This window comes from Triturus cristatus, chromosome 4_1 (assembly GCF_964204655.1).
Source record: "Triturus cristatus chromosome 4_1, aTriCri1.1, whole genome shotgun sequence".
Taxonomy (NCBI): Eukaryota; Metazoa; Chordata; class Amphibia; order Caudata; family Salamandridae; genus Triturus; species Triturus cristatus.
In genome coordinates this window covers 882,381,718-882,670,075 of record NC_140585.1, presented here as the reverse complement: position 1 = coordinate 882,670,075, position 288,358 = coordinate 882,381,718, and the positions used below count along the sequence as shown (strand labels likewise).

Here is a 288,358-nt window from a genome sequence, read left to right as displayed (position 1 = left end):
CGTTATTTGCAAACAGAGAATATCTCAAAAGCATTATTCTTCAAAACAATCAATGTTCGGACAATCAATCAATGGGGAGATAAAGATAGGCACGACGGGTTTCAACGGGGACAAAAGTCTGCGTTACCTACCCTTCACCATCTGCAAAGGGAGAGAGAGAGAGTATTTCTACTCCTCCCCGTTTGTAGACAGCGAATATCTCAAAGAGAACAATCAATGAGCACAATCAATGAGCAATACTAGTATTCAAACAATCAATCAATTATTTCGCACTTTTGTCGTATTTCACGACCTTACCCGGACCGCGTGGACAGTTTCTCGTCTTCCGCCTCCAGCGCCCGATCGTCCTCTATTCTCCGTATTTGCCGCGGCACTCCTGATGGTTCCCAGTCAGGACCGTAGATCACTCGAGAGAGGTCTGCTCGGAACCAGTGAAGTTCGGATGATCGGCTGCCAGACGAGGGTCTATTGGGCAGGAGCTCTCCCGATCGTTGCAGTCGTTCACTCTGTCGTCGGGACCTCTCCCACTGGATCCACGTGTCGCTGAAGGGCCCCACGTTGGGCGCCAATTGTTAAATGGTAGCGGCAGTTTCAGTCGATAATCTTTCAAGTATTTGCCCGGCGGTAATCGCCTCTCATACCACTCGATGATTTACCAATAAAAGAGGCAGGCGCCGGAGACTGGAAGGCAGGAAACAAAGTTTTATTCCGTCGGAGCAGAACACATCAGATCAGACAGCAAGGTATCGTCACGAGGTGCTCTAACTGCATCTCTGATACCTGGTCTCTTATACACTGGTTTATTGCTTTATTACACATAGTACATTCTTGAGATTCCCTTGATGCCTGAAAGAACATCCCCTGAAGCCCCGGCTCAGATCCGATCCCACACATAGATACAGTAGAAGTTCCCACCCTACCCGCAGTGGGAGATGGCTATCGCGCAGCAGGGAATTCCGCTAATTCCCGGGGGTGTGTGCAACTGTCCGGGTCTCAGGGGGTAGGGGCTTTGATCTACTGTAATCCCTTTGATGTGGGGTGTTTCCCTTACAGTAGGGGCAGTAAACTGCATCCGCAGGGCTAGGTGATGGCCTGGGACCAGTTCAGACAATGGGGCGCAGAGGAAGGGGGTTATCAAAGGAGAGGCATGACCATGTATGGGTTGTCGGTTGGAAGTGGTTCCGTAGCAGGGTCGCGCAGAAGGAGAGGGTTTATGGCCTGTATGAGAGAGCGGGGGTGGCCGGCGCGCGGGGGATGCTTGCAGCGCCAGGGGAAAGCGCTGGCGGTCGAGAGTGAGCGGGGAGAGAGTGGGGTGCCTAAAATGGCGGCTGTGCATTCGCTGCGCGTGGTGCTGGGGGGGGGGGCAAGATGGCGCAGATAATGTTCAGTTTGCGAGCTAAATTTCCACATCCTCATCCCCCAGATTGTAACCCGACCCCCTCCGCACCCCCCCACTAGCCACCATCGCCGAAACTCCCCCACCCCCCACCCCTAAAACCTCAGGCCCCACACCCACCATGACCCCATTCGGCCCCACATCCCCCTGTGCCCCTGACACCCCCTCAGCCCAAGACGAAAAAATGTCCAGCCCAGCTCAATCATGCTCGCTTCCCTCCGAGTCTATCAAAAGTGGAGAAACCCCCCTGTCTGCCCCACCCCCCTCTTGCCCTACCCCACCAGTGACTTCCAGGCCCTCTTCATCACCTACCTGCCCCCCTGACCCCACCCCTTTGCCGAAATGGGCCTGCGCCCCAGGCTTTACCTCATACCCCCTCTCCCCTCATTGAAAGAGGCATGACTGCCCACAACCCCTGAGGAGATCTGGCTCTTCTCAACCACGTGGATTACAGCCCCCCCACTGCCTCCGCCCTAGTAGCCGTCCTACCGTCTTCTAGGCACAAAACAACCAATACCAAAACCTAACAACACTAGGCCTGACAAAAAATCCTCACAAGACAGTGCTCCCAGCCACCAGGTCACCAAACCTAAAATGGTGGCTGAGATAGCACGAAAACCCAATATATAGCCATTGGGCTAAACTGTCAAAATTGGGCTACAATTGGGCTAGTCCCAATGTAGCCCAAAACCTCAAAGTGGCCACTCGCCGACCAGCCCCTCCCCATCCCAAACTGCCCGGGGGGCAGACCTCGCCGTGCTCGGCTGCCCCCCCAAACACCCCTTATCCAGATATGCGCTGAACTCTATCTACCCTTTGAAATGTTGGTCCATTGTCAGTTCTGATTTTCATGAGTAGTCCAAAAATGGAAAATGTTTAATTACTGGTAATTTCATTACTCCGGATGCTGCTTTTACCCAGACTAATTACTGACAGAAAATATACTGTCAGGAGCGCTTCTTCCCCGTACCTGACTGGCTATACTCCTCCTGTCCTTTATGAGATTTCTTGGCTAGGAATCGCCTACTTCCATGCTGGTAGGATTTATAACCCTTCTCAAACTCTCTTTAGGGTCCCTTTTCCAAGATCTGGAGGTTCTGGAAGATGAACCCTTAAAAGGGAGGACATGCTTCTAATCCTTATGAAATTTTAGCATAATTTCATCTAACTGATTTCCAAAGAGTTTCTTACCCTCAAATGGAATTTTGAAAAATGAAAAGTTTTCAGAAAAATCTGTTTTTCATTTCTTCATCCACAAATTGAGATGAGCCAACACTAAAGCCCCAAAGCCAGAGAAGTTGCTCTGATAATATCTGAAGAAACATCCCCTAAATACTTAGCTTGTTGTACCATCTGAACCGAAATATCTGAGCAATCTACTTTATCCTGGACTGCTTCTGACAGTATCTCAGAATCCCATACAAGGGATCGAGATGCATAAGTAGACGCTTTCAACACCAAGTTATTCACTGCAAAGGAATGCTGGAGCGCACTGTCCACCTTTCTGCCCACTGTTTCTGATGGAGTACAGTCATCTGGGTTAACGGCGGAGCTACCGATCAGCAGTGCCAATCCTTTATGGAATGAAGAATAACATTACCACCATCTGATAAGAAATAGGGCCTTTGCAAAAATCTAGGCACCGACAACTGGTGCATGTCCTTCCACTGACAAAAAATTAAATCCTTTATTTGTTTTATGCAGCAGCATGGCTAAACTAGTAGGCTTTGTATACAGAGGGAAAAATGCCCCCTTTTCCTCCAAATGAGGCAGGGCTTCAAATTCCACATTTTCACGAATATGATCAAATATTTGCGCTAACATTTCTTTGATAATGTATTTGCCATCAGCAGTAGTACTGAATCAGGTGGTGCCTCAGGAGGTTTCGCTTCTTGACTCTTTGATTTACATATAGACTTTGAGACCAAATCTTCAATCATTGCTTTGCGTCCGCCTGGGTAATCCATTTCCACCCAGCGTTTGCTTTTGTTAGGGCTCGCAACAATTCGGAAATGGTGACCAAATTGGGAAAGAACTAACCAAAATAAGGGGCCATACCAAGAAAGCTTCTCACTTTTGTAGCTCTTCAGGGAGCAGTGGCATTTTGAATTGTCTGCTATTCATGTTAGACCGTCATCAGGCCATCTTTGAAGAAGATATATCAGAAAATTCAATCAGATTCTCAAAGAATGTTTACTTCACTCTATGTTGGGTCAGGCCATGTTCGTGTGAGTGTCGCCCTCAGACAGCAGTGGTGTTCAACTAGTGTGGTGGAGTATATTAGTATCCAACAACAGAACATTAAGGAATTTGCAGGCACATGCATCAAGCACAAAACCGGTCGCAAACGGGCAGATTCTCAGAATCTGCCCCTTTGCGACCGGTATTTTTGCATTTGGGATGCATCATCCCAAATGCAAAAATCGCTATTTAAGGAATCTTTAAATTGCGATTCCTTAAATAGCGATAGCATTTAAGGAATCCCTAATTGAGATTCCTTAAATGCAATGCATTACAGTTTAAAAAATAGCGATTTCGCTATTAGCGTGAGCAAATTACCATGAGGCTGGACCTCATGGTAATTTGCGAAAACTTAGAAAAATGCACTTATTTGCATTTTTCTAAGTTTCATGTTGCCCACACACATGCCCTTAGAGCATGTGTGTATGCAACATTTGTGCAGAGTGAACATACATGGGTGCAATAGGGTGTCATTTTGACACCCTTGCACCATCGAAATTGCGGGAGCAATTTGCGAGTGCCTACCGGTACTCGCAAATTGCTCCCGCAATCTCTAATTCATTCCTATGGGCCTGGAGGCCCATAGGAATGAATGGGAAGACATTCCTTAATTGCGACTCGCAATTTGCTAGTCGCAATTAAGGAATTTGTGGGAATCGCTATTTCTTTAGTGATTCCTACATGCATAGGGTTTTGCTATTCCTTAATTGCGATTCCTTAATAATCGCTATTAAGGAATCGCAAAACCCTATGATGATGCATGTGCCTGTTAGCATTTTTAAAAAAAAGCTTTTATATAAAGAATTTTTTTTTCATTATGCAGAAATGTGGTTGATTATTTAATTTTTGTTATTCTCGCCACAAAACAATGTTATCACTAGACTTCAAATATAGTCATATTCTAACATTCATAAATCAACAGTTATCAAGAGGTTGCAAGTGTTATACCAAAGCCAGCTATCGTTGTCTCACAGCCAACTTGTATTTCACGAATATTCACTTCTTCAGGGCTCAAGTAGTATGATAGATGTCAGAATAAATATTTTTAGCACACCAAAAAATGTGTCCTTTATAGAAAAAATTGTTTTGAAAATCTCTTTGAAAAGGTTACACTTATTAATGCTCTATTTTTTGATGTGTAATGTATAGACCAGCTAGATTTCCGGTCTCTTATATATATAATATATATATAAATAATTTGATCAGAGTTTTCAGTATATTAATTTGTCGTTGTTGGGCCTGATACTAGTCAGGTAGTGGTTGCTGGAACTTGTTTTCTTTTTCCACCTGGATTTTGCTGACTCTTTTATATAGCCTCCAAGCCCGGGGCCCTTTCCCAACACAACTACAGTGTGAAAGTGCATATGCCCTTCCTATCCATGTTGAGGAATGGCGCTAATTTCATGTCCTGAAACATGGGCCGATCTGTCATTGCTGACCGGTGTTGTGTTTTTTTGTTCCGTAGTGGGTTGTGGGTTTATAGGGGAGTAGGGTGGGAAGTAATTTAATTTTACAAGATTAATTGATTATTTTTAGTAGTTATTAATATTTCTTATTAGAATTTTGCATTTTTAGTTCCGTAGAGGGTTGTATGTTTATAGGGGAATAGGGTGGGAAGTAATTTAATTACAAATCTTTTTTATTTATTATTATTTGTTTAATTGAGATGTTATAGTGTTAAATGGGTAAAGTAATTTATTATTAATTAATTAATAATTGGTTGTTAATTCATTTTAATTAGTAAACTAGTAATTCATTTTGGTAATTGTGTAATTCATTTTAGGTGTGTGTTGTGGTGTTTATCGATGTAAAGGATGGGATGTATTTTATTTTTACTTGATTGGGGGCTTACAGGGGCAGGTAATTCCCTCGTAATCTGGCAGCCCGCAGGGTGCTCTGCAAATTTGCAGCCAGAGCGGACACGCATAGTGAGGGTGGTAAACAGTGTAATAAAATGGGCTCCCTTATAGAAATTACCTGCTGGGCCTTGGAGCACTTGTGGTCGTCGTCTCGTCATCTGAAGTGTGGTTAGGTGTGTGGGGCCAGACAAAGTCCAGACTGCAATTTCAGTAGGACGTGGCCCCACCCCCCAACCTTGCCAACCAATTTGTCTCCCCTAATTTAATGGGGGGTGACTCACGTTTCGAGCGGTTTCCTTCTAGGGCCTAAATTGCAGTTTGTTTTGTACTGCTTTGGCTCCATCAAGTGGCTAAGAGGTGCAAAAATATGAAAATCAGTGACACTCGGTTTAAACCGGGTCAGCTGATTTTCATCCGAAAGGGTACTGTCGGGCACAATCGGGTTTAACCGATTTCTGGACAGCCTATTTATGCCCACAAGTATATGATGGTTGTGTAGTAATGATTGAATAGGTGTGTTAAATATAAAAGTTTTTACATACATCCTGTGTGACGTCTCTTTTGTGATGCTCAGTGCATTTATCGCGAGTGGTTGCTATGCCTTTACTTTACACATTGCCTCCGTAGTGAGCCTGACTGCTCAGTGCCATGCTACCCAAAGGTGAGCACGGGTTATACAGTGAGTGTAATCACCTCCCCTTGACTGGCTCTGGGCATCCCTTCAGCCAACCAGACACTGCCAGTTCCAACAGTCATCACTGATGTTTAGGATGCTATCTTGTCATAACAGAAATTCCCTAATGGCATTGTGGAACACCTCAGCTGCAAAGGAAATTCTAAAAATGTGGCTCTTGTACCTTTGTAGCTCTAGGTGAATTCAGAAGGTTGTGACATATCTGCAGGCTGGGTCAAGCATGAGCTGGTGATAACCAGCATTTAGGTCTAATTTCTAGGACCACTGTACCCTTTTAAGGTCTGCGATAATGTCTTCCATGCAGGGAGTTATGGGCCTTTTCCTTCGTATGGCCTAGTTATGGAGATGCATCTCAATACACAGTTTACTGCCCCTGGCTTCTTTGTGATGATGACCATGGGAGACATGGGAGAAGAGGTGTGGCGCCACGGCCAGGGCGACTGTCGTCTGGAATCTGGGGCTCACGGTTCGATCCCTGGCACCGGCGGCAGGTCAGCCCAGCACCATGTGACTCTGGGCAATAGCTTGCTTAATCTTCCCGACGGCCCCCAGCGCCGGGATGCCTTTGGGTAGCTGTTCACGCTTTACAAATAATGGATTTACATTTACACCCAGGAGTGTAGCCGAATACCTTTTCAATGATGTCCATTAATTGCCGACTCCAGTTCCTTCTCCACTAGTGGCAGTATGTAGATTGGTACATGACGGTTTACGAGGACTGTTGGTTTTAAAGTTTTGTTGATTTGTAGATTGACCATGGTGCCTTTAAGACATCTTTAAGAATGTCTTCGGCTTGGCATCCATGCTGTTTGTGGGCATAAAATACCAAGCCCAAGTCTTCTGTAGTTTGGTGGCCCAGAAGCGTTCCTTCTCCTTCCTTGGTCAAGTGGAATCAAGCTTGGTTTTCTGTGTCCCCATTAGGAATGATTACTTTGATGACACCTACCAGCCGCAGTGGTCACTGCCCTACGTATGAGTATATCTTTGTTCTTGTGGGTGTTAATGGGGGTGGCGGCTTCAAAGATGGGTATGGCTTTAGATCCACGAGGTTGACTGATGCACCTGTGTCAATGAGCACTTTTACTGATGTACCCATGATGTTTATTACACAGGTGAGTTAAAGTTATCTCCTATGCTGGCCCTTTCTGGTGTATGATGCCAGCAATACATCTTCGTCTTCACCCTCAAAGTCACTCTGTTTGTCTGGTGTTGTGGCCCTGGCGATGGAGGGTTGGTAGTTGCCTTCCACTGCCGGCTGTTGCAGGGCTGAAGTGGTGCACTGCCCCCCAGCACTTTTCACCCTCGTTCTCCTTCTCTGCACAATGGGCAAATTGATTTGCCTTCCTCCTTTTAGAGCAATTGTTTCCCTGGGAGGGACATCTGTCTGGGGTTAGAAAATACCCCTTTTTGACATGGTCACCCCCACTTTTTGCCTGGCATTTGATGTAATTTTGACTAGAAGTGGACTGGGTCCCTGCTACCAGGTCCCCAGTTCCATATCTCTTTCCCAAAAACTCTACTATTATACCCCAATTGGCAAAACATTTGGCACTACCTGTAAGTCCCTAGTTAGTGATACCCCTGGTACCTAGGGCTAGGAGGCCAAAGAGGGTCCTTAAGGGCTGCGGCACGAATTGTGCCAACCTAAAGAACCTCTCACCAAACACCTACAGACTGCCACTGCAGGCTGCATGTCTTGGTGCAGACAAAGGTGAAAATATGACATTGCACACAGCCCTGTGTCTCACAATGCAGCCAAAGTAAAAGATTATTTGGACCTCCACGAGCACTGCTGAATGACTTTATCACTAATATGAAACACCCTCAAAAATAGCTTGCAGAAATACTGCTTTTAATTACAGTTATACATGTTTCGATCAATACATGAAAAAACAAATATCTTCAATGAACTAATACACAGACAACACCTGAAATTGACATATTCTATTCATATCAAATCCTAAATAGCAACATGCTATCATATATCTTCATATAACAATACCTAGCTATAATCACTGATATTTCAATGACAATGATTACAGGATCCAATAGCCCAATGTATTTCGGGATGCACTCCCTTCTTCAGGGGATGAATTTTGTGACTCAAAAAATAAATGAACACAAACATAAACAATCTCATGACTGCAAATGGTTCTTTGAGCACGCAACTCACAACTTTTCAGTGAAAAGGAGTTCATGTTACCATGTTGTGTAAAGAAGAAGAAAAGGCCAAAGGGAACATCAAAGACTGATGGAAAGCGCAGTTAAGCATGTTACAAGAAAAATACGAGATTCATTTGCAGATTACGTATTATATATATAGAAAAGTCCGGATGTGTAGATATTATCAAAGATAAGTGTCCCGAAATGATAGATCCTGAAGTGTACCAGAGTTACCCTTTAGAAAAAGACAGTGCAACGTGCAAACAATTCAAGCCAAAACTAACGTTCTTGGTTATCCCCAAGTCACACCTCCACACCGCCATGCCCACAGACACTGCACACAGTATAGGTAAGACATCCCTACTGCAGGCCTTACAGCCCTACGGCAGGGTGCACTTTATTACATATGAGGGCATAACTGCGTGAGCAGATATGCCCCAGTGCTGGTCAGCCCCATTGCTGCCAATACAAGTGAACTGAGAAGCCATTTCGAGTACATGTGCTGGACACTGGTGAAAACGAGTTCCCCAGCTACATGATGGCTTCACTGAAAATAGGAATGTTTGATATCAAACATCTCGTATTAATGAACCCATACTGATGCCTGTGTTGGATTAATTAACACATGAACACAGTGGGCCCCTGCGAGGTGCCCCCTGAAAACCTACCAGCCTCTGTTGTGTTGACTGACTGGTTCTTGCCAGTCTGCTGCCAGAGATACGTTTCTGACCCCTAGGGTGAAGGTCTTTGCTCTCAGGAGGTCAGAAACAAAGCCTGCTTGAGAAGAGGGTGCTCACACCCCCTCCCACAGGATTAACCGTTGATTAACATTCCAAGGCAGGGGAGCTTCAAAGGAGTCACCCCCTTTGAAATGCGGATATGGCTCCCCTCACAGGAGAGGAAGCCGATCCCTTTTGTCCAGAGTCCCTTGGCACCACGACAGGCGGGAAAATGAGCTAGTCAGGGAGGATTTCAGTAGCGCAACAAAGGAACACCAGACACCTCAAGTCATAGCTGAGAGTGAGCCCAAAGTGGCCACATTCACTTTTATGTCCTCTGCCAGCTGTGTGTGTGCAACCTGCAGATCCGCATGTAGGGGCATTTTGGTTCCATAAAGGGAGGTGCAGATCTCTGGCCAGGAAGACTCAGAACAAGGTACATCAAACTGAGGCCCGTGTGAAAGCTGTCTCCAGGAAGTGAGATGGTTGAAAACCTGCAGAGAATATTACTGGACGCAAGTGTGGTGAGCTTGCATCACATGACACCAGCCCAAACTTTGTGGAAGCCTGTATGACCCACTTTCCCACACCATAAAGGCAGAGTCTGTTTACATTAGGTCTTAGGATGGTGTCTGGCTGGTTATCCTGAATGTGTAAAACATTTATCCAGCCCTTCGGTCTCTAGAGTGATCGTAGTTTTAATGTCATGGTTAGGACCTGACTGTTGACTTTTGGGAACCAGCTCTTGCTACCCTGAAAAAATAACTAGGGTGTTGGGTGGGAAACGTGTTCGGTGAGGGTGTTTGGGTTTGGGACTATTCTGCAAATTCTAAGCCACCATGGCTGAAATCTACTGAGTTGTCTAGTTTTGCACCCAGGGCCTCTGAGAAACTAGGCAAATGTCAGATGTAGCATACCCAACTTGATACCTTTTGGTATTCTGTTATGCGCCCTCACCACATTAACTGGATATATTTTGGGTCAATATGCTTGGAAAGTTAAACGTACGAAGGGAGTGACTTGTTTATCAAGTGCTGTGCAGTAGTGCTTCAAGCAGTGGGAAATAACAGCCCCCAACAGATACAATCAAGTAACCACTGACTAACTGAGACCCACTGTAACATTATTCACTATAGGCCGTTCAAAAAAATTTAGCTGAGAATGTAATCATATTGGTTTGTTCGTAATAAATCATTTCTATCAACAAGGTGTGGCAGGCCCATGGAACCATCTGGTCACCTAACCCAGATGAACAAGCCTGTGCAAAGGAAGAGAATAAAAAACCCACGCTAACATTAATGTGACAATTTTTCACAATTAATGTTATTGTTGACAGGCAATATGAGCCCAGGAGAGGCCAGGGCAATACATCATATACATGAGATGGCATTGATAAAGATGTCAACATTTTACAATAAGTTTGGTAAAGAATGAAAGATACATATGACTGAGTCAAACAAAAAAAATCATAAACCAAGAACAACAGTGTCACAGTGTACATACATGCAATATGTAATGATGAGTCCAATCTCGACATATCAGTATATGAGCAATGAATCAGGGTGTGCGTACCCAGCTATTGATTGTCAGGGCAGATCATCGGCATAGGAAGGGGTGGGGGGAGAGGTTCAAGGTATATACCCGATAATCAGCCAATCGCTTCCATATTTTGGGATGTTTCTGGGGGCATCCCTGCGCATTAAATTTCGAAAGTTCCAGGCCCATGGATAAATCAAGGCCTATTCTATGCCCCAAAGAGGGCGGGGAGGTCGCCTTCCAAGCCATAGCAATATCGCGCATTAATGTGACAATTTACAAACTTTACAGTAGTCCCCTTGAGGGCACCTGCGTCTTTATTGGCTGCCAAATCAATTCCGCAAACAATGCAGTTTCCTGTCGCTGCACGTGGGGTGGCATTTTAATTATCGGAAGCACCTGGGCGCCACAGATGAACCCCGCGTGCCCCGCCACCGGCGCTCGGCGAGACGCTGTCAAGGGGTGAAGTATTTTTGAATTAAACTTTAACGCAAGCTATGAACGACGACATGAATTTTATTCACGGTGACAGGCTGAAACGGAAGCAACGCCGTCTGATCGTGCCCTACACCTGTTGACAGTTTTTACTCGGTCCCATTAGCGGAGCACAGACGTCTCCGGCGTAGATTTGACAGCCCCAGCGCTATAAGTCACCTTGGCTTTTTTAATTGCGTCTTAATGTGTTTGCAGGCAGAAAGGCCACGGCGCCTCTAAATGTTATCAGACTCTCTTGTGACCCTCGCTTAAGTCACAATAGTTTATAAAGCGATAATTTGCTCACCCTTTCCCCATCTCTGTCCCTTCTGTTTGTTTCCGGCAACCTCGATTTGATGGCGTGCCTTTTAGCTTCCTTTGCGTGCTTCGGTTTTAAGTTAAATGGCGCGCGAAGGCTCACTGACAGAAGTGCCATTTCTATGAAAATAATATCACACTTCCGTTAGGCTATTGTGATGTTACGGGAGGTGTCGCTAAACGAGTTCTGGCCCTATGGACGTATTACACTGTTTTAAATCATCCTTATTTCAAATTTCAGGCTGGTCTGGCGCAGTGTGTTACTTAATGTTAATGTGTCGAATCCTTTTGCAGCTAGGGTTGCCACCAGGCCGGTTTTCCTGCGGCACCGCCTGTGTTTTAATGTCTCTGCCGGCACAAAATAAGAAAAATCACCTAAAGCCGGTGTTTTTACCTTTTATCTGTACATACTTAAAGCAGCATTATAAATAGAAAACGCTTTTAAATGTGTTCTAGAGCTGCGTTAACAATCCCTGATTAGCAGTTGAAGTAAACAAAGGCAGAAAAGTCATGTTAAAAGACTGCCATAACTGATGCAGTGGGTCCCTGTCACCCCTGGACCGGTCCCTGTCACCCATGGACCCCGGTGCAACTGCTAGGGGTGCCACGTTCCTTAGAAAAAGATGACTGGCAGACAATTTGTTTTTGTTTTGCTCTTGTGGAGCAGCCAAGAGGTGGTGGATGAAAAATAATTTGTGTCAAAAAGTGAGGATTCCTTTGTTACATGACAGTTATCCCTCTGTTTGCTGTAATAATCAATCCAAAACGATTTACATAGCTCTGCATTATTTTTTTTTTAAACAACAAATTTTATTTTATTTTCATGGCACACAAGGAGCCGAAGCCCACTGCATATATTATAGAAACATTTCTGATCACAAATGCCAATAATTACATACAAACATATTCTGAAATACTTTTCAACAGTTTTTTTTCAAGTTTTCCTGTTTTAGGATTATGCGCCTGATTTAGAGTTCGGCAGATGGGTTAATCCGTCACAAATGTGACTGACATACAGTCCGCAGTACTACAAGTGCCTTATTTGCAATTGTATTTGTAATACAGCAGATAGCAGGGCTGGACTGGGAACCAAAACCGGCCCTGGCAAAGTGCTCGGCCGGCCCACCAAGGAGTAGGAGGTGCAGCCGAGCTGCTTGCCAGATCCGGTTTTGGCCGATTTTGTTACAGGGGCCGATTTTGCAGCTATGCTGCAAAAACGTCCCTGTAACAAAAACCGCCCCCTAGGGACCCAAAACCACCCCCCACCCTTGCGGCCCACCGGGGAAATGCCCGGTGCCCGCTACGGCCAGTCCAGTCCAGGTGGATAGGATAGCTGTCACGTTAGTGACGGAGTAAACAGCAGCGGCCCTTGAAGGTAAGAGCGGTGGGGCTGGGTTGGGGAGGGGATTCGAAGGACGACCACGAAGGAAAATAGAAATAAATAATTAGTTTTCCCTCGTCGTCGTCTGGCGAAATACCCCCCAACCTGCCTCACTGCTCTTACCTGCACGGGCCGCTGCTGGGAGTAAACTGCCCACTGAGCTCTAAACCGGGCCCCTAATATTAACAAGCATTGGCATAGCCAATAGGTCTCGCCTTTGGGACCTTATAAGTGTTTAGCCATGCAACAGTTGTTGTTGCACCAAGTATATTGTGCTGCATAACTAAATACTTATAAGGTCCCAAAAGCGAGATCTATTGGCTATGCCAATGCTTGTTTTTAATGTGAGCGACCTACTTAGGACACCAAGCAAGACATACCGAGGGGAGTGAGAGGCCTTCTTAGTATGGGAGCAATTTTGTGGGTGGATGCACCTTTAAATGTAAAACCTTTCTCGATGGAAACCTCCCATCGCCTTCTCCATACTGTCAGCAACGGTTTATCAAAAAAGTTTAGACAGGTTATTAAAAGATAGTACATTTGTATTCGAATAGGCTAACGATCCATTTAGCAACCTTGAGGAGGGGACTAGGCATTGAGCAACTAGGGATTTGCCCTTCTGACAAAGGAGAGGGAACTGCAAGGGGCCAGGTGGCAAGACAAACAGTGGCACCCGTGCTTTCGCTTAAACATCTTAAGCTAAAGTCGGGTGCCGAGATTGCTTCAAAAGTAAAGAATTGTCTATTTCTTTACTTTTGAAACAATCTCAGCACCCGACTTTAGCCTAAGATGTTTAAGCTAAAGCACGGGTGCCACCATTAACAGAATGGCTCACGGAGAACATCAAAGCGAAAGCAATTGCGATCAAACATCAAAGCGGCTGTGCTGCTGCAAAAGTGAAAGTAATAGCGATCAAGCGCGGCGCGCGTGCCCGCGCACATGCACTGTAGGTCTAGGCTGGCCATGGTAGCACTTTTTGGAGCCCTCACAAAATGTCTCGCCAGACCAGCGCATGCGCTGGGCCAGGCGAGACCTAAAAAGGAAACAAAATACCTGATTTCATTGCTTTTTGCAATATGTTTACCAGCCTGGAATTAAAAATACAGGCCAGGACAGTAAAAAAAAAAAGAAAGGCAGGGGGCAGCCGTAGCCACTGCACCTACTTTACTGGTGTCATCTACTCGCCCTGCAACTTTGACCAGCTCACTCGGACTTCTCTAGACTCGCACATGTAGAGCCGTCCCTACGGATGGATGTGTGCTTGTTGGTCTATCTGAGGCTCCTCTAGACATGAACTAACCTACAGGAATCAGTTGTCCCATTCCCTTCACCTACAGCTGCCTGACTTAGGGTTTGGTGGTTGTGGATAATCCTACAACTTGGGGAGGGAAATGTTAAATCTGAAGAAGAATCCACTAGCTCAGTTTTTTCAACCATGGTAAAGGACGCTCAGCCTGGGAATTACTTAGGGGAATACTTTGCTCCTTGTGAAATGACAAAAAGGCAGATTGCTGTCAATCACAGAGAAGGTAGTCCTTAACTGAAGCGGACTGACCCACTGCCCCATGCTGCATGGTGTAGTGGGCAACAGAACAATATAAGTGAGACAATAGCAGGGCAGTGGATAAAGTGAGTCAATGGATTAGTATGTATTTAATGCACATAACTTTAATAAAATGAAAAGTTTTTGGCTAACGCTTGACTTGAACAAATTATCAGTTGCTGAAATGTAGTGCATGTTTTAAATATCTGTGAAGAAGTAAGCTGTGAATGACTTCATTACACTGGAGAGCAGGGCAAAGTAAACCAACCGTGTTGTTCCGGGGGTGCTGGTGGATGTTCAATGCCATCTCATGTGCACAGGCCCAGTTTCACGTCCATACTCAGAACTTGCTTACTCCAGTACATATGTGTAACAACTAATGTGCAACAAATATCACTCACTTAAAGGAGGCACAAACACCCTATTGCAGTTATTGGTACCCCTAATGTCTATTTAATATCAGAGTTCACCTTTGTGACCTTTGCACCAATCAAATTAAAACGAAATTGTTAAATTAGTGAAGCAGGAATAGCAGCTTTTCTCAGTGAGCTATAATGCATGCTACTGATTTCAAATGGCAAATGAATGTGAGGGTAAACAGATGTAAAAAGCAAAAACTATGCTTGTGATGGGAGAAGCAGGGCTCCTGACATTAAACAGCCATTTGTGGGAGCAGGGTTTCAGGTGGGCAGCCTGTGAAATCATATAGGACTGCCCTTCTTTCATTTCACATTTCTGTGATGGGCTACAGCAACCAACCTGGGTCTTGGACAACAGGACTGATGGAGCAAGGTTTCGTATAAAAGAACGTGCTTGTATGCAATCCTCTCAAATAACCTATAACATTGTAACCAACTTGTTCGTGAATACTAATTTTGCACCAACATTCTACATATTGTATCCAGGGGACACTTTCCTATGTGCCGTACTAATGAATAACCCGAGTGTCCTAAAATGGCCGCCAAAAACGCGGGAACTTTTCCGCGCATGCGTCTACTACATCTACGTAGTATGCCGTCTTCTGTCGCTTGGGGGGAAATCTTTGCAGCTGCGCAATAGCTTTTAATATAACTGCTTTAGAGTAACTCACTAACGCACATGCTGTGCTGAAACTAACCTATGCAAGTTTTACTAAACTATTAATGCAAAAGATGTATTAAGTAAATGGGGTTAGAGTAGAAATAAGTGGTATACAGTGAATTCATTTTAGTTTTTATTCTAACGTGTTCTTCTTTGACTTTATTAATAGTTCATATTTGGGCCTTGGAGGGTGACAGCGCCTTTGTTTCCTTGTGGCTTCTACGCATGCGCAACGTTTGCTTGTCCTAAAACAACTGAAGTTATTGACTGACTGCCAAACCCTAAGCCCAGCAAGGACATGGGAAGAACAACTCTTGACCCTACGAGAGGAAGAAGACGCAACATTGTATTCCAGACTTATCGAACCACATATGAATTGCTTGTGGGAATAAAGCTTGTGGGTATTAAAATTAAGGGGCGGGGAGCTAGACAATAGAGTAAAGAAAAATATTACACTTAGTATGTTGTGATGTCCTCACTCCACTGTTTGGCCCAATCAAATTGCGGGTGAACATGGAATTGAAACATTTGGGGGTGGATCATACATTTCAATTGGTATAACAAAGGTAAGTTCTAGATAGTTAGACACACTTGATGCTGAGATGCTGATGCTATGCTGCGATGCTGCCTGATTTTGCTGCAATCTGACTGAAGAATCCAACATTAGGGAAATTCGCGGAACCGAGGAGGCACATCTAGGAAGGGGTCCGGACGAGCCCGAGGCAGAGAGAGTAGCACCAGAGAGGGCTGTAACGCTAGCGTTACACTAGAGGAGGTCACCTTCCCTGTCCTGTACCTGTCTTGAATCCATGACACTCTGATGTCGGGGTCCTCACACCATTCAAGGCAAATATAATTGTGGGGTAAATGCTCCGTAATTGCTCTCTATTCTTTCTCTCCTCATGTACTGTCATTACAAGAATTTAATTGATGCAACTGATTATAAGCTTACTGTACTATTTTTTCCTGATGGAGAATTTTGGCACTTCCATGTGTGTTCTGATTTGACTCACAAAATTATTAATTCAGATAAACTTTTAAAACTTTAAAACTCCTTTTGAGTCTGTGGTTCTTTGAATAAAAGATAAATGTATTATATTATTTCCTCCCTATTCTAATCTACTACTAGATCTTTTGAATGTGCATGAAGACATGAATGGTAAGAATACTGGTGTAAAGGTTTACTAGGGTAAAATAAAATTGATGACCAGCGGATATTTGCTAGCTCATTGAGTGTATGAATGTATATGGGCCCAAATGAGTGTTGTGTGTATGAATGTATAGAGCTGGTAAGCTCCGCTGCATCAGTTTTTCTTGGTAGTAGATGCATGGTTAGTATAATTAGTTAGGTGAAGATTGTATTTGAAATTTTTAATTATTGATTTATGTTTTAACCAAAACCCATTATGTATTGTTTTATGTTGTCTGGAAATTCCCGGGAATATTGAATAGCGGGTGGTGAATGGAAGCCACACTGCAGTGAGGTTATTGGTCTGGATTGAGAAAGTGCTGAAAGTTATGCAGGACTGGAAGCACTAAGTTAGGGAATAATTTCTTGTATGCTAGTGAGAATAGTTGATAGGAATTCGCTGGTGAAAGTTTGGTATTATATCACCTAGAAGGGGTAATACTGAAGGAGTAGCAGGTTCTCTGAGGCTTGTGTGAAGAGTGAAGCGGAAAGGTTTTTACTCGTAGTGTGTGAAGAGTAAGCGGAAGGGTTTTACTCGCAGTGAAAAAATCTTACTATTCTATGAATTAGTGGGTCAGACACAATAGCGAATGTTTATACGTTGTTAATTAATTAAATTGTGTGAACATTTTGTGAGAAAATAAGTTTTTGCATTACCTTGTAAAGGAGGGGTCAGTTGTGGGTGCTGCACTGACGTCACTGAGAGCCGCGCTGTGATTGGTTGAAACAGCGGGCGTATTGTTGATGCGAAAATTGTAAAGGAGGGGTCAGTAGTAAGGAGTAATACTGACGTCACAGAAAAGCTGCGCAAGCATTGGCTGAGCAAGCGAGCAGAGTAAAAGTTGATTGGTCCTCAGACTAGAAAACACGCTGGTATTGGAAATTTTTTAGAGTTAAAACAAGCGTCTGATTGGTTGACAAAATAGAAATCTCAAGAATAATAATAGATAGTGGAGTTTGTATGTACGATCCAACTTTAACGGGGACGCAACCTGATAGAAGATTTATAGAGTTTGCTTACGAGCAGTACCTTAACAACCACAAGCACGCAATGTACGGAGAAAAGAGAAAAATGACATTTATGCAAAAGGTTAAAAATTATTTCAAAAAGGACACACCCAAAGAGTAGAGAGGGGATTCTCATTCCTCCTCCAAATACGCCTGCATCATACATGATGGTGGAGAGAGGCTAGCATACTTGTGTATGGTTAGAAAATTGAGTAGAATACACCAAAGAATGTGGAATATTAGCATTTCCTGAGTACGTAAGTGTTAATGGAAGAATACTGTACAATTTAAGAACACGGATGAATGAGTTAGAACCCAGACCTAGATTGACTCAATATGAGGCTGTAGAAGAATGGGAAATGGAAGCCTTTGATCGTGATAGACCCCGAAGTAACAGGACCATAAGCAAATATTACCCGAAATTTCCCCGAGAGACTAGAGATAGTCAAATGAAACAATGGAGACAGGCCATGGTGGCAGAAGGTTTATATCCTGTGTTAACATCAGAAGAACAGACAGGAGGTAAATGTACAGAGAAAACCAAACACTTAACCATGTTAGGTAGTGGAGAAACAGAAGAGGGATACCTAGAAGACATATTGATGAAAAGTCCTCCACATTATAATGATGGATTCAATAGAAAGACCCCTAGTGCCCCGATGATAAGAACACCTTTGGTTCCCCAGATAGTACCTGACACCACAGATAGGGTACTTCAAGAAAAGGAAAGGGAAGCAATAAATAAAATTAGAGATGAATTGATTCAAAGAATAGTTCAGATAAACGCACATCCTGAAGCATTGACCATACCAGTGACAATAGGTCCGGTAGTCCCATTGTATGGTGAAAAATCAAACTGTCCTAAAGGTCCTGTAATGCCTACCCCAAGCATAGAACCTAGAAAAGAAAAGATCAAGCAAGTGAAGGTGAATCAGTAATATCATTGATGGATTTGCCCATAAGAGAACCGATGATGTAAACTCCAAAAATAAATTTGCCCAGTTGTTCAAAGGAAGTTAGATTAGAAACATCATCAGGAACTAGAAGTGCCACCATAGTAACCCCAGAAGATATAGAGAGATGGTCTCAAGAAATAGAGAAGCCAAAGTCTCAGCCAAAAATACTAGACATTTTGAAATTGAGAGTAGAATTGGAAGAAATGGTTGCTGGTAATGTGGGTCTCGACAGATTAAACACATACAGTGAGGAAGAATTACTGTTTATTTGTAGAAGCATTACATGAAACACAAAGGATTCCATGAAAAATTGGCGAATGTGGCATCGGAAATGGGTATTGACAGAGGGAAATCAAAGGTGTTACAGAAACCATATAGAGCAGAATTTTCTGATAAAGATTTGGAAAACATGAATGTGTCTGGAATAAAATTGCAGATCTGAGAATTGTTATTTCTGTTGCAAAAGTAGGGAGATCTTGAAAGATGGAAAGTTAGATGGGCAAAGAAAAAGGAAGAAGCACAGGTAAATCGAACAACATCTGAATATGCCATGAGAGAAACAGAAGAGGTTGTATCCCATGAGAAAAGTACCCGGAGGGGGGTACGTACATGTGCCATGGAATAGACAGGATATTTTGTCATTTACAAATGATTTCCCAAAATTGAGAGAAAAACCAGTGGAGTGGTACAGACAAGTTGAGAGGTTTGTGAAAGTTTCAAAGGTTTTATTAAAGGATTTGAATGGTCTGTTTGACATAGTGGTACCTGCAGATTTGTGGACAGAGTGTAAAATTACTGTAGATGGCCTAGTGAGGAGTATTCAAGAGATTCAAAGACAGGAGCTCCGTCAGAAGATGTAATAAAAAAATATCATCAAGTAATAACTTTCCTAAAAAGTAAAATTCCCCCGAAGGAAACTGATTGGGTAAAAATAGACAGAACAACCCAAGAAAAGAATGAGTCTGTACATGCCTACTACGAACGTCTTTTACAGGTGTTCAAACAGTATAGTGGGTTTCAAAGCTTAGAGAACAAAGACATGACTCATTTTGTCTACCGATTTGTGTCTGGGCTGAGATTGGATATATCTCAAATGATTAAGCAGCATGTGCTGTGTTGGCAATCGAAGCCCATCGATGAGATTTTAAAAGATGCTAAATATTGTGGGGACGAAATTGATAACAAGCAAAAAGCCCTAGAAGAAAAAGTAATGTGGCTCAAGTAAAATTAGCTGAACAACAAGAGCTCCAATTAAATAAACAGTCAGAAAATCAAAGAAGAGCACAAGGTCAAGGTGACAATAATGGGGGAAAACCTCGGGGAAGGTTGAATCAGGAAGAGGCAAAGAAAAAGTTTCCCTGTCACGGGTGCGGGAAGCTGGGGCATTGGAAGAACGAGTGTAAAGCTATACAAGATAATAATACCCCAAATCAAAATTTTAATCCACAGACGCAGAATGAGGTGTTAATGAGTCATCAGCAACAGGGTATAGATCTTCAGAGTCAATTGCCACCTGCCCCTAAATCAAATTTTGTGAGTCAAGCCAAGTACAGTGTGGATGCCGGATTTCCAGAAGGAAGTGGTAAGAACATTTTTGTAACATCACCGTTTCTTTTGCAGGACCCATTAATTGATTATGATCAGGAATTATGGTGCCTGAGGGGGGAGGAAGGGGAGTGCGTACTTGGCGCATCCCTACCGGTAGATCAGTCAGGTCCATACGTAGGAGGCAAAGTGGAAGGAAATGATATCACTTTTCTGTTGCACACTGGTGCTACCAGATCTACTGTGAGAACAGCAGACATTCCTAACCTGCCCCTCTTGGGAGAAGACCTCCAAGTTGTAGGTGTTTTAAACAAACGGATTAGAACCCCAATCACAGAACCAATGAAGGTGCAAATTGGAAATTTTAAAGAAAGGCATACATTTGTGGTCTGTGACTCAAGCCCTGTAAATCTGCTTGGAAGGGACTTACTGTGCAAAATGAATTGCACCATATTTTGCACACCGGATGGTGTTGCAATACAAACCCCAGATGAGGATGGAGTTTACAAGTTCATGTTAGCTAAACAGGGAACAGAAGTGAATGAATTATTTTCGATGATGACACAAAATGAATTACCTGCAGAAGTCGAACTGACTGTAAATGCAGAAATATGGGATTTTACTGGAAAAGAAATAGGATTAATGGCAAATGTAGATCCCATAAAAGTGACAGTGAAAGAAGGTGCTGTTTATCCAAATACCAGACAATACAAAATGAGTCCAGAAGTAAAAGCAGGTGTTGCAGCAGAGATAGAGCGATTGGTCGAACAAGGTATATACGGAAAATATAGGGTGGTTCAAGATCTTAGGAAAATCAATAAGATTGTTGTACCATGCGTTCTTTTCTATTCCATTGCATCCAGATAGCAAGCTTTTATTGTCGATCAAATTTGAAGAGCATGTTTACGTCTGGAATCGTGTGCCTCAAGGGTACACTGAAAGTCCTTCAATCTTTAATCAGATTCTTAAAAGAAGCCTTGAATCTCTTGTATTGCCCAGAGAGTCAGTCCTGGTGCAGTATATTGACGACCTATTGGTGGCGTCAAATACACGGGAAGACTGTCTTGCTGTTTCAATTGCACTGCTAAATCATTTGGCAAAGGGTGGACATAAAGTGTCCCCTGAAAAACTTCAGTTTTGTAAAAATTCAGTCAAATACTTAGGACATCAAATAGAAAGAGGAATTAGAAGAGTGACCTCTGAAAGAATCAGAATAATAAGACAAATGCAGTTACCACGAACCCAAAAAGAAATAAGAATGTTCCTTGGAGTTGCAGGGTATTGTAGGCAGTGGATTGTAGGGTTTGCTTTACTAGCCAAACCCCTGATACAAATGACCAGAAAGAGAGCGAAAGATCCTATAGAATGGGATGAGGAAAGTATAGGATCTTTTAGAATGTTGCGGGAGTGTTTGCGTGAAGCGCCTGCTTTAGGCATGCCAGACTATTTAAAAGAATTTACATTATTCTGCTATGAGAGGGGTAATTGTGCACTTTCAGTTCTGACACAGAGACATGGATTGATGAGAAGGCCAGTGGCATATTTTTCTGCTACCTTGGATCCTGTGGCCTGTGCGTCACCAGGTTGCCTGAAAGCTGTTGCTGCAACTTGTGTAAGCATAGAACAGAGTGAGTCAATTGTGATGGGACACCCTGTCAAGGTGTATCTTCCTCATGTAGTGGTGATTTTACTAACCAGAACCCGAACACAGTATCTTACTCCCAGTAGGCTGACAAAATATGAAAGAATAATACTGGGAGCTGAAAACGTGACTATAGTGAGATGTACTGTTCTCAACCCAGCCACTTTACTACCTGATCCTTACGAAGAAGAAGTAAAAGATGAGGTTGAGCATGAATGTCTGGATGTGACTGAACTTAGCACCAAACCACGTCCTGACATACAAGAGGAACCCTTGAAAAACGCTGAGCATGAGCTGTTTGTAGAAGGCTCATACATGCGACATGAGGAGGGAGGATTGAGTGCTGCTTACACTGTATGTACATTAACTGGAATAGTCGAAGCATCCTTTTTACCAGAAGTCAGATCTGCACAAGTAGCTGAATTGATCGCTTTAATTAAAGCATGCAAAATTGGGAAAAATTGGGGAGTAACCATATTCATTGACAGTCAATATGGTTATGGGGTTGTGCATGATTTTGGCCAACTGTGGATGCAGAGGGATTTCCTGACTTCCTCAGGGACCCCCATTAAAAATTGAATTTTTGTGAAAGAATTACTGGAGGCAATTCAATTACCAAAAGAGGTGGCCGTGGTTAAGTGTGCTGCTCACCAATCAGGAGATGACTATGTGATAGCTGATAACCGATATGCTGACCAAGTGGCCCAACACTGCGCAAGGCATAAAATTGCCTTAAACAAGCAAATCGAAACTTGTGGAATCAGCTGCCAACTTATGCTACTTGCATGAGTGGGAACCTGGGAGGAGATAAAGGATTTGCAGGATGCAGTAGACATAAGAGAGAAGGAAGAGTGGGTGAAAATAGGATGTCAAAGAAGGGCAGAAGATGGTGTATGGGTTGTTATGATGGCAGACCAGTCATGCCAGACAGTATGCTTGCACCAATGGCTAGAATGTATCATGGAGACACACATGTGGGCAGAGATGCAATGATTCGACTTTTCAGACAAGATTGGTTTAACGCGAAGTTCAGGAATGTAGCAGAGAGCCTTTGCCAAAGATGTTTAATATGCCAACAAATTAAACCTGGTAGGAAAACAGTTGTCTATTTGGGAAAGATTGGAAAGGCAGAGGGTCCTTTTGTGAGACTTCAATTAGATTTCATTCAACTGCCTGCTTGTCGAGGGCTGAAATATGTACTTGTCATATTTTGTTTATTTTCAAAGTGGGTGGAAGCATACCCGATCCGAAGAAATGACAGCTTGACAGTGGTCAAACTTTTATTAAGAGAACTCATTCCTAGATTTGGTTTCCAGTAACGATTGATTCAGATAGAGGGTCTCATTTTAATAATGAAGTAATTCGACTAATTTGTGAAGCGTTCAAAGTTGAACAAAAATTGCACTGCGCTTACCGTCCAGAGGCCTCTGGGGTCGTAAAACAATTGAATGGCACAATCGAGTCAAGACTCGGAAAGGTGTGTGCATCCACCCCACTGGAATGGCCTGATGCTTTACCTCTTGTTCTAATGGGACTCAGAAGTATTCCAGACAAAAATACTGGATTGAGTCCACATGAAATACTCATGGGAAGAGCAATGAGACAAGCATGTGTACCAGGACACAAGCTGTTGAATATAACTGATGACTTGGTTTTGGAGTATTACAAAGAGTTGGCTGACAGAGTGTGTTCTATCTCTCATCAGGTCGGGGAAGACGCTTTCAACAGACAGTTGAGCCAATCGCATGATCTGAATCCCGGTGACTGGGTAGTTGTGAAGAATCACACTCGAGAATCGTGCCTAGCACCAAGGTGGGACAAACCGCAACAAGTTATATTGACTACTTCAACAGCTGTAAAGTGTGCAGGAAGTCATAACAAAAGGGTACCAGCTCCTGTAGAAGAAGAGTTTCAGTTGAAACGAGAAATTGAGGGTGCTGAAGGTTGTGCCGCTGTACAACTTCCTATAGAAGATCCTGAGGTACCTGCCTAAGAACAACCAAGCACTTACCAGGACAACTGAATCCCAGTGGTGGACATACCTGAAGTACTTATAAGAACTAGGAGTCAAACACAGTTAGACAGACAGGAAGAGAATGAGGACCAGACAGGAATAGAAGAACTCGCTCAGGAAAGTAGGGAAACAATTGATAGGGAGCCTGAGCAGGAACAGATAAGGAGAGAACAATATACTCAGACAGAAGAAACCCAAAGCCCTATTCCTGAGTCTGAGGAGAGACAGCTAAGATTTAGAGAAAACGTTCAGCCAGAAGAAGGCAAAGAGGTAAAAAGACCTGAACAGGACCAGATAGGCATAGAAACGCAAGTTCAGGACACAGAAGAAAAAACAGACATCACTAATCCTGAACAGGGTCAGATTGAGGTAGAAGAACCCATCCAGGCAGAACAGGCCAAAATAATAAGCCCTGGACAAGGTCAAATAGAGAGGAAATCTGAAGATGAAGCTGATCAAGTTGTGCCAAAATCTAAATAAAATAAAAGGAGTCTTGAAGAACCAGGCAGTGTAGTGAAAAGTCGAAAAGGTGAAAATTGGCTGAGAATTATCAAGAGACTGAGATATCGTCTTAAGACAATCAGTGAAGAACCTGATCAAGTAAATAAAGTAACTAGTCAATCTGGACCTTCCAAAGTAACACCAAAGCGAAGGAGTCAAAGGTTGAAGACATCGAATAACAAGTTCAAGGGTCCGGAGTTGACATATGTTATTCTTGAAGACTTTGAAAATCTTGACTTAAATGAAGAAAGTGATGAAGAGCTGAATGTTGGACAAATTGAGGAGGAAGTGAGACCGACTTGAAAGAGAAAAGACGCTTAAGGTGTTATCTCATACCAGGTTCTGAAGTTAAGAAGATATAATCTTCTTGTCCAAAAATGTCTGATAATGATGTTGCTGGAAAACCAAAACGAAGCTGGATAAAGAAGTGTTGTAGGATCTGTATATGTAGTTTAATATTAGTCCTCATAATATGGGTGGTATTAGCAATAGCTATTCCCTATCTAATGGTTACTGACAAACAAACTAGTACTAACACACATACAGAAGTTGCAAATATTAAAGTAGATAGGTTAGACGTAGAAACACCAGATGAGCTAGATTTACACCACACTGTAGATAAGAATGAAACTGATTTAAATGTATTTGCAAATCGTTTAGTACATTATGTAGAAACTATGGAAGTTAGTGATTGTTATGTTTGCATGAAATTGCCAAGCTCAGTAACTGAAGGGGTAAATTATCATCATTTACCCTTGACATATGGTATTTCATGTAGTGTACTAGCTAGTTTATTCTATAGAACTGGAAAACTGCAGTATTATTATTCAAATGTAAATGTAATATTTTCAGAAGTCCCCATGCAAAAGAGCATGAACCCTGTCCTTAGTACCAGAGACTCACAATTCATGGGTGAATATTTCCTAACAATGAAGACAATAGATATAACTGATGCACATAAACGCAACCTATCATGTAAATTACATGAAGAAGAAAATATATTTTTGAATTTAGTAGAAAACAGGAGACAGGATTTCCAAAGAAGGGCCTCTGAACCGAAACCTCAGATACCTAAATGGGCTGAAAGGGAAGACCTTTTAGTAATTGGCAAGACTCATGCTGCTATGTCTCTGGACTTTGAAAAGAAAGGGAAAATCAGTTTCCATAGACTTAAAACACAATATAACAACGTATTTATTGTTTCCAGTGAATGTGAACATAATTTCTTAGTAATTGGGGGTTGGGGACTAAAAGGAGGAACTGGTCCAGCATTTCCTGGAATTTATTATATATGTGGAAACAAAGCTTATTTTAGGTTAACTGATCACTAGTATGGGAGTTGCTATTTCGGAATAGTATTCCCTAAAGTCTATCATGTTAAAAGAATCACCGGAAGCAATAATGACAGTAGTGGACTAACCAGATATAAAAGAGCGAGCTTTTCTGAAATAGTAGGTGATATATTTGGTGCATCGATACCTTCAGTGGGGGTTCTGCTGAATTCTTGAAAAATCTGTCAATTGTCAACAGTAGTTGATCGGTTATTTACTGACACTGCTGGAGGATTTTTACTGATCGAAACAGAATTAGTTGCTGTTAGATCTATGGTTTTGCAAAATCGACTTGCCCTTGATATCTTTTTGGCAAAAGAGGGTGGAGCCTGTAAAATGTTGAAAGCGCAACATTGTTGCACGTATATACCTGACAAAAGTATAGAGATTGGGAGATATATTAAAAATATTACACATTTGGAAGAGGAACTGAAACCATTGGAGGTTGACAGTGTATGGAAGAAAATAACAAATAGTTTCTCCTCTATCACTTCTTGGTTTTCAAGCATAGGTAAGAGTATCTTAGGTCAAATATTATTGCCAATCATGGGCATAACTTTAATAGTCTTGATGATAATGTGTTGCCGCAAATGCTGTGGGAAAAGAAAGAGGTACGAAGTGAGTGAGAAGGGTAGGAAAAGAAAATTAGAAGAAATACGACTTGAAGAATTGAAAGGGAATATATACAAAAGAATGGAAGGATCACAATTTAAGAAAGATAAAGGAAAGAATAAAAGATTTGAAGACATCAAAATGGTAGAATGCTAAAGTTGGCATCTGATTTAAAAGAATTAAGTGATAGCATAAAATGCCATCAGAGAGGGGATTGATGGAGCAAGGTTTCGTATAAAAGAAACTTGCTCGTGTGCAATCCTCTCAAATAACCTATAAGATTGTAACCAACTTGTTCGTGAATACTAATTTTGCACCAACATTCTACATATTGTATCCAGGGGATGCTTTCCTCTGTGCCTCACTAATGAATAACCCGAGTGTCCTAAAATGGCCGCCAAAAACACGAGAACTTTTCTGTGCATGCGTCTACTACATCTACGTAGTATGATGTCTTCTGTCGCTTGGGGGAAATCTTTGCAGCTGCGCAATAGCTTTTAATATGGCTGCTTTAAAGTAACGCACTAACGCACATGCTGTGCTGAAACTAACCTATGCAAGTTTTACTAAACTATTAATGCAAAAGATGTATTAAGTAAATGGGGTTAGAGTAGAAATAAGTGGTATACAGTGAATTCATTTTAGTTTGTATTCTAACATGTTCTTCTTTGACTTTATTAATAGTTCATATTTGGGCCTTGGAGGGTGACCATGTCTTTGTTTCCTTGTGGCTTCTACGCATGCACAACGTCTGCTTGTCCTAAAACAACTGACGTTATTGACTGACTGCCAAACCCTAAGCCCAGCAAGGACATGGGAAGAACAACTCTTGACCCTACGAGAGGAAGAAGACGCAACATTGTATTACAGACTTATGGATCCACATATGAATTGCTTGTGGGAATAAAGCTTGTGGGTATTAAAATTAAGGGGCAGGGAGCTAGACAATAGACTAAAGAAAAATATTACACTTAGTATGGTGTGATGTCCTCACCCCACTGTTTGGCCCAATCAAATTGCGGGTGAACATGGAATTGAAACATTTGGGGGTAGATCATACATTTGAATTGGTATAACAAAGGTAAGTTCTAGATAGTTAGATACACTTGATGCTGAGATGCTGATGCTATGCTGAGATGCTGCCCGATTTTGCTGCAATCTGACTGCAGAATCCAACACTAGGGAAATTCGCGGAACAACCGAGGAGGCACATCTAGGAAGGGGTCCGGACGAGCCCGATCCGGAGAGAGTAGCACCAGAGAGGGGTGTAACGCTGGCGTTACACTAGAGGAGGTCACCTTCCCTGTCCTGTACCTGTCTTGAATCCATGACACTCTGATGTCGGGGTCCTCACACCATTCTAGGTGAATATAATTGTGGGGTAAATGCTCCGTACTTGCTCTCTATTCTTTCTCTTCTCAGGTACTGTCATTGCAAGAATTTAATTGATGCAACTGATTATAAGCTAACTGTACTATTTTTCCTGATGGAGAATTTTGGCATTTCCATGTGTGTTCTGATTTGATTTACAAAATTATTAATTCAGATAAACTTTTAAATCTCCTTCTGAGTCTGTGGTTCTTTGAATAAAAGATAAATGTATCATATTATTTCCTCCCTTTTCTAATCTACTACTAGATCTTTCGAATGTGCATTTACTCAGGAGACAGGAATGGTAAGAATACTGGTGTAAAGGTTTCCTAGTGTAAAATAAAATTGATGACCAGCGGATATTTGCTAGCTCATTGAGTGTATGAATGTATATGGGCCCAAATGAGTGTTGTGTGTATGAATGTATAGAGCTGGTAAACTCTGCTGCATCAGGACCCAACTTGAAGTGAAAGAAGCGTCTAACAGGCATTGGCAAAGCCAATAGGACTCGGCAACGCGAGAGCTATTGGCTTTCTCAATGAGAATGTTCTTCTGCCATGTTGTATAGCAGCGTCTTAGGGTGTCTTTGCTTGACTTTCGGCCATGCTGAACAACAGTCAGCTACTATACAACATGACTAAAATCCATTGACAGAACAAACTGCCATCGCATCACACTTTTTAAAATCAGTTTTAGCTATACTGCAAAGCATCTGCACTGCTGGACAGCATGGCTACAAAACATTGCCAAAGCCAATAGCTCTCTTCAGCCAGACCTATTTGCTTTGCCAATGTTCGGGCTTGTTTTTCAGCATCAGACATTGACCTGTAGCAGGAGCAAGAATGACGGAAAAGGAAAAAAGAAGAAAGAGAAAGATAGAAAAACAGTGAGAAAGCAGAGATGAAATAGAGCCTGGAGATTAGGATAAAGAAGCAGAAAAAGTGCAGGTGAAAGAAAGAGGCGTAAAATGAGAATAAAAGTAGGTTGTCTTGGTATCTGGTATCGCAGAATTCTGCAGTGGAAGCAATGGCCTTTTGAAAAAAAAATGTGGTCCCTCAAATTATTATTGTATTTATTTATGTATGTATTGTATTTACACGTTGAGCATTATATTTAGCACTGTACTCAGACACATTTTTGGTTTATGTTTATCGTCCTTCTTGCCCTTTCCTTTCCATAGTAAAGCAGCATTGCTTGCATGTGGTTTGAAAAGCAAGTTGCCAATTACACACATTTGCTCAGGGATTTAGCAGTACAGACTGTTTGCCCTATTAACTGGACCCATTGAAATGATCGCCGACTTTTGTTTACTTTTCTGCAGCATTACGATCTGTGTGACCATAGTAGTTTAAAGCAACTTTACTGTGCTGTTCTTTTTATGCATACAAAAAATGCAGTTAAAGAACCGAGATGAGGGTGAGAGATTAAAAACAGACATGTGGGGAAGATTAACATTCAGGTGAAAATGGACATTTAATTTCCCAGCTACGTATATAGGGTTTTTCAGAATCTGAAGTAATCATTATTCAATACTTAAGCTATGTGATGTAATTCTACACAGTACATACCTTTTAGATTTTAGTTTTACCATAGGCAATGTGCCTTTTTGTAATATCTACAGTGGTGATGTCATTGCACCCTGAATGTTCTGTCAGCTCCTGGGTGATAGAATGTCCATGCTTGAAGCATGCCATCCTTCCCTGGAAGCAGTTGTTGATGAGCAGTATTAAATACGTCTTCTCCTCATACCGGGTGTGATTGTGGTCACCTCAATTGAAAGGAAATAATCGAATCAAGCTTTAATATTCAAAAGAACTTGTCTGAATTGCCATGATCTTCATACTGCCATGGGACACTCGGTCTCGGCTAACAGATACATCATCTGAAGTCAGCTTCATCTGTTCATTTCTCCACGGAACGTCACGGCCATTGCTATTAACGTGTAGTCGAGAAGTGAGGTATTTGCTGACTGAATATATTTGTGAACAAGTGCGAGGGTATTTGTCCCTGCGTGCATTGGAGGTTGTTTTTGTTTGCTTGTGGTGCGCTCAATCGTACGAGCGCTTCATTGGTGTGATGTTTACTTGTGCCATTAGAAAGTATTTGGCTACTGGGCACTGACAAGCACGTACGAATTTAGACCTCTGAAGCCACATTTAGAGGAGACCGACATCGTTAACAAGCTCCAATTTTAAATAGTTGGTTGGATGGTTACTATGACAGTTGCGCTTCATATTTAAAATTGAAATTGGCTCGCGTACTCACCTTGTTCATTGAGTCGCGCGGAGCCTGTCGACAACCTTCCATGGGCTTCTCTGTCTTTGTTGCTGTTTTTTGACGTTGTGTACCAGGAGCGCGCCGTGAGCCACACGGCATGCGTCTTCTGTGCGTCTCGCCATCTTCTTGCAAGCAGATCCAAGTTATCGCTTTCATGAGTCATTGAAGGATTACAGCGCCCATCATTCAACTCCAAGAAAGTACTTTCAATAAAGTTATGTCTCCATTGCTGCAATTTTGATGTATTCCGCTGGTGAATATCAGGAATATTGTTGGTCCTTTAATCTTAAAATTTGGCAAGACATCAGCGCATGAATAGTTATTAGTTGACATTTCGTCGAGGTCAAGGTACTGTTTCTACAGTCCTCACGTCATATGTTTTTTTTTAATTCAACCATTGGATCTATCATTCTCTTTTTACTGACTTTACTTTAACTGTACTTTAGCGCCATCTTGTGGATGTTTATTTAAGCTGAAGAACTCGCTTAACTTTATGTTAAATCGTAATTTTAAAATATCATCTCACGTTTATTACATGTGCAAATTCATACATTATTTCTTTTAACAATAAACCTGACAATGGTTAAGTCTTTTATTTAATGGAAAATACAATATAACAATATTAGTTTTTTGTGTTTTGGTGAAGGAAAAGGAGAAGATTTATAGTGCTAGTGAGATTTTTGTGGCATTTCTAAGTTGTCGTGTAGCTTGTTTCTTGCAGCATACTTATCATGCAGAATGTACAAGCACCTTCTTCTTTCCTACAGCTTCCAGGAGACCCACCAGTAGAGTGGAAAGTATGGTACAGGGCATTTACGAAATATTTAGGAGCCATTGGCGGTCTTAGATTTAGTGCTGAACGTAAAAGATTCATTCTTGAACACAATTTGGGTTTTGAGGGTCAAGCTGTACTTGAACATTTACCCTTACCAGAACCAGCAGAGGGTGTCGAACCGCTTAACAATTTTGACCAAGCTATACAGATGTTAGAAAAACAATTTGATGTTGAAAAGAGTTTGGTAGTAGCCAGGCATAAGTTTTTCACGAGGGAACAACAAGCCTCTGAAAGTATTGTGTCATATGTTGCTTCTCTACGTATATTGGCTTCTGAATGTGAGTTAGAGAAATTTACATCTCAACTCATCAGAGATCAAATCGTAGTACGATGTAGAGATAAAAAAGTTCAACAGAAGTTATTAACTTTAAAAAATCCATCACTTGAAGAAACGGTCTCTATCGTTAAGAGCATTGAGTTATCACAATTGTCTTCCAATGAGCTCAGATCAGACAAATCCACCGTTGGTGTTGTAAATGAAGGGAAAAATGGGGCAGATAAGAATAGTGTCTCTGAGAAAAATAGTAGTGAGAAAAACAGTAATGAGGTTAAAGGGAAATTGCCTGTGGTAAGACAGGATAAGAAACAATTCTATTTCCAAAAGAAAAATGTGTGTTCAAAGTGTGGTTATCCTTCACATTTTCCTAATTCACGAGTTTGCTCTACTCGTAACGCTTTGTGTAGAAATTGTGGTAAACAAGGTCATTTTGCAAAGGTGTGTACTTCCAGGAGGAATATCAACGTTGTGTGGGAAGAGAGTGACAAATTGGGGAGTAATACAGAAGTTGTAAGTTCCATGAGTGACTTAATGTTAGTAGTTAAGGATGATTGTGAGGAGTGTGCAGACCCAATTGTTGACATAATAGTGGATGGAAAGATTTTGAAACTACTCGCTGATTCAGGAGCACGCATGACAATGATCACCGAAGAGTTCTTCGAATCTGTATGGGGTGATAGGCATCTTGAACCTCCTGACAGAAGCCCTGTGTCTTATGAAGGAAGGAAGATTCAACTAAAAGGTTTTTTTGAAAGCACATTAGTGTTCAAAGAAAAATCTATTACTGGAAAGATATATGTTGCTATCAAAGGACTAAATATCCTGGGGTGGTACCACCAAGGCTTATTCGGAATGACTCTTAGGCCAGGCACTAAGGAACCAGTATCCATTGTTAATGAATCAACATGCTATGACGAACCTTCCAACTGGGGAAGCAAATTCCCAAAAGTTTTTTCTGACTCACTAGGTTTAATCAAGGGTTTTAAACATCTTATCAAGGTAAAAGATGGAGCTATTCCTTGCAAACACAAACTGCGTAATGTACCCTTGAGTGTTAGGGATGATTTAACGAAAGAGTTGGAGAAGATGTGTGAGTCAGGTGTGATTGAGCCAATTGAATCATCTCTTTGGTTAAGTCCCTTGGTCGTCGCACGGAAAAAAAATGGGAATCTCAGAGTCTGTATTGACTTACGCAGTCTCAATAAGAATATTTGGGTGGATTCACACCCACTACCCCGCATTGACGACATAGTTTCAAAGTTTCAAGGCTTCAAATGGTTTTCGAAGATAGATTTATCTTCGGCATACCATCAAGTTGAATTGGATGCGTCATCTAAACATTTGACTGCTTTTGTTTCTCCATCTGGAATTTTCCAATTTAAACGGATGCCTTTTGGGCTAGCTTCCGCAGCTTCCGTATTCCAACGTGTGATGGAAAAAGTTCTGATGGGGGTGCAGAATACAGTTGTTTTTCAAGATGACATCCTTGTAGCAGGAGTTTGCAGGTCATCACATGATAGAAGCTTGACTGAAGTGTTAAACAGACTACAAGAGAAGGGTATTGTGGGTAATTTGAGCAAATGTGTTTTTGGGGTACAGTCCATTGATTATCTAGGGCACTGCATTTCAGGCGAGGGCATTCTTCCCAGAGTTGGTTTGATTGAAGCAATTGTTAAAGTTCCTTCTCCCAGGTCCAAAGAACAAGTTTCATCCTTTCTTGGTATGTGTGAATTTTATTCTAATTTCATTTCAAATTTTTCAGCAAAGACTGCTCATTTACGTGAACTTCTGAAGAGAGGAACTGTCTTTCTTTGGGATCATAAGTGTCAAACAGATTTTGACAAAATTAAGAATGAACTGAGTCGCTGTAACATATTGACTCCATATGATCCTGCTCTAGAATCCATTGTGTCAGTGGACGCTAGTCTGGATGGTCTTGGTGGCATGTTGACTCAAATGAAAGTTGGGATGGAACACACTTTTGGATTTATCTCTAGATCATTACGTCTCAGCGAGAAAAACTATTCTGTAATCGAAAGAGAACTTCTTGCTTGTTGTTGGGCTGTTGAGAGGTTTAAAAGTTTTCTTTGGGGTAGATCTTTTAAGCTGCTGACTGATCACAAACCTCTTATTCCCATTCTTAATGGTGTTCTCATGAAAGATCACGCGCCCAGGATCGCGAGATTGAGCTCGAAACTTCCTCAATACAATTTTGCAGTTGAACATATTCCTGGAGGAAAAAACATTAGACCTGATTTTCTCTCCAGATTGCCGTTGCCTGTGGTGCGGGATGAATGTGTTGCAGAAGAAGATGAGGAATGATTAATTGCAAGTATCGATGTTTGTAAAGAGGGGTGTTTCAAGGAGGATGAATGGTTTGATGCGTTACATTCAGATTCTGTTCTCAAGGAGGTAAAAAGGTGTATCATCCAAGGTTGGCCAAAGGAAAAACATCTGGATAGTGAACTACAACCTTTCGCTAAAGTGGCTGATGAACTCTCTCTAGAAGAAGGTGAGATGATTTTACTTGGCGATAAATTTGTACCCCCAGTTAGTTTGAGAGATCGCATAATTATGGCTGGACATGAAGGCCATTTGGGGCAAACATGTACCAAGCGCAGAATTCGTTCTATTTATTGTAGGCCTTCAATGGATCGTCATATAGAGAGTATGGTTGAAAATTGTTTTACCTGTTGTTCCAGTGACAAAGTGATCAAGACTGTCATTCCTCCCAAGGTAAAAGTTGACCTACCCTCAGGGCCTTGGATGAAACTAGCTTTGGATTTTATCGGCCCGTTCAATGCTTTACCTAATAAGTATAAATTTGCATTGGTTATTGCTGTCTATTACAGCAAGTGGTGGGAAGTGTGTTTTATGACTGAACCTAATACAAGTGAAGTTATTAAGTTCCTAGAAAGTCGTTTTGCAAGGGAAGGTTTTCCTAAGGAATTAGTGTCGGACAATGGAGTACAATTTGTCTCCAAAGAAATGTCTGGTTTCTTAAATCAATCTGGCATTTTCCATAGGCGTGTAGCTCTGTATCACCCCCAAGGAAATGGTTTTATTGAGCGCATGAATCGTATTTTGGTTGATTGTGTGCAATGGGCTGTTTCTGGCAATATTGATATTGGGGGAGCTGTTCAGAGTATGCTGTGGGCTCATCGGACTACATCGGGTACTGAATTTGGGAAAAGTCCTTTTGAGTTACTGAGGGAGAGTTGCAACGTGTAGCATGTGCCCAGCTTGGATGAGGCAGTGGGGACTATTGTCAAGGTCAGTTTTGTCATCCTCTGTTGAGAGAGTTGAGGGGAATATGCATTCACAGGTACACAATAAAAGCTATGCTGAGGAAAACACTTCTCATCTTTCTGGAGAAAGTTCTCATAAAGATGAGTGGTCTCACAATATCAAAGTGGGGGATTGGGTTAAGATAAAGATCCCACATAATGTACCCAAGGGTCTATCTAAATTCAGTCAACCCATGTGCGTAGATTTGGTTTCGCGTTATGCTGTGAGAGTCAATGGTAAGAATCGGTAACCGAGTCACAAGAAAACAGTGTAAAAAACATTAAAAAACAAGAAAAGGGGGCAGAATAGAAACACCCTGACACCCTAGGCCTGCTTAGGGGGTCCCACAGAGACCCCCAGGGTCCACAAAAGCATGAAAAAACAATGGGCAGAATTCTTGCTCGGTGCGCGAATCCTGCAGTGTAATTTAAAAAAATTCCTATAAGCCTCCGGGTGGGCTTATTTAATTGTATGCGGGGGGCCCGCGGCCCCGGGGACCGCCACCTCCCCGGGGCTTTAAAAAGAAATGCGTGGGGGGCTTGCGACCACCCATGCTGTCCCGGGGACCGCCACCTCCCCAGGGCTCTGTTTTACAAAAAAAAAGAAAATGTGTGGGGCGAGAGCCCCCCCACATGCCCCAGGGACCACCACCTCCCCGGGACACATACTCATTTGCATTCGGGGGTCCGTAGCGGACCCCCGGGAACCACCACCTCCCCGGGGCTTTGAAAATGTTGGGAGGGGGGCAGCGTGGCCCCCCCTCCAGGAGCCCTTGATGGCCCTGGGGACCGCCACCCCCCAGGGCCGGGTCCCGCAATGTCCCAGGGTGCCCACCCCCGGGACATTGCCGTTTGCTATAGCAAACTCTGCTTTGCTTCATTGAAGCGAGAGCAGGTTTTCCTGCTCTCGCTTCAATGAAGCAGAGCAGATTACTTTTGAGCAAGGTGAGCTACCTGTCAGCAGCTCCCCATGCTCAAAAGCAATGCTGGCTCCTGTAGGATGCGGGGAGCCAGCGGGAGCATGGGGGCATTGGGGCTCCCCCACGGTCCCCAACGCAAAGGGACGGCCTCGGGGGATGGGGTCCCTGGGGCCAAGAGTTGCCCGGGAGGGGGGCCACGAGGCCCCCCTCCTCTTTGATTTAAAAAAAAGAATGGACGGCCCCGGGGTATGGGGTCCGTCATCAGCAGTGCATTGCGGGGTCGCGAGTTATAGTTAGCTCTACTAACTAAAACGGCAGAATTTCTCTGGTTTTGTACGAGTGAAATGTCCAACTAACTATAACGTCCCTGAAACCTGTGGTTTTTACAATTAATTTTATATATATATATATATATATATATATATATATATACACACACACACACAGATTTATATACGTACATATACCCTTTAACATATATATGTATATATATATACATATAAATATCCAAGACAAATTCTCAAGCAGAGGGCCCCCAACCCTGACAGGGTGGCCTCAGCTACACAGGTACGGAACAGTCTGCAGCGACACTGTCAAAAGGAGAAAACAGCCAAGGCCTGACTTCAGATCGAAATGATGTTTTATTAGTGAAAGAGGCGGCAGTTTTTAATCAATCCCAGACGCGTTTCGACATGTTAATTAGCCTTAATCATTTGTGAGCAATAGAAAATGGACTGCTCCGAACTTTTGTAGTTGCTCTTTCCTTCAATTCCCAATATGCACCATAATTGGTAAGTTTGAATATACAGAAAATTATAATGAAGTATTTCTTCAGTGTTGCAGTCCCAATTAAATTCATTATTCCACAGTGGTTTTGCTCAATGGGCTGCCTAAAAAAAATGCATTCTTAAAAACACAGACCTTCGTAGCCCGCCAGAGGAGAAAAATTCTCCTTAGGCATCCCTTGCTCGCCTCCAGGGGATCACTATGTTAGGCTGAATACTGTATCTTCACCATCGAGGGCGGGCTTGTCATGACCCCACATCAAGTCTAAGACACATTCTCTGAGCAGAGGGCCCCCAACTCTGACAGGGCGGCCTCAGCTACACAGGTACGGAGCAGCCTGCATATCTATATTCACTAAAAAAACAAAGGTTAAAGTGATGGTATAGTTAGGAATTGGAAAGATATCTTACTTTACATTAAAAAAACCTTAGAAATTCACTTAGAAGAACAAAAGTTAAAGTAGCATTATAGTTATTTGAAAATTTCAGTGACAACATAAAGTTTTAAACTAAACAAAAACAAATGAAATTCACCAGTTATTGTTATCTCTAGTAACTATAACTTGTGTCCTAAAGTACCTATTACTCTTGCTCTCACCATGCACAGTCTTGTCATCATTTATGTAATTTAAGATGTAGCAGTGATGTTATCAGTGATGCCATAGAAAATGCCATGAGTGATGTAATATTTGGTGTATTTAGCAGTGCCATGACACTAAAAATAAATCTTGACACAAATGCAGCTGTACTAATCATCCACGTTTGAGCATTACTGCAGTGCAAAGGTCACGTTCCTTGATATTCCCACAATTCACAACTACTGACACAAGAAAAATATTGTTCACAACTTCAAAGTTTGCATGTTACATAGACTTTACATAATGAACATCTCTCTCCGAATAGTCAGACGGCCTCTTCTATGTGACTATACCTTATTGCACTACACCTTATTGCCCCCTGTATCATGGTTTTTGTTACATACCTTTTTGTAAACAAATACACATAGAAAATGTCATAGCATAAACCATATACGCAGATGTGCAGAAATTAATGTTCTATTTACTGCCATTATTGATGGAGGCAGGGTCATCATGACCAACTCTTGTCTTTGCCTGTTGTGAGGAATGGCTCCTCCCCTAACTGAGCAATGGTGATAAATAGCATATTATGCTTTGTGCTTCTGTAATAGATTGTTTGTTCATTTTTTATTTAGATATTATGGAATGATTTTATGCTTTTACCAAAATAAACCATGGTGATTATAGTATGCCAAAACCAAAGTAAATGATGGACGGAGTGTTGAACATTGCAAGCACTCACCCCCAGTCAACTGATCTGGGTTTAATCCATCACCGTTCTTTAGCCCACTCTGCCACCCCAGTTCAGACATGGCCATATGCAAATCAGTCTGACCCTGTGCCTCATGGGAACAGTCCAGCCCGAACTGCCAAGCCATGTCTTCTCTGGACCGGAAACAAGCTTCCTAGGACCGGTTTCTGGCATTTCAGCCGTCTTCAGCCAGGCTTGCTTGAATCCAGTGGCAAAGTGAGCAAGGGACTCACGTCTGAGCATACCCTGCCAACTTATGGCGAACAAAGCAAAACCAAAGTAAATGATGGACGGAGTGTTGAACATTGCAAGCACTCACCCCCAGTCAACTGATCTGGGTTTAATCCATCACCGTTCTTTAGCCCACTCTGCCTCCCCAGTTCAGACATGGCCATATGCAAATCAGTCTGACCCTGTGCCTCATGGGAACAGTCCAGCCCGAACTGCCAAGCCATGTCTTCTCTGGACCGGAAACAAGCTTCCTAGGACCGGTTTCTGGCATTTCAGCCGTCTTCAGCCAGGCTTGCTTGAATCCAGTGGCAAAGTGAGCAAGGGACTCACGTCTGAGCATACCCTGCCAACTTATGGCGAACAAAGCAAAACCAAAGTAAATGATGGACGGAGTGTTGAACATTGCAAGCACTCACCCCCAGTCAACTGATCTGGGTTTAATCCATCACCGTTCTTTAGCCCACTCTGCCACCCCAGTTCAGACATGGCCATATGCAAATCAGTCTGACCCTGTGCCTCATGGGAACAGTCCAGCCCGAACTGCCAAGCCATGTCTTCTCTGGACCGGAAACAAGCTTCCTAGGACCGGTTTCTGGCATTTCAGCCGTCTTCAGCCAGGCTTGCTTGAATCCAGTGACAAAGTGAGCAAGGGACTCACGTCTGAGCATACCCTGCCAACTTATAGCGAACAAAGCGAAACCAAAGTAAATGATGGACGGAGTGTTGAACATTGCAAGCACTCACCCCCAGTCAACTGATCTGGGTTTAATCCATCACCGTTCTTTAGCCCACTCTGCCACCCCAGTTCAGACATGGCCATATGCAAATCAGTCTGACCCTGTGCCTCATGGGAACAGTCCAGCCCGAACTGCCAAGCCATGTCTTCTCTGGACCGGAAACAAGCTTCCTAGGACCGGTTTCTGGCATTTCAGCCGTCTTCAGCCAGGCTTGCTTGAATCCAGTGGCAAAGTGAGCAAGGGACTCACGTCTGAGCATACCCTGCCAACTTATGGCAAACAAAGCAAAACCAAAGTAAATGATGGACGGAGTGTTGAACATTGCAAGCACTCACCCCCAGTCAATTGATCTGGGTTTAATCCATCACCGTTCTTTAGCCCACTCTGCCACCCCAGTTCAGACATGGCCATATGCAAATCAGTCTGACCCTGTGCATCATGGGAACAGTCCAGCCCGAACTGCCAAGCCATGTCTTCCCTGGACCGGAAACAAGCTTCCTAGGACCGGTTTCTGGCATTTCAGCCATCTTCAGCCAGGCTTGCTTGAATCCAGTGGCAAAGTGAGCAAGGGACTCACGTCTGAGCATACCCTGCCAACTTATGGCGAACAAAGCAAAACCAAAGGAAATGATGGACGGAGTGTTGAACATTGCAAGCACTCACCCCCAGTCAACTGATCTGGGTTTAATCCATCACCGTTCTTTAGCCCACTCTGCCACCCCAGTTCAGACATGGCCATATGCAAATCAGTCTGACCCTGTGCCTCATGGGAACAGTCCAGCCCGAACTGCCAAGCCATGTCTTCTCTGGACCGGAAACAAGCTTCCTAGGACCGGTTTCTGGCATTTCAGCCGTCTTCAGCCAGGCTTGCTTGAATCCAGTGGCAAAGTGAGCAAGGGACTCACGTCTGAGCATACCCTGCCAACTTATGGCGAACAAAGCAAAACCAAAGTAAATGATGGACGGAGTGTTGAACATTGCAAGCACTCACCCCCAGTCAACTGATCTGGGTTTAATCCATCACCGTTCTTTAGCCCACTCTGCCACCCCAGTTCAGACATGGCCATATGCAGATCAGTCTGACCCTGTGCCTCATGGGAACAGTCCAGCCCGAACTGCCAAGCCATGTCTTCTCTGGACCGGAAACAAGCTTCCTAGGACCGGTTTCTGGCATTTCAGCCGTCTTCAGCCAGGCTTGCTTGAATCCAGTGGCAAAGTGAGCAAGGGACTCACGTCTGAGCATACCCTGCCAACTTATGGCGAACAAAGCAAAACCAAAGTAAATGATGGACGGAGTGTTGAACATTGCAAGCACTCACCCCCAGTCAACTGATCTGGGTTTAATCCATCACCGTTCTTTAGCCCACTCTGCCACCCCAGTTCAGACATGGCCATATGCAAATCCCTCTGACCCTGTGCCTCATGGGAACAGTCCAGCCCGAACTGCCAAGCCATGTCTTCTCTGGACCGGAAACAAGCTTCCTAGGACCGGTTTCTGGCATTTCAGCCGTCTTCAGCCAGGCTTGCTTGAATCCAGTGGCAAAGTGAGCAAGGGACTCACATCTGAGCATACCCTGCCAATTTATGGCGAACAAAGCAAAACCAAAGTAAATGATGGACAGAGTGTTGAACATTGCAAGCACTCACCCCCAGTCAACTGATCTGGGTTTAATCCATCACCGTTCTTTAGCCCACTCTGCCACCCCAGTTCAGACATGGCCATATGCAAATCAGTCTGACCCTGTGCCTCATGGGAACAGTCCAGCCCGAACTGCCAAGCCATGTCTTCTCTGGACCGGAAACAAGCTTCCTAGGACCGGTTTCCGGAATTTCAGCCGTCTTCAGCCAGGCTTGCTTGAATCCAGTGGCAAAGTGAGCAAGGGACTCACGTCTGACCATACCCTGCCAACTTATGGCGAACAAAGCAAAACCAAAGTAAATGATGGACGGAGTGTTGAACATTGCAAGCACTCACCCCCAGTCAACTGATCTGGGTTTAATCCATCACCGTTCTTTAGCCCACTCTGCCACCCCAGTTCAGACATGGCCATATGCAAATCAGTCTGACCCTGTGCCTCATGGGAACAGTCCAGCCCGAACTGCCAAGCCATGTCTTCTCTGGACCGGAAACAAGCTTCCTAGGACCGGTTTCTGGCATTTCAGCCGTCTTCAGCCAGGCTTTCTTGAATCCAGTGGCAAAGTGAGCAAGGGACTCACGTCTGAGCATACCCTGCCAACTTATGGCGAACAAAGCAAAACCAAAGTAAATGATGGACGGAGTGTTGAACATTGCAAGCCGGTCCTAGGAAGCTTGTTTCCGGTCCAGGGAAGACATGGTTTGGCAGTTCGGGCTGGACTGTTCCCATGAGGCACAGGGTCAGACTGATTTGCATATGGCCATGTCTGAACTGGGGTGGCAGAGTGGGCTAAAGAACGGTGATGGATTAAACCCAGATCAGTTGACTGGGGGTGAGTGCTTGCAATGTTCAACACTCCGTCCATCATTTCCTTTGGTTTTGCTTTGTTCGCCATAAGTTGGCAGGGTATGCTCAGACGTGAGTCCCTTGCTCACTTTGCCACTGGATTCAAGCAAGCCTGGCTGAAGATGGCTGAAATGCCAGAAACCGGTCCTAGGAAGCTTGTTTCCGGTCCAGGGAAGACATGGTTTGGCAGTTCGGGCTGGACTGTTCCCATGAGGCACAGGGTCAGACTGATTTGCATATGGTCATGTCTGAACTGGGGTGGCAGAGTGGGCTAAAGAACGGTGATGGATTAAACCCAGATCAGTTGACTGGGGGTGAGTGCTTGCAATGTTCAACACTCCGTCCATCATTTCCTTTGGTTTTGCTTTGTTCGCCATAAGTTGGCAGGGTATGCTCAGACGTGAGTCCCTTGCTCACTTTGCCACTGGATTCAAGCAAGCCTGGCTGAAGATGGCTGAAATGCCAGAAACCGGTCCTAGGAAGCTTGTTTCCGGTCCAGGGAAGACATGGTTTGGCAGTTCGGGCTGGACTGTTCCCATGAGGCACAGGGTCAGACTGATTTGCATATGGCCATGTCTGAACTGGGGTGGCAGATTGGGCTAAAGAACGGTGATGGATTAAACCCAGATCAGTTGACTGGGGGTGAGTGCTTGCAATGTTCAATACTCCGTCCATCATTTCCTTTGGTTTTGCTTTGTTCGCCATAAGTTGGCAGGGTATGCTCAGACGTGAGTCCCTTGCTCACTTTGCCACTGGATTCAAGCAAGCCTGGCTGAAGATGGCTGAAATGCCAGAAACCGGTCCTAGGAAGCTTGTTTCCGGTCCAGGGAAGACATGGTTTGGCAGTTCGGGCTGGACTGTTCCCATGAGGCACAGGGTCAGACTGATTTGCATATGGCCATGTCTGAACTGGGGTGGCAGAGTGGGCTAAAGAACGGTGATGGATTAAACCCAGATCAGTTGACTGGGGGTGAGTGCTTGCAATGTTCAACACTCCGTCCATCATTTCCTTTGGTTTTGCTTTGTTCGCCATAAGTTGGCAGGGTATGCTCAGACGTGAGTCCCTTGCTCACTTTGCCACTGGATTCAAGCAAGCCTGGCTGAAGATGGCTGAAATGCCAGAAACCGGTCCTAGGAAGCTTGTTTCCGGTCCAGGGAAGACATGGTTTGGCAGTTCGGGCTGGACTGTTCCCATGAGGCACAGGGTCAGACTGATTTTCATATGGCCATGTCTGAACTGGGGTGGCAGAGTGGGCTAAAGAACGGTGATGGATTAAACCCAGATCAGTTGACTGGGGGTGAGTGCTTGCAATGTTCAACACTCCGTCCATCATTTCCTTTGGTTTTGATTATAGTATGCCACAAATGCATGCCAAGAAAATGCTATGCTTATGAGAACTCTGAGGCACAAGACACAACTGATATCTTGACAGACCGGGGGAAGATGTGATGTTAAGCCTCCAGAAGAGGTAAATTAGTAGTGCCCCAGCTGCATGGATTTGGCTTTTTATATTTGTCTTCTCATTATGTTGTCTTCCTGTTGGCCTTTGTACATATGTTTAATGCAATTTTACAGCCCTCTGTGCCTTGGAGATTTGAATAATGCATAAACCTTTCATTAAAGTCCACCAACAGAAGCAGCCTCAAAGAAAAAATAGAACTAAATCTGCCATGAATGCTGCACCATATGACTTCTCAAAACCTACATCAATCCATCATTTTAGACTTTATTCTCATTTTTGCTGCTCACCGACAGCCAGGTAAGATCTACTTCACAGCTTGCAGGAAAGTATGTAGGAGAAAAAAAGGGAACTTTCTTTTCCCTTTAAGGCCAGTTAAAACTCCCTTTCAGAGATTAATGGGGCAAGCAGGAGCTACTGGGCTCCAACATGGATGCAGAGTCATTTTACTCTTAATGTCCAAAGGCCCAGCCTACTATGGATCCTGAGCAGTTGGGCCCAATACTACCCTGTCAGCACTTGACTCTCAGTGGTTGTGACAGCCGAGCACTCCAAGGCTTCTTGAGGGGGAGGGGAAAAGTTTACATGGGCACAATACTCAAAAAACATCCAGCAACCCCAATAAATAAGCGTTCAGCCAAATAGTTGCTTTTATTATAAAAGTATTTATATACAATCACAAAGTGAAATTTAGCATACTCAGACAAAATATAGTCTTCGCAAGGCTGGCACTCCAGCTTGGTCTGGATAAGATCCTTAGTCCCACTTTCCAGTTTAATGGGAGTAGTTATTCCCTATTTATGTGAGGCAGCATTTAGGTTAGGCCCCGCTAGTGAATAAAAGTCTTAGAAGTTCCACAATGCCTTTTTAGAAGTCAAAGTGTCCCAGTGTGATAGTGTTATTAGTCAAAGCAAGTTCCCCCAGGGTTCTGTGGCCCAGCGATCAGTCTTACCAGATGGTGTCACGATGCAGAAGCATTCATCAGTCTGGAGTTGTGATAGACTGGAGTGGATGCCGCTAATGCATCTCATTGCTGCACGCAAGGTGGCTGAGTGACCATGGCGCCCCCCTGGTGGTGCTGTGAGTTCCACTCATAATGACGGCAAGCCTAGGGCTTCAGGGTTGAATGCTGTACCTGGGTGACTACCCTACTTCTCTTCTGTGGTCCCCACCTGACATACGGGGGTCACAAGCAGCGGCACACAGAGCAGCGGCCCTGTTCAAGTCACCACACTGCACTAGGGCAACAGTCCTCACTCTTTGCTGTGGTGCACTAGGGTGACAGCCCTAACACTTCATAGTAGCCCCATGGCATACCGCATCACCGACATTGGCGGCACATGGGCAAACAGCCCGATACTTGCCACAGTGCTGATCTTCACGGTAAGCTTATCTGGCATATAGAGTTGCCAACTCTTGGCAGTACTCCGACAAGCGGCTTGATTGATGCAGTAGTAGTTATCTTCACAGCAGCCCCCTCAGACATATGGGGGGTCACAGACTCTGGGCAGCACATGGGCAAACAGCCCTTCGGTACAGCAGTACTTATCTTCACGTAGCCCCCTGTAGCATACGGGCCACTGACTTGGGCGTCACACAGGCAAGTGACCCAATTGGTGAAGCAGTCCTACCTGGATCATAAATCTCAAACTTTGCTTCAGGAATCCACTTGACAGTTTCCCCACTGCACCTCGCTCCCTCCATCATTCTTATAGGGTCTTCTGGTTCCAGCAGGGAGGCAGGCAGATGCTGGAGATCTAGGCTCCAAGGCAAGTCTTCTTGATTCTCCCGGGTGATGTCCCCTCACCAAGCCGGGAGACTAGCTGCCCTTGGTCCCCAGTCCTGGTTACAACAGTCCGAAGTCTTTCTAAGCTTCTCCACATTGCTATGCAGCCATGGTTTAACTGCTTAATGGATGACCTTTTGTGAGATTCAAGTTTCTCTTTTTATAATCCAGTTCCAAACACAGATGTGATTTAGTGTCACTGTCTTTTGAAGTTTATGTTGGGGGTGTTGACTCCTTTAAAGTTAAATGTTTTTTTCTTTATTTGCATTTCAAATATTATTGCAGCATACATCGCAGTCTAAAATGTAAAACATCCCTTGACATCAGGCTAGGGCACCCACCCGTACAACAGGTTGGTGAAGTAGCAGACCAGGTTGGTATTTAATGTAAAATCTATCACCATCAATATAAGAAAGTCATCAACATCTGTCTAAACATCAGCGATGACTCACTGCGCCTTGCTCCAACAAAGAAACATAAAAGTATTATGATGAACAACCAAGACAAGCACAGCTTGCATTAACACTGCATTTAACACTTATACCCCCCTCCCAGTCCCTCCCTCTTAGCTTCCAATCGGTTATCAGGTCATACATTGAGGGTTGTCCTCAATACTGTCTACAGTACTTCTGCTTCAATTTTTCGATGTGGGTGGTCAGCTCTACAATCCTGTCTTATTTGGGCAACCATTTTCAGGTTGATCAACCTCAGGATGCTACAGCAATGCTTGCACCATTGTGCCCCAGGAGAGAAGGTTATCCTATGCCTTCTTGTTCCAGTGGGTTCTCATCATATGTGCCTCTTCCACCCCTAGTCCATTCGAGTAGGTCTTCTCGCAGGCCTCCTGTGCCGGGGGACGAGCACTCAGCCAGATAATTGCTATCCTTATTTTTGCCACTGTGATCCCCAGTATTGGGAATCTCCTGTTTAATTTTTTTTCGTATTATCCGGGGCTGTCTCAGTATACATTGGTTAATCTTGCGTGGCACATCCCACCCAGTTGCGCGCTTAAGTTGGGACAATATCTCGATCCAGTAGGATACAATAATTGGACAGTGCCATACCACATGTAGGAAATCCACCACCTCAGCAGCACAACGAGCACAGCTTTGATCCCTGGTGGCTTATATGAAGTTCAGCCACTTGGGGGGCAGATAGGCCATATGGGCCATAATGTACTGTATCTGTTTAAACCTAGCGCAGATCGACACACTGCAAACCCATGTGTGTATTTTCAGCTAGTCTTTGGCGGTAATAGGTTTATCACCCACGCGCTGCCAGGTCACTTCTTTTCGCAGCAGCGCCAGTTGTTTGTCCTTGCGAAACACACTGTATAAGTGTGTTATGAGCCTACATCCTCCTCCGATAGATAACATAGTCATCAGTGTTTGTGTAGGTTTGGCCGCCCTGGGAAACGTCGGCCATAGCTGGCGATCGATGGCTGCAATTTTGGCATATTGGAGGAACTTTGGCGAATTTTGAATACTGGCCAAGTCAAACTGGCTTTCCCTCTGTTTTCGTACAAAAGGGGCAACAATCTTCGTGACGCCATGGTCCACACTAGACCTCGGAGTACACCACGAGCCGTTGCTAATCCTCTATGGAATCTTCCACCTGTCCAGGGACACTATCCCTGTGGTGGATGCGTGGTCTGTGCACAGACAAGACATACTACCGAGGTAAACATTGGTTTATCTAAACCGTGGAAACAACTGCGCCACACTAATTGCAATAGTGAGAAGGTCATATACTTAATCACTTGCCCTTGCCAGAAACAATATGTGGGCATGCCCATAAGAAAAGTGAAACAAGTTATCATGGAACATAAGAGTACTTTTCGATGCAGAAAGGCATCAACGAGATTGACCAACCATTTTCTGGAGTGCAATCATAGTCCTGATCAGATGTCCTGGACTATACTTGAACAACCCTTTATTCCTACGCACGTTGCTGATGTGTCTAAATTTCTTTTCAACAAAGAGCAACGTTGGGTGTTTAAGTTACAAAGTGACCGCGGCGGTCTGAATGACTCCATACCATGGTCCTATCTGTAGTTATTAACCTTTATTGAGATTTGGCTTGGGTCATTTTTGCGCGATGTACTACGGTTCATCTGAACATTGTGCTGTTCCATTAGCCCTTGATTAGCGCGTAACCTAATGGTAGTGACTTCGCTAGGCAGTCCAGGGTATGGCGTGCACGGTCTTCTACAAACTGTCGTCCATGTCAACACCGTGACTAACACTACCTTTTGCTTTCCAACACATTTTTGCTCTATTTGGGAGGTTAGCTTTATTCAGTTCTCTATGCTTACATTGTGACCAATACTAATTGATTAACTTTTTTGCACAGTATCGGCTTTTCTGGGAGGGATCGTTGCCCGCGATCATGAAGTTTCGTGGGTCGGTGTATCTCCTAGTTTTCTTTGAGCCGTCCTGATGCTCCATGGTTGTTTCACGACATTTCCCAGACTCCCCGGGCTTGTTGCCATGTCATCTAGTGCGACCTCTAGTCCTGTCCTAACGCGTCACGTCATGACGCTCTGTTGCGTGACTAGGCGCGCTTTGTGCTATTTCACCCCGGTGTTTGCCGTTCTCTGGTTGCCGTCGTCAGCATCCAGGAAGGAGGCTCGGGGCAGCGACGGAGAGGTAAGACACTCTGTGTTTAGGCAATCTGACCTATTTACTTTCGCTGGCTTTTTAATCACTGCTTCTGTTTCCGAATTGCTGGTTTTGGGTGTTAGCTAGTCCCTCACCATGATTTTGGGAGAGAAGATCCTACGATCATCGCTTGATGCTACTGGTACACCACTGGCAGTGTTTATGTTTAAGTCAACTTTGGTGATTTCTTGGAGTTTACGGGCGGGTGGCTCCAGTTTTACATCGAGGTGGTTTTCTTTCTAACTACCGCCCGAGTCGGCATTAGTGCTGACAGTTTATGAGGCTGGCCATACACGGTAGTTACGAACCTCTGAACACCAGAGGAATACGTTTTACTCTGGGTGTATCCATGAATGGGACCCTTTTTTTGTCATTTAAAAAAATCATACGCTGACACCATTGGCCTTGGGGTTCTCTTCTATAACTATTGCCCCGGCTTGTTTGTGTGCTGAGAGCCCAAGAGGCTCTATGTGAACGAGAACCACACACTGTCATGTACCAGTTGAATACGATTTACCCTAGTTCCATTCATGAAGGGTATCCGTTCCTGACAAAGAGCAAGAGTTTATGCTGTCACTATTGTTGAGCTATTTAAGAAGTATTCTTTAATACCATTTTTCCCTTCTTGTTGAGAGGTTGTCACTTGAATTAGTTGAGAGGGCGACAAGTTTTGTTGCCTGTTACATCTTTGTTGCATACATTCTTCACTAGACTAGATCATGGTTTTAATCTCTTCTTTCACAGAGCGGTGCCTCACGCCCTGAGTTGCTACCAAGAGTGGCAGGCTTAGTCCCGATTTCATTACGGGTAAGATTCTCATCTAGCTGTTTGCTTGTTCTGATATGTATTGGCTACAGACTTGTTTGGAGTACATCTCCTAGTTATTAATTTCCTTTTCATGTTTTGTGTTTTGTCAAACTGATACAGGCACTTACCTTCTTGACCGGTTGGATTTAAAATTTCTGTAATTGATCCTGTGGTACAAGGTTAGTTGTATCGTTCTACTTGCCAAGTTTTTTAGACACAAGTTCACGCCAGTGCTCACTTATGCACTAGCTTGCAGTTGCAGTAGTTTTGTAATTTGGTCCTGAAGAGAACCCTGATCATAATTTACTGATCTTGTTGGGCTGAAACATGTAGACCTTTTCTTGGTTTTTGTTAGCGCGCTCGTCAATTTGATCAGATCGCGCCACTACTCTGTTTTTAACATTGGCACAGGGATATTTTCAATTAAAGATTTTTTTGTTCCTGTAGTCAATTTTATATCACTAAGTTTTACACTGCACTATAGGGCCTCACCTAACTTAGGCTAGCCTCATCGATCTTTAGGAGATCTCGTTTCATCAGCGTAGTTTAAAACATCCGCAAGCTACTCCCATAGATTCACCCTGGGAGTAGTAGCTCCTTAGCCAAACCAGGTTTGGTTAAGAGGAGATCCCACATGATGAAGCATGCCACCACGGTGGGTGATGGGATTTCATCCTCTTTATGAGGACATTATAACTAGGTTGTAGTTTTATCTCCATACAGGTTCTGTAAGGTCCTCTGCTTATCTGTTGGTTGTTGTCTTTGTAGTTTTTTGCTTCTCTTAACCCCTGGACTTCTGTGTATATATATTGGAGGAACTGCCCGCCACCCAGGTCAAATGTCTCTATCGCTTCTTGCATGGTATTGAACAATCCAGAGCACTACAGAAGTAAAGTATTTGTGATCTGACAATGTTGCGGGTCCAATTTTAATTGGTTTAAGCACTTCAAAGCACAAAAATACTTTACTACTGTAGTGCTCTGGATTGTTCAATATATGTATATATGTGAAAATTATTTATCCACATATGAACTTACACTACTATGATGGCATAGTGTTTATTCATTAACAACTGAACCCTTGCCCTGGAAGCATGAATGTCAGCATGCTTTTGAACAATTAAAAGTTGTGCTTTGCTCTGCACCTGTGCTTGGTACGCCTGATTATAAGAAGCCTTTCGTGATGTATGTACACGAAGCGGCTTGATGTGCACTTTCTGTGTTAACACAAGCCTTTGGAGGTAAACAGAGGATGTGTGCTTATTCTTCTGCTACGCTTGACCCTGTCCCCAGAGCCCTCCCGAGTTGTTTAAGAGCCGCCCCGGCTGCGGTGGTCTCCATTCGACAATCATCAGGATTCGTCCTTAACCATGATCTCACAGTAATGGTACCTCATGCTGTGGATGTACTTTTAAACAAGACAAAGACGCAGCACCTCACCAGTGGATGATACCAGCATGAAGGGAAGGAACACTAGATATGCTCTGGTAGATTATCAAGGTCCGCTTTATGCACATTCAGGTTTTTATTTTCTATAGAATGGTACATACTCCAATACATATAATGGCACAGAAGTTGTGGCTTTGGGAATGTTGTTATCTCTTGGGGTACCTTGCAAGTATAGTAAACCAAGTGCGCGATGGGTAAAAAGAACACTGACCGAGGAGTTTTGTGAGGGCGTTACCGATTTAGAAGTCAATTACAGTAACGGTATCACTTTTGGATATATACTTTCCTCTATTATCACATTTGGTGGTACCGCCATGGCCCGGGGTGAACGGGCTAGAAAATATTTTGGGTGTAAACTGCAAATTCTGTCTAACTCTACAGTGGCAGCTTTACGTGACATCACCACCCAGTTGGAAAGTATGCTCATTTACTCTGAGCAAACAAGATATGCGGTTGATTTTATTTTAGCTAAAGTGGTGATGCATGTGCAATATTAGGAGAGCAGTGTGTGTTCGATATCACAAATATAGAAAGGAATATCACTCAGCATATTTTAGACATCCTGGAAAATGTCAGAGGAATGGAGAGCGGTAACCTGAGCTGGTCTTTGTTTGGTGGATGGAGTTGGATTTTCGAAAAAGTTATATATTTTATTGTACTCCTAATTTGTTGCTGTATTCTGATTCAGTGCCTTTCTTTATGCTGCTAGTACTGTGTTACTTGCCTCTCTTCCAAGAAGATTTCAGTTCATGATACTAATGCGACCATAATGCTTCAAAAGGAACTTGATACTATTATGCAAATAGATGAAGGTGTGTTTGGTTTAACTACTTCTCTTGCAGGTTCTGTTCCTGATGTGATTTGTGCAACTAATGTCCAGTATTATTTTTTCATATGTTTGCTATGTATATATGTATATATCACAAAAACAATCCAACTTCCACAAAGAAGAGGCACGCACTCCGGTCTGTACGTATGGGGTTGATTTAATGTTGTTTCAGGTCACCCACAACCCCGCAGTAAAGCGAGAGATGCATTTTGCGTGCACAGCAGGCTTTATCACTCTGGATATATATATATATATCTGTACTTGACATGTTATTGTCTGTATTTCTATATTGTCTCCACCTGTAGAATTGTAAAGACCCTTACCTGTTAGCAAGAATAAAGGCATTTGCGTTAGCTAAATAATGCTAAAAGGAGGGTCTGTTGGAATTGAAACGTATTACTGTCATATTACCCATATTTTACATGATTGTGTTAGCATTTATTTAGCTAACATATAATATATTCTTGCTGGATGCATACGCAATTAACAAGGGCAGATGTCATGTAAGTTAAGTTGGCATCTGTGCCACCATTTTTGCTCTTGTAGACGCCATCTTGTATTATAATCGAAACTGTTACTGTATCATTTACGAGAAATGGTCCTTGGTGAGTTTCGTTTCCCAGATGTTGAATCTTGCTCGTTAATGCATGCCTTTCTCTCTGCGTAGAGGCCCTCTCCCACCTGTCTAGTAGGGAGGAGAGGCCAGACGACCTTGGGCAGTAGATAGCTTGTGCCAGGCTGCAGAATCAAAGCTTATGCCCATTGTATTACGACATCTACCAGTGTTTTTCCTTGATGGGCGGGTCTTTGTGGGCTTCGCAACATACATAATTAAGGCTCCCTGTTTTCCGTTTTTATGGATTTTTACAGATAAATACAGACAGAAAACAATGTGTTTTCTTTCTGCATTTATTTTTAAAAGTGGATAAATACAGAAAATGGTGCTCCTTTTAAGTGACTGTCTCTGATGAATTATAGGCCAGCAGCTGAGCATATGGACAGCATGGGAAATTAAAAAACAGGATGAAATGTATTTAAATAACTGCATATGTCAACATACATTTATGGTATAATGCTAGTATTTACCAGTGGATGTATTGTTATGTAATATTTGACAGCTTAAATAGCTAAAACACGACAGACATTAAAGTATGAGTATGCATCTATCAGTTAAATAAATATGGACATGTACAGTTTTTTTAACAACATTTATACGCAAAACACAAAATAAATATGGATAAATACAGATAAAATGGCACAATAATAAATATGGATAAATACAGACGGAAATGTAAAAAAAAAAAATACCATAAAACCAGGAGCCCTATACATAATGTAACTGTATGCTTGTTATAATCAGTCCCTCGTCAGCCATCCTAGGAGTCACGTCCGACTGGACTCCACTGCAGTGTACTTAGTGAATAAACCAGTTAGATTCTCTACTGCATTATCGACTCTTCATTTTCTTGGAAGGCTAGAGGAGGTCGAGAGTGACCCGGCTGACCCTAGTTGGGTCATTTCCTTCAGCTGTGCAGGGATCTGCTTGGAACAGGAGCTTTTTACTATAGTGTGTGTCTTCAGAAGGATCTCTTGTGCCAAATAGCTATGGGTTTGGCAGTCATATTCACCTGAGGGGACTTTTGTCACTTCTTCTTGTAGCACCCTGTTTAATTCCTCCAGGTCACTAAGGACAATGTGTAAAAAAGTGCCATTATTCACTAAAGCGCATAAACTCCAGCTTTTGCCACCATCTTTTGTTTGCTGCTGGTGTTAGTAGACCTCAGATGCTACATACCTGCATAGGATCTACCTCACCAGTAACTGTGATCCCAGTTGTTCTTTTGCACCTGTATTTATGTTCCCATTCACCCTAAAAATATAGAGATGCATAACACACTGATCTAATCAAAGACACCAATTCAATTGTCTTCCTCATATGACTTGACAATGCAGTATGTTTGGATTATGGGCCCACCATCCCTCCCTTGTAGGAACAGTCCACCTTACTGAGGGCTGCATTCAATGTAGCTTCATTACCTCAGATTCCTCTCAGTTATGGGTTCCCCTTGTGCACATGTTCATTGTCCCAGTCTGACTGCACCTCTCTTTGTACCTCCTGGCCTATTCGCCAAAGCCACGTTCACCAACTTAGGCTTGGTGTTTTCAGTTACTATATTGTTCTAGGTCTGGTTTTAGAACTATATATCAATATTAGTTATCAGCTGAAGAAACTATCATCATATAACCGGAAATCTAATATTTTAAAATTTAAAATTTCGACCCTGTACCTTGACTCTGACCAAACATTATACCAGTAAATAGTAATGTTTTGGTGAAATAGAACCAGCTTTTATTGTGTGATGTAAGGTCGATATGGAAAGAAGGGAATACTCCATTATGAAGTTGTGTTAAAAAACGAGGAGGCAGGATTTTGGCGACCTGGCCTTACATTGTACCACGTAGATAAAACAAAGGGCTTCTGACGATGGGCTATTCTGTGCTAATTATGAAGAGTACAGATGTTAGGAAGAAGTAAAGAATGAGCCAAGGGTTCCAGAGTGTACATATTTAATTGTCGTTTTTACAAATATAGGGACATGCATATTCATAAAGAACGTAATCCCTGGTGCAGATTAATCCTAATTATGAATAAAGCACAAAAATAACAAATGATTTTTAATAGAGATAGTATTAGGATTTCCTTGCCTAGCATGTGAGAGTTGGTGAACTAAAACCAAAAATAAATGCTCAATGGTTTATTTCCCAACCCTAGAAACATTATTGACATTTTAAGTCTTCGTCCTTTCTCAACACATACGATCTGCTCAAATATTATTTTCAAGGGGTATACTCATCACACACACCGCCGTAAAGCGTCAATGATATGTATCGCCGCGCAACTCAATGAGTGACCTGCGTGTTATGAGACTCAGTCCCCTCCCCAATCCCATTTGTTTATGTACATAGATACATGAATTTATTTGTGCATTCTTTCTCTTATCATTAGGGCTATTCACACTCTATTTGTAAATCTTTTATGTCTTCAATTAATCAATTATAAATGGAAGCCTTCTGAGAGAAACTGGTGCCCATTGGTCCATTCATTTCTCTCTTATTAGAAATGTAATTGAACCAGGCACTGTGGCCTAGCCTCGCTTTCAAAGGCCATGTGAGATGCCGACAGGGCGTGAGGAATGCTATACACTGGGCATAGCCCGGCCATGTTGAAAATATGTGTTGGATTTATTAAATAATTGATATGTGATTGCCTTTGATCTTAAGGGACAAGAGCGTACTCACTAGCGAGAAAATCAACCATTTTCATGCCTCACAAATCTGGACCCTTGCAGATGACGTTGTAGCACATTTCTTTTCATACTTTTCTGAGACTCTTTTTGAGATGGAGCAAAGTGAAGCACAGGAGCCCCGAATAACAACCGGGTTCACAGCTATCTAAGGAGACAATTTAAAGCTACTACTTGAGTCATGCAGGATAGAGTAACATCAAATAGTGTTGATGTCAGCATCGTGTGTGTCAGAATCTTATACCATGATCTACTTTCCAATGCAGCTTTTTTCCTCATCTTTTCTTTGGAATCAGTCAAAGTAAACAGGGTACCTCTATCGGTGAACAGGTGTATAGGCATGTCATGTACCTCCTTGGGTGGTGGGGCTGTGCTGAAATTGGGCAGGGAGGCCACAGGAGTTTATGACTGATGATTGGTGGAAACCTTTTTTTGTAAGACGGGGAAGCTGTCTCCTGTATTCAATATAAGGTTGCTTTAAACTCTTTTATATGAAATCTCAATAATGAACAAAACTCCTACTGGTGAGTGGATTCGGGAGCTTGGAAGTCCAGGTTACAAGGCGGTTTTTGATTGCTGCTAGCCGTATTAAGTCCATTAGGGATGGGTTTGAGTGAGAAGTGATTATGAGCACGACTGACTCGTTTCAGGTTGTTTCAGATGAGCACAGGGCGATTGAAAACGGAACTATTTTGTGAAAGAACAGTTGTACTTCAATGATTATCTCAGGTTTGCAAATTTCACATTCTATGGCTGATGTATGGAAGTGCTGTCTTACTTCTGAAAGTTATGATTATAGCAGCCAGTCAAAAAGTTTTTTAAAAGTCAGAAATTTGTTCCAAGAGGGTTACTGCTCTGTGTGAAATCTAATCAAATTCATGACTTTTTGTAATCCTGGGGAAACCACGTCAGTCCCCTTTAATTTTGGGGATGTTTCCTCTTCATTTCTACTCTGGACAGCACAATTATTTGATGATAACGGGGAAAAAATAGAAAGATTCAGAGGTCACCAATTGCACCAGCAGATTGGGAACTGGTCAATGAAGGGGGTTGAGGAGAAAGCAGACTTTGCTGAACATTAGCCCTTTGTGGGCTCCACAGGTAAGAGGGTTTCGCAGAGGAGCATCAGCTGAGCGGGTGACTGTGGTTAGCTAGTTGCAGGTGAGCCAGGTCAGCGCATTGTTAGGAGGATGTTGCGCGACCTCATTGCAGGAGGCGGAGGTGTCCAGAAGGATAAGGATGGAAGGAGATACGGTAGATGGGTAGACACTGGTATATGGAAGAGGTTCTTAGATAGATTTTGATTACTGGATGCTGAAGGCAATTTCGAATGGGAGTGGATGGTGGCTGGTTGAAAAGCTAGGATAGGGGGAGGTTCTGTTGTATGTGATTTCTGCTTTTCTGCCATTTTGAAGTGTAGCTTGGGGAAATTTAGAGTTCAGGAGGGCAGGATGGAGAACAGGACAGGTATAGAAAATGCAGTACGCATGTCACTGATTTGCCATCATTGTGATTACAGCTGTGCTGACTGCATTACTAAATGAGCCGAACAAATCTGGTATGTCAGAAAAAGATTGATGGGTCGGATTCAAGCACTAAGGGACAAATCTGGGTTGAAATGTGTGCTCGTATACGGGGTGGAGAAACGGCAGTGCCAAGGAGAGGACGTTGAAGGTCATGCGCATGAAAGAGCGGTCAGATAAAGACAGATTGATGATAAGCGGAGAATACTGTATGATGCTAGTGCGCGAGACGGGGTCTGGGGACTTATCACACGAGTTTGGGCAGTTAGGGGGTGTTAGTGGTATGATTAGAGTTGAAATCAGTGTCTTAACTTGAAGTTCCTATGCAGGATTTATGGTGATGAGGTTAACGACACCAACAAATAGGAGATCATGGAAGTGTGAGGGGTCAGGGGTGTCCGGAAGCTGCTTCATTGTTTATTCATACTTTGGCTGAGATTGGGAGAGGAGTGGAGTGGTTGGATGCAATAGGAGTCAGTAATAAAATGTGTTTGGTAATAGCTGAACCTGACACTTCCAGCAGGCCCAGATGATCTGATTGTGAGATCTGTACTTTGTTAAGGCACGTTTGTGAAACATAATGTGGAGACGAGTTGCCAGGACTTTGGAAAGGGCGCTGAGAAATCAACTGAATGTGGGTGTAAGATGCTATGCTATTGGTGGGTGAGTGGCGAGGAAGAGACATTGATAACGTTTGGTAACTGTGAGGATGGAGATGCAGAAGAGGAGGATGGTGATAGGTGGGATCACGTGGGGAGGATGGAATGGCTGAGTGAGGAAGGACGAGGAAGTGGGAGCTGCTGCATGTTATGGGTTTCCAGAGAAGTTGAGGGAGTCCAAGGTTGCTGGCTTGACGCACTGGGTTTCGATGGTGGGCTGTTGGAGAGCTTCTATAAAGTGCCAGGGATGAGAGTGGGAGCAGTGGTTAGGGAAACAGAGTTAGAGATGCCAGAGGCTCAGTTGTTTTGGAAGCCACGAGATTCCATGTTTCTGGAAATGGCTCATGGTGGCATGCAGCTCGAGACTGCTCTCGACGGGATGGTCACATTGCACTGGGTCGAAGGGTATGCGACAGAACACAATGCTCCACAGCTGATCAGCACTGCACACAGTGTGAACCCCTTAGAAGGTTCAAAGGTGCTTTCTGGCTTGTTTTGTGGCTTTGCAGCTGGTTGGATGCTTGGGGAGGTGTTAAGGCATCCAACTGCATAATGTCTTGTCTAAAGGTTATAATTAGCAGTAGGGGCTTCTGGAAGGCAGCTTCCTTCCCTACCTGCCCGCGGTTGTCAAAATGTGTGTTGATCTGGGAAGAGTCTGTGAGCCTGTCAAATGTGGCTACTTTTTTTTTATCTCTGGGTTTCTCTGCAAACCAATGGAATCGATTATCTCATTGTTGTGGTTGTTTTAGACTGCTAATTGATTACTTTCTTGAAAATGATCTTTTGATAGTTGTGGTGTGATGTAAGAGGTTTTTACTTAACTGAAAGGCAAATCACAATTACCGGAGCAGTAATTCCAATTAAAACTACCACATCAAATGATGCAAACTTTTTTTAATAATCCTTTTTCTTTTTTTTTTAATTTTCTAAATCCCAATCTGCATACAAAAAAAATCAAACTTAATAATATTAATAATAATTAATTAGATACATCTACATCCTAGAATGGGACTTTAAAAACATCAGTGCATGGAAGAAAATGCAGACATGACAACATCCCTGACCTGGTCGCAAAAGGAGCGGAGCCAGGTAGCTAGGAGATGGTGTATGACACAATGCAGCTTTTTAGGACCGAAAACACAGCAACGAGTGAACCATTTGCACAACGGAAAGTTCTTCCCCCTCCACAGAAGGGGATGTGGAAAACAGACTCTATCGAGAAAGGGTTCCTCAAGGTGTGTCCCTACAACTGTACAATTAGTCTTGTCTCATCTTACGCCCATCATGGCCGGCTTGCTTATTCTAAGACTGGCTTTCACTTCCTTCGACCAATCTGGGCCATCAACTGGGCATTGGCTGCGGCCTTCGCCCGCATGTTTTTTGCCTTGGCGATATTAAAGAGGATGTTCATGAGGTGGGTGGGAACGTCCAGGGAGAGCGTAACTTTGGTTCGGCGGTCGCTCTTTGCCTTGTTCTGGTACACTTTCCCCTTCAGCTGGGCTTGCGAGATGTACTTGTAGCGGGCCCCTGGGAACGTCCTTTTCTCCTTGTCCTTCTCATCTTCTTCCTCCTCTTCAGAGAGAAGGTCCTCACCAGGGAAGTAGTCTAAGCCTCTCTTGCTGAGCAATGAATCCTCCTCCAAGTGTCGCCTTTTGGCCTCGGAGAGGACTTCGTTGAGACAGCTGAAGAGGGGCTCGGCTTTGTAGACCTTGTAGGAGATATTGGTTCGGGCAGCACACAGCATTATCAAAACAAGAAAGAGCCCGGGTCGAGGCATCGTTGCAGCCTGGACCTTTGGAGAAAACAAGAGGAGAGACGACAATGTCAATGGTAGTAGAAGAATGGGAAATGGAAGCCTTTGATCGTGATAGACCCCGAAGTAACAGGACCATAAGCAAATATTACCCGAAATTTCCCCGAGAGACTAGAGATAGTCAAATGAAACAATGGAGACAGGCCATGGTGGCAGAAGGTTTATATCCTGTGTTAACATCAGAAGAACAGACAGGAGGTAAATGTACAGAGAAAACCAAACACTTAACCATGTTAGGTAGTGGAGAAACAGAAGAGGGATACCTAGAAGACATATTGATGAAAAGTCCTCCACATTATAATGATGGATTCAATAGAAAGACCCCTAGTGCCCCGATGATAAGAACACCTTTGGTTCCCCAGATAGTACCTGACACCACAGATAGGGTACTTCAAGAAAAGGAAAGGGAAGCAATAAATAAAATTAGAGATGAATTGATTCAAAGAATAGTTCAGATAAACGCACATCCTGAAGCATTGACCATACCAGTGACAATAGGTCCGGTAGTCCCATTGTATGGTGAAAAATCAAACTGTCCTAAAGGTCCTGTAATGCCTACCCCAAGCATAGAACCTAGAAAAGAAAAGATCAAGCAAGTGAAGGTGAATCAGTAATATCATTGATGGATTTGCCCATAAGAGAACCGATGATGTAAACTCCAAAAATAAATTTGCCCAGTTGTTCAAAGGAAGTTAGATTAGAAACATCATCAGGAACTAGAAGTGCCACCATAGTAACCCCAGAAGATATAGAGAGATGGTCTCAAGAAATAGAGAAGCCAAAGTCTCAGCCAAAAATACTAGACATTTTGAAATTGAGAGTAGAATTGGAAGAAATGGTTGCTGGTAATGTGGGTCTCGACAGATTAAACACATACAGTGAGGAAGAATTACTGTTTATTTGTAGAAGCATTACATGAAACACAAAGGATTCCATGAAAAATTGGCGAATGTGGCATCGGAAATGGGTATTGACAGAGGGAAATCAAAGGTGTTACAGAAACCATATAGAGCAGAATTTTCTGATAAAGATTTGGAAAACATGAATGTGTCTGGAATAAAATTGCAGATCTGAGAATTGTTATTTCTGTTGCAAAAGTAGGGAGATCTTGAAAGATGGAAAGTTAGATGGGCAAAGAAAAAGGAAGAAGCACAGGTAAATCGAACAACATCTGAATATGCCATGAGAGAAACAGAAGAGGTTGTATCCCATGAGAAAAGTACCCGGAGGGGGGTACGTACATGTGCCATGGAATAGACAGGATATTTTGTCATTTACAAATGATTTCCCAAAATTGAGAGAAAAACCAGTGGAGTGGTACAGACAAGTTGAGAGGTTTGTGAAAGTTTCAAAGGTTTTATTAAAGGATTTGAATGGTCTGTTTGACATAGTGGTACCTGCAGATTTGTGGACAGAGTGTAAAATTACTGTAGATGGCCTAGTGAGGAGTATTCAAGAGATTCAAAGACAGGAGCTCCGTCAGAAGATGTAATAAAAAAATATCATCAAGTAATAACTTTCCTAAAAAGTAAAATTCCCCCGAAGGAAACTGATTGGGTAAAAATAGACAGAACAACCCAAGAAAAGAATGAGTCTGTACATGCCTACTACGAACGTCTTTTACAGGTGTTCAAACAGTATAGTGGGTTTCAAAGCTTAGAGAACAAAGACATGACTCATTTTGTCTACCGATTTGTGTCTGGGCTGAGATTGGATATATCTCAAATGATTAAGCAGCATGTGCTGTGTTGGCAATCGAAGCCCATCGATGAGATTTTAAAAGATGCTAAATATTGTGGGGACGAAATTGATAACAAGCAAAAAGCCCTAGAAGAAAAAGTAATGTGGCTCAAGTAAAATTAGCTGAACAACAAGAGCTCCAATTAAATAAACAGTCAGAAAATCAAAGAAGAGCACAAGGTCAAGGTGACAATAATGGGGGAAAACCTCGGGGAAGGTTGAATCAGGAAGAGGCAAAGAAAAAGTTTCCCTGTCACGGGTGCGGGAAGCTGGGGCATTGGAAGAACGAGTGTAAAGCTATACAAGATAATAATACCCCAAATCAAAATTTTAATCCACAGACGCAGAATGAGGTGTTAATGAGTCATCAGCAACAGGGTATAGATCTTCAGAGTCAATTGCCACCTGCCCCTAAATCAAATTTTGTGAGTCAAGCCAAGTACAGTGTGGATGCCGGATTTCCAGAAGGAAGTGGTAAGAACATTTTTGTAACATCACCGTTTCTTTTGCAGGACCCATTAATTGATTATGATCAGGAATTATGGTGCCTGAGGGGGGAGGAAGGGGAGTGCGTACTTGGCGCATCCCTACCGGTAGATCAGTCAGGTCCATACGTAGGAGGCAAAGTGGAAGGAAATGATATCACTTTTCTGTTGCACACTGGTGCTACCAGATCTACTGTGAGAACAGCAGACATTCCTAACCTGCCCCTCTTGGGAGAAGACCTCCAAGTTGTAGGTGTTTTAAACAAACGGATTAGAACCCCAATCACAGAACCAATGAAGGTGCAAATTGGAAATTTTAAAGAAAGGCATACATTTGTGGTCTGTGACTCAAGCCCTGTAAATCTGCTTGGAAGGGACTTACTGTGCAAAATGAATTGCACCATATTTTGCACACCGGATGGTGTTGCAATACAAACCCCAGATGAGGATGGAGTTTACAAGTTCATGTTAGCTAAACAGGGAACAGAAGTGAATGAATTATTTTCGATGATGACACAAAATGAATTACCTGCAGAAGTCGAACTGACTGTAAATGCAGAAATATGGGATTTTACTGGAAAAGAAATAGGATTAATGGCAAATGTAGATCCCATAAAAGTGACAGTGAAAGAAGGTGCTGTTTATCCAAATACCAGACAATACAAAATGAGTCCAGAAGTAAAAGCAGGTGTTGCAGCAGAGATAGAGCGATTGGTCGAACAAGGTATATACGGAAAATATAGGGTGGTTCAAGATCTTAGGAAAATCAATAAGATTGTTGTACCATGCGTTCTTTTCTATTCCATTGCATCCAGATAGCAAGCTTTTATTGTCGATCAAATTTGAAGAGCATGTTTACGTCTGGAATCGTGTGCCTCAAGGGTACACTGAAAGTCCTTCAATCTTTAATCAGATTCTTAAAAGAAGCCTTGAATCTCTTGTATTGCCCAGAGAGTCAGTCCTGGTGCAGTATATTGACGACCTATTGGTGGCGTCAAATACACGGGAAGACTGTCTTGCTGTTTCAATTGCACTGCTAAATCATTTGGCAAAGGGTGGACATAAAGTGTCCCCTGAAAAACTTCAGTTTTGTAAAAATTCAGTCAAATACTTAGGACATCAAATAGAAAGAGGAATTAGAAGAGTGACCTCTGAAAGAATCAGAATAATAAGACAAATGCAGTTACCACGAACCCAAAAAGAAATAAGAATGTTCCTTGGAGTTGCAGGGTATTGTAGGCAGTGGATTGTAGGGTTTGCTTTACTAGCCAAACCCCTGATACAAATGACCAGAAAGAGAGCGAAAGATCCTATAGAATGGGATGAGGAAAGTATAGGATCTTTTAGAATGTTGCGGGAGTGTTTGCGTGAAGCGCCTGCTTTAGGCATGCCAGACTATTTAAAAGAATTTACATTATTCTGCTATGAGAGGGGTAATTGTGCACTTTCAGTTCTGACACAGAGACATGGATTGATGAGAAGGCCAGTGGCATATTTTTCTGCTACCTTGGATCCTGTGGCCTGTGCGTCACCAGGTTGCCTGAAAGCTGTTGCTGCAACTTGTGTAAGCATAGAACAGAGTGAGTCAATTGTGATGGGACACCCTGTCAAGGTGTATCTTCCTCATGTAGTGGTGATTTTACTAACCAGAACCCGAACACAGTATCTTACTCCCAGTAGGCTGACAAAATATGAAAGAATAATACTGGGAGCTGAAAACGTGACTATAGTGAGATGTACTGTTCTCAACCCAGCCACTTTACTACCTGATCCTTACGAAGAAGAAGTAAAAGATGAGGTTGAGCATGAATGTCTGGATGTGACTGAACTTAGCACCAAACCACGTCCTGACATACAAGAGGAACCCTTGAAAAACGCTGAGCATGAGCTGTTTGTAGAAGGCTCATACATGCGACATGAGGAGGGAGGATTGAGTGCTGCTTACACTGTATGTACATTAACTGGAATAGTCGAAGCATCCTTTTTACCAGAAGTCAGATCTGCACAAGTAGCTGAATTGATCGCTTTAATTAAAGCATGCAAAATTGGGAAAAATTGGGGAGTAACCATATTCATTGACAGTCAATATGGTTATGGGGTTGTGCATGATTTTGGCCAACTGTGGATGCAGAGGGATTTCCTGACTTCCTCAGGGACCCCCATTAAAAATTGAATTTTTGTGAAAGAATTACTGGAGGCAATTCAATTACCAAAAGAGGTGGCCGTGGTTAAGTGTGCTGCTCACCAATCAGGAGATGACTATGTGATAGCTGATAACCGATATGCTGACCAAGTGGCCCAACACTGCGCAAGGCATAAAATTGCCTTAAACAAGCAAATCGAAACTTGTGGAATCAGCTGCCAACTTATGCTACTTGCATGAGTGGGAACCTGGGAGGAGATAAAGGATTTGCAGGATGCAGTAGACATAAGAGAGAAGGAAGAGTGGGTGAAAATAGGATGTCAAAGAAGGGCAGAAGATGGTGTATGGGTTGTTATGATGGCAGACCAGTCATGCCAGACAGTATGCTTGCACCAATGGCTAGAATGTATCATGGAGACACACATGTGGGCAGAGATGCAATGATTCGACTTTTCAGACAAGATTGGTTTAACGCGAAGTTCAGGAATGTAGCAGAGAGCCTTTGCCAAAGATGTTTAATATGCCAACAAATTAAACCTGGTAGGAAAACAGTTGTCTATTTGGGAAAGATTGGAAAGGCAGAGGGTCCTTTTGTGAGACTTCAATTAGATTTCATTCAACTGCCTGCTTGTCGAGGGCTGAAATATGTACTTGTCATATTTTGTTTATTTTCAAAGTGGGTGGAAGCATACCCGATCCGAAGAAATGACAGCTTGACAGTGGTCAAACTTTTATTAAGAGAACTCATTCCTAGATTTGGTTTCCAGTAACGATTGATTCAGATAGAGGGTCTCATTTTAATAATGAAGTAATTCGACTAATTTGTGAAGCGTTCAAAGTTGAACAAAAATTGCACTGCGCTTACCGTCCAGAGGCCTCTGGGGTCGTAAAACAATTGAATGGCACAATCGAGTCAAGACTCGGAAAGGTGTGTGCATCCACCCCACTGGAATGGCCTGATGCTTTACCTCTTGTTCTAATGGGACTCAGAAGTATTCCAGACAAAAATACTGGATTGAGTCCACATGAAATACTCATGGGAAGAGCAATGAGACAAGCATGTGTACCAGGACACAAGCTGTTGAATATAACTGATGACTTGGTTTTGGAGTATTACAAAGAGTTGGCTGACAGAGTGTGTTCTATCTCTCATCAGGTCGGGGAAGACGCTTTCAACAGACAGTTGAGCCAATCGCATGATCTGAATCCCGGTGACTGGGTAGTTGTGAAGAATCACACTCGAGAATCGTGCCTAGCACCAAGGTGGGACAAACCGCAACAAGTTATATTGACTACTTCAACAGCTGTAAAGTGTGCAGGAAGTCATAACAAAAGGGTACCAGCTCCTGTAGAAGAAGAGTTTCAGTTGAAACGAGAAATTGAGGGTGCTGAAGGTTGTGCCGCTGTACAACTTCCTATAGAAGATCCTGAGGTACCTGCCTAAGAACAACCAAGCACTTACCAGGACAACTGAATCCCAGTGGTGGACATACCTGAAGTACTTATAAGAACTAGGAGTCAAACACAGTTAGACAGACAGGAAGAGAATGAGGACCAGACAGGAATAGAAGAACTCGCTCAGGAAAGTAGGGAAACAATTGATAGGGAGCCTGAGCAGGAACAGATAAGGAGAGAACAATATACTCAGACAGAAGAAACCCAAAGCCCTATTCCTGAGTCTGAGGAGAGACAGCTAAGATTTAGAGAAAACGTTCAGCCAGAAGAAGGCAAAGAGGTAAAAAGACCTGAACAGGACCAGATAGGCATAGAAACGCAAGTTCAGGACACAGAAGAAAAAACAGACATCACTAATCCTGAACAGGGTCAGATTGAGGTAGAAGAACCCATCCAGGCAGAACAGGCCAAAATAATAAGCCCTGGACAAGGTCAAATAGAGAGGAAATCTGAAGATGAAGCTGATCAAGTTGTGCCAAAATCTAAATAAAATAAAAGGAGTCTTGAAGAACCAGGCAGTGTAGTGAAAAGTCGAAAAGGTGAAAATTGGCTGAGAATTATCAAGAGACTGAGATATCGTCTTAAGACAATCAGTGAAGAACCTGATCAAGTAAATAAAGTAACTAGTCAATCTGGACCTTCCAAAGTAACACCAAAGCGAAGGAGTCAAAGGTTGAAGACATCGAATAACAAGTTCAAGGGTCCGGAGTTGACATATGTTATTCTTGAAGACTTTGAAAATCTTGACTTAAATGAAGAAAGTGATGAAGAGCTGAATGTTGGACAAATTGAGGAGGAAGTGAGACCGACTTGAAAGAGAAAAGACGCTTAAGGTGTTATCTCATACCAGGTTCTGAAGTTAAGAAGATATAATCTTCTTGTCCAAAAATGTCTGATAATGATGTTGCTGGAAAACCAAAACGAAGCTGGATAAAGAAGTGTTGTAGGATCTGTATATGTAGTTTAATATTAGTCCTCATAATATGGGTGGTATTAGCAATAGCTATTCCCTATCTAATGGTTACTGACAAACAAACTAGTACTAACACACATACAGAAGTTGCAAATATTAAAGTAGATAGGTTAGACGTAGAAACACCAGATGAGCTAGATTTACACCACACTGTAGATAAGAATGAAACTGATTTAAATGTATTTGCAAATCGTTTAGTACATTATGTAGAAACTATGGAAGTTAGTGATTGTTATGTTTGCATGAAATTGCCAAGCTCAGTAACTGAAGGGGTAAATTATCATCATTTACCCTTGACATATGGTATTTCATGTAGTGTACTAGCTAGTTTATTCTATAGAACTGGAAAACTGCAGTATTATTATTCAAATGTAAATGTAATATTTTCAGAAGTCCCCATGCAAAAGAGCATGAACCCTGTCCTTAGTACCAGAGACTCACAATTCATGGGTGAATATTTCCTAACAATGAAGACAATAGATATAACTGATGCACATAAACGCAACCTATCATGTAAATTACATGAAGAAGAAAATATATTTTTGAATTTAGTAGAAAACAGGAGACAGGATTTCCAAAGAAGGGCCTCTGAACCGAAACCTCAGATACCTAAATGGGCTGAAAGGGAAGACCTTTTAGTAATTGGCAAGACTCATGCTGCTATGTCTCTGGACTTTGAAAAGAAAGGGAAAATCAGTTTCCATAGACTTAAAACACAATATAACAACGTATTTATTGTTTCCAGTGAATGTGAACATAATTTCTTAGTAATTGGGGGTTGGGGACTAAAAGGAGGAACTGGTCCAGCATTTCCTGGAATTTATTATATATGTGGAAACAAAGCTTATTTTAGGTTAACTGATCACTAGTATGGGAGTTGCTATTTCGGAATAGTATTCCCTAAAGTCTATCATGTTAAAAGAATCACCGGAAGCAATAATGACAGTAGTGGACTAACCAGATATAAAAGAGCGAGCTTTTCTGAAATAGTAGGTGATATATTTGGTGCATCGATACCTTCAGTGGGGGTTCTGCTGAATTCTTGAAAAATCTGTCAATTGTCAACAGTAGTTGATCGGTTATTTACTGACACTGCTGGAGGATTTTTACTGATCGAAACAGAATTAGTTGCTGTTAGATCTATGGTTTTGCAAAATCGACTTGCCCTTGATATCTTTTTGGCAAAAGAGGGTGGAGCCTGTAAAATGTTGAAAGCGCAACATTGTTGCACGTATATACCTGACAAAAGTATAGAGATTGGGAGATATATTAAAAATATTACACATTTGGAAGAGGAACTGAAACCATTGGAGGTTGACAGTGTATGGAAGAAAATAACAAATAGTTTCTCCTCTATCACTTCTTGGTTTTCAAGCATAGGTAAGAGTATCTTAGGTCAAATATTATTGCCAATCATGGGCATAACTTTAATAGTCTTGATGATAATGTGTTGCCGCAAATGCTGTGGGAAAAGAAAGAGGTACGAAGTGAGTGAGAAGGGTAGGAAAAGAAAATTAGAAGAAATACGACTTGAAGAATTGAAAGGGAATATATACAAAAGAATGGAAGGATCACAATTTAAGAAAGATAAAGGAAAGAATAAAAGATTTGAAGACATCAAAATGGTAGAATGCTAAAGTTGGCATCTGATTTAAAAGAATTAAGTGATAGCATAAAATGCCATCAGAGAGGGGATTGATGGAGCAAGGTTTCGTATAAAAGAAACTTGCTCGTGTGCAATCCTCTCAAATAACCTATAAGATTGTAACCAACTTGTTCGTGAATACTAATTTTGCACCAACATTCTACATATTGTATCCAGGGGATGCTTTCCTCTGTGCCTCACTAATGAATAACCCGAGTGTCCTAAAATGGCCGCCAAAAACACGAGAACTTTTCTGTGCATGCGTCTACTACATCTACGTAGTATGATGTCTTCTGTCGCTTGGGGGAAATCTTTGCAGCTGCGCAATAGCTTTTAATATGGCTGCTTTAAAGTAACGCACTAACGCACATGCTGTGCTGAAACTAACCTATGCAAGTTTTACTAAACTATTAATGCAAAAGATGTATTAAGTAAATGGGGTTAGAGTAGAAATAAGTGGTATACAGTGAATTCATTTTAGTTTGTATTCTAACATGTTCTTCTTTGACTTTATTAATAGTTCATATTTGGGCCTTGGAGGGTGACCATGTCTTTGTTTCCTTGTGGCTTCTACGCATGCACAACGTCTGCTTGTCCTAAAACAACTGACGTTATTGACTGACTGCCAAACCCTAAGCCCAGCAAGGACATGGGAAGAACAACTCTTGACCCTACGAGAGGAAGAAGACGCAACATTGTATTACAGACTTATGGATCCACATATGAATTGCTTGTGGGAATAAAGCTTGTGGGTATTAAAATTAAGGGGCAGGGAGCTAGACAATAGACTAAAGAAAAATATTACACTTAGTATGGTGTGATGTCCTCACCCCACTGTTTGGCCCAATCAAATTGCGGGTGAACATGGAATTGAAACATTTGGGGGTAGATCATACATTTGAATTGGTATAACAAAGGTAAGTTCTAGATAGTTAGATACACTTGATGCTGAGATGCTGATGCTATGCTGAGATGCTGCCCGATTTTGCTGCAATCTGACTGCAGAATCCAACACTAGGGAAATTCGCGGAACAACCGAGGAGGCACATCTAGGAAGGGGTCCGGACGAGCCCGATCCGGAGAGAGTAGCACCAGAGAGGGGTGTAACGCTGGCGTTACACTAGAGGAGGTCACCTTCCCTGTCCTGTACCTGTCTTGAATCCATGACACTCTGATGTCGGGGTCCTCACACCATTCTAGGTGAATATAATTGTGGGGTAAATGCTCCGTACTTGCTCTCTATTCTTTCTCTTCTCAGGTACTGTCATTGCAAGAATTTAATTGATGCAACTGATTATAAGCTAACTGTACTATTTTTCCTGATGGAGAATTTTGGCATTTCCATGTGTGTTCTGATTTGATTTACAAAATTATTAATTCAGATAAACTTTTAAATCTCCTTCTGAGTCTGTGGTTCTTTGAATAAAAGATAAATGTATCATATTATTTCCTCCCTTTTCTAATCTACTACTAGATCTTTCGAATGTGCATTTACTCAGGAGACAGGAATGGTAAGAATACTGGTGTAAAGGTTTCCTAGTGTAAAATAAAATTGATGACCAGCGGATATTTGCTAGCTCATTGAGTGTATGAATGTATATGGGCCCAAATGAGTGTTGTGTGTATGAATGTATAGAGCTGGTAAACTCTGCTGCATCAGGACCCAACTTGAAGTGAAAGAAGCGTCTAACAGGCATTGGCAAAGCCAATAGGACTCGGCAACGCGAGAGCTATTGGCTTTCTCAATGAGAATGTTCTTCTGCCATGTTGTATAGCAGCGTCTTAGGGTGTCTTTGCTTGACTTTCGGCCATGCTGAACAACAGTCAGCTACTATACAACATGACTAAAATCCATTGACAGAACAAACTGCCATCGCATCACACTTTTTAAAATCAGTTTTAGCTATACTGCAAAGCATCTGCACTGCTGGACAGCATGGCTACAAAACATTGCCAAAGCCAATAGCTCTCTTCAGCCAGACCTATTTGCTTTGCCAATGTTCGGGCTTGTTTTTCAGCATCAGACATTGACCTGTAGCAGGAGCAAGAATGACGGAAAAGGAAAAAAGAAGAAAGAGAAAGATAGAAAAACAGTGAGAAAGCAGAGATGAAATAGAGCCTGGAGATTAGGATAAAGAAGCAGAAAAAGTGCAGGTGAAAGAAAGAGGCGTAAAATGAGAATAAAAGTAGGTTGTCTTGGTATCTGGTATCGCAGAATTCTGCAGTGGAAGCAATGGCCTTTTGAGAAAAAAATGTGGTCCCTCAAATTATTATTGTATTTATTTATGTATGTATTGTATTTACACGTTGAGCATTATATTTAGCACTGTACTCAGACACATTTTTGGTTTATGTTTATCGTCCTTCTTGCCCTTTCCTTTCCATAGTAAAGCAGCATTGCTTGCATGTGGTTTGAAAAGCAAGTTGCCAATTACACACATTTGCTCAGGGATTTAGCAGTACAGACTGTTTGCCCTATTAACTGGACCCATTGAAATGATCGCCGACTTTTGTTTACTTTTCTGCAGCATTACGATCTGTGTGACCATAGTAGTTTAAAGCAACTTTACTGTGCTGTTCTTTTTATGCATACAAAAAATGCAGTTAAAGAACCGAGATGAGGGTGAGAGATTAAAAACAGACATGTGGGGAAGATTAACATTCAGGTGAAAATGGACATTTAATTTCCCAGCTACGTATATAGGGTTTTTCAGAATCTGAAGTAATCATTATTCAATACTTAAGCTATGTGATGTAATTCTACACAGTACATACCTTTTAGATTTTAGTTTTACCATAGGCAATGTGCCTTTTTGTAATATCTACAGTGGTGATGTCATTGCACCCTGAATGTTCTGTCAGCTCCTGGGTGATAGAATGTCCATGCTTGAAGCATGCCATCCTTCCCTGGAAGCAGTTGTTGATGAGCAGTATTAAATACGTCTTCTCCTCATACCGGGTGTGATTGTGGTCACCTCAATTGAAAGGAAATAATCGAATCAAGCTTTAATATTCAAAAGAACTTGTCTGAATTGCCATGATCTTCATACTGCCATGGGACACTCGGTCTCGGCTAACAGATACATCATCTGAAGTCAGCTTCATCTGTTCATTTCTCCACGGAACGTCACGGCCATTGCTATTAACGTGTAGTCGAGAAGTGAGGTATTTGCTGACTGAATATATTTGTGAACAAGTGCGAGGGTATTTGTCCCTGCGTGCATTGGAGGTTGTTTTTGTTTGCTTGTGGTGCGCTCAATCGTACGAGCGCTTCATTGGTGTGATGTTTACTTGTGCCATTAGAAAGTATTTGGCTACTGGGCACTGACAAGCACGTACGAATTTAGACCTCTGAAGCCACATTTAGAGGAGACCGACATCGTTAACAAGCTCCAATTTTAAATAGTTGGTTGGATGGTTACTATGACAGTTGCGCTTCATATTTAAAATTGAAATTGGCTCGCGTACTCACCTTGTTCATTGAGTCGCGCGGAGCCTGTCGACAACCTTCCATGGGCTTCTCTGTCTTTGTTGCTGTTTTTTGACGTTGTGTACCAGGAGCGCGCCGTGAGCCACACGGCATGCGTCTTCTGTGCGTCTCGCCATCTTCTTGCAAGCAGATCCAAGTTATCGCTTTCATGAGTCATTGAAGGATTACAGCGCCCATCATTCAACTCCAAGAAAGTACTTTCAATAAAGTTATGTCTCCATTGCTGCAATTTTGATGTATTCCGCTGGTGAATATCAGGAATATTGTTGGTCCTTTAATCTTAAAATTTGGCAAGACATCAGCGCATGAATAGTTATTAGTTGACATTTCGTCGAGGTCAAGGTACTGTTTCTACAGTCCTCACGTCATATGTTTTTTTTTAATTCAACCATTGGATCTATCATTCTCTTTTTACTGACTTTACTTTAACTGTACTTTAGCGCCATCTTGTGGATGTTTATTTAAGCTGAAGAACTCGCTTAACTTTATGTTAAATCGTAATTTTAAAATATCATCTCACGTTTATTACATGTGCAAATTCATACATTATTTCTTTTAACAATAAACCTGACAATGGTTAAGTCTTTTATTTAATGGAAAATACAATATAACAATATTAGTTTTTTGTGTTTTGGTGAAGGAAAAGGAGAAGATTTATAGTGCTAGTGAGATTTTTGTGGCATTTCTAAGTTGTCGTGTAGCTTGTTTCTTGCAGCATACTTATCATGCAGAATGTACAAGCACCTTCTTCTTTCCTACAGCTTCCAGGAGACCCACCAGTAGAGTGGAAAGTATGGTACAGGGCATTTACGAAATATTTAGGAGCCATTGGCGGTCTTAGATTTAGTGCTGAACGTAAAAGATTCATTCTTGAACACAATTTGGGTTTTGAGGGTCAAGCTGTACTTGAACATTTACCCTTACCAGAACCAGCAGAGGGTGTCGAACCGCTTAACAATTTTGACCAAGCTATACAGATGTTAGAAAAACAATTTGATGTTGAAAAGAGTTTGGTAGTAGCCAGGCATAAGTTTTTCACGAGGGAACAACAAGCCTCTGAAAGTATTGTGTCATATGTTGCTTCTCTACGTATATTGGCTTCTGAATGTGAGTTAGAGAAATTTACATCTCAACTCATCAGAGATCAAATCGTAGTACGATGTAGAGATAAAAAAGTTCAACAGAAGTTATTAACTTTAAAAAATCCATCACTTGAAGAAACGGTCTCTATCGTTAAGAGCATTGAGTTATCACAATTGTCTTCCAATGAGCTCAGATCAGACAAATCCACCGTTGGTGTTGTAAATGAAGGGAAAAATGGGGCAGATAAGAATAGTGTCTCTGAGAAAAATAGTAGTGAGAAAAACAGTAATGAGGTTAAAGGGAAATTGCCTGTGGTAAGACAGGATAAGAAACAATTCTATTTCCAAAAGAAAAATGTGTGTTCAAAGTGTGGTTATCCTTCACATTTTCCTAATTCACGAGTTTGCTCTACTCGTAACGCTTTGTGTAGAAATTGTGGTAAACAAGGTCATTTTGCAAAGGTGTGTACTTCCAGGAGGAATATCAACGTTGTGTGGGAAGAGAGTGACAAATTGGGGAGTAATACAGAAGTTGTAAGTTCCATGAGTGACTTAATGTTAGTAGTTAAGGATGATTGTGAGGAGTGTGCAGACCCAATTGTTGACATAATAGTGGATGGAAAGATTTTGAAACTACTCGCTGATTCAGGAGCACGCATGACAATGATCACCGAAGAGTTCTTCGAATCTGTATGGGGTGATAGGCATCTTGAACCTCCTGACAGAAGCCCTGTGTCTTATGAAGGAAGGAAGATTCAACTAAAAGGTTTTTTTGAAAGCACATTAGTGTTCAAAGAAAAATCTATTACTGGAAAGATATATGTTGCTATCAAAGGACTAAATATCCTGGGGTGGTACCACCAAGGCTTATTCGGAATGACTCTTAGGCCAGGCACTAAGGAACCAGTATCCATTGTTAATGAATCAACATGCTATGACGAACCTTCCAACTGGGGAAGCAAATTCCCAAAAGTTTTTTCTGACTCACTAGGTTTAATCAAGGGTTTTAAACATCTTATCAAGGTAAAAGATGGAGCTATTCCTTGCAAACACAAACTGCGTAATGTACCCTTGAGTGTTAGGGATGATTTAACGAAAGAGTTGGAGAAGATGTGTGAGTCAGGTGTGATTGAGCCAATTGAATCATCTCTTTGGTTAAGTCCCTTGGTCGTCGCACGGAAAAAAAATGGGAATCTCAGAGTCTGTATTGACTTACGCAGTCTCAATAAGAATATTTGGGTGGATTCACACCCACTACCCCGCATTGACGACATAGTTTCAAAGTTTCAAGGCTTCAAATGGTTTTCGAAGATAGATTTATCTTCGGCATACCATCAAGTTGAATTGGATGCGTCATCTAAACATTTGACTGCTTTTGTTTCTCCATCTGGAATTTTCCAATTTAAACGGATGCCTTTTGGGCTAGCTTCCGCAGCTTCCGTATTCCAACGTGTGATGGAAAAAGTTCTGATGGGGGTGCAGAATACAGTTGTTTTTCAAGATGACATCCTTGTAGCAGGAGTTTGCAGGTCATCACATGATAGAAGCTTGACTGAAGTGTTAAACAGACTACAAGAGAAGGGTATTGTGGGTAATTTGAGCAAATGTGTTTTTGGGGTACAGTCCATTGATTATCTAGGGCACTGCATTTCAGGCGAGGGCATTCTTCCCAGAGTTGGTTTGATTGAAGCAATTGTTAAAGTTCCTTCTCCCAGGTCCAAAGAACAAGTTTCATCCTTTCTTGGTATGTGTGAATTTTATTCTAATTTCATTTCAAATTTTTCAGCAAAGACTGCTCATTTACGTGAACTTCTGAAGAGAGGAACTGTCTTTCTTTGGGATCATAAGTGTCAAACAGATTTTGACAAAATTAAGAATGAACTGAGTCGCTGTAACATATTGACTCCATATGATCCTGCTCTAGAATCCATTGTGTCAGTGGACGCTAGTCTGGATGGTCTTGGTGGCATGTTGACTCAAATGAAAGTTGGGATGGAACACACTTTTGGATTTATCTCTAGATCATTACGTCTCAGCGAGAAAAACTATTCTGTAATCGAAAGAGAACTTCTTGCTTGTTGTTGGGCTGTTGAGAGGTTTAAAAGTTTTCTTTGGGGTAGATCTTTTAAGCTGCTGACTGATCACAAACCTCTTATTCCCATTCTTAATGGTGTTCTCATGAAAGATCACGCGCCCAGGATCGCGAGATTGAGCTCGAAACTTCCTCAATACAATTTTGCAGTTGAACATATTCCTGGAGGAAAAAACATTAGACCTGATTTTCTCTCCAGATTGCCGTTGCCTGTGGTGCGGGATGAATGTGTTGCAGAAGAAGATGAGGAATGATTAATTGCAAGTATCGATGTTTGTAAAGAGGGGTGTTTCAAGGAGGATGAATGGTTTGATGCGTTACATTCAGATTCTGTTCTCAAGGAGGTAAAAAGGTGTATCATCCAAGGTTGGCCAAAGGAAAAACATCTGGATAGTGAACTACAACCTTTCGCTAAAGTGGCTGATGAACTCTCTCTAGAAGAAGGTGAGATGATTTTACTTGGCGATAAATTTGTACCCCCAGTTAGTTTGAGAGATCGCATAATTATGGCTGGACATGAAGGCCATTTGGGGCAAACATGTACCAAGCGCAGAATTCGTTCTATTTATTGTAGGCCTTCAATGGATCGTCATATAGAGAGTATGGTTGAAAATTGTTTTACCTGTTGTTCCAGTGACAAAGTGATCAAGACTGTCATTCCTCCCAAGGTAAAAGTTGACCTACCCTCAGGGCCTTGGATGAAACTAGCTTTGGATTTTATCGGCCCGTTCAATGCTTTACCTAATAAGTATAAATTTGCATTGGTTATTGCTGTCTATTACAGCAAGTGGTGGGAAGTGTGTTTTATGACTGAACCTAATACAAGTGAAGTTATTAAGTTCCTAGAAAGTCGTTTTGCAAGGGAAGGTTTTCCTAAGGAATTAGTGTCGGACAATGGAGTACAATTTGTCTCCAAAGAAATGTCTGGTTTCTTAAATCAATCTGGCATTTTCCATAGGCGTGTAGCTCTGTATCACCCCCAAGGAAATGGTTTTATTGAGCGCATGAATCGTATTTTGGTTGATTGTGTGCAATGGGCTGTTTCTGGCAATATTGATATTGGGGGAGCTGTTCAGAGTATGCTGTGGGCTCATCGGACTACATCGGGTACTGAATTTGGGAAAAGTCCTTTTGAGTTACTGAGGGAGAGTTGCAACGTGTAGCATGTGCCCAGCTTGGATGAGGCAGTGGGGACTATTGTCAAGGTCAGTTTTGTCATCCTCTGTTGAGAGAGTTGAGGGGAATATGCATTCACAGGTACACAATAAAAGCTATGCTGAGGAAAACACTTCTCATCTTTCTGGAGAAAGTTCTCATAAAGATGAGTGGTCTCACAATATCAAAGTGGGGGATTGGGTTAAGATAAAGATCCCACATAATGTACCCAAGGGTCTATCTAAATTCAGTCAACCCATGTGCGTAGATTTGGTTTCGCGTTATGCTGTGAGAGTCAATGGTAAGAATCGGTAACCGAGTCACAAGAAAACAGTGTAAAAAACATTAAAAAACAAGAAAAGGGGGCAGAATAGAAACACCCTGACACCCTAGGCCTGCTTAGGGGGTCCCACAGAGACCCCCAGGGTCCACAAAAGCATGAAAAAACAATGGGCAGAATTCTTGCTCGGTGCGCGAATCCTGCAGTGTAATTTAAAAAAATTCCTATAAGCCTCCGGGTGGGCTTATTTAATTGTATGCGGGGGGCCCGCGGCCCCGGGGACCGCCACCTCCCCGGGGCTTTAAAAAGAAATGCGTGGGGGGCTTGCGACCACCCATGCTGTCCCGGGGACCGCCACCTCCCCAGGGCTCTGTTTTACAAAAAAAAAGAAAATGTGTGGGGCGAGAGCCCCCCCACATGCCCCAGGGACCACCACCTCCCCGGGACACATACTCATTTGCATTCGGGGGTCCGTAGCGGACCCCCGGGAACCACCACCTCCCCGGGGCTTTGAAAATGTTGGGAGGGGGGCAGCGTGGCCCCCCCTCCAGGAGCCCTTGATGGCCCTGGGGACCGCCACCCCCCAGGGCCGGGTCCCGCAATGTCCCAGGGTGCCCACCCCCGGGACATTGCCGTTTGCTATAGCAAACTCTGCTTTGCTTCATTGAAGCGAGAGCAGGTTTTCCTGCTCTCGCTTCAATGAAGCAGAGCAGATTACTTTTGAGCAAGGTGAGCTACCTGTCAGCAGCTCCCCATGCTCAAAAGCAATGCTGGCTCCTGTAGGATGCGGGGAGCCAGCGGGAGCATGGGGGCATTGGGGCTCCCCCACGGTCCCCAACGCAAAGGGACGGCCTCGGGGGATGGGGTCCCTGGGGCCAAGAGTTGCCCGGGAGGGGGGCCACGAGGCCCCCCTCCTCTTTGATTTAAAAAAAAGAATGGACGGCCCCGGGGTATGGGGTCCGTCATCAGCAGTGCATTGCGGGGTCGCGAGTTATAGTTAGCTCTACTAACTAAAACGGCAGAATTTCTCTGGTTTTGTACGAGTGAAATGTCCAACTAACTATAACGTCCCTGAAACCTGTGGTTTTTACAATTAATTTTATATATATATATATATATATATATATATATATATACACACACACACACAGATTTATATACGTACATATACCCTTTAACATATATATGTATATATATATACATATAAATATCCAAGACAAATTCTCAAGCAGAGGGCCCCCAACCCTGACAGGGTGGCCTCAGCTACACAGGTACGGAACAGTCTGCAGCGACACTGTCAAAAGGAGAAAACAGCCAAGGCCTGACTTCAGATCGAAATGATGTTTTATTAGTGAAAGAGGCGGCAGTTTTTAATCAATCCCAGACGCGTTTCGACATGTTAATTAGCCTTAATCATTTGTGAGCAATAGAAAATGGACTGCTCCGAACTTTTGTAGTTGCTCTTTCCTTCAATTCCCAATATGCACCATAATTGGTAAGTTTGAATATACAGAAAATTATAATGAAGTATTTCTTCAGTGTTGCAGTCCCAATTAAATTCATTATTCCACAGTGGTTTTGCTCAATGGGCTGCCTAAAAAAAATGCATTCTTAAAAACACAGACCTTCGTAGCCCGCCAGAGGAGAAAAATTCTCCTTAGGCATCCCTTGCTCGCCTCCAGGGGATCACTATGTTAGGCTGAATACTGTATCTTCACCATCGAGGGCGGGCTTGTCATGACCCCACATCAAGTCTAAGACACATTCTCTGAGCAGAGGGCCCCCAACTCTGACAGGGCGGCCTCAGCTACACAGGTACGGAGCAGCCTGCATATCTATATTCACTAAAAAAACAAAGGTTAAAGTGATGGTATAGTTAGGAATTGGAAAGATATCTTACTTTACATTAAAAAAACCTTAGAAATTCACTTAGAAGAACAAAAGTTAAAGTAGCATTATAGTTATTTGAAAATTTCAGTGACAACATAAAGTTTTAAACTAAACAAAAACAAATGAAATTCACCAGTTATTGTTATCTCTAGTAACTATAACTTGTGTCCTAAAGTACCTATTACTCTTGCTCTCACCATGCACAGTCTTGTCATCATTTATGTAATTTAAGATGTAGCAGTGATGTTATCAGTGATGCCATAGAAAATGCCATGAGTGATGTAATATTTGGTGTATTTAGCAGTGCCATGACACTAAAAATAAATCTTGACACAAATGCAGCTGTACTAATCATCCACGTTTGAGCATTACTGCAGTGCAAAGGTCACGTTCCTTGATATTCCCACAATTCACAACTACTGACACAAGAAAAATATTGTTCACAACTTCAAAGTTTGCATGTTACATAGACTTTACATAATGAACATCTCTCTCCGAATAGTCAGACGGCCTCTTCTATGTGACTATACCTTATTGCACTACACCTTATTGCCCCCTGTATCATGGTTTTTGTTACATACCTTTTTGTAAACAAATACACATAGAAAATGTCATAGCATAAACCATATACGCAGATGTGCAGAAATTAATGTTCTATTTACTGCCATTATTGATGGAGGCAGGGTCATCATGACCAACTCTTGTCTTTGCCTGTTGTGAGGAATGGCTCCTCCCCTAACTGAGCAATGGTGATAAATAGCATATTATGCTTTGTGCTTCTGTAATAGATTGTTTGTTCATTTTTTATTTAGATATTATGGAATGATTTTATGCTTTTACCAAAATAAACCATGGTGATTATAGTATGCCAAAACCAAAGTAAATGATGGACGGAGTGTTGAACATTGCAAGCACTCACCCCCAGTCAACTGATCTGGGTTTAATCCATCACCGTTCTTTAGCCCACTCTGCCACCCCAGTTCAGACATGGCCATATGCAAATCAGTCTGACCCTGTGCCTCATGGGAACAGTCCAGCCCGAACTGCCAAGCCATGTCTTCTCTGGACCGGAAACAAGCTTCCTAGGACCGGTTTCTGGCATTTCAGCCGTCTTCAGCCAGGCTTGCTTGAATCCAGTGGCAAAGTGAGCAAGGGACTCACGTCTGAGCATACCCTGCCAACTTATGGCGAACAAAGCAAAACCAAAGTAAATGATGGACGGAGTGTTGAACATTGCAAGCACTCACCCCCAGTCAACTGATCTGGGTTTAATCCATCACCGTTCTTTAGCCCACTCTGCCTCCCCAGTTCAGACATGGCCATATGCAAATCAGTCTGACCCTGTGCCTCATGGGAACAGTCCAGCCCGAACTGCCAAGCCATGTCTTCTCTGGACCGGAAACAAGCTTCCTAGGACCGGTTTCTGGCATTTCAGCCGTCTTCAGCCAGGCTTGCTTGAATCCAGTGGCAAAGTGAGCAAGGGACTCACGTCTGAGCATACCCTGCCAACTTATGGCGAACAAAGCAAAACCAAAGTAAATGATGGACGGAGTGTTGAACATTGCAAGCACTCACCCCCAGTCAACTGATCTGGGTTTAATCCATCACCGTTCTTTAGCCCACTCTGCCACCCCAGTTCAGACATGGCCATATGCAAATCAGTCTGACCCTGTGCCTCATGGGAACAGTCCAGCCCGAACTGCCAAGCCATGTCTTCTCTGGACCGGAAACAAGCTTCCTAGGACCGGTTTCTGGCATTTCAGCCGTCTTCAGCCAGGCTTGCTTGAATCCAGTGACAAAGTGAGCAAGGGACTCACGTCTGAGCATACCCTGCCAACTTATAGCGAACAAAGCGAAACCAAAGTAAATGATGGACGGAGTGTTGAACATTGCAAGCACTCACCCCCAGTCAACTGATCTGGGTTTAATCCATCACCGTTCTTTAGCCCACTCTGCCACCCCAGTTCAGACATGGCCATATGCAAATCAGTCTGACCCTGTGCCTCATGGGAACAGTCCAGCCCGAACTGCCAAGCCATGTCTTCTCTGGACCGGAAACAAGCTTCCTAGGACCGGTTTCTGGCATTTCAGCCGTCTTCAGCCAGGCTTGCTTGAATCCAGTGGCAAAGTGAGCAAGGGACTCACGTCTGAGCATACCCTGCCAACTTATGGCAAACAAAGCAAAACCAAAGTAAATGATGGACGGAGTGTTGAACATTGCAAGCACTCACCCCCAGTCAATTGATCTGGGTTTAATCCATCACCGTTCTTTAGCCCACTCTGCCACCCCAGTTCAGACATGGCCATATGCAAATCAGTCTGACCCTGTGCATCATGGGAACAGTCCAGCCCGAACTGCCAAGCCATGTCTTCCCTGGACCGGAAACAAGCTTCCTAGGACCGGTTTCTGGCATTTCAGCCATCTTCAGCCAGGCTTGCTTGAATCCAGTGGCAAAGTGAGCAAGGGACTCACGTCTGAGCATACCCTGCCAACTTATGGCGAACAAAGCAAAACCAAAGGAAATGATGGACGGAGTGTTGAACATTGCAAGCACTCACCCCCAGTCAACTGATCTGGGTTTAATCCATCACCGTTCTTTAGCCCACTCTGCCACCCCAGTTCAGACATGGCCATATGCAAATCAGTCTGACCCTGTGCCTCATGGGAACAGTCCAGCCCGAACTGCCAAGCCATGTCTTCTCTGGACCGGAAACAAGCTTCCTAGGACCGGTTTCTGGCATTTCAGCCGTCTTCAGCCAGGCTTGCTTGAATCCAGTGGCAAAGTGAGCAAGGGACTCACGTCTGAGCATACCCTGCCAACTTATGGCGAACAAAGCAAAACCAAAGTAAATGATGGACGGAGTGTTGAACATTGCAAGCACTCACCCCCAGTCAACTGATCTGGGTTTAATCCATCACCGTTCTTTAGCCCACTCTGCCACCCCAGTTCAGACATGGCCATATGCAGATCAGTCTGACCCTGTGCCTCATGGGAACAGTCCAGCCCGAACTGCCAAGCCATGTCTTCTCTGGACCGGAAACAAGCTTCCTAGGACCGGTTTCTGGCATTTCAGCCGTCTTCAGCCAGGCTTGCTTGAATCCAGTGGCAAAGTGAGCAAGGGACTCACGTCTGAGCATACCCTGCCAACTTATGGCGAACAAAGCAAAACCAAAGTAAATGATGGACGGAGTGTTGAACATTGCAAGCACTCACCCCCAGTCAACTGATCTGGGTTTAATCCATCACCGTTCTTTAGCCCACTCTGCCACCCCAGTTCAGACATGGCCATATGCAAATCCCTCTGACCCTGTGCCTCATGGGAACAGTCCAGCCCGAACTGCCAAGCCATGTCTTCTCTGGACCGGAAACAAGCTTCCTAGGACCGGTTTCTGGCATTTCAGCCGTCTTCAGCCAGGCTTGCTTGAATCCAGTGGCAAAGTGAGCAAGGGACTCACATCTGAGCATACCCTGCCAATTTATGGCGAACAAAGCAAAACCAAAGTAAATGATGGACAGAGTGTTGAACATTGCAAGCACTCACCCCCAGTCAACTGATCTGGGTTTAATCCATCACCGTTCTTTAGCCCACTCTGCCACCCCAGTTCAGACATGGCCATATGCAAATCAGTCTGACCCTGTGCCTCATGGGAACAGTCCAGCCCGAACTGCCAAGCCATGTCTTCTCTGGACCGGAAACAAGCTTCCTAGGACCGGTTTCCGGAATTTCAGCCGTCTTCAGCCAGGCTTGCTTGAATCCAGTGGCAAAGTGAGCAAGGGACTCACGTCTGACCATACCCTGCCAACTTATGGCGAACAAAGCAAAACCAAAGTAAATGATGGACGGAGTGTTGAACATTGCAAGCACTCACCCCCAGTCAACTGATCTGGGTTTAATCCATCACCGTTCTTTAGCCCACTCTGCCACCCCAGTTCAGACATGGCCATATGCAAATCAGTCTGACCCTGTGCCTCATGGGAACAGTCCAGCCCGAACTGCCAAGCCATGTCTTCTCTGGACCGGAAACAAGCTTCCTAGGACCGGTTTCTGGCATTTCAGCCGTCTTCAGCCAGGCTTTCTTGAATCCAGTGGCAAAGTGAGCAAGGGACTCACGTCTGAGCATACCCTGCCAACTTATGGCGAACAAAGCAAAACCAAAGTAAATGATGGACGGAGTGTTGAACATTGCAAGCCGGTCCTAGGAAGCTTGTTTCCGGTCCAGGGAAGACATGGTTTGGCAGTTCGGGCTGGACTGTTCCCATGAGGCACAGGGTCAGACTGATTTGCATATGGCCATGTCTGAACTGGGGTGGCAGAGTGGGCTAAAGAACGGTGATGGATTAAACCCAGATCAGTTGACTGGGGGTGAGTGCTTGCAATGTTCAACACTCCGTCCATCATTTCCTTTGGTTTTGCTTTGTTCGCCATAAGTTGGCAGGGTATGCTCAGACGTGAGTCCCTTGCTCACTTTGCCACTGGATTCAAGCAAGCCTGGCTGAAGATGGCTGAAATGCCAGAAACCGGTCCTAGGAAGCTTGTTTCCGGTCCAGGGAAGACATGGTTTGGCAGTTCGGGCTGGACTGTTCCCATGAGGCACAGGGTCAGACTGATTTGCATATGGTCATGTCTGAACTGGGGTGGCAGAGTGGGCTAAAGAACGGTGATGGATTAAACCCAGATCAGTTGACTGGGGGTGAGTGCTTGCAATGTTCAACACTCCGTCCATCATTTCCTTTGGTTTTGCTTTGTTCGCCATAAGTTGGCAGGGTATGCTCAGACGTGAGTCCCTTGCTCACTTTGCCACTGGATTCAAGCAAGCCTGGCTGAAGATGGCTGAAATGCCAGAAACCGGTCCTAGGAAGCTTGTTTCCGGTCCAGGGAAGACATGGTTTGGCAGTTCGGGCTGGACTGTTCCCATGAGGCACAGGGTCAGACTGATTTGCATATGGCCATGTCTGAACTGGGGTGGCAGATTGGGCTAAAGAACGGTGATGGATTAAACCCAGATCAGTTGACTGGGGGTGAGTGCTTGCAATGTTCAATACTCCGTCCATCATTTCCTTTGGTTTTGCTTTGTTCGCCATAAGTTGGCAGGGTATGCTCAGACGTGAGTCCCTTGCTCACTTTGCCACTGGATTCAAGCAAGCCTGGCTGAAGATGGCTGAAATGCCAGAAACCGGTCCTAGGAAGCTTGTTTCCGGTCCAGGGAAGACATGGTTTGGCAGTTCGGGCTGGACTGTTCCCATGAGGCACAGGGTCAGACTGATTTGCATATGGCCATGTCTGAACTGGGGTGGCAGAGTGGGCTAAAGAACGGTGATGGATTAAACCCAGATCAGTTGACTGGGGGTGAGTGCTTGCAATGTTCAACACTCCGTCCATCATTTCCTTTGGTTTTGCTTTGTTCGCCATAAGTTGGCAGGGTATGCTCAGACGTGAGTCCCTTGCTCACTTTGCCACTGGATTCAAGCAAGCCTGGCTGAAGATGGCTGAAATGCCAGAAACCGGTCCTAGGAAGCTTGTTTCCGGTCCAGGGAAGACATGGTTTGGCAGTTCGGGCTGGACTGTTCCCATGAGGCACAGGGTCAGACTGATTTTCATATGGCCATGTCTGAACTGGGGTGGCAGAGTGGGCTAAAGAACGGTGATGGATTAAACCCAGATCAGTTGACTGGGGGTGAGTGCTTGCAATGTTCAACACTCCGTCCATCATTTCCTTTGGTTTTGATTATAGTATGCCACAAATGCATGCCAAGAAAATGCTATGCTTATGAGAACTCTGAGGCACAAGACACAACTGATATCTTGACAGACCGGGGGAAGATGTGATGTTAAGCCTCCAGAAGAGGTAAATTAGTAGTGCCCCAGCTGCATGGATTTGGCTTTTTATATTTGTCTTCTCATTATGTTGTCTTCCTGTTGGCCTTTGTACATATGTTTAATGCAATTTTACAGCCCTCTGTGCCTTGGAGATTTGAATAATGCATAAACCTTTCATTAAAGTCCACCAACAGAAGCAGCCTCAAAGAAAAAATAGAACTAAATCTGCCATGAATGCTGCACCATATGACTTCTCAAAACCTACATCAATCCATCATTTTAGACTTTATTCTCATTTTTGCTGCTCACCGACAGCCAGGTAAGATCTACTTCACAGCTTGCAGGAAAGTATGTAGGAGAAAAAAAGGGAACTTTCTTTTCCCTTTAAGGCCAGTTAAAACTCCCTTTCAGAGATTAATGGGGCAAGCAGGAGCTACTGGGCTCCAACATGGATGCAGAGTCATTTTACTCTTAATGTCCAAAGGCCCAGCCTACTATGGATCCTGAGCAGTTGGGCCCAATACTACCCTGTCAGCACTTGACTCTCAGTGGTTGTGACAGCCGAGCACTCCAAGGCTTCTTGAGGGGGAGGGGAAAAGTTTACATGGGCACAATACTCAAAAAACATCCAGCAACCCCAATAAATAAGCGTTCAGCCAAATAGTTGCTTTTATTATAAAAGTATTTATATACAATCACAAAGTGAAATTTAGCATACTCAGACAAAATATAGTCTTCGCAAGGCTGGCACTCCAGCTTGGTCTGGATAAGATCCTTAGTCCCACTTTCCAGTTTAATGGGAGTAGTTATTCCCTATTTATGTGAGGCAGCATTTAGGTTAGGCCCCGCTAGTGAATAAAAGTCTTAGAAGTTCCACAATGCCTTTTTAGAAGTCAAAGTGTCCCAGTGTGATAGTGTTATTAGTCAAAGCAAGTTCCCCCAGGGTTCTGTGGCCCAGCGATCAGTCTTACCAGATGGTGTCACGATGCAGAAGCATTCATCAGTCTGGAGTTGTGATAGACTGGAGTGGATGCCGCTAATGCATCTCATTGCTGCACGCAAGGTGGCTGAGTGACCATGGCGCCCCCCTGGTGGTGCTGTGAGTTCCACTCATAATGACGGCAAGCCTAGGGCTTCAGGGTTGAATGCTGTACCTGGGTGACTACCCTACTTCTCTTCTGTGGTCCCCACCTGACATACGGGGGTCACAAGCAGCGGCACACAGAGCAGCGGCCCTGTTCAAGTCACCACACTGCACTAGGGCAACAGTCCTCACTCTTTGCTGTGGTGCACTAGGGTGACAGCCCTAACACTTCATAGTAGCCCCATGGCATACCGCATCACCGACATTGGCGGCACATGGGCAAACAGCCCGATACTTGCCACAGTGCTGATCTTCACGGTAAGCTTATCTGGCATATAGAGTTGCCAACTCTTGGCAGTACTCCGACAAGCGGCTTGATTGATGCAGTAGTAGTTATCTTCACAGCAGCCCCCTCAGACATATGGGGGGTCACAGACTCTGGGCAGCACATGGGCAAACAGCCCTTCGGTACAGCAGTACTTATCTTCACGTAGCCCCCTGTAGCATACGGGCCACTGACTTGGGCGTCACACAGGCAAGTGACCCAATTGGTGAAGCAGTCCTACCTGGATCATAAATCTCAAACTTTGCTTCAGGAATCCACTTGACAGTTTCCCCACTGCACCTCGCTCCCTCCATCATTCTTATAGGGTCTTCTGGTTCCAGCAGGGAGGCAGGCAGATGCTGGAGATCTAGGCTCCAAGGCAAGTCTTCTTGATTCTCCCGGGTGATGTCCCCTCACCAAGCCGGGAGACTAGCTGCCCTTGGTCCCCAGTCCTGGTTACAACAGTCCGAAGTCTTTCTAAGCTTCTCCACATTGCTATGCAGCCATGGTTTAACTGCTTAATGGATGACCTTTTGTGAGATTCAAGTTTCTCTTTTTATAATCCAGTTCCAAACACAGATGTGATTTAGTGTCACTGTCTTTTGAAGTTTATGTTGGGGGTGTTGACTCCTTTAAAGTTAAATGTTTTTTTCTTTATTTGCATTTCAAATATTATTGCAGCATACATCGCAGTCTAAAATGTAAAACATCCCTTGACATCAGGCTAGGGCACCCACCCGTACAACAGGTTGGTGAAGTAGCAGACCAGGTTGGTATTTAATGTAAAATCTATCACCATCAATATAAGAAAGTCATCAACATCTGTCTAAACATCAGCGATGACTCACTGCGCCTTGCTCCAACAAAGAAACATAAAAGTATTATGATGAACAACCAAGACAAGCACAGCTTGCATTAACACTGCATTTAACACTTATACCCCCCTCCCAGTCCCTCCCTCTTAGCTTCCAATCGGTTATCAGGTCATACATTGAGGGTTGTCCTCAATACTGTCTACAGTACTTCTGCTTCAATTTTTCGATGTGGGTGGTCAGCTCTACAATCCTGTCTTATTTGGGCAACCATTTTCAGGTTGATCAACCTCAGGATGCTACAGCAATGCTTGCACCATTGTGCCCCAGGAGAGAAGGTTATCCTATGCCTTCTTGTTCCAGTGGGTTCTCATCATATGTGCCTCTTCCACCCCTAGTCCATTCGAGTAGGTCTTCTCGCAGGCCTCCTGTGCCGGGGGACGAGCACTCAGCCAGATAATTGCTATCCTTATTTTTGCCACTGTGATCCCCAGTATTGGGAATCTCCTGTTTAATTTTTTTTCGTATTATCCGGGGCTGTCTCAGTATACATTGGTTAATCTTGCGTGGCACATCCCACCCAGTTGCGCGCTTAAGTTGGGACAATATCTCGATCCAGTAGGATACAATAATTGGACAGTGCCATACCACATGTAGGAAATCCACCACCTCAGCAGCACAACGAGCACAGCTTTGATCCCTGGTGGCTTATATGAAGTTCAGCCACTTGGGGGGCAGATAGGCCATATGGGCCATAATGTACTGTATCTGTTTAAACCTAGCGCAGATCGACACACTGCAAACCCATGTGTGTATTTTCAGCTAGTCTTTGGCGGTAATAGGTTTATCACCCACGCGCTGCCAGGTCACTTCTTTTCGCAGCAGCGCCAGTTGTTTGTCCTTGCGAAACACACTGTATAAGTGTGTTATGAGCCTACATCCTCCTCCGATAGATAACATAGTCATCAGTGTTTGTGTAGGTTTGGCCGCCCTGGGAAACGTCGGCCATAGCTGGCGATCGATGGCTGCAATTTTGGCATATTGGAGGAACTTTGGCGAATTTTGAATACTGGCCAAGTCAAACTGGCTTTCCCTCTGTTTTCGTACAAAAGGGGCAACAATCTTCGTGACGCCATGGTCCACACTAGACCTCGGAGTACACCACGAGCCGTTGCTAATCCTCTATGGAATCTTCCACCTGTCCAGGGACACTATCCCTGTGGTGGATGCGTGGTCTGTGCACAGACAAGACATACTACCGAGGTAAACATTGGTTTATCTAAACCGTGGAAACAACTGCGCCACACTAATTGCAATAGTGAGAAGGTCATATACTTAATCACTTGCCCTTGCCAGAAACAATATGTGGGCATGCCCATAAGAAAAGTGAAACAAGTTATCATGGAACATAAGAGTACTTTTCGATGCAGAAAGGCATCAACGAGATTGACCAACCATTTTCTGGAGTGCAATCATAGTCCTGATCAGATGTCCTGGACTATACTTGAACAACCCTTTATTCCTACGCACGTTGCTGATGTGTCTAAATTTCTTTTCAACAAAGAGCAACGTTGGGTGTTTAAGTTACAAAGTGACCGCGGCGGTCTGAATGACTCCATACCATGGTCCTATCTGTAGTTATTAACCTTTATTGAGATTTGGCTTGGGTCATTTTTGCGCGATGTACTACGGTTCATCTGAACATTGTGCTGTTCCATTAGCCCTTGATTAGCGCGTAACCTAATGGTAGTGACTTCGCTAGGCAGTCCAGGGTATGGCGTGCACGGTCTTCTACAAACTGTCGTCCATGTCAACACCGTGACTAACACTACCTTTTGCTTTCCAACACATTTTTGCTCTATTTGGGAGGTTAGCTTTATTCAGTTCTCTATGCTTACATTGTGACCAATACTAATTGATTAACTTTTTTGCACAGTATCGGCTTTTCTGGGAGGGATCGTTGCCCGCGATCATGAAGTTTCGTGGGTCGGTGTATCTCCTAGTTTTCTTTGAGCCGTCCTGATGCTCCATGGTTGTTTCACGACATTTCCCAGACTCCCCGGGCTTGTTGCCATGTCATCTAGTGCGACCTCTAGTCCTGTCCTAACGCGTCACGTCATGACGCTCTGTTGCGTGACTAGGCGCGCTTTGTGCTATTTCACCCCGGTGTTTGCCGTTCTCTGGTTGCCGTCGTCAGCATCCAGGAAGGAGGCTCGGGGCAGCGACGGAGAGGTAAGACACTCTGTGTTTAGGCAATCTGACCTATTTACTTTCGCTGGCTTTTTAATCACTGCTTCTGTTTCCGAATTGCTGGTTTTGGGTGTTAGCTAGTCCCTCACCATGATTTTGGGAGAGAAGATCCTACGATCATCGCTTGATGCTACTGGTACACCACTGGCAGTGTTTATGTTTAAGTCAACTTTGGTGATTTCTTGGAGTTTACGGGCGGGTGGCTCCAGTTTTACATCGAGGTGGTTTTCTTTCTAACTACCGCCCGAGTCGGCATTAGTGCTGACAGTTTATGAGGCTGGCCATACACGGTAGTTACGAACCTCTGAACACCAGAGGAATACGTTTTACTCTGGGTGTATCCATGAATGGGACCCTTTTTTTGTCATTTAAAAAAATCATACGCTGACACCATTGGCCTTGGGGTTCTCTTCTATAACTATTGCCCCGGCTTGTTTGTGTGCTGAGAGCCCAAGAGGCTCTATGTGAACGAGAACCACACACTGTCATGTACCAGTTGAATACGATTTACCCTAGTTCCATTCATGAAGGGTATCCGTTCCTGACAAAGAGCAAGAGTTTATGCTGTCACTATTGTTGAGCTATTTAAGAAGTATTCTTTAATACCATTTTTCCCTTCTTGTTGAGAGGTTGTCACTTGAATTAGTTGAGAGGGCGACAAGTTTTGTTGCCTGTTACATCTTTGTTGCATACATTCTTCACTAGACTAGATCATGGTTTTAATCTCTTCTTTCACAGAGCGGTGCCTCACGCCCTGAGTTGCTACCAAGAGTGGCAGGCTTAGTCCCGATTTCATTACGGGTAAGATTCTCATCTAGCTGTTTGCTTGTTCTGATATGTATTGGCTACAGACTTGTTTGGAGTACATCTCCTAGTTATTAATTTCCTTTTCATGTTTTGTGTTTTGTCAAACTGATACAGGCACTTACCTTCTTGACCGGTTGGATTTAAAATTTCTGTAATTGATCCTGTGGTACAAGGTTAGTTGTATCGTTCTACTTGCCAAGTTTTTTAGACACAAGTTCACGCCAGTGCTCACTTATGCACTAGCTTGCAGTTGCAGTAGTTTTGTAATTTGGTCCTGAAGAGAACCCTGATCATAATTTACTGATCTTGTTGGGCTGAAACATGTAGACCTTTTCTTGGTTTTTGTTAGCGCGCTCGTCAATTTGATCAGATCGCGCCACTACTCTGTTTTTAACATTGGCACAGGGATATTTTCAATTAAAGATTTTTTTGTTCCTGTAGTCAATTTTATATCACTAAGTTTTACACTGCACTATAGGGCCTCACCTAACTTAGGCTAGCCTCATCGATCTTTAGGAGATCTCGTTTCATCAGCGTAGTTTAAAACATCCGCAAGCTACTCCCATAGATTCACCCTGGGAGTAGTAGCTCCTTAGCCAAACCAGGTTTGGTTAAGAGGAGATCCCACATGATGAAGCATGCCACCACGGTGGGTGATGGGATTTCATCCTCTTTATGAGGACATTATAACTAGGTTGTAGTTTTATCTCCATACAGGTTCTGTAAGGTCCTCTGCTTATCTGTTGGTTGTTGTCTTTGTAGTTTTTTGCTTCTCTTAACCCCTGGACTTCTGTGTATATATATTGGAGGAACTGCCCGCCACCCAGGTCAAATGTCTCTATCGCTTCTTGCATGGTATTGAACAATCCAGAGCACTACAGAAGTAAAGTATTTGTGATCTGACAATGTTGCGGGTCCAATTTTAATTGGTTTAAGCACTTCAAAGCACAAAAATACTTTACTACTGTAGTGCTCTGGATTGTTCAATATATGTATATATGTGAAAATTATTTATCCACATATGAACTTACACTACTATGATGGCATAGTGTTTATTCATTAACAACTGAACCCTTGCCCTGGAAGCATGAATGTCAGCATGCTTTTGAACAATTAAAAGTTGTGCTTTGCTCTGCACCTGTGCTTGGTACGCCTGATTATAAGAAGCCTTTCGTGATGTATGTACACGAAGCGGCTTGATGTGCACTTTCTGTGTTAACACAAGCCTTTGGAGGTAAACAGAGGATGTGTGCTTATTCTTCTGCTACGCTTGACCCTGTCCCCAGAGCCCTCCCGAGTTGTTTAAGAGCCGCCCCGGCTGCGGTGGTCTCCATTCGACAATCATCAGGATTCGTCCTTAACCATGATCTCACAGTAATGGTACCTCATGCTGTGGATGTACTTTTAAACAAGACAAAGACGCAGCACCTCACCAGTGGATGATACCAGCATGAAGGGAAGGAACACTAGATATGCTCTGGTAGATTATCAAGGTCCGCTTTATGCACATTCAGGTTTTTATTTTCTATAGAATGGTACATACTCCAATACATATAATGGCACAGAAGTTGTGGCTTTGGGAATGTTGTTATCTCTTGGGGTACCTTGCAAGTATAGTAAACCAAGTGCGCGATGGGTAAAAAGAACACTGACCGAGGAGTTTTGTGAGGGCGTTACCGATTTAGAAGTCAATTACAGTAACGGTATCACTTTTGGATATATACTTTCCTCTATTATCACATTTGGTGGTACCGCCATGGCCCGGGGTGAACGGGCTAGAAAATATTTTGGGTGTAAACTGCAAATTCTGTCTAACTCTACAGTGGCAGCTTTACGTGACATCACCACCCAGTTGGAAAGTATGCTCATTTACTCTGAGCAAACAAGATATGCGGTTGATTTTATTTTAGCTAAAGTGGTGATGCATGTGCAATATTAGGAGAGCAGTGTGTGTTCGATATCACAAATATAGAAAGGAATATCACTCAGCATATTTTAGACATCCTGGAAAATGTCAGAGGAATGGAGAGCGGTAACCTGAGCTGGTCTTTGTTTGGTGGATGGAGTTGGATTTTCGAAAAAGTTATATATTTTATTGTACTCCTAATTTGTTGCTGTATTCTGATTCAGTGCCTTTCTTTATGCTGCTAGTACTGTGTTACTTGCCTCTCTTCCAAGAAGATTTCAGTTCATGATACTAATGCGACCATAATGCTTCAAAAGGAACTTGATACTATTATGCAAATAGATGAAGGTGTGTTTGGTTTAACTACTTCTCTTGCAGGTTCTGTTCCTGATGTGATTTGTGCAACTAATGTCCAGTATTATTTTTTCATATGTTTGCTATGTATATATGTATATATCACAAAAACAATCCAACTTCCACAAAGAAGAGGCACGCACTCCGGTCTGTACGTATGGGGTTGATTTAATGTTGTTTCAGGTCACCCACAACCCCGCAGTAAAGCGAGAGATGCATTTTGCGTGCACAGCAGGCTTTATCACTCTGGATATATATATATATATCTGTACTTGACATGTTATTGTCTGTATTTCTATATTGTCTCCACCTGTAGAATTGTAAAGACCCTTACCTGTTAGCAAGAATAAAGGCATTTGCGTTAGCTAAATAATGCTAAAAGGAGGGTCTGTTGGAATTGAAACGTATTACTGTCATATTACCCATATTTTACATGATTGTGTTAGCATTTATTTAGCTAACATATAATATATTCTTGCTGGATGCATACGCAATTAACAAGGGCAGATGTCATGTAAGTTAAGTTGGCATCTGTGCCACCATTTTTGCTCTTGTAGACGCCATCTTGTATTATAATCGAAACTGTTACTGTATCATTTACGAGAAATGGTCCTTGGTGAGTTTCGTTTCCCAGATGTTGAATCTTGCTCGTTAATGCATGCCTTTCTCTCTGCGTAGAGGCCCTCTCCCACCTGTCTAGTAGGGAGGAGAGGCCAGACGACCTTGGGCAGTAGATAGCTTGTGCCAGGCTGCAGAATCAAAGCTTATGCCCATTGTATTACGACATCTACCAGTGTTTTTCCTTGATGGGCGGGTCTTTGTGGGCTTCGCAACATACATAATTAAGGCTCCCTGTTTTCCGTTTTTATGGATTTTTACAGATAAATACAGACAGAAAACAATGTGTTTTCTTTCTGCATTTATTTTTAAAAGTGGATAAATACAGAAAATGGTGCTCCTTTTAAGTGACTGTCTCTGATGAATTATAGGCCAGCAGCTGAGCATATGGACAGCATGGGAAATTAAAAAACAGGATGAAATGTATTTAAATAACTGCATATGTCAACATACATTTATGGTATAATGCTAGTATTTACCAGTGGATGTATTGTTATGTAATATTTGACAGCTTAAATAGCTAAAACACGACAGACATTAAAGTATGAGTATGCATCTATCAGTTAAATAAATATGGACATGTACAGTTTTTTTAACAACATTTATACGCAAAACACAAAATAAATATGGATAAATACAGATAAAATGGCACAATAATAAATATGGATAAATACAGACGGAAATGTAAAAAAAAAAAATACCATAAAACCAGGAGCCCTATACATAATGTAACTGTATGCTTGTTATAATCAGTCCCTCGTCAGCCATCCTAGGAGTCACGTCCGACTGGACTCCACTGCAGTGTACTTAGTGAATAAACCAGTTAGATTCTCTACTGCATTATCGACTCTTCATTTTCTTGGAAGGCTAGAGGAGGTCGAGAGTGACCCGGCTGACCCTAGTTGGGTCATTTCCTTCAGCTGTGCAGGGATCTGCTTGGAACAGGAGCTTTTTACTATAGTGTGTGTCTTCAGAAGGATCTCTTGTGCCAAATAGCTATGGGTTTGGCAGTCATATTCACCTGAGGGGACTTTTGTCACTTCTTCTTGTAGCACCCTGTTTAATTCCTCCAGGTCACTAAGGACAATGTGTAAAAAAGTGCCATTATTCACTAAAGCGCATAAACTCCAGCTTTTGCCACCATCTTTTGTTTGCTGCTGGTGTTAGTAGACCTCAGATGCTACATACCTGCATAGGATCTACCTCACCAGTAACTGTGATCCCAGTTGTTCTTTTGCACCTGTATTTATGTTCCCATTCACCCTAAAAATATAGAGATGCATAACACACTGATCTAATCAAAGACACCAATTCAATTGTCTTCCTCATATGACTTGACAATGCAGTATGTTTGGATTATGGGCCCACCATCCCTCCCTTGTAGGAACAGTCCACCTTACTGAGGGCTGCATTCAATGTAGCTTCATTACCTCAGATTCCTCTCAGTTATGGGTTCCCCTTGTGCACATGTTCATTGTCCCAGTCTGACTGCACCTCTCTTTGTACCTCCTGGCCTATTCGCCAAAGCCACGTTCACCAACTTAGGCTTGGTGTTTTCAGTTACTATATTGTTCTAGGTCTGGTTTTAGAACTATATATCAATATTAGTTATCAGCTGAAGAAACTATCATCATATAACCGGAAATCTAATATTTTAAAATTTAAAATTTCGACCCTGTACCTTGACTCTGACCAAACATTATACCAGTAAATAGTAATGTTTTGGTGAAATAGAACCAGCTTTTATTGTGTGATGTAAGGTCGATATGGAAAGAAGGGAATACTCCATTATGAAGTTGTGTTAAAAAACGAGGAGGCAGGATTTTGGCGACCTGGCCTTACATTGTACCACGTAGATAAAACAAAGGGCTTCTGACGATGGGCTATTCTGTGCTAATTATGAAGAGTACAGATGTTAGGAAGAAGTAAAGAATGAGCCAAGGGTTCCAGAGTGTACATATTTAATTGTCGTTTTTACAAATATAGGGACATGCATATTCATAAAGAACGTAATCCCTGGTGCAGATTAATCCTAATTATGAATAAAGCACAAAAATAACAAATGATTTTTAATAGAGATAGTATTAGGATTTCCTTGCCTAGCATGTGAGAGTTGGTGAACTAAAACCAAAAATAAATGCTCAATGGTTTATTTCCCAACCCTAGAAACATTATTGACATTTTAAGTCTTCGTCCTTTCTCAACACATACGATCTGCTCAAATATTATTTTCAAGGGGTATACTCATCACACACACCGCCGTAAAGCGTCAATGATATGTATCGCCGCGCAACTCAATGAGTGACCTGCGTGTTATGAGACTCAGTCCCCTCCCCAATCCCATTTGTTTATGTACATAGATACATGAATTTATTTGTGCATTCTTTCTCTTATCATTAGGGCTATTCACACTCTATTTGTAAATCTTTTATGTCTTCAATTAATCAATTATAAATGGAAGCCTTCTGAGAGAAACTGGTGCCCATTGGTCCATTCATTTCTCTCTTATTAGAAATGTAATTGAACCAGGCACTGTGGCCTAGCCTCGCTTTCAAAGGCCATGTGAGATGCCGACAGGGCGTGAGGAATGCTATACACTGGGCATAGCCCGGCCATGTTGAAAATATGTGTTGGATTTATTAAATAATTGATATGTGATTGCCTTTGATCTTAAGGGACAAGAGCGTACTCACTAGCGAGAAAATCAACCATTTTCATGCCTCACAAATCTGGACCCTTGCAGATGACGTTGTAGCACATTTCTTTTCATACTTTTCTGAGACTCTTTTTGAGATGGAGCAAAGTGAAGCACAGGAGCCCCGAATAACAACCGGGTTCACAGCTATCTAAGGAGACAATTTAAAGCTACTACTTGAGTCATGCAGGATAGAGTAACATCAAATAGTGTTGATGTCAGCATCGTGTGTGTCAGAATCTTATACCATGATCTACTTTCCAATGCAGCTTTTTTCCTCATCTTTTCTTTGGAATCAGTCAAAGTAAACAGGGTACCTCTATCGGTGAACAGGTGTATAGGCATGTCATGTACCTCCTTGGGTGGTGGGGCTGTGCTGAAATTGGGCAGGGAGGCCACAGGAGTTTATGACTGATGATTGGTGGAAACCTTTTTTTGTAAGACGGGGAAGCTGTCTCCTGTATTCAATATAAGGTTGCTTTAAACTCTTTTATATGAAATCTCAATAATGAACAAAACTCCTACTGGTGAGTGGATTCGGGAGCTTGGAAGTCCAGGTTACAAGGCGGTTTTTGATTGCTGCTAGCCGTATTAAGTCCATTAGGGATGGGTTTGAGTGAGAAGTGATTATGAGCACGACTGACTCGTTTCAGGTTGTTTCAGATGAGCACAGGGCGATTGAAAACGGAACTATTTTGTGAAAGAACAGTTGTACTTCAATGATTATCTCAGGTTTGCAAATTTCACATTCTATGGCTGATGTATGGAAGTGCTGTCTTACTTCTGAAAGTTATGATTATAGCAGCCAGTCAAAAAGTTTTTTAAAAGTCAGAAATTTGTTCCAAGAGGGTTACTGCTCTGTGTGAAATCTAATCAAATTCATGACTTTTTGTAATCCTGGGGAAACCACGTCAGTCCCCTTTAATTTTGGGGATGTTTCCTCTTCATTTCTACTCTGGACAGCACAATTATTTGATGATAACGGGGAAAAAATAGAAAGATTCAGAGGTCACCAATTGCACCAGCAGATTGGGAACTGGTCAATGAAGGGGGTTGAGGAGAAAGCAGACTTTGCTGAACATTAGCCCTTTGTGGGCTCCACAGGTAAGAGGGTTTCGCAGAGGAGCATCAGCTGAGCGGGTGACTGTGGTTAGCTAGTTGCAGGTGAGCCAGGTCAGCGCATTGTTAGGAGGATGTTGCGCGACCTCATTGCAGGAGGCGGAGGTGTCCAGAAGGATAAGGATGGAAGGAGATACGGTAGATGGGTAGACACTGGTATATGGAAGAGGTTCTTAGATAGATTTTGATTACTGGATGCTGAAGGCAATTTCGAATGGGAGTGGATGGTGGCTGGTTGAAAAGCTAGGATAGGGGGAGGTTCTGTTGTATGTGATTTCTGCTTTTCTGCCATTTTGAAGTGTAGCTTGGGGAAATTTAGAGTTCAGGAGGGCAGGATGGAGAACAGGACAGGTATAGAAAATGCAGTACGCATGTCACTGATTTGCCATCATTGTGATTACAGCTGTGCTGACTGCATTACTAAATGAGCCGAACAAATCTGGTATGTCAGAAAAAGATTGATGGGTCGGATTCAAGCACTAAGGGACAAATCTGGGTTGAAATGTGTGCTCGTATACGGGGTGGAGAAACGGCAGTGCCAAGGAGAGGACGTTGAAGGTCATGCGCATGAAAGAGCGGTCAGATAAAGACAGATTGATGATAAGCGGAGAATACTGTATGATGCTAGTGCGCGAGACGGGGTCTGGGGACTTATCACACGAGTTTGGGCAGTTAGGGGGTGTTAGTGGTATGATTAGAGTTGAAATCAGTGTCTTAACTTGAAGTTCCTATGCAGGATTTATGGTGATGAGGTTAACGACACCAACAAATAGGAGATCATGGAAGTGTGAGGGGTCAGGGGTGTCCGGAAGCTGCTTCATTGTTTATTCATACTTTGGCTGAGATTGGGAGAGGAGTGGAGTGGTTGGATGCAATAGGAGTCAGTAATAAAATGTGTTTGGTAATAGCTGAACCTGACACTTCCAGCAGGCCCAGATGATCTGATTGTGAGATCTGTACTTTGTTAAGGCACGTTTGTGAAACATAATGTGGAGACGAGTTGCCAGGACTTTGGAAAGGGCGCTGAGAAATCAACTGAATGTGGGTGTAAGATGCTATGCTATTGGTGGGTGAGTGGCGAGGAAGAGACATTGATAACGTTTGGTAACTGTGAGGATGGAGATGCAGAAGAGGAGGATGGTGATAGGTGGGATCACGTGGGGAGGATGGAATGGCTGAGTGAGGAAGGACGAGGAAGTGGGAGCTGCTGCATGTTATGGGTTTCCAGAGAAGTTGAGGGAGTCCAAGGTTGCTGGCTTGACGCACTGGGTTTCGATGGTGGGCTGTTGGAGAGCTTCTATAAAGTGCCAGGGATGAGAGTGGGAGCAGTGGTTAGGGAAACAGAGTTAGAGATGCCAGAGGCTCAGTTGTTTTGGAAGCCACGAGATTCCATGTTTCTGGAAATGGCTCATGGTGGCATGCAGCTCGAGACTGCTCTCGACGGGATGGTCACATTGCACTGGGTCGAAGGGTATGCGACAGAACACAATGCTCCACAGCTGATCAGCACTGCACACAGTGTGAACCCCTTAGAAGGTTCAAAGGTGCTTTCTGGCTTGTTTTGTGGCTTTGCAGCTGGTTGGATGCTTGGGGAGGTGTTAAGGCATCCAACTGCATAATGTCTTGTCTAAAGGTTATAATTAGCAGTAGGGGCTTCTGGAAGGCAGCTTCCTTCCCTACCTGCCCGCGGTTGTCAAAATGTGTGTTGATCTGGGAAGAGTCTGTGAGCCTGTCAAATGTGGCTACTTTTTTTTTATCTCTGGGTTTCTCTGCAAACCAATGGAATCGATTATCTCATTGTTGTGGTTGTTTTAGACTGCTAATTGATTACTTTCTTGAAAATGATCTTTTGATAGTTGTGGTGTGATGTAAGAGGTTTTTACTTAACTGAAAGGCAAATCACAATTACCGGAGCAGTAATTCCAATTAAAACTACCACATCAAATGATGCAAACTTTTTTTAATAATCCTTTTTCTTTTTTTTTTAATTTTCTAAATCCCAATCTGCATACAAAAAAAATCAAACTTAATAATATTAATAATAATTAATTAGATACATCTACATCCTAGAATGGGACTTTAAAAACATCAGTGCATGGAAGAAAATGCAGACATGACAACATCCCTGACCTGGTCGCAAAAGGAGCGGAGCCAGGTAGCTAGGAGATGGTGTATGACACAATGCAGCTTTTTAGGACCGAAAACACAGCAACGAGTGAACCATTTGCACAACGGAAAGTTCTTCCCCCTCCACAGAAGGGGATGTGGAAAACAGACTCTATCGAGAAAGGGTTCCTCAAGGTGTGTCCCTACAACTGTACAATTAGTCTTGTCTCATCTTACGCCCATCATGGCCGGCTTGCTTATTCTAAGACTGGCTTTCACTTCCTTCGACCAATCTGGGCCATCAACTGGGCATTGGCTGCGGCCTTCGCCCGCATGTTTTTTGCCTTGGCGATATTAAAGAGGATGTTCATGAGGTGGGTGGGAACGTCCAGGGAGAGCGTAACTTTGGTTCGGCGGTCGCTCTTTGCCTTGTTCTGGTACACTTTCCCCTTCAGCTGGGCTTGCGAGATGTACTTGTAGCGGGCCCCTGGGAACGTCCTTTTCTCCTTGTCCTTCTCATCTTCTTCCTCCTCTTCAGAGAGAAGGTCCTCACCAGGGAAGTAGTCTAAGCCTCTCTTGCTGAGCAATGAATCCTCCTCCAAGTGTCGCCTTTTGGCCTCGGAGAGGACTTCGTTGAGACAGCTGAAGAGGGGCTCGGCTTTGTAGACCTTGTAGGAGATATTGGTTCGGGCAGCACACAGCATTATCAAAACAAGAAAGAGCCCGGGTCGAGGCATCGTTGCAGCCTGGACCTTTGGAGAAAACAAGAGGAGAGACGACAATGTCAATGGTAGTAGAAGAATGGGAAATGGAAGCCTTTGATCGTGATAGACCCCGAAGTAACAGGACCATAAGCAAATATTACCCGAAATTTCCCCGAGAGACTAGAGATAGTCAAATGAAACAATGGAGACAGGCCATGGTGGCAGAAGGTTTATATCCTGTGTTAACATCAGAAGAACAGACAGGAGGTAAATGTACAGAGAAAACCAAACACTTAACCATGTTAGGTAGTGGAGAAACAGAAGAGGGATACCTAGAAGACATATTGATGAAAAGTCCTCCACATTATAATGATGGATTCAATAGAAAGACCCCTAGTGCCCCGATGATAAGAACACCTTTGGTTCCCCAGATAGTACCTGACACCACAGATAGGGTACTTCAAGAAAAGGAAAGGGAAGCAATAAATAAAATTAGAGATGAATTGATTCAAAGAATAGTTCAGATAAACGCACATCCTGAAGCATTGACCATACCAGTGACAATAGGTCCGGTAGTCCCATTGTATGGTGAAAAATCAAACTGTCCTAAAGGTCCTGTAATGCCTACCCCAAGCATAGAACCTAGAAAAGAAAAGATCAAGCAAGTGAAGGTGAATCAGTAATATCATTGATGGATTTGCCCATAAGAGAACCGATGATGTAAACTCCAAAAATAAATTTGCCCAGTTGTTCAAAGGAAGTTAGATTAGAAACATCATCAGGAACTAGAAGTGCCACCATAGTAACCCCAGAAGATATAGAGAGATGGTCTCAAGAAATAGAGAAGCCAAAGTCTCAGCCAAAAATACTAGACATTTTGAAATTGAGAGTAGAATTGGAAGAAATGGTTGCTGGTAATGTGGGTCTCGACAGATTAAACACATACAGTGAGGAAGAATTACTGTTTATTTGTAGAAGCATTACATGAAACACAAAGGATTCCATGAAAAATTGGCGAATGTGGCATCGGAAATGGGTATTGACAGAGGGAAATCAAAGGTGTTACAGAAACCATATAGAGCAGAATTTTCTGATAAAGATTTGGAAAACATGAATGTGTCTGGAATAAAATTGCAGATCTGAGAATTGTTATTTCTGTTGCAAAAGTAGGGAGATCTTGAAAGATGGAAAGTTAGATGGGCAAAGAAAAAGGAAGAAGCACAGGTAAATCGAACAACATCTGAATATGCCATGAGAGAAACAGAAGAGGTTGTATCCCATGAGAAAAGTACCCGGAGGGGGGTACGTACATGTGCCATGGAATAGACAGGATATTTTGTCATTTACAAATGATTTCCCAAAATTGAGAGAAAAACCAGTGGAGTGGTACAGACAAGTTGAGAGGTTTGTGAAAGTTTCAAAGGTTTTATTAAAGGATTTGAATGGTCTGTTTGACATAGTGGTACCTGCAGATTTGTGGACAGAGTGTAAAATTACTGTAGATGGCCTAGTGAGGAGTATTCAAGAGATTCAAAGACAGGAGCTCCGTCAGAAGATGTAATAAAAAAATATCATCAAGTAATAACTTTCCTAAAAAGTAAAATTCCCCCGAAGGAAACTGATTGGGTAAAAATAGACAGAACAACCCAAGAAAAGAATGAGTCTGTACATGCCTACTACGAACGTCTTTTACAGGTGTTCAAACAGTATAGTGGGTTTCAAAGCTTAGAGAACAAAGACATGACTCATTTTGTCTACCGATTTGTGTCTGGGCTGAGATTGGATATATCTCAAATGATTAAGCAGCATGTGCTGTGTTGGCAATCGAAGCCCATCGATGAGATTTTAAAAGATGCTAAATATTGTGGGGACGAAATTGATAACAAGCAAAAAGCCCTAGAAGAAAAAGTAATGTGGCTCAAGTAAAATTAGCTGAACAACAAGAGCTCCAATTAAATAAACAGTCAGAAAATCAAAGAAGAGCACAAGGTCAAGGTGACAATAATGGGGGAAAACCTCGGGGAAGGTTGAATCAGGAAGAGGCAAAGAAAAAGTTTCCCTGTCACGGGTGCGGGAAGCTGGGGCATTGGAAGAACGAGTGTAAAGCTATACAAGATAATAATACCCCAAATCAAAATTTTAATCCACAGACGCAGAATGAGGTGTTAATGAGTCATCAGCAACAGGGTATAGATCTTCAGAGTCAATTGCCACCTGCCCCTAAATCAAATTTTGTGAGTCAAGCCAAGTACAGTGTGGATGCCGGATTTCCAGAAGGAAGTGGTAAGAACATTTTTGTAACATCACCGTTTCTTTTGCAGGACCCATTAATTGATTATGATCAGGAATTATGGTGCCTGAGGGGGGAGGAAGGGGAGTGCGTACTTGGCGCATCCCTACCGGTAGATCAGTCAGGTCCATACGTAGGAGGCAAAGTGGAAGGAAATGATATCACTTTTCTGTTGCACACTGGTGCTACCAGATCTACTGTGAGAACAGCAGACATTCCTAACCTGCCCCTCTTGGGAGAAGACCTCCAAGTTGTAGGTGTTTTAAACAAACGGATTAGAACCCCAATCACAGAACCAATGAAGGTGCAAATTGGAAATTTTAAAGAAAGGCATACATTTGTGGTCTGTGACTCAAGCCCTGTAAATCTGCTTGGAAGGGACTTACTGTGCAAAATGAATTGCACCATATTTTGCACACCGGATGGTGTTGCAATACAAACCCCAGATGAGGATGGAGTTTACAAGTTCATGTTAGCTAAACAGGGAACAGAAGTGAATGAATTATTTTCGATGATGACACAAAATGAATTACCTGCAGAAGTCGAACTGACTGTAAATGCAGAAATATGGGATTTTACTGGAAAAGAAATAGGATTAATGGCAAATGTAGATCCCATAAAAGTGACAGTGAAAGAAGGTGCTGTTTATCCAAATACCAGACAATACAAAATGAGTCCAGAAGTAAAAGCAGGTGTTGCAGCAGAGATAGAGCGATTGGTCGAACAAGGTATATACGGAAAATATAGGGTGGTTCAAGATCTTAGGAAAATCAATAAGATTGTTGTACCATGCGTTCTTTTCTATTCCATTGCATCCAGATAGCAAGCTTTTATTGTCGATCAAATTTGAAGAGCATGTTTACGTCTGGAATCGTGTGCCTCAAGGGTACACTGAAAGTCCTTCAATCTTTAATCAGATTCTTAAAAGAAGCCTTGAATCTCTTGTATTGCCCAGAGAGTCAGTCCTGGTGCAGTATATTGACGACCTATTGGTGGCGTCAAATACACGGGAAGACTGTCTTGCTGTTTCAATTGCACTGCTAAATCATTTGGCAAAGGGTGGACATAAAGTGTCCCCTGAAAAACTTCAGTTTTGTAAAAATTCAGTCAAATACTTAGGACATCAAATAGAAAGAGGAATTAGAAGAGTGACCTCTGAAAGAATCAGAATAATAAGACAAATGCAGTTACCACGAACCCAAAAAGAAATAAGAATGTTCCTTGGAGTTGCAGGGTATTGTAGGCAGTGGATTGTAGGGTTTGCTTTACTAGCCAAACCCCTGATACAAATGACCAGAAAGAGAGCGAAAGATCCTATAGAATGGGATGAGGAAAGTATAGGATCTTTTAGAATGTTGCGGGAGTGTTTGCGTGAAGCGCCTGCTTTAGGCATGCCAGACTATTTAAAAGAATTTACATTATTCTGCTATGAGAGGGGTAATTGTGCACTTTCAGTTCTGACACAGAGACATGGATTGATGAGAAGGCCAGTGGCATATTTTTCTGCTACCTTGGATCCTGTGGCCTGTGCGTCACCAGGTTGCCTGAAAGCTGTTGCTGCAACTTGTGTAAGCATAGAACAGAGTGAGTCAATTGTGATGGGACACCCTGTCAAGGTGTATCTTCCTCATGTAGTGGTGATTTTACTAACCAGAACCCGAACACAGTATCTTACTCCCAGTAGGCTGACAAAATATGAAAGAATAATACTGGGAGCTGAAAACGTGACTATAGTGAGATGTACTGTTCTCAACCCAGCCACTTTACTACCTGATCCTTACGAAGAAGAAGTAAAAGATGAGGTTGAGCATGAATGTCTGGATGTGACTGAACTTAGCACCAAACCACGTCCTGACATACAAGAGGAACCCTTGAAAAACGCTGAGCATGAGCTGTTTGTAGAAGGCTCATACATGCGACATGAGGAGGGAGGATTGAGTGCTGCTTACACTGTATGTACATTAACTGGAATAGTCGAAGCATCCTTTTTACCAGAAGTCAGATCTGCACAAGTAGCTGAATTGATCGCTTTAATTAAAGCATGCAAAATTGGGAAAAATTGGGGAGTAACCATATTCATTGACAGTCAATATGGTTATGGGGTTGTGCATGATTTTGGCCAACTGTGGATGCAGAGGGATTTCCTGACTTCCTCAGGGACCCCCATTAAAAATTGAATTTTTGTGAAAGAATTACTGGAGGCAATTCAATTACCAAAAGAGGTGGCCGTGGTTAAGTGTGCTGCTCACCAATCAGGAGATGACTATGTGATAGCTGATAACCGATATGCTGACCAAGTGGCCCAACACTGCGCAAGGCATAAAATTGCCTTAAACAAGCAAATCGAAACTTGTGGAATCAGCTGCCAACTTATGCTACTTGCATGAGTGGGAACCTGGGAGGAGATAAAGGATTTGCAGGATGCAGTAGACATAAGAGAGAAGGAAGAGTGGGTGAAAATAGGATGTCAAAGAAGGGCAGAAGATGGTGTATGGGTTGTTATGATGGCAGACCAGTCATGCCAGACAGTATGCTTGCACCAATGGCTAGAATGTATCATGGAGACACACATGTGGGCAGAGATGCAATGATTCGACTTTTCAGACAAGATTGGTTTAACGCGAAGTTCAGGAATGTAGCAGAGAGCCTTTGCCAAAGATGTTTAATATGCCAACAAATTAAACCTGGTAGGAAAACAGTTGTCTATTTGGGAAAGATTGGAAAGGCAGAGGGTCCTTTTGTGAGACTTCAATTAGATTTCATTCAACTGCCTGCTTGTCGAGGGCTGAAATATGTACTTGTCATATTTTGTTTATTTTCAAAGTGGGTGGAAGCATACCCGATCCGAAGAAATGACAGCTTGACAGTGGTCAAACTTTTATTAAGAGAACTCATTCCTAGATTTGGTTTCCAGTAACGATTGATTCAGATAGAGGGTCTCATTTTAATAATGAAGTAATTCGACTAATTTGTGAAGCGTTCAAAGTTGAACAAAAATTGCACTGCGCTTACCGTCCAGAGGCCTCTGGGGTCGTAAAACAATTGAATGGCACAATCGAGTCAAGACTCGGAAAGGTGTGTGCATCCACCCCACTGGAATGGCCTGATGCTTTACCTCTTGTTCTAATGGGACTCAGAAGTATTCCAGACAAAAATACTGGATTGAGTCCACATGAAATACTCATGGGAAGAGCAATGAGACAAGCATGTGTACCAGGACACAAGCTGTTGAATATAACTGATGACTTGGTTTTGGAGTATTACAAAGAGTTGGCTGACAGAGTGTGTTCTATCTCTCATCAGGTCGGGGAAGACGCTTTCAACAGACAGTTGAGCCAATCGCATGATCTGAATCCCGGTGACTGGGTAGTTGTGAAGAATCACACTCGAGAATCGTGCCTAGCACCAAGGTGGGACAAACCGCAACAAGTTATATTGACTACTTCAACAGCTGTAAAGTGTGCAGGAAGTCATAACAAAAGGGTACCAGCTCCTGTAGAAGAAGAGTTTCAGTTGAAACGAGAAATTGAGGGTGCTGAAGGTTGTGCCGCTGTACAACTTCCTATAGAAGATCCTGAGGTACCTGCCTAAGAACAACCAAGCACTTACCAGGACAACTGAATCCCAGTGGTGGACATACCTGAAGTACTTATAAGAACTAGGAGTCAAACACAGTTAGACAGACAGGAAGAGAATGAGGACCAGACAGGAATAGAAGAACTCGCTCAGGAAAGTAGGGAAACAATTGATAGGGAGCCTGAGCAGGAACAGATAAGGAGAGAACAATATACTCAGACAGAAGAAACCCAAAGCCCTATTCCTGAGTCTGAGGAGAGACAGCTAAGATTTAGAGAAAACGTTCAGCCAGAAGAAGGCAAAGAGGTAAAAAGACCTGAACAGGACCAGATAGGCATAGAAACGCAAGTTCAGGACACAGAAGAAAAAACAGACATCACTAATCCTGAACAGGGTCAGATTGAGGTAGAAGAACCCATCCAGGCAGAACAGGCCAAAATAATAAGCCCTGGACAAGGTCAAATAGAGAGGAAATCTGAAGATGAAGCTGATCAAGTTGTGCCAAAATCTAAATAAAATAAAAGGAGTCTTGAAGAACCAGGCAGTGTAGTGAAAAGTCGAAAAGGTGAAAATTGGCTGAGAATTATCAAGAGACTGAGATATCGTCTTAAGACAATCAGTGAAGAACCTGATCAAGTAAATAAAGTAACTAGTCAATCTGGACCTTCCAAAGTAACACCAAAGCGAAGGAGTCAAAGGTTGAAGACATCGAATAACAAGTTCAAGGGTCCGGAGTTGACATATGTTATTCTTGAAGACTTTGAAAATCTTGACTTAAATGAAGAAAGTGATGAAGAGCTGAATGTTGGACAAATTGAGGAGGAAGTGAGACCGACTTGAAAGAGAAAAGACGCTTAAGGTGTTATCTCATACCAGGTTCTGAAGTTAAGAAGATATAATCTTCTTGTCCAAAAATGTCTGATAATGATGTTGCTGGAAAACCAAAACGAAGCTGGATAAAGAAGTGTTGTAGGATCTGTATATGTAGTTTAATATTAGTCCTCATAATATGGGTGGTATTAGCAATAGCTATTCCCTATCTAATGGTTACTGACAAACAAACTAGTACTAACACACATACAGAAGTTGCAAATATTAAAGTAGATAGGTTAGACGTAGAAACACCAGATGAGCTAGATTTACACCACACTGTAGATAAGAATGAAACTGATTTAAATGTATTTGCAAATCGTTTAGTACATTATGTAGAAACTATGGAAGTTAGTGATTGTTATGTTTGCATGAAATTGCCAAGCTCAGTAACTGAAGGGGTAAATTATCATCATTTACCCTTGACATATGGTATTTCATGTAGTGTACTAGCTAGTTTATTCTATAGAACTGGAAAACTGCAGTATTATTATTCAAATGTAAATGTAATATTTTCAGAAGTCCCCATGCAAAAGAGCATGAACCCTGTCCTTAGTACCAGAGACTCACAATTCATGGGTGAATATTTCCTAACAATGAAGACAATAGATATAACTGATGCACATAAACGCAACCTATCATGTAAATTACATGAAGAAGAAAATATATTTTTGAATTTAGTAGAAAACAGGAGACAGGATTTCCAAAGAAGGGCCTCTGAACCGAAACCTCAGATACCTAAATGGGCTGAAAGGGAAGACCTTTTAGTAATTGGCAAGACTCATGCTGCTATGTCTCTGGACTTTGAAAAGAAAGGGAAAATCAGTTTCCATAGACTTAAAACACAATATAACAACGTATTTATTGTTTCCAGTGAATGTGAACATAATTTCTTAGTAATTGGGGGTTGGGGACTAAAAGGAGGAACTGGTCCAGCATTTCCTGGAATTTATTATATATGTGGAAACAAAGCTTATTTTAGGTTAACTGATCACTAGTATGGGAGTTGCTATTTCGGAATAGTATTCCCTAAAGTCTATCATGTTAAAAGAATCACCGGAAGCAATAATGACAGTAGTGGACTAACCAGATATAAAAGAGCGAGCTTTTCTGAAATAGTAGGTGATATATTTGGTGCATCGATACCTTCAGTGGGGGTTCTGCTGAATTCTTGAAAAATCTGTCAATTGTCAACAGTAGTTGATCGGTTATTTACTGACACTGCTGGAGGATTTTTACTGATCGAAACAGAATTAGTTGCTGTTAGATCTATGGTTTTGCAAAATCGACTTGCCCTTGATATCTTTTTGGCAAAAGAGGGTGGAGCCTGTAAAATGTTGAAAGCGCAACATTGTTGCACGTATATACCTGACAAAAGTATAGAGATTGGGAGATATATTAAAAATATTACACATTTGGAAGAGGAACTGAAACCATTGGAGGTTGACAGTGTATGGAAGAAAATAACAAATAGTTTCTCCTCTATCACTTCTTGGTTTTCAAGCATAGGTAAGAGTATCTTAGGTCAAATATTATTGCCAATCATGGGCATAACTTTAATAGTCTTGATGATAATGTGTTGCCGCAAATGCTGTGGGAAAAGAAAGAGGTACGAAGTGAGTGAGAAGGGTAGGAAAAGAAAATTAGAAGAAATACGACTTGAAGAATTGAAAGGGAATATATACAAAAGAATGGAAGGATCACAATTTAAGAAAGATAAAGGAAAGAATAAAAGATTTGAAGACATCAAAATGGTAGAATGCTAAAGTTGGCATCTGATTTAAAAGAATTAAGTGATAGCATAAAATGCCATCAGAGAGGGGATTGATGGAGCAAGGTTTCGTATAAAAGAAACTTGCTCGTGTGCAATCCTCTCAAATAACCTATAAGATTGTAACCAACTTGTTCGTGAATACTAATTTTGCACCAACATTCTACATATTGTATCCAGGGGATGCTTTCCTCTGTGCCTCACTAATGAATAACCCGAGTGTCCTAAAATGGCCGCCAAAAACACGAGAACTTTTCTGTGCATGCGTCTACTACATCTACGTAGTATGATGTCTTCTGTCGCTTGGGGGAAATCTTTGCAGCTGCGCAATAGCTTTTAATATGGCTGCTTTAAAGTAACGCACTAACGCACATGCTGTGCTGAAACTAACCTATGCAAGTTTTACTAAACTATTAATGCAAAAGATGTATTAAGTAAATGGGGTTAGAGTAGAAATAAGTGGTATACAGTGAATTCATTTTAGTTTGTATTCTAACATGTTCTTCTTTGACTTTATTAATAGTTCATATTTGGGCCTTGGAGGGTGACCATGTCTTTGTTTCCTTGTGGCTTCTACGCATGCACAACGTCTGCTTGTCCTAAAACAACTGACGTTATTGACTGACTGCCAAACCCTAAGCCCAGCAAGGACATGGGAAGAACAACTCTTGACCCTACGAGAGGAAGAAGACGCAACATTGTATTACAGACTTATGGATCCACATATGAATTGCTTGTGGGAATAAAGCTTGTGGGTATTAAAATTAAGGGGCAGGGAGCTAGACAATAGACTAAAGAAAAATATTACACTTAGTATGGTGTGATGTCCTCACCCCACTGTTTGGCCCAATCAAATTGCGGGTGAACATGGAATTGAAACATTTGGGGGTAGATCATACATTTGAATTGGTATAACAAAGGTAAGTTCTAGATAGTTAGATACACTTGATGCTGAGATGCTGATGCTATGCTGAGATGCTGCCCGATTTTGCTGCAATCTGACTGCAGAATCCAACACTAGGGAAATTCGCGGAACAACCGAGGAGGCACATCTAGGAAGGGGTCCGGACGAGCCCGATCCGGAGAGAGTAGCACCAGAGAGGGGTGTAACGCTGGCGTTACACTAGAGGAGGTCACCTTCCCTGTCCTGTACCTGTCTTGAATCCATGACACTCTGATGTCGGGGTCCTCACACCATTCTAGGTGAATATAATTGTGGGGTAAATGCTCCGTACTTGCTCTCTATTCTTTCTCTTCTCAGGTACTGTCATTGCAAGAATTTAATTGATGCAACTGATTATAAGCTAACTGTACTATTTTTCCTGATGGAGAATTTTGGCATTTCCATGTGTGTTCTGATTTGATTTACAAAATTATTAATTCAGATAAACTTTTAAATCTCCTTCTGAGTCTGTGGTTCTTTGAATAAAAGATAAATGTATCATATTATTTCCTCCCTTTTCTAATCTACTACTAGATCTTTCGAATGTGCATTTACTCAGGAGACAGGAATGGTAAGAATACTGGTGTAAAGGTTTCCTAGTGTAAAATAAAATTGATGACCAGCGGATATTTGCTAGCTCATTGAGTGTATGAATGTATATGGGCCCAAATGAGTGTTGTGTGTATGAATGTATAGAGCTGGTAAACTCTGCTGCATCAGGACCCAACTTGAAGTGAAAGAAGCGTCTAACAGGCATTGGCAAAGCCAATAGGACTCGGCAACGCGAGAGCTATTGGCTTTCTCAATGAGAATGTTCTTCTGCCATGTTGTATAGCAGCGTCTTAGGGTGTCTTTGCTTGACTTTCGGCCATGCTGAACAACAGTCAGCTACTATACAACATGACTAAAATCCATTGACAGAACAAACTGCCATCGCATCACACTTTTTAAAATCAGTTTTAGCTATACTGCAAAGCATCTGCACTGCTGGACAGCATGGCTACAAAACATTGCCAAAGCCAATAGCTCTCTTCAGCCAGACCTATTTGCTTTGCCAATGTTCGGGCTTGTTTTTCAGCATCAGACATTGACCTGTAGCAGGAGCAAGAATGACGGAAAAGGAAAAAAGAAGAAAGAGAAAGATAGAAAAACAGTGAGAAAGCAGAGATGAAATAGAGCCTGGAGATTAGGATAAAGAAGCAGAAAAAGTGCAGGTGAAAGAAAGAGGCGTAAAATGAGAATAAAAGTAGGTTGTCTTGGTATCTGGTATCGCAGAATTCTGCAGTGGAAGCAATGGCCTTTTGAGAAAAAAATGTGGTCCCTCAAATTATTATTGTATTTATTTATGTATGTATTGTATTTACACGTTGAGCATTATATTTAGCACTGTACTCAGACACATTTTTGGTTTATGTTTATCGTCCTTCTTGCCCTTTCCTTTCCATAGTAAAGCAGCATTGCTTGCATGTGGTTTGAAAAGCAAGTTGCCAATTACACACATTTGCTCAGGGATTTAGCAGTACAGACTGTTTGCCCTATTAACTGGACCCATTGAAATGATCGCCGACTTTTGTTTACTTTTCTGCAGCATTACGATCTGTGTGACCATAGTAGTTTAAAGCAACTTTACTGTGCTGTTCTTTTTATGCATACAAAAAATGCAGTTAAAGAACCGAGATGAGGGTGAGAGATTAAAAACAGACATGTGGGGAAGATTAACATTCAGGTGAAAATGGACATTTAATTTCCCAGCTACGTATATAGGGTTTTTCAGAATCTGAAGTAATCATTATTCAATACTTAAGCTATGTGATGTAATTCTACACAGTACATACCTTTTAGATTTTAGTTTTACCATAGGCAATGTGCCTTTTTGTAATATCTACAGTGGTGATGTCATTGCACCCTGAATGTTCTGTCAGCTCCTGGGTGATAGAATGTCCATGCTTGAAGCATGCCATCCTTCCCTGGAAGCAGTTGTTGATGAGCAGTATTAAATACGTCTTCTCCTCATACCGGGTGTGATTGTGGTCACCTCAATTGAAAGGAAATAATCGAATCAAGCTTTAATATTCAAAAGAACTTGTCTGAATTGCCATGATCTTCATACTGCCATGGGACACTCGGTCTCGGCTAACAGATACATCATCTGAAGTCAGCTTCATCTGTTCATTTCTCCACGGAACGTCACGGCCATTGCTATTAACGTGTAGTCGAGAAGTGAGGTATTTGCTGACTGAATATATTTGTGAACAAGTGCGAGGGTATTTGTCCCTGCGTGCATTGGAGGTTGTTTTTGTTTGCTTGTGGTGCGCTCAATCGTACGAGCGCTTCATTGGTGTGATGTTTACTTGTGCCATTAGAAAGTATTTGGCTACTGGGCACTGACAAGCACGTACGAATTTAGACCTCTGAAGCCACATTTAGAGGAGACCGACATCGTTAACAAGCTCCAATTTTAAATAGTTGGTTGGATGGTTACTATGACAGTTGCGCTTCATATTTAAAATTGAAATTGGCTCGCGTACTCACCTTGTTCATTGAGTCGCGCGGAGCCTGTCGACAACCTTCCATGGGCTTCTCTGTCTTTGTTGCTGTTTTTTGACGTTGTGTACCAGGAGCGCGCCGTGAGCCACACGGCATGCGTCTTCTGTGCGTCTCGCCATCTTCTTGCAAGCAGATCCAAGTTATCGCTTTCATGAGTCATTGAAGGATTACAGCGCCCATCATTCAACTCCAAGAAAGTACTTTCAATAAAGTTATGTCTCCATTGCTGCAATTTTGATGTATTCCGCTGGTGAATATCAGGAATATTGTTGGTCCTTTAATCTTAAAATTTGGCAAGACATCAGCGCATGAATAGTTATTAGTTGACATTTCGTCGAGGTCAAGGTACTGTTTCTACAGTCCTCACGTCATATGTTTTTTTTTAATTCAACCATTGGATCTATCATTCTCTTTTTACTGACTTTACTTTAACTGTACTTTAGCGCCATCTTGTGGATGTTTATTTAAGCTGAAGAACTCGCTTAACTTTATGTTAAATCGTAATTTTAAAATATCATCTCACGTTTATTACATGTGCAAATTCATACATTATTTCTTTTAACAATAAACCTGACAATGGTTAAGTCTTTTATTTAATGGAAAATACAATATAACAATATTAGTTTTTTGTGTTTTGGTGAAGGAAAAGGAGAAGATTTATAGTGCTAGTGAGATTTTTGTGGCATTTCTAAGTTGTCGTGTAGCTTGTTTCTTGCAGCATACTTATCATGCAGAATGTACAAGCACCTTCTTCTTTCCTACAGCTTCCAGGAGACCCACCAGTAGAGTGGAAAGTATGGTACAGGGCATTTACGAAATATTTAGGAGCCATTGGCGGTCTTAGATTTAGTGCTGAACGTAAAAGATTCATTCTTGAACACAATTTGGGTTTTGAGGGTCAAGCTGTACTTGAACATTTACCCTTACCAGAACCAGCAGAGGGTGTCGAACCGCTTAACAATTTTGACCAAGCTATACAGATGTTAGAAAAACAATTTGATGTTGAAAAGAGTTTGGTAGTAGCCAGGCATAAGTTTTTCACGAGGGAACAACAAGCCTCTGAAAGTATTGTGTCATATGTTGCTTCTCTACGTATATTGGCTTCTGAATGTGAGTTAGAGAAATTTACATCTCAACTCATCAGAGATCAAATCGTAGTACGATGTAGAGATAAAAAAGTTCAACAGAAGTTATTAACTTTAAAAAATCCATCACTTGAAGAAACGGTCTCTATCGTTAAGAGCATTGAGTTATCACAATTGTCTTCCAATGAGCTCAGATCAGACAAATCCACCGTTGGTGTTGTAAATGAAGGGAAAAATGGGGCAGATAAGAATAGTGTCTCTGAGAAAAATAGTAGTGAGAAAAACAGTAATGAGGTTAAAGGGAAATTGCCTGTGGTAAGACAGGATAAGAAACAATTCTATTTCCAAAAGAAAAATGTGTGTTCAAAGTGTGGTTATCCTTCACATTTTCCTAATTCACGAGTTTGCTCTACTCGTAACGCTTTGTGTAGAAATTGTGGTAAACAAGGTCATTTTGCAAAGGTGTGTACTTCCAGGAGGAATATCAACGTTGTGTGGGAAGAGAGTGACAAATTGGGGAGTAATACAGAAGTTGTAAGTTCCATGAGTGACTTAATGTTAGTAGTTAAGGATGATTGTGAGGAGTGTGCAGACCCAATTGTTGACATAATAGTGGATGGAAAGATTTTGAAACTACTCGCTGATTCAGGAGCACGCATGACAATGATCACCGAAGAGTTCTTCGAATCTGTATGGGGTGATAGGCATCTTGAACCTCCTGACAGAAGCCCTGTGTCTTATGAAGGAAGGAAGATTCAACTAAAAGGTTTTTTTGAAAGCACATTAGTGTTCAAAGAAAAATCTATTACTGGAAAGATATATGTTGCTATCAAAGGACTAAATATCCTGGGGTGGTACCACCAAGGCTTATTCGGAATGACTCTTAGGCCAGGCACTAAGGAACCAGTATCCATTGTTAATGAATCAACATGCTATGACGAACCTTCCAACTGGGGAAGCAAATTCCCAAAAGTTTTTTCTGACTCACTAGGTTTAATCAAGGGTTTTAAACATCTTATCAAGGTAAAAGATGGAGCTATTCCTTGCAAACACAAACTGCGTAATGTACCCTTGAGTGTTAGGGATGATTTAACGAAAGAGTTGGAGAAGATGTGTGAGTCAGGTGTGATTGAGCCAATTGAATCATCTCTTTGGTTAAGTCCCTTGGTCGTCGCACGGAAAAAAAATGGGAATCTCAGAGTCTGTATTGACTTACGCAGTCTCAATAAGAATATTTGGGTGGATTCACACCCACTACCCCGCATTGACGACATAGTTTCAAAGTTTCAAGGCTTCAAATGGTTTTCGAAGATAGATTTATCTTCGGCATACCATCAAGTTGAATTGGATGCGTCATCTAAACATTTGACTGCTTTTGTTTCTCCATCTGGAATTTTCCAATTTAAACGGATGCCTTTTGGGCTAGCTTCCGCAGCTTCCGTATTCCAACGTGTGATGGAAAAAGTTCTGATGGGGGTGCAGAATACAGTTGTTTTTCAAGATGACATCCTTGTAGCAGGAGTTTGCAGGTCATCACATGATAGAAGCTTGACTGAAGTGTTAAACAGACTACAAGAGAAGGGTATTGTGGGTAATTTGAGCAAATGTGTTTTTGGGGTACAGTCCATTGATTATCTAGGGCACTGCATTTCAGGCGAGGGCATTCTTCCCAGAGTTGGTTTGATTGAAGCAATTGTTAAAGTTCCTTCTCCCAGGTCCAAAGAACAAGTTTCATCCTTTCTTGGTATGTGTGAATTTTATTCTAATTTCATTTCAAATTTTTCAGCAAAGACTGCTCATTTACGTGAACTTCTGAAGAGAGGAACTGTCTTTCTTTGGGATCATAAGTGTCAAACAGATTTTGACAAAATTAAGAATGAACTGAGTCGCTGTAACATATTGACTCCATATGATCCTGCTCTAGAATCCATTGTGTCAGTGGACGCTAGTCTGGATGGTCTTGGTGGCATGTTGACTCAAATGAAAGTTGGGATGGAACACACTTTTGGATTTATCTCTAGATCATTACGTCTCAGCGAGAAAAACTATTCTGTAATCGAAAGAGAACTTCTTGCTTGTTGTTGGGCTGTTGAGAGGTTTAAAAGTTTTCTTTGGGGTAGATCTTTTAAGCTGCTGACTGATCACAAACCTCTTATTCCCATTCTTAATGGTGTTCTCATGAAAGATCACGCGCCCAGGATCGCGAGATTGAGCTCGAAACTTCCTCAATACAATTTTGCAGTTGAACATATTCCTGGAGGAAAAAACATTAGACCTGATTTTCTCTCCAGATTGCCGTTGCCTGTGGTGCGGGATGAATGTGTTGCAGAAGAAGATGAGGAATGATTAATTGCAAGTATCGATGTTTGTAAAGAGGGGTGTTTCAAGGAGGATGAATGGTTTGATGCGTTACATTCAGATTCTGTTCTCAAGGAGGTAAAAAGGTGTATCATCCAAGGTTGGCCAAAGGAAAAACATCTGGATAGTGAACTACAACCTTTCGCTAAAGTGGCTGATGAACTCTCTCTAGAAGAAGGTGAGATGATTTTACTTGGCGATAAATTTGTACCCCCAGTTAGTTTGAGAGATCGCATAATTATGGCTGGACATGAAGGCCATTTGGGGCAAACATGTACCAAGCGCAGAATTCGTTCTATTTATTGTAGGCCTTCAATGGATCGTCATATAGAGAGTATGGTTGAAAATTGTTTTACCTGTTGTTCCAGTGACAAAGTGATCAAGACTGTCATTCCTCCCAAGGTAAAAGTTGACCTACCCTCAGGGCCTTGGATGAAACTAGCTTTGGATTTTATCGGCCCGTTCAATGCTTTACCTAATAAGTATAAATTTGCATTGGTTATTGCTGTCTATTACAGCAAGTGGTGGGAAGTGTGTTTTATGACTGAACCTAATACAAGTGAAGTTATTAAGTTCCTAGAAAGTCGTTTTGCAAGGGAAGGTTTTCCTAAGGAATTAGTGTCGGACAATGGAGTACAATTTGTCTCCAAAGAAATGTCTGGTTTCTTAAATCAATCTGGCATTTTCCATAGGCGTGTAGCTCTGTATCACCCCCAAGGAAATGGTTTTATTGAGCGCATGAATCGTATTTTGGTTGATTGTGTGCAATGGGCTGTTTCTGGCAATATTGATATTGGGGGAGCTGTTCAGAGTATGCTGTGGGCTCATCGGACTACATCGGGTACTGAATTTGGGAAAAGTCCTTTTGAGTTACTGAGGGAGAGTTGCAACGTGTAGCATGTGCCCAGCTTGGATGAGGCAGTGGGGACTATTGTCAAGGTCAGTTTTGTCATCCTCTGTTGAGAGAGTTGAGGGGAATATGCATTCACAGGTACACAATAAAAGCTATGCTGAGGAAAACACTTCTCATCTTTCTGGAGAAAGTTCTCATAAAGATGAGTGGTCTCACAATATCAAAGTGGGGGATTGGGTTAAGATAAAGATCCCACATAATGTACCCAAGGGTCTATCTAAATTCAGTCAACCCATGTGCGTAGATTTGGTTTCGCGTTATGCTGTGAGAGTCAATGGTAAGAATCGGTAACCGAGTCACAAGAAAACAGTGTAAAAAACATTAAAAAACAAGAAAAGGGGGCAGAATAGAAACACCCTGACACCCTAGGCCTGCTTAGGGGGTCCCACAGAGACCCCCAGGGTCCACAAAAGCATGAAAAAACAATGGGCAGAATTCTTGCTCGGTGCGCGAATCCTGCAGTGTAATTTAAAAAAATTCCTATAAGCCTCCGGGTGGGCTTATTTAATTGTATGCGGGGGGCCCGCGGCCCCGGGGACCGCCACCTCCCCGGGGCTTTAAAAAGAAATGCGTGGGGGGCTTGCGACCACCCATGCTGTCCCGGGGACCGCCACCTCCCCAGGGCTCTGTTTTACAAAAAAAAAGAAAATGTGTGGGGCGAGAGCCCCCCCACATGCCCCAGGGACCACCACCTCCCCGGGACACATACTCATTTGCATTCGGGGGTCCGTAGCGGACCCCCGGGAACCACCACCTCCCCGGGGCTTTGAAAATGTTGGGAGGGGGGCAGCGTGGCCCCCCCTCCAGGAGCCCTTGATGGCCCTGGGGACCGCCACCCCCCAGGGCCGGGTCCCGCAATGTCCCAGGGTGCCCACCCCCGGGACATTGCCGTTTGCTATAGCAAACTCTGCTTTGCTTCATTGAAGCGAGAGCAGGTTTTCCTGCTCTCGCTTCAATGAAGCAGAGCAGATTACTTTTGAGCAAGGTGAGCTACCTGTCAGCAGCTCCCCATGCTCAAAAGCAATGCTGGCTCCTGTAGGATGCGGGGAGCCAGCGGGAGCATGGGGGCATTGGGGCTCCCCCACGGTCCCCAACGCAAAGGGACGGCCTCGGGGGATGGGGTCCCTGGGGCCAAGAGTTGCCCGGGAGGGGGGCCACGAGGCCCCCCTCCTCTTTGATTTAAAAAAAAGAATGGACGGCCCCGGGGTATGGGGTCCGTCATCAGCAGTGCATTGCGGGGTCGCGAGTTATAGTTAGCTCTACTAACTAAAACGGCAGAATTTCTCTGGTTTTGTACGAGTGAAATGTCCAACTAACTATAACGTCCCTGAAACCTGTGGTTTTTACAATTAATTTTATATATATATATATATATATATATATATATATATACACACACACACACAGATTTATATACGTACATATACCCTTTAACATATATATGTATATATATATACATATAAATATCCAAGACAAATTCTCAAGCAGAGGGCCCCCAACCCTGACAGGGTGGCCTCAGCTACACAGGTACGGAACAGTCTGCAGCGACACTGTCAAAAGGAGAAAACAGCCAAGGCCTGACTTCAGATCGAAATGATGTTTTATTAGTGAAAGAGGCGGCAGTTTTTAATCAATCCCAGACGCGTTTCGACATGTTAATTAGCCTTAATCATTTGTGAGCAATAGAAAATGGACTGCTCCGAACTTTTGTAGTTGCTCTTTCCTTCAATTCCCAATATGCACCATAATTGGTAAGTTTGAATATACAGAAAATTATAATGAAGTATTTCTTCAGTGTTGCAGTCCCAATTAAATTCATTATTCCACAGTGGTTTTGCTCAATGGGCTGCCTAAAAAAAATGCATTCTTAAAAACACAGACCTTCGTAGCCCGCCAGAGGAGAAAAATTCTCCTTAGGCATCCCTTGCTCGCCTCCAGGGGATCACTATGTTAGGCTGAATACTGTATCTTCACCATCGAGGGCGGGCTTGTCATGACCCCACATCAAGTCTAAGACACATTCTCTGAGCAGAGGGCCCCCAACTCTGACAGGGCGGCCTCAGCTACACAGGTACGGAGCAGCCTGCATATCTATATTCACTAAAAAAACAAAGGTTAAAGTGATGGTATAGTTAGGAATTGGAAAGATATCTTACTTTACATTAAAAAAACCTTAGAAATTCACTTAGAAGAACAAAAGTTAAAGTAGCATTATAGTTATTTGAAAATTTCAGTGACAACATAAAGTTTTAAACTAAACAAAAACAAATGAAATTCACCAGTTATTGTTATCTCTAGTAACTATAACTTGTGTCCTAAAGTACCTATTACTCTTGCTCTCACCATGCACAGTCTTGTCATCATTTATGTAATTTAAGATGTAGCAGTGATGTTATCAGTGATGCCATAGAAAATGCCATGAGTGATGTAATATTTGGTGTATTTAGCAGTGCCATGACACTAAAAATAAATCTTGACACAAATGCAGCTGTACTAATCATCCACGTTTGAGCATTACTGCAGTGCAAAGGTCACGTTCCTTGATATTCCCACAATTCACAACTACTGACACAAGAAAAATATTGTTCACAACTTCAAAGTTTGCATGTTACATAGACTTTACATAATGAACATCTCTCTCCGAATAGTCAGACGGCCTCTTCTATGTGACTATACCTTATTGCACTACACCTTATTGCCCCCTGTATCATGGTTTTTGTTACATACCTTTTTGTAAACAAATACACATAGAAAATGTCATAGCATAAACCATATACGCAGATGTGCAGAAATTAATGTTCTATTTACTGCCATTATTGATGGAGGCAGGGTCATCATGACCAACTCTTGTCTTTGCCTGTTGTGAGGAATGGCTCCTCCCCTAACTGAGCAATGGTGATAAATAGCATATTATGCTTTGTGCTTCTGTAATAGATTGTTTGTTCATTTTTTATTTAGATATTATGGAATGATTTTATGCTTTTACCAAAATAAACCATGGTGATTATAGTATGCCAAAACCAAAGTAAATGATGGACGGAGTGTTGAACATTGCAAGCACTCACCCCCAGTCAACTGATCTGGGTTTAATCCATCACCGTTCTTTAGCCCACTCTGCCACCCCAGTTCAGACATGGCCATATGCAAATCAGTCTGACCCTGTGCCTCATGGGAACAGTCCAGCCCGAACTGCCAAGCCATGTCTTCTCTGGACCGGAAACAAGCTTCCTAGGACCGGTTTCTGGCATTTCAGCCGTCTTCAGCCAGGCTTGCTTGAATCCAGTGGCAAAGTGAGCAAGGGACTCACGTCTGAGCATACCCTGCCAACTTATGGCGAACAAAGCAAAACCAAAGTAAATGATGGACGGAGTGTTGAACATTGCAAGCACTCACCCCCAGTCAACTGATCTGGGTTTAATCCATCACCGTTCTTTAGCCCACTCTGCCTCCCCAGTTCAGACATGGCCATATGCAAATCAGTCTGACCCTGTGCCTCATGGGAACAGTCCAGCCCGAACTGCCAAGCCATGTCTTCTCTGGACCGGAAACAAGCTTCCTAGGACCGGTTTCTGGCATTTCAGCCGTCTTCAGCCAGGCTTGCTTGAATCCAGTGGCAAAGTGAGCAAGGGACTCACGTCTGAGCATACCCTGCCAACTTATGGCGAACAAAGCAAAACCAAAGTAAATGATGGACGGAGTGTTGAACATTGCAAGCACTCACCCCCAGTCAACTGATCTGGGTTTAATCCATCACCGTTCTTTAGCCCACTCTGCCACCCCAGTTCAGACATGGCCATATGCAAATCAGTCTGACCCTGTGCCTCATGGGAACAGTCCAGCCCGAACTGCCAAGCCATGTCTTCTCTGGACCGGAAACAAGCTTCCTAGGACCGGTTTCTGGCATTTCAGCCGTCTTCAGCCAGGCTTGCTTGAATCCAGTGACAAAGTGAGCAAGGGACTCACGTCTGAGCATACCCTGCCAACTTATAGCGAACAAAGCGAAACCAAAGTAAATGATGGACGGAGTGTTGAACATTGCAAGCACTCACCCCCAGTCAACTGATCTGGGTTTAATCCATCACCGTTCTTTAGCCCACTCTGCCACCCCAGTTCAGACATGGCCATATGCAAATCAGTCTGACCCTGTGCCTCATGGGAACAGTCCAGCCCGAACTGCCAAGCCATGTCTTCTCTGGACCGGAAACAAGCTTCCTAGGACCGGTTTCTGGCATTTCAGCCGTCTTCAGCCAGGCTTGCTTGAATCCAGTGGCAAAGTGAGCAAGGGACTCACGTCTGAGCATACCCTGCCAACTTATGGCAAACAAAGCAAAACCAAAGTAAATGATGGACGGAGTGTTGAACATTGCAAGCACTCACCCCCAGTCAATTGATCTGGGTTTAATCCATCACCGTTCTTTAGCCCACTCTGCCACCCCAGTTCAGACATGGCCATATGCAAATCAGTCTGACCCTGTGCATCATGGGAACAGTCCAGCCCGAACTGCCAAGCCATGTCTTCCCTGGACCGGAAACAAGCTTCCTAGGACCGGTTTCTGGCATTTCAGCCATCTTCAGCCAGGCTTGCTTGAATCCAGTGGCAAAGTGAGCAAGGGACTCACGTCTGAGCATACCCTGCCAACTTATGGCGAACAAAGCAAAACCAAAGGAAATGATGGACGGAGTGTTGAACATTGCAAGCACTCACCCCCAGTCAACTGATCTGGGTTTAATCCATCACCGTTCTTTAGCCCACTCTGCCACCCCAGTTCAGACATGGCCATATGCAAATCAGTCTGACCCTGTGCCTCATGGGAACAGTCCAGCCCGAACTGCCAAGCCATGTCTTCTCTGGACCGGAAACAAGCTTCCTAGGACCGGTTTCTGGCATTTCAGCCGTCTTCAGCCAGGCTTGCTTGAATCCAGTGGCAAAGTGAGCAAGGGACTCACGTCTGAGCATACCCTGCCAACTTATGGCGAACAAAGCAAAACCAAAGTAAATGATGGACGGAGTGTTGAACATTGCAAGCACTCACCCCCAGTCAACTGATCTGGGTTTAATCCATCACCGTTCTTTAGCCCACTCTGCCACCCCAGTTCAGACATGGCCATATGCAGATCAGTCTGACCCTGTGCCTCATGGGAACAGTCCAGCCCGAACTGCCAAGCCATGTCTTCTCTGGACCGGAAACAAGCTTCCTAGGACCGGTTTCTGGCATTTCAGCCGTCTTCAGCCAGGCTTGCTTGAATCCAGTGGCAAAGTGAGCAAGGGACTCACGTCTGAGCATACCCTGCCAACTTATGGCGAACAAAGCAAAACCAAAGTAAATGATGGACGGAGTGTTGAACATTGCAAGCACTCACCCCCAGTCAACTGATCTGGGTTTAATCCATCACCGTTCTTTAGCCCACTCTGCCACCCCAGTTCAGACATGGCCATATGCAAATCCCTCTGACCCTGTGCCTCATGGGAACAGTCCAGCCCGAACTGCCAAGCCATGTCTTCTCTGGACCGGAAACAAGCTTCCTAGGACCGGTTTCTGGCATTTCAGCCGTCTTCAGCCAGGCTTGCTTGAATCCAGTGGCAAAGTGAGCAAGGGACTCACATCTGAGCATACCCTGCCAATTTATGGCGAACAAAGCAAAACCAAAGTAAATGATGGACAGAGTGTTGAACATTGCAAGCACTCACCCCCAGTCAACTGATCTGGGTTTAATCCATCACCGTTCTTTAGCCCACTCTGCCACCCCAGTTCAGACATGGCCATATGCAAATCAGTCTGACCCTGTGCCTCATGGGAACAGTCCAGCCCGAACTGCCAAGCCATGTCTTCTCTGGACCGGAAACAAGCTTCCTAGGACCGGTTTCCGGAATTTCAGCCGTCTTCAGCCAGGCTTGCTTGAATCCAGTGGCAAAGTGAGCAAGGGACTCACGTCTGACCATACCCTGCCAACTTATGGCGAACAAAGCAAAACCAAAGTAAATGATGGACGGAGTGTTGAACATTGCAAGCACTCACCCCCAGTCAACTGATCTGGGTTTAATCCATCACCGTTCTTTAGCCCACTCTGCCACCCCAGTTCAGACATGGCCATATGCAAATCAGTCTGACCCTGTGCCTCATGGGAACAGTCCAGCCCGAACTGCCAAGCCATGTCTTCTCTGGACCGGAAACAAGCTTCCTAGGACCGGTTTCTGGCATTTCAGCCGTCTTCAGCCAGGCTTTCTTGAATCCAGTGGCAAAGTGAGCAAGGGACTCACGTCTGAGCATACCCTGCCAACTTATGGCGAACAAAGCAAAACCAAAGTAAATGATGGACGGAGTGTTGAACATTGCAAGCCGGTCCTAGGAAGCTTGTTTCCGGTCCAGGGAAGACATGGTTTGGCAGTTCGGGCTGGACTGTTCCCATGAGGCACAGGGTCAGACTGATTTGCATATGGCCATGTCTGAACTGGGGTGGCAGAGTGGGCTAAAGAACGGTGATGGATTAAACCCAGATCAGTTGACTGGGGGTGAGTGCTTGCAATGTTCAACACTCCGTCCATCATTTCCTTTGGTTTTGCTTTGTTCGCCATAAGTTGGCAGGGTATGCTCAGACGTGAGTCCCTTGCTCACTTTGCCACTGGATTCAAGCAAGCCTGGCTGAAGATGGCTGAAATGCCAGAAACCGGTCCTAGGAAGCTTGTTTCCGGTCCAGGGAAGACATGGTTTGGCAGTTCGGGCTGGACTGTTCCCATGAGGCACAGGGTCAGACTGATTTGCATATGGTCATGTCTGAACTGGGGTGGCAGAGTGGGCTAAAGAACGGTGATGGATTAAACCCAGATCAGTTGACTGGGGGTGAGTGCTTGCAATGTTCAACACTCCGTCCATCATTTCCTTTGGTTTTGCTTTGTTCGCCATAAGTTGGCAGGGTATGCTCAGACGTGAGTCCCTTGCTCACTTTGCCACTGGATTCAAGCAAGCCTGGCTGAAGATGGCTGAAATGCCAGAAACCGGTCCTAGGAAGCTTGTTTCCGGTCCAGGGAAGACATGGTTTGGCAGTTCGGGCTGGACTGTTCCCATGAGGCACAGGGTCAGACTGATTTGCATATGGCCATGTCTGAACTGGGGTGGCAGATTGGGCTAAAGAACGGTGATGGATTAAACCCAGATCAGTTGACTGGGGGTGAGTGCTTGCAATGTTCAATACTCCGTCCATCATTTCCTTTGGTTTTGCTTTGTTCGCCATAAGTTGGCAGGGTATGCTCAGACGTGAGTCCCTTGCTCACTTTGCCACTGGATTCAAGCAAGCCTGGCTGAAGATGGCTGAAATGCCAGAAACCGGTCCTAGGAAGCTTGTTTCCGGTCCAGGGAAGACATGGTTTGGCAGTTCGGGCTGGACTGTTCCCATGAGGCACAGGGTCAGACTGATTTGCATATGGCCATGTCTGAACTGGGGTGGCAGAGTGGGCTAAAGAACGGTGATGGATTAAACCCAGATCAGTTGACTGGGGGTGAGTGCTTGCAATGTTCAACACTCCGTCCATCATTTCCTTTGGTTTTGCTTTGTTCGCCATAAGTTGGCAGGGTATGCTCAGACGTGAGTCCCTTGCTCACTTTGCCACTGGATTCAAGCAAGCCTGGCTGAAGATGGCTGAAATGCCAGAAACCGGTCCTAGGAAGCTTGTTTCGGGTCCAGGGAAGACATGGTTTGGCAGTTCGGGCTGGACTGTTCCCATGAGGCACAGGGTCAGACTGATTTGCATATGGCCATGTCTGAACTGGGGTGGCAGAGTGGGCTAAAGAACGGTGATGGATTAAACCCAGATCAGTTGACTGGGGGTGAGTGCTTGCAATGTTCAACACTCCGTCCATCATTTCCTTTGGTTTTGCTTTGTTCGCCATAAGTTGGCAGGGTATGCTCAGACGTGAGTCCCTTGCTCACTTTGCCACTGGATTCAAGCAAGCCTGGCTGAAGATGGCTGAAATGCCAGAAACCGGTCCTAGGAAGCTTGTTTCCGGTCCAGGGAAGACATGGTTTGGCAGTTCGGGCTGGACTGTTCCCATGAGGCACAGGGTCAGACTGATTTTCATATGGCCATGTCTGAACTGGGGTGGCAGAGTGGGCTAAAGAACGGTGATGGATTAAACCCAGATCAGTTGACTGGGGGTGAGTGCTTGCAATGTTCAACACTCCGTCCATCATTTCCTTTGGTTTTGATTATAGTATGCCACAAATGCATGCCAAGAAAATGCTATGCTTATGAGAACTCTGAGGCACAAGACACAACTGATATCTTGACAGACCGGGGGAAGATGTGATGTTAAGCCTCCAGAAGAGGTAAATTAGTAGTGCCCCAGCTGCATGGATTTGGCTTTTTATATTTGTCTTCTCATTATGTTGTCTTCCTGTTGGCCTTTGTACATATGTTTAATGCAATTTTACAGCCCTCTGTGCCTTGGAGATTTGAATAATGCATAAACCTTTCATTAAAGTCCACCAACAGAAGCAGCCTCAAAGAAAAAATAGAACTAAATCTGCCATGAATGCTGCACCATATGACTTCTCAAAACCTACATCAATCCATCATTTTAGACTTTATTCTCATTTTTGCTGCTCACCGACAGCCAGGTAAGATCTACTTCACAGCTTGCAGGAAAGTATGTAGGAGAAAAAAAGGGAACTTTCTTTTCCCTTTAAGGCCAGTTAAAACTCCCTTTCAGAGATTAATGGGGCAAGCAGGAGCTACTGGGCTCCAACATGGATGCAGAGTCATTTTACTCTTAATGTCCAAAGGCCCAGCCTACTATGGATCCTGAGCAGTTGGGCCCAATACTACCCTGTCAGCACTTGACTCTCAGTGGTTGTGACAGCCGAGCACTCCAAGGCTTCTTGAGGGGGAGGGGAAAAGTTTACATGGGCACAATACTCAAAAAACATCCAGCAACCCCAATAAATAAGCGTTCAGCCAAATAGTTGCTTTTATTATAAAAGTATTTATATACAATCACAAAGTGAAATTTAGCATACTCAGACAAAATATAGTCTTCGCAAGGCTGGCACTCCAGCTTGGTCTGGATAAGATCCTTAGTCCCACTTTCCAGTTTAATGGGAGTAGTTATTCCCTATTTATGTGAGGCAGCATTTAGGTTAGGCCCCGCTAGTGAATAAAAGTCTTAGAAGTTCCACAATGCCTTTTTAGAAGTCAAAGTGTCCCAGTGTGATAGTGTTATTAGTCAAAGCAAGTTCCCCCAGGGTTCTGTGGCCCAGCGATCAGTCTTACCAGATGGTGTCACGATGCAGAAGCATTCATCAGTCTGGAGTTGTGATAGACTGGAGTGGATGCCGCTAATGCATCTCATTGCTGCACGCAAGGTGGCTGAGTGACCATGGCGCCCCCCTGGTGGTGCTGTGAGTTCCACTCATAATGACGGCAAGCCTAGGGCTTCAGGGTTGAATGCTGTACCTGGGTGACTACCCTACTTCTCTTCTGTGGTCCCCACCTGACATACGGGGGTCACAAGCAGCGGCACACAGAGCAGCGGCCCTGTTCAAGTCACCACACTGCACTAGGGCAACAGTCCTCACTCTTTGCTGTGGTGCACTAGGGTGACAGCCCTAACACTTCATAGTAGCCCCATGGCATACCGCATCACCGACATTGGCGGCACATGGGCAAACAGCCCGATACTTGCCACAGTGCTGATCTTCACGGTAAGCTTATCTGGCATATAGAGTTGCCAACTCTTGGCAGTACTCCGACAAGCGGCTTGATTGATGCAGTAGTAGTTATCTTCACAGCAGCCCCCTCAGACATATGGGGGGTCACAGACTCTGGGCAGCACATGGGCAAACAGCCCTTCGGTACAGCAGTACTTATCTTCACGTAGCCCCCTGTAGCATACGGGCCACTGACTTGGGCGTCACACAGGCAAGTGACCCAATTGGTGAAGCAGTCCTACCTGGATCATAAATCTCAAACTTTGCTTCAGGAATCCACTTGACAGTTTCCCCACTGCACCTCGCTCCCTCCATCATTCTTATAGGGTCTTCTGGTTCCAGCAGGGAGGCAGGCAGATGCTGGAGATCTAGGCTCCAAGGCAAGTCTTCTTGATTCTCCCGGGTGATGTCCCCTCACCAAGCCGGGAGACTAGCTGCCCTTGGTCCCCAGTCCTGGTTACAACAGTCCGAAGTCTTTCTAAGCTTCTCCACATTGCTATGCAGCCATGGTTTAACTGCTTAATGGATGACCTTTTGTGAGATTCAAGTTTCTCTTTTTATAATCCAGTTCCAAACACAGATGTGATTTAGTGTCACTGTCTTTTGAAGTTTATGTTGGGGGTGTTGACTCCTTTAAAGTTAAATGTTTTTTTCTTTATTTGCATTTCAAATATTATTGCAGCATACATCGCAGTCTAAAATGTAAAACATCCCTTGACATCAGGCTAGGGCACCCACCCGTACAACAGGTTGGTGAAGTAGCAGACCAGGTTGGTATTTAATGTAAAATCTATCACCATCAATATAAGAAAGTCATCAACATCTGTCTAAACATCAGCGATGACTCACTGCGCCTTGCTCCAACAAAGAAACATAAAAGTATTATGATGAACAACCAAGACAAGCACAGCTTGCATTAACACTGCATTTAACACTTATACCCCCCTCCCAGTCCCTCCCTCTTAGCTTCCAATCGGTTATCAGGTCATACATTGAGGGTTGTCCTCAATACTGTCTACAGTACTTCTGCTTCAATTTTTCGATGTGGGTGGTCAGCTCTACAATCCTGTCTTATTTGGGCAACCATTTTCAGGTTGATCAACCTCAGGATGCTACAGCAATGCTTGCACCATTGTGCCCCAGGAGAGAAGGTTATCCTATGCCTTCTTGTTCCAGTGGGTTCTCATCATATGTGCCTCTTCCACCCCTAGTCCATTCGAGTAGGTCTTCTCGCAGGCCTCCTGTGCCGGGGGACGAGCACTCAGCCAGATAATTGCTATCCTTATTTTTGCCACTGTGATCCCCAGTATTGGGAATCTCCTGTTTAATTTTTTTTCGTATTATCCGGGGCTGTCTCAGTATACATTGGTTAATCTTGCGTGGCACATCCCACCCAGTTGCGCGCTTAAGTTGGGACAATATCTCGATCCAGTAGGATACAATAATTGGACAGTGCCATACCACATGTAGGAAATCCACCACCTCAGCAGCACAACGAGCACAGCTTTGATCCCTGGTGGCTTATATGAAGTTCAGCCACTTGGGGGGCAGATAGGCCATATGGGCCATAATGTACTGTATCTGTTTAAACCTAGCGCAGATCGACACACTGCAAACCCATGTGTGTATTTTCAGCTAGTCTTTGGCGGTAATAGGTTTATCACCCACGCGCTGCCAGGTCACTTCTTTTCGCAGCAGCGCCAGTTGTTTGTCCTTGCGAAACACACTGTATAAGTGTGTTATGAGCCTACATCCTCCTCCGATAGATAACATAGTCATCAGTGTTTGTGTAGGTTTGGCCGCCCTGGGAAACGTCGGCCATAGCTGGCGATCGATGGCTGCAATTTTGGCATATTGGAGGAACTTTGGCGAATTTTGAATACTGGCCAAGTCAAACTGGCTTTCCCTCTGTTTTCGTACAAAAGGGGCAACAATCTTCGTGACGCCATGGTCCACACTAGACCTCGGAGTACACCACGAGCCGTTGCTAATCCTCTATGGAATCTTCCACCTGTCCAGGGACACTATCCCTGTGGTGGATGCGTGGTCTGTGCACAGACAAGACATACTACCGAGGTAAACATTGGTTTATCTAAACCGTGGAAACAACTGCGCCACACTAATTGCAATAGTGAGAAGGTCATATACTTAATCACTTGCCCTTGCCAGAAACAATATGTGGGCATGCCCATAAGAAAAGTGAAACAAGTTATCATGGAACATAAGAGTACTTTTCGATGCAGAAAGGCATCAACGAGATTGACCAACCATTTTCTGGAGTGCAATCATAGTCCTGATCAGATGTCCTGGACTATACTTGAACAACCCTTTATTCCTACGCACGTTGCTGATGTGTCTAAATTTCTTTTCAACAAAGAGCAACGTTGGGTGTTTAAGTTACAAAGTGACCGCGGCGGTCTGAATGACTCCATACCATGGTCCTATCTGTAGTTATTAACCTTTATTGAGATTTGGCTTGGGTCATTTTTGCGCGATGTACTACGGTTCATCTGAACATTGTGCTGTTCCATTAGCCCTTGATTAGCGCGTAACCTAATGGTAGTGACTTCGCTAGGCAGTCCAGGGTATGGCGTGCACGGTCTTCTACAAACTGTCGTCCATGTCAACACCGTGACTAACACTACCTTTTGCTTTCCAACACATTTTTGCTCTATTTGGGAGGTTAGCTTTATTCAGTTCTCTATGCTTACATTGTGACCAATACTAATTGATTAACTTTTTTGCACAGTATCGGCTTTTCTGGGAGGGATCGTTGCCCGCGATCATGAAGTTTCGTGGGTCGGTGTATCTCCTAGTTTTCTTTGAGCCGTCCTGATGCTCCATGGTTGTTTCACGACATTTCCCAGACTCCCCGGGCTTGTTGCCATGTCATCTAGTGCGACCTCTAGTCCTGTCCTAACGCGTCACGTCATGACGCTCTGTTGCGTGACTAGGCGCGCTTTGTGCTATTTCACCCCGGTGTTTGCCGTTCTCTGGTTGCCGTCGTCAGCATCCAGGAAGGAGGCTCGGGGCAGCGACGGAGAGGTAAGACACTCTGTGTTTAGGCAATCTGACCTATTTACTTTCGCTGGCTTTTTAATCACTGCTTCTGTTTCCGAATTGCTGGTTTTGGGTGTTAGCTAGTCCCTCACCATGATTTTGGGAGAGAAGATCCTACGATCATCGCTTGATGCTACTGGTACACCACTGGCAGTGTTTATGTTTAAGTCAACTTTGGTGATTTCTTGGAGTTTACGGGCGGGTGGCTCCAGTTTTACATCGAGGTGGTTTTCTTTCTAACTACCGCCCGAGTCGGCATTAGTGCTGACAGTTTATGAGGCTGGCCATACACGGTAGTTACGAACCTCTGAACACCAGAGGAATACGTTTTACTCTGGGTGTATCCATGAATGGGACCCTTTTTTTGTCATTTAAAAAAATCATACGCTGACACCATTGGCCTTGGGGTTCTCTTCTATAACTATTGCCCCGGCTTGTTTGTGTGCTGAGAGCCCAAGAGGCTCTATGTGAACGAGAACCACACACTGTCATGTACCAGTTGAATACGATTTACCCTAGTTCCATTCATGAAGGGTATCCGTTCCTGACAAAGAGCAAGAGTTTATGCTGTCACTATTGTTGAGCTATCTAAGAAGTATTCTTTAATACCATTTTTCCCTTCTTGTTGAGAGGTTGTCACTTGAATTAGTTGAGAGGGCGACAAGTTTTGTTGCCTGTTACATCTTTGTTGCATACATTCTTCACTAGACTAGATCATGGTTTTAATCTCTTCTTTCACAGAGCGGTGCCTCACGCCCTGAGTTGCTACCAAGAGTGGCAGGCTTAGTCCCGATTTCATTACGGGTAAGATTCTCATCTAGCTGTTTGCTTGTTCTGATATGTATTGGCTACAGACTTGTTTGGAGTACATCTCCTAGTTATTAATTTCCTTTTCATGTTTTGTGTTTTGTCAAACTGATACAGGCACTTACCTTCTTGACCGGTTGGATTTAAAATTTCTGTAATTGATCCTGTGGTACAAGGTTAGTTGTATCGTTCTACTTGCCAAGTTTTTTAGACACAAGTTCACGCCAGTGCTCACTTATGCACTAGCTTGCAGTTGCAGTAGTTTTGTAATTTGGTCCTGAAGAGAACCCTGATCATAATTTACTGATCTTGTTGGGCTGAAACATGTAGACCTTTTCTTGGTTTTTGTTAGCGCGCTCGTCAATTTGATCAGATCGCGCCACTACTCTGTTTTTAACATTGGCACAGGGATATTTTCAATTAAAGATTTTTTTGTTCCTGTAGTCAATTTTATATCACTAAGTTTTACACTGCACTATAGGGCCTCACCTAACTTAGGCTAGCCTCATCGATCTTTAGGAGATCTCGTTTCATCAGCGTAGTTTAAAACATCCGCAAGCTACTCCCATAGATTCACCCTGGGAGTAGTAGCTCCTTAGCCAAACCAGGTTTGGTTAAGAGGAGATCCCACATGATGAAGCATGCCACCACGGTGGGTGATGGGATTTCATCCTCTTTATGAGGACATTATAACTAGGTTGTAGTTTTATCTCCATACAGGTTCTGTAAGGTCCTCTGCTTATCTGTTGGTTGTTGTCTTTGTAGTTTTTTGCTTCTCTTAACCCCTGGACTTCTGTGTATATATATTGGAGGAACTGCCCGCCACCCAGGTCAAATGTCTCTATCGCTTCTTGCATGGTATTGAACAATCCAGAGCACTACAGAAGTAAAGTATTTGTGATCTGACAATGTTGCGGGTCCAATTTTAATTGGTTTAAGCACTTCAAAGCACAAAAATACTTTACTACTGTAGTGCTCTGGATTGTTCAATATATGTATATATGTGAAAATTATTTATCCACATATGAACTTACACTACTATGATGGCATAGTGTTTATTCATTAACAACTGAACCCTTGCCCTGGAAGCATGAATGTCAGCATGCTTTTGAACAATTAAAAGTTGTGCTTTGCTCTGCACCTGTGCTTGGTACGCCTGATTATAAGAAGCCTTTCGTGATGTATGTACACGAAGCGGCTTGATGTGCACTTTCTGTGTTAACACAAGCCTTTGGAGGTAAACAGAGGATGTGTGCTTATTCTTCTGCTACGCTTGACCCTGTCCCCAGAGCCCTCCCGAGTTGTTTAAGAGCCGCCCCGGCTGCGGTGGTCTCCATTCGACAATCATCAGGATTCGTCCTTAACCATGATCTCACAGTAATGGTACCTCATGCTGTGGATGTACTTTTAAACAAGACAAAGACGCAGCACCTCACCAGTGGATGATACCAGCATGAAGGGAAGGAACACTAGATATGCTCTGGTAGATTATCAAGGTCCGCTTTATGCACATTCAGGTTTTTATTTTCTATAGAATGGTACATACTCCAATACATATAATGGCACAGAAGTTGTGGCTTTGGGAATGTTGTTATCTCTTGGGGTACCTTGCAAGTATAGTAAACCAAGTGCGCGATGGGTAAAAAGAACACTGACCGAGGAGTTTTGTGAGGGCGTTACCGATTTAGAAGTCAATTACAGTAACGGTATCACTTTTGGATATATACTTTCCTCTATTATCACATTTGGTGGTACCGCCATGGCCCGGGGTGAACGGGCTAGAAAATATTTTGGGTGTAAACTGCAAATTCTGTCTAACTCTACAGTGGCAGCTTTACGTGACATCACCACCCAGTTGGAAAGTATGCTCATTTACTCTGAGCAAACAAGATATGCGGTTGATTTTATTTTAGCTAAAGTGGTGATGCATGTGCAATATTAGGAGAGCAGTGTGTGGTCGATATCACAAATATAGAAAGGAATATCACTCAGCATATTTTAGACATCCTGGAAAATGTCAGAGGAATGGAGAGCGGTAACCTGAGCTGGTCTTTGTTTGGTGGATGGAGTTGGATTTTCGAAAAAGTTATATATTTTATTGTACTCCTAATTTGTTGCTGTATTCTGATTCAGTGCCTTTCTTTATGCTGCTAGTACTGTGTTACTTGCCTCTCTTCCAAGAAGATTTCAGTTCATGATACTAATGCGACCATAATGCTTCAAAAGGAACTTGATACTATTATGCAAATAGATGAAGGTGTGTTTGGTTTAACTACTTCTCTTGCAGGTTCTGTTCCTGATGTGATTTGTGCAACTAATGTCCAGTATTATTTTTTCATATGTTTGCTATGTATATATGTATATATCACAAAAACAATCCAACTTCCACAAAGAAGAGGCACGCACTCCGGTCTGTACGTATGGGGTTGATTTAATGTTGTTTCAGGTCACCCACAACCCCGCAGTAAAGCGAGAGATGCATTTTGCGTGCACAGCAGGCTTTATCACTCTGGATATATATATATATATCTGTACTTGACATGTTATTGTCTGTATTTCTATATTGTCTCCACCTGTAGAATTGTAAAGACCCTTACCTGTTAGCAAGAATAAAGGCATTTGCGTTAGCTAAATAATGCTAAAAGGAGGGTCTGTTGGAATTGAAACGTATTACTGTCATATTACCCATATTTTACATGATTGTGTTAGCATTTATTTAGCTAACATATAATATATTCTTGCTGGATGCATACGCAATTAACAAGGGCAGATGTCATGTAAGTTAAGTTGGCATCTGTGCCACCATTTTTGCTCTTGTAGACGCCATCTTGTATTATAATCGAAACTGTTACTGTATCATTTACGAGAAATGGTCCTTGGTGAGTTTCGTTTCCCAGATGTTGAATCTTGCTCGTTAATGCATGCCTTTCTCTCTGCGTAGAGGCCCTCTCCCACCTGTCTAGTAGGGAGGAGAGGCCAGACGACCTTGGGCAGTAGATAGCTTGTGCCAGGCTGCAGAATCAAAGCTTATGCCCATTGTATTACGACATCTACCAGTGTTTTTCCTTGATGGGCGGGTCTTTGTGGGCTTCGCAACATACATAATTAAGGCTCCCTGTTTTCCGTTTTTATGGATTTTTACAGATAAATACAGACAGAAAACAATGTGTTTTCTTTCTGCATTTATTTTTAAAAGTGGATAAATACAGAAAATGGTGCTCCTTTTAAGTGACTGTCTCTGATGAATTATAGGCCAGCAGCTGAGCATATGGACAGCATGGGAAATTAAAAAACAGGATGAAATGTATTTAAATAACTGCATATGTCAACATACATTTATGGTATAATGCTAGTATTTACCAGTGGATGTATTGTTATGTAATATTTGACAGCTTAAATAGCTAAAACACGACAGACATTAAAGTATGAGTATGCATCTATCAGTTAAATAAATATGGACATGTACAGTTTTTTTAACAACATTTATACGCAAAACACAAAATAAATATGGATAAATACAGATAAAATGGCACAATAATAAATATGGATAAATACAGACGGAAATGTAAAAAAAAAAAATACCATAAAACCAGGAGCCCTATACATAATGTAACTGTATGCTTGTTATAATCAGTCCCTCGTCAGCCATCCTAGGAGTCACGTCCGACTGGACTCCACTGCAGTGTACTTAGTGAATAAACCAGTTAGATTCTCTACTGCATTATCGACTCTTCATTTTCTTGGAAGGCTAGAGGAGGTCGAGAGTGACCCGGCTGACCCTAGTTGGGTCATTTCCTTCAGCTGTGCAGGGATCTGCTTGGAACAGGAGCTTTTTACTATAGTGTGTGTCTTCAGAAGGATCTCTTGTGCCAAATAGCTATGGGTTTGGCAGTCATATTCACCTGAGGGGACTTTTGTCACTTCTTCTTGTAGCACCCTGTTTAATTCCTCCAGGTCACTAAGGACAATGTGTAAAAAAGTGCCATTATTCACTAAAGCGCATAAACTCCAGCTTTTGCCACCATCTTTTGTTTGCTGCTGGTGTTAGTAGACCTCAGATGCTACATACCTGCATAGGATCTACCTCACCAGTAACTGTGATCCCAGTTGTTCTTTTGCACCTGTATTTATGTTCCCATTCACCCTAAAAATATAGAGATGCATAACACACTGATCTAATCAAAGACACCAATTCAATTGTCTTCCTCATATGACTTGACAATGCAGTATGTTTGGATTATGGGCCCACCATCCCTCCCTTGTAGGAACAGTCCACCTTACTGAGGGCTGCATTCAATGTAGCTTCATTACCTCAGATTCCTCTCAGTTATGGGTTCCCCTTGTGCACATGTTCATTGTCCCAGTCTGACTGCACCTCTCTTTGTACCTCCTGGCCTATTCGCCAAAGCCACGTTCACCAACTTAGGCTTGGTGTTTTCAGTTACTATATTGTTCTAGGTCTGGTTTTAGAACTATATATCAATATTAGTTATCAGCTGAAGAAACTATCATCATATAACCGGAAATCTAATATTTTAAAATTTAAAATTTCGACCCTGTACCTTGACTCTGACCAAACATTATACCAGTAAATAGTAATGTTTTGGTGAAATAGAACCAGCTTTTATTGTGTGATGTAAGGTCGATATGGAAAGAAGGGAATACTCCATTATGAAGTTGTGTTAAAAAACGAGGAGGCAGGATTTTGGCGACCTGGCCTTACATTGTACCACGTAGATAAAACAAAGGGCTTCTGACGATGGGCTATTCTGTGCTAATTATGAAGAGTACAGATGTTAGGAAGAAGTAAAGAATGAGCCAAGGGTTCCAGAGTGTACATATTTAATTGTCGTTTTTACAAATATAGGGACATGCATATTCATAAAGAACGTAATCCCTGGTGCAGATTAATCCTAATTATGAATAAAGCACAAAAATAACAAATGATTTTTAATAGAGATAGTATTAGGATTTCCTTGCCTAGCATGTGAGAGTTGGTGAACTAAAACCAAAAATAAATGCTCAATGGTTTATTTCCCAACCCTAGAAACATTATTGACATTTTAAGTCTTCGTCCTTTCTCAACACATACGATCTGCTCAAATATTATTTTCAAGGGGTATACTCATCACACACACCGCCGTAAAGCGTCAATGATATGTATCGCCGCGCAACTCAATGAGTGACCTGCGTGTTATGAGACTCAGTCCCCTCCCCAATCCCATTTGTTTATGTACATAGATACATGAATTTATTTGTGCATTCTTTCTCTTATCATTAGGGCTATTCACACTCTATTTGTAAATCTTTTATGTCTTCAATTAATCAATTATAAATGGAAGCCTTCTGAGAGAAACTGGTGCCCATTGGTCCATTCATTTCTCTCTTATTAGAAATGTAATTGAACCAGGCACTGTGGCCTAGCCTCGCTTTCAAAGGCCATGTGAGATGCCGACAGGGCGTGAGGAATGCTATACACTGGGCATAGCCCGGCCATGTTGAAAATATGTGTTGGATTTATTAAATAATTGATATGTGATTGCCTTTGATCTTAAGGGACAAGAGCGTACTCACTAGCGAGAAAATCAACCATTTTCATGCCTCACAAATCTGGACCCTTGCAGATGACGTTGTAGCACATTTCTTTTCATACTTTTCTGAGACTCTTTTTGAGATGGAGCAAAGTGAAGCACAGGAGCCCCGAATAACAACCGGGTTCACAGCTATCTAAGGAGACAATTTAAAGCTACTACTTGAGTCATGCAGGATAGAGTAACATCAAATAGTGTTGATGTCAGCATCGTGTGTGTCAGAATCTTATACCATGATCTACTTTCCAATGCAGCTTTTTTCCTCATCTTTTCTTTGGAATCAGTCAAAGTAAACAGGGTACCTCTATCGGTGAACAGGTGTATAGGCATGTCATGTACCTCCTTGGGTGGTGGGGCTGTGCTGAAATTGGGCAGGGAGGCCACAGGAGTTTATGACTGATGATTGGTGGAAACCTTTTTTTGTAAGACGGGGAAGCTGTCTCCTGTATTCAATATAAGGTTGCTTTAAACTCTTTTATATGAAATCTCAATAATGAACAAAACTCCTACTGGTGAGTGGATTCGGGAGCTTGGAAGTCCAGGTTACAAGGCGGTTTTTGATTGCTGCTAGCCGTATTAAGTCCATTAGGGATGGGTTTGAGTGAGAAGTGATTATGAGCACGACTGACTCGTTTCAGGTTGTTTCAGATGAGCACAGGGCGATTGAAAACGGAACTATTTTGTGAAAGAACAGTTGTACTTCAATGATTATCTCAGGTTTGCAAATTTCACATTCTATGGCTGATGTATGGAAGTGCTGTCTTACTTCTGAAAGTTATGATTATAGCAGCCAGTCAAAAAGTTTTTTAAAAGTCAGAAATTTGTTCCAAGAGGGTTACTGCTCTGTGTGAAATCTAATCAAATTCATGACTTTTTGTAATCCTGGGGAAACCACGTCAGTCCCCTTTAATTTTGGGGATGTTTCCTCTTCATTTCTACTCTGGACAGCACAATTATTTGATGATAACGGGGAAAAAATAGAAAGATTCAGAGGTCACCAATTGCACCAGCAGATTGGGAACTGGTCAATGAAGGGGGTTGAGGAGAAAGCAGACTTTGCTGAACATTAGCCCTTTGTGGGCTCCACAGGTAAGAGGGTTTCGCAGAGGAGCATCAGCTGAGCGGGTGACTGTGGTTAGCTAGTTGCAGGTGAGCCAGGTCAGCGCATTGTTAGGAGGATGTTGCGCGACCTCATTGCAGGAGGCGGAGGTGTCCAGAAGGATAAGGATGGAAGGAGATACGGTAGATGGGTAGACACTGGTATATGGAAGAGGTTCTTAGATAGATTTTGATTACTGGATGCTGAAGGCAATTTCGAATGGGAGTGGATGGTGGCTGGTTGAAAAGCTAGGATAGGGGGAGGTTCTGTTGTATGTGATTTCTGCTTTTCTGCCATTTTGAAGTGTAGCTTGGGGAAATTTAGAGTTCAGGAGGGCAGGATGGAGAACAGGACAGGTATAGAAAATGCAGTACGCATGTCACTGATTTGCCATCATTGTGATTACAGCTGTGCTGACTGCATTACTAAATGAGCCGAACAAATCTGGTATGTCAGAAAAAGATTGATGGGTCGGATTCAAGCACTAAGGGACAAATCTGGGTTGAAATGTGTGCTCGTATACGGGGTGGAGAAACGGCAGTGCCAAGGAGAGGACGTTGAAGGTCATGCGCATGAAAGAGCGGTCAGATAAAGACAGATTGATGATAAGCGGAGAATACTGTATGATGCTAGTGCGCGAGACGGGGTCTGGGGACTTATCACACGAGTTTGGGCAGTTAGGGGGTGTTAGTGGTATGATTAGAGTTGAAATCAGTGTCTTAACTTGAAGTTCCTATGCAGGATTTATGGTGATGAGGTTAACGACACCAACAAATAGGAGATCATGGAAGTGTGAGGGGTCAGGGGTGTCCGGAAGCTGCTTCATTGTTTATTCATACTTTGGCTGAGATTGGGAGAGGAGTGGAGTGGTTGGATGCAATAGGAGTCAGTAATAAAATGTGTTTGGTAATAGCTGAACCTGACACTTCCAGCAGGCCCAGATGATCTGATTGTGAGATCTGTACTTTGTTAAGGCACGTTTGTGAAACATAATGTGGAGACGAGTTGCCAGGACTTTGGAAAGGGCGCTGAGAAATCAACTGAATGTGGGTGTAAGATGCTATGCTATTGGTGGGTGAGTGGCGAGGAAGAGACATTGATAACGTTTGGTAACTGTGAGGATGGAGATGCAGAAGAGGAGGATGGTGATAGGTGGGATCACGTGGGGAGGATGGAATGGCTGAGTGAGGAAGGACGAGGAAGTGGGAGCTGCTGCATGTTATGGGTTTCCAGAGAAGTTGAGGGAGTCCAAGGTTGCTGGCTTGACGCACTGGGTTTCGATGGTGGGCTGTTGGAGAGCTTCTATAAAGTGCCAGGGATGAGAGTGGGAGCAGTGGTTAGGGAAACAGAGTTAGAGATGCCAGAGGCTCAGTTGTTTTGGAAGCCACGAGATTCCATGTTTCTGGAAATGGCTCATGGTGGCATGCAGCTCGAGACTGCTCTCGACGGGATGGTCACATTGCACTGGGTCGAAGGGTATGCGACAGAACACAATGCTCCACAGCTGATCAGCACTGCACACAGTGTGAACCCCTTAGAAGGTTCAAAGGTGCTTTCTGGCTTGTTTTGTGGCTTTGCAGCTGGTTGGATGCTTGGGGAGGTGTTAAGGCATCCAACTGCATAATGTCTTGTCTAAAGGTTATAATTAGCAGTAGGGGCTTCTGGAAGGCAGCTTCCTTCCCTACCTGCCCGCGGTTGTCAAAATGTGTGTTGATCTGGGAAGAGTCTGTGAGCCTGTCAAATGTGGCTACTTTTTTTTTATCTCTGGGTTTCTCTGCAAACCAATGGAATCGATTATCTCATTGTTGTGGTTGTTTTAGACTGCTAATTGATTACTTTCTTGAAAATGATCTTTTGATAGTTGTGGTGTGATGTAAGAGGTTTTTACTTAACTGAAAGGCAAATCACAATTACCGGAGCAGTAATTCCAATTAAAACTACCACATCAAATGATGCAAACTTTTTTTAATAATCCTTTTTCTTTTTTTTTTAATTTTCTAAATCCCAATCTGCATACAAAAAAAATCAAACTTAATAATATTAATAATAATTAATTAGATACATCTACATCCTAGAATGGGACTTTAAAAACATCAGTGCATGGAAGAAAATGCAGACATGACAACATCCCTGACCTGGTCGCAAAAGGAGCGGAGCCAGGTAGCTAGGAGATGGTGTATGACACAATGCAGCTTTTTAGGACCGAAAACACAGCAACGAGTGAACCATTTGCACAACGGAAAGTTCTTCCCCCTCCACAGAAGGGGATGTGGAAAACAGACTCTATCGAGAAAGGGTTCCTCAAGGTGTGTCCCTACAACTGTACAATTAGTCTTGTCTCATCTTACGCCCATCATGGCCGGCTTGCTTATTCTAAGACTGGCTTTCACTTCCTTCGACCAATCTGGGCCATCAACTGGGCATTGGCTGCGGCCTTCGCCCGCATGTTTTTTGCCTTGGCGATATTAAAGAGGATGTTCATGAGGTGGGTGGGAACGTCCAGGGAGAGCGTAACTTTGGTTCGGCGGTCGCTCTTTGCCTTGTTCTGGTACACTTTCCCCTTCAGCTGGGCTTGCGAGATGTACTTGTAGCGGGCCCCTGGGAACGTCCTTTTCTCCTTGTCCTTCTCATCTTCTTCCTCCTCTTCAGAGAGAAGGTCCTCACCAGGGAAGTAGTCTAAGCCTCTCTTGCTGAGCAATGAATCCTCCTCCAAGTGTCGCCTTTTGGCCTCGGAGAGGACTTCGTTGAGACAGCTGAAGAGGGGCTCGGCTTTGTAGACCTTGTAGGAGATATTGGTTCGGGCAGCACACAGCATTATCAAAACAAGAAAGAGCCCGGGTCGAGGCATCGTTGCAGCCTGGACCTTTGGAGAAAACAAGAGGAGAGACGACAATGTCAATGGTGACCAGGAAAAAAGGGAACACATTTGTAGAATATAACAAAAGGCCTTAGTTAATCGGACACACATTGTTGAAGGGAACACACTGTTCCAACAGCTTTACTGTCAACCGGAATGGGGAGTTAGAAACCAATATATTCCTTGGAAAATGCATTTGTCAATAGAAAACTGGTAGATATCCCCACTGCTACCACCCTGAACATATAAATAGTAGAAAGTCAGAATCTGCTTTCAAATGTTAGTGATAGAAAGAGTGTAGATAACAGCTGTGAGAAGAATAGTGCTAAACATTTCCAGTCACTAGCTGTCTTCTTGAAAGTGAATACCATGGTTAACAGTGCAGAACGAATCTGTGACGTTACAGCGCGGTCGTTACACCACTGTACGTTACATCGCAGTTATTACAAAGCAAGTCGTTACAACGACTTGCGCTGGACTTAGGAATAGTATGATTTACTATTCCAACTCCAGCCTACGTAACAGTAGGGAAGGTGTTGGAATAGTAAATCATGCTATTCATTAGTGTATAGCTCCATGCAGCGCAATCCGTTGTAACAACTTGCGTTGTAATGACCGCTATGTAAACATACCGCGGTGTAACGACCGCGTTGGAGAGGTCGTTCGCTGTGCAGAACAGAAGCAGACCAACAACTGCAAACAGACGGTTTGTGCCAGTGATGCTGACACAGGGAAAATACAACAGTTCTCACGTCTCAGACGAGGCAAGTAAAGGATACCTTTATTAAAACAAAGGAGTAGAAACAACACTGTTGAACTCAAGGGCAAAGTGTACCAGCAAACAGTGATACTGTGACTGGCAAATTCTGAGCGGGGGAGAGGGAAAAGGTAGAGATGGAGTGCTGGGAAAATAAATGACTCTTCGCACAAACACAAGTGAAACAGTAACCTTCAAACAGTACCAATTAAAGTCGTAAAATAAAAAGAGGCGTGGTTTAACAGTAAAAACAATAGTATCAGAACTGGAAATAGCTCTGAGATGCAGGGGAAATATACATCAGCAACAATAGAAGTTATGGAACTCTGTTCTCATTAGTAGAACCTTTTTCCTTCAATCACTGGAGGAATGCATTCTAAAGCTTCTGGATGACGTGTAGAGTATATTCATTCACAAGTGGGACATCGGTACTGATGCATCTTAGAATTCAAGAAACATTGTAGAGGAAAACTGATGCAAGGGAGGTTTTCTGGAAGGATCTCACTCCGAGCTCTGGTACTTAAAAACAGAATCAGACTTTTCCTGAGAAGCGACGCGGTGTACTCTTTCCACGAATTATGCCCTGCACTCAATAGACATTTGCCAGCATATTCTTTTTTGTGCTTTGCAGGATTTTTTTTTCCAGGACAGTGACAAATACAATGATCATCGAGCCTTTTTTGTAGCAATCGTTTTTGTTGGAGTGTTTTTCGTCAGAACCCTGTTGTAATAAATACAGAAGTATAAAGGAAGCAGGTGTGGCTGGACTTCCGTGTTTATAAGGGTATGGACAGCAGAGTCTCTGATAAAAGACTAGTAGTGGGAAGTGGTGTACCTGCCATTCCTTACAGAGAATGGCTTAGAGGGAGGAATGGTCAGATATACAATTATTTAGGGATGTGGTGTGAGAATATTCGCTGGTATGAAAATTCTTGATTCTTATAATCTTCTTAAAACCGATGGTGCCCAATTCTACAATCCAAGAACCCAAGAAAAACCTCTCCGTGAATTCTCATACTACCAGTCTCCACCAGGGCCCCTCATCTCTCCATAGCCCCTCTCTCACATGCATTTCATATGTTTTATAGCGGTACTCATACCTATGTAGGGTGTCAGAGCACTTTACTTCACACACATTATATGGAGACAGTGATTCATACGTGTGTAAATCGGTCTGTAGGAAATGTTACATGAGATAATGAGGAGTGCAAGGTGTAGGAGTCACATGTCGCCGGTACTGGTAGCCAGTATATTTTAAGAGGGTTTGGTCTATAATTTCAACACAGAGGAGTGTTTGGAGAAGCACAAACTCAGAATTTAAAACTGACCGCAGTGGTTAGCTTTACTAATATGAATATATTTCTACCCAAATGGACCCCTTTTAAAAAAAATTGGATAATGTAAGAATTATACAAAACGTTTCATTGTGACCTATACCATGCAGTTTGCATGAAACTCTGTTGCTGTATTAAGGTTCTAATTTGTGAACTTCAAGTAACAAAAGGATATGTGACAAAACCAGTAACCTACTGAGCGACGGTGATTTGAGTGGAATATGTTGTTTGCCGCAGTCATCTTGATCTTCTCTGCTACTGTAGCATGGGGTGGAAACCAAGAGCAATCCGTGCGAATACAAGGTAAGCCGTTTTCTTTCTTTTTAAATTTTATTTTCCGTTGTCGTCATCTGTCTACTCGCCCCCCCCCCGCCCTGCCCCAATGCTCTTACCTACACGGGCAGCTCCTGATGCCACTTGATCTCTCTCTGGCAGGAACATTAATCACCAGAGTTAGCTTGACATTTTTATTGTTGCCTGAAAACTTCTGAATTGGGAAAAAGGGGGTGGTGATGGACAGAGTTTCTGAATGATGCAGAATACTCTTACCAAGTCAAGAGATCATGGTTTTAATCCATCACCGTTTTTTAGCTCACTGCACCATCCCAGCTCAGAACCTGGCTACATGCAAATTAGTCTGTACCTGTCCCAGTGCATGATGGGAGCAGGGCAAACCAAACTACCAAGCCAACTTCTGAACACACAAGGAACTCTGCAGCGGGTGCTTTTTAAATCCCTATTATTTCTCAACACGGCAACCCCGAGGTCAGCGACAGGTGCGGCTGCACCTGTGGCACCGCCCTGCGTATAATAGAGTTCTATAAGGTGGGCATGGTCAATTGTTCTTAGCTTGAACGAGATCAGATCCGGTTTCTTCTGTCACCATTAGCAGTAAGTTCATATGGCAGGTGAAACAGCAGGCCACCAATTATACATTGCAACATTTTAGCGCTACAAAGAGGGAGAGTCTAAAAACACACATATCCAGGGAATTTATTTTACCCAATGGCTTGCATGGAAGCCGAGGAAATTTTAGGCGCCCTGTTGGGCTTAAAAATCGTGAGTCTTCTGCCTGAATGGGGTCTGTTGGCATGTATGTATCATGGACTTGTTGGTCCGCCTGCATGGAATTTTATGAAGGCCCAAGAAAACAATAAAACATACGGTTGACATGTGAGGGATTCGGAGCCTTCGATGTTGTGCTATCAGACAGTACCCTCTGGTGGGGATAAGAGTGTACTACACGGTCTGGCTAGGCACCTTTGTAGTTGTTTCCCTGTAAGGAAACAGCAAGCGAAGTTACCGTAAGAATGCACACTGTACTGGTTCTATTTGCTGTTCAGTGTGCGCGCCAAGGTTAGTCTCTTCTATTTGGAAAATGTTTTATTAGAAACACAGAGGGTTACATTTCACAACCAAAGGCCAGGATCTGTAGCATTTAGCGCAGAGGGTACGAGAAAAGAGAGAATCAGGAATCAATCGGAAAGGAGTTGTTGTCTATAAGAGGAAAAAGAAGGGGGTGAGTGAGAGAAAAAGACTGCAGGAAGAGGGAGACAGAGAAGAGACAGACAGAGACGGAGAGGCAGTAGTGAGAGTGGGGTTGCTGTGTTGTGAAAGAAAAAAATCACAAGCCATGACACATTGAAAAGGCGTGAAATTAACCACAAAATAGCCGTATTTCTGATCGAAGGGTGATAGCCTTCAGGGGCAATTTAATTAATACACCATTCATACTCCCTCCCAATCCTCTGGCCTAGAGGTAACTTTATTTATAGCGTGCACTTATAAAGTAATATCCAAGGAGGAGGGCATTCACAGGTAGTTATTGACTCTGGTGAAGTCTTTGCCTTGGGCCCCGGCTCTACCTCGCTCAATAACCACACACACAGAATCATAATATCATATAAATTGCTGTTATAATTCAAACCCTTAAAATTTGATGTGAAATTTAAGGTTGTATTTTTTGGGGGTACTATTTAGGTGGAAGGTTATAAGACACATACCTATTTTTGTCAGAAAAACTAGCATACAGAAAGGATGATAATAGATTTTAGTTACAATATATTATTTATTAGTGGGGCCATAATAACATTAGTAATTGTGGGTGAGCTGTATGGGATTTCAACTTTTTAAAAATGCTGATGCTCTACTGTAATTGCAATCATTGATAGGAAACTCTTTTATCTCAAGATTTTATTCCGAGTGGTTAAGAAGCTAAAATGAGGATTCATTTTCTATAGGTTCACAAATATCCTTCACATCCATATGAGAAAAAGTCTGATATGCTGAGTAAAACATATACTTCCAACAGAAGCAACATCCTTTCAGCGGATTCCCCTGTGTTGTATGGCAGCATCCCCACAGAGGTCTAAAGAGCACCTAGAATGCAAACATTCTATTTTCATGGAAAAGTCAAGGAATTCCTGGATGCCATTTTGCTGTAATAGGAGGTACAGAAATGAAAGCATATCCTGCGAAGGAGGCTGCATTAAATGAACAATAAATAAGGGATTTCATTTTTGCCATGGGAATTATAGTTAGTGTTCCAGAAAGCTAAAATGAAGACATGTTTTCTGTAAAATTCTCAAATATCCTCATCATACATGTTAGAAACAAACCTGGCATTATTAGTGAAACATGTATTCTAAAAGCAGCCTGCCTTTTGACTCTCCTCTCCTCTGTTCTACTCTACTCTCACCACAGAGTTGGAACTGAACATCTACAACCCTAGCATCCGTATTCAGTGAGGCACGCCATGATGCCCTGCTGATGCAGTGCGAGAGGTTGAATTTAAAGCACACTGATGTAAATATGCATTTAAGGGTATGTGGTTAGAAAGCTGTTTTCTCCAGCGTCAGGTCTTCCTTTGAGGGGATCTTCGGTGATATAGGTGAACACTCTGTTTCTTTCTTAGAACTCTATGATCATCACAGGCAAGTGTTAGGTGAAGAAGTCATGGTGACAAATGTGTTGATTCTGTAAAAAAGCTGTCTAAGGTACTAGCCATGAATGTCATAAGTAGATAATGATCGACTAAAAGACAATCAAAATGCACCATATTGGTGGTGCACAGCTGTCTGATTATAATTAAGGCTCCCAGTTTTCTGTTTTGACTGTTTTTACAGATAAATACAGACAGAAAGCAACTTGTTTCTTGTCTGTATTCATTTATTAAGGTGAAAAATAGGCGAAATTGGGCTTTCTCACAAATGATTTTCCATGCTTTCATTCATGAATTCCAGGCCAACAGCTGAACTAACTGGCAGCCTGGAGAGCTAAAAAACTAAGATGAGAAGTCCTTAATATTTCTATATTTTTACATATATTTGTAGTGTAACACACTCTAAAAAATAATGGGATAAAAGGGAACTGCCCTGAAACGGTTTGCCTGATGCCTTGAAACCTGTTCCCAACCATTACAAATAATCATTCATTTCCAAGACTCAGCAGTTAGAGGCTAGGCTGGACCTCAAAGTTCAATTCGTTCTCTAACTCTGTATGTTGAATGTTCACAATTCAGCTGAATCATTTCTCAATGTATTACAGTAGCAGCCGGTATTTGCTACAAGTGGCGGGGCGGGCGGGTGAGGGGGTGGCATGGGGGTTACGAAGAGAGGGGGGAAATACCAAATAATAATAATAATAAATAAATAAAAACGTATCTTCAGCAAGCCGCTTCGCGCTCCTCTGCTCCTTCCTCTTCCTCAGGCACAGGCTCCCAGCCTGCCCGGCAGCCAATCCTGAAGCTGCTCTCTCATGAGAGCAGCTTCAGGATTGGCCTGAGCACTCTCGATTAGCGTGAGAGGACAGACTGTGAGTCCGTGCCTGCTCTCTCCTGCCCCAGCAGTGCAGCAGGGGCTGGAGAGAGCTTCACTGCCGGCGAGGGTTTGGCCGGTCTGAGGCGGCAGTCCAAACTGTCACGCACAGTGAAGGCAGTGCACACACCACTCCCCTCACTGTTGTCACCACCCATGCACCGCTCCCAAGACGACAGGAAAGGAGAAATAAAACAAGCGTTTAATTTTTTCTTACCTGCTGTTTTTCGAGGGGGGGGTGGGAGGAGGCGGTGACGCTACTCCACCTTAGCGGAGGAGCCGCTGCTGATGTATTAACAATCAAGAACATATCCTGGGTGAAACCCAAACCCTTTTACTTTCAATTGGCCATACTCAGAAGCCTCCCAAAAAGAAGATGCAACAGCTTTCAGTCTTAGGGTGTCCACATTTAAACAGAGAATGGCGTTTACCCTCAAGACAGTGGGAGTGCCTGGTCCTTCTGACTCCTACATCTGAGGAATAAAAGCACCCTGGGGCATATTTTCAGGGAGCTAGCGGTGCCAGGGCGTATTTATTTTTGGAAGAGTGAAGGCAGAAGTCTCTTTATTTATCCCAATACATTTCTGACATGGAATAATTCATACGTTGTCTGGGACTGGGAGAGGAGGGGAGTGGTTGGATGCAATAGGAGTCAGTAATAAAATGTGTTTGGTAATAGCTGAACCTGACACTTCCAGCAGGCCCAGATGATCTGATTGTGAGATCTGTTCTTTGTTAAGGCACGTTTGTGAAACATAATGTGGAGACGAGTTGCCAGGACTTTAGAAAGGGCGCTGAGAAATCAACTGAATGTGGGTGTAAGATGCTATACGATTGGTGGGTGAGTGGCGAGGAAGTGACATTGATAAACTTTGGTAACTGTGAGGATGGAGATGCAGAAGAGGAGGATGGTGATAGGTGGGTTCATGTGGGGAGGATGGAATGGCTGAGTGAGGCAGGACGAGGAAGTGGGAGCTGCTGCATGTTTAGGGTCTCCGGAGAAGTTGTGGGAATCCAAGGTTGCTGGCTTGAAACACTGGCTTTCGATGGTGGGCTGTTGGAGAGCTTCTAGAAGCGCCAGGGATGAGAGTGGGAGCAGTGGTTAGGGAAACAGAGTTAGAGATACCAGAGGCTCAGTTGTTTTGGAAGCCACGAGATTCCATGTTTCTGGAAATGGCTCATGGTGGCATGCAGCTCGAGACTGCTCTCGACGGGATGGTCACATTGCACTGGGTCGTAGGGTATGCGACAGAACACAATGCTCCACAGCTGATCAGCACTGCACACAGTGTGAACCCCTTAGAAGGTTCAAAGGTGCTTTCTGGCTTGTTTTGTGGCTTTGCAGCCGGTTGGATGCTTGGGGAGGTGTTAATTAGGTTCTAATTAGGTGTAAGAGCTTCTGGGAAGCGGCCTCTTTCCCTACCTACCCGCGGTTGTGGGTTATTGCTGCACTGCACAATCTTCAGTTAAAATTTGTGTTGAGCTGAGGAGAGGCTACGAGCCTGTCAAATGTGGCTACTTTTTTGTTTTTATCTTGGTGTTACTCTGCAAACCAATGGAATCGAATATCTCGTAGACTGTGAATTGATTACTTTTTTGAAAATTATCTTTTGATAGTTGCGGTGTGATGCAAGAGGTATGCACTTAACTGTAAGGCAAATCACAATTACCTGAGCAGTAATTCCAATTAAAACTACCACATCAAATGATGCAAACTTTTTTTAATAATCCTTTTCGTTTTTGTTTTTTTACATTTTTGAAATCCCAATCTGCATACAAAAAAAATAAAACTTAATATTATTAATAATAATTAATTAAATACATCTGCATCCTAGAATGGGACTTTAAAAACATCGGCGCATGGAAGAAAATGCAGACATGACAACATCCCTGACCTGGTCGCAAAAGGAGCGGAGCCAGGTAGCTAGGAGATGGTGTATGACACAATGCAGCTTTTTAGGACCGAAAACACGGCAAAGAGTGAACCATTTGCACAACAGAAAGTTCTTCCCCCTCCACAGAAGGGGATGTGGAAAACGGACTCTATCGAGAAAGGGTTCCTCAAGGTGTGTCCCTACAACTGTACAATTAGTCTTGTCTCATCTTACGCCCATCATGGTCTGCTTATTTATTCTAAGACTGGCTTTCATTTCCTTCGACCAATCTCGGCCATCAACCGGGCATTGGCTTCGGCCTGCTCCTGCATGCTTTTTTCCCTGGGGATACTAAAGAGGATGTTCATGAGGTTGGTGGGAACGTCCAGCGAGAGCTTTACTCTGGTTCGGCGGGCGCTCTTTGCCTTGTTCAGGTACACTTTCCCCTTCAGCTCGGCTTCCGAGAGGTACGCGTAGCGGGACCTTGGGAACATCCTTTTCTCCTTGTCCTTGTCATGTGCTTCCTCCTCCTCTTCAGAGAGAAGGTCCTCACCAGGGAGATAGTCTAAGCCTGTCTTGCTCAACAATGAATCCTCATCCAAGTGTCGCCTTTTGGCCTCGGAGAGGACTTCGTTGAGAAAGCTGAAGAGGGGCTCGGCTTTGTAGACCTTGTAGGAGATATTGGTTCGGGCAGCACACAGCATTACCAAAACAAGAAGGAGCCCGGGGCGAGGCATCGTTGCAGCCTGGACCTTTGGAGAAGGACTAGAGGAGAGACAACAATGTCAATGGTGACCAGAAAAAAAAGGGACACATTTGTAGAATATATCAAAAGGCCTTAGTTAATCGGACACACATTGTTGAAGGGCACACACTGTTCCAGCAGCTTTACTGACAACCGGAATGGAGAGTTAGAAACCTATATTTTTCTTGGAAATTGGATTTGCCAATAGAACACTGGTAGATACCCCCACTGCTACCACCCTGAACATATAAATAGTAGAAAGCCAGAATCTGCTTTCAATTGTTAGTGATAGAAAGAGTGTAGATAACAGCTGTGAGAAGAATAGTGCTAAACATTTCCAGTCACTAGCTGTCTTCTTGAAAGTGAATACCATGGTTAGCAGTGCAGAACACCAACTGCAAACAGACGGTTTGTGCCAGTGATGCTGACACAGGGAACATACAAGAGTTCTCAGGTCTCAGACGAGGCAAGTAAAGGATACCTTTATTAAAACAAAGGAGTAGAAACAACACTGTTGAACTCAAGGGCAAAGTGTACCAGCAAACAGTGATACTGTGACTGGCAGATTCTGAGCAGGCTAGAGGGAAAAGGTAGAGAGGGGGGCTGGGAAAATACAAACACAAGTGAAACAGTAACCTTCAAACAGTACCAATTAAAGTCGTAAAATAAAAAGAGGCGTGGTTTAACAGTAAAAACAATAGTATCAGAACTGGAAATAGCTCTGAGATGCAGGGGAAATATACACCAGCAACAATAGAAGTTATGGAACTCTGTTCTCATTAGTAGAACCTTGTTCCTTCAATCACTGGAGGAATGCCTTCTAAAGCTTCTGGATGACGTGTAGAGTATATTCATTCACAAGTGGGACATCGGTACTGATGCATCTTAGAATTCAAGAAACATTGTAGAGGAAAACTGATGCAAGGGAGGTTTTCTGGAAGGATCTCACTCCGAGCTCTGGTACTTAAAAACAGAATCAGACTTTTCCTGAGAAGCGACGCGGTGTACTCTTTCCACGAATTATGCCCTGCACTCAATAGACATTTGCCAGCATATTCTTTTTTGTGCTCTGCAGGATTTTTTTTAGCCAGGACAGTGACAAATTCAATGATCATAGAGCCTTTTTTGTAGCAATCGTTTTTGTGGGAGTGTTTTTGGTCAGAATCCTGTTGTTATAAATACAGAAGTATAAAGGAAGCAGGTGTGGCTGGACTTCCGTGTTTATAAGGGTATGGGCAGCAGAGTCTCTGAGAAAAGATTTGTAGTGGGAAGTGGTGTACCTGCCATTCCTTACAGAGAATGGCTTAGAGGGAGGAATGGTCAGATATACAATTATTTAGGGATGTGGTGTGAGAATATTCGCTGGTATGAAAATTCTTGATTCTTATAATCTTCTTAAAACCGATGGTGCCCAATTCTACAATCCAAGAACCCAAGAAAAACCTCTCCGTGAATTCTCATACTACCAGTCTCCACCATGGCCCCTCATCTCTCCATAGCCCCTCTCTCACATGCATTTCATATGTTTTATAGCGGTACTCATACCTATGTAGGGTGTCAGAGCACTTTACTTCACACACATTATATGGAGACAGTGATTCATACGTGTGTAAATCGGTCTGTAGGAAATGTTACATGAGATAATGAGGAGTGCAAGGTGTAGGAGTCACATGTCGCCGGTACTGGTAGCCAGTATATTTTAAGAGGGTTTGGTCTATAATTTCAACACAGAGGAGTGTTTGGAGAAGCACAAACTCAGAATTTAAAACTGACCGCAGTGGTTAGCTTTACTAATATGAATATATTTCTACCCAAATGGACCCCTTTTAAAAAAAATTGGATAATGTAAGAATTATACAAAACGTTTCATTGTGACCCATACCATGCAGTTTGCATGAAACTCTGATGCTGTATTAAGGTTCTAATTTGTGAACTTCAAGTAACAAAAGGATATGTGACAAAACCAGTAATCTACTGAGCGACGGTGATTTGAGTGGAATATGTTGTTTGCCGCAGTCATCTTGATCTTCTCTGCTACTGTAGCATGGGGTGGAAACCAAGAGCAATCCGTGCGAATACAAGGTAAGCCGTTTTCTTTCTTTTTAAATTTTATTTTTCCTTGTCGTCATCTGTCGACTCCCCCCCCCCCCCCCCCACCTTGCCCCACCGCTCTTACCTACACGGGCAGCTCCTGATGCCACTTGATCTCTCTCTGGCAGGAACATTAATCACCAGAGTTAGGAACTCTGCAACGGGTGCTTTTTAAATCCCTATTATTTCTCAACACGGCAACCCCGAGGTCAGCGACAGGTGCGGCTGCACCAGTGGCACCGCCCTGCGTATAATAGAGTTCTATAAGGTGGGCATGGTCAATTGTTCTTAGCTTGAACGAGATCAGATCCGGTTTCTTCTGTCACCATTAGCAGTAAGTTCATATTGTTTCTCATTTCTACTAAAGGCAGGTGAAACAGCAGGCCACCAATTATACATTCCAACATTTTAGCGCTACAAAGAGGGAGAGTCTAAAAAACACACATATCCAGGGAATTTATTTTACCCAATGACTTGCATGGAAGCCGAGGCAATTTTAGGTGCCCTGTTGGGCTTAAAAATCGTGAGTCTTCTGCCTGAATGGGGTCTGTTGGCATGTATGTATCATGGACTTGTTGGTCCGCTTGCATGGAATTTTATGAAGGCCCAAGAAAACAATAAAACATACGGTTGACATGTGAGGGATTCGGAGCCTTCGATGTTGTGCTATCAGACAGTACCCTCTGTTATGTTATGGGGTATTTATTAAGCGCGCAGCTACTCCTAGGAGTGTCCCGGCGCTGATTTGACCCCAACACAGAAAGCAGGATTAGCATATTGTTACCACTCTAATATTGAAAAAGCCAAGTTTTCACCCTTACGGAAAGTTAAGAGGTCGCATTCTTGTCGCAGCTTGAGAGGGAGGCTATTCCATAGTTTAGCTGCGCCCACCTGAAAGGAGCGACCACCTTTATGAGAAAGGAGAAATTTGGGCACATTTACTAGTTGTTGTGAAGACGAGCGTAATGTTCTGAGGGGTTTATAGAGCTGAACCTTATTTCTAAGATAAGGTGCTCCAATTCTATTGATGGCTTTAAACGTTAAAACCAGGGATTTAAAACATATCCTTTGTCTTACTGCCAGCCAATGTAGGGTGCTCAAATGAGAAGACATATGGTCTCTAGGCCCCACTGTCAAAACTGCCCTGGCCACGGCATTTTGAACTATCTGCAAACGATTCAATAAGTAGTTAGGAAGACCCAGATACAATACGTTTACATAGTCCAGTCTGGACATAATCAAAGCCTGGACCACAGTTTTCTTGTGTGCAGTTGGGAGAAGAGGGAGGAAATTTCTCATAGTTTTTAGCAGTCCAAAGCATGTACCGGCCATAGATTGGACCAGAGTTTTCATAGTCAAATCGGAATCTATTTTTATTCCTAAATTCTTCACTGTGTATGCCGGCATCGCAGGGGGGGCACAATTTATTGGCCACCACTGGCGCCATTCATTATCTGGGGTGTGTCCAAAAAAGATAATTTCAGATTTTTCTGAATTACAGAGTAACTGGTTTTGGCTAAACCAGTTAAACACCTCAGTCATGCAGATGTTAATTTTATTTCCATCAAACATCTCCTTCTTTCCACAAGTGAAAAGCAATTGTGTGTCGTCAGCATACGATATAATTTTAGCCCCATATTTTTCAGCCAATAGGCCTAAGGGGGCCATATAAATATTAAAGAGGGTAGGGCTCAACACCAAGCCCTGAGGAACCCCTACATTTAGGGCTTGAATAGGACTAGAGAAAGGCGGGGCCCAAATTGTCTGCTGACGATCACTTAAGAAGGGAGTGAACCATCTAAGAACCGTGCCACCGATATTACTCTCCCTCAACCTAAGAAGGAGCCTATCATGGGGCACGGTATCGAAGGCTGCTGATAAATCTAGTAGTATCAGTACTGCTTTGCCTCCGATATCAAGTGTATTTTTGATGGTTTCAGCAACTTCTAACAGGGCGGTTTCAGTACTGAAATTCGCCCTGAAACCTGATTGACTCGGGTGAAGCATCTGGTTTTCTTCAATAAAATCAGTCAAGGTTGCGTTTACATACTTCTCCACCACTTTAGAAAAAAACGGAAGTAGAGATATCGGCCTGTAGTTGCTGACTACTAGCGGATCTGCAGTAGGCTTTTTTAAAAGAGGGAGAATTTTTCCATGTTTCCAAATTTCAGGCAGCCTTCCCTCGGACAGTGACAAATTTAATATTTTATTCACCGCAGGATTTATGACTTCGGCAATTGTTGCCAGTATTTTTGCTGGAATAGGGTCAGTGGGGGATCCCGACTTTGAAGCTGACATGATCTTTAGGGAGGTTTTCTTAGTCATAGGAACAAACTCCAGCAGAGTATTCCCATTAAGAGCATTTATATGGGAAAAATTAGGCGAGCCATTAATCACATTCTGGACAGAACTCCCAAACGAATCTTGGATTTGTTTATTTTTATTATAAAAGAATTGGGCCATTTCCTTCGCCCACATGGCCGTGGGAGAGAAAGGGCTTTTTGAGGCAAGGGGCACCGTGAAATCTTTAACAATCTTAAACAATTCCTTCGCACAGTTCTCTGCTTGTTCGATTTTCCTGGCCAGGTATTGTTTTTTGCCATCACGGACCTTAGCATAATAGACCTTCAACGCACCTTTATATATTATTTTTTCTTCTGGATCAAAGTTCCTTCTCCATCGCCGTTCTAGGATCTTACATGCACTTTTACTCTTTCTCAGAGACTCAGTAAACCATGGCGCCGAATTACGACCTTGCTTGGCTACTTGTAGTTTGATAGGGGCCAGTTGCGTGCTGTACTCCCAGAGCCAATTTTCCAACGCATAAGCATCATGCTCCAGATTGTTTTTGACCATCAAGGGAAATTTATTAAGCATATAAGCAGTTGATTCTGGGGTTACTTGATTAAAAGACCTAAAAGTCTCTAAACGAGAATTGCAATATCTCAATGGTTTGATTAAAATCTTATCTATTGTAAACTTGACCAAAAAATGGTCAGTCCACATAATATGCTCGGGTACCTCTACTTCCAACTTCGTAGTAGAAAAAACCTGATCTAAGGTATGGCCCTTTTCATGCGTAGGGTGTATTACATAAGGGGCCAACATAAAAATATTAAATAACTCCTGAAGTTTTACTGAATCGGCATCCAGGACTTGGTCAAAATGAATGTTAAAATCTCCTAATATCAGACATTGTCCAAATTTGGCCATAATTGGTGTAATAGCAAGGCCAATTGATTCTAAAAAACTACCGGTCTGCCCAGGTGGGCGATAAATCAAGACCCCAGCGATCGTTTGATGGGGGGACACTGTTACGCTGAAGCCAAGACACTCGGCTCCTATAGGATCCGTTAATAATATCTGTTAACAAACTAGAGGCTGTTTATAAATAATCGCAACCCCACCACCTCTGCCTACTTCTCTGTCCTTCCTCAGTATCCTGTAGTCCGGAGGGAGAGCACCGGCGACAGTAGGGTTCGACCCTTCATTTAACCATGTTTCAGTGAGAAACATTATCTCCGGCTGATGGGGGGATAGGAGTGAACTACACGGTCTGGATAGGCACCTTTGTAGTTGTTTCCCTGTAAGGAAACAGCAAGCGAAGTTACTGTAAGAATGCACACTGTACTGGTTCTACTTGCTGTTCAGTGTGCGCGCCAAGGTTAGTCTCTTCTATTTGGAAAAATGTTATTAGAAACACAGAGGGTTACATTTCACAACCAAAGGCCAGGATCTGTAGCATTTAGCGTAGAGGGTACGAGAAAAGAGAGAATCAGGAATCAATCGGAAAGGAGTTGTTGTCTATAAGAGGAAAAAGAAGGGGGTGAGTGAGAGAAAAAGACTGCAGGAAGAGGGAGACAGAGAAGAGACAGACAGAGACCGAGAGGCAGTAGTGAGAGTGGGGTTGCCGTGTTGTGAAAGAAAAAAATCACAAGCCATGACACATTGAAAAGGCGTGAAATTAACCACAAAATAGCCGTATTTCTGATCGAACGGTGATAGCCTTCAGAGGCAATTTAATTAATACACCATTCATACTCCCTCCCAATCCTCTGGCCGAGAGGTAACTTTATTTATAGCGTGCACTTATAAAGTAATATCCAAGGAGGAGGGCATTCACAGGTAGTTATTGACTCTGGTGAAGTCTTTGCCTTGGGCCCCGGCTCTACCTCGCTCAATAACCACACACACAGAATCATAATATCATATAAATTGCTGTTATAATTCAAACCCTTAAAATTTGATGTGAAATTTAAGGTTGTATTTTTTGGGGGTACTATTTAGGTGGAAGGTTATAAGACGCATACCTATTTTTGTCAGAAAAACTAGCATACAGAAAGGATGATAATAGATTTTAGTTACAATATATTATTTATTAGTGGGGCCATAATAACATTAGTAATTGTGGGTGAGCTGTATGGGATTTCAACTTTTTAAAAATGCTGATGCTCTACTGTAATTGCAATCATTGATAGGAAACTCTTTTATCTCAAGATTTTATTCCGAGTGGTTAAGAAGCTAAAATGAGGATTCATTTTCTATAGGTTCACAAATATCCTTCACATCCATATGAGAAAAAGTCTGATATGCTGAGTAAAACATATACTTCCAACAGAAGCAACATCCTTTCAGCGGATTCCCCTGTGTTGTATGGCAGCATCCCCACAGAGGTCTAAAGAGCACCTAGAATGCAAACATTCTATTTTCATAGAAAAGTCAAGGAATTCCTGGATGCCATTTTGCTGTAATAGGAGCTACAGAAATGAAAGCATATCCTGCGAAGGAGGCTGCATTAAATGAACAATAAATAAGGGATTTCATTTTTGCCATGGGAATTATAGTTAGTGTTCCAGAAAGCTAAAATGAGGACATGTTTTCTGTAAAATTCTCAAATATGCTCATCATACATGTTAGAAACAAACCTGGCATTATTAGTGAAACATGTATTCTAAAAGCAGCCTGCCTTTTGACTCTCCTCTCCTCTGTTCTACTCTACTCTCACCACAGAGTTGGAACTGAACATCTACAACCCTAGCATCCGTATTCAGCGAGGCACGCCATGATGCCCTGCTGATGCAGTGCGAGAGGTTGAATTTAAAGCACACTGATGTAAATATGCATTTAAGGGTATGTGGTTAGAAAGCTGTTTTCTCCAGCGTCAGGTCTTCCTTTGAGGGGATCTTCGGTGATATAGGTGAACACTCTGTTTCTTTCTTAGAACTCTATGATCATCACAGGCAAGTGTTAGGTGAAGAAGTCATGGTGACAAATGTGTTGATTCTGTAAAAAAGCTGTCTAAGGTACTAGCCATGAATGTCATAAGTAGATAATGATCGACTAAAAGACAATCAAAATGCACCATATTGGTGGTGCACAGCTGTCTGATTATAATTAAGGCTCCCAGTTTTCTGTTTTGACTGTTTTTACAGATAAATACAGACAGAAAGCAACTTGTTTCTTGTCTGTATTCATTTATTAAGGTGAAAAATAGGCGAAATTGGGCTTTCTCACAAATGATTTTCCATGCTTTCATTCATGAATTCCAGGCCAACAGCTGAACTAACTGGCAGCCTGGAGAGCTAAAAAACTAAGATGAGAAGTCCTTAATATTTCTATATTTTTACATATATTTGTAGTGTAACACACTCTAAAAAATAATGGGATAAAAGGGAACTGCCCTGAAACGGTTTACCTGATGCCTTGAAACCTGTTCCCAACCATTACAAATAATCATTCATTTCCAAGACTCAGCAGTTAGAGGCTAGGCTGGACCTCAAAGTTCAATTCGTTCTCTAACTCTGTATGTTGAATGTTCACAATTCAGCTGAATCATTTCTCAATGTATTACAGTAGCAGCCGGTATTTGCTACAAGTGGCGGGGCGGGCGGGTGAGGGGGTGGCATGGGGGTTACGAAGAGAGGGGGGAAATACCAAATAATAATAATAATAAATAAATAAAAACGTATCTTCAGCAAGCCGCTTCGCGCTCCTCTGCTCCTTCCTCTTCCTCAGGCACAGGCTCCCAGCCTGCCCGGCAGCCAATCCTGAAGCTGCTCTCTCATGAGAGCAGCTTCAGGATTGGCCTGAGCACTCTCGATTAGCGTGAGAGGACAGACTGTGAGTCCGTGCCTGCTCTCTCCTGCCCCAGCAGTGCAGCAGGGGCTGGAGAGAGCTTCACTGCTGGCGAGGGTTTGGCCGGTCTGAGGCGGCAGTCCAAACTGTCACGCACAGTGAAGGCAGTGCACACACCACTCCCCTCACTGTTGTCACCACCCATGCACCGCTCCCAAGACGACAGGAAAGGAGAAATAAAACAAGCGTTTAATTTTTTCTTACCTGCTGTTTTTCGAGGGGGGGGGTGGGAGGAGGCGGTGACGCTACTCCACCTTAGCGGAGGAGCCGCTGCTGATGTATTAACAATCAAGAACATATCCTGGGTGAAACCCAAACCCTTTTACTTTCAATTGGCCATACTCAGAAGCCTCCCAAAAAGAAGATGCAACAGCTTTCAGTCTTAGGGTGTCCACATTTAAACAGAGAATGGCGTTTACCCTCAAGACAGTGGGAGTGCCTGGTCCTTCTGACTCCTACATCTGAGGAATAAAAGCACCCTGGGGCATATTTTCAGGGAGCTAGCGGTGCCAGGGCGTATTTATTTTTGGAAGAGTGAAGGCAGAAGTCTCTTTATTTATCCCAATACATTTCTGACATGGAATAATTCATACGTTGTCTGGGACTGGGAGAGGAGGGGAGTGGTTGGATGCAATAGGAGTCAGTAATAAAATGTGTTTGGTAATAGCTGAACCTGACACTTCCAGCAGGCCCAGATGATCTGATTGTGAGATCTGTTCTTTGTTAAGGCACGTTTGTGAAACATAATGTGGAGACGAGTTGCCAGGACTTTAGAAAGGGCGCTGAGAAATCAACTGAATGTGGGTGTAAGATGCTATACGATTGGTGGGTGAGTGGCGAGGAAGTGACATTGATAAACTTTGGTAACTGTGAGGATGGAGATGCAGAAGAGGAGGATGGTGATAGGTGGGTTCATGTGGGGAGGATGGAATGGCTGAGTGAGGCAGGACGAGGAAGTGGGAGCTGCTGCATGTTTAGGGTCTCCGGAGAAGTTGTGGGAATCCAAGGTTGCTGGCTTGAAACACTGGCTTTCGATGGTGGGCTGTTGGAGAGCTTCTAGAAAGCGCCAGGGATGAGAGTGGGAGCAGTGGTTAGGGAAACAGAGTTAGAGATACCAGAGGCTCAGTTGTTTTGGAAGCCACGAGATTCCATGTTTCTGGAAATGGCTCATGGTGGCATGCAGCTCGAGACTGCTCTCGACGGGATGGTCACATTGCACTGGGTCGTAGGGTATGCGACAGAACACAATGCTCCACAGCTGATCAGCACTGCACACAGTGTGAACCCCTTAGAAGGTTCAAAGGTGCTTTCTGGCTTGTTTTGTGGCTTTGCAGCCGGTTGGATGCTTGGGGAGGTGTTAATTAGGTTCTAATTAGGTGTAAGAGCTTCTGGGAAGCGGCCTCTTTCCCTACCTACCCGCGGTTGTGGGTTATTGCTGCACTGCACAATCTTCAGTTAAAATTTGTGTTGAGCTGAGGAGAGGCTACGAGCCTGTCAAATGTGGCTACTTTTTTGTTTTTATCTTGGTGTTACTCTGCAAACCAATGGAATCAAATATCTCGTAGACTGTGAATTGATTACTTTTTTGAAAATTATCTTTTGATAGTTGCGGTGTGATGCAAGAGGTATGCACTTAACTGTAAGGCAAATCACAATTACCTGAGCAGTAATTCCAATTAAAACTACCACATCAAATGATGCAAACTTTTTTTAATAATCCTTTTCGTTTTTGTTTTTTTACATTTTTGAAATCCCAATCTGCATACAAAAAAAATAAAACTTAATATTATTAATAATAATTAATTAAATACATCTGCATCCTAGAATGGGACTTTAAAAACATCGGCGCATGGAAGAAAATGCAGACATGACAACATCCCTGACCTGGTCGCAAAAGGAGCGGAGCCAGGTAGCTAGGAGATGGTGTATGACACAATGCAGCTTTTTAGGACCGAAAACACGGCAAAGAGTGAACCATTTGCACAACAGAAAGTTCTTCCCCCTCCACAGAAGGGGATGTGGAAAACGGACTCTATCGAGAAAGGGTTCCTCAAGGTGTGTCCCTACAACTGTACAATTAGTCTTGTCTCATCTTACGCCCATCATGGTCGGCTTACTTATTCTAAGACTGGCTTTCATTTCCTTCGACCAATCTCGGCCATCAACTGGGCATTGGCTTCGGCCTGCTCCTGCATGCTTTTTTCCCTGGGGATACTAAAGAGGATGTTCATGAGGTTGGTGGGAACGTCCAGCGAGAGCTTTACTCTGGTTCGGCGGGCGCTCTTTGCCTTGTTCAGGTACACTTTCCCCTTCAGCTCGGCTTCCGAGAGGTACGCGTAGCGGGACCTTGGGAACATCCTTTTCTCCTTGTCCTTGTCATGTGCTTCCTCCTCCTCTTCAGAGAGAAGGTCCTCACCAGGGAGATAGTCTAAGCCTGTCTTGCTCAACAATGAATCCTCATCCAAGTGTCGCCTTTTGGCCTCGGAGAGGACTTCGTTGAGAAAGCTGAAGAGGGGCTCGGCTTTGTAGACCTTGTAGGAGATATTGGTTCGGGCAGCACACAGCATTATCAAAACAAGAAAGAGCCCGGGTCGAGGCATCGTTGCAGCCTGGACCTTTGGAGAAGGACTAGAGGAGAGACAACAATGTCAATGGTGACCAGGAAAAAAAGGGACACATTTGTAGAATATATCAAAAGGCCTTAGTTAATCGGACACACATTGTTGAAGGGCACACACTGTTCCAGCAGCTTTACTGACAACCGGAATGGAGAGTTAGAAACCTATATTTTTCTTGGAAATTGGATTTGCCAATAGAACACTGGTAGATACCCCCACTGCTACCACCCTGAACATATAAATAGTAGAAAGCCAGAATCTGCTTTCAATTGTTAGTGATAGAAAGAGTGTAGATAACAGCTGTGAGAAGAATAGTGCTAAACATTTCCAGTCACTAGCTGTCTTCTTGAAAGTGAATACCATGGTTAGCAGTGCAGAACACCAACTGCAAACAGACGGTTTGTGCCAGTGATGCTGACACAGGGAACATACAAGAGTTCTCAGGTCTCAGACGAGGCAAGTAAAGGATACCTTTATTAAAACAAAGGAGTAGAAACAACACTGTTGAACTCAAGGGCAAAGTGTACTAGCAAACATAGTGATACTGTGACTGGCAGATTCTGAGCAGGCTAGAGGGAAAAGGTAGAGAGGGGGGCTGGGAAAATACAAACACAAGTGAAACAGTAACCTTCAAACAGTACCAATTAAAGTCGTAAAATAAAAAGAGGCGTGGTTTAACAGTAAAAACAATAGTATCAGAACTGGAAATAGCTCTGAGATGCAGGGGAAATATACACCAGCAACAATAGAAGTTATGGAACTCTGTTCTCATTAGTAGAACCTTGTTCCTTCAATCACTGGAGGAATGCCTTCTAAAGCTTCTGGATGACGTGTAGAGTATATTCATTCACAAGTGGGACATCGGTACTGATGCATCTTAGAATTCAAGAAACATTGTAGAGGAAAACTGATGCAAGGGAGGTTTTCTGGAAGGATCTCACTCCGAGCTCTGGTACTTAAAAACAGAATCAGACTTTTCCTGAGAAGCGACGCGGTGTACTCTTTCCACGAATTATGCCCTGCACTCAATAGACATTTGCCAGCATATTCTTTTTTGTGCTCTGCAGGATTTTTTTTAGCCAGGACAGTGACAAATTCAATGATCATAGAGCCTTTTTTGTAGCAATCGTTTTTGTGGGAGTGTTTTTGGTCAGAATCCTGTTGTTATAAATACAGAAGTATAAAGGAAGCAGGTGTGGCTGGACTTCCGTGTTTATAAGGGTATGGGCAGCAGAGTCTCTGAGAAAAGATTTGTAGTGGGAAGTGGTGTACCTGCCATTCCTTACAGAGAATGGCTTAGAGGGAGGAATGGTCAGATATACAATTATTTAGGGATGTGGTGTGAGAATATTCGCTGGTATGAAAATTCTTGATTCTTATAATCTTCTTAAAACCGATGGTGCCCAATTCTACAATCCAAGAACCCAAGAAAAACCTCTCCGTGAATTCTCATACTACCAGTCTCCACCATGGCCCCTCATCTCTCCATAGCCCCTCTCTCACATGCATTTCATATGTTTTATAGCGGTACTCATACCTATGTAGGGTGTCAGAGCACTTTACTTCACACACATTATATGGAGACAGTGATTCATACGTGTGTAAATCGGTCTGTAGGAAATGTTACATGAGATAATGAGGAGTGCAAGGTGTAGGAGTCACATGTCGCCGGTACTGGTAGCCAGTATATTTTAAGAGGGTTTGGTCTATAATTTCAACACAGAGGAGTGTTTGGAGAAGCACAAACTCAGAATTTAAAACTGACCGCAGTGGTTAGCTTTACTAATATGAATATATTTCTACCCAAATGGACCCCTTTTAAAAAAAATTGGATAATGTAAGAATTATACAAAACGTTTCATTGTGACCCATACCATGCAGTTTGCATGAAACTCTGATGCTGTATTAAGGTTCTAATTTGTGAACTTCAAGTAACAAAAGGATATGTGACAAAACCAGTAATCTACTGAGCGACGGTGATTTGAGTGGAATATGTTGTTTGCCGCAGTCATCTTGATCTTCTCTGCTACTGTAGCATGGGGTGGAAACCAAGAGCAATCCGTGCGAATACAAGGTAAGCCGTTTTCTTTCTTTTTAAATTTTATTTTTCCTTGTCGTCATCTGTCGACTCCCCCCCCCCCCCCCCACCTTGCCCCACCGCTCTTACCTACACGGGCAGCTCCTGATGCCACTTGATCTCTCTCTGGCAGGAACATTAATCACCAGAGTTAGGAACTCTGCAACGGGTGCTTTTTAAATCCCTATTATTTCTCAACACGGCAACCCCGAGGTCAGCGACAGGTGCGGCTGCACCAGTGGCACCGCCCTGCGTATAATAGAGTTCTATAAGGTGGGCATGGTCAATTGTTCTTAGCTTGAACGAGATCAGATCCGGTTTCTTCTGTCACCATTAGCAGTAAGTTCATATTGTTTCTCATTTCTACTAAAGGCAGGTGAAACAGCAGGCCACCAATTATACATTCCAACATTTTAGCGCTACAAAGAGGGAGAGTCTAAAAAACACACATATCCAGGGAATTTATTTTACCCAATGACTTGCATGGAAGCCGAGGCAATTTTAGGCGCCCTGTTGGGCTTAAAAATCGTGAGTCTTCTGCCTGAATGGGGTCTGTTGGCATGTATGTATCATGGACTTGTTGGTCCGCTTGCATGGAATTTTATGAAGGCCCAAGAAAACAATAAAACATACGGTTGACATGTGAGGGATTCGGAGCCTTCGATGTTGTGCTATCAGACAGTACCCTCTGTTATGTTATGGGGTATTTATTAAGCGCGCAGCTACTCCTAGGAGTGTCCCGGCGCTGATTTGACCCCAACACAGAAAGCAGGATTAGCATATTGTTACCACTCTAATATTGAAAAAGCCAAGATTTCACCCTTACGGAAAGTTAAGAGGTCGCATTCTTGTCGCAGCTTGAGAGGGAGGCTATTCCATAGTTTAGCTGCGCCCACCTGAAAGGAGCGACCACCTTTATGAGAAAGGAGAAATTTGGGCACATTTACTAGTTGTTGTGAAGACGAGCGTAATGTTCTGAGGGGTTTATAGAGCTGAACCTTATTTCTAAGATAAGGTGCTCCAATTCTATTGATGGCTTTAAACGTTAAAACCAGGGATTTAAAACATATCCTTTGTCTTACTGCCAGCCAATGTAGGGTGCTCAAATGAGAAGACATATGGTCTCTAGGCCCCACTGTCAAAACTGCCCTGGCCACGGCATTTTGAACTATCTGCAAACGATTCAATAAGTAGTTAGGAAGACCCAGATACAATACGTTTACATAGTCCAGTCTGGACATAATCAAAGCCTGGACCACAGTTTTCTTGTGTGCAGTTGGGAGAAGAGGGAGGAAATTTCTCATAGTTTTTAGCAGTCCAAAGCATGTACCGGCCATAGATTGGACCAGAGTTTTCATAGTCAAATCGGAATCTATTTTTATTCCTAAATTCTTCACTGTGTATGCCGGCATCGCAGGGGGGGCACAATTTATTGGCCACCACTGGCGCCATTCATTATCTGGGGTGTGTCCAAAAAAGATAATTTCAGATTTTTCTGAATTACAGAGTAACTGGTTTTGGCTAAACCAGTTAAACACCTCAGTCATGCAGATGTTAATTTTATTTCCATCAAACATCTCCTTCTTTCCACAAGTGAAAAGCAATTGTGTGTCGTCAGCATACGATATAATTTTAGCCCCATATTTTTCAGCCAATAGGCCTAAGGGGGCCATATAAATATTAAAGAGGGTAGGGCTCAACACCAAGCCCTGAGGAACCCCTACATTTAGGGCTTGAATAGGACTAGAGAAAGGCGGGGCCCAAATTGTCTGCTGACGATCACTTAAGAAGGGAGTGAACCATCTAAGAACCGTGCCACCGATATTACTCTCCCTCAACCTAAGAAGGAGCCTATCATGGGGCACGGTATCGAAGGCTGCTGATAAATCTAGTAGTATCAGTACTGCTTTGCCTCCGATATCAAGTGTATTTTTGATGGTTTCAGCAACTTCTAACAGGGCGGTTTCAGTACTGAAATTCGCCCTGAAACCTGATTGACTCGGGTGAAGCATCTGGTTTTCTTCAATAAAATCAGTCAAGGTTGCGTTTACATACTTCTCCACCACTTTAGAAAAAAACGGAAGTAGAGATATCGGCCTGTAGTTGCTGACTACTAGCGGATCTGCAGTAGGCTTTTTTAAAAGAGGGAGAATTTTTCCATGTTTCCAAATTTCAGGCAGCCTTCCCTCGGACAGTGACAAATTTAATATTTTATTCACCGCAGGATTTATGACTTCGGCAATTGTTGCCAGTATTTTTGCTGGAATAGGGTCAGTGGGGGATCCCGACTTTGAAGCTGACATGATCTTTAGGGAGGTTTTCTTAGTCATAGGAACAAACTCCAGCAGAGTATTCCCATTAAGAGCATTTATATGGGAAAAATTAGGCGAGCCATTAATCACATTCTGGACAGAACTCCCAAACGAATCTTGGATTTGTTTATTTTTATTATAAAAGAATTGGGCCATTTCCTTCGCCCACATGGCCGTGGGAGAGAAAGGGCTTTTTGAGGCAAGGGGCACCGTGAAATCTTTAACAATCTTAAACAATTCCTTCGCACAGTTCTCTGCTTGTTCGATTTTCCTGGCCAGGTATTGTTTTTTGCCATCACGGACCTTAGCATAATAGACCTTCAACGCACCTTTATATATTATTTTTTCTTCTGGATCAAAGTTCCTTCTCCATCGCCGTTCTAGGATCTTACATGCACTTTTACTCTTTCTCAGAGACTCAGTAAACCATGGCGCCGAATTACGACCTTGCTTGGCTACTTGTAGTTTGATAGGGGCCAGTTGCGTGCTGTACTCCCAGAGCCAATTTTCCAACGCATAAGCATCATGCTCCAGATTGTTTTTGACCATCAAGGGAAATGTATTAAGCATATAAGCAGTTGATTCTGGGGTTACTTGATTAAAAGACCTAAAAGTCTCTAAACGAGAATTGCAATATCTCAATGGTTTGATTAAAATCTTATCTATTGTAAACTTGACCAAAAAATGGTCAGTCCACATAATATGCTCGGGTACCTCTACTTCCAACTTCGTAGTAGAAAAAACCTGATCTAAGGTATGGCCCTTTTCATGCGTAGGGTGTATTACATAAGGGGCCAACATAAAAATATTAAATAACTCCTGAAGTTTTACTGAATCGGCATCCAGGACTTGGTCAAAATGAATGTTAAAATCTCCTAATATCAGACATTGTCCAAATTTGGCCATAATTGGTGTAATAGCAAGGCCAATTGATTCTAAAAAACTACCGGTCTGCCCAGGTGGGCGATAAATCAAGACCCCAGCGATCGTTTGATGGGGGGACACTGTTACGCTGAAGCCAAGACACTCGGCTCCTATAGGATCCGTTAATAATATCTGTTAACAAACTAGAGGCTGTTTATAAATAATCGCAACCCCACCACCTCTGCCTCCTTCTCTGTCCTTCCTCAGTATCCTGTAGTCCGGAGGGAGAGCACCGGCGACAGTAGGGTTCGACCCTTCATTTAACCATGTTTCAGTGAGAAACATTATCTCCGGCTGATGGGGGGATAGGAGTGAACTACACGGTCTGGATAGGCACCTTTGTAGTTGTTTCCCTGTAAGGAAACAGCAAGAGAAGTTACAGTAAGAATGCACACTGTACTGGTTCTACTTGCTGTTCAGTGTGCGCGCCAAGGTTAGTCTCTTCTATTTGGAAAAATGTTATTAGAAACACAGAGGGTTACATTTCACAACCAAAGGCCAGGATCTGTAGCATTTAGCGTAGAGGGTACGAGAAAAGAGAGAATCAGGAATCAATCGGAAAGGAGTTGTTGTCTATAAGAGAAAAAAGAAGGGGGTGAGTGAGAGAAAAAGACTGCAGGAAGAGGGAGACAGAGAAGAGACAGACAGAGACCGAGAGGCAGTAGTGAGAGTGGGGTTGCCGTGTTGTGAAAGAAAAAAATCACAAGCCATGACACATTGAAAAGGCGTGAAATTAACCACAAAATAGCCGTATTTCTGATCGAACGGTGATAGCCTTCAGAGGCAATTTAATTAATACACCATTCATACTCCCTCCCAATCCTCTGGCCGAGAGGTAACTTTATTTATAGCGTGCACTTATAAAGTAATATCCAAGGAGGAGGGCATTCACAGGTAGTTATTGACTCTGGTGAAGTCTTTGCCTTGGGCCCCGGCTCTACCTCGCTCAATAACCACACACACAGAATCATAATATCATATAAATTGCTGTTATAATTCAAACCCTTAAAATTTGATGTGAAATTTAAGGTTGTATTTTTTGGGGGTACTATTTAGGTGGAAGGTTATAAGACGCATACCTATTTTTGTCAGAAAAACTAGCATACAGAAAGGATGATAATAGATTTTAGTTACAATATATTATTTATTAGTGGGGCCATAATAACATTAGTAATTGTGGGTGAGCTGTATGGGATTTCAACTTTTTAAAAATGCTGATGCTCTACTGTAATTGCAATCATTGATAGGAAACTCTTTTATCTCAAGATTTTATTCCGAGTGGTTAAGAAGCTAAAATGAGGATTCATTTTCTATAGGTTCACAAATATCCTTCACATCCATATGAGAAAAAGTCTGATATGCTGAGTAAAACATATACTTCCAACAGAAGCAACATCCTTTCAGCGGATTCCCCTGTGTTGTATGGCAGCATCCCCACATAGGTCTAAAGAGCACCTAGAATGCAAACATTCTATTTTCATAGAAAAGTCAAGGAATTCCTGGATGCCATTTTGCTGTAATAGGAGCTACAGAAATGAAAGCATATCCTGCGAAGGAGACTGCATTAAATGAACAATAAATAAGGGATTTCATTTTTGCCATGGGAATTATAGTTAGTGTTCCAGAAAGCTAAAATGAGGACATGTTTTCTGTAAAATTCTCAAATATGCTCATCATACATGTTAGAAACAAACCTGGCATTATTAGTGAAACATGTATTCTAAAAGCAGCCTGCCTTTTGACTCTCCTCTCCTCTGTTCTACTCTACTCTCACCACAGAGTTGGAACTGAACATCTACAACCCTAGCATCCGTATTCAGCGAGGCACGCCATGATGCCCTGCTGATGCAGTGCGAGAGGTTGAATTTAAAGCACACTGATGTAAATATGCATTTAAGGGTATGTGGTTAGAAAGCTGTTTTCTCCAGCGTCAGGTCTTCCTTTGAGGGGACCTTCGGTGATATAGGTGAACACTCTGTTTCTTTCTTAGAACTCTATGATCATCCCAGGCAAGTGTAAGGTGAAGAAGTCATGGTGACAAATGTGTGGATTCTGTAAAAGGCTGTCTAAGGTACTAGCCATGAATGTCATAAGTAGATAATGATCGACTAAAAGACAATCAAAATGCACCATATTGGTGGTGCACAGCTGTCTGATTATAATTAAGGCTCCCAGTTTTCTGTTTTGACTGTTTTTACAGATAAATACAGACAGAAAGCAACTTGTTTCTTGTCTGTGTTCATTTATTAAGGTGAAAAACAGGCGAAATTGGGCTTTCTCACAAATGATTTTCCATGCTTTCATTCATGAATTCCAGGCCAACAGCTGAACTAACTGGCAGCCTGGAGAGCTAAAAAACTAAGATGGGAAGTCCTTAATATTTGTATATTTTTACATATAGTTGTAGTGTAACACACTCTAAAAAATAATGGGATGAAAGGGAACTGCCCTGAAACGGTTTACCTGATGCCTTGAAACCGTTCCCAACCATTACAAATAATCATTAATTTCCAAGACTCAGCAGTTAGAGGATAGGTTGTACCTCAAAGTTCAATTCGTTCTCTAACTCTGTATGTTGAATGTTCACAATTCAGCTGAAACATTTCTCAATGTATTACAGTAGCAGCCGGTATTTGCTACAAGTGGCGGGGCGGGCGGGTGAGGGGGTGCATAGGGGTTACGAAGAGAAGGGGGAAATACCAAATAATAATAATAATAAATAAATAAAAACGTATCTTCAGCAAGCCGCTTCGCGCTCCTCTGCTCCTTCCTCTTCCTCAGGCACAGGCTCCCAGCCTGCCCGGCAGCCAATCCTGAAGCTGCTCTCTCATGAGAGCAGCTTCAGGATTGGCCTGAGCACTCTCGATTAGCGTGAGAGGACAGACTGTGAGTCCGTGCCTGCTCTCTCCTGCCCCAGCAGTGCAGCAGGGGCTGGAGAGAGCTTCACTGCCGGCGAGGGTTTGGCCGGTCTGAGGCGGCAGTCCAAACTGTCACGCACAGTGAAGGCAGTGCACACACCACTGCCCTCACTGTTGTCACCACCCATGCACCGCTCCCAAGACGACAGGAAAGGAGAAATAAAACAAGCGTTTAATTTTTTCTTACCTGCTGTTTTTCGGGGGGGGGGGGGGGGGCGGCGGCGACGCTACTCCACCTTAGCGGAGGAGCCGCTGCTGATGTATTAATGATCAAGAACATATCCTGGGTGAACCCCAAACCCTTTTACTTTCAATTGGCCATACTCAGAAGCCTCCCAAAAAGAAGATGCAACAGCTTTCAGTGTTAGGGTGTCCACATTTAAACAGAGAATGGCGTTTACCCTCAAGGCAGTGGGAGTGCCTGGTCCTTCTGACTCCTACATCTGAGGAATAAAAGCACCCTGGGGCATATTTTCAGGGAGCTAGCGGTGCCAGGGCGTATTTATTTTTGGAAGAGTGAAGGCAGAAGTCTCTTTATTTATCACAATAAATTTTTGACATGGAATAATTCATACGTTGTCTGGGACTGGGAGAGGAGGGGAGTGGTTGGAAGCAATAGGAGTCAGTAATAAAATGTATTTGATAATAGCTGAACCTGACACTTCCAGCAGGCCCAGATGATCTGATTGTGAGATCTGTATTTTGTTAAGGCACGTTTGTGAAACATAATGTGGAGACGAGTTGCCAGGACTTTAGAAAGGGCGCTGAGAAATCAACTGAATGTGGGTGTAAGATGCTATGCGATTGGTGGGTGAGTGGCGAGGAAGAGACATTGATAACGTTTGGTAACTGTGAGGCTGGAGATGCAGAAGAGGAGGATGGTGATAGGTGGGATCATGTGGGGAGGATGGAATGGCTGAGTGAGGCAGGACGAGGAAGTGGGAGCTGCTGCATGTTTAGGGTCTCCGGAGAAGTTGAGGGAGTCCAAGGTTGCTGGCTTGAAACACTGGCTTTCGATGGTGGGCTGTTGGAGAGCTTCTATAAAGTGCCAGGGATGAGAGTGGGAGCAGTGGTTAGGGAAACAGAGTTAGAGATACCAGAGGCTCAGTTGTTTTGGAAGCCACGAGATTCCATGTTTCTGGAAATGGCTCATGGTGGCATGCAGCTCGAGACTGCTCTTGACGGGATGGTCACATTGCACTGGGTCGTAGGGTATGCGACAGAACACAATGCTCCACAGCTGATCAGCACTGCACACAGTGTGAACCCCTTAGAAGGTTCAAAGGTGCTTCCTGGCTTGTTTTGTGGCTTTGCAGCCGGTTGGATGCTTGGGGAGGTGTTAATTAGGTTCTAATTAGGTGTAAGAGCTTCTGGGAAGCGGCCTCTTTCCCTACCTACCCGCGGTTGTGGGTTATTGCTGCACTGCACAATCTTCAGTTAAAATTTGTGTTGAGCTGAGGAGAGGCTACGAGCCTGTCAAATGTGGCTACTTTTTTGTTTTTATCTTGGTGTTACTCTGCAAACCAATGGAATCGATTATCTCGTTGTTGTGGTTGTTTTAGACTGCTAATTGATTACTTTTTTGAAAATTATCTTTTGATAGTTGTGGTGTGATGTAAGAGGTTTTTACTTAATTGAAAGGCAAATCACAATTACCAGAGCAGTAATTCCAATTAAAACTACCACATCAAATGATGCAAACTTTTTTTAATAATCCTTTTCGTTTTTTATTTTTACATTTTTGAAATCCCAATCTGCATACAAAAAAATCAAATTTAAGATTATTAATAATAATTAAATACATCTGCATCCTAGAATGAGACTTTAAAAACATCGGTGCATGGAAGAAAATGGAGACATGACAATATCCCTGACCTGGTCGCGAAAGGAGAGATGATGTATGACACAATGCAGCTTTTTAGGACCGAAAACACAGCAACGAGTGAACCATTTGCACAACAGAAAGTTCTTCCCCCTCCACAGAAGGGGATCTGGAAAACAGACTCTATCGAGAAAGGGTTCCTCAAGGTGTGGCCCTACAACTGTTCAATCAGTCTTGTCTCATCTTACGCCCATCATGGTCTGCTTATTTATTCTAAGACTGGCTTTCATTTCCTTCGACCAATCTCGGCCATCAACCGGGCATTGGCTTCGGCCTGCTCCTGCATGCTTTTTTCCCTGGCGATAGCAAAGAGGATGTTCATGAGGTTGGTGGGAACGTCCAGCGAGAGTGCAACTCTGGTTCGGCGGGCGCTATTTGCCTTGTTCTGATACACTTGCCCCTTCAGCTGGGCTTGCGAGAGGTACGCGTAGCGGGACCGTGGAAACATCCTTTTCTCCTTGTCCTTCTCATCTTCTTCCTCCTCTTCAGAGAGAAGGTCCTCATAAGGGAGATAGTCTAAGCCTGTCTTGCTCAACAATGAATCCTCATCCAAGTGTCGCCTTTTGGCCTCGGAGAGGACTTCGTTGAGAAAGCTGAAGAGGGGCTCGGCTTTGTAGACCTTGTAGGAGATATTGGTTCGGGCAGCACACAGCATTACCAAAACAAGAAAGAGCCCGGGGCGAGGCATCGTTGCAGCCTGGACCTTTGGAGAAGGACTAGAGGAGAGACAACAATGTCAATGGTGACCAGAAAAAAAAGGGACACATTTGTAGAATATATCAAAAGGCCTTAGTTAATCGGACACACATTGTTGAAGGGCACACACTGTTCCAGCAGCTTTACTGAGAACCGGAATGGAGAGTTAAAAACCTATATTTTTCTTGGAAATTGCATTTGTCTATAGAAAACTGGTAGATACCCCCACTGCTACCACCCTGAACATATAAATAGTAGAAAGCCAGAATCTGCTTTCAAATGTTAGTGATAGAAAGAGTGTAGATAACAGCTGTGAGAAGAATAGTGCTAAACATTTCCAGTCACTAGCTGTCTTCTTGAAAGTGAATACCATGGTTAGCAGTGCAGAACACCAACTGCAAACAGACGGTTTGTGCCAGTGATGCTGACACAGGGAACATACAAGAGTTCTCAGACGAGTCAAGTAAAGGATACCTTTATTAAAACAAAGGAGTAGAAACAACACTGTTGAACTCAAGGGCAAAGTGTACCAGCAAACAGTGATACTGTGACTGGCAGATTCTGAGCAGGCTAGAGGGAAAAGGTAGAGATGGAGTGCTGGGAAAATAAATGACTAATCGCACAAACACAAGTGAAACAGTAACTTTCAAACGGTACCAATTACAGTCGTAAAATAAAAAGAGGCGTGGTTTAACAGTAAAAACAATAGTATCAGAACTGGAAATAGTTCTGAGATGCAGGGGAAATATACACCAGCAACAATAGAAGTTATGGAACTCTGGGGCATCTCAGCAACAACCGGCGATAATTATCGCTAAGCGCACTTAGCACTAGGATAATTATCGCTGTCTATCGCCAAATTTTTCTCGTCAGTTAGTTGGTCCAGATTACTCGTTGTGGCTATTTCTGTGGTTTCCCATGGTGGGGAGAGGCATGCGAGGAATCTGGAGGGTTAGTTAGGTCCACCCAAGCCTTAAAGTAGGGAAGCAGACAGTCCAAGGAGGCAAACAGATCACCCACTATGGTCTGGCCAGCCTGTGAGGGTTTTGGGGATCACACCTTCACATTGAGCAAGACCTCCCTCGCCACCATGCATAGACTGGGAGGAAGAACAAGAATAATCCTCATTACTGGTCCTCGTGAGGTCAAAGACATTTTAGGGCAAGAGCACACTGAAAATAAAAATCTCTAGATCCGCTATAAAAGGATGAAGTGAGAACACAGAGACAGAGGACACCCCAGAAAGGAGGAGGCAGCGCTATCTAGTACATACTGTCGAAGAGTACCACAGTAGCATCGTCAGGATTCTTTGGGCCCTTGGTAAGACACATTTTGGGGCCCCTTGTTCTGAACAACTTTTAATTTACTACCCATTTTACACTAATTCAACTCCTTCAATTGAAGTGTTAACATTTCAAAAATAGAGGGAAGTCAAAAAAACGTAGGGGCGTTGACCCACTGACTGCAGCCATTCCTTATATGCAGCGATGCATCACAACATACATACATTATGTATGTATGCCATTCCCACGCCTAAAGTTCAGCAGACAGTAGGAGTGGTTCTATTCCTGACATCAGCTAGAGCTGTTTGACTGAACTGGACATGTCATGTTGGCCGGTATTTCGCTTATGGCCAACCTGACATGCACAATTTATGTTTACCCAGACATAGCTGTCAGTGAGCTGAGGAAGCAATGATACAGCCCCATTGGTCTCAGATGGAGCACTGTGGTCACCTCTCCCAGGCCATCCTCACACTGCTCCTATGCTGTGAACTCTTATAAACAGCATGAGAGCAGTGCTTTCATTGGCTGAGATGCATTATGTTTTTGTTTCACTTTCCCGGCATGCATTGCTCAGCTCTTTGACTCAGCGTGAGGTGTGGGTTTCAAAGAATAGAGCAGCAGGTGTAAAGAAGATCCATTGCTGAGGGAAGTTCATTTTTCTCTGCTATGTTTATTTTTTGTATTGTGTCTTTATGTTATGTCTTGTGTCTTAGACATACTTTGTCTTGTATCTTGCAATGGCAAAGCACTCCAATACTGTTAATCATGCTGGCGCTTAGAAACAGCAAAAACAAAGTTAGGGAAGCAGCAGCAAGTACCCTACGCCTCACCATTTTCGAGAGTTACTAGCTGCCACAGAAAGACATGACAAGAGAGGGTTTCGGGGTTGTTTAGTGGACTAGTGTATACTAATAAAATAAAACATATGCACAAAGTGCTCGACATTGTGGCTTTGCCAGATATTCATTTTCATCAATAAATCCGGATTCACAGCAGACATTCTCTGCAACAGTGAGAATCAAAGCATTGCTTTAAGAGTTGTCACGATTCCACTGTGTGAATTATGATCATGTTCTCATTAATACTCTCTTCTGCTTCTGTCCAGTCTTTCATCTTTTCTGGCCAGATAGTGACCTAGAATTCTGATGAATTAGAGATATGGGAAGGGGAGAGAGTCAGGAGAAGGACAGAGAGGTAAAGAGAACAGCATGGCAGGAGAGGTGAAGTAGTGGGAGAAAGTATTTAGTGACAGTTATGAGGTAGAAAAATAGGCGAGGAAAGGTAATGTGAGGTAACCAAAAAGAGTGCTTGAGATTGTGGTGGTGGTGGTACTGGCGGTATTGGTGGTGGGATTGGTGGTGGTGGTATTGGTGGTGGGGTACTGGCAGTGGTGGTAGTATTGGTGGTATTGGTGGTGGTGGTGGTATTGGATGTATTGGTGGTGGTATTGGTGGTGGTGGTATTGGTGGTGGGGTATTGGTGGTGGTATTAGTGGTGGTGGTATTGGTGGTGGTATTGGTATTGGTGGTGGTATTGTTGGTGTTGGTATTGGTATTGGTGGTGGTTGTATTGGTGGTGGTATTGGTGGTGGTATTGGTGGTGGAATTGGTGGTGGTGGAATTGTTGGTGGTTGTATTGGTGGTGGTGGTGGTGATGTTGGTATTGGTGGTGGTTGTATTGTTGGTATTGGTGGTGGTGGTATTGGTGGTGCTGGTATTGGTGGTTGTGGTGGTAATGGTGGTGGTATTGGTGGTGGTGGTATTGGTGGTGGTGGTGGTATTGGTGATGGTGGTATTGATGGTGGTATTAGTGGTGGTATTGGGGGTGGTATTGGTGGTGATGGTGGTATTGGTGGTGGTATTGGTATTGGTGGTGGTATTGGATTGGTGGTTATTGAATTGGTGGTGGTGGTATTTGTGGTGGTATTGATGGTGGATATATTAGTGGTATTGTGGTGGTATTGGTGGTGATATTGGTGGTGGTAGTATTGGTGGTGGTTTTGGTGGTGGCGGTATTGGCGGTGGTGGTATTGGTGGTGGTGATGGTATTGGTGGTGGTGGCATTGGTGGTGGTATTGGAGGCGGTATTTTTGGTATTTGTGGTGGTAGTGGTGGTGGTATTGGTGGTGGTGGTATTGGTGGTGGTGATATTGGTAGTGGTGGTGGTATTAGTGGTGGTAATGGTGGTGGTGGTATTGGTGGTGGTATTAGTGGTGGTGGTATTTATGGTGATGGTGGTGGTATTAATGGAGGTTGTGGTATTAGTGTTGGTGGTATTGTTGGTGGTGGTATTGGTTTTGGCGGTGGTGTTGATATTGGTGGTGGTATTGGTGGTCTTGATGGTGGTGTTAATGGTGGTGGTATTGGTGGTCTTGGTACTGGTGGTGGTCGTGGTATTGGTGGTGGTATTGGCGGTCGTGGTATTAGTGGAGGTGATGGTATTGATGGTGGTGGTATTGGTGGTGGTGGTATTGGTGTTGTTGTTAATAAAAAAGGCTTTTGAAAACAACCCATCAGGTGGCTTTAGTACAGATGACATGTAACACAGATGTGCTGTTGTCAGCTTCAGCCCATTAACACAAGATAATGTGCTACCTGGAATTCACATGACTTAATTCGCTAATCATTTCTAAATTCATTTTACTTGGGGGGTTGAAACAGACACGTGATAATGCCGGGTAAAAGTGATTAAAAGCAGGCACCCGTGTAACGGGGGCGGCCGTTCTGCTTAAAAAACACAAGTGGTTTTGGCTGAAGCAGCACATGTCGGGCCTGCAGTAAAAGAAACTCAATAAAGTAAATAGTGTTGAAGCGCATTTTTGGCAAGTAGCACGCTACTCTGGAAACCCATAAAGATTTACTGGTGAATTGGTATAGTGAAATATGAAAGTAAATTGAGTGGTGGATTTGAGAATCACTTATTTGGATTGAGAAGGATAGTGAAGGGATAGAAGAGGGAAGAAGACAGAGAGACGGGCTAGTGATGTAGAGATAGGCTGAGAGAGTGGTAGAGAGAAAGTTGAGGCCATGAGAGATGAAGAGCGAGGTGAGGTGAACATGAAAAAGAGAGGAGGGCAGGGCACAAGTCGGGGTTATACGTGGGTGGACGGCGTCCACCCACTTATTTCACAGGGTGGATGCCCTCCACCCTGCCAAGAAGATGGCCCCGGTGAAAAAGATGCTGAATTTCCAAACACCGGGACCCTTTCAGCAGCGCCTGCACGTTGTTATCTGCTTTCGATCGCAACAAGCAACAACATGCAGGCGCAGACAAGGCTTTCTTATTTCTGACTCCTGCTGGGCCAATAACAATGGCCTATTCTGAGGAGTCATCAGGCCTCCTTCTGTTCGAGTCTCCTGGCTGGCATCAGTCAGGAGCCTCACACTTAGCAGCAAAAGCCGCAGATGGGAAACAAAGGCTCACACCTGTTAGCACTTCACACATACTTTAGAGAGGCATCTTTTCACTTTGTTCAGGCTCAGTTTAGGAGATATGCATGCACTGTAAGAACGTCAGATGTGTCCATCTTTCCCAGTATTTGCACAAAATAAATAGCATTTATATAGCGCATACTGCCCCTGTGGAGGTGTTGTAATAATTTAAATACCACTATTTTTTCTTTTAAAGCACTATGGGTAGAGAAAGCTTTACGCTGACAAAAGGCAACATTGGTTTATGTAAAGCTTACAAAAGTGTGAACCTTCTGCCTAAATCATGAGGGTTTGCAAGTATATTCAAATTGTGCTAAAATGTACTCATGATAGACCTGCTAAACATATATGTGAGGGCTTAAGATCTGATGCCACTTCTTGTGATGCCCCTTCCTATGATGTCACGCCTGTGATGTCACGCGCCTCACGAGCCGTGATGTCACTTGCATACTGATTAATTAGGTTAGTCCCCCCACTTCTTTTTTAGGTCTCGCCTGACCCAGCGCATGCGCTGGTCTGGCGAGACTTATTGAGAGGGCTCCAAAAAGTGCTACCAGGCCAGCCTAGAGCTACAGTGCATGTGCGCGGGCGCGCGCGTTGCGCTTTACCGCGATTACTTTCACTTTCGCGGCCGCTTTGCATAGCCAATAGGTCTCGCTTTTGGGACCTTATAAGTATTTAGTTATGCAACTGTTGCATGGCTAAACACTTATAAGGTCCCAAAGGCGAGACCTATTGGCTATGCCAATGCTTGTTTAGGACTTGTGCCCTGGAGGAGGGTATTTGTACCTGGCATGTAGACATAGGAAAAGAGAGGGGCACGAGACAGAAAGATTATTTCTAATGTACTTGGCACTAGGTGCCTGGGAGATCAGGTTGGGCTGGCCATGCACGTCCACCTAGCTTCTGTGAAGCTTTAAGAAGTAGTATGCTTTTCATGCACTTCATTCTTGTGGCGGGACTTCAGACTGTCCCGATCCGGGGTGCCACCCTCTCCTGTTCCTGGGAGTGGCTGGGAGAGGGACCACGTGGCCTCTGGTGAGCTGACCCTCGCCTCTGGAGGCCCACCCATGGGCTGTCTGGCCAGCCCGGGGTCCAGGTGGGTATGAAAATCTAAAGGCCGAGACTTCAGGCTGTGAAGCCTTTTCTTAGAGAAAAGCCATCTTTTTAGAGAGATGAACGAGGTGTCCCCATATTACCATTTTCACCATTTTCTTATACTGTTCAAGCTTTCTAAATATAAGATTCCAATTTAATAAAACAATAGCGTTTGTCCAATTTTTGATACACTTTTAACTTTACCCTCAACCCTTCTCACAGCCAAGCAAATACTTGCTGATAATTATAGCTGTGGATGAGTGGGACCATGCTGGGAAGGAGTGCTCCTGTGATGACGCTTACCACCTACTCTGGGTGAGGGGCTTGCGCCATCTTTAAACAAGCATTGGCATAGCCAATAGGTCTTGCCTTTGGGACCTTATAAGTGTTTAGCCATGCAACAGTTGCATAACTAAATACTTATAAGGTCCCAAAAGCGAGACTTATTGGCTATGCCAAGCGGCCGCGAAAGTGAAAGTGATCGGGATCGCGATCAAACATCAAAGCGGCCGCGAAAGTGAAAGGAAACCGCGGTAAAGCGCGGCGCGCGCGCCCGCGCACATGCACTGTAGCTCTAGGCTGGCCTGGTAGCACTTTTTGGAGCCCTCTCAATAAGTCTCGCCAGACCAGCGCATGCGCTGGGTCAAGCGAGACCTAAAAATGAACTAGTCAGTGGTATATGAGCAATGACTACGAGTAAAGAAGAATACTTATTTACGAAAGAGAAACCCAGCCTTGTTCATATGAACAGCGGGGGGGGGGGGGTCAGCTCTATGATAATCCATCACTCATCATTTTAATACAGCTGCGTCAGGTGACACACCCCTATGCGCATAATGCCTAGATTCACACTGATGTGATACAGCCTATTGATTAGGAAAGGGCACATCGTATTTAATTTTGAACAGTGTAAGTAAACAACCAGCCGTGTTAGCTTTTGTGTAGTGAAAATAGTTTACCACTGCGCAAATACACAAAATACAGGCCAACATGGGAAGCAGTGTCCAAGCTTTAGTAACATAGAGTATGTGCACAGCACATGCAGCAGAAGTGCAAGCCTCCGTCCTGTCTCCTACGCGCGCGCGCACACACACAAACACACACACACACACCCACGATAAGGCGCAACAAGTAGCAGTGCACGGTTTCCCCACCCTTGAGCGTCTTTAAGAGCTTCTGTTGCACGATGCACTTTGAGAGAAGTGCAACAGATCTTGCAGGACACACAAACAGTCCTGTCATGTTGAATCAGCACATAGTTGGGGAGTCCATGGGTAATTTGTGTATAGAGCCCGAGTGCTTAATTTGAGCAGGTAGTTGCAGGTGGGACCCACTAGCAATCACTTTTTGGTGACCAGTGCCTACTTTTTCTCGACAGGCTTTGATCTAGAGCAAGAGAGAGAAATTTACCCAAGGTAGAAGGAAGGACGAAGAGAAAGAAAGAAAGAAAAACAGAGACAAAAAGGACTGATAAAAACCTTTCATAATGCACACCATGGGTTTATGAGCAAAACTGTGGGGGCAGCATTTATTCTTTTACAGTTTGAACACTGCTGAAGGGCTCGAAGAAACACTCTTCTTGACTATGCCAGTATGCGCAGACATCTAGAATACATGGCCAGCACACATACAACATGTCTCACATACTTTATGCAGGGCCGGACTGGGAGCGTAAAGCAGCCCTGGCAATGTTGTCGGACTGGCCACCTGGGGTTAGGTGGGTTGCAAGTGTGAAGCAGTGCTGCTTTTGTTACTGGGGGCCGATATTAGAGCACTGCTGCAAAACCGCCCCCCACCGCTGCAAAACTGGCCCCACCCTTCTAGCCTCCCGGGCAAATGCCTGATGTCCTCTACAGCCAGTCTGGCCCTGCCCTTATGCTGATCGGTTGGGCAGTTATCCGATGCGGTTTCTTGGTGAGATACCCACTCTCCTCCGAGGACTGCACTTGGGTCCTGGTTGAATACCACCCTACATTTACTTACAGATGGACAAACATCATTAGCCCCCCACTACACCCCTCCTGCATCTCTCTTTCGAACTCCAATGAAGGCGAATGCATTTATTCGTACATTTAAAATATCACCTCGCCCCTTTATACTCCAACCTGATCAAGAGGTTACCCGTTTCCATCGGCTGTGGCTCCAGTGTTAAAACCAAGCCTCTGCCCTGTCCTGCCACCATGCTTGCTTTCCTTTCCCTAAACAACTTGGACCTCATTACTCCATCTCTCTTTTAAAAAACCTCTAATTAGCTTAAATCAGATATATCAGAATAGTTGCTGTATGACATTCTGGGTCTACACAACAAAGCAGCAGAGGTCTGGAACACAATAGTGCACTTGGATCTCCAAAAATATGTTAGAGGGGAGTACGTAACAGAGACAAGAAGACAGGTTAATTAATAGCCCCAGCATAACTGTGCACAATGTAGGAATAGAACCGGTGCTTGGTTTGTAAAAGAATAAGTACAGGGCTCTCATCAGGAGGCCACTGCAGATTACACCACACATTGCCCCTGCCAACTGCCAATGACAGTACAAACACAGCTACTAACCATCACACTCTTACAAGTGTGACAATTCATAATATTTTAGGCCCCAAAGCTATAAGAATGGCTTGGGAGGCAGGTATCAGTCACTGTACATCTAAACTGAACTAATAAACAGCTGTTGTTGTGCTCATACCTAAATTAGCCAGACAGTGCCACCATGTGGCTGATTGTCATAAGCCTCAGTACTGGCGATTAGGTGCCGGCACTGGAAACCACCACCTTAAATTAAGCATTGAGGGAGGTCAGTGACACACTGGTGCGGTGTGAGGAATAAAAAGTGGTTTTCATGAGAGGAATGGGCATTTGTAATTCCTAGCAACCACATTCAGCTGTTGGACACCTGAAAATATTGAACAAGCAGGGCAGATGCCACTGCGGAAATGCAATTTAGCTTCCTTGTTGACTTTAGGAATGCCAATAGTTCTGGTTTATAACTGAAAATGCGATTCTTACCTAGTGGTTTTGTCAATCCTTGTTAATCTAGAAGATTGAACCAGAGGTCAGCAAGGTTCTCAGACCTACCATGCTTCAAAGCCTATGCAGCTTACAGATACATTTGCAGGGCCTATATATAAATAATTGGACACTTAGGCTGCATGTGATCTGTCCTTTCCAGGAAATGTGTCTTGCTCTGTCGTTATTTTATCTATTAATCTTTTGAAGTTATGGTATATGACCCAAGCTTCAAAGAGTAGCAACGCTTGGCATAGAACCCTTTTTACTGCAGAAATAGCTGCTCAAATATGTTGTTGTGCTCTATACAGTATTGTGCCTGACAACCAGTTAAAAGCACATCAGAGAAACCTTGAATTGAGAGGGGGGGGGGGTGTTGGCGTGTAATAGGACAGTACTAGGCATCACCCCATGCTTACACATTTTCTTATTACATTAGTCATATTTGCAATTTGAACGCACGGGTAGTGGGTAGATAAAGCGATTTGGGTAGAATCATACGTTTTTCCACATGTTGGGGCTGGGATTAGAACCCATGTCTCAGGGATGCAAGGTAAGCATCAAAACAAAGTTTACTCCATGATAGTCCATCATTTTCCTAATGCTGTGTTGTGTAAAAAAATATCAGTGGTCTGATCGAGGATGATGGTTAATCCCATCCTATGTATTCATGTAAATACCGTTGCAAAACTATATCACAAGTCACAAAACCACCTCCGGCAATGAAGATAGGAGTCAGATAACAAATTGAATGTAAAGTAAATGTGAAGACTCAACTTGCAAATGTACGTCCCAGCAATCACAGCAGAGCAACACCCATAAGCACACTCTTTAAATAAATTCAAAAATAACTGGGCCTTCTTCAAACTACCAGTTTTGAGCCTCAATAAAGTCTATTCAGTTTGAACAGACTCACCGAGGACAAAAACAACTACAGGGGCACAAATCCAAAGCCAGTGTACTTCAAAAACGATGCATCACACGGGCACGAACACCACTAATACATAAACCAAGCTGTATGTCAGGTTATCCAGGGCAGAAATACCATTCTACTAAAAAACTGTGGCCAACAAATCGACAAGCAAAATATTGTATAGGTAAGTATATATCGGTAAACATAGATTTCCTATGCTTAATTCCACATCTACGTCCCTTGAAGATAAGAACATGGTGGAGGGGATGGAAAGAATTGTTGAAGGGAGGTGCCACTGCTGACTTGACAACATGGAATCAATAGGAGTGTATCTGTCAACCAGTTGTATGGATGATGAGCTGATATGTACAAATGGTAATGATTACATTATGTTTCATTCATCATAGCAGTGGCGTAGCTGGGGGGGGGGCAGTAATCTTTTTGGGGGCAGCGGAGGTGAGCAAGTCGTGTCTGTCGACTACCACCCCCCTCAGGAACAAGTCTTCCGTTGGTCGCCGCCCACCCCTGCTCTTACCTGCACTGGGCGGGACACTTAGAGGCTGCCCTGGGTGGCAGTAGATCTAGCTACGCCACTGCATCATAGTGCCACCCAACCTGCTTTGAGTCAACCCTACAAGTTTTGCCACCACCTGGATAACAAAACAAACAAGATGATGGACGGAATGTTGCACATTAGCAAAACATTCACCCCCAGTCACAGATCTGGGTTTAATCCATCGTTATTTTGCTCACCCCGCCACCCCAGTTCAGACATGGCCATATGCAAATCAGTCTTGACCCTGTGCCTCATGGGAACAGTCCAGCCCGAACTGCCAAGCCATGTCTTTCCTGGACCAGAATCAAGCATCCTAGGACCGGTTTTGGGGTTTCACCCCTCTTCAGCCAGGATAGCTTGAGTCCAGTGGCGTAGTGAGCACGGGACCCACGTCTAGGCATACCCTTCCCACATAGGGTGAACAGCAAAACAAACAAGATGATGGACGGAATGTTGCACATTGGCAAAACATTCACCCCCAGTCACAGATCTGGGTTTAATCCATCGTTATTTTGCTCACCACGCCACTGGAATCAAGCTATCCTGGCTGAAGAGGGGTGAAACCCCGCAACCGGTCCTAGGATGCTTGTTTTCAGTCCAGGGAGGACCTGGCCTGGCAGTTCGGCCTGGACTGTTCCCATTGGGTACAGGGTCAAGACTGATTTGCATATGGCTGGGTCCAAACTGGAATGGCATGGTGAGCAAAAAAAACTATGGATTTAGGCCCAGATCTCTGTACTGGGGTGAATGTATGACATTGTTCTGCATTCTGTCCATCAATTGTTCTTTTTGCATTTGTCACCCCGAGTGGGACAGGTATGCTCAGACGTGAGTCCCGTGCTCGCCATGCCACTGGATTCAAGCTATCCTGGCTGAAGAGGGGTGAAAACCCGAAACCGGTCCTAGGATGCTTGTTTTCAGTCCAGGGAGGACCTGGCCTGGCAGTTCGGCCTGGACTGCTCCCATTGGATACAGGGTCAAGACTGATTTGCATATGGCTGGGTCCAAACTGGAATGGCATGGTGAGCAAAAAAAAACGATGGATTTAGGCCCAGATCTCTGTACTGGGGTGAATGTATGACATTGTTCTGCATTCTGTCCATCAATAGTTCTTTTTGCATTTACCACCTGGATAACAGCAGGTTTAAATGCCAAGGGCGGGAGGAAGCGGCAAACAAATGAAGCCCTCTGACATCTATCTCGCCCAACACATCCTTTTCCATGAAGACAAAGCAAAGCGACTATTCCAGGTATTCCGAGAATAGAACAGGACCAGGATCCAGTCACCTCAAAGGAGCCTGCATGCATAGTAATCCAGTGTTGATACTACCACGCAATGTCTACAGATCGGAAAACAAAAACATGACTTAGATGTAGGGTGACCAGGCGTCCCAGATTTGCCGGGACAGTCCCGGGTTTTCACCAGCTGTCCCAGCAGATTTCTGCAATTTTTGCTTATGTCCCGGTTTTTAGAGGGGGTCGACTGAAACCAGTGAGAAGCACATGTTGGGTGTTTTAAAGCTGTGCTAGTTAGCAGTTGTTATATGTAAGCAATTTAATTAACAGGTGTGAAGTTGGTTTTAGAAATTACCACTTTATTTATTTTCTCAGTGCTTCTTCTATTTTCCTATGTTGATAAGAGTTGTTATTCTGCGCAGTACGGTTGATGTAAAAGTGTAGTCCTTCTTCTATTTTTGCAAAATGTCGCGGTTTTTGGTTCTCAAGATCTGGTCACCCTAGTTAGATGGGAAGGACCTCCCGCCTTTCAACGGCTCACCTCGCCCGGGTCAGTAGACACCAGTTCACAGTGTGCCCTTGTTCTGCTGAGGCCAAGTGTTACTCTCCTCTGCCCATGCCAAGGGAACTCATGTAGGACACTTGAACCACTGCCCACTAAAAAGAGCTCAGGGTGAAAATTCACTGAAGTTACAAAAAGAAAAACATAATTTCAGGCTGAAAATAACTACAGGTTCAAAAAGAAAAAGTAGGAGCATTCAGCCATTCAGCACAAACAAAAATAAAAATAAAATGGCTTTAGAAGCAGGGGATACACATATATTGGACAGTGCAAACCTGTCCCCTAACTCACACCTCCAAAAAGATCATGGGCCGGGTGTTCAAAGACCCATACACAAACCAGGACGTTCAATTTGCACCCCAACTGATTTGTGAATGGCTTTACAATTTGCAACCCAACCTATTCACTAATAGGTTGTTGACTCACAGGGGGTCGCAGATTGACTTGACTAATGAATATCTATTAGCAGGTAGCAATTTGTGACACGTGTGAATGGCTTCGAATTCAGGGACGGTGGCCTGCAAGGGGAAGCCGAGCGTCATCCTTGCATTGGCTTTAACAAACGAAAAAACATTTTTTGAAAAGAAGCTCGCGAAAAGGGTTTTGCACTTTTCAGTACTTTCATTTAAAGTCGCAAACTCTGTGATTTTGCGAATCGCAGGGTTTGCAACCACAAGATTGCTTTGTACATAGGGCCCAATATTAGTAATTCCACTGAAAACTTGCCATTGCATATCACACGAGCGTTTTTCATAACATAATGAAACATATCATTGACATGATGTATACCCTCAAAATAGAGATCTTCTAGGAGGTGTTAGGAAAACACATGAGTTCAGTTAGTCAAAGTGTAAACAAACAGCATATGTCGCGACAAAGGACAATACACGCGGTGAACATGAGCCAATTAACTCTACGCAGTAGATGTGCATGTTTCATTGTCCATCAATCTTCTGATCATTGTTCTTTACACATTTGTAGATTGTGTCCAATGTGTCTCTTGTTACACTGAAAAAGAGAAAGGGGCAGATTTATGAGCCCCTTGCGCCACTTTTGCGTCACTTTTCCCATGTTAAAAGTGACGCAAAAGTGGCGCAAGGGGCTCATAAATCTGCCCCAAAGTGTTTACGTCATAAAGGCGCCCAATGGATGTACATTGAATTCGTGTACATTGCTGAGGACACGTGTTGACGTCATTGAGGTCACTGACATTATTCTGTGTAATGTCGCCGATAAAGTCGTTTGTGATCTTATCCGCAATGGATACAAATGTGCCTCGACGACCACAGCCCACAGTTTTGAGGTTAGACAAAAAACAACATTTGCGACATTTCAAGTCGGTTTTTTTTCAATTACATTATTTTTTTTCGAATAATGTTTTGTCATTGTCGTCGTTATGTTAAGAACACTTTTGTATTTTTTTTGTATTGTTTGGATCAAAACACAACGCTATAGTCCTGTTATTGCAACACTGCCATCTCAGTTAACACACTGACTTTTTACAATAATTCTTCAAATCGTCTTCTATACCCTATCGCTTTAGTACTAGTTACTTTTTTTGCTGTGTCCCGACAGGTACTGTACCTAGAGGAGTGCGGCAGCCAGCTCTCCATGATCCAGCTCGAGCCCCGCCCCTCTCTCCCTCTGTTCGCGTGCTTGAATGCAGTGTTTAGTCTGTCAATAGCGTCTTCTGATGCACGCTCTCAGCCTCCTACTGCCTGGCCTCTGGTGGAGGAACAGGCCCAGCCAGTGCCAGGGCTCCTACTGTCCAGACTACCCAAGTAACACCCCCTACAAGGCCCCAACAGCATCTTCTGAACAGGCCATAATCATCCCTCCTTCAATGGGATCAAATCCGGAAGACGAAACATCAAGTGGCAGCCCTTTTCCTGAGTTCAGAGGCCGTCGGAGGTGTTATTTACCAATGCCCTGCAGAGGGCGCTGCTGACACCGCTCTACACGTTAAACAAACACCTCCTCCGGGAACCAGAGCTTCAGGCAGGGCTGCCTGGGAGATTCCCCACAAGGATTGCCGGAGACAAACCAGCAGCCACCCAAGACAGGCCTCTCGCAACTACCTGCCCATAAGCATTTATATGATTGGATGGGGACATAAGAGACAATGTATACATCAGGAGAGGGGGGAGGGTTCAAGGGAAAAAATATATTTTAAGACCTGTGAGGGTTAGCTCCCCAATCTTTATCCATAACACTACACGCGGCACCTGTTATAAACAGCTCCCGCATCAATTACAAGGTGCGCAATCGTTTTGGGCCACATGCAGTGCTTGAAATGGAAAAATAGAAGGGCAGGTACTCCGTACCAGAGTTCCCTGCTTGTTTCTGGGAAGTGTCAGTACTCTCCAATTAAAAGTATAGCATTTCTCTTGAGAAGTGCATGTCCTTTCTCTCTCAAAATAAAAAAAAAAGTGCCGGTACTCCCTATGGGACAGTACCGGCCCATTTAAAGCACTGGCTACATGGCATTGTTTGGACCCTTTTTGTACCTAGTGCTGTCCATACAATGTACGGACAGATTCTCTTTGACTAACGCTTTATCCTAGTCGGAGACGAGACCGCTCCTACATCGACAGCGCTCATGCTTTTGGAAGCGGCTGCGACACATGTCCCTTTCCGTATTTTAAAGTAAGCCTGGGCAAAGCACTACGCTACGCTCGTGTAGTTTGCGAAGTTTGCGCTACTTCGCACTACGCGAATTGCACGTAGCACAGTGCAAACATGCGTAGCGTAGCATTGCGTAGTGCAGCGGTCATTTTTTGCTTGCTCGCGGTCCTCAACATCAAGTTGGCGACCGCGAGCAAGCAAAATGACATCCCGGCGAGACTTTTTCCTTGTTCGCGATCAGCAACATAAAGTTGCCGATCGCGAGCGTGGAAAATAAACATCCCGGTGAGATTCTCAACGCGAGGAGGTCAGGTTTCTCATTGCGAGTGGTCGCGTATGCTCGCGATTGCTCGCGATGAGAAACTACCAGTCCGCGTTGAGAAATCTGCCGCTCGAGTAAAAATCTACTCGAGCAGCAGAAAACTACAGCTCGCACTGTGCAATATGCCGTTTTCAATGATTGCACAGTGCCGGATGCTTGTCCGCACTGTGCAATCATTGAAAACTGCATCTTGCACAGTGCGAACAGGGTACTACGCAGTTCGCGAAGTGCTACGTGTAGCTCGCGTAGTGCGAAGTGCACTTTGCGTAGCTTCGCGTAGTGCTACTTCGCAAACTACGCCAATGGTTATTTTAAAGCAGGTTGCATGATTTTGGAATCCCCGATCGTGGCTCCTGAATATCTATGGGCTCTACAGGTTAGAACGAGAGTGGCTAATGATATATTACCCTAACAACCTTGGGGGAGAAATGAAGGGTCAACCACCGCCTTCCCAGACCACGCCCATAATTCTTTGACTTTTGAGTTGCTGGTTTTTAGGCAGTATTTTAATTAGTTTCTTCCTTTGGCGAATATACTTGGTTTCTGAAAAAGAACATATAAGAAATGATGACATACAAGCGAGTTCAGTACATTTTTTATATATGTTTCGGCAGAGCGGTGCCCCCCACCCTGAGCTGTATGCCAGGTGAAGGTGAGGCGATTCCCCCGTAGTGTACGGGTAAGACATGAAGATAAATTCTTGTTTTCATGTTTGCATGCATCCACATGGTTCATTCACAGTGTTTTGCATGCAGCAGCACATTTAAACTGCTATGAAGTCAACAAATCGAAGAGTGACAATGTCAATACTATTTACTTATGCATTTGTTTATTCATTATATTTCTGTTTAGGTACCACCAGTGAATCCTCACAGAAGAAAAAGATCACTGGTGTATTATGCATTGTCCATTACTTAGAATCTCTTTTAGAATTTTTCTCATAATTTTCACACCTTGCTAACACTTTTTGTTACGATTCATAGTAGTGTGAAAAAATATTAGTATATCTAGCAGCAGCACACCCAATAGGTCAATAGGCTGAACCATGTAGACCTTTTTTCCTTCTCGTCACCACCCCACAGGTATATATTACCCCTGCTAGTGCCTTTGTTTTAATCCTGGCCCCAGGAAGGGCTGATAAAGTTGTATTACGTACCTGGTAGCCAGTTTTACATCACTTCCTCACTACCTTAGTTTCGTTTGCGCTGCATACCTCACCCCACCTAGTTTTCTACCCATCATTGTTGGATTTAGTACATCCAAAACTAGGAACAAAACATCCCTAAGCTCCTGCCTCTCAGAGAGGGATTTCTAACCCGTGGTGGGACTAGATTTTCCCATCACGAGGAGAATCCCGATGATGAAGCATGCCACCTATGGTGGGTGAGGTATTTCGTCCTAACGAAGGGATACCCCTAGGGGCTTACCTTAGATGTTTTTTCTCTTCTCTTTGTTATCGCCTTAGACCTGAGGGTTCTATGAGATAAGAGACAAGCCAACATGGTTCCGCTGGCTGCTTTCAGCACAGCTGTAACTCTTTAAATGAAATCACCAGCGAACTGAGAAACAGCCTCCAAAATCCACCTAGACCAATTCCTGGACCTGGACTTACTGTAGTGACAAGGAGGTTGGCTGGCTTAGCAGTGACTTACTCGTGTGGAAGCAAGGGCCCAGATTTACTAAACATTGGGCATCAGAGTGCTGCCTGAAAATACATAGTACTGCATGGCCAAATGAAAAAAACATTGTGTAGCACCGTATTTACTTTCAGGAGCACTCAAATGATGTCACTGGCCATGTGGAGTCTAAAAATGCCTTGCCACTGCACAAAAGCAGATAAGCAGTGTCTCGCATTAGATTTGTGCTTGACACACACTATCTATCAGGGGCGGCTACTCCATATTAGCATAGGACCGTTACCCCACTTACATTTTTCTCAAAGACGAAAAATGAAATGGTAATACATTACCATTTTATTTTTCATCCTCCCGTCCTGAACTGAGCGTGAGGACGGGGGCAGGGCCGCTGATGAATGACAGCAGCAGGGAGGAGAGTGGGCTGTTTGTGCACTTTTCAAAGTGCGCATGTCACTTTGGCCAGCAGTCTTGCAACGGCCAACCATACATGCACAATTTGAAACCTCTAACCCGCTGTCTTAAGACAGCTTGATTAGAGTAAGTGTAGGCCTCCGGGTGCCGGGGAGTGCCGAGTGAGGCCACTCACTCCAATCAGAACGCTGCTCTCACAGCCTCAGAGCAGTGCGTGGCTTGGTGCCCACAAGCAGCATGCAGTTCATCGGAAAAGGTCCGAAGCAGAGGACGTCGGTTCAGGTACGTTTTATTTTTTGATACTTGCACGCCCCCCCCCGTAGATGTCAGCCGCCATTGAAAAATGTCTATCCCTGGACTTATGATTGGCTCAATGGGAACCCGTACAAGATAAGTGGAGTTATCACACAGTCAGCATAACTCTTTGACAAGGAGCTTGCCTTCCATCTTCACATAAATGCCACTACAAACGACAGAGGTGGACTTGACACTTGTGACACAAAGAGGTTTATGGTAGGCTATTTTCAGAGCTATTTGACCTAATGGATCCTATTCCCATACAGGGATAGAAACAGTACATCATTTTCTCTTTCCACACAGATGATTTGTTGCTTCATAGAAATCATCATCTCAAGGAGGGTTAGAATATTATTTAGATTCTCTCCAGAATTGGGCAGAAAATGTACACACTTTTATCGATTGCATTTGAAACACTGCATGCATGTATCCATGTTGGTATTGAGGGCCTGACCGGCTACCAGGCATTTCATTCTAAACAATGTAGAAACTAATGATTTTAAGGTATTATTTGAGCATGCTTTAAAACTATTTGTTTTTGCATTGTTTATTTAGGAGCACTGCAAGTAGGAACGTGGCCGGCAGGTGCCCTGCAACAAAACTGGACCCCACACTGAAATGCCCAGTAGCCAATCCTTCCCTGTTAACCATAGTGGTACTTCCATAATGCAAGCTTGACTGGTAAGCAACAGAATGTCAAACACTTTGCAAGAATAGTGTGGCAAGAATAACGGATGCCACGTTAAGTAAGGCAGACATACTGACTTTGTCAAAGAGTCAAAACACCAAAATGTAAATAACTGGGCCTATTGCCTTTATCAAGGGGTCAGCACATCAACATATAAACAGCAGGCCTATTGCCACTGTCAAAAAGTCACCGGTAATTATAATCAAATGTATATCTCATAAATTCACACATTGCAATATTTAATATAAAGGATTGTCATAAAATATTTTCAGTAAACCCTTAATAAAAAAGGCATCAACATGCCTTTGAGTCTATTTTTAACATTTTTCAGACCACAAAATGCAACCCTAGAATCCACCACAAAGAATCCTTGCACTCCAGCTGACAAGCATATAGCGCCAGCTTGGAGTGCTTAAAAAAACATGGTAAGGTCTCCTGGACGTCATGTATTCAATGACCCAGGAAACTTACAGTGTTTCTTTATGTTGTTGGTGGTCTGTGGCACTCCATGCTGCCCTCAAGAAAATTACAAAATGCTTGGTGGCGCCTCTGCCCCTTCTAGGGGCACGACAAGGATAAAACGAAATGCCTAAAGAGCATTTGCAGGGCAATATGGGGGCTTCTTGATGGAGCGGTGAGTAATGAATGAACAGCTCTTGCCATTCATTTGTTATTCATCTTTTTCTGTTTTATGAAAAATGTCTTGGGTTCCCCAGTGCCCACCTGGGGCACTCACACTTGAAAAACAATTTCAATACTTTTGGGGCTGCGGAGAGAGCCCCTAGAACCCCAGGCCCTGCAGGCTCCCCACCAGCACCCATACCGTGTGCATACCAGCAGGAAGTTCCGACGTTATTTCACGTGGGTGCCCTAGTGTCTACCTGGGGCATCCACAACCATATACAAATTTGTTGGAGCCATGGGAGAGCACCATTGCCCCCCAGCCAGCCCCCATAGTCGTGCTGATGGGAGCCGGCTCTTTAACTTTGCTCCCGACTGGGTGTGGGCAGATTATTTCTCTGCTCCCGCCCAGGCGGCAGCAAAGCTGTGTTCCCTACCTGGTAAACTGCGTGCAGGGAAAGCCCTGCCCTTTCCTGGCAGGAAACAGCAGTGTCAAGGGGGATGGGGTCCCCGGGTTGCTGCTCAGGCCTCGGGCATAGGGTCTTTGCGGCAATAGGATGACTCAAAGAGGAGATGGCTCCTCTCGCACCCTTCTCCCCCAAAATGTAAAACTGCCACGTGGGATATTATTTTATGTTTTTTTATAGCGCACCAATCACCTGTGAGGCCAGCCCTGGGGGTTTCCTTGAAAAGCCAGGTCTTCAGCTTCTTGCAAAAGTTTAGAAAAGAGTAGGAGGCTCTGATGCATTTTGGGAGGTTGTTGAAGGGGTTGTCGCATTAATTAAAATGGATGGAGGCCATGTGCACCCCCTCCCGGACCATCTAAAGGCCCCAGTGACTATTTATCAGGGAGCCCACCCTGGGGACACAGTAGTTTCCCTGCCTGCACTACCGTGCGCAGGGAAATATATGTTTGTTCCGTATGGTGGGAGCATTTTTAAATCTCCCGCCAAACGGGAGCAAATACTAAGCCTGTGCCCAGCTGGCAGGAGCTTTAAAAATGCTCCAGCCTGCTGGGAGTAGACTTGTGTTGAAACAGCACCTACATTGTCCCTCCTGGAGGGAGCATGTAAAAATCAGCTGCTTCCTCCAGGCGAGAGCAATGCGAGCTCCCGCACTGTGGCTCCCCTGCGGTCTCCCCAACTAGATGGTGGTGGCCCAGGTGAGCACTGGGGCACCCACCTATAATTAATGGAGGCCTCTGGGATGAGGTCCCTAGGGCCAAAATAGGATTGGGGAGGGGGGCCATGTGGCCCCTCCTCCCTTTCAAAAAACAGAAAGCCCAAGGGTATGGTGTCCCCGGGGCCTGAGAAGGTTTGGGAAGGGGGCTGTGTGGCCCCCCTCTCATTGATTACATTCGGCCTCGGGATATGGGGCCCCTGGGGCCTAATAAGGCTTGGGGAAAGAGGCCGAATGCCCTCCCTTCCCTTTGAATTATTCCATAGGCGATGGGGTCCCGGGGCCCAAGAAAGCTCAGGTGAGGGAGGGGTGCATACCACTCTCCCCTGTTTAATTGTATTTGGCCCTGGGGGTACCTGGGGCCTTGTAAGGATCGGCCCTGGGGATGGGGTCCTCGGGCTCAAAGTCCAACCCTACACCGTGTCACCTAAGACTGTGCATGGCATGGGTTGCCAGCCTGCGGGGGATCGGCCGTGCACAGCGTGTGCACAGCGTGTGGTTGGCTGCCTGCTGGGGAGTCGGCAACAGGGCCTGGCCGCAGGGCGTGGCTGTATGTATGGTAACAAAATATTAAAGTATGATTAAAAGAAAAAACTAGACAATCACTGAAAAAACCCACTTTTAAAGTAATGCTATACTTAGGTGAAATGATCAGTGACAATGTAACATTTTAAACAAAAAAAAACACAGAAATCCCCCAATTATCATTATCTCGTGCTCGGGCAACTATAACTCGCGTCCTCGCCCTGCACTACTAATTGCCCTACATATTACATCACTCATAAAATCTTCTATAACATAATTGAAAATATCACTGCAACATTTGCAATGAAATTATTGTTGAGAAAAGTGTGCATGGTGGGGTCAAGAGTTATAGCTACCTTAGGGCACATGTTATAGTTACTTGAGATAACTATAACTGGTGAATTTCTGTGTTTTTGTTTAGTTTAAAACATTATGTTGTTACCAAACCGTCACCTAACTATAACGTTACTTTAATCTTTGTTTTTTTTCAGTACATACATAAAGCTCAGTTGTGGTCGCCACTATGTAGTTATGATTAGTTCAGAGCATCAGAGCAGAGTTTCCGTAGGTAGAGTGCTTTTTCAACTAAAACTTGCTGTTGTCTTAAGAAAACTTTGCAAAAAAAGTTAATATATCTCTGTCCCTTCCAGGAAAGTTTCGGCATTGATCAGTCAATAAAAAAGAGGAATCCCCATAACATTGATTTGCCATTTAATTACCATTGAAAACCTCTGTTGCAGCTAAAGAAAAAACTGCTGAATTTCGCAAAAAGCTAGAACTTTACTCAGCAGGCTTTTTGTGATCAGGCGTGAATATCCGTTTACTGTTTTTGAGAATTTGCATTTCAAGAGGTGTTCAGGGTGTCCTTAAAAGGGTTACAAAAATAGGTATATCTAGACTGTTGGTCCTGTGGGAACATTTAACAAGCATTGGCATAGCCAATAGGTCTCGCCTTTGGGACCTTATAAGTGTTTAGCCATGCAACAGTTGCATAACTAAATACTTATAAGGTCCCAAAAGCGAGACCTATTGGCTATGCAAAGCGGCCGTATAGTAAATCGCCGAAAGTAATCGTGGTAAAGCGCGGCGCGCGCGCCCGCGCACATGCACTGTAGCTCTAGGCTGGCCTGGTAGCACTTTTTGGAGCCCTCTCAATAAGTCGCGCTCGGTCAGGCGAGACCTAAAAATGGGACCTTCTGATTTGCCCAGAGAACGTTTTTCTCCCTTGAGCCTTTTCAGTCCTGTGGGGCCGGGACTGATCGTGCAGAACTGTGGAGTCTGATCAGCTTGACTCAGAAAGAAACAAAATGCTGGGACCACCGCTACAGGACTTGGGGATCCGGTCCACAAGTACTGAAAAGTTTAAAAAGCTCATAAGGGGTAGGGTGGGCACACCGTGATCACCAGGGCCAAGTGGGTGGGAATCCCCCTTCTGTCAAAAATAATAAAAAATATTTTGATGGTACTACAAATCCTTAAAAAATATATATATACCCGGCCCATCATGGGACCAGGAATAAGACAATAAAGGGTTGTTGGGAGGGCTTGAGGGACCTCATGAAAAATGGAGGGTACATGCGAGGCTCAGGGCAGCACATGGACCACGTAGGGCAGGCAGAAGGGGCAGGAGTAGCAAGCTGACCTTGGTGGGCATGGGGAGGCAAGGGCACAACAAAGCATCAAGGAGGGCAGGCGTGAAGGGAAGGGGCATGCTAACCACGGAGGACAGGCGGGGGGGCAGCACAATAGGCAATGGAGGGTAGACATGGGCTGCACTCTGACAAAGGAGGGCAGATGGGAGGAAGAGGCATGGGCAGCAAGCTCACTATGGGGAGGAAGGGGCATCACACTGATAATGGAGGGCAGGTGGAAGGACAAGGGCTGCACATGGACAGCAGAGGGCTGGTGTGAACGTCAGGGGCACCACATGGTAAACAGAGGGCAGTCGAGAGGGACACTGCAGCAAGATGATCATGGAAGGGCAACAAGCTGACAATAGTGGGTGGGAGGAGGGGCTTGGGCAGCACACAGACAACAGAGGGTAAACAGGAGTGGCAATAGCATCACACAGACAAAGAATAGCTAGCAGGGTGGGACAGCAAGCTGACAATAAAGAGCAGGTGAGAGAAGCTTTGGCAGCACACAGACAATGTAGGTTAGGAGTGAGAGGCAAGGGCAGCAAGCTGACAATGGAGGGCAGATGGATGGGAAGGGCAGGGGCAGTAAGCTGAACAACAGAGGGATGACAGGACAGGCTGAGGCAGCAAACCCTATGACCATCTGGCATTGTGCAGGATGTATGCCACGAGCAGTGGGTTGAGCCAGGGCCAATGTATAGCTGTGCATTGTAGTGACCGTGAATAGCAGGGTTGTGGTCGCCCATGGGTTGTGGGCCTGGGCCAACCCCCACTGCACAGTGGGGCACAGAAGGTCGTGCACAATGGGGGTGTTTACTTAGTATGATCAAAAAATCCCAGAAATTCACAAAAAAAGCAAAGGTTAAAGAGACGTTATAGCTTGGTATGGTAATAGGAGATTATCAAAGGTTAAAGTTACATAATAATTAAGCGTTTAATCTGTTAAAAACTAATGTTTAAAAACAAAACACCCACTCATATCACCAGTTATAGTTCAGTGAGCTAACTACAACTTGTGTCCCCGCCATACACTACTTATGACTTCTCATATTACATCACTGATGACATGTTAAATTACTTCATTGATGCCATCACTGATGACACAGAGAGAGGGAGAGAGAGAGAGAGAGAGAGAGAGAGAGAGAGAGAGATGTAATGTTCCAATAAGTTTGTAATTGCAGTAAAATATGAAGATTGCAACCTATAAGCTGAAGACTTCAAATTTTGGGAGGTGAGGTAACTTTGAATTTAAGTCAAAGAACATCAGTAAAGAGAAAAAAGAATTTTGTTGCCCATTAAAGGCATTCTGTACCCGGGCAAGTTGAGCCCCGGTGCCGCTGCAATGATTTTTCACTGAAAAAACTTACAGCAAAGAACGTTATGGTTAAATGAAATAAGAACAGTTCATAAATCCTCTGTCCACCTTTCATCTCATCCTCTCTGTAGGTGCAATACTGAGAGTTCCAGACAAGAATTCATAGTTCAAGGCTCTGCCGCTGACTCATGCGGATCCTCCTTGCTGTCTGTGTCTTTGACCACATAAATCGAATGAGGTCATGAGGGCGGGAGTCTCGTGAGGCCATTTCATGCGTGCACTAGGTCTGAAAACCCTGGTGGCATTTTAAAGATGTGAATCCTTCCATCAGGCTGCACTTATCCTATTTGACTGTCTGCGCGGGTGGTGGTGCCCTGCGCAGCGCACCGGACAGACATGGCGCTGCAGACATGTCTCCTACAAAACTGCATTATTTCTCGGACTACGACAAGAAAAATGAGTGCATGTGAGAAACAGGTTTCTGTTTTATGTCTTAATCCCTATTAGAAAGGAAGGTGAAGATTCTGTCAGCCGGAAGAAAAGGACGGTCTCATTTAAGAAAATAACAGTAGGTACAAATACCATGGGGTTCCAACGGAATACCATCATTAGGCAAATGTCAATTTTTGTTGATTGTTAGAGTTCGCGACAAAAGGCGATTTCTTATACATAACTAAAACTCATTTTTTCACAGTGTCATCTTTAGAAGTGATTTTTAGGGGGGGGGGGCATAAGAGGCCACAGATAAAACTGGTGTTGGGCCACCTTTAACAAACAACCAGAAGATTATGTGCACACGTGTAATATATTACCTAGCGGCGGTCGCCACTAGGTAGTTATAGTGAGGTCTGCTTTTCTACTGACAGAGCGTTTTTGTATGTGCTAATAACTTTGGCCCGGTTTGATGAATCTTCACAAAACCTTCCAAAAAAATTGTCCACCCAAGTCAGCTCCTTCCTGGAATGTTTCGGGGTGATGTGTCAGGCGGAGGGCGGGGGATGGGCGGGGTTAGCGAGAAAAAAGGGGGTCCTAAAACGTAAAATCCCCATGCATTATCTATAGACTTCTTTAAGATAGGTTATAGAAAAAACTGCTAAATGGAATTACACCAAATTCGTCAGGAAGCTACATCTTGGTCCGCAGATTTTGCTTCTTGTAATTTGGTGTAAATCCATTCAGTCGTTTTTGAGATATTAAGGGTGAAAAATAATTGTAGTTATTTATTTGTCATTTCAAATGTACTTGAATTAATTGACAAAAACAGTACAAATATACAAAATGTTAAGAATGCATATAAAAGGAAAAAAACAGTGCTTGCCATCATTGTTTAGCAATGCCATAGAATGCGCTGGCCAATGCTGTCTGCAAGAGAACAATACAAAGTCAATAGCAGTCAATAGTCTAAATGGACTGAGTTAGGAGTTCCTTGGATCATAGAGAATATATTTTGACTAGTTCGAGGCTTAGGTATTAATTGTGCAGGCACTTATTTCTGATAAACTAGACTGCCTTCAAAAAACTAGACACTGGAAGCACTACCTATGTATCTGTGTCAAATTGACATATCTCTTGATGGTGTCTCATCCTCATGTTTAGATAAAGTGGCCTGATCTATTTAGTTCGCAGGATTTTGTAGGCAGGCCGAAGAAGAGGACATACTGGGCGTTTTCGCATCTTGTTTTACACGCCTGGGATGTATCATTATTAGAACAAAGTATTAGACCATGTGTTCACAAAGAAAGCTAAAGAGAGGGTAACCAACCATAGCTGGATGTAGAACTTTCTTGTCAAAGGGTTTTTCAGGAGGTCAAGGAATTCTTCAAAGTTATAATCATTTTTTTAGTAAAAAATGAGTTGGCTCAAGACCCATGAGATAGTATACCGCAGTGTGACACCTTCACGGATTGCCAAAAGGACTTTTTCCCAGACTGGAATACACTAGAAGTGCTTATGCTATGGTCAAGCCATAACATCGCTCCACTAATTGTATTAGTGAGCTCTGGATATATTTGATCCAGGGGGATTTTCAACACCTGGGGCCTACTGATAATATTGATTAGGGCTGCCCTGAAGTGAGTCAGTTCTTCAGTTGACCAAAGTCTAAACCAGTTCAAAATGGGCCTCAGCCTTGCGCAGTCATTTATCTTGTGTAGATGTAGATCCAAGCGCGGGGGAGTAAAGGGTAGCTCTGCCGTAGCTTCAGCCCTATGCAAGAAGCAGCACCGGTTCCCCGACAGATGCGGCTTCTGAAGAAGAACTATGTCGGGCTTTAGGCGTCATTTATGCCATGGGACCAAGCCCTGCTTCACCTTTCTACCCAGTCTGTTAACAATCCATGACAGTATGGAGTACCACATGTCCTCCTGAGACCTAACCTGTACCATTGATGGATTGTGTGGCAATGCCTAAGTGACAATATGCATGAGCTCTAGATATGGTGTGTCCATGTATGCCCCCCTCATCCACGAGCTGAATAAAACCTTTAAAACACCCAACTGAGTCCCCTCCAACCCCCATCCCTTCCCCACCATACCTCCTGCCACCGCCCTCAAGTGTAGAACCTCGTGTCAACAAAACAACCACTGACAATAGAGGCTAGAGAGGTCTGTAGCCCACTCTTCCTCCTAACACACCAACAGTCACTCCCACTTTTATAGAATAAAACTTGTCCCGAAATGGAAATCATCTTTGTGTTACCCGAGTCTGCACCCACATTTCTTACCAAGTCTCCATTGGTACCCATCTGCTTATGGGGGGTACAAAGTGTAGAAGGCTCAGCCTCTTTCCACCATCGGTCAAATGCCCCCACGACCCCACATGCATCCCCATCCATAGGCCAGTCATACAACAGTGTACTGTGTTGGCGGTGAGAGGAGGGCCCCTTCTGATGCCCCAAAAGTGCCCCAAACATAATCTTCTGCCACCTCCAGCATGCCATTTAGTTGCACTTCGATGCACTGTGTCCCTCTATCCTAATCATTCCCCATCCCCGCTGTTCAGCCGACCCACTGGGTCTACTCCTGGATCCCGCCCCTTGGACACTATCTCCCAAGTTCTGGCCAGACCTAGCGCAATCCTGGTGGTCCAACCAGTCTCATGTTTCCTCAGGGGAGCCAAAGAAGTGTGAGCGGCCCCCTTCCAACACCTTCAATAGGATATAGGGTATAGGGTATAGGAGCATATATCATCGGTTAAGTGATCAAAGTTTTTGCTTAGCAGCCAGAAATGACTTTCTTTGGGCCTGGACCCTGTGCTTGTAGTCAGGGAAAAATTGTAACGTGGTCCCTTCAAATTGGTGTGACACCCTATTTGGGACACGGCGGCCCACAGCTCCACTCCTCACTAGTTTGCGCGCCCTCTCGTCTTGGGCCCAGGCGGCGTTAGGGTGACCAACTGTCATGGGTGCAAATTCAGGGTGGTAAGTGTAAAAATTCAGGACAGAAGGTCAAAATTCAGGGCAAAAGGTATGTTGTACAAACACATCAGAGGAAGTTGTGCGATAATATAAAAGTACGTAAATAGACAACTAATTAAGTACAAGTCAAAATAAGTGTAATATGCGTGCAGCTTTGAGCAACTGTGAAGGTTTTTTTGTGGTATTTTACATGGTTACTGCACTGGGTTGTCTAGTCTGATATTTTGGTTATAACTCATGGTCCTGAGTAGGCATGTTTGGTGGGAGAAGTGGTCAGGAAGAACTGCTCGGAGAGACTTTGTTACTAGCATCTCATATCTGAGTGCCATTGTTAGATGTAAAGCAGCATGCATAGGTGAACTAAAGGGAGGATTGCTGTGATGAACCCACTATAGGGACATTATGGGTGTTTCAGCAAGTGGAACTTAAAATATGGAGTCTGACTTTGACTATGGGGGCTTCGCAGAGAGTTGCACTAGCTGACGGAGGTCACAAAGGTGCTTTTCCCTGCAGCTTTCTTAAAGAATGCACTGTTGATACACTGTTACATAGTTTATTTTGACGCCTTGCCTATTGCTACAAACACAATATACATCTTAAGCACAGCTCATGGCACTATGGGTTCCCAATGCAAGCGCCGAGATGCCCAAGGGTAATTTGAGCGCTATATAAGACCGCACATACATACATACATACTATGAGGCTTTCCCTAAAACCTTACACCTAAAACAAAACATGTACAATTACTAGTGTAACATTTAAGTAGCAGTTGGGTGTCACTCAAAATGTCTTCTATTAATTCTTTCATCCATCATTCAGTCTTTCACCATTCATTCTGTCCTTCCATCTGTGTGCCCATTCATATCCAAAGCTTTTCAACCATTTGAACACCTATCCATCATCTATCTTTCCATCCATCATTTCACTCATCCATCCACCCTTTCACTCAATCTATCCTTTCACTCATCCATCCACTCTTCCACCCATCCATCTATTCACTCATCCATCCAACCATTTACCTTTCCACCCAAGCCATCCTTTCACTCATCCATCCACTCTTCCACCCATCTATCCATTCACTCATCCATCCAATCATTTACCCTTTCACCCATCCAGCCATTCTTTCACTTACTCATCCATCCACCCAGTCACTCATCCGTCCACCCATTCACCCTTTCACTCATCCAGCCATCCATCCATCTTTTCTTCCAGCACTCCACCCTACCTTTTACTCATGTATGCATTCTTTCACTCATCCATCTTTACATTGTTTTTTTCATTCATCCATGCACCCATTCGCCCATCCATTCTGTCAATGATCCATCCATGCTTTCACTCATCCATCCATTTAGCCTCCCTTTCTCTCTCCATTCCCCTTTCACTTAGCCACCCATTCTTTCATCCACCCTTCAACCATCCAGTTGCACACAGAAGAGGCCCATCAAGAACTTCACCCTCACTGTAGTTCCTAAAGCAAGGGGCGGGGTGGGGTGGGGAGGGTTCACTATGCCCCTGCACATAGGCAATCTGAAAAGTTGGCTGTCATGCATGATGCACAGTGCCAGGATGCAAGTTGAATGTGACATGGTGTTGTTTCCAGGGCTTTAAGTGGGATGAAAAATCTGGGGGTCTCTCCATGGGGCGTGCCTGACGTAATTAAGGACGTGACTTAAAACACCTAACCTTAAAATATATGCTGAGCATAATGTGCCGCCCGAATGGTATTTTGATGTTTTTATTATTGCATCCAGTAACATTAGACCTACAACAAGCCAGGACTATTGGCTTTGTCAATGGATACTAGTTGCATAAAATAAATTAAAAAGCAGCAACTATGTCTTCATTTTACATAATAATAAAAATGCTTCAGCTCTGAAATGATGAGACTGTGTAAGAAATATAACCTCTTCTTTTTAACTTTGTACCTTTGTTTTGTACATTTCTTCCATCTAACCCTTAAAGAATGCCCTCCCCTAGACCACAGCAGGAGGAGGCCACCACCACATTCAGTAAGAGCCTTAACTGGCCCATTGTCATTCTGTATGTGGCAATCAGCGGCAGACAGCATGACAATGGGTGGGTGGGGCTGCTCTTAAGCTCCTAAAATGAGAGCGAGGGGGCCCCATCAGGGAGCTGAGGCCTCTGGCAGGGGAACAGCTCTGTTCCCCTGCAACGCCCAAAATTACTGACAAAAGGCGTCCGTAAAAAGGATCCTCACGTACAACAGACGTGAGGTCCAAATCACGGACGGTCCGTGTAATTTACAGATGGTTGGTCACCCTAGGCGGCGTGTACAGCTGTGTTCACCAGCTCCACAGGACCTTCTACGTCTCCGGGGCGCACGTTTCTCCTTCGCTCACGCATCCTCCGTGACTGGGCCGCCTCGCCCAGCGCTGGCCCCGCTGCACCGATCAGCCTTTCAGCGGGCTCTCTTATCTCACCCCCAAGGCAGATACCCCTGTGGAAGTCGAGGCATGTTTACAGTTCAGGAAATCGCAGGATTCCACAGGATTGCGGCCAGGTGCTGGGGAGCAGCTCTCTTGTCTTAGTCACGCTCCCTTCACATCACTTTATTTTGCAGCGTCTCGGTTAGACAATTACACCCTTTTTCTCCTAATATTTTTCTGACACCCCTCATCTGCATCTATTCAACACCCTCTATTCACTCACCCCTGCATGAACTTCCTTGCATTTTCTTGCCCTTCATGACCCCACACATACACAACACAACACCCACTCACCAGTAAGCACTGCATTTTCTTTTAACTTTAGATCTGTTAAAATTAGACAGTAATGTTCCTCCTTCACACACTTTTGCATAGAATCCAATTATAATTTGCACACCTGACCATTGCTCTACCTGCTCTGCAAAGGGGCCAAGGATTGGATGAGCATGTAGCTAAACCCCTTTATGATCATAGAACGGACACTGAGAAATTTGCATTGGCTTCGGCCTACACTCCACAGGTCTCAATCATGGCCCATTATAAAAAAACATTTACAACCTGAACTCACACAGATACTTAGATACAACTTGTTTCACGGTACACAATATAGATGAATAATATGTTGCTTGAAAAAACGACAGAAACACAAATTCTTGGAAAAAGCAAATACTCTTTGGGAATGCAAGAGTAAATAAAACGTGAAATGTAAACAAGAACAACATCACCATTCCTAGGCTGAAAGGGTAGTGTCTATTTTTGTCACTCATAAAGGAGCCACCAGGGGGGCATTTGGACAGTGCAGACTAGGTAAAGGGTCCCTGTGCTGCCTCCTCCCTAGTGACAACACTGTTTTTTATTAGGGGTAAGTGTGCCACATCTGGCTTAACAGGAATCTAGAACTGTTAATTTCTCCATGGTATCAACGTTAATCCCTGAAGGGAAAAAGGGTCTAAGGGAAAAGTTTAATGACCAAAACAACAGTTCAAATCCCCTATCCTTACATATGAAAAACAATAGTGAACTGGTGGTCGTGCAAAATGAGGAAATGAATATGAAGAACAGATAAAATATAGAAAGTTACTATAATCAACTAGTCTGAGTGTGGTTGATAGAGATAGAACATTGAACTCTAGATGCGGATTCCCATCAACTGCCAAGGGAGGCCAGTGTCATCACTTGGTAATCCTTCCTTCTTGTCACTACTCCTCCAAGCCAAGAGGCAGATGTAGTAGGCAAGATCAGAGCAGAGTACAAGTTCAAGAGAGAAATCGACCAAGAGTGGCCATATGTATTTCTGTTGAAGGGTACTGTGTGTAGTAAGTGCAGTGCAAGTGAAAACTTTAAAAAGGGAGTTGGACAGGGAAAACTATGTTTATTAAATATCTCTGTTCCAATCCTATTAAAAAGACATGTAGCAGCAACTTTTAGCAAATAGGTTGCGTCATATAGGGGTCGACTAGTTTCAGCCAGAAGGGAATGTGTTCCCGGCTTTCTTCAGGACCAATACATAATTGCTACTGCAAGTGAAAAAGAAAAAAACAAGAAAGAGTGACAAGTTGTCCAACAATACAACCTGGTACCTATCGACCTCACGGCAAGTAGGGTGTATTTTACTCCTGTTGAAAGAAAAAACAAACGATAGGTAGTGTTCTATTTCAATGTTCCTCATTACATACAAAGTTAGAAATTGGTTCTCATGACAGTAACAACCAATATGTCATCTATGAGAGAGAACGCCAACTCACCTTACTTGTGTGAGCGTCAGACCTCACCTCACCCGGTAACAACTCAGGTAATTGAGACCCCGCCCTGTAAGTATGAATCAAATTAGGGCGAATTATTCAACAAACCCAAAGGTAGTGTTCAAAATGTTAAAAGAAAGCGGTTTAGGGACAAAATTGCAAGCATGTGTCCAGTAAGAATAAATCACCAGGAATATAATGTGTGTACCGCAATAGTCGGTATTATATTGCAGTTCTTAAGTTAAAAAAGAGAGAAGAGCCGATTAACTTTGAAAGATGGCGCACTCGCATCATGTTAAGCAAGACCCCAAAGATAATTACTAGGGGTTAGTACGTCGGCATGGTGTAACTATATGCAGAAGAATATTGCAGTATTTCGGTCTTAGAAACAGTCTCAAACGAATCCGACTAAAAACCTAGCCGGTCACTATTTAGTAAGGCACACTTGATTCGTGATCTCACTGGCCCACTAAGATGTGGTTTAGACCTGTCTCTAACAAGAGGAAAGCCAAACTGTTTTAACTCGTCGCGATATCTATCGCGTCAGTTTGTAAACATCCTCGGTATAGCTGTAAGTTAGCATGGGGCGGATAACTTAACAGTGCTGATTTGGGAATCGCCCCACGGTTAGGACACAATCAGAGTCAAGCGAAGGTAGACGCGCATACATGAAGTCAAACTCACCTCTCCGTCGGTGCCTCGGTCCTTCCTGTGTTTGTGGGAGGTGCCGAGGCATTGTGTGACGAGAGTTTAAAGCGTGAGTGAGTCATGTGACGCTTCACGCTACGTACTGCAAATGACTCGGGGTGATGACGGTGAAGGACTACAAGATGACGTCACTGAACCCGGAAATGGTAGTTTATTCACAAACATGTGGATGTGTCGGTAGATTAACAGGAGGTGTAATAACTTGGGAAACAATCAATGTGTCCATAGCGCTATCAGGTATTACAAGTGTGATGCTGAATAATCCTGAAAACAAGACAAGAGTCGCCAAGTTAACTATAGTATTACACGGAATAGAGAATCTACCTAGTGGGTGCAATGTTCAACTCGAAATGTGCTCGTTATCAAGGCATAGGTTCAGAATGCGACCTTTTACAGAAGAGTCCATGGAATGGAGTCATTCAGGCCTTTTGTATCACTTTGGAGTTTAAAAACCCAACGTTGCTCTTTAGTGAATAAAAATTTGGCCTTGTCACTCTGGTGGGACGGTATGAATGGTTTCTCCAAGACAGTCCAAGAGAAATCGTCTGCCTGATGATTAAGCTCCACAAAGTGTCTGGTGAGTCTCGTATTATCCTTCTTGCATCTGAAGGTGCTTTTGTGTTCGAGCATCCTAGTTTTAACCTTACGCGTCGTCATGCCAACATATTGCAGATGGCATGGACATTGTAATAGATAGATAAGGTTATCACTATTGCAGTTGGTGTAATTCTTCTGTATCCAAGACCTGGTCAAACCTAGATCTAAAGTTTTGGTATGCTTGGTTTGTGGGCATACTGTACAGTTCCCACACGGGAAATGACCCTGGACAGGTGGAAGGTTCCAAAGGGTGCCTACTCTCCTTGGTTCTAGTTCCCTAGTGCGTGTATGTACTAGTCTATCCCTCAGGTTGGATCCCCGTTTGAAGGCAAAGAGGAGAATTTCTTCAAATTTGAGGACAAGATCTTCTTACAAGTGTCAGGTACGAGCATGGGGAGTATTTTTGCACCATCTCTAGCTAATCTATACATGCATAAATTTGAACAGAACCACGTCCTCAACGAAGTGAATCCCTTCCATGAGTCTATCAGACTCTGGAAGAGATATATCGATGATATCCTCGTGATCTGGCGGGGCGATCAAGAATCGGTCAGGCAATTCAAGGATTGGCTCAACACACAGAATGCATTTTTGAAGTTCACTCTCGAGATGCACCCATCCACGATAGCCTTTCTCGATCTGTCCATTTTTGCAACATGCACTGGATTGGGCAGTGAGCTTTATCGTAAACCTATGGCTCGCAATTCGCTGCTTCGTTATGATAGTCAGCATCCAAAGGCATTACGCGACAATCTGCCATATGGACAATTTTTACGCTTGCGACGTAATTGTTCATCAGTTGATCTCTACAAACATCACGCGAATGCCCTAGCTGATCAACTTTCAGCTAGACTCTATCCTAAGAGGCTGGTCAAGAATGCCCGCAAACGTGCTCTCAACAATCACTGAGAGGCTCTATTAGAGAACAAGATAGAGAAACCACCATCAGGTCGTCTAACCTTTGTGAATACCTTCAGTACTCTATCCAATGGCATTCAGAAGTGCATTCGGAGAAATTGGCGTTTTTTGAATACCTCGAAAACGAAGATTCCACTACCACTCTTTGCCTTCAAACGGGGATCCAACCTGAGGGATAGACTAGTACATACACGCACTAGGGAACTAGAACCAAGGAGAGTAGGCACCCTTTGGAACCTTCCAGCTGTCCAGGGTCATTTCCCGTGTGGGAACTGTACAGTATCCAAACAAACCAAGCATACCAAAACTTTAGATCTAGGTTTGACCAGGTCTTGGATACAGAAGAATTACACCAACTGCAATAGTGATAACCTTATCTATCTATTACAATGTCCATGCCATCTGCAATATGTTGGCATGACGACGCGTAAGGTTAAAACTAGGATGCTCGAACACAAAAGCACCTTCAGATGCAAGAAGGATAATACGAGACTCACCAGACACTTTGTGGAGCTTAATCATCAGGCAGACGATTTCTCTTGGACTGTCTTGGAGAAACCATTCATACCGTCCCACCAGAGTGACAAGGCCAAATTTTTATTCACTAAAGAGCAACGTTGGGTTTTAAACTCCAAAGTGATACAAAAGGCCTGAATGACTCCATTCCATGGACTCTTCTGTAAAAGGTCGCATTCTGAACCTATGCCTTGATAACGAGCACATTTCGAGTTGAACATTGCACCCACTAGGTAGATTCTCTATTCCGTGTAATACTATAGTTAACTTGGCGACTCTTGTCTTGTTTTCAGGATTATTCAGCATCACACTTGTAATACCTGATAGCGCTATGGACACATTGATTGTTTCCCAAGTTATTACACCTCCTCTTAATCTAACATTGAACTCTAGATGCGGATTCCCATCAACTGCCAAGGGAGGCCAGTGTCATCACTTGGTAATCCTTCCTTCTTGTCACTACTCCTCCAAGCCAAGAGGCAGATGTAGTAGGCAAGATCAGAGCAGAGTACAAGTTCAAGAGAGAAATCGACCAAGAGTGGCCATATGTATTTCTGTTGAAGGGTACTGTGTGTAGTAAGTGCAGTGCAAGTGAAAACTTTAAAAAGGGAGTTGGACAGGGAAAACTATGTTTATTAAATATCTCTGTTCCAATCCTATTAAAAAGACATGTAGCAGCAACTTTTAGCAAATAGGTTGCGTCATATAGGGGTCGACTAGTTTCAGCCAGAAGGGAATGTGTTCCCGGCTTTCTTCAGGACCAATACATAATTGCTACTGCAAGTGAAAAAGAAAAAAACAAGAAAGAGTGACAAGTTGTCCAACAATACAACCTGGTACCTATCGACCTCACGGCAAGTAGGGTGTATTTTACTCCTGTTGAAAGAAAAAACAAACGATAGGTAGTGTTCTATTTCAATGTTCCTCATTACATACAAAGTTAGAAATTGGTTCTCATGACAGTAACAACCAATATGTCATCTATGAGAGAGAACGCCAACTCACCTTACTTGTGTGAGCGTCAGACCTCACCTCACCCGGTAACAACTCAGGTAATTGAGACCCCGCCCTGTAAGTATGAATCAAATTAGGGCGAATTATTCAACAAACCCAAAGGTAGTGTTCAAAATGTTAAAAGAAAGCGGTTTAGGGACAAAATTGCAAGCATGTGTCCAGTAAGAATAAATCACCAGGAATATAATGTGTGTACCGCAATAGTCGGTATTATATTGCAGTTCTTAAGTTAAAAAAGAGAGAAGAGCCGATTAACTTTGAAAGATGGCGCACTCGCATCATGTTAAGCAAGACCCCAAAGATAATTACTAGGGGTTAGTACGTCGGCATGGTGTAACTATATGCAGAAGAATATTGCAGTATTTCGGTCTTAGAAACAGTCTCAAACGAATCCGACTAAAAACCTAGCCGGTCACTATTTAGTAAGGCACACTTGATTCGTGATCTCACTGGCCCACTAAGATGTGGTTTAGACCTGTCTCTAACAAGAGGAAAGCCAAACTGTTTTAACTCGTCGCGATATCTATCGCGTCAGTTTGTAAACATCCTCGGTATAGCTGTAAGTTAGCATGGGGCGGATAACTTAACAGTGCTGATTTGGGAATCGCCCCACGGTTAGGACACAATCAGAGTCAAGCGAAGGTAGACGCGCATACATGAAGTCAAACTCACCTCTCCGTCGGTGCCTCGGTCCTTCCTGTGTTTGTGGGAGGTGCCGAGGCATTGTGTGACGAGAGTTTAAAGCGTGAGTGAGTCATGTGACGCTTCACGCTACGTACTGCAAATGACTCGGGGTGATGACGGTGAAGGACTACAAGATGACGTCACTGAACCCGGAAATGGTAATTTATTCACAAACATGTGGATGTGTCGGTAGATTAACAGGAGGTGTAATAACTTGGGAAACAATCAATGTGTCCATAGCGCTATCAGGTATTACAAGTGTGATGCTGAATAATCCTGAAAACAAGACAAGAGTCGCCAAGTTAACTATAGTATTACACGGAATAGAGAATCTACCTAGTGGGTGCAATGTTCAACTCGAAATGTGCTCGTTATCAAGGCATAGGTTCAGAATGCGACCTTTTACAGAAGAGTCCATGGAATGGAGTCATTCAGGCCTTTTGTATCACTTTGGAGTTTAAAAACCCAACGTTGCTCTTTAGTGAATAAAAATTTGGCCTTGTCACTCTGGTGGGACGGTATGAATGGTTTCTCCAAGACAGTCCAAGAGAAATCGTCTGCCTGATGATTAAGCTCCACAAAGTGTCTGGTGAGTCTCGTATTATCCTTCTTGCATCTGAAGGTGCTTTTGTGTTCGAGCATCCTAGTTTTAACCTTACGCGTCGTCATGCCAACATATTGCAGATGGCATGGACATTGTAATAGATAGATAAGGTTATCACTATTGCAGTTGGTGTAATTCTTCTGTATCCAAGACCTGGTCAAACCTAGATCTAAAGTTTTGGTATGCTTGGTTTGTGGGCATACTGTACAGTTCCCACACGGGAAATGACCCTGGACAGGTGGAAGGTTCCAAAGGGTGCCTACTCTCCTTGGTTCTAGTTCCCTAGTGCATGTATGTACTAGTCTATCCCTCAGGTTGGATCCCCGTTTGAAGGCAAAGAGGAGAATTTCTTCAAATTTGAGGACAAGATCTTCTTACAAGTGTCAGGTACGAGCATGGGGAGTATTTTTGCACCATCTCTAGCTAATCTATACATGCATAAATTTGAACAGAACCACGTCCTCAACGAAGTGAATCCCTTCCATGAGTCTATCAGACTCTGGAAGAGATATATCGATGATATCCTCGTGATCTGGCGGGGCGATCAAGAATCGGTCAGGCAATTCAAGGATTGGCTCAACACACAGAATGCATTTTTGAAGTTCACTCTCGAGATGCACCCATCCACGATAGCCTTTCTCGATCTGTCCATTTTTGCAACATGCACTGGATTGGGCAGTGAGCTTTATCGTAAACCTATGGCTCGCAATTCGCTGCTTCGTTATGATAGTCAGCATCCAAAGGCATTACGCGACAATCTGCCATATGGACAATTTTTACGCTTGCGACGTAATTGTTCATCAGTTGATCTCTACAAACATCACGCGAATGCCCTAGCTGATCAACTTTCAGCTAGACTCTATCCTAAGAGGCTGGTCAAGAATGCCCGCAAACGTGCTCTCAACAATCACTGAGAGGCTCTATTAGAGAACAAGATAGAGAAACCACCATCAGGTCGTCTAACCTTTGTGAATACCTTCAGTACTCTATCCAATGGCATTCAGAAGTGCATTCGGAGAAATTGGCGTTTTTTGAATACCTCGAAAACGAAGATTCCACTACCACTCTTTGCCTTCAAACGGGGATCCAACCTGAGGGATAGACTAGTACATACACGCACTAGGGAACTAGAACCAAGGAGAGTAGGCACCCTTTGGAACCTTCCACCTGTCCAGGGTCATTTCCCGTGTGGGAACTGTACAGTATGCCCACAAACCAAGCATACCAAAACTTTAGATCTAGGTTTGACCAGGTCTTGGATACAGAAGAATTACACCAACTGCAATAGTGATAACCTTATCTATCTATTACAATGTCCATGCCATCTGCAATATGTTGGCATGACGACGCGTAAGGTTAAAACTAGGATGCTCGAACACAAAAGCACCTTCAGATGCAAGAAGGATAATACGAGACTCACCAGACACTTTGTGGAGCTTAATCATCAGGCAGACGATTTCTCTTGGACTGTCTTGGAGAAACCATTCATACCGTCCCACCAGAGTGACAAGGCCAAATTTTTATTCACTAAAGAGCAACGTTGGGTTTTAAACTCCAAAGTGATACAAAAGGCCTGAATGACTCCATTCCATGGACTCTTCTGTAAAAGGTCGCATTCTGAACCTATGCCTTGATAACGAGCACATTTCGAGTTGAACATTGCACCCACTAGGTAGATTCTCTATTCCGTGTAATACTATAGTTAACTTGGCGACTCTTGTCTTGTTTTCAGGATTATTCAGCATCACACTTGTAATACCTGATAGCGCTATGGACACATTGATTGTTTCCCAAGTTATTACACCTCCTGTTAATCTACCGACACATCCACATGTTTGTGAATAAACTACCATTTCCGGGTTCAGTGACGTCATCTTGTAGTCCTTCACCGTCATCACCCCGAGTCATTTGCAGTACGTAGCGTGAAGCGTCACATGACTCACTCACGCTTTAAACTCTCGTCACACAATGCCTCGGCACCTCCCACAAACACAGGAAGGACCGAGGCACCGACGGAGAGGTGAGTTTGACTTCATGTATGCGCGTCTACCTTCGCTTGACTCTGATTGTGTCCTAACCGTGGGGCGATTCCCAAATCAGCACTGTTAAGTTATCCGCCCCATGCTAACTTACAGCTATACCGAGGATGTTTACAAACTGACGCGATAGATATCGCGACGAGTTAAAACAGTTTGGCTTTCCTCTTGTTAGAGACAGGTCTAAACCACATCTTAGTGGGCCAGTGAGATCACGAATCAAGTGTGCCTTACTAAATAGTGACCGGCTAGGTTTTTAGTCGGATTCGTTTGAGACTGTTTCTAAGACCGAAATACTGCAATATTCTTCTGCATATAGTTACACCATGCCGACGTACTAACCCCTAGTAATTATCTTTGGGGTCTTGCTTAACATGATGCGAGTGCGCCATCTTTCAAAGTTAATCGGCTCTTCTCTCTTTTTTAACTTAAGAACTGCAATATAATACCGACTATTGCGGTACAGACATTATATTCCTGGTGATTTATTCTTACTGGACACATGCTTGCAATTTTGTCCCTAAACCGCTTTCTTTTAACATTTTGAACACTACCTTTGGGTTTGTTGAATAATTCGCCCTAATTTGATTCATACTTACAGGGCGGGGTCTCAATTACCTGAGTTGTTACCGGGTGAGGTGAGGTCTGACGCTCACACAAGTAAGGTGAGTTGGCGTTCTCTCTCATAGATGACATATTGGTTGTTACTGTCATGAGAACCAATTTCTAACTTTGTATGTAATGAGGAACATTGAAATAGAACACTACCTATCGTTTGTTTTTTCTTTCAACAGGAGTAAAATACACCCTACTTGCCGTGAGGTCGATAGGTACCAGGTTGTATTGTTGGACAACTTGTCACTCTTTCTTGTTTTTTTCTTTTTCACTTGCAGTAGCAATTATGTATTGGTCCTGAAGAAAGCCGGGAACACATTCCCTTCTGGCTGAAACTAGTCGACCCCTATATGACGCAACCTATTTGCTAAAAGTTGCTGCTACATGTCTTTTTAATAGGATTGGAACAGAGATATTTAATAAACATAGTTTTCCCTGTCCAACTCCCTTTTTAAAGTTTTCACTTGCACTGCACTTACTACACACAGTACCCTTCAACAGAAATACATATGGCCACTCTTGGTCGATTTCTCTCTTGAACTTGTACTCTGCTCTGATCTTGCCTACTACATCTGCCTCTTGGCTTGGAGGAGTAGTGACAAGAAGGAAGGATTACCAAGTGATGACACTGGCCTCCCTTGGCAGTTGATGGGAATCCGCATCTAGAGTTCAATGTTCTATCTCTATCAACCACACTCAGACTAGTTGATTATAGTAACTTTCTATATTTTATCTGTTCTTCATATTCATTTCCTCATTTTGCACGACCACCAGTTCACTATTGTTTTTCATATGTAAGGATAGGGGATTTGAACTGTTGTTTTGGTCATTAAACTTTTCCCTTAGACCCTTTTTCCCTTCAGGGATTAACGTTGATGTTCTTGAGCAGCTGACGGCTGCGGGTCTCTTTTAACCTAAGTATCAACCTTGAGGTGATAAATTTTGTAAAGCGGTTTTTTACCTGTCCTAGCTGTGTACCAGTTTGAATATCTCTTCCCCAGGTATAGTTGCTACACTGTGCCACATAGACACGCTGCTATTCTCTGGCCTATCTACGATATGGCAGAATTCAGCGGACTCACGTACGATGACTCATTCTATCAGTCTATTCTAGATAATACACCTAGTATTTTAGGTAACCTTGCTGCCTCTACAACAACACCCAATATAGGAGATTGGGACAAGATTCTGATTCTTAAGAAATCCCATTCACGCACGGTCATCCATGGTGCGATAATGGCAGAATATCTACGCAGTAACTGCGCACCCCCAGGTCTGATCGTGACTAATGTCCCTCGACTATTTCTTCAAGATAAGAAATTTCTAAAGGATTGGTCACTGATAGCATGGCGCTGCACGCGCGACTGGCTGATTCTTATAATCAGCACGGCCAAGCGTGCAGCGGATGCTATCTTGGTCGAGATTCAAATGAACGAGGCACAAATCAAAACAACTATTACCAGCACACTGTTTAAGAAACAACAAGATGAAGCAAATAAATCTAACAAAGACTTCAAAGAGGGCATTCTTCTTTCGAAGATTGAGAAGTTTAAAAAAGACTTGGCCAAATTTAAACTAGAAGTAGTCTACCCCTATACCAGTGAGGGTTATACACCAGCTGAATTCAATAAAAAAGGCAAAAGGTATGGGTCAACTTACTCAGGAAGCAGTTCCGAAGAAGATTTGAGTGACCCAGATACCCCCATAACTAATAAACAACAATTTAGAGGCAGAGGGATGAGACGCCCTTGGAGAGGGTACCCGATGCCGCAATTCCAACAATGGTGGCCTCCGACTCCATGGGGCTTTCCCCCACAGCAGTTTCAAGCACCCAATGCGGCCTATCAGATGTACCCCCAAGACTTTAGCAACCAGTCTTTTTTAGGGGTAGGCCCAGGCAGATCAAGAGGCAGGAGGAGAAACCGACAAGCTCAAGTTCATTGGAACGATCAAAAGACCCCAACTGCTCCTCAAATGAATACCCGGAGCAGGGCCAAACAGAACCCTCCAACATCCGAACAGAACCCACAGGAGACTTGATTGAGAATTTGAGTACTAAGATTCTCACCCAGGCTGAAATTACAGTTTTGAACAAAGGGCTTGGTTTTGTGACAACATCGACAGGCGACAACTTCCAAGTTCAATGCGAACTTGCCAAATTTTTTCGGAAGGTTCGCCTTCATCATTTCTTTAAAGACAAAGAAGAGATTGAGCCCTCAACAGACAACATCAACACTGGTCTGAAAAAACGCTCAACCTTCAATCCACCTACACATGCTATCCCACCCCAGGTACTTGCTTTCGAAAGAGCAGTTCTCGATGAAGTCAATACCCTGTGTCAAAACAACAGAGGTGGTTATAGCAATCTACCCAGAAATGAACAGTTGGCACTTCATGCACTAATAGAGGACAGAGAAATCACTATTAAACCTGCAGATAAAGGCGGTGCCATAGTGATTTTAGACACGAAAGTATATCGCACCGAGTGCTTGAGACAACTTGATGATAAGAGGTTCTACCGATTACTGAAGGAAGACCCTACGGAAAGGATCAGTAGAATCATAACCAACAAGGTAGAGGAAGCTTTCAATGAAGGATGGATCACATCTCATGAAAAGGAATTTTTACAAACTGCTCATCCGGTCATGCCATACTTCTATATACTTCCCAAGATACACAAGCTGCAGAGACCACCTCCCGGAAGACCCATCATCTCCGGTATTGGCTCTCTGCTTGAACCTTTATCTACATTTGTAGATTTCTTCCTGAGACCACTGGTGCGCTTGATGCCTACTTACCTCCAGGACACGAAAGACGTACTACGTCTGCTTCCTACTGTGGATTTTAATCCCAGTCTAGATCTACTCGTTTCATTTGATGTAGAATCACTCTACACCTCTATTCCACAAGATGAAACTTTAGATACAATTGCCTCTATTCTGAGAGAAACAGAACTCAATTCCATCACTCCGGTCAATTTCATCATGGACCTGGCACGCATGGCTATGAAGGAGAATTTCTTCAAATTTGAGGACAAGATCTTCTTACAAGTGTCAGGTACGAGCATGGGGAGTATTTTTGCACCATCTCTAGCTAATCTATACATGCATAAATTTGAACAGAACCACGTCCTCAACGAAGTGAATCCCTTCCATGAGTCTATCAGACTCTGGAAGAGATATATCGATGATATCCTCGTGATCTGGCGGGGCGATCAAGAATCGGTCAGGCAATTCAAGGATTGGCTCAACACACAGAATGCATTTTTGAAGTTCACTCTCGAGATGCACCCATCCACGATAGCCTTTCTCGATCTGTCCATTTTTGCAACATGCACTGGATTGGGCAGTGAGCTTTATCGTAAACCTATGGCTCGCAATTCGCTGCTTCGTTATGATAGTCAGCATCCAAAGGCATTACGCGACAATCTGCCATATGGACAATTTTTACGCTTGCGACGTAATTGTTCATCAGTTGATCTCTACAAACATCACGCGAATGCCCTAGCTGATCAACTTTCAGCTAGACTCTATCCTAAGAGGCTGGTCAAGAATGCCCGCAAACGTGCTCTCAACAATCACTGAGAGGCTCTATTAGAGAACAAGATAGAGAAACCACCATCAGGTCGTCTAACCTTTGTGAATACCTTCAGTACTCTATCCAATGGCATTCAGAAGTGCATTCGGAGAAATTGGCGTTTTTTGAATACCTCGAAAACGAAGATTCCACTACCACTCTTTGCCTTCAAACGGGGATCCAACCTGAGGGATAGACTAGTACATACACGCACTAGGGAACTAGAACCAAGGAGAGTAGGCACCCTTTGGAACCTTCCACCTGTCCAGGGTCATTTCCCGTGTGGGAACTGTACAGTATGCCCACAAACCAAGCATACCAAAACTTTAGATCTAGGTTTGACCAGGTCTTGGATACAGAAGAATTACACCAACTGCAATAGTGATAACCTTATCTATCTATTACAATGTCCATGCCATCTGCAATATGTTGGCATGACGACGCGTAAGGTTAAAACTAGGATGCTCGAACACAAAAGCACCTTCAGATGCAAGAAGGATAATACGAGACTCACCAGACACTTTGTGGAGCTTAATCATCAGGCAGACGATTTCTCTTGGACTGTCTTGGAGAAACCATTCATACCGTCCCACCAGAGTGACAAGGCCAAATTTTTATTCACTAAAGAGCAACGTTGGGTTTTTAAACTCCAAAGTGATACAAAAGGCCTGAATGACTCCATTCCATGGACTCTTCTGTAAAAGGTCGCATTCTGAACCTATGCCTTGATAACGAGCACATTTCGAGTTGAACATTGCACCCACTAGGTAGATTCTCTATTCCGTGTAATACTATAGTTAACTTGGCGACTCTTGTCTTGTTTTCAGGATTATTCAGCATCACACTTGTAATACCTGATAGCGCTATGGACACATTGATTGTTTCCCAAGTTATTACACCTCCTGTTAATCTACCGACACATCCACATGTTTGTGAATAAACTACCATTTCCGGGTTCAGTGACGTCATCTTGTAGTCCTTCACCGTCATCACCCCGAGTCATTTGCAGTACGTAGCGTGAAGCGTCACATGACTCACTCACGCTTTAAACTCTCGTCACACAATGCCTCGGCACCTCCCACAAACACAGGAAGGACCGAGGCACCGACGGAGAGGTGAGTTTGACTTCATGTATGCGCGTCTACCTTCGCTTGACTCTGATTGTGTCCTAACCGTGGGGCGATTCCCAAATCAGCACTGTTAAGTTATCCGCCCCATGCTAACTTACAGCTATACCGAGGATGTTTACAAACTGACGCGATAGATATCGCGACGAGTTAAAACAGTTTGGCTTTCCTCTTGTTAGAGACAGGTCTAAACCACATCTTAGTGGGCCAGTGAGATCACGAATCAAGTGTGCCTTACTAAATAGTGACCGGCTAGGTTTTTAGTCGGATTCGTTTGAGACTGTTTCTAAGACCGAAATACTGCAATATTCTTCTGCATATAGTTACACCATGCCGACGTACTAACCCCTAGTAATTATCTTTGGGGTCTTGCTTAACATGATGCGAGTGCGCCATCTTTCAAAGTTAATCGGCTCTTCTCTCTTTTTTAACTTAAGAACTGCAATATAATACCGACTATTGCGGTACACACATTATATTCCTGGTGATTTATTCTTACTGGACACATGCTTGCAATTTTGTCCCTAAACCGCTTTCTTTTAACATTTTGAACACTACCTTTGGGTTTGTTGAATAATTCGCCCTAATTTGATTCATACTTACAGGGCGGGGTCTCAATTACCTGAGTTGTTACCGGGTGAGGTGAGGTCTGACGCTCACACAAGTAAGGTGAGTTGGCGTTCTCTCTCATAGATGACATATTGGTTGTTACTGTCATGAGAACCAATTTCTAACTTTGTATGTAATGAGGAACATTGAAATAGAACACTACCTATCGTTTGTTTTTTCTTTCAACAGGAGTAAAATACACCCTACTTGCCGTGAGGTCGATAGGTACCAGGTTGTATTGTTGGACAACTTGTCACTCTTTCTTGTTTTTTTCTTTTTCACTTGCAGTAGCAATTATGTATTGGTCCTGAAGAAAGCCGGGAACACATTCCCTTCTGGCTGAAACTAGTCGACCCCTATATGACGCAACCTATTTGCTAAAAGTTGCTGCTACATGTCTTTTTAATAGGATTGGAACAGAGATATTTAATAAACATAGTTTTCCCTGTCCAACTCCCTTTTTAAAGTTTTCACTTGCACTGCACTTACTACACACAGTACCCTTCAACAGAAATACATATGGCCACTCTTGGTCGATTTCTCTCTTGAACTTGTACTCTGCTCTGATCTTGCCTACTACATCTGCCTCTTGGCTTGGAGGAGTAGTGACAAGAAGGAAGGATTACCAAGTGATGACACTGGCCTCCCTTGGCAGTTGATGGGAATCCGCATCTAGAGTTCAATGTTCTATCTCTATCAACCACACTCAGACTAGTTGATTATAGTAACTTTCTATATTTTATCTGTTCTTCATATTCATTTCCTCATTTTGCACGACCACCAGTTCACTATTGTTTTTCAATTTCTCCATGGTGTCACATACAATAGACAGCAGGTGTCCACAGAAAAAAATGATTGAAAGCCCAAAGCGGAACTTTGCTTTTTGAAAATACAAAACCTAATGGCCCCCATAGCTTGGGAGTTGTCTCCTATGGTGTGGGGGTCATTTTGCACTTTCTCTGCCCCTTACCACCAGATTTTACCTGGGGAAGGGACAGTAAAAATTGCCTATTTGACAACCCATTCTAAGTTGGGTTGGCGGTCAAATGGCCAAACCTCCGACTCCCTTATTCCGTCGGGCTGTTGAGTGAGTATGCCAGAGACGGAGACGAAGGAGTCTTCGCCCTTGACATCAAAACGTCCACTCATCTGTAAATCAGGCAAGCACATAGAGGTATTGGTATTCTCAGCAAAGCTAAGGGTCTCTATTAACAATCATAACTTTAGGCAAGGCTATCTTTAGTTGGTCCATATGAAAGATAGAATTGGAATTTGTTCTAGTTTATTTTAAGTTTTCCTTAGTATTGAAATTTCTCCGGGAATCTGGCTTAAGCCAGTAAGCCATTGCCATAATTGCAATCAGCTGATTGCACAATTGATATTTTTATGCCTGAAATTTCAATGTGCTATAGGACCTTGTGTCCTGGAGTGCACATTTGGCCACTCAATTAAGCAGTGCTGCTACGACGCTCTGTTTCTTCCTACTCACTGGAATACTTTCATATCCGCTAGATGAAGGTCTTACAAATTAGGATTCAAAGTTGTTCAACTTTCATTTGATTATAGAGGTTTTCAGCATTTTCTATGGCTGATTGTTGACATTATTAACATTGTTTTCATTATTTCTGTATCAGTGGCCCTCACCTCTAGTCAGTTCTGTAATTGAATATTGTACAGAGACATATTAGCTGACATAAATATTGTGTCCTAAATTTTGTTTAAATAAAGTTATATTGGGCCTAGATTTTTCAATATCAACTTTATCGGGGTGACTGTTTTGTAAAAGATATTTAGAACACAAAATGAATGGCAGACGGTATTCTGATTATGGTATTCAGATACCACTCCCTCTGATGCTCTCATCACCAGCAGTCTAGACTATGTAAACACCCGGTATGCAGGGATTACCATCCACCTCACGAGAGGACTGCAGACCGTCCAAAACGCAGCAGCTTGACTAGTTCTCAACATCCAAAGCTGATCCCACATCACACCATGGGGAACTCTACTGGCTCCTGATACACAAGTGTGCACACTTTAAACTCACCCACACCTACAAAGCTCAACCCAACACTGGCCCTGCCTACCTGAACTGCTGCATTCACTTCCACCAACCTTGCAGACACCTCACTCTACTGGTCTCTCCCTAGCACACATCCCTCAGATACACAAAAGAAGGGGAGTAGGGCACATCTTCTCTTACCTGCCCCCAAAGCCTGGAACAACCTCCCACAATACATCAGAGCTTCTTCCTTTCTTATTGACTTTCGCAAGAAGCTGATGTCCTGGCTTTTTGATTAAGTCCCCAGGGCTGGCCTCACACACCTGCTACAGAGCTCCTGGATACCCTCATTTGTGATTAGTGCGCTGTAAAAACACCGATAACATAATATGTCTTGTAGCACATGGCTTTGTTTCCACAATCGTGTCTGTTTGATAGATATCTTTGCAGTATCCTCAGCCATGTATATCTTCCCCTCTGCGTGGCCCAGTATTATTTTCATATTACCATCTAAATGGGTTGTCAGGAGGCAAAACAGTTACTAGTAAAATATTTTAAGGAACTGGGGTGGCTGGGCTTAATGAAATAGGAAGTACGATGTTACATCACTAAAAGTGGTACTCATGCAGGCCTATGCCATATGCCTGAGTCTCCAGGCCGTATGTGGTCCTGCCTGTCCTGCTTTGATCATATTGCACAAGTAAGCTATGCACTTTGTGCAGACAGATAAACTAGTAGGTAAACACGTTAGACCTGACAGCCTTAGGGTGGTCTTCCCCAAAACAGTTTGCCTTCCTCCTCCATTTTTACTAATCTCGTTTTGTTGGCCTTAGGACTATGTGCACTTTTCCACTTCTAACCAGTGCTAAAGTGCTGGTGCTCTCTCCTTTAAACATGGTAAAATCAGCTTACACCCAATTGGCATGTTCAATTTACTGAAGTCCCCAGTAAGGTGGTACTATATGTACCCAGGGCCTGTAAATTAAATGCTACTAGTGAGCCTGCAACACTGTTTAAGTATCCATTTATACCTGTTTCAGGCCTTTCAATGCAGCCTGTGTGTACAGTTTTAAAACTTCCATTTGGACCTGGCGAAATAAACCTTTTGCCAGGGCTGAACCTTCCTTTTTAATACATGATTGAAAAACTTTATTCGGTAAGGAAATTACATACCATAAAAGTATTTACACATAAAAATACATTAGCATTTATGCACGTTTCATTTTTACAGAATTGATTTGTTTAGCCTAAGCAATTGGAACAGGTGCAAAATGACAAGAGCAAGTTTAAAAGAAGTGATATGACATTAAAAAAGATAAGAATAGATTAAGAGAGTTAGGGCAGTGTATGACAGTACAAAAACCAACCCCCCAGTAGCAATTTTAAGATGCATAGGGGGGCTAATCCCAGTTCATCGTAGGGTATGTTTAAGTGTTTCGCAGGAAGCATCTGTCAGTGAGTTATTTAAACAGAAATCTTCATCTAAAGGTTGGCTCTATGTCGTACACAGAATTTTAAAAACATTGCCATATTTTTTGCCAGTAATTCTGTTTCTAGCAGTTGGAGGGCCATGAAAGCTGGCTGGCACTGATTTAGGCCCAATTGTTTCAGAAATGGGATCAAATATAGCTTTCTTGGCTCAACGTAAAATTTGCAAAACATTATCACATGAATGGTAGTTTGGGGGGAGAGATCGTCACAGTGGCACGGCGTCAGTTGGGTACTCCAGTCGTTTTGCCCAGGGAAAGTAATTAAACGATGGAATATGTTCAGTCGCATTCTAGTAAGTAAAAATTTCTCGTAGTTGCTCAGGTTAGAGTTCAAATATGGCTCGATTTGGTCTGTTGTCTGTATTGAGAAAAACAGTTGGACAGAATTTTTATTTAGTTCAAGAGCCAGGCGCAGGTCAGTTAAATGGGTTAGACAAATGTCTCGCAGCCTTTTTCTGGGGATTGAAGTGTTATTTTGGGGATTTAAAAAGAGGTGCTCAAGTTCTAAGTCCGTTAGAAACTTTTTGACGTATGCAAGCCAAGTGATTGATAGTCCGTGGTCCAAGTTCATACAGTCATTTATGAGCTCCTGGGTAAATTTTAGTTCTGGTGTCGTCCAGATGCGGTGCCATAGGAGGATAGGCTGCATGCGTATCACGTCCGTGATGTATGGAAGGCCCAGTTCGTTATGAATGTTGAAAGTTGAGGTGGACGATGGGACTCCCAGCAGGAATTTCCTGAAAGAATTTTCTGTCTTTTGGAGTAAAGTGACGTGTGCATTTCCCCAAATCCCAGCCCCATAAACAGCTGTGCTAAGGCATTTTGAGTTATAAATATCTAACATTTCCTTTGATGCTCTTTTGCCCAGCCTCCGACCAAACACTTTCAGGGCCGTTGTTGCTTTTAAAAACTGCGAATTTCTGCTCTCTATTGCGCTTTTCCAGGTAGATTTATTATCTATCACGACTCCTAGATAGGGATAAGTGATAGTGTCCTCTATTTTCGTGTCGTGTAGATAAATGTTTTTCTTGTTGCGTAAGTGTTTCCCCGATGCCATCACAAAAGTTTTTTTGATGTTATTGTTTAAATCCAGTTGCTTCATAAAGTCTGTATATCTGATCAGGGCCCGTTGTAACTCAAGGGGGGTGCGGGCGAGTATAACTGCGTTGTCCGCATATAGGAGTGCGGGGATTGGGCGTTGTTTAATATGTGGCTGGTCCTGGCTGCCTTTTAACAGAGCTGTTTCTAGTCCGTTAGTGTAAATGTTGAAAAGAAAGGGAGCAAGGACACAACCTTGCCTTACTCCTCGTTCAATTGCAAATGACGATGTTAGCTGTCCCCCGATGCCATATCTTACTCTAGTAGTGGTATTCGAGTAGATTTCCCTTATATAGTTAACCAGGTTGGGGTCAATGCCCAGTTGTGTCATTACAGCCCAGAGCTTGATGTGATCTACGCAGTCGAAAGCTGCGGATAGGTCAACGTATGCCATGTAAAGACTGCCACCCTTTACATGAACATACTTCCCTCTCAGGAGTGTGAGGTTAAGGACCTGCTCTATGGTACCTCTACCTTCCCTAAACCCGAACTGGAGGTCGGATAGGGTGTTATTTGATTCGGCCCAGTTTTGTAAACGTGCTAAGAGGATTCTGCCTACTACTTTACCAAAAGAATCCAATAATGAGATGGGTCTATAGCACGTGGGGTTATTCCTGTTACCCTTTTTAGGTCGAGGACTACCGGTCTGCCGAAGGCAGAACCGGAAGTCGAGATTTAATGTTTCCTAGAGTGGCTCCTTAGCCCGCCTCTCTTTTTGCCTCTCCTCCATTGGCTGGCTTCCTAAACGGAGGCCCGCCATTGGAGGAGAGAGCTGTCCCTCCAAATAGGCTCCGTCTTTTTCAGATTCGGGGGCGTGTTCCTTGCTGTTCTTTCCACTTTTTAGCCACGCCCTTTTAGAACAGCAGGAACACGCCCCCGAATCCGAAAAAGTTTCGGAGCTTCCATCCGCCATTGTTTTGCTGTCCTCTGGCCGTGAGGATCTTCGTGCTGTTGTGAGTATAGTTGGCGGCGCTGCCCTTCGATGAGCAGGGATCCGCACCATGCCTTGGACGCCTTTCCCCCTTGTTTAGGACTTGTGCCCTGATCCTTTGCCCTCCCAAAAAACAATTCCTGGAGCCGGGCATGCTGACCTCGCTGCCCCGCACCCTACAGACTCTGGGCTCCTCCAATTGCACCCCATGCGGCCTCGTTGCTCTTGTACTGTCCCAGCGCTCCACAGACCCACCCAGGCTCCGTCCTCCTCCTCACCCTTTTGCAGCCCCTGTGGTCTATTGAAACCCCCCTTCCAGACTCGGCGGATCTCCCTTGCAACCCGTGCCCCCGTACACCCGTAGCCCTCCCGTAGTTATGTGCTCCGTTGCCGATTCAGATCCCTTACCCAGACCGAATACTCCCCCCCCCCCCCACCCCCACCCACCCACGCACGCACGCCCCGCGTATGTGTGATAGCTCTAAAACACTGCTTGTACCCATTAATTGTTATCATTTACATAATGGTGTGGTTGACATTAAGGGCACCCCTCTCATACCCAACGGGCGTTGCGCACCCACCGGAGTCGTAGTGTGCTCACCGGACTCCTGTCAAGTCTACATATTTATTTCGGTGATTTCTATAAAGCGCCAACTTGCAGTCGCTACAGAGCGCTGGCGGGATGGGCAGCAGAGAAAGGCTTGGTAGAGTGCGGTGGGGTGTGGGCTGTGCACCCCTGTGCAGTATTCCGGCATCACTCTCCAGCTTGTACTGAAGGGTGGCTGGCTTTCATGCCTCACTAGGCCATATTAGAAGGAGCACAATTTATGAACTGCAAGTAACAAAGGGATCGCGGTCTTTAAAGCAGTGACCCATCCCCTGCTCTCGGCTCCCTCGGTGCTCCTGCCTCCGGCTGGCGCTGTTCGCTCTCCTCCCCCTGGCACTCGGGGTCCATATGTCATTCTTGCTGCAGTTAGGGTTAAAAAAGAAAGCTACTCTGCGTGGGTGTCAGGCCGAGCCGTACCGAGCAGAAGCAACCAGTCCAAGAGCACACGGATGCATTTCCCCGAGGAGAGTGTCACGGGAAGTATGATGCTGGGGTAATTGGATATCTAAAATGACTGTTGGTGCGTTCATCTGTCATGGGTATGGTAAGTCAGCCTGGCAGGCAATGCACTAGGTTTAATGTATTCGTGAAACCTAAATACGTTCTTCATAGGGTAGTTCAGTGCCAATAGTCTCTGCGGTGAAAGGGCGATTTCTTCCTTGGTTAAGTCAGTCGCTGTGTGGAAAGTGGCACTGGTAGCTCAGTCCCCCCCACACACGTGTAAAGCGCAGGGCCCCGTGGGGGTAGTGCACGTGTGTTGTCTGTGTTGAGTCGGCTCTTTTGTCTGCGCCTGGCACATGCTGCAGGGAGTCGCTCTGTTCTCAGACAGATAAACAACTGGTTAGAATAGGATGTTCTGAGCTCGGAGGCCCTTCTTCTGAAGGCAGAAAGCGAATGAGTGTGTGTGTGCTGTACAGAGGCAGTGGAAACAATGAACGCAAACAGCATTCAAAGCGCCTAGCTTTTAAACACCATTTCTAACTGCCCCACACCTTCCGAATTACAGCTCCATGACCCATCCAACTCCTTTACCCCCCACCCCCCCAGTCCTTGTGGGTCCTCCTTTGTACCTTCTCTAGTTTCTCTTCTTTCACTCGATATGTTCCACTAATTTTCCCTGAAAGACACCATCTTTTACTCTTATCGGCCACTCTTGCCCTAAATATCTGGATTTCTTACCCTCGCTCTTTTTTTCTTGTAATTTCCTACACTAATCCAAATGGGTGCTGGAGTAGCGTGCTACTCACCGTAAAAGCGCTTCAACACCTCGTCAAGTCGTCAGCGCTATTTAATTGCAATTACAATACAATACACATTATTGCTTCTGCCCTCTCCCCTTTTTCGCCCGCGCCTCTTCTCTTCGTATTACAGCCGCACGCTGTCCTCTCTTTGAGCCCTGGACTGCTGCCTTTTGGCCATGCGCCAATCATAGGCTGAGTTCCGCTCTTCTCCCTTTCCCCTAATATCTCCCTACCTTTCTGTTCTTCAACCCCCCACCCTCGTCTCTTGTCCCAAGTTCTCGCCTTGGCTTCCAGCCCTTCGCTATTCTTTGGCCCTACATGCCCCGCTCCACCCTGACTTTGCTCCGCTCCTCACATCTGTCTTGGCCCTTGAAGTCACCCCTCCTTTTTAGGTCTGTGTGTGTGTGTGTGTGTGTTTGTGTGTGGGTGGGTGGCTCTGTGTGTGTGGGTGGCTGTGTGTGTGTGTGTGTGGGTGGCTCTGTGTGTGGGTGGCTCTGTGGGGGTGGCTTTTTTTGTAGGTGGTTCTATGCGTGGTGGCTCTGGCTGTGTGTGGGTAACTGTGTGTATAGGTGGCTCTGTGGGTGCCTCTATTTGTGTGTGGGTTGCTCTGTGTGGGTGGCTCTGTGTGGGTGAGTGGCTCTGTGTGTGTGGGTGGCTCTGTGTGGGTGGGTGGCTCTGTGGGTGTGGCTCTGTGTGTGGGTGCAAATGCAATAGGTCTCGCATTTGAGAGTGATTAAGCTATTGACATCATTGTAAATAACAATGCAGTTTCTTTAAATGTTTTAAAAACATAAACAAAAATAATGTCATGAGCAATGCCAATAGCTCTAACTTTAACAATGCCGAGACCATTGCATTGTAAATGCTTGTTAAATATGGGCACTAAGATTGAATCAGACCAAGAGGTTGTCAGTCCTACGTGGGCCAGTGCGTCTAGGACATTTAGTAACAGGGGGGCCCAGAGGTCGATGTTTGATTTATATAGGTCCATCGGGACCGCGTCAGGACCCGGGGCCTTTCCTGATCTACTAGCATTCAGGGCATTCTCAACCTCTGCAAGCTCAAAGTTCATATTTGGGGGAATCATTCGGGGTGTAGATGCGTGATGGTTGTGTGATTGGGGCCCATCCGGTTTTGAAAAGATTTTTGAAAAATGGGTGACCCACTCTTGTTCTGAGATGGTAGTCTCAAGTGTGCCAGTTGCTTTCGGTCCTGACAGAAAAGAGGAATTTACAATCTCCCAGAATGTTACCGAATCTTTATTTTGGCAGCTGTTATTTAAAGCGATCCAGTGTTCTTCTTTAAGTTCTCTTTTCCTGGATGCTACTGCCTTGTTGTAATTTTGTCTAGCTGTTAGAATTTCGGAAACATTTCTTGGGGAATTTTTAAGGGCAATCTTGAGGGTTTTATGGGCTCTTGAGCATACTGAATTAAACCACCTGAACTTGGGTTTATCCTGAGATGTTTTCTATGCCCGGGATTGGACTGTCAAGGCATTCTTGACCTGTAATGTTATTAGGTCATAGTTAGCCACAATCTCCTCGGGGTTAGTTGACTCGGTTAAACAGACTTCAAAAGCAGGGCGGGCTGCGTTAATTATAATTTCCAGGATATCAGTGGGATTGATTTTTGACCATTTCAGTGCATAACCGTTTGGACGAGACATAGAAATGAGTTCTGCGCGGAGTAATGTTTCTGGGTTTTTTTTTGGGGCAGTAGTTTGGATTGTGACTGTCAATGGGAAGTGATCACTGAATGCACTGTCATGGGTATGAACGTCGGTAATCAGATTGGGGGTGATATTCCCTACTAAAATGAAGTCGATGCAGGCGGATAGGCCTCTGCCATTGAAAGTTGGGACAAAGGGAGTTATAGGGGTGGTGCATTCGTTTGCAAAGGACAGTTGTAGATGGATCATGTTCTCATTCAAGACAGACCCATTATGAGAATGCGAAAAATGGGGAATGTTGTTTTGTGTATGGTCCAAGTAGCCACAGTTACCGTTTGAGGCATTCTTACATAGTGCTGAGTTGAAGTCTCCCCCCAGATTATTATTGGTTCCCTGCCTTTGATAGAGGTTAGTTGTTTATGTAAGGAGGCACGGATTTCTTTTATGACCCCTGCAAAGCTATCTTCCGGGAGATTGTTATAGAAATTAATGATTAGAATGGGTGGCATTCTGCTTATAGTGATATGTATGATCTGGTATTGTGGTTCGGCTTTAAGGGTATGGGACTCCAAGGATGGTATTAAGTTTGTTACATAAATTGTTAGTCCACCCTTTGCTCTCCCAGATGTAGAAGGGAGTGCTGGGCTGAAAAAGGTCTTATAGCCATTTATGTGTAGAGGAGTTATTGACCATGTCTCCTGAAGAGCGATAATTTCGGATTCTTTAATGAATTTTATCCATTCTTCGTTTTGGATCTTTGAGCGAAGGCCTGATATATTCCAAAAAGTTATTTTTAAAAATGAGTTTGTTTTTTTTTGTTTGAGGGTTGACCTGCAAGTGTTTTGATTTTGTACAATGGGATCCATATTGGTACTGGTGTCACCCTCCCTATCAGGTGTAATTGTCATTGGGGAAATAGTTTCGGGAGTGTTGCCCTGTTCAGCATTGGGTTTGGTCCCTTGGTGTTTTATAGGTGTTAAGTGGGTTGAAAGAGGGGAGATCTGTTGTTTCCTTTGGTGTGACTTGGATTGGGCAGTTGGTAAAAATAGAGAGGGGACGGAAATCAAAATTTCAGGGTTACTCATTGTTGGTAACTGTCAATCTACCTCTTCTAGTGTATTGAGCTGTTCAAAACGGTTTTGGGTAAGAATGCACCCGTTCCCGTTGTGAGTATTTATTTGCTCACTTTGATAGAAATAATCAAGTGACACCATATTAATATGGTCGATTTCGTGTATTGTTGTCCTATTAATTCTCAATAAGGAGCGAACTAAGCCTGGTGATCTGAAATTTACGACTATGCAGTCTCCAGGGCTTTTTTTGATAGAGTCACCGATCCAGCCCACTCTCCTCACCATCAAGATCTGATTTATGTGTCTTGGGTGGAAGCAGGTGTTTTTAGTGAGCCAGTGGGTGACCTTATTCCTTAGCGAGGCCCATGATTTGGTGGATTCTTTTTGTAGGAAGGGGACGTTTGTCAGGACCAAGACGTATGGCCGAGCAGCTGGTGGTAAATGCAAATGATCGTTTCTAGGGATATTAGCGTTGTCAGCCCTGTTGTTTTGGCTTAGAGCTGCATTTGAACTCAAAGGTGGATCGGGTTCGGTGTTTGGTCTTGAGGTTCCCTTTGTTACATGGGTCTTCATCTGTCTAGTTGGTGAATGAGAAGTAGGAAAATTTGCACTGGGATTGTTGGAGTGATTACTTGGAGGTAATGGGATCTGATTTAATTGTGGATTAAGGTGACTGATTACCAGCGATGTATTAGTCGAGTTTTGTTTGGTTATGCCATCAAGTAGCGCTTTGGTCAGTTGGGCAAATTTATCTTCGAATACCGAAGAGAGTAAGGAAATCATTTCCTCAAGTTTATTTTCAATGTCCTGACTGACAGCTAGCTGTAATGTCTTTACGTTACTTTCCACTGATAGCTTGATTTTCTCGCCAAGGGTAAATATTTGGTTTTGAGGGGTTGGGGTAGGGTCAGTTTCCTCTGTTTGTATGCCTATATCGCGGGTAGTTGGGGTTAGTGTGGACTTTCCCCCTTTGCAAGGCAGGCCTTTTTTGTGTGTCCCCGTCCCAGTACTCGTTTGATTTTTGCCTTTCCCTCGTGTTAAAGGACCCTTTGATAGTGGTGCGTCGGCATTCAGCCGAAGTCTAGTCTGATCAGGTGTAGTTGGTGAGTGAATAAAAGGAGTGTTGCTGGGGGCATGTTTTTTTTTGACTTTCTTTGCAGTTTTGGTCGGGATCTTTTCCGTTATTGAGTTGTCTGTTGTATATAAGGTGTCAGAAGTGTGCCCTGTAGTATCGTTCAACGTTAGTAATATATCTGTAGCACCAGAGGTCTGGGAGATAGGAATTACATCAGAAGCGGGGACTATAGTGGAGATAGGTATAGAAGTCGTAGGAGGTGAAGGAGCGTTTACAATGTGGCCTAGCGACGAGCGTTTTTGAAAGAGGGGCTCCATAGATAGACGGCGCTCAGTAATAGCTATCTCCTGCTCCAGGACGGAGGCAGCCCTGGTAATAAAATGGTCTAAAGTCCCCCTAACTGACCCCCCCGCCGCTGGTTTCTTAGTGTGGCTTACGCGATTGGTCATGATGACTTAGTGATATACAAAACCAAATGGGGCGGCTAGTTGATGGTAATAGCAAAAATTGTAACGGAAGTCAATAAATAACGGGCAATTGTGACTTAGCTGGCCAATGCACAATCAATTATAAACAGGTTCTCTCCCTGAGTTGAACAACCCAAAGTGAACCCCACCCGTGCAAGAAGTGGGGATAGTAGGCACGGGGTAATGATCACAGGTCACGTATTATCAGGTAGCAGCAGGACTGTCACTTTCTGTCTCCTAGATAAGCGTGCAGCCAGTGTCCGCAGTAATAGTATAATTTCTTTACACCAAACTTCTTACTGGCAATGGGCGAGTGGACATTAATAATAATAATAGTGGCGTTTCACAGTACCTCTAGGCCACAGACAAGGGAGGTGGCTCTGCTCTGCCTCTTCCTGCCTCTGACGGCCGCAGACGGTCCCGCCCTTGTCCCGGGCTTCTCCTGGCGCTACCCGCGCGCGGTCCCGCGACGCGGGAGCAGCGCCGAAGATTTGAACGCCTCCTGGCGCGCTCCTATTGGTCAGCTGACTGTGTCCGCTGGGGCTGCTGGGGCGTGTGGTCCCGTCTCCCCACTGCGTTCGCGATGATTGTCAACGCGGCGGAGGGAGATCGGGACAGCTGCAGGGAGCAGGGCAACAGGAGCAGGCAACGAAATCCGCCGGTCCGGGACGCCAGGAAGGAACGATGCGCCACGTAGGTGTTGGAGAGTTGACCTTCCTTTTTAATACATATAAGTCACACCAAGGGTACGACCTAAACAGAACTGACAACAAACGGGTATCCCCTGCCCACATACAAAAAATTCCTTTTCTTAATTGAGTAACCCTTCACTGAAATTTTCAAAGCGTTCCCTGGAATATGGTCGAGTCCATCCTGGTGATTAGGGACCAGGATGAGACCCGATGATGAAGCATGCCGCTACAAGTGTGGGTGAGTGTCTAACATAAGAAAAGGAATCTGTTCCTTTTCGGTGACATTGGACAGGGTACTCAGTTGAAAAAAGGAAAGCTTTGTATGCAGGCAGGGGATACCCGTTTGTTGTCAGTTCTGATTTTAGTAAGAAAAGTGTATCCCTTGGCCTGGTGATTCAAGGCCTCCCCACCCTTCTGATAAGTCGGGCTCCAGTGTGGTCCCTGCTTCAGGTTTATAGCCCCTAAACACCCCATATGACAGGGTGCAGTGTATTTAAAAAGTTGGACATGTATTTTTACGTTTTACATGCCTTGATAGTGAAAATGCTTAACTACTGGAAGGCCTACCTCTCCCATAGGATAACACTGGGTTAAATTATTACATTTAATAAGTGGTAACTTTCAATTGGGAGCAGGTAAGAATGTTGAGGTTTGTGCCCAACTGATTGGTATCAAAAGTTTTCTTTAATGGTAAAGTCAGATTTTAAGTCACAGTTCTGAAAATACCACTTTTAGGAAGTTGTGTTAACAGCTACAGGACACACCCATAGTCCCAGTGGAGACCTGGTTAATTATAGTAACATGCAACAATGTCTCAACGGGAATCAATGAGGGAAATAATTTAATTACAATGCATACATTAAATGCTAACAAAATAGCCCCAAGAACACAATTGACTTCAGTTATAGTGTCAGAAAAGACAAACAGATTAGATTTACACAAATCAAAATGCAGCATCAACCATGCTTTTAAGGTTTTGTACTGAGTGAAAAGGTGAACACTTAGTGCTCGTGAAGACATATTAAATGGAGCAAATGAAACAAATACAAAAAAAAATCATGCTACAGTGTATTCTATGATTTTTTCACTTGTTTTCCTTTACTACTACTTTTAGGAAGTTGTCATTTTCTTGTCCCAAACATTTGGCGTCTGATACCTATTTCCTGGGTCACACAACTTTTTGTAGCTGTCAGTTGGTCTTTGTGTATTGCTCCCAGACAGTGAGACAAAGGGACATAGGTGTTGGCAGTATGGGCCATTTATGACTTGATAAGGGGGAGGTGCTGTCACCTACCACACTTTCACATCACAAAGGCTTTGCCTAAGCACGCACACAAAGAGTTTGATGCTAGTCTATTGTGTCCCCAGACACTCCAGGGCCAGGGCAGTAAGTCATGGAAAATCTAAGCACCTCTGGGGACGAAACCTCCAGAACCTTCTCCTACTTCAAAGTGGCACCAGATATAAATTATGGACCCTCAGACCCAACTCTGGAATGCACCTCTGGACCTGTAAAAAACTCGGTATGACTGCTGTGCTGCTCTGCCAGAAGGACTGCTAATTTGCTGCCCTGCTGTCCGAGTGATGGACTGGGCCTGCATCTTGAACACAGGACCACCAGAGTAACTCCAAGGGCTAATGGGCTGGCCTCCTGACCAGATCCTCAGGGATGGAAGTTCCAACCACCGTGTTAAGGGGTGCTATCCCAGTCCTGGACCCTTGGAAGTGGGCCTGAACCTGCACTGCCAGTCCAGCTGTTGTACCAGCAGAACCAACGCAGTGCGACGCAATCGCCTCACAAAACTCTGTATCAGCACTGCTGCACAAGACATCACCAATGCAGGAATTTGCATTACAGCTCGCAGCCCAATCACAACTGCCACTGCCCGAAGCATCCTAGACATAGGCCTGCACAAGCCCCGTGCCGACGGCATCCTTGACAAGGTCATAAGACTCTGCAAGCCTCACAACTTCCTCGGAATCAGCCAGTGTGAAAAGCATCTCTGACACAAGACTTTGCATTGCAAGCCCCTCGTCAGCGGCATCCTCAACTTTGTCTCAGTCCAGTGCAACCAGACAACCACAGTGCCCACTTTGTGCTTCTATGCACTATTTTTCCTGATTGGATTTTGGTCATTTTGATCTCAAATAATGTATTACATTTTTGTCTATTTTTCTAAATTGGTGTAGGATTTTCCCTATGTTGTGTTTGTACTTTATTACTGTTTGAAGTGCTGCATAAATACTTTACACATTGCCTCTAAGTTAAGCCTGGCTGCTTTAGTGCAAAACTATCTGAGGGCTAAGCACATGTTAGCTTCACTAACTTTTTTAGTCATTTGAGATGTGTTTCCTTTTTATGCAGTGTGGATGCCAGGGCCAACCCAGGTAGTCAATATGGGAGGTGTCACACCTGATCAGGGTTGCCAGTTGCAACTTATCTGCCAGTCATTTTGAGGTAAGCCTTCTCAGTAGCCAGGGAGACTTAGAGCGACTTATTAGCTCCTGTTCTGCCTATAGCTATCAAGTGTAAGACTTTCTTAGTGTTATCACTCGCTTGGCATCCCAGGTTAAAGCCTGATTGATCCGGGTGGAAAAGGTTCTCCATCAATGATTGAAGGCGCAAGGAAGCGATTTTAGGGAATATTTTTACGTCAATGTCCAGAAGGGTTATCATGCGGTATGAACCACAACTGGTGGGATCTTTGCCTGGTTTAAGTATGAGCAATACTGTGTACTCTGCCATGGATGGCATCACATGTCCCGCCCATATCATCTCCTGATATACTTTATACAGGAGTGATAGTAACAAAGAGGCAGAACATTTGTAAAAATACACTGTGAAGCCATTCAGGAGGGGCCTTTCGCACTCTTGAGTTTGACAATGGCCTCCAGAATTTCTTCTTTAGCAAGAGGTTTATTCAGTTTGTCCGTATCCTATCTAGTCAGTGTGGAGAGGCCCGCCCCATCCAGATACTTCTCTCACTTTTGGGTACAGGTCAGTTGCTTTGTGTACAGGGCCGGCTAGTGGGACAGAAAATATTCTGCTTTGTCCTGGTCAAGTGTGAGGAGACGCCCATCTGGTCCCTTGACTTCTGTTACTCTATTGTGTGTTTGCACAGATCGCAAAAGGTTCACCAGTAGCTTTACTGATTTGTCGCTCCATTCATAGAATTTATTCTCAAGTTTCATTGGGAAATAGGCCGCCCTGTCCATCTCAAGCGTCCTGAGCTGGCCCCAAGTCATAAGGATTTTCCTCCAAGTTTTGGGGGATTGTGTGCAATTCCTTCAGTTCCCTCAGATCTAGCAGGAGCCTTTGACGCAGGTCAGCCCTGTTTTTTTTAACAAGGCTGCCTCCTCAATAGAGCACCCCCTGGTCACGGCTTTAAGGACATCTCACTGGGTCTCTGCCGTTGTTTCTCCAGTAGCGTTATGTTCAAGATATTCCCTAATACCCTTGATGATTTTGTCCACCATGATTGGGAGCATGTGACTGCGCCTTGATCTGATAAAGTAATTGGTTCCTGCTTAGCTTCAGTCAGGCTAGACAAGAGACGTTTATCCAGCAGCAGGTAATTTAGTCATGCATATGTCTTGTGGGCCCTGGAGAAGTGAGAATAATCCAGCCTTAGTGGGTGCCTATGCCTCCAAGCATGAATGCAGCCCAGCTCTTCCATCAGAGATCTGCCTGCTGGGGATAATATTGACCTCCCTCCACAATCTTGTTCATCCTTGTCTACTGAGCCATCTGAAACTACGTTGAAATTCCCCCTATCAGGGCTGAGGACCATGCTGTCAGAGTGCGGATAGTATCGATGAGGAAGCTCTCCTGTCCCTGGTTGGGCAGTAAATCACAGCTATCACCAAGGGGCAGACTCGGAGCGTGCCCGTCAGGGCCACCCAGTGTCATGCTCTGTCACACCATATTGACTCTACTATAAGTGGGCATCGTGTATGGACCAGAACCCCCTACTCGGCCATCTTTTTCTCCCCGGAGAAGTAGTATTGTAAAGGGAAATGTTTGGACCGCATGCATGGCCAGTCTTGCCGCAGTGAGTGAGTCTCCAGGAAAAGCCCTATAACTTTGGGGAGACTAGTCAGCTTCTGCAAAATGGATCATCTCTTGAGGGGATTGCTAAGACCCCTTATGTAACATGTGCTTACATGAATTTGGTGTAAAGGCATGTGGCTGTATAGCATTGTTACATTATTGGAATTGTGCTCTAACATCACTGTAGGGACTAGACTCCATCTTCTCTCCCTCTCCCCCAGGTTCACTACCTCCCGTGCAATATAGTAAAGAAACAAAACTAAACAAACTGATACACTAATAGTCCCACCATCTCCGTACATCCCTTTTTGTCCAGCAACATGCTGGGTGGCAACTTGAGTACCATCATAAGTGTCCTGGGAGTAAGGTCTCTGCCAGCTTCAGCATTGGCTCCTCACCCCCACCCGACGTGGGTGATTGGAGCCTGTGCATAGTAGATGGTCCTCCCCCCTAGGAGTCCTTTCCCTAAGACATGAGTCAGTAGCGATGGGGAGCTGGGAGGAATCGACCCGCTGCAGTTCCGGTTTAGCTGAGCAGGACAGGAAATAAAATGGCAGAAACGTATAAAGCACACAGCTACACCAACAGGAGAGTCCTAGCTCTAGTAGGTCAAAAGCCCAAAAGAGGATGCAAAAGACCAAGGAAAGAGAAACAGCATATCTGAAGAGCCAGGTTTTTAATATTTTCCAGAACAGAAGTTCTGTCTTAGATAGTTTCAACTGAAGCGGGAGAGAGTTTCATAACTTGAATGTGATGAAGCTAAAAGAGCTCCCACCATTGTGAACTTTCTTAACTCTTGGAACCTGCTCTAACAAGGCATCAGAAGACCTGGGAAATCCAAGAGGTGAATAGGGTGTAATGAGAGGGTGCAATAAGCCATACAAGTCTTCCTAAAGATTCTGTAACAAAAACAAAGGGCTTTGAAAGCAAGGCATTTCTTCACAGGTAGCCAGTGGAGTTTGTGAAGCGCCAAGCCCATTGATGCCCACTTCGGAAGGTTTAACAAAAGCCGGGCTGCAGAGTTCTCAACACTTTGGAGACTCATACGCCCAGCCTGAGAGACTCTCAGACATAAGATGTTACAGTAATCCTAATGACGCCGACCACCAATCAGACAACCAGATTGAGGGCTGCCTGCCGATGATGAGGACCTCCGTCTAAACTGCATTTAGTTTCAGGCAGTTGAGGTCAATCCATTGAGCTACCTCTGACAGGCAAGCCCCCGGGGAGGCAGCTGCAGTAGGAGAATTCTGTGATAGGGTGACAACCAGCTGAGTATCTCAGCGTCTGATATGATGTCAAAACCATAAGGCTGGATATGAGCCGGGGGCGCATGTAAAGGTTGAATAGGGTAGGGCTCAACAAGGAGCCCTGTGGCACCCCCTGCAACAGTTAACAATCTGTGAGCCGAAAGGATCTTGGAGGACCTGAAAAGTGCGGCCATGCAGAAAAGACAGCAACCATTTTAAAGCCCTATGGCCGACCCCGTAACCCCACAGTCGCTCTAATAAGCAGCTGTGAGATACAGTGTTGAAGGCCGCACTCAGATTCAACATCAAAATCTGGCACATGGATTCAGAGGCAAGCAAAAGTGCAGACTCAGTACTGTAGCGAGGGATGTAGAAGATTATTTTCCTCGATAAACCCTGAAAGCTGCTGATTGATGTACTTTTCTGCCACTTTTAAAAGAAAAGGAAGCAGTGAAATCTGCCTATAGTTTTCAGGCTTAGTGGGATCAAGAGAAGGCTTTTTAAGCAGGTGGATCACAGAAGTATGGTTCCATCTCAGCAGGGTTTGGGCCACCGCAAGAGAGTTAATAAGGGGATCTCTAAATACAGGACTCTGACAAATCCTATGGTGGAGATCCCATGCTCACTCTATGCACCTGTTGAGGCTCTTTGCATTCTACTAGCCGGTTTTCCCCTTCTCAGGGAAACGCCCCTTATTTTGGTCTTGACCAAATTCCATATTGGGCTATGGAGTCATGCGAGTGAGGGATCTTGAGAATCGGACATGTCTCTGGAAGGGATTTGGTCACCAGTTTTGTTTCCCCTCCACTCAAGGTGTAGGTGGACAAGATGCCCACATCTGTATCATATTTTATGTTCTTTGAGGAAGGCCGTAACTGGACAGAGGCTCTGTGCTTAGGAGTGTGATTGCAGACGCATCCTAAAAGATTTAGAGAGAATCCCCGTGGTGGCAAACCGAACCTCACTCTCTCACCGCCTTTAGTATCGCCTTCTAATCAGCAAAGTAATGAAAGCACACTAGAATGTCTGGGGCTGACCGCGAGTTGTGGGACGGCAGGCGACCCCCCAGTCCCTGGATATGTTTCTTGAAGTACTTTCTATCTTTCCCCAGTGGGACTCCTCTTAGACATCAATTGGAACACCGGGATCTATTTTCCCGGTTTTCTTGTTTTTATTACAGTTGTATCACTTGGTCCTGGAGGTTCAGCTACCAGGTGTGGTATTCTTCGAGGTCTAGGTATCGCTCATCCTGGGCTGATTCCAGCAAGCTGACTCTCTGGCCCAGGTCATCAAGGTCTTGACGGACTTCTGCGAGGCTTTGTTTCAGATCTGGCCGCACAGAGTCGATTTCTTTTATCAGGTCCGTGAACAATTGGGTCCAGAAGCTCTTGGTGGCCTTCTCATCTTCATTGAGTGGTTCTTCCGTGTTGTCATACTGTTCACCGACTTGTATTTTGGATGATTTTGCAGTCTTGCCATCATGCATGTTCATTGTTGCTTGTAAGAGCTATTTAATCATGCCATCTCGCTTGTTTCTCGTGGAGGCCATGATGCATCCCCCCACCCAGCCCCTTTGTGTGTAACTATTGATGACATAGTCCAAGAGTCCAGTAATGCCTGTACTGTGGTGCCTGGAGAAGGCCTTGCAAGGAAATTGTCTGCGTTCTGATGCTCCACATGCAAGCCCGTTGGTATCTGTGAGCACCACAGGCCGGGTAGGCAATGAAGAAGCCTCTCCGGGACCGCCTGAGGTAATAAGACAGCCACAGAACCCCAAACGTATTCAGCAATGGGTGTGCGTTATCAGGCCAACTGTATCCCTGCCATTCCCGGAAGTGTATGGTGGTGTTCAGGAGCTGTTAAGAGTGGTGATTTCCCCCGGTGGCAGGCCAGGGATGCCACCTCACCCTTTCCGTCTGTGGATCTCTTCACTGTCTATCTCAGCAGCTTCTATTGTAGTCCACACTCATAAGCCAGTGTCTCTCAGTGCAGCCTCAAATCCGGTCTCATGGCCCATGGCACCCACACTTTCCTGGGCGCTAAGAGATTTAACTCGGGGCGGGTGGGGCAATGAGCTGCATCATGTACTTTGTTCCAAATCTCAGGCATCTAGAATGTTGGGCCACATCAGTGTTGCCAAGTTCTCCTCACCGGCGGGTCGCGGTTGCCTGCCTCCAAAATGGCAGCCTCCGGTACTTCGCCAGGCCCCGCTCTGAAATGGGCGGCTTCCACGCATCAGTTAGCACTTGTGGGTCAGAAGTCTTTCCCCATGGGTCTATAAAGGCCCCCACACTCACCCGAAGGGTGCGCTGTCCAATCTCCACCTGCCTCAACAGTTGCTCAGGCTCATCAGTGCTGGCCCAGGCCTCTTTCTGTGTCCGGTGTCGATGCCTTGCTCCTGTCTGAGTATCCCCCCCAGCCTCTTACCAGTCTGCTCAGGAGCTACTGGAGCCCATACACAAATATCACTGCTCACACAGGCAAGAGTAGCTGGCACCCGTGCTGGGGATGGAGCTCCCGATTCATACCACCTTCACCATCTGGGGCTTGACCACGCCCCTTGGGTATCTGTATTAACATTTAGACAGTGTTTTTCCATGCAAACATTTTTTTTTCTATTTTTACTTTCATAATTTTATACAGGGCTTGTGCACACCAAAGGATACCAGCGAACTTTATAAATAACTTCGCGTAACTCATATTATACAATAAAGTTAATCATGAAGAATAAGGGCCAGATGTATGACCGTTTTTTGCGGTCACAAAAGAGAAATGGGCCTGTTTGCGACTGCAAAATAGGTCTGCCCCATTTACAAACCCTATTTTGTGAGTCGGTAACCTAATCCTGACTCGCAAAACAGGGTTTGGGACTTGCTATTAGGAAGGAGCGTGCCAAGGACGCCCTTCCTAATAGCGACTCACACTTCAATGTAAGATTGTTTTGCAGCTACAATTTCGGCCGCAAAACACTCGCAGTTTACCACCCATTTCAAATAGGTGGTAAGCCACTCGCAAACGGTAAGGGGTCCCCATGTAATGAATGTCTTAGATATGTCATAAGGGATAGATGTTTCATAGCCTCAGAAGGGTACTCTTTAGCTGTGGGTCTTCTTTAGAAATAGTATGTTCACCACCTACCTTTGATACAATTTTCATTTTTCCCTTTTTAGGAGGGAGCTCTGCTTTGTAGAATATATGGAACAGCCTCTAACACTCTGATGTGAAGTTACATTCTCTGAGAATACTAAAGTATCACCTTAGAAATAAACATCCTAGGGCAGAAAAAAGCCAATGCATTATTCTTGCAAACACATATATGACTGATGTCATTGCAAAAGGCAACCATGTAAATTGAAACAAACTCCCTGTAGTAGTTGTAGGAGAGTCACCCAGTGTTACAAATGGTGTTATTAATTTGTGAAAGGGTAACCCATACCAAATTTAAAGACACAATCTAGTTAGGTCAAAACACATTTCTTAGAGAATTTCTGCTCAACCCCTGGCACCTGTGGCACACACAACAAGCAATTCCATGAGATGTAGGTGTCAGGTTCAAGCAGTACACACAATTGTAAAGTCTAGAGAACAACATAATAACATTCCAAATCCAATATAAGGAAATAGAAAAAATGCAATGAGCAAAAACATACCAAAATCATTAAACTTGGATAAAGGGAAGCAGATCTATGATTTTGTTTCACTTTTTAAAGCAAAACATGCCTAGAAAAAGTAAACTGCCATTGAAAATCAATAGTTCACTGTTGACTGAGACCTAGGGGCAATATCAGGCTGACCACAATGGACCAGAGGCGGGATACAGCCAGTGAGTTGTCCTGGTCAAAGTTTTTACCTTGGGATTTAGTTTCTGAGATGTAAGTCAAACTCCTTCAGCTGGGAAAAATCCAAGGATGAGGCAAGTGAGGGTCCCTTGAAGTTGGATATGCCATCATCGAGCTCCAATTGAGGCCATTGGTTTTTGTGCCAGAAGCTCCATGCAGGACAAAACTGGATTTTAAGCCCACCAATGTTGCTTCATCGCTGGGATGGATTTGCCTCCTCGCCAAGGTCCAATATTTTACCTTGTAACTTAGTTGCTTCTTTGGTTATTAAACACCTCCAGAAGGGCACAGCTGGCAACTGTAGCTGGGCAGTAGTCTATGAGGCCAGATACATTTACTTTTAAGTCTAAGAGAACCTGTTCTCATTGTGGCTAAAAGCTCTAAATGAGACGAGCCTGGTTTTCCTCTCTGCCTTGGGTGCTTCCTCTGTGGGTAAACCTGAGCATCTTATAGAGGTCCTAGGAGCTAGAAAAAATGACTAAGTTCTACTTTTCTCCATGGCATTGAAAGTTCTTTCTGGTCAGTCCACAGTCCAACAGACCCTAACTCCTGAGGTCTGGTGTCAGGGTACTACAGTGCTCTCTCCAGCCAGTGCTCCTGTAAGTTGCAGTCCTTTGTGGTCAGCAGGACCCTTTTGGAGTAAGGAGCCCTTCTGCTTTGTGTGTCGCTGAAACAGGCAAACAGGAGGCAAACCGCTTGCACTTGAAGTGCAGTTCCAATGGCTGGGTTCCAGCATGACTCAGGAGTCCCTGAGTCCTATTTCTTTCCATCAGGAGAACTCTGCTTTATTCTAGCCGGGTCTTCTTCAGATGTAGTCTTTCCAGGTCCAAGAATGTTCTGAGGAGGTGATGGCGAAGTGCCAGTCTTATCCTGGGCACAAAAAAGGTGATAGGAGCATTTTCCTCAATGAATTCTGTCTACTTTCTTGCCCTAGGCTCACCTCCTTTTGCAGCATGTACTGTTTACTTTACTGTAAAATGTCTATTTTGCTGTAAATTCAGGTTCGCTAAACTCTTCTTCTTTCTGAAGGAGACCCTTTGCTACGCCTCTATGTAGATGAGCTCCTCACCCCTCTGTTAGGAGCACAACTGGTTCTCCCTCTTTCTGGCATTGCAGACAAATTTTCTAAGAGGGCCCCGGCAGTGAATGGCAGCAGATCATGTCATCCCCATTTGGAATGATCAGGAAGGGTGTCCTTTGCAACGCAGGCACCCATGCACCATGGTGCATGACTGCCTGCGTTGGCGCTAGGCACCCAATTGTGCGCCAGCACAGAAGAAAGCACAGGGATGTGTTGTATTGCTGTAAATACGATGCATCCCTGCACTTTCCAAATGTTGCAGCTCAGCACAGCAAGATGGCTTGCAGCGCTGCACTACACCATTTTCTAATACATTTGCCCATTAGTCCTGGGATTAGGAGTGCTGTTCAGCATTTCATACACAGCTGAAAAAACTGCCAGTAGTATGCTCTACAGGGTACAGATACCAACACATCTGGAGAAAAAAAATTAAGCAAAGGCACAAGAAATATTAACATATGGTTCAGATATGTGGGGGTTGTCCATCTTCTAGTTTGAAGAATTTGCTTTGATAAGGTCTTGTCCTCCCACAAGCATACATATGTGGCCTTTTGGAACCAAATTGTGTGTTTCAAACAATGAATTTGAGAATGATCAAAACATCAATATCACAGATTTAATATAAACATCTATAAAGAACAAGCTAACGGAAAAACCAGCAGAATGGTAGAAATACCACCAATATACCTATTCACATGAGTAAGTGAGATTGAGGCAGGGAAACTTTTCTTGCCACATCAACCATTCATATTGACTAAATGCTCCATCTCAAATGCACTCTTTGGAAACATATTAAAACATCAATATATGAAGAAAAGACCCTTAAGGTAAGTTTGAAACCTATCTCCCTCTCTATCAGAGATATGTCCTTCAGCGAGAGAGAGAGAGAGAGATAGGGAGGTATATTACTTAAGGCAATAACCTAACTTGGAAATACAATTTCAAATGCACACATATGTAATCTAACAACATAGAATATTCAGAAGAGATAGAACTATTTGTGATGGCAAGATGCAGCTCTTGAACTGAAAGGAAGTAAGAAATTGTGAGATAGAAAAAACCATGGGGTGCCCCTTAAATGATTTGATATTGAAAAATTTGCCCTCATACTTGTAAAATGCCATAGACGAAGAAGGCAGATGAGGGAAATAAAGTCAGGTTGGATTTGGAAGGTGGAAGTCATAGACTCAATGGTGCCAGTACAATTCTCCTCTCAAGATCAATATAGGCAGGTGTTAGAATTGTTCATAATTTTCTTTAGCAAAACGATACATCATACAACAAGGTAGCAGTTGGCTAAAGTGTAGGACTATGGTGCAGAAAATACAAAACACTTTTGAAATACAGAAAAAGAAATTTGGAAAAGAGACAAAATAAGTCAATGGGAAGATGAAGAAATAAAAAGGCGATGAGAAATCATTAGCTCATAATATGCCCATCTCATGATATTTGGTTGTAGATGGGGGCGTAGCTAAGAAGGCCAAGATGGCGGACGTGAGCTGATTGAGCTCCCTGCCGCAATCCCATTGCCCTGATTTTGGCTCGGTGATTGGCAGCTATTGGGTCCCCTGGTTACACACCGATGCCTTGAGCTATGAGGGGGAACCGTGTGACCTGAAATTGAGTGGCACTATGCATGGGGGGATATGGTTTCACTGACACCCTGCTCTGGGTGTATGCCAGCTTGGCACTCATGCCGGGCCTGCTACTGCCATTAAAGGGAGCCGTCGGACCCTGCAAGGACTTCATCAGCCGGGAGTGGTGAGTCGCTGAAACTGCCTGCCTTGCCCTTGTTTATCACTAGGCCCTGGGGGATACACTACCACAGACGACTCGCTCCAGCCGCTGTGGTGTGCTGGGCATGTCATGGCTGTAGACTGCTCTGTTTTCGCTGTATACTGATTCCAGCTGAAAAATCAATAAATAAAAAAATAAGATAAAAAACATTGAGCTACACCTGGTGCTGTCTGAAGATGACATGACTGGGCTTTAACAGGGCTGCTGCGGATCAGATGTGGTGTCCTAGTGGAACCACCCGCCTTGCCTTTATAAACTGCTGGGCCCCCAGGGGAAGGCCTGCTATTAGCAACCTTCCTCACTGCTGCAACCTGGCGTGATTCAGGGCAGGATCACACAAGCCACCCAATTCATATACTTAATGTTTCCTCCTGGACTGCCCACCATTCCTGGCTAACTTTTCAAATAGTTCCTACCATTCCCACTTCCTGTTGCAGATCAGAGGGTGACAGCCTGGGTTACCTGTCGACCTCAACCTGCCATTGCTGTATCCACCTTTCATACCAGTCCTTGGCCCAGCCTGGTGAGACTGTGTATTTCCCTATCAACTTTGTGAGGCACATACATCGTCGGTTTCTACTGGCCTCTGTTCGGTGACCCCAGAGCAGTGAGTGACTGTGTTTATATTAAACACAACAAGATGATGGACGGAGTGCTGAACATTTTCAACCCCTCACCCCCAGTCAAGGGATCTGGGTTTAATCCATTCTTCTTTTGCTCACTGTGGCACCCCAGTTTGGATTCAGCCATATTCAAATCAGCCTTTACCCTGCTCCTCAAGGGAACAGTCCAGCCCGAATTGCCAGGACTCCCTAGACCGGAAACAAGCATCCTGGGGCCAGTTTCAGGGCATCACCCCATATCAGCCGGGCTAGCTTGAATCCAGTAGCACAGCAAACAAGGGACCCACGTCTGGGCATACCCTTGGCCACTTAGGGCCCACATAACAAACACAACAAGATGATGTACGGAGTGCTGCAACTTTTCAACCACTCACCCCCAGTCGAGAAATCTGTACTGAGGGTGAATGTTTGACATTGTTCAACATTCCGTCCATCAATTATTCTTTTTGTGTTTACATTATTTGCCCCCCGCGTTTTCCCCCTCTCCATCATCCTCTCTTTGCTTCTTTCACAGGTAGCACCACTGGAGGTGTTTGGGGCCCCTGCTATAGACAGACGAGCCATTACCATTGATGTTTGCTGAATCATCAGTGGATATCCCCCTTTTGGAAACCGCTGTATTCCATACTGCCTACACCTGTCTCCCATGTACTCCTGTGCCACTACCAACAGTTTTGTACCTCCTCTGGGGGCCACATCACTGCTATCTTTTCTCCTGTGCCACGTTCTGCAACGTTATTTTTAAAATTTTAGGCTCTTCAAGACCTTTCTAAGTACTGTTGTGCCAGTGCGCACTTTCGGAGCTTTATACTGCAAGGTGGCGACCAGCACACTTGTTTTCTAGTCTCTGTGCACCTCTTGTACTGCATCCTATACCGGACGCCTCACGATGCATGCCACTCTCTAGAACTAAACTTACCTGCTGTGCTCCTCCAGTTTTGCGATAACCATCACATAACAGCTGGCTTCCTTTGGGCCCATTTTTGTGCTCTGATGTCTGATTTCCCTACTGGACTGATCGGGCTGTGAGCTGTTGTGGATCGCTTTAACACTCACAGGCAGGCCCTCACCTACAGAACACTACTGCCTTCACTGTATACCATCATCAACAGTCCTTAACCATGGTACGCCCAAGGACTGGTGCTACAGCTGCATGCTCCTGATCGTCAACGCCACGGCTGGGCACTCAGCGGATTGCTGAACTTAAAAGTTGCTCTTCAGACTCCAAAACGGTTATTGACAAACTGGATGTGGTGCTTGCCAACATAGAAAGGTCCTGCGAATCCCTAGAATTGAAGATTGACGCCGTTGCCAGCAATGTCATCCTGCCATGGGATGATCATCAATAGTTACTGATAGGGTACACTTGATGGAACAAGTAGTGGCAACCCTCCAGCCGCAAACTAACGACCTGCATTCCCATCTTATCGCTCTACAGGAGAAGGTCTGCAACCTGGAAGATGGTGCTGAATATGCTGAGGGCGGATCTTTACAGAACAATATCAGAGTGGTAGGCCTCCCCAAGGGAGTTGAGGGCAATGATGCAGAGGTATATATAGAACTGAAGCTTCATTCCCATGGAACTACTGTCACCGTTCTTCTCTGTGGAACGTGCTCATAGGGTACTGATACGGCGGTTCCCTCCTAGCACTCCGCCTCGTCCATTGATAGCATGCCTTATGCACTATCGAGATAGGGACGTTGTCTTAAATGAAGCACGCAAACAGGACAATCTAATAGTTGACAATGTCAAAGTCATGGTATTCCTGGACTACATGTTAATGGTTTAATGAAAACGGCACACTTTTCTTGAAGTTAAACGCAAGCTGAGGAAACATCATATTCAATATGCACTTCTCTTTTCAGCCTGCTTCTGCATCCAGACTGATGACACAACGTCATTCTTCAATGACCCCAAGAACGCTTAGTCCTGGATGAAAAACTGTGGACTTTCAGGGCCTGGCTATACTGCTACGCCTCGCAGGCAGGCATCGACGCAGGGAAGAAACGTAAGAAACATGTGACACGCCCGTATCTGGCACATCCCCAAGTGCACAGCTCCCCGAACCTGGAGGAACATATCCAGAAATACCGTAAGGCACTACAGAAGGCGGCAGACGTTTGAGACCTTAACCCACACTATAGTGCGGACAAGGGTGGATTCAAATCTTCGGGAGATGATGACTCACTTATCTCTGACATTGTTCTCCCAAGAACGGATGAGATGCCCATGGTGACGCCTCAAACATCAAACGGTGCCCTTTAATGCATGGTTTGACTGTACTTGTGTATTTGATATACTTGACTTTGCTATTTCCTTCATATATTGTTTGAGGTAGATTTCTTGTATCCATTGTCATTTTTTTGCTATTCAAATCGTTGTATGTGGGCTCTTCTTATTGTTCTTGATGTCTTTAGGTTCACGTGCTCAAGTTATGTGGGGGTCTCAATGGTAGCCCAGTTTGCCACTCTTCTACACTTTTTTTGGGTTGAGGCCACAGTTCAACATCTCACTTCCCTGCTCTTAGACCAGCTTCTTTCTACCGGTCCTTTAGCTCCATTAGTTTGGGCAGGCACATGTCGTACATCTGCTCTCAATAGTATTTGATGTTCATTGTTCTTTTGTTGCATTTTTTCTTTCTTTATTGTTGTACTCTGCACTCGCTCATTTCTCATGCACTAAGTCGAGCCGATGGTACCCACCTCGGGCACCATGGGAACCTACATCTTCAGACACCATGCCATGGCTGCTACTAATGTGATCGCTTGGAATGTGAGAGGTATTCATACTCCATCTCATCACTATGCAGTGTATTCCTACTTACGCCTTAGACAGACACACATAGCATATCTACAAGTGTCACACATTACAGACCGTGAAGCGTTTAGACGACAGAAGAGATGGAGGGGCCAGGTTTTATCCACTTATTATTCCACCTATGCTGGAGGAATATTGATATGGATTCGGGCAGGGATCTCTTTTGTTGCCACACACACAATCATAGACCTGGAGGGATTATGTGTATTGGTGGAGGATTGTCTAGATGGTAAACAATTGTTCCTTGGAGCACTCTATGCAACCAATGTGGAGCAAGCCCCGTTCCTCCATGCCCTAGCAATGACTTTGGCCCGCTGGAGTGACAAGCCCTGGATAAGGATTTTAACAGCATCCTAAATGTAGAACTGAACCACTCCTTTCTGCCCTTTACTCGCATTTTAGCTACCTGTAACACACACAGCCTTACTACATGGTTACAACATTGGGAACTATTGGATGCCTGGTGCCACCGTAGGCATAATACTGGAGTTTATTCCTTTTACTTACATCTACATGGACTCCATTACTGCATCGATAGGTTTGTTTGTACTCGTGACCTTATCCCGCATGTTATATGTACGAAATATCTTTGCAGCACCCACTATGACCATAACCCACTCCAATGACAGTTCTGCTGGGAATTCGTCCCACCGCCCATACCCACCGGGAGATTTCAGGAACCCACACCAGAGGATCCCCCATTTCGGGCATCAATCAATGAGCATATCACTGAATATTTTGACATCAACACTGGTTCTGCTTCCTCTCACTTGATCGAATGGGACACATTTGAGGTGTCTACTTGGGGGTGCTAGTTAGCCGACAGCAAGATGGCTGCTGTCTAACAGTGCTCTGCCGGCCTATGTATGAATCCAGCACTTATCTGCAGTCCCTGGGCCTGATCCTGCTGACGGACATGAGACAGATCCTTGCAATGCAGACAGGTAGCTGCTGATATTGCCCTTTCTGTGGAAAAGCGTCCCACGGGGTGTGTGAAGACGAGCCTTCATCGCGGTCCACCCTGCGGCATACTGCATGAGCCACCTCATGCAGCGGGAGCTCAGACTGAAACGGAAGGGCCCCAGCATGATTGTGGTGTGAGAAGCCCGCTAGACCATATGAGCTGAGCCCCTAAGCAGGTAGGGGATTGCTGGGGGCATTGACATCCTCTGCCTGGCCCTGCAAGGGAACAGCTAGCGTCCCGGGAGGAGGGGGCGGGACAATGGTTAAGCGGCTGGGGCCACCAGGGGCACTTCCGGCGCTAGTGATCAGCAGTGAGAAGAGGGGCCTGAACCGTCGCAACCCCTGTAGCCGCAGCCCCCGTAATCAGCATCATAGTGTAGCCACAGTAAGCTGGGTTGGAGCTCTCACCATACATGGTCTGGGGTGCTGCCTCGGCCACGAGTACTCTAGCAGACGTGGAGGAGCTCCGGCGGGCCCTGCAGGCAGCTCTGAGCTCCATGCAGTTTAACCTCTATGGATGTACCTGATCCGGCTGCGCGCTCCAAACCTTCTCCTGTGGGCCCCCTCATGCACAATTTAATACTACTGTGAAGTTTGTGGCTCCCTGATCCCCGTTACTCACTGCGCTGTGGCAGAGAGGCCTTCTGCAGTGCCTGAGCCGCACATGCCACCCACTGCTGGCCCCTTGGAGTGAGGTGCCCCTAACATTGGACCTGGTCCCTGGAGTCTACGGGCCACACACAACCCATACACTTGCCGGGGACTTGAGCTGCTGGGCCCTCACAACCCTTCTCCTCCCTGCGGCGTTGGCCTGCTTGTGCCCCGACCAGCTGCCACGTGGGGTGAGCCCTCCCCCAGCCTGCAGTTCTATTCTTCCTCGACACTGGCCTGCTTGTGCCCCTCATTTGCCTGCAGTGATTGCTGGGGAGTAGTGGGGCCTGGGGCACTGGTTGAATGTCTGGGCCACTGTTCATCACTGCTGTTCCTCTGAACCTTACCTGCATTTTTGGATGCTAGACCTGGCTTGGGCCACCTGGATTAGAATGCTACTGGCCTCACTACTGTACCAGCCTGAGGCCCCCTTCTCCTGATCACGCAGTCCTACTCGTGCCCGCCCCCCGATCCCAGCTGCAAGGTGGGTGTGAGGGGTCTAGAGGGAGTCGCTGAACAGCTCTTGCGGAGGTGGTGCTCTGTCGCTATTTACCTGATGGGTGATCGGGGTGCCCAGCGCTGCTCACCCTGGCTTTGAGGTTCCTCTTAGGGTGTCCCGAGTGCCTGGGTGGCTCTGCTTCCCTCGGGCCTACCAAGTGAGGTGGCCCCGGGGAGATGCTGAATTTAGTCGGGTGCCGGGCACGTAGATCGCCAAGCCATGGGGAAACCAGATGAGTGCCAGTCCAAGCCAGCCTTTGAGGGAAAGCGGCAGACGCGCCACACTGAGCTGGACAAGGTTACTAGGGGAGAGGTGTGGCGCCACGGCCAGGGCGACTGACGCTGGACGCTGGGGATCACTGTTCGATCCCTGGCTCCGGTGGCAGGGGTCTGCCCAGCACCATGCGACTCTGGGCAATAGCTCGCTTAATCTTCCCAACGGCCCCCAGCGCCGAGAGACCCCTTCGGGGGTGATTTTTGCGCTATACAAGTACTGGATTTACATTTTTTTACATTTTTACTTATGACCCCCCCGGAGCAACCCCACTGTGCCTCTCTGCAAGATCCAGACCTAAAAGAGATTCTGATTGATGTTAAAAACAGTCTGCGCGATAGCGATACCATGATCACCTCTGCCGCCTTGACCGAATGAAGGAAAAAGTGGACTAACATGAAAATTGCCTGGACCATCTTGATGCACACATCTCTGTTGCAGACAAGACTCAAACAGCGGCCAGCGAACACCTGCTCTGCATGGACAAAGTCGTAGAGATCATAAAGCAGAAAAATTAAGACTTGGAGCCACAATCCCGACGCGGTAACCTCCGTATCATAGAGGTCTTGGAATCCGCCACGATCGACAGAATGGAAGAATATGTGGAGAAAATGTGAAAATCTCTGTTTGGGGACACCCTTTCAACGGTCTTCATAGTAGAGAGGACCCTCAGGATGTTCGGCCCGACCCGTAATTGCCAGACTCCTCAACTACCTTGACCATGACCTGATCCTTCGACAAGCCTGCAAGCATTGTTCCATTCAATATCAAGGGAATGAGGTTTCCTTCTATCCTGACTACACGCTGGCGGTGCAGACGGCACAACGTGTATTCCTCCCGGCCATAACAATGCTTCAGAGGGCAGATGTTACATACTTCCTACTTTACCCTGCAAAACCCTTTATATTCCATGATGGGTAATACCATTTCTTCACAGATACCAAAGCCGACCTGAAATTCTCCCGTCAGACCCAAGCGGTGTCTCCCCGGGAGTCCCTGACTCACCCAGATGATGGCCACATCAGTGACAACGAATAAGACTGATTGAGAGGCTGCTCGTGTTCTTGCTCTTGGTACTGCACATTCATCTTGCTGTTAAACCTCTGCCGTTCTTGTAACTCCTTCCCAATATGATAATCTGTCAGGATCCTCATCTATGGATTTTATCCCCACATGTCACAAACTCCATGTTGCAAATGCCCATACTGACTCCTTTCAGTGTGCAAACTCCCTACATTGGCCACCCAGTTTTCCCCTAACTGGGTCATATGCCTGGCTCTCTGCTGCCTCCAGGGATGTGTCCCATTGTGATACACTGTTGCTGGGTTGTGCAGTTGGATTGTGGGTGGGCTGGGTGTGTTCAACTATGTTCCCTTGTTGACGTGGGCGGGCCGTGGTTAAAACTGTACGGTTTGTGTGTTTTGACCTCTTCCATTCATTGTTCTCCCTTGGCATGAAATTGTGTACACCATGCTTAGCAAAGTACCTACATGCAATTACATCACACGCACATGTGGGCCTGGCAAGGCCGGCACTCAGTACTGTACGCCATTTCCCCCCAACGAGATGACCACGACTAGGTGCTTGACTTGCAATGTTCGCAGGCTAAACGACCAGCTGAAGGCCAGCTTAATCCACGTGTATCTCAAGAGGCATCACATAGATTCTGTTTTCTTCAAGAACTTCACCTCACCCAGTCGACGGCTTCCCGCCTACGTGCGGGATGGGGTGCAGAATGGTGTGCGGAAAAGTATGTCCCCCTCTACTCTAACTACACTCGGGGCACCACCATACTCCTTCATACAGGGATCTCCTGGAACTTAACACAAGTTATCTCCAGCACAGCTGTGAGATACGTCCTCCTCGTGGGAACACATCAGAGACACCAGTCATTCTTGTCTCAATATACAGTCCAGATGTTAACAGACCAGAATTCTTTGCAGACGTGTGGTGGCTGATGGCTGGCCTGGGTCGGGGGTGCGGTAATAATGGGGGGGGTGACTTCAATATAGTACGTTACCCCGATGTGGACTGCCCAGGTGCCCCGCCCTGACCCAATCCTAATGCAGATGAGCAGCTCCATACATTGATGAAAGATAATTGCCTGATACATGTTTAGCGGCTACAACATACACACAGAGAAGAGTACACATGTGTCACTACTGCCACTGTTGCATGGTTGAGAATAGACTATTGGCAACTTACCCGAGATGCCCTCAACTGGACCACCACGGTGTTGCACCGAGTCCACGTGCTTTCTGACCACGCTCCAGTGCTCCTGACACTATTAATGCCCCTAGCTGACCAACGGTCTTTACATGGTGACTAGCTGCTGAGGCGGGCGTGACTCTGTTTTTGGAGATGAGGTCCGGACTGTGATCATTGACTACTTCACCACCAATGAGGGGTCTGTTTTCTCCCGTCTACGCTGTGGGAGGCTTATAAAGTAGTTATTCGGGGTGTCTGCATCGCAAAACAGAAGGGCGCCCTCTAAGTCATACGAGCGCAGCTAGCTAGGCATGAGGATGACTTCTGATCTCTTGAACTGGAATACTTTGCCACTAAGAGAGCCTCTGCCATGGCGAATATCCACAAACAACTCTTGGAATAGGACGAGGAAGCCATGTGGGAAACTCATTATCTCAGTCGGGAGGCAAAGTAGCGCCGTTACGGAGGTAAGGAGATCGTCCCAGAAGACACTGCCCAATTTGCTCCACATGCCACGTGCCTCGGACTATGTGGTTGAATTACTTGATGAGCAGCAGGAACAAAAGACCACCCCTACTGTCCTGCTCCAGACCATGACTACCTGCTACACTTGACTCTATAGTGCCACCTTAGTGCCATGTGGGGAGGAACTGTCAGCTTAGTGTGACACCATTCAATTTCTCTGGCTTGACCGTGCCCAGCGCCTCTATCTGGATACCCCCTTTACAGAGGATGAGGTGCTCAAGGTCATACAGAGCCTCACTAGTGACAAAACACTCAGCCTAGATGGGCTCGCCACTTTCTTTTACACAAGGAATATGCTAGCCTCCTGATCCCGCATTTCCTGGTGATGTACAAAGACACCCTTAAATCCGGGAGCTACGGCCATCACTATGAAAGGCGGTAAACATCACAATATTTAAACCGGCCAAGCAGGTGAACTGATATGACTTGTACTGGCCATTGTCCATGATCAATGTGGACAATAGAATTTTTGCCAAGCTATTGGTGATTCACCTGCTTCCACTGTTGCCAGACATAGTCCGCACAGACCAGTCAGGGTTCAAACTGGAACGTTCCACAGTGCATAACCTGTGAATGATGTTTACCCTCATGCACTCGATCGACCCCCAGCTTGCTGCGGTAGCCGCCCTCCTGCACGTTACAAAGGCATTCGATACTCTGAAGTGGTTGTTCTTCTTCCCCCTCCTGCCATGCCTTCGTCTCAGCCCATGGTTTGTGTGCCTGATTCGGCTTTTAGTCACCTTCCCGACTGCTACGCGGCAACTAAATGGTATGCTCTTGGACCCATTCCTGGTTACCCGCTGTACTCGGCAGGGATGCCCACTATCCCCAATCCTGTTTGCAATTGCAATGGAACCACTGGCTGCCCGACTACGGCAGCACCACGCACACTATAGGGCTCAATTTTTTTAGCGTTTAGGATATTAGTATCCATGTATGCGGACAACGTCACACTATATATCCGAGAACCTCAAACGAACATTGACCGGTTATTCGTGAAGTCATCCGATTTGTTGACTATTCTGGCATTCACATTAACTGGGCCAAATCTATCCTATTTCCGCTCACAGAGGGCACACAGCCGTTTGATTCAGAATATCCAATGCAATGATCCTCGGAACCGGTGCGCTAACTGGGCATCTGGACCAGTCGCGACATAAAGAAGCTCTGGCAGGCTAATAACAGTAGGCCCAAGCACACAGAAATAAATACGGTGGAGTGCGTCCGATCGGCCTGGGAATGGCCTGCGACATTGCGCTCTTCTGCTGTGCCTCTATGCTCCATCCATTCTTCTCACGTGAAACCACCAGCTGCCGGTGCTCCAAGACGATAGAGCTAGTGAGCGCTCACGGAACCGCAGCCTTCACACATTTGTCGACCTCTACCCAGATGGTCAATTCTTAACCCCCTTTGCGACTGCGGACTTCCCCGGGCCCACCCCACTAGGGGGCATATTTTCAAGGTCTGGCGCATCTCTGCAAATCAGCAGGGATGCGCCAGAACACTTGCGACAGGCAAAACCACCTGTGCGTTACCACTGATGCGCTGCATTTACAATGCAGCGCGCCGTGGCGCAGGGATGAGCAGATGCATGTCGCATCCCCTGTCGTAAAGGTGGTGCATTGCTGGAGTCGCGTCGGAAGCGCGACGCGGCTCCAGCAAGGCTCGGGGGCGCCCTATGCCTAACATGCTGCTTCACTCCTTGCGCCTGCTTCATGCAGGCGCAGGGTTTTGACGCAGCATGGCCGTAAAAGTGACTCCGTGAAATCTTGTAGATTTCACTGCGTCACGTTTACGAGGCGTACCTGCGAGGGAATGCCCACCCTAGATGCGTCACGTTGTAAATAGGGCGCAACGTGGCGCAAGGTTTACGCCGCCGCTGCGTCACAAAAGTGATGCAACGATGGCGCAAATGAGGCGCAAGGGGCTTGAAAATCTGCCCCTAGATTTCTTGCTGTATCACCAGATGTGCGCTACTTGCCGTGCGATGCACCCAACATTCCCTGCATTCCCACCCACGCGATTGAACACCTGCTAACAACCACTTCTCCTCGTAAACTTGTTGCCCGCCTATACACAGTAATGCTAGGATAAGGCACCAGTGCATACCCCAGCAGCCCGCACAGCCATGGGCGTCCGCAGGGAGGGGCAAGGAGGTGCGCTTGCCCCCCCCTGGATCACCCGGTCCACGCTGTAAAGAACCGCGCATAAGGTCAATGACAGCCCCCCACAGTGTTGCCCGTCTGCAGCAGGCCCTGTTTGATGAGCAGGAAAACTGCTGCTGTTCGGCCTGATCAACAGAGAAGGTCCGGGCTGCCTGCACCCCCAGCTCAAAGTAAGTCATAACCTCTCCTGTTTTCTGTCTCTGTCTAGCTCCTCACTTGCTGAAAACTGGGACTCGTCTGCAAGAACTGCCTCTTACCCTCTCTTTCCTCTCATTTGCTTCATTCGCTCCCCTGTGAAATCGATCTAAAAAGGAAGCAATGGTTTTTTTTGGGACTGTCTTTTTCTGACATTTTCTAATCCAAAGTGCAGCATCGGAATGGACGTTAGCACGATGTATGTGCACCCACTACAGCAGACACTTCTTATTTATAAAAATACCTGCCCGCTGGACACCTATATAGGGATTCCGCTTTGAGAAGGTACTCTTAGAGCAGAGGTGTGCTATGTATGTGGCAGTCACACCTGCTTCATAGAATACTCTCTACAGCACTCTCTCCCGTACACCATACGATATGTAAATATTTTGCTTTATTGGCACTTAGGTGAATCTTTTTGATCGATGTGGGTGTTTTAACCGGAGTCCTTGGAACAAGCAGCGCTTGCATTGTAAAAGGATGGAGTCCGGCTCTGAATGTGCCTCGGTCCCACACAGAGCAGCACCACAGTGGCCAGGTGCACTTGGTGACGTGAAGGCTTCGGAGCCAATACGCCTAGACATCCCCATGGTCACGGGAGGCTGGAGACCTAGCACCCTGGCTTTCACCCTTACCCCCTGGTGGTCGGGGCTACAGTAATGCGTATTTTAAGCCGTGGCACGGACGGGCCTTCGAGGCTGGGGCGTGGTGCACTGAGGGGGTGGGCACCTGACCTCGGCTCTCGTCCATTGGGGCTGTGTGTGAGGGCCGGACCCGCCAGAGGGAAGGAGCGCCCAGGAAGGGGCCTACTCAGAGCTCCAGCCAGCTAATGCCCTGGTACTGAGAGGGGACAGACACCTGTGTGAGGAACGCTTCCACCTCAGGGGGTAGGAGGCCTGGAAAGTGTGTGCTCTGAGCTCCTACGACAGTCCTGAACCAGAGGGTCTGGAGGGGGGTGGGGGTTGAGTAAGGGGAGACACAAGCCCGTGGCACCCCCTGTAGATGGTGCAGTGTGTGTGACAGGCATTCCAACCTCAGAGGACAGGAGGCCAGGATGAGGCCTGCTCAGAGCAGCTTCAGCAACAAACAGACCTGGATAGGAGGGAGTGACGGGGATAGGGGGCACCTGCCCCTAGCACCCTTAGGAGATGATGCGTGTGAGACCTGGACCAACTTGAGAACAGGAAAAGCAAGGATAGGGCCAACTGAAAGTACTAACTATAGCGCTGTGCACAAACAGGGCCTTGCAACCAAAGGTGTGTGGGAGAAAAGTTCACCCCGTAGTATGGAGCAGTCGCCGGCCACTTAAGGGCACAGGGCCAGCCCCTGCTCCACCTGACTCCAACAGTGCCCTGTGGAGGGAAGAAAAATATACCACACTGTCTGGGGACGTTTGAACGCATTTGAGTATGTCAGGACATTATACTTGATAGGCAGCCACCACTATCACGTCCTGGTAGGATCCATCCATGCCACCTGCCTGCCTCCCTCTAAGCTCCCATCCACCTGTCTGCCTCTACCCTCCCATCCACCTGCCTCCTCTAAGCTCCCATCCACCTACCTCTAACCTGCAATCCACCTGCATGTATCCCATTCACCTGCCTCTTCTAACCTTCCACCCACTTGCCTGCCTTTAACCTACTATCCACCTGCCTGCAAACTCCCATCCACCTGCCTTTCTCCCATCCATCCTTTTACTATTTCCACACCACTCTCGACTCTGATGACCAACCCGCTGTTATTTTGTTTTTATTTATTTTATTTCTTTAAATGTGCGCTGAATACACCCGACTGTGCATGGACTGTTTGTTAGGTGGGATGCTCTATTGCCTCAGCCTCTTTGTATAAGTTTATTGTTATTTTAAAGGGAATTTATTGAGCGCACGTACACCCAAGGTCTCTTGGCGCCGAATTGGAAACTACCCAGAAGCAGTCTCTGTGGCTCTTTGCACACACCCGGATAGACATGAGTGCCCATGGTGTACATATTACACAGAATATCTATAGATGAAGAATAATTGTGGAGCTCAGCAGTGCCATCGAGGTAGCCTGTCTGTCACGTGGACAGGAATGACCTAGGAAGTGCAGCGAGCTTGGAAAATAGCAAGGGGGCATTCAGAGCTACATGGCTCCTCCTGCGCCCCAGTGTTTCTTGTGCCCCACCTGGCACACATCATGTCGGAGGATGGTGATGACTTTAACATGTTGCACCCCCCTGGAAAAATTTCTGCGGACGCCCATGCGCACAGCCTGGGATCTTGACTTTGCCCCCCCTCCCCCCATCACAGACGCGTAGTGTACGTACTGCTACGCTGTCTCTTAATTACCAGTTGCGCTTTAACCATTTCAAACTACTGCACAAGCTATACCATATCCCGATACAATTACTACTTATGGGGCTGGTGTACGAGGTGCGCTGTCTGTGCTGCTCGGCCCCACAGGCCTCGTTCCTTCACCTCGCCTGAGAATGTCCCCGGGTGGCGGAAAAATGGGCTGAGGTGTTTGCCATTCTGTACCAGATAACGAGCCATCCGCTCCCACAAACCCTGCTAGTTGGTCTCCTAGGCTATGTCAAAGATGTCACCCCTGAAATCCAAAACCTCACAGCTATGCCGCTGCTATTAGCCAAACGACCAGTGGCTATACTCTGGGGCAGGCGGCCTTCACCCAAGGCAGACACCTGGCTGTGGAATGAGGTCTACTGTCAAGAACAATTACCCATATACTGGGTCCTGATGCCACCAAGATATCGCCCAAAGTATTTCTGGGAGCCTTTACTAGCTTAACTCAGACAAAGAGACACTCCCCTCCGGTCTGTGCCGGGAGGGGACTCGCCCAACATGCCCCCCTCCCCTTACCAGCTCGGACAGTGTGCCAAGCAGCCCAGGTGACCATACCCCTGGCCCCCTGACAGCCTGAAGCCTCTAGGGGTGTGCACGCCCTAGGAACGGGGTGCTGTTTCTCCCTTAGCCGCCCACTGGATGGAACACCGTCACATGATTTTACATTTACTATGCGTATTCCTCTGTAATCCTGTTTTCAGTCATACGATTAAGTGCTGATGTCATAATACTGCTCAAAATGTACTGACGTTGCTATTGTGCCTTTCCCCTATGCCTTGTCCCCCCTCATCCTCCCTGTCCTTTCCCCTTGTTACTTGGAGGCCATCGCCTCACTGTTGTATCTTTTAAGAATTGCCAATAAAAACAGTTTAAAAATAAAAAGTGTCTATTCGAGGTCACTGTATGGGTAATACACTCAACATGTGCCGCCATCTCTCCAAAGACATTACTAGCTTGGAGAGTCCTCTATTAGGACTTGAGGAACTCGCACTTTCCACCAGTCTGGCCCAGGACCAACTACACATGTCCAGATGTGACCAACTTGCAATACTGGAAAGACTGCGCTGTCTTAATTACGCCGAACACACTAAGAGAACACATGCCGATAAAACTGTCCCATACGCACCTGCATTACCACTAGAAGGCACACCCGGGGCCAACAATCACCGCAGCAGCAGAGCTAAGCGACTGGCGCGCACCTGGGGTGCAGGACATGGGAGACCTATACAATGACGGCACACTGACTCCGTTCGTGGCGCTAGTAGCCGAGGTAGGCTCCCCCCCCCCCCCCCTTAACCGGTTCCTATTGCATCGCTCCGTACTAGCGGCACTCACAGTGGAAAGGGGTGACTTAACGACCGAACCCACCACACATCTTACGATGCAATATCTACATGTCATGGGGCAGGGAGGACACCTCACCAGGTGGTTTGCTGCGTCACTCCGGCACCACCGGCTGTCAGCTTAACACCCTCCTCAACGCTGAGAAACAGCCATGGGTCACCCACTCACAGACCGTGAATGGACCACGGCGCTAGAAGGCCCGACAAAACTCCCTCGGAGCGCGCGCTTGTGTCAAATCCAACTACACAGAGCATACCTCACACGCGAAAATTAACCAATACTTTGGGGGAAGCGACGCGCGGTGCCCGATGCACACTAACCGATGCAGATATGCATGCTCACATGCTGTGGGGATGCTCACGGCTGGTAAGATATTGGTCAGAGGTGGCAGATGCCTTAATGCAGTGTACCGGCCATGCCATTCCTTATGAGTGGCACGTTTACCTACTATACTTATATCCTAGGCACCACAACAACAGGGTCACCTTCAGGTTTCTTGACCTGGGATTGGCAGTAGCAAAACGCTTGATCACAAAGCGCTGGAAACACCCGGATCCCCCGAATATACAAATGTGGAGGTATTTGATGTGCACCTGGGCCAAAGCAGAAAGCGTAGCGCTTCGGCGCGAAGATACGTTGGGCCTACGCAAAGTACCCCTAGCTAGGCACTGGGACACAATCCTGGCGGCCCTTCCCTCCCCACGGGACGCAGACACTTCACCCCGAGCCCTGTTGGATGCTGAGCCCCGGTTAGCGCAGAGCCCCGCGTAAAACACCTAAGACAAAGTGCATTGCAAGGCATGCCCAACGACACATATCCAATTGCCGTTAGACCACGTTGGTGCCCAATGCTACAGAAGAGGCAGGGTCAGAGAGGGAAACCAAAAGAGAAAAAGCACAAGCCAGTTCCAAGTTCCACACCTATTTAATATTTCTTTGTCCTGGTTTCGTTACGGTCCGCCTCCAAAGTTTTGAAGCATTTAGTAACAGACTGTATGAGTATAAGAGTGGCGCACGTAAACACTTATGTGTGAGACTTGATTGCTCTGATGTTATAATGTAAGGAGGTTCATGCAACCCAATATGATGTAACTGAATGACCAATATGCACAATGTAACGTAAATGTCAGTTGACATGCTAATGTAAAAAACAATAAAACCATATTATTAAAAAAATAAAAAATAAAATAATAAATAAATAAAAAGAGAACACATGCCGATGTGGACCCCCTAGGAGGGTTGATGGCATGGCTGATATGCCAGGAGGTGAACAGATGTCCTTTCCTGTTTAAACATGCCAATGCAGGGCCGTTATTGCACACCTAGAGGAAAAACCATGCCGCTTTTACAAGTCAAGGGGAAGAGATACACTTGAGCTTGAATGCTACAGACCTCTTGTATTGCTAAACACTGATTACAAAGTTCTGGAGAAGATTCTGGCAGATCGATTGGCCCCTTTTGTTCTGCAACCCGTGCACTCGGACCAAAATCGTTTTGGGCCGGCAAGGAACACCTCTTTGAATTTCCCGCCATTTCTTTTGAATACTTGCACATGCCCCCACAGCTATACGCACATTCGGGTTTCACGGTTTTGGAGCTCCACAAGGCTTTTGACTCTCTTGAATGCCCTTCTTATTTGAGGTACTCGCCCGATACGGACTGGGGTCTCGCTTTCTAAGGCTCGTTAAATTATTATACACTAATTCAACGGCCAGAGTTAAAGTTGGATGTCATATCTCCAATCCCATAGCGATAGAGAGGCTCACCTGCCTGGACTGCCCATTGTTCCCACTCTTGTTTTCTTTGGCACTGGAAGCTTTGGAACACCTTTTGCGTACCCAGGGCCAGCATTGGGGGATTTCCTTGGGAGACGTACACACTCCCTTTACGCAGATGACATATTGGTCTACCTCAACGATATTCAATCTGTTCCTCTTGCTATTGAGAGATTGCTGGCTGACTTTGCTACCGTTTCTGGGCTCAAAGTTAACTGGACCAAAGCTTGTCACTTTCCTTTTTGCACTAACACTCCAGACCCGTTGTATAGCGTACAAGGAGTCCAACTGACGTGGCATCCTTCAACATTTCATTGCCTGGGGAAACACATATACCATGCCCCTGAAGCCCTCCTAGAGGGTAATATGGTTTGCGCTGTCTCTGCGTTCCATCTGGGACGCTCTGACGCTGTCAGTGGTGGGAACGGTGCCTCTAACGAAAATGGTGGTTTTGCCGAGACTACTATATTACTTTGCCATTCTCCCTCTCTTCATCCACCGGCCCTTCTTTCATTCTCTGGAACATCTGATGGGTGATTTGACCTGACACAATAAACGTTGCAGAGTAGCGCTTCCCAAACTTTATCTCCCAATAGACTGGCGGACATATATGTACCTAATCTCGAACATTATTATTTGGCCTCCCAATTACAGTGGGTGGCACGATGGCTTACGGGTTACAATCTAGGAGATACAGCTCCGCTCCTTGCTCATTAGAATCTTGAACACCTACTTGCCATCTTTCATCCTCTCGCTAAGGAGTCATTGCCGACTGCGCCTCTCCTTCAAGTCACTTATTGATGCTTTCGTAGGGCGTTATTCATCACTCAGACAATTCGACCTTACACCCCAGCACTGCCACTACTTAGTATGCTCCCTTGGGAAATAACATCATGGCATGCTTAAGGTTTACATAGTGTAGGTGACTTATATTGTGATGGAACCCTCCTCTCCACTGAGGAACTCTCGGCCGACTTTGATCTTCCACCTGGTCAGTTTCTGTTACATGCTTCCTTTATTGGAGTGTTGAGCCAGTTATGGGAAGAGATACAACTGGAACCTGCAATAGCATTATGTCATTCAGTACCTGCATGTCTTGGGTCCAGGTAGTCATCAGACCTGTTGACTGGCTAGCGCCTTCCACATGCATACAGCTGTTCCCCTCACCACACTACGTCACTGGGATACGGACCAGGTGCGCAACGCCCATTGGGCTCAAAGGGCTTCAGCCCCCCCACCCCCTGTCGTGTGTGTCAGGCCGGGCTGAAACAGCTTACCTGGCACACACACACATCCGCAACCGAGTACATCATAAGTCTTTAAAAGACCATTTACTTGTTAACGATTGACGATTAGAGGAGGTTGGGATCAATGGCTTGGCCTTACGCTGGCTGGCATCCTTCCTAGAGGATAGGACTTTCGAGGTTTCTGTGCCCCCGTTTTCCTCAGGGACTTTCAAGGTGAGACAAGGTGTACCTCAGGGCTCATCTTTGAGCCCTTTGCTTTTTAATATCTACGTGCTGCCACTGGCTCTTCGTGCAAAGAGCCGTGGTTTGACCCTTGTCTCTTATGCTGATGATACACAGTTGGTGGTAGCCCTGTCTAGCAATACCGTTAGGGGTAATAGCCTAGACGCCGCCTGCTTCTGCACCAATTTGGCAGCAGTGGCGGACTGGCTTACCATCAACTGTTTGCAGCTAAACGCTGAGAAAACGGAAATTCTGCTGACGGGGTAAGACCAGGGTCTTTGGAGTAATGATTGGTGGCCCCAGAGCCTTGGACATGCACCCCCTCCAAAGACGGCGGTGAAAAACCTCGGTGTTTGGGTAGATAGCAATCTTAACTACCAAACCCAGACTAAGAAGGTGGCTGGCACATGTTTTGGGCTGCTTAGGAGCTTTAAGTCTATTTTTAAGTTCTTTGATGCCCCTACTAGACAGCTGATTATTCAAGCCACAATCCTGTCACGGCTAGACTATGCTTCGACTCTCTATTTGGGGGCCAATAATGTTGAGGTCCACAGGTTACAGAGAGACCAGACCGCTGCGGCTAGAATGTTGCTAGGTCTACGTAGATCTAGCTCTGCCTCGGATGCAATTCGAAGACTACACTGGTTGCCTATGGAAAGATGTATAGAGTTCAAGGCACTTTGGGCCTCATGTAGGTAAATAAATTTTACCGGTTCTAAAATACCGAGCCGTACCGAATCGGTAAATTAGAATCGGTAAGTTATATGTAGGTAAAAATTCGGTAACAGTTACCGATTCGGTAACATTCGGTAATCACGAATCGGAATTCACCGAATCGGTAAATACCGAGGTGGTATTTACCGAATCGGAAAATACCGAGGTGGAAGTTACCGAATCGCAAAATACCGAGGTGGTAGTTACCGATTCGGAAAATACCGATTCGGTATGTACGGAGTCGGTAAAGAAAATCACATGACTTGACGAAACAGCGAATCCAGTGCAACGACAGCCCACCCAACCTGGAACTGCCCACACCCAGGCAGGTGTACTCAATTAGCCGAAGTGGCCACACCCAGGCAGGTGGACATAATTAGCCGACCCTGGAGAGGCTTGGAGTGCAGAGGAGAGGCAGGGAGCAGTTGCATGTGCGAGCGGGTAAACGAACAGCATGTCCAGCCAGAGAACACAGAAAGACGGAGGGGAAAGGAGGAGGAAGCTGAAATTTAGCCCCAAGGAACTCCAGGTGCTGGTGGAGGAGGTCGTGAAGCAGCACCAGAAGCTGTTCGGCAGGCAATCCCTGCAAGTGCCTGAGGTGGAAAAGCGCAACATATGGCTGGCCATCCAGGCGCAGGTCAATGCTGTGGGAGTGACCCACAGGGACATTGAGGTCCTCAAAAAGCGCTGGTATGACCTCAGGATTGTAACCAAGAGGAAGATGGGCGACATCCAGAAGGAGGCCAGCCAGACCGGAGGTGGAACCAACAGGGCACCTGCCCTCACCGAACTGGAGGAGCTGGTGGCGGCCACAATCGAGCAAGAGAGCGTCGTGGGTCTTGGGGACGCCGACAGCTCTGCCAGAGCCGCAACACACCAAGGTAAGACGAAAGCACAGCAATGTATCCCCCCCTACCCCATCCCACATCCCCCAAATGTGAAACGAGAATCACACTGCAGTCCACACGTGTCAGTGCAGACAGGCAATGCATTTCGGGAGATGTAGTCAGGGCAACACTAACCATGACGTAAATGTTACAGGGCAACAAGGCATGTCACGCACTCGAGGCACAAGGAGACAGGGGACATGTTGGAATGTGAAATTATTTATTGTGCCGCTTGCAATGCAGCCCTTCGGGGACACTGAGCCAATGTTGTATTTCTGTCCACAGATGTGACATCATGCAGGACAGGGCATGCTGCAGGAGAGACGGCACCACGGCAACATCAAACACCTCCAGCCAGCACAAGTACAGACCGGGGAGCAGGCCCACTGGCAGCCGCACCACCAACACAGCCAGCATCGCCGCACACAGAGCCAGCATCACCTCACCGTGAGCCAGCATCACCACCACCAGAGCCAGCCTCGCCACTCATGTTCGATTCACCGGCCACATCTCCGCTTGCATGCGTGAGACAGAGGAGGCGTCCAGCAGCCAGGCTACGAGCCTTGGACACCTCGTCAGACGACAGCATGGGCCCTGAAGACCGCACCGGGCCCCAGGAAGGGAGCCATGCCACTGTGCCCCACACCTCACAGGCAGCACAGACGGAAACAAGAGGGCGCCGCAGGTCGCGTGTCCAGAGTCCACCAGCACCCACTGACGGCCATGGTGTCTTCTTGGGGCTCGAGGGCCAAATGTTAAAGCAACAGCGCCTGCAATCAAAGGCAGTCATGTCAGTCCAGAGGCACATGCGGGTGATGAAGACAAGCATAGTCAACATGGACACAAACATTGGCGGCATGGCTGCGGGCATTCGGGACATGTCCCAGTCTATCCAGCAGTTGTGCAGCAAATTAGATGCTGACATCGAAGCACGGCGCCGGGAACGCCAGAGAAGGGACACTACCAGCAGGGCACTCAACCGTCTGGCAACTGCCACTTCCATACTGTGCCGGCGCTCTGTGACGATGCAGGAGGGCCTAACACAGTGCTGCAGCGACCTGTCTCGGGGGATGGTGCAGGTGACAAGTGCACTAGGGGTGCTATTGACGAGTCAGGCGTCGACAACTGCTGCAGGGGATCCTGCGGAGAGCATCGACACCACCAGCAGCATCACACCCCCCGTCCCAGAAACACGCAGGAGCAGCAGGCGGCTTGGGGTTGGCTCTAGTGAGGATGCACAGGCCGTGCAATCCACCACTGCAGCGCGTATGCGCAAACATTGATGTCGCCCTGCCTAGCCACTTCACAATGGGTGACGTAACCCTGGACATACTCCTTGTATAGATGATATATTGCCAGATTGGCCTGATCATGTGTTCATGGCGTGGTGCCACATTAAACTACGTCATGACTGCTCACAACTCGCTGTGTCCCCTTACTTACTCAGAAATAGTTGGATGTGATCTCTGCCCGTCTCTCTCTCCCATCGATTGCAGTTGGCACTCTAGCTGCGTTGCCCTCTGGCTGGCCTGACTCATCCTCGTTGTCCTCAAAATATGTTAGTTCCACATCTGTACCTTTTTTCGTGGCAAGGTTGTGCAGCATTGCACAAGTGGCAATGATCTTGCAGCAGGTGATGGGTTTGTACTGGCGTGCGCCTCCGCTCTTGTGCAGGCAGCGGAACCTGCTCTTCAGTAGTCCAAACGTGCGCTCCACCACATTGCGTGTTGTTTTGTGTGCCACGTTGTATCGTCTCTCACTCTGGGTAGCTGGGTGTAGGTAGGGAGTGAGGATGAATGACCGGCATGCATATGCACTGTCGCCTGGATGGGTGAAAGGGAACCATCAGTAACATGCCTCTATACACTATGTTTGCATGTTTCAAGGGGCGTCACTGTTACTTACCTAGCAGGTATCCCTCTCCGAATTCTCCGGCACTCAGTCGTGTGTAAATCCCACTATTCTGGAAGATGTAAGAGTCGTGGGTGCTCCCAGGAAACTTTGCAACAATATCTGTGATGATGTTCCCTGCATCACAGATCACCTGCACGTTGATGGAGTGGGTGGACTTCCTGTTCCTGTAGATGTGCTCTGTATCTGCTGGTGGACAGATTGGGATGTGGGTACCATCAATACAGCCCAGGACATGGGGGAACTGTGCCATGTGATAAAAGTCAGTTTTTGTTTTCTGCAGTGCAGCCTGTGAGTTCGGGAAGCTTATGTAGTGGTGCATTCTCTGCATCATGGCATCCAGGAACTTTCTGAAGAAACGGGACAGGCAACTTTGGGATACCCCACCCACCGCAGCTATCACCACCTGATAACTGCCGGATGCCAACAGATGTAGGCTGCAGAGCACCTGCACATGTGGGGGTATGGCGTGCGCCCTTCTAACTGGCTGGTCCAGGAGTGGGTGTAGGTCCCTGATTAAGTCCATGATGGTTTCGGGGTGTAGCCTGTACCTCTCATGTATCTCTGCATCAGTCAGCTGGAATAGTGTGATGCGCTGTCTGTAGATTTGTTCCTCCCGTCGCCACACCCTCAGTCCTGCTGCCTGTAGACGTAGGCGCCTTGCAATGACGTACATAGCGGCCATGTTGTCCACGCTGTTGAATTTTGGGTTTGCTTTTATCCATTGTTGATGGTTACCACCTGCTTTTAGTCCGTGTTAATTACCGACTCTTAATTACCGATTTTAATGGATTTCTTAATTACCGACTGCTCCTACATGTCATTTTAAATTTTTACCACTTCATATTTACCACTTCATGTTTACCGATTCGTTAATTATGTATTCGGTAAATATGAATCGGTATTTTAGAATTCGGTAACTATGAATCGGTATTTACCGCCTCATATTTACCGAAAAGTGGTTTTTGGACTCCTACATCTCACTTGTCTGTATACCGGTCGGTAACGGCATATTTACCGAAAATCGGCCGTTACCGACCGGTATTTCGCTACCTACATGAGGCCCTTTGTGTGGTCTTCAAGGCATGGAAGCTGGCTTCTCCACAGATATTAACAGACCTGATCCAGCCTTATGAGCCCACGCACCAACTTCGATCCTCTAGCCAAAACCTGTTGAAGGTGCCACGGGTTAAGAAAACCAGGGCAGGCGGTAGATCTTTTAGGTATAAGGCAGCCAGGCTTTGGAATTCTCTCCCAGCATTTATTCGTGGTCTAAGGGATTATCTGCCTTTCAGGAAGGCCCTTAAGACCCATCTCTTCCCCAAAGTCTAATCTGTGTTGGAAGGTGTCTGAGGGCTTAGTCCTTGTCAGGAGCGCCGGGACGCCCCTTTGTTGGGTCAGCTGTTGCGCTATATAAATTGTTATAACATAACATAACATAACATAACATAACATAACAATGAGGCTTTGTTGTTTTTCACCTCTTCTTAGAGCCCCTGCATCTCCACTCTGCATATTCCTGGAAGAATCAGCCCCCTCCGAAATTTTAGTAGCCCCCCCCCCCCGAAATTTGTCTCTAGTTGCACCTCTGATACGGACCGTAGGCAGGCTTGTACTGATAGTGAATGGCAAACCCTCAACTTACACTTCTTTGGTGTTTGGTGCCCCAAAATGCCCGTTCTAAATTAGTTCAACTCTATATCTTACACAGAGCTTATTTGACTCTTAGGAAAATAAACTATTATTTTCATCGTACGGACACAGCTTGTCCCATTGTAGGGCTCCCAACGTGGGACTTTTACACACGCTCTGGTCCTGCCCATCGCTGACAGGTTACTGCTGAGCTGAGATGTCACTCCACGCGCACTATTGTGACTTACTCTTGGGAAGTATGCATCTTGGAACTCAACCGCCGCCCCAAAAAATACAGAACTGCAGTACAGTTTGGGGACATAGCTCTACTATTAGCAAAAAGGTTGATCACTCGCAAATGGAAAGTAGCGACCCCGCCGGCTGCTTCCGCATGGACTTCATCAATGTTGGCGTGGGCCCAGGTGGAAAGGAGGTGAAAGGTCTTCCTAAATACCCCATTTCTTAAGCATGGGACGCGCTTCTGGGGAAATTACGCAGGGTACACCCACTACCTAACATCCCTCTTGTGAACTCTTGTGCTGTACACCCCTTGTTCCCACCACCTCCCCGCACCACACTACAACAACTGTACTGGGCAACTAACGTGGCTCCCTTGATAATTCCACAGGATCTGTATGACCCAGAAGACATCACCCGGTTCCCCAATTTCTATGACATTCCATTCCGTCATTTTGGGCCTCATGTAGGTAAATTACATTTACCACTTCATAAATACCGAATCATAACGATTCGGTATTTATGAAGTGGTAAATGCAATGTAGGTAAAAAGTCGGTAAATATTACCGAATCGGAAAAATTCGGTAATTACCGAATCGGTATTTACCGATTCGGTAATGGGGGGAGCACAGTCAAGGGTGGCAGGGTGTCACATTGACACCCTGTTGCACCCCTGATTCCTGCATGTGTGCACATGTGGCACACATACATGCCCTGAGGGCATGTATGTCTGCCACATTGCACACTTAAACGTGCACAAAAATGCTTTTTTTCACCTATTCGTCATTTACCACCAACCTTTAGTTGGTGGTAAATAACGAATCCCCACACCCACGACACACTCCCCCTACATCTCATTTCATGATTCGGTATTTACCGATTCGGTAAAATTACCGATTCGGTAATTTTACCGAATCGGTAATTTTACCGACTCGGTAAATACCGATTCATGTAATGAGCCCCCTAGATCTCAAAAGCCCAAATACCGGTCGGTAACGGTATATTTACCGAAAATCGGCCGTTACCGACCGGTATTGGGCTTCCTACATGAGGCCCTTTGAGCGAATGCAGGTTTATTTAATATTATACTGCTTACTATGTTATTTATATTGGTGTTTTATAACTGTTGCGAATTTCATTTTTTAGGCATATTTCTAATACAACAGGCCTCTCACATATGTGCTCTTATTTATAATGTAATACATTCCTTACTATTTTTGCTGTGGCCCTTCTAGCCATGTACATGTAGGCGTTTAGCCTTTTCTATGTGTGCTGTAACATGTGTCTGATCTTCGTACACGCGCTTAATTTGTACACACAAACGGTATAACCAATTCTCTGTAGCACATGCTTTGTGTTGTAACAGAAAAAGTTTTAAAAATGCCAATAAAAATTATTATTTTTTAAATTAGATTTTGTTGTACATTTGGTAAAATTAATAAGGTGCAATTAAGCTCAAACCTGTGTGTCGAGAGCAGGAGGCGCCCTCTAAAATACCACACTAAGGAGAAAACCGAGAGATTTTAATTTCCAAAATGTTATGCATTTTCTCAAGAACCTACCAGTTATACCGCCCCTCCTTGTTCCCTTTCCGCATCCTCTTTTACTTGTTAGCAGAAATCTAATTTCGGGTATGTTTAAATGTTCTTAATTTCAAGAGGTGTGTCTTGGGAACCCAACATGGTAGATGAGTCTTAAAAGGCGCTCCAGCTATTTCCCAAATATCCGGCAAAATCCTGCTATCACAGCAACCTATTTAGGCCAGATTGTGGAAAAGTATTGACCCACCCATGCTGGCTCTAGTTGACAGAGGTATTAGCGCTCAAGCAAAGATTGCCGGCCAGGCAGAGACTGGCAGTGGCTGCCCAGTAAGGACCCAAGTTGGTGGTTGACTCTGAGAGTGGCCCCACTGAGTGGAAGGGTGTCTCCCCTTGTTCGTTTTTCAAAGATTTAATACTTTGGCTTTAGAGCATCACATGGTGAGCTCGTGTGCAGAGTCAACAATTATTTCACACTAAGCGTCCATGATAGCCCCACTTTAATATGTGGAGAAAACATATGATACTCGAGCACCTCCCATGCTAGGGCTGAAAGGTTGTCATGGTCATATTCACAAGAACGTGTAATAACTACCGCAAGAGTAGCGTAACACAACTTTCAATTTCGCAGCCTATCGCGGGAAAATAACCCAGTGACAGCATGGGATTCAAAACAAGGCGGTACCATGCGATAGTCACCAGATAACACGCCAAATGTCCGTATCAAAATCAACGCCACGCCGTATAAATGTGATACGCGAACGCAAAAAAACATGCGATGAGGCCAACCGTGGTACAATAAGAAGCGAAAATCAGCCACAGGCCTGCAAATCCCACACGTCTGGCGGAACAATGCACTTTAATAATCACAGAAAAAATACACCAAAAACAATCCAAAGTGCGTAGCAACATGTATGCACCCTGACACAGCGCAGGGGCCAACCTGAACCCCACAACCCCCACAGACTACCAGCAAGGAACAACGGGGCCGGGGGACGGCAAGGAGAAGAGGGAGAGGAAGACGGGGTGCAGCCGCAGGAAAACATGACCAGTGTCACGGAGGTGACAGAACACTACCAGCAAGCAGACCACCTGGATTGCAGGCGGAGTGCCGAGGAGGCCAATCCAGGAGGCCAATAGGGGCCAGCATTACGTGACTACCTAAACCAGGCACAAACCCGCTGCCAAAAGGAAGGCAACAACGGCGACAGGAGGTGGCAGTCCAGCACCACCGGAGGAGCTGAAGGAAACCCAGGCCACATTCATCAGTGTGGAGACGGTGCAAGGAGTAGGGAGTATGGACACAGCTCGAGAGATCCTGACACAACATCAACAGGGAGTGCAACGAACAGGGACTGGGGGGCGGGGGGAGTGGGCACAATGGCATACATGCACAACGAGGTGTACCACACTGCACACCCACAATCACCCAGGTCCATGGCCCAGATCCCCTTGGCACACTGCACCACACACACATGGCACGAACAGCACACCCACATTGACGACAATGAGGAACAACGCGCATAGCCGGCACTGCAGAACAGAGGACACAACTGGCTCCATACATGCACAGAAACATGCCTACTACATCTGACGGAGCCGGAAACTGTGAAATGGAAATGTACGCGTACGTCCTCACATCCGTCATGTAGACCAAATGTACACTGTCCCGCAGAAGAATCCTGCACCCCCCAAACAGTCACAATGTACATTGCCATACAGTCTACATGCAAACCTGCACAATGCGCCAACATATATGTCAACACAAAGTCAATACGCACCTCCCCTTCACATCGCAGAGGGGCACACAACCCATTCAGCAGAGCACAGAATACAACACATCAGTGATGCCCGAGAGGACCACCACTCTGTCGACACCGACGCCTTACAACAGCACATGGATATCCCACGCAACCTCCCACCAGGACCCGGACAGCCAAGCTACTCAGAGGAGAACACCGAGCCTGCAACAGACCACACAGCAGGAAGCACCCACAAGCACAGCTGGCTCACGACACTTCACCCAAAATCATGGACTGCGAACCAGGACACATACGTAGATGTCTATCACCCTTCAGGGGCCACCAATACCCCACTAAGTAGACCCATACTGCCATAGAGACACATGCAGATGCACATTCACAGCACAGAACCACGGGCAGGGGCGCCCAAATAGCAATCACACACACATGTTGGCTCTGCCTACGACGGCCCTGGACAATCCCCTTACGAATTGAGTGGGTGACGTTAAAGCTACATGTCCAAGCTACAACCCGGTGCCTGCGGTGACATGTCTGCATCCGATGTACACAGCACAATGTAATGCAAAAACAACAGTTGATGGACAGAATGCAGAACAATGTCATACATTCACCCCAGTACAGAGATCTGGGCCTAAATCCATCGTTTTTTTGCTCACCATGCCATTCCAGTTTGAACCCAGCCATATGCAAATCACTCTTGACCCTGTGCCTCATGGGAACAGTCCAGCCCGAACTGCCAAGCCAGGTCCTCCCTGGCCTGGAACCAAGCATCCTAGGACCGGTTTTGGGGTTTCACCCCTCTTCAGCCAGGATAGCTTGATTCCAGTGGCATGGAGAGCACGGGACTCACGTCTGAGCATACCCGTCCCACTCGGGGTGACAAATGCAAAAACAACAGTTGATGGACAGAATGCAGAACAATGTCATACATTCACCCCAGTACAGAGATCTGGGCCGAAATCCATCGTTTTTTTGCTCACCATGCCATTCCAGTTTGAACCCAGCCATATGCAAATCAGTCTTGACCCTATGCCTCATGGGAACAGTCCAGCCCGAACTGCCAAGCCAGGTCCTCCCTGGACTGGAACCAAGCATCCTAGGACCGGTTTCGGGGTTTCACCCCTCTTCAGCCAGGATAGCTTGATTCCAGTGGCATGGGGAGCACGGGACTCACGTCTGAGCATACCCGTCCCACTCGGGGTGACAAATGCAAAAACAACAGTTGATGGTCAGAATTGAGTGGGTGACGTCAAAGCTACATGTCCAAGCTACAACCCGGTGCCTGCGGTGACACGTCTGCATACGATGTACACAGCACAATGTAATGCAAAAACAACAGTTGATGGACAGAATGCAGAACAATGTCATACATTCACCCCAGTACAGAGATCTGGGCCTAAATCCATCGTTTTTTTGCTCACCATGCCATTCCAATTTGAACCCAACCATATGCAAATCAGTCTTGACCCTGTGCCTCATGGGAACAGTCCAGCCAGGGTCAAGACTGATTTGCATATGGCCATGTCTGAACTGGGGTGACGTGGTGAGCAAAATAACGATGGATTAAACCCAGATCTGTGACTGGGGGTGAATGTTTTGCCATTGTGCAACATTCCGTCCATCATCTTGTGTGTTTCACAGCACAATGTAATGTCATAGGGCCCAGGGCCCTCATGCATACAACAAGATCACAGGGACACACGCCGATATCATTTTGAACTGGCTACGGGCACATGCGCCCAGCCCCTTTATTGGCAGGGCCACATGTACAGTGACGCCTGTGCTGGATGAGTGTGGGGTCAGTGTAAGCCAGCCCGCACGGAATGCTTGGTGCTGGCAACAACTTGAACATTGGACACCAGTGCAACCGGAACAGCAAACACATGCATAACAGAGTCAACTGCACAGCAACATGGAGGAAGCCGGAGTAAGGACAGAGGTCACCCAAAATTCAGTCAGGTGGTTCCGTGAGTTGCAGTGCACTGAGGTAGGGACACTAGAGATGAGCATGCCCATGAGAAGGAAATGCTAGGATTGTGTCCCTTCATGTTAGTCCTGATGCAGATGCAGTGGGGTGTGCTACACCTGCATCAAGTTCCTCATCAACGTCCCAGGTCTCCAACACTGTCTGAGGTGATAGTTGTGTGCGCAGTCCACAGTGCAATACCCAGTGATGGTTCCGGGTGTGTAGCTTTACTACCACCTCCAGTCTGCATTCCTGCCTTGGGGATGTTTCCTCCTGCCCTCCCATTGTCTGTGCCATCTCCCGTCCACACACTTGATACATCTTCCTCATCATAGTCCCAGGTCTTCCCCACTGCATGAGGTGACATTGCTGCGCAACTTCTCCACAGCACAAAAGTCAATCAGTAACGGACAATGACTTGCGGTGCACTGAGTCACTGGCACCTGGAGTGCTGAGCAGGGTATCAGGCGGATGATGGCATCCACGACAGGTCTGAGCAACTCCGTAAGTCTGTCAGGACCACGGTGTCGACTGTGGAAGATGGCTGTTGGAGGTGGTCCTTGCGGTGGTGGCGTGTGCCTCCTGCGGTGATGCCACGTCCGGGCCGGTCAGGACTTGATTTGGTGTGTGAGCCCTGCTGGGACACTCTAGGGCCCGGAGGCTGCGCACAGCGCATGCCACAGAGAAATGGTGTTGATGACCCCAAGGCCAATGCTTCAGGGGCCATCCAATTTCTCAGAAGAAGGGGTCCCGGACCTGACTAGTACAGAGTTAGTGGCCCCGGATGCACAGCGGCTGGCACAGGCACCCAGCCACGGGACGGTGACTTTAGGTGCAGTCAGATGGGCCATGCAAACTGAGCGGGTCACCATCAATGTCCGAGGTGTATGTTGCGGAGGGTTTTGGGGGACAGTGGAAGGTGTCCTCCAGGGCATGACGCCGAAAGGTTTGATTTTATCTGGAAGCAGCAAATGGAGGAGTGGAATGCGACAGCCTCGTTGCCACCACCAATTCGGTATCAGCTACATGAGGGTGAACACTGCCCCCTGGTCCATAGACTCAGACGCCACCAAAGTTAGACCAGAGAGTGTCCATGATTGTCGGGGAACAGACTTAGTGGCACCGGGGCTGAGAGGGGATGCAGTCTGCGATGATGCCGGTACGCTGATATGAACTCAGCCATTGCAAAATGAAGAGTCTGTGACCCAGTGAACCGCAGTGTAGGCCGGAGGCAGCGGTCAGAACAGGCCATTGACCGAGTGTTGCCGGCATAGGTTGGATGGCCCCACCAGCCTGCGTAGTTCAGGTTCAGTGGCACCACGTGTTCGCTCACCTCCGTGACTGTGACCCGGCTTTCGTCCGGACTGAGCCGCATCTTCCTCTTACTCCTCTCCATGCGACCACTGGTGTGGACTCTGCCATTCGTGATTTGTGCCAAGGTGCTGGATGTGGGACCTACTGTTCCGCAGGATAGTCCTGGTCCCTCATCCACGTGTCGCAGGCTGGCGTTGAACAGGGTTAGTGGCACCACGTGTCACAGGCTGGCGTTGAACAGGGTTAGTGGCACCACGTGTCGCAGGCTGGCGTTGAACAGGGTTAGTGGCACCACGTGTTGCAGGCTGGCGTTGAACAGGGTTAGTGGCACCACGTGTCGCAAATAGCCCATATGGAACTATGCTTCACTGATCGGGGGGTCTGGTGCTGTGGCCGCTGGCCCAGAATTGGGGTCACTGCCATTCATGAATGTGGACACATTTTCGCACATGTGACCAACTGGGCCGAAGAGTAGTCCGAAGGCGGCAGTAGAATACGCCAACGTGAAAGGAATAAAGCGGGCCTGTGTCGTGGAACCTGTGATGGACTGAGGAGGCTGCCAAGGTGTGGCCCTCAGGCTTGGAGCTTGCGCAGGCATGTGGTGGGCCCTCCTTGACAAACGCCGGTGTCAGCAGGTGATCAGTGTGGCCTGGCTGCGCAGGGGCGGGCATGACGGGTTCATGGTCCAGCGTGCCGGGGTCCGGCAGGCGCACAGCATCGCAGGCAACTCCACTCACGAGGACGGCCTCGGCCTCGTGGCAGGGTGAGAGGCGTCACCCTGGCAGAGACGTTGTGCTTTCCAGTAGAGGACCACGCCCAGGGCTACGTGCTTTTTATTCACACCCCTACGCTGGCGTGGCGTACGCCGGGCCATCCCACTCCAGTCACGCTTGAGGGGGGTAACAGGCAACATTTACACAACGTCCCCCCACTGGCTGGGGTGAAATGGTTGCGTCCACTGTCCACTAGACTCCATACACCAGAGGTGTGTGTTGCCTTGGATATGGTTGTGTTCTGTATACTGCGGTCTGTCCGCCACTCTTGGCATTGTGTACTTTCCCAATCATGGTTCTACTGCATCCTTCACACATGCCTGGTTGCCACCTCTCCCCACATTCGGATGTTGTGTGGCTGAGGTGCCATGCAATTGATGGGACATGTACAGGGCTTGCCCAGGTTAGCATTGTTAGTTGTTCTGTTTCTGGTGGGTGGGCATGTTGTTGTGCATGTTGGTAGTGATTTTGTGACGTGTACATTGCCAGAGTTGTGAGTTGCATGGTTGTGGAGTTGAGGTGAGTAGGGTGTCCATTTAAAACTTGCCGAGGGGCTGTGCATTTCCATTGTTGCCATCCTGGGTAGTCTGGTTGATGATGGACTGTCGGAGAGTGAAGGAATCATGCACACTGGCTATGTATTTGGAGGCAACATTGTTGGAGGTTCCACGGTGTTCTGATGTTGCCTGCACATTGATGTGAGACGTGTGCTTCCTGTTGTGGTGATTGTGTGCTGTGTCACCAGGGGGCACAGGTGGGACATGTGTGCTGTGGATTGCTCCCAAAATGCATCCTGCTATGGCGTATGGTCCTTGCTTGGTCTCCAGCGGATCCTCCACATTGTGTTGGATGTATGGGGACTGGGGAACCAGGGTGATGGTGATGTCCAGGACAGGTATGGGGGACTTGGATGTGGCTGGCTATGAGACTCCTCCGACTCTGGCGGGTGTTGTTTGGGGGATTCCAGGGGCCAACAGGTGCAGCCAATCCAGCAGCTTGGTGTGGGGTGGGATGTTGGTTGTCCGCTATGTTGGTGCCGTAGGCCTGTTAGGCGATGATGGTCAGGATGCGTAGGATGGTTGTCCCTTTCAGCCTGTAGTGGACGGTGACATTATCAGATGTTGGGTCTGTGAGGCTGGTGCGTTTCCTGGGGGTCCGCTGTCTTTGTCTGTGCTGCCTCTGTGGTTGTCCGGGGGTGGTGTTCCGGGTGTGGGGTGGGGTCCAGGGGTAGTGTCGGTGGGTGTTGTGGCCCTCTTGGGTGTCCGGGCCGCAAGATGAGTGGCTCCTTGACATCTGTTGAACTTTCAATGTGGCCCTGGGCTGTGCTCGCTTTTGTGGTGCAGGCTGCCATCTGACTTAACACCAGGTCAGAGCAGGTGTAGATTTCCTGGTGCTAATGCGCCTTATCGCCTGTTTTGTGTTTTTATCGCCGATCTGTCTGGTCGTTGAGAATGGTGAGGAGTGGTGTGATCGTGGCTTTTGGCACGGGAATGCCCACTCTGCATCTCATTAGCGATAGTTGGGGGGTCCTCTGTTACGATGTTTTTTGCGGCTGCTATCGTGGGTAAACTGGTGCTGTGGGCTGTTAGCACCAGCCTGTGAATGGGGAGGTAAATTTATCACGACTTTGGCTGTGATAAAGTGCTGTTAATTCGGCGATAGCTCCTTGTGAATATGGCCCTTAGAGTTATTACTTGGAAGGCTAACAACTCACACTGCCCTTTCCAAATGGGGGCGGGGAAGGAGAGAGTAATTTTAGGGATACACGTTTGCCCCCTCCCTACTAAATATCACTAACACAAATAGCAAATGTGTCCCTTCTTCGTGGTCTCATGTGTGAGAGCACCTCATCATTTGCATCTCAATTTTTATAGGCAGGACCTAGAGGGTATTTATTAAAATATACGGGACACCCTCACACACCCCCTGGGTGTCATGCTTCATCATCGGCCATCCAGCGTTTGACAAAGAATCCTCTAGTGGTGGGCGAGTCTTCGTTATGTACTGAGGGTACATGCAGGGATAATGGAAGGAGTGGGGGAAGGGATCCAGATAAGGTGTAAAAATCCCTGTCACCTACTCAAGGCAGATTTACACTTTATTAGGAGGGTGGTGAGGGGAAGATTAAAATGGAAGGTAGGATATGTGAGGCGTCACCATGCGTCTCGTGTCCAGATGGATCGACATGTTTCATCCCTTTAATGGCTCCATGATGGGGTCTGAGACTTTCCTCAGGACTGTAATTCTGTTTTTCCCTATGTTGTATCACTGTCTAAATACTCAGCAGCAAAATGCTTGGATCCTAACTTTTGGTACATCCAGTAATCGAACATGACAACTGTGAGATTACTGGTTCTATATTAATATCCTTTTTATTTAACTCTTCTGATTTTCACTTTGCATTTCTTGCATCACTCTATACGCAGCAGCATTTTGTATCTCATGGTCCTGACGAAAGCCACAACACCGTGTAGGGTCTTGTAGGCTGAAACATGTTCACCTGGTTGTGTCCACCATATGCAGTTATAATTTCAGACTGCATTGTGCTCTGTTTTTATCCTGGCACCAGGAACAAATCAATAACAAAAATTCTGGTTCCTGCTAGCTAGTTTTAGTATTCCTTCCCTCACAGTCACACTGATTTTCTTTTGCGCTACGCCCATCGCCCAATGAGTCTGAGTACCTTCTTGTCATAAGGACTTAGTGTATCCTGAACAGTGTAGGATCAAAACATCCCTGAGCTCTTCCCTCACAGTGAGGTTGTAGCCTTTGACGGGGCTAGGGGCCCCCGTCAAGAGGAGAATCCCAGATGATGAAGCATGCCACCTCGGTGGGTGATGGGATTATGTCCTTAAATAGGACTCCTTCAGAGGCCTTCATAGATCTATTTCTTTGTCTCCTCCTATAGTTCTTTCAGACCTGAGGATATTTCGTGTGTAAATGTTATAGGTAGGGACTCTATCTTCGCAGGTCATGTTGACCCCAAGAGGATGTAAGGGTAACTAGAACCCTGGGACTTCCTAACTTTTCCCATTTTTAATCATACTGCTGGCGCCCTGATGAAAATATAAGGGTTACTAGGCAGGTATTTTTAAATAGTAACCCTGCCCTCACTCACTACATTATCCCTTTTCCAAAAAAGTGCTCCTTTGTATCTCAGGTTGTGGCACGCCCCATTCCGCAACAGACCAGGATGGAACTCAATGTTGAAGCATGCCACTAAGGGGTACCTCTGGTAGGTGAGAGTTCTGTAAAGTAAAAGGATTTTTTTTTCTTTAGGTCGATGGGAGGGTTCTTAAATTGATCCAATCGAGTCGCGCTCTACAGTTTGTGCAAAGTTCTGCATCAGAGGAGGGTTAGCCCATGCCTTACAGCGCTTTTCACTCCCCTTAATTTGTTTATGGTTTCGAGTAACCCTGGGTGGAGCTGGCGGAGTGGAAATACCCAGAGGTTCACGGAGTTGGGGGGAAACTCTGTGTAACTCCGCTCCGCCACCCACCTCCACCCCCCTATTTGAAATAATAGGAACAAGTTAATTTAAAAGAGATAAAAAGACACTTACCTCTATTGTGGCATCCCCGGGCTGCTCTCCTCCTCATCGCGTACATCTTGCACAAACTGCGCATGCGCGCTTCTTTGTGAGAAATGCGCATGCCACGCATGCGCAGTTCGTGCAAGATGTACGGTGACGAGGAGGAGGGCAACCTGGGGACTCCGTAATTCAGGTAAGTGACTTATTTCTTTTAAATTAACTTGTTCCTATTATTTTATTAGTTGAGGTGGAGGCGGGGGGCCAGTGTACCGGGGGTGTGGCTGGCTAACTCCGTTCTGCTGCGGAGTCTGAGTTTTTTTCCCTACTCCGTGTTCTCAGCGGAGCAGGGAGTAGGGAAATCTCTGCACACTCCACCGGCGGAGCGGAGTTCTCCACCCGCGCTTAGTTTCGAGGTTGAGCCAAAGCATATCAAAAGGAAAAAAAGGCAGAAAGCATAGATGATTGTAGATCTTGAGTCCAGAGTGTTCAAATCATAGTGTGAATGTCTCAATATGAGTGTGAAGGTGGACTGTAGAGACAGTTTGATACCGACAGAGAAAACTTTCAATGATATGACCTAGATGAGGCCAGACATATTTTGCATGCCTATGAAGTGGGAGATACATCTGTAAAACTGGTCTACTAGCTGGTAAATAAAGACTAGTTGATTACTTACATACTACCATCTTCACTCTCATAAGATTGTGGCATGCTGGTAGCCTCTTAGCCAGACTGTTTTTCTAAGTGGGTCAGAACAGGATACTTTTTCCATACGGTTTGGACTCGCCCCAAAGTAGTGACTTACTGCAACATGATATTCATCACTTTACTAAAGATATTGGGAAGACCAGTTGACCAAACTCCACACACTGCTCTTTTGAGAATAATGGAGGATCTTGGCACCAAATAGTGCGAGTAGACCCCAGATGATATTGGGGCTGAGGTGGTTAAAAGGGATTTTGCCAAATATTGGAATCTTATCACCTTCGGTGTTTGAATGGCTGAGGGCTAAAGATAGGTGTGCAAAACTAGAGGAATCCATGTACAACATTAGGGGCTGCCCACATAAGTACGAGAAGATTTGCAGTTGTTTGTGCTACTACTTTGTTATTCATAGCAGTAAGGCAGTAGATGTCTGTGCTCTATGTACTGATGTATAATGTGAACTTGAGTAGAGTACTCTGCTTCACCATAGACCATGTTGGTTATTTCTTCAATATTTGGTGGAAATTGACTGGATACCAAAATGTAACTAGGCTGCCCTCATAAGACCATTCACATTCTCATCTCTCATGAACCCTGTTCGGACGAAAAGGTCCTCTACATGGTAATGGACGTGCACCTTTGCCGAGAGTGGCCAACTGTACTGATGTCTGGATCCCTAATGCTGTTTTTTGTTGTCATAGGCAAACACGGATCATGTGTGTGTGCCATGACATAGGCCTGTCTCACGGATTGTGGTCTTGTTGGAGCGGGGGGAGCGCCCATAATGGTGGAAGGAAACTGCCTTCACCAGGAGTTAGGCAGCATGATTTCAGTGGTGGCAGCATACCATGGAGTGATCATGAGTAGTAAACAGGTCATTTTAAACTTGTATCACTGGAATGAGACCTACAAGCTCACTCACTTTTTAAAGTTCAGCTGCTGTATCCTTAACTCTCCCTTCGGCCTATATCAGTTGGATGTGAAGTGCTGTGCAGTGCAGGAGTGGTGTGTGTGCTGGATGTATGTGTATCTGGTAAGGATACAATACAGGAATAGGACAGGGCTGTGCAGTGCATGCATTATGAATGCTCATGTACTGGGTGTATGTATACCTGCGAGGAGTACAGTACATGAAGAATGTAGTGCTGTGCAGTGCATGCATGGTGAATGCATGTATGGCGTGTATGTGTACCTACAAAGAGTACAGTACATGATGGGTGTGATGTTGTGCAGTACGTGCATGGACAATATGTGTGCTAGGTGTATGAGTGCCTACAAGTGTGTATGAGTGCCTACAAGTGGCACTTTACAGGAAGGCTGCAGTGCTGTGCAGTGTATGCAGAGTGAATGTGTGTGCTGAGTGTATTTGTGCCTGTGGTGGTACACTACATGGAGGTAACAGTGCTGGACAGTGTGTGCTGTATACAGACACTGAGGGCACATGTGCCTGTAATGGTACATTACATGGAGGACCATTTTGGGAGACACAGGCCTGCCTGGTGAAGACATAAGGAGGTAGAGGAGTCCCCCAGACAGATTTGTGTATTGCAGCATTCCTGTGAACTGGGTGGGACACAGTGGCGAGGGGAGAGATAAGCCTCCCTCTACACTTCATAGGGCACTGTTAGACCTGGCATCTTTTAGCGTGTTTCCCCTGTCTTTTTGACTATGGACCTGCTGTTTTTTATGGTATGCTGGACTTTGTTTTTGCTGGTTTAGTGTCTCTGTGCACTTTTTCACTGCTATTCAGTGCTAAAGTGCAAGTGCTCCTACTATAAATTGTGTTATAATTGGTTTTCCATGATTGAGATTTTTGATTTACTGGTAAGTCCCTACTACAGTGCACCATGTGTGCCCAGGGCCTGTAAATCAAAAGCTAATAGTGTCCTTGCAGCACTGGTTGTGCCACCCACATAAGCAGCCTTTAAAGGTGTCTTAGACCTGCCACTGCAGTGTCTGCGTGCAGTTTTAACTGCCAGGTCAAACTGGTAAGTGCACCTACTTGCCAGGCCCTAACCGCCCCTTTTCCTACATGTAAGGTACCCCTCTGGTAGGCCCAAGGTACCCCCATAGGCAGGGTGCAGTGTATGTGAAAGGTATGACATGTGCTGATGTGTTTTACATGTCCTGATAGTGAAAGGCTGTGTATTTCGTTTTTCCCTATTGAAAGGCTGTCTGTAGCATAGGCTGTCGTAGGAGCTGCACTGCAACATTTTACAAGCATAACTTTCCATTGGAACAAGATAGAGAAATTGAGTTTAGGCTTCCTGAACTCAGAGTTTAAAAATACAACTTTTAGTAAAGATGATTTTTATATTGTGTGTTTGAAAATACCACTTTTAGAAAGTGGGAATTTTGTAGCTTGACCTTCCTGTGGGCCTCTACCTGTTTGTGTATTCACCGTCTGCGTTGATAGTGACAGGAACTGGGGATGTGCATTCACACTAGACGGACACAGGGGGAGGTTGAGGTGTCTCCTGCCTTTCCTGGGTGACTCATAGCCAGGCTGAATAGACCTGGCTGCATTTTAGAGTAGTGGGAGGAGTTGACGCTTGCACCTGAATGGACTGCCGCTGTCTCTCACAAAGCTGTGTCCCCCTCCTTGAGTGATACAAAAGGGGGTGGTGATGGACGGAGCATCAGAACCAATCAAACACTCACACCCAGTCAACAGATCTGGGTTTGATCCATCGCCGTTCTTTAGCCCGCTCTGCCACCCCAGTTCAGACATGGCCATATGCAAATCAGTCTGACCCTGTGCCTCATGGGAACCGTCCAGCCCGAACTGCCAAGCCATGCCTTCCCTGGACCGGAAACAAGCTTCCTAGGACCGGTTTCTGGCATTTCAGACGTCTTCAGCCAGGCTTGCTTGAATCCAGTTCGCCATAAGTTGGCAGGGTATGCTCAGACGTGAGTCCCTTGCTCACTTTGCCACTGGATTCAAGCAAGCCTGGCTGAAGACGGCTGAAATGCCAGAAACCGGTCCTAGGAAGCTTGTTTCCGGTCCAGGGAAGGCATGGCTTGGCAGTTCGGGCTGGACTGTTCCCATGAGGCACAGGGTCAGACTGATTTGCATATGGCCATGTCTGAACTGGGGTGGCGGAGTGGGCTAAAGAACGGTGATGGATCAAACCCAGATTTGTTGACTGGGTGTGAGTGTTTGATTGGTTCTGATGCTCCGTCCATCACCACCCCCCTTTTGTACCCCTCCTTGAGTGAACCTGGCCTGAGCCAGGCATAACTGGTCCATGTATGCCTGAGGAACTTTATTTGTAACGTCTTCAAAGGAAAATGTGGTATAAATATTGGGGCCCTCACCCCAGGACTTTAGAACTCTTTGAGATTAAGGAACCTGCCAAGAAGAAGAGCTGGAGAAGCTCTACCACTTTGCTGTCTGTTTTGCTGTGTTGGGCTACAGTGGCTGCTTCTGTCATGGCCAGGAATAGGACTGGACTGAAATTTCTACAACCTCTTTTCCAGAGTATCTTCAAGGGCTTTTGGTAGAGCTTGCCCCCTGTTCAAGAAGTCTCACAAAAAGCAAAGACTTTGTCTTCATCTTGGTACCTGCATTTGGACTGTGTTTCATGTGCCACAGCGGGAAAAAGCAACCCGACGCCATCAATGATGCCGCTGCCGGCTCTGTGACCTGAAGGAACTGCAGAGGGCCCGATGCACTCCGCACTGCAACCCTGGACTCACCGATGACGACGCCTGATGCTGCCACCGAGTTGCTGTTTGCACCGATACCTGTGGCCACCACACCCCACACCACCTTGCTTCACACCGCCGCCCTGGTCTCACCGTCACAAGCTGACATGGATGCCACTGCCTGCACCGTGGTTTGGGGGCCTCGCTCATAAGTTACAAGACGCACCACCCGTCCCACACCGCAGTCTTGGCCCACCGATGCCAGCACCATCGACTCCTGATCGTCAACCCATGCAGCTGCTTGCCCCATCTTGCACCGCACCCTTGGGTCTACCAACGACAGTGATTCAGCAACAACGACGATGCTACTTGCACCGTGACCTGCCAGCACTGCAACTAGCACCGCCTCCCTTCGCACCGAAGCCCTGGTCTCATTGACACCGCTGGATGACAATCACCGAGCCGCTGCCTTCACCATGACCTGACAGCACCGCATGCCGCACTGCTCCACTTCATACAGCAGCCTCGATGCCTGCCACAGCCGGCGCTCCTGCATCGAGCACCAGAATGACACCTGCCGACGCCGGCTCTTTGGAGTTCATCGCGAGGTCCCCGATGCCCTGTATTTCTAAAGGCACTGTTTTGCGGGGTTTCCAGACACCGTAGCAGGTGTGCGATACAGGGGCCGGCCTGAACCATTGGATTTGTTGTTCACGACGCCAGGATAGCCCAGGACGGAGCTATCGACTTCAAGTAGCTGTATTTAAAATCTAATTTTGCATTATTTGTATCTTGATAACAGTATGTTGTATTTTTATCATTTTGATCTTGTTTGTCATCTGCTAAGCAGCCAGATAGACTGTGTGAGGAGGGAAAGCTCTCTAAAACTTCTGCCTGTCACCGGGACTGGGGGCCAAGGCCTGCTATCTAGCTGCTGAGTGATGGGACATTACCCAGGGAAACCAAGACCACCTGTCCTGGAGCCTGGATCACCAGTGTGCCCTGTGAGGAAGAGGAGAGCGTTGGAGGGAGCAAAGTCCAGCAAAGTCCAGTGAGGAGTCCTGATGAGTGGACTCCTGGCACAAGGTGTGAGGTAAAGGCTGCTGTACTGATCGGATCTTTGCCCTGTGCAGAACTAAGTTAGTGACCCCCGTATACCGAGAGAGCGCCGTCATGAAGATAGCAGTAAAAAAGATCGCCATTGCAGTCACCTCTTGGTCCACGAGGGGCTGCCGTTGAAAAGACTGCCTTGCGGAGAAAGGCCGATGCCTGCACAATACCGTTGCGGCGACCCCGTACGCCAAGAACGGATACAGTAGTAAAGACTGCCATGCAGCAAGGGCCAAAGCCATGCCTGGCAGCTGTGTGGCAACCTCGTATGCCAGGAGGGGCTGCCAGGAGTACTTGTGGCGTGGGAATCAGGCAGGAGCCTGTAAACTGTGAGTGGCGACCCATAGGTCATCAGGAGCAATGAGTACTGTGAGTTATCCGGCCATGCAGAGCTAGTAAGGACGTGGTGTGCGCACCACCACCACAGTTCGGGAATGAGGACAAAAGCATTGGAATTAACCACCCCCTCCTTTGGGAGGATGGAAACTTACCCCACTGGCAGAGTGCAGGAACACCTCCGGTTGCTGTCAGAGTGCAACTCTGAGAGAGAGGGAGAGCCTGTGTCTGCCAAGTGCAGCCACTGAGTCCAGCTGACGCTCCTGATTGGGACCGGCGTTGCTGTGAGCACCCACGGATGGGGTGCACTCCAAGACGCTGCATGCTTCACTCCTGCAGGAGGAGGCACAACTTGTTTGGGGCCCCGGGGGACTCGCTGCTGAAAGCACTGAGCTGCTAAGACCCTTTTTACTTGACTGTAAGAGTCAGAGTTGACTCTTAAGATACTGCCTGTTAGTTAAGAATTCTCTGGATGTGACGACCAGTGAATGGGGAATAATCTCTATTGCACTGCGAGGAGAGCGAGACAGAGAATTGCCATTGAAATATTAGCGCCCCAACCTAAAGTGGGAAATGTGTCAGTATCCGTGTATGTCGTAATCTTCCTTTGAATGAGTAGAGTTAGAACTAAAATACTTCTCTTTTCTATATAAGTGAGTATTGAGCTGGACATTGATTTATTGCTGCTGCTGAGTTGTGAGCCTGTCTTCACTACTCTGTATTCACAGCTACCACCACCAGAGGGAGCTTGAGACTGCTCGTTTATGTCTGCCACTAAGAGCCAAGTGCAGAAGGGGTACCTGGCATGGGCGTCCACAGAAATTTTTCCAGGGGGGGGCAAAATGTTAACGTCATCACCATCCTCCGACATGATGCGTGCTAGGTGGGACACAAGAAACAGTGAGGCGCAGGGAGAGCCATGCAGTTGTGAATGCCCCCTTGCTATTTTCCAAGCTCGCTGCACTTTCTAGGTCATTCCTGTCCACGTGACAGACAGGCTACCTCGATGGCACTGCTGAGCTCCACAAGTATTCTATATCTATAGATATTCTGTGTAATATGTACACCATGTGCACTCACGTCTATCCGGTTGTGTGCAAAGAGCCACAGAGACTGCTTCTGGGTAGTTTCCAATTCGGCGCCAAGAGACCTTGGGTGTACATGCGCTCAATAAATTCCCTTTAAAATAACAATAAACTTATACAAAGAGGCTGAGGCAATAGGGCATTGTACCTAATATACAGTCCATGCAGTCGTGTGTATGCAGCGCACATTTAAATAAATAAAATAAATAAAAACAAAACAACAGCGGGTTGGTCATCAGAGTTGAGAGTGGTGTGGAAATAGTAAAAGGGTGGATGGGAGAAAGGAAGGTGGATGGGAGTTTGCAGGCAGGTGGATAGTAGGTTAAAGGCAGGCAAGTGGGTGGAAGGTTAGAAGAGGCAGGTGAATGGGAGACAGGCAGGTGGATAGCAGGTGGGTGGGAGCTTAGAGGAGGCAGCAGGATGGGAGCTTAGACGCAGGCAGCTGGATGGGAGAAAGGCAGATGGATAGTAGGTTACAGAGGCAGGTGGATGGGTGCTCAGAGGCGGCAGGTGGATGGGAGCTTAGAGGAGGCAGGTGGATGGGAGGGTAGAGGCAGACAGGTGGATGGGAGCTTAGAGGAAGACAGGCAGGTGGCATGGATGGATTCTACCAGGACGTGATAGTGGTGGCTGCCTATCAAGTATAATGTCCTGACATACTCAAATGCGTTCAAACTTCCCCAGACAGTGTGGTATATTTTTTTCCCTCCACAGGGCACTGTTGGAGTCAGGTGGAGCAGGGGCTGGCCCTGTGCCCGTAAGTGGCCGGCGACTGCTCCATACTACGGGGTGAACTTTTCTCCCACACACCTTTGGCTGCAAGGCCCTGTTTGTGCACAGCGCTATAGTTAGTACTTTTGGTTGACCCTTTGCTTGCTTTTCCTGTTCTCAAGTTGGTCCAGGCCTCACACGCAGCATCTCCTAAGGGTGCTAGGGGCAGGTGCCCCCTATCCCAGTCACCCCATGTCCAGGTCTGTTTGTTGCTGAAGCTGCTCTGAGCAGGCCTCATCCTGGCCTCCTGTCGTCTGAGGTTGGAATGCCTGTCACACACACTGCACCATCTACAGGGGGTGCCACGGGCATGTGCCTCCCCTTACTCAACCCCCACCCCCCTCCAGACCCTCTGGTTCAGGACTGTGGTAGGAGCTCAGAGCACACACCTTCCAGGCCTCCTGCCCCCTGAGGTGGAAGCGTTTCTCACACAGGTGTCTGTCCCCTCTCAGTACCAGGGCATTAGCTGGCTGGAGCTCTGAGTAGGCCCCTTCCTGGGCGCTCCTTCCCTCTCTCGGATCTGGCCCTCACACACAGCCCCAACAGACGAGAGCCGAGGTCAGGTGCCCACCCCCTCAGTGCACCGCGCCCCAGTCTCGAAGGCCCGTCCGCGCCACGGCTTCAAATACGCATTACTGTAGCCCCGACCACCAGGAGGTAAGGGTGAAAGCCAGGGTGTTAGGTCGCCAGCCTCCCTTGACCATGGGGATGTCTAGGCGCGTTGGCTCCGAAGTCTTCACGTCCCCAAGTGCACCTGGCCGCTGTGGTGCTGCTCTGTGTGGGACCGAGGCACATTCAGAGCCGGACTCCGTCCTTTTACAATGGAAGCGCTGCTTGTTCCGAGGACTACGGTTAAAACACTCACATAGACAGATCAAAAAAATTCACCTAAGTGCCATTAAAGCAAAATATTTACATATCGTATGGTGTACGGGAGAGAGTGCTGTACTGAGCATTCTATGAAGCAGGTGTGACTGCCACGTACATGGCATATCTCTGCTGTGCGAGTACCTTCTCAAAGCGGAATCCCTATATAGGTGTCCCGCAGGCAGGTATTTTCATAAATAAAGTGTCTGCTGTAGTGGGTGCACATAGATCGGTCTAACGTCCATTCCGAGGCTGCACTTTGGGTTACAAAATGTCAGAAATAGACATTCCCAAAAAATGCCATTACTTCCTTTTTAGATCGATTTCACAGGGGAGCGAATGAAGCAAATGAGAGGAAAGAGAGGGTAAGAGGCAGTTCTTGCAGACGAGCCACAGTTTTGATCAAGTGAGGAGCTAGACAGAGACAGAAAACAGGAGAGGTTATGACTTGCATTGAGCTGGGGGTGCAGGCAGCCCGGACCTTCTCTGTTGATCTTGCCAATCAGCAGCAGTTTTCCTGCTCATCAAACAGGGCCTGCTGCAGACAGGCAACACTGTGGGGGGCTGTCATTGACCTTATGCGCGGTTCTTTACAGCCTAAGATAGGTGGCACAGCACTCGTCATGATAGGGATTTGGTGCTGCTGGCCTAAAATATATAATGAAGATGCATGCTCATAAAATTAAAAGATCCATCCATTCTAGTGTCACGGCAAGAGCTGGGACAGCGTTACAAAAAAGAATGGCACCCGCACCACAGCAGCAGTACGGTGGGCCAGGTGATCCGGGGGGGGGGCAAGCGCCCCTCCTTGCCCCTCCCTGCGGACGCCCATGGTACCTGGCCCAGTTGCTGAGGATCCATTGTAGGTCAGGTCCCCGGGACATTAGGAGTAAAAGGCCTCAACCAGCAAGGTTGGGGCCTCGTGGCCCTCTGAAAGGGGTTCTGACAAACCCTTTCTAGCTGAGACAATGGAAGTCTGCCACTTCAGAGATTGCGTCTCCTCTATAACTTCATTGGATTTATCCACTAGAGCATTTCCTGCACACTGTACCCGAGTGTCACTCTGCCTCACTGGTTCAGCTCCCCTCTTTAGATAAATCCTGCACATAAACCCCTCCAAGTTACATAAAATAACATTAACAACGGGAAACATTCTAACAATGTCACTGCCATGTTTCTCACTTCCTCTTCTCAAATCAGAGATGCTGTCGAGGAGCATCTTTAATTCCTTATGACGTTTTCACCCCTTTACTGCCCCTGTAGACTTTGCCTTGCCTGTTCGATTCTTGCACAGAAGGTTTGCTACAAAATCACCCACTGTGTGCATCTTTTAATTTTCATTAGCGCCTTTTTATGTATGTTTGTTGTAAGCTTCTTAATTTGTATTCTTATTTCTTCTGTCCAGATGTTCTAAGTCCACAGTGCAGGGAACCCCAGTCAGCCAACATCCCTAACTTGAACAGTATTACACATACATATAACAGGTGAATTACTCGGTGAAATCACACTTGTGAAAAAGTAATGCATTAGTGAATATGTAAGCCCATGCATGTGTGAATTTACGAGTGTGAGGTTTCAGAATAGGTCCCGTGTATGAGCAATCCACTAAAGGTGGGCGTCTGCTCTACTTTTACTTCAATTATAGCACGTTTCCTGCTGGCTTGTCAGCACCTGATGACAGGTTGGAATAGCTGAGCTACGAAACAGAATTCATGTCTTCCGGACCCTTGCTTCCTTGTTTTATGCTATTCGGCTGGAAGTTTGATTCTGCTGGTCAAGCCTTGGCCCCTTAAAAATCATTTTACAGTGGTGTGTCCTTTGAAGGCCATGGTATATCCAGGGACAGCAATTTCAATCCCACATGACACTGAAGCGTTGCATCATTGGACCTAAGAGACAGGAGTTGGAGATGCTTTTGTTTAAACATGGCACTTTTTTGCACCATATCCACAATTGCGACTTCACCAATATGGCCGCCAAAGGTTGCATGAGGAGGATGGTAAGTTAGCCCAGAAGATGGAATTGCTGTGAAGATCATGTTTAACATAAAGGTCACCGTTTCAAATCCTGGAAAGTCTGAGTTTTCCCTTTTAGGTCTCGCCTACAGTCAGTTTTTAGCTGTCTGTTTTCGAAAGACCTCTTTTGGACCATACCAAAGCTTAGAGTGGGCTTAGATCTAATCTAACCCATCGCCTACCATTGTTTGTTTTTTTGTCAACCTCATATACTTTCCCGTAGTCAATCCTTTCACTGTTCACATTCAGAGAATTACTTTTTTAATTTCTTTCAGCATTTCATGAGAATACATATGTTATAGCTGTCAGCCCTCCTGTTGTGGCCTTTCTGTTTAAATATTTTGTACGGCCTAGAGCCGCCATTTGCTGTGCAATCACTCCTGTTTCCAAATGCGCCGTTGCGCACATTTAGATTTTTTTTTCGTAGATTGGATTCAGCCACCTTAGAATGGTATTTTTTTTTTAAGTCTGCCTCATTTTCCCGTATGCACATCAATCAATCAATCAGTATTTGTAAAGCGCGGGTTATCACCCGTGAGGGTGCACGCATGTGTAGTGATACATGCAGAGAGATACGTCATATCGCCTGGTCCATTGGCGTCGTGACACGCGCACTCAAAGCAATACAGCTTTTTTTTTTGTTCGTCAGCGAAAAAGCGTTTCTTGCCGATTCCGGAAGACATCGACAAATTTAATTGGCAAACCCAGTAGGTCAAAAATGTAGACCTTTTGGCTTTGTCGTGCATATTCAGATGGAAAAAAAGTTTTATTGATCTGAGTAATAGTTGTATTGCCCATATTGTGCAGGGAGTAATAGCAGGCCCTTAACCCCAGTTAGCATTGAGTGCATGAGACATACAGTGTACTGTATATGTAATACGCTGCCCTGACCATGTACATACATACACTGATTGCAAGAGAGGGGCTCTTACTCAGGGGCGTAGCTACCATTGTTGCAGCAGGTGCAGTGGCACCGGTGCCCAGCAGGGGGGGGGCTGGTGGGGCAGGGTAAATTGCTGTATTTTACTATTCCAACAAAAGCCATAGGGGTCGGTTTCCTTGTTTGCATCAGGGCCCATTGCATTCTTACTATGCTACTGCTCTTACTAGCAAAACAATGTATATACTGACCGTATGAAAATGTAAATTAACAGCATCTGGCGTGCCTCTTACTTGCGCTGGCAACACACATTCTGACAGCAAAAGAGGTGAGGTGCTTTTTACTGATTATTTGAATGATACACTTTTGTTGGTAAAGAACAGGCATCAGCTGGATATGTGGAACTCTCACAATGTATCGAAACATATTTTTGAAGACAAGGTGTGCTAACTCTCAGACAAAGCAGTGCCATACAAGGCATTGATGCCTTGGCCTCAAGTAACACCCGGGGTGCATCGTGGTACCCGCAGACTTTCAAATCACAACTATAATGTAAATCCGCAGGCTACCAATATATATACTTAAACACACATTATTCTGTAACACCCAGAGCTCATCAACACATTAATGTAAAACATTATCAAAATTATTTTATTATTCACATATAAATTAGATAAACACATGATGTATACATGAGTATACATACAATCTGGCTCTAAACAGTACACTCCAATAATCCACATCTGTCATAACCCATACACATACATACAATACACTCACTAATCTTTCAGATAGTTTCAATTATGTGTATCAACCGAATATTATTTAACAGGTCCTGATAGATATAGACAACAGCTTCTAAAATGTGTACATTTGTATCAATATATGAGAAACAAGACGCGACACATGGGCAAGAATCCAAAGGACATTATCTCATGTGACTGATATTTATACTGTAGCTGTAGTGCATGCTGCACTCAGTGGATCTATCTCTATGCGTGTTTCGGCACAGCGGCCTTCATCAGGAGAGCTACATTTGATGAATTAGATAATTCCTGCTTCCTATGTTTGAACGTGTATGCAAGACAGGGTCCAAGTAACACAACTTGCAACTATTTTGCCTCAATTATTAAAAGCGGGAGAGTCCTAGATCTGTGCTTGTTTAATCACACCAAGTGTTGGATTACTTGTGGAACAGTATTTGAAGAGAAACCACTTAATCGATCCAAAGGTTCTCTATTCTCCTATGTTGTATTGGGTCAGCGTCCCTGTCGTTTAGCAATGCTTAAGGGATCTTGGGTTGCCGTCTCTCACATCCATTGGATCAGTCAGATTTTAGGACCAACGTTGAACCTTCTGAGAAAAAAGAGCCCCTGGATCCCAGGGGCCACCGCAGGCTATAGAAGGCTAGAGGTTGGAAACAATAGGAGGGCCTGTCCAGCGGAAGACACTGTGAACCATGCAAGTGGGCTTCAACGGAAATGCATTGCTTATTTGGAAACGAATACAGCGAACAGCATGCTGGGAAAGATAGGAGAAGTTGTCTAGTCCACAACAACCTCATGGCTGTGACCTGCAACTGTCTCATTATGTTGCCAACAAGTCTGGAAGCTCGAGACAGATTGTGTTACTAAAGTCAAAGTATGTGAGAGGACACATGCGTGGAGTGTATTAAAGTGACCAGAAAGGGAAGAACTTCCCAGATACATAGGGTGACTAGAAATCCAAACACCAAGACATTTCACAAAAACGTAGGAAATTTCTCATTGACTGAAGGGGCCAGAATGACTTTGAAGACAGCGCTAACTAACTATCATAAGTGCTATTCAACTTGATTTCTGAAAAATCTGGTGCTTAATCATGCTTTGGATCGCATCAAAGCTGGGTGAGTCAACCCTCTCTAAAAACCAGGACAAGTGCTGAATTCAGTGAAAGCTGTTGGGACTGTCCTGGCAAATCCGGGGTGTCTGGTCACCCTATAGATTCAGGAACCCGGCAGACCACTACTTAGGCACCTGGGCGCCAACGGAGTGATCTTGAGTCACAGAGGTGACCAGGTTTTAACTCTTTCACATGGAGAAGACAGAAGTCCCTTTTTTTAATCAGGCGAAGCAACCCTGGGGAAAAAGTGTTTGAAACAGACCCACTAACCTTTCTCTCTTTCCATCCATTCTCTGATTGCCTCCTCCTCTTGCTCACTACTCTCACTTTATTTCTCTCTATCTCTCACTTTATTTCTCTCTCTCCCTTTATTTCTCTCTCTCTCTCTCTCTCTCTCTCTCCCTCTCAATGCCTCCTCCCCCCTAGCTATGCCTTCAACAAATGCTGGGGAGCTAGAATGAGTGAATGAAGAACCAGCCGTCACACTGGGCATTCAAAAATCAGTTTTACATATGTGATGGTATGGTATGTTATGTTACCCATCTCAGCTTTGACGCCTATTTGTAGGGAATGAAATGTTCCACCAGCTGTGGAGACCTAGCTTTTTTACCATTGCCGGGTAGAGCTACCTTCTTTAGCTATAGAGGAGATGGGCTGCGGTCTTCCCCTTGGCCGTCACCTACCCAGCCGGACATTGGGCAGACTTTCCTTCGTGTCTCTGCCGTATCCCCTCCATGTTACCCTTTTACTTTACCCCATCACCCTTCTACGCACCACTTATCAACAGATGTAACTTATAACATGTATTTTTTGGAACAATGTTTTTTGTAACCGATGCAACTTTCCTCATGTAAAGCGCTCTGATACCTCTGAGTCTAGCCAGCGCTATATAAAACTCAAGTAAATAAATAACTAAATAGTATAACGCAAAAGGAATCCTCCTGAAGGGATATCTCAGCGCTCAGCTAATACAGGCAAGCAATACCAAATTAACTTGACCAATCGACTAAAATAGCCATGTTTTCTAGAGTTTTTTAAACTTTCCAAATTCCGAGCATAGTCGAATATGCAAAGGTCATTTGTTCCAGTTGAAAGAAGCAAGATAGGAAAAAGATCTCCCACCATATCTGGCTGTGCAAATTCATAGAATTTGCAATAAGGCTTTATCCTGAGATCTCAACATTCTGGTCGGGTTATGTTGTCTGAGCTTATTTTGCAGATAAGATGGAGCATTCCCATTGAGTGACTTCTGAGTAAGACAGTATGGGGCAGATTTACAAGCCCCTTGCGACACTTTTACGCCACTGTTGCAACGCCATCGTTAACAATGCGCCACGTGGCAACACATTTACAACGTGGCGCATCTAGGCAGATGCGTCATGATGTAAAGCCCTGCGTCACATTATACCTGCGTCTGTCAATCCTTGCGCCACGGTGCGCCGCATTGTAAATGCGACGGATCCATCGTGGCACAAGGGTTTTTTTTGCGTGACACAATTGAACTGACGCATCTCTGCCAAAATGCAGAGATGTGTCAGTTCTCGTAAATCTGCCCGTATATCTTGAAGATGAGTCTTTTCCAAATGGGTAGCTAGTGCAAAAAGTTCAGAGTAGGGGCAGAAGTGGAAGTAGGTGGAAGATTGCAAACCAATCTGGCTGCTGTGTTCTGTGCCACTTGAGGTTTGGACAGCAGAGTCTCATTTGCAGCAGCCAATAACAGCCAATAAACATAGTCTCGGCCGCCCCTCTCTCCGCACCTCCCCACGCATGCCAGTTAATACAGATAGACCGGCCCCGCTACTCTAAGTCCATTGCTCTTTATAGCATTCAAGGAGAACAACTGATGAAATGACAGGTTCCTCCAAATAGCAGTACAAATTGTAAGACATACATATGGCGATCACTTACATGCAATGTCTCACTGGCTTTAAATTGAGAAAAAATGCAAACAGTTGTGCAGTGAAAGGCAGCAAAAGCCAGAAAGGCTGGGGTTTTACCAGGTATCATCATTGCAACACTAAAACTGATGTGATGTGAAAAACTGCAAGTACCAGAATACACTGGGGTCTTACTTTGGGCCCAAAGACTAACTAATGTATATCAGTGTAAGTCTTCCTATAGAATGTTTGTCTGTGCTTTCAAAGCTCAGTTCATGGATGGTTAACCTAGCATTTTCTATTTTTTCCGTCCTGGTGAGAAAAATACCTTTACTGTGACAGTGCTACTCTCAGAGCATTAGTCGGCGCATGTGAGAAGCTCACCCTTGCAGGCCCAGCCTTGATGCAAGCATCTACCAAGTAATCCTCCCCAGTGTGTGAAAATAAACCTTGTAAACACAGAATCCTGGTAGCAACAAAGTTACACTTTCCCACATTGTACTTTATTTTCCATGTGTTGTTAAACCTACTCTAGATTGCCAATGTACTACACAAGAAAATTACATTTTAGAAAATGTTTAAAATATCCTTACAATGTGATTGTGATTTGCATTTGAAATCCGACTTAGAATAATACACATTGTTGTATGAAACACATTTTAATTGTTAGTGCGTTATCCCCAACAAAACACACATTCCTCAGAAAAGAGCAGTCTCATTACTGAACAAACGGTGCCCAAATCTCTCTGGAAAGTACCAAAACCAATTAATAAATCATGTAACATAAAACATACATACTGAGTGCTATACCTGCTCACAGCTTCTGAATTACTCTCGATTCTGGGGTGGAACCTCTTGATACAGCTTTGAAAGGGCCTTAAGGATGTGTCAATAATAAGGAAGGGTGCATATTTTTCTACTGAACATCACAGCACAAGGTGTTCGCCTGTTTTTTCCACTTGCCATATTATTGAGGTGGTTTACGACAAATGTATACTGAAACTTGACCCCCAAAACTCGGGAATTCCGCCCCCCCCCCCAAAAAAAAACCAGATGCCAAAATGGGCTGAGCACACAGCATGTAATGTCAATGGTGATATGCACCAGTGACAAGTTGTATTCACTAGAAAGGTTAAGAGATATTGGTTGTCATGCGTACGATTTCCCTGTATATTTTAATATGAGATTAATTTTACATTTCCAACAAATGCATCTGCAGTGTTTTCACAGGTTGAGCTGCATTTCCCTGCACTGGGCTGAGGCGTTCTGTCGTAGTAAAATTACTAGGAGAACATTCCATTTCGTGATATGATGAAAACATAATTCTATTTAATAAGTGCATCATATAGCCACGGCACTTTATTTATTCCCATTTTTTTTTTTTTTTATAAAGTTAAAAAAAAATTACATTTAGATAAACGGTGCGGTGTGTTACAAATGGGAGTCATATAGTCTGTAACGGGCGCTCTGGAACAAACCGACACGGCTTCTACACACATAAATCGGACCTTTACTTCAAGCCCACTTTCAGCAGACATTTCATGTCCCTCGAAATGATAAAAGGTGGAGTAAATCTCCCTTTGATTCACGCGTCACCACAATCTTACAGCTGCTCCATGTCCTGCAGAGCGCCCTCTCTAGTTTTCTTTACATCTTCTTTTGCTGACTCTTAAATGTGCAGCCATTACCGCCTTGTCCGTCTTCACGCGGCAGACCTCACCAAGCGAGCAGACACCATTACTGTAGAGGCTGTATCACCACTGGCCGCCTAACACGAAAGGATGGGGCCCCTGCAGAATGTGACGAGGGGCCCGAGTCTCTTGATATCCATCGGCATTTGGCTGAATAGGGGGGCCCGCTGAAGGTCCCCCCCCCTACCCCTTGCGCAGCAGGGGCTTGTGCTATGTCCCTGTGTTTTACTGTATTGAACTCATATGTAAATGTGAGAGAGAGAATGTGTCTGCGAGAAAGTTAGATAGAGTGTGCGCGCGTGCGTGCGTAAGGCCTGTATTGCCCCGCTGTGCATTTACTTCTATCAGCGCGCACGGGCTCCTGGCTCTTGGAGGGTCTCCTATTGCTCCCTCCTCTTGTAACATCCTCCAGCATCTACGCCCCCTTCTTCCGGTTCCACGCCTACCGGGTCAGGGCCCTCTACCTGAGGAGAAGATGCTTGTGTTTTCGTATCATTTGTGCTTGAGCGCACTCCCGACAGCTAACGCCCAACACACACCGTCTACACGAGCCGTTTTTCACGTATTTCCCACATGCTTCACATCAACATTCAGCCCGTTCCTAAGATCTCCAAGAACTGGCGACTGTGCCAGTCCAGACACACGGACAAAGAGAAATCTTCCAAGGGTCAAGCAGTGTGGTCAGCAAGGGAAGACGCGGGTTGCACTCGGTGCCCAGGCTGGAATCCCTCACTGTGTTATATATCACTAGTTGATACAATCCTTTGCCACACATAAAACCCACGATTTCCCAGCCTTCCAACCAGCCTTGAAACCAAACCAGTTAGCGCCTAGTATTGACTCCATTTGCAGAGGCGCTATAGCATCCACGCTCTCATTTGCAATTACGCACCTTATTACGTGCGTGTCACTGGCATTCCAGAAGGGTTAGACGGGGAAATTAAACATCATGGGCGGTTTTAATATATGAGGCGACAAGGTACCAAGGGGCATATTAACAAGATAGGCGATAATATTATCGCCGCTTTAGCGGCGGAAAACAGCCGCTAAAACGGCGATGATGGGCTTGATAATATGCTCAATGGAATTCCAATTGAAGCTCAAGTTAGATGTCCTTCACATCTAACATGGGCTTCCATAGAGCATATTATCAAGCCCATTATCGCCGCTTTAGCGACCGTTTTCTGCCGCTAAAGCGGCGATAATTGTATCGCCTGTCTTGATAATATGCCCTTTAAAGCGCTAGCCGTACGTAAGTCACGTCAACATTCCTAAAGTTAAGCCTTCCATACGGGCAGGTCTAGTTCGGTAATTTAACAGTGACTGACGGCCGTTCCTTCGTCTTCTGATTGGCCAGGTAGGGGCCTGTCTGCTCGGTGGACATCTACATCCACTGCAAGGGTCGGTTCCTGACCCCGTAGGCTTGTTCAAATCCACGCCGCCTTTCATATTTCCAGGGTCGATAAAAAGAGTAACAATACGTCTCTGCTGTATGTCAAGAGCGCAAAGATGTCCCACGGGGCCGTGTCCTCTAAAAATACTTACGTTACATTCTCAATAAGAACGGGTAGGAAAAATGAAGATCACACAGTGTCCTAAAGCAGGGAGCCGAGACCACAACTCAGGAACCGCAGCCAGTCACAAACCTAGACTATGCCTCTTCACCAATTGCAATTTCTCTTCCTCGGCTAACAAGTGCCTGGAGGATGCTCAATGTGTTACGATTTAGAAGTCGAAATGATGCCCGTTGCCCTTTCTGGCAAGTCCGTATTATATACATACCTTTAAATGTGTATCGATTCACTCGCTGCACCGTTAAAGTACAAACGAAGACTGTGAGCCTACCACAGGAATGGAACACGTCCCTCTGAGGTACATTTAAAGCATGCCGCCGCGCCCAGCCCGCCCAGCAATCGCCCAAGACGCAAATCATCACCAGCGCCCTGCCGTTTTGGCACCATCATGCCACTCCTCTTCAAGAGAGAGACGCCAAGAAGGGCCAGTTTTCAGTGCTCTAGGAGGTTCGTTCATCATTCATTCATGTATTCGTTCAACCAACTCGTGGCAACTTACGAGCCAGACCAGTTGCCTATAACGGCAAGTCTGACTAATGAAAAGTTGTGCATACTGGACAGTTCGAAGGCGCCAAGTACTCATAAAAACTTTGCCATCAGTTGTTGGTATTTCCGCTCCTGGGCACTTCAAGGAGACCTAGCGCCTCACACACGCCCACCTGAGATCAGGGCGCGCGGGGACTCACCTGAGCCGAGTGTGCGCGGAGCAGCGCCTCTCTGCGTCTTCCTGGCGCTCAGGAGCAGCCGGTCACCGCGAGCTTCGGGCTCCGAGCGCTAGATGTTCCTCCTCGCTCCCCCTCTCCCCTCGCCGGGTTGTTATGAAGTGGGCTCGAATAGTTTCTCTATGGAAACGCGTTCCCTCCCTCGTGTATATATAAAAGTGGCGCATCACGAGGTGGAGCCGTAACTCCAGACGTACAGTCTTCTTTGGAGATGATTTCATTAAGGAGGAAACCAGCAGGGAGCCTGCGGGGGAGGGGTTCAGAGAGATGGAAGAGGGGAGGGACGTCATAGGGTCTCTCTTAGGACCAGCTCTTGCATGTGCCAGGGAAAGGCGACGTGTGGAGGGAACTCTCTACGCAACTACTTGTTGAATACTCCGTCTTCTACACGCCCGCAGCGGAACTACAGGTTGTCCTACGCGAGAAGGTGCGGCAGAGTTAGAGTGCCTCGGGCGCCTCGAGGAGCTGGCCGCCGCGCGGGGACTCATGCACTCGGATTACTGGCGGAACCCCGGCAGTGCGCGGGAAAACCCCTAGCAGGGGCTGGGCGCCGCGCCCGTCTCCCGTGCGCGGCTGCGTATGTGTATGTAAAGACGGGAGCTCTGGCAGCTGAAACTCGCAGTCCCAGTATCCTAGAATGGACCCTCACCCCCGATACAAGGTGTCTCCCGGCACCCATTGCTTCTGCCTAGAACAAGGGGGCAGTGCTCCTTCTGGAGATTTGGAACAGGTCTTCACCCAGGCTAACGGGCCTCATAGTCATTCCGACGCTTCCATCTCCCATACACGGGGGAACGAGTACATTTGCACCCCCAGTCATTCATTCCCCTGGCGGGCTGTTGTCACATTCGATATCTGTTCCTTCACCCTTCATTACAACTGCTGCAGGTTATAGGAGTGCAGCAGGTGCAGTGGCACCAGCTTTGTTTAGCATACATTATAGCAGTTGCTTGCGACAGAGCTGCTGTCAGGGTCGGACTGGTTTATAGGGAATCAGGCAGTGCCCGATGTGCTGGTCTGACAGATCAGTGTGTGGACAGGTGGTTGGCTTTATGTGGTCCGGT

At 44.8% G+C, this 288,358-nt stretch overlaps 6 protein-coding genes across 7 annotated transcripts; all 6 read right to left on the bottom strand.

Annotated features, from left to right (window-relative positions):
- Positions 1–56,088: 56,088 nt before the first annotated feature.
- On the bottom strand, positions 56,089–56,999 carry LOC146855710 (urocortin-3-like). The gene has a single exon (XM_085650645.1). The coding sequence runs from the start codon at positions 56,986–56,988 to the stop codon at positions 56,527–56,529; it is 462 nt and encodes a 153-aa protein (XP_085506771.1). The 5' UTR covers positions 56,989–56,999; the 3' UTR covers positions 56,089–56,526.
- A 38,188-nt stretch (positions 57,000–95,187) lies between these two features.
- Positions 95,188–96,098, bottom strand: LOC146855709 (urocortin-3-like). Its single transcript, XM_085650644.1, has one exon. The coding sequence runs from the start codon at positions 96,085–96,087 to the stop codon at positions 95,626–95,628; it is 462 nt and encodes a 153-aa protein (XP_085506770.1). The 5' UTR covers positions 96,088–96,098; the 3' UTR covers positions 95,188–95,625.
- Positions 96,099–134,614: 38,516 nt separating this feature from the next.
- LOC146855708 (urocortin-3-like) lies at positions 134,615–135,525 on the bottom strand. Its single transcript, XM_085650643.1, has one exon. It carries the CDS (start codon positions 135,512–135,514, stop codon positions 135,053–135,055), a length of 462 nt encoding a protein of 153 aa, XP_085506769.1. The 5' UTR covers positions 135,515–135,525; the 3' UTR covers positions 134,615–135,052.
- Positions 135,526–143,575: 8,050 nt separating this feature from the next.
- Positions 143,576–144,040, bottom strand: LOC146855707 (urocortin-3-like). Its single transcript, XM_085650642.1, has one exon. It carries the CDS (start codon positions 144,038–144,040, stop codon positions 143,576–143,578), a length of 465 nt encoding a protein of 154 aa, XP_085506768.1.
- A 10,369-nt stretch (positions 144,041–154,409) lies between these two features.
- Positions 154,410–287,381, bottom strand: LOC146855706 (urocortin-3-like). Its single transcript, XM_085650638.1, has 2 exons — positions 287,259–287,381; positions 154,410–154,889 (listed from the first exon to the last, which is right to left on the bottom strand). The coding sequence occupies exon 2, from the start codon at positions 154,872–154,874 to the stop codon at positions 154,410–154,412; it is 465 nt and encodes a 154-aa protein (XP_085506764.1). The 5' UTR covers positions 154,875–154,889; positions 287,259–287,381.
- On the bottom strand, positions 165,232–287,395 carry LOC146855705 (urocortin-3-like). Of its 2 annotated transcripts, none has more exons than XM_085650641.1 (2): positions 287,259–287,395; positions 165,232–165,721 (listed from the first exon to the last, which is right to left on the bottom strand). In XM_085650641.1, exon 2 carries the CDS (start codon positions 165,691–165,693, stop codon positions 165,232–165,234), a length of 462 nt encoding a protein of 153 aa, XP_085506767.1. In that variant the 5' UTR covers positions 165,694–165,721; positions 287,259–287,395. The 2 variants fall into 2 exon arrangements, with proteins under 2 accessions (XP_085506767.1, XP_085506765.1); XM_085650639.1 differs by having other exon boundaries at positions 165,232–165,708; positions 287,259–287,375.
- Between the last annotated feature and the right edge of the window lie 963 nt (positions 287,396–288,358).

Excerpts from the sequence above, each read along its gene's own strand:
- LOC146855710 (XM_085650645.1), bottom strand. The coding sequence starts at position 56,988 with ATGCCTCGACCCGGGCTCTTTCTTGTTTTGATAATGCTGTGTGCTGCC.
- LOC146855708 (XM_085650643.1), bottom strand. The coding sequence starts at position 135,514 with ATGCCTCGACCCGGGCTCTTTCTTGTTTTGATAATGCTGTGTGCTGCC.
- LOC146855706 (XM_085650638.1), bottom strand. The coding sequence starts at position 154,874 with ATGCCTCGACCCGGGCTCTTTCTTGTTTTGATAATGCTGTGTGCTGCC.
- LOC146855705 (XM_085650641.1), bottom strand. The coding sequence starts at position 165,693 with ATGCCTCGCCCCGGGCTCTTTCTTGTTTTGGTAATGCTGTGTGCTGCC.
- LOC146855707 (XM_085650642.1), bottom strand. The coding sequence starts at position 144,040 with ATGCCTCGCCCCGGGCTCCTTCTTGTTTTGGTAATGCTGTGTGCTGCC.
- LOC146855709 (XM_085650644.1), bottom strand. The coding sequence starts at position 96,087 with ATGCCTCGACCCGGGCTCTTTCTTGTTTTGATAATGCTGTGTGCTGCC.